The sequence below is a fragment of the Rhineura floridana genome, chromosome 3 (genome assembly GCF_030035675.1).
Source record: "Rhineura floridana isolate rRhiFlo1 chromosome 3, rRhiFlo1.hap2, whole genome shotgun sequence".
NCBI classification, from domain to species: domain Eukaryota; kingdom Metazoa; phylum Chordata; class Lepidosauria; order Squamata; family Rhineuridae; genus Rhineura; species Rhineura floridana.
In genome coordinates, this window is record NC_084482.1 from 108,945,515 (window position 1) to 109,220,524 (window position 275,010).

At 42.3% G+C, this 275,010-nt stretch overlaps 2 protein-coding genes, 1 long non-coding RNA gene and 1 pseudogene across 13 annotated transcripts; 2 read left to right on the forward strand and 2 right to left on the reverse strand.

Moving 5' to 3' along the window:
• Window positions 1-113,737: 113,737 nt before the first annotated feature.
• Window positions 113,738-170,449, reverse strand: LOC133380290 (uncharacterized). Of its 6 annotated transcripts, XR_009761413.1 has the most exons (6): window positions 169,951-170,204; window positions 169,205-169,325; window positions 164,178-164,338; window positions 163,228-163,285; window positions 160,360-160,383; window positions 155,000-158,210 (listed from the first exon to the last, which is right to left on the reverse strand). It is a non-coding gene; the product is annotated as an uncharacterized LOC133380290 (long non-coding RNA). The 6 variants fall into 6 exon arrangements; XR_009761415.1 differs by lacking the exons at window positions 155,000-158,210; window positions 160,360-160,383 and adding an exon at window positions 113,738-113,812; XR_009761411.1 differs by lacking the exons at window positions 160,360-160,383; window positions 169,951-170,204 and adding an exon at window positions 170,274-170,449 and having other exon boundaries at window positions 155,001-158,210.
• LOC133381977 (coiled-coil domain-containing protein 85B-like) lies at window positions 116,851-135,849 on the forward strand (annotated as a pseudogene).
• Window positions 170,274-231,826, forward strand: CNOT6 (CCR4-NOT transcription complex subunit 6). Of its 5 annotated transcripts, XM_061617291.1 has the most exons (15): window positions 170,274-170,456; window positions 178,662-178,790; window positions 179,365-179,430; window positions 181,245-181,293; window positions 202,849-202,962; window positions 205,530-205,716; window positions 207,942-208,027; window positions 208,488-208,592; window positions 208,677-208,745; window positions 209,677-209,834; window positions 214,442-214,596; window positions 217,918-218,072; window positions 223,337-223,567; window positions 224,701-224,903; window positions 227,912-231,826. In XM_061617291.1, exons 5-15 carry the CDS (start codon window positions 202,851-202,853, stop codon window positions 228,122-228,124), a joined length of 1,674 nt encoding a protein of 557 aa, XP_061473275.1. In that variant the 5' UTR covers window positions 170,274-170,456; window positions 178,662-178,790; window positions 179,365-179,430; window positions 181,245-181,293; window positions 202,849-202,850; the 3' UTR covers window positions 228,125-231,826. The 5 variants fall into 5 exon arrangements, with proteins under 5 accessions (XP_061473275.1, XP_061473276.1, XP_061473274.1 ...); XM_061617292.1 differs by lacking the exons at window positions 179,365-179,430; window positions 181,245-181,293; XM_061617290.1 differs by lacking the exons at window positions 178,662-178,790; window positions 179,365-179,430; window positions 181,245-181,293.
• Window positions 231,827-247,334: 15,508 nt separating this feature from the next.
• LOC133380291 (uncharacterized) lies at window positions 247,335-260,526 on the reverse strand. 2 transcript variants are annotated; one of them, XM_061617296.1, is made up of 2 exons: window positions 260,414-260,526; window positions 247,335-254,497 (listed from the first exon to the last, which is right to left on the reverse strand). In XM_061617296.1, the coding sequence occupies exon 2, from the start codon at window positions 254,493-254,495 to the stop codon at window positions 253,512-253,514; it is 984 nt and encodes a 327-aa protein (XP_061473280.1). In that variant the 5' UTR covers window positions 254,496-254,497; window positions 260,414-260,526; the 3' UTR covers window positions 247,335-253,511. The 2 variants fall into 2 exon arrangements, with proteins under 2 accessions (XP_061473280.1, XP_061473279.1); XM_061617295.1 differs by lacking the exon at window positions 260,414-260,526 and adding an exon at window positions 258,604-258,667.
• Window positions 260,527-275,010: the final 14,484 nt, after the last annotated feature.

Here is a 275,010-nt window from a genome sequence, read left to right on the forward strand (position 1 = left end):
TTTTAAAGCCATCCAAGCTGGTGGCCATTACTGCGTCTTGTGGGAGCAAATTCCATAGAGTTAACTATGCGCTGAGTAAAGAAGTACTTCCTTTTGTCTGTCCTGAATCTTCCAACATTCAGCTTCTTTGATTGTCCACGAGTTCTAGTATTATGAGAGAGGGAGAAGAACTTTTTTCTATCCACTTTCTCAATGCCATGCATAATTTTATACACTTCTATCATGTCTCCTCTGACCCGCCTTTTCTCTAAACTAAAAAGCCCCAAATACTGCAACCTTTCCTCATAAGGGAGTCGCTCCATCCCCTTGATCATTCTGGTTGCCCTCCTCTGAACCTTCTCCAACTCTATAATATCCTCTTTGAGATGAAGCGACCAGAACCAGAACTGGCCCAATTAGCATGGGCCATGTCAACCTAGTCCTGAGCTGACATGGCCAACAATAGTAACTGACGGTGCCTCATGCTCACTGCTAGTGGGCTTATTAACAACATGTATATTTTGCCTTACTTTCAAGGACTCAAAAGTGTATTTTAGTCTGGCAACAACAACCGTGTAAGGCAGGTTAGGCAGAGAGGGGAACATAGGAAGCTGCCTCATAGGCATAGTCGGTGCATCTTGCTCAGTACTGACTAGACAAGGGGTGGGCAGTCTTCTTGGATCCGCTTTCTTTTCTCACTAGAACTCCATGATTTACCAACCAGTGCCAGGTGCAAAAGACATGCAGTTAGAATGAAAGAACGGTTCCTCTGTGCGCCTTTTGAGCCTAGTGGATTTGCTTTCAGTACTGGAACTGAAATGAGTGCACAGTCCTTTCACACAAAAGACTACACCTGGGCAACTTTCTTCATTTCAGCAGTCTAATTTAGGCAGGAAAAGTCATTTTGTTGTTGCTGTGCTTAAACAACCAGGTGTCTGAAACACATGCTGATCTATTCTGTACCACCCAGAGATCTACCAGGAGATCCTGATCTACCCTCTGTCCACCCCTTGTCTACCCTGACTAGCAGTGGCTCTCCGAGACCTCAGAGATGGATATTTCCTAGCCCTATCTGGAGAAGCCAAGAATTGACCCTGGGGTTTTCTGCATTCAAATTATGTGCTGTACCATTGGGCTATAGCCTTTCATTGTAGAGATTAATGGTGAAGGCAGATAAACCCTTTCTAGACAATGAATCTGTAGATGCTGAACATGCTGTTGGGGGAGGAATGAGTGGGATCACAGTATCAAGCCTCGAACATACCAGTGTTCAGATTGCTATGTGAATAGCAGTCATTTTAATGATTGTTTTGTATGTTATATACTGCCCTGATAATTTGTAATAGGGCAATATATAAATACTTTTATAAAATAAATTAAAAAATAAGCACATAGAGTCTGTTCAGATAGCAGACAATGTGCTAGGCTGGGGGACCTGCGAATCCCACTCCCCTGCCCCTGCCCATGCTCATTTGGTCTGAAGAAAAGGATACAAACATTCTAAACTGTGGGGAAGGTTGAATGTTCATTGCATTCCAAAGCATTTATTTTCAGGGCAAAGAAAGTATATTCAAACTGCTTTCATTCTGCACTCATATTGCCCTGAAGTTCTAGAAGCACCAATTGCACCACTGGCTTCATCACACTAGCCAATAGCCTGGATGTACATTCAGAAAAGGAAGCATTTCCTTGAGCATGGATAATTGTATAACTTATATAACCAACTTAATGAAATTCAGTACTACAACATAGTAGTCGTGGCTGCTACTTTAGATGGTTTTTAAAAAGGGCTAGAGATAAATTCATAGCAGATCCACTGATAGTTATGAGCCAAGCTAAATGATTAGAAGCAGTGTACATCTTGATTGCTGTACTGTGGGGTTAAACAGGCCATGACTATTAGAGCATGCCCTGCCTGTCAACTTACCTGAGTCACTTGGTTCACTGACTGGCCATTATTACAGACAGAGCACTGGACTAGATGGAACTGATTGGATTCCGATTATGTTCTTATCTGTTCTCTCTCACCCACTCTTATCGTTTCTTGTGGGAGCTAATCGGGTACTAATTAGTGCCGGTTCTTATCATAACAGGCTTTGACCTTAATCTATGAGGTAATAATAAAGAAACGTGTCTGTCCTTCACCTTAATCAACCCCCATACATCTGGGAATGGAGGATTAGGGTGGAATCTTCTGTGTCAGAAAGTATGGCTTCTCCCCACTCCTGGCTTGAACACATCAATGTGGCACTTATTAATCATTCAGATCTTGGATTGCATGTCTTTAGTTTCTTAAGACACATGTGCCTTCCCCATCCCCATCCCTCAAGCTGCCTGCCTACTAGTCTGATAGAATCATAATGGCTTAAAATATAAAACTATGGAAATTCTTTTTAAAACTTTCCCTACAAAACATTAATTGCATGTAATTAAAGGCTTAATTAAAGTCTTTGGTAGCTATATTGGTCTGACAGAATAAAAATAGATCAAATGAGGCATTATCTCTTAACCAACTGATGCTAGAAATGTGAGCTTTTTTTGCTTGAAAGGTTGCACTTTGTTTTTTTAAAACCTTAATTGATCTAATAAAAGATAGTGTCTCTTGTACTCTGCTTTTAGTTCAGTTATGCATATCTGCTTCATTTTCTTATTTCCAGGTTTCTCATGGGTGTTGCTGGTGCATATAATTTTTCACTTCTATAGAATATCCCAATCTTTTTCACTAATTCAGTGCAGAAGATAAAAGATTCAGTGCTGGCCACTGAATGCTGCAATCACCCTTCCTTGCTTTTCAGCATATTTGACCTGTCTCAAGCCTGCACCTTAATTTAAACTACCTGCTGCCACTGAACATCTCTGTGCCTTTGACTTATCAGATATATAGAGAACTATTTAGACAATTGTGTGTGTGAAACCAGAAACGTTGGAGCAACTAAAAGATTTACTGCCAGTGGAAATTTTACCATTGACTTGAGTGGGGTACAGATTGTACCCTTGAGGCTTCAATCCTATGCACATTTCTTGGGGAGAAAGAGCCATTGGGCACAGTGAAATTTGTTTACTCAGAAGTGAGTAAACATACACCAGATGATTCTCCTAGCAATATTTTGTGCAAAACTAGCTCAACTGGCAATTGTATGAAGAAACAGGAGCACAAGCATTTTCACTCTGACATATGTTTACTTTGTGCTCTGCTTTTACTATTTATTGGCTTGGATTAACTAAATAAACTTTCCTCAGCATAATTTTGTAATTTCACAAATATACAAAAGAGCACATAAATCCTGACAGAAACGTAATCAAATGTAAAGACTCTGGGTGGTGACACACAGGTATTATGCAGTAAAATTACTACTATTGACATGGAGATAGGATTTTAACCCAGTCTATCATCAAAAATGGAGAAAGGGAAACAACTGGAGGGTTCAGGCACCAGGGCTTTCTAAAGGCACAGGAAAAAGCAAGGCCAGGAGGCAGCTGTCTCTCAACTCTGGAAGAGACAGCGCAATGTCTATACTAGTTTTCATTTATATGTTTAGAAAATGTATGTGCCGCTTAACATTTTTTGCAAAAATTCCTAAGTGGTTTACAAAAAATATAAAATCAAAATATAGTAAATACAATAAAGTACAAATAACGATCAGAATGCAATAAATGTATTGAAATAAATAATTTAAAACAGCAAGTCAGCAACTGAACAGAATAACATTCTCAAGCAACCAAATAAGCCTGGGCAAACATCTGAGCTTTCAGAAGACATTTGAGGCATTCAACAGATGAAGCTTCCCAACTCTCTTCTGGGAGAGCATTCCAGAGGGTTTGTGCTACAACTAAAAAGACCAATTTCTAAGACATTTCCAGATTACCCATCCTCTGGCGGTGGTATGGCCTCTCCTCTGATGATTGTAGAGTGTAGGTTGCTTTGACCTATAGCAGAGGAAGCAGTCTGTAAAGTATCCTGGTCCCAAGCTGTTTAGGGATTTATTTATCAATCATATTTATCAAGCACTGGTTAAATATGTGCATGCTGGATGTACCACTCACTGCATTAGCTGCAGCATTCTGCACTAACTGCTGGTTCTGAACCAACCTCAAGGGCAGCTCCACATAGAGCAGGATACAGTAATCTAAGCATGAGGTTACCAATGCATGGAACACTATGGAGGGACTAATCCTGTCCAGGAATGGGCATAGCTGTCAGCTGAAATTGGTAGTGAGCACATCATGCCACAGAGGTCATTTGGGCCTCTAATGACAAAGTTGGATCTAGGAATACTCCCAGATTATATACCTGCTCCATCAGAGGGAGTGCAACCCTGTCCAAAAAAGGCAAACATTCCTATTCTCAGACCCAAGAACCACCCACTGATAGGGTCTCTGTCCTTTTAGGTTTCAATCTCAGTTTATTAGCTCTCATCTAGCCCACTTCTATGTCCAGATAGGTACCAGTTCAGGACACACATGGCCTCTCCTGACTCAAATGTTATACAGAAATAGAGCTGGGTGTATCTGCATATTGGTGACACTTTACTCCAAATCTCCTAATGACTGCTCCCAGCATATAGATGTTAAATAGCATTGGGAACAACCTAGTGCCTTGTAGTACCCCAGGGGCCAAGGCACAGTCACCCAAAACTACAGTCAAGAACTATCCCCACAGGTAAGAGTCAAAGCACTGTAATAGAGTCTCCAATCCACTGAGATGATCTAGGAGAATACTGTGGTCAACCCTATCAAACGTTTCTGAGAGATCCAGCAAAATTAACAGAGTTGCACTTTCTATCTCTCTCCAGGATTAAGTTCAGTCAAAGCAACTAAGGTCAATTCTGTCCCCAAACTAGGCCTGAAGCCAGACTGAAATGGTTCCGTATAATCAGTTTCCTCCAAGAGTGCCTGCAACTGAAGTGCCACCACTCCACCAGCACTTAAGCTATCTATCCTGCTGTTGGAAAATATACTGTGAATGTCTCCTCTGTTAACCACGGCCCTGATTATCTGATCATTTTAGCTGATCTCTCTCCTCCTGAAGCTTGCACGAAATATTACTGGAATACTAGAGAATCATCAGTGTTATATGCCCATGTATACACACTCTTAGTATAGTTATTTGGTTTTGTCATTCACCACTAGTAAGTCCATTATGCTTATGTTGTACATATAGATAACTTTTTGAAAACAATCATAGTAAGCCAGTTCTGTTCCCCCCTTTTTTTGACCAACACATACTCTCATTTTATGAAATTATTTAGCATCTGGAATGAGTCATCCATTGATTCATAGATCCATACATTCAAGATCCATCTGTCCCATGTTTTACAAAGCACTGTGACTGTATATTTCTGTGACACAGGGCATGCAAATAGTTTATGTGCTCAGATAATTAGCCTGACTTGTATAATTAAGTAAGGGAACTGTGACTTCTCACTGATAGAATCCAGTGCTATCTGCTCTTTAAAGAAACTTTGACTCCTTATCTTTAAAAGCCTTCTAAATAGAAAGAGGGTGGGAATGATGGCTTGTTTATCAATGAGTTGATAGAAAGTTCACATTCCTCTGTTTCAGAAAGCAATATAAGACATCTTGTGTATTAGTAAACCTTTATTTTATAATGCCAATTTATAGTTGTACCAATAGTGAAGTACATAGGAGGCACCAGATGGCAGGAAAGGGTTTGGAAGAGTGCTTGAGGGCACCAGTGGCCAACTGTTCATCCTATCTTCCCCTCACTTGGCACTTTAGATTGGAGATCTGTTTTCCCCAGAACACACAAGCAACTTGAATATGTAAGTGTAATAGCCAAGTGTACATCTCCTTGTATTTGCGTATGGTATGCATTTTGGAAGGCACAGAGAGTTGAGGTTGAATTCTGTAAGCATCTTAGGGTGCCAGCTGCTTCCCCAGAGATCTATATGTAGGAGCAGTAGACTATGGCTGTGTGTTGGAGCTTTTAGGCTATGCCTCCATTTTTGTTCAGTCTATATATTTGTAGATAAATGTAAACATTACAAAATGTAGTAAGTCTCTGATGACCTCCTTCCAAAGGGAACCAAAGCAGAGTGAGCACTGAGTCCTGGAACTTTTCATTGCTCCAAGAAGAATGGTAAGCATAACAAAACTGGTAACGTAGCGTAGCAGAAAGGACAAGGTGTGATGTGGTCTTAGGGAGGTGATTGAGCAGGAGCAGACATATAAAACTAGTCTGGAAATACTGAAAACAAATTCAGTTAAACTGGTTTCTCTCTAAGCTTAAACTGTAACCAGAACTTAAAAGATCATGGACAAAACTTACACTTAATGCAGAACAGGGAGGATATTGCTGATGAAAACAGGCTATGTTAAGCTAAAAGATTTCAGATAATAATCTGTATTCAAAGTTCTTTTTTTATAGGCCTAACCACCATCCCCAGAAAGAAAGGAATGCATGTGGATTCACACATTCCTTTACACATGACAAACACCTGTGTAAGTCCTAGCCAGGATGTGCTAAATGGGACAGAACATCCTTATTGAGCAAAAGAGACAAAACAAACAGCAATGGGCGTCAACTGTTGAAGGCACAATTTACGCTAAATATCAGGAAAATTTCTAGGAAAGGTTAGGTAATGGTAGAAACTGCCAAAAGTGATTTTTTATCACTATTAAAGACTATGCTTGACACACTTCTATCATGGATTATATAGTTGTTTATTTTATGAGACATGGGGTGGATCAAGAATAGGTCTGTTCCAACTCAAACCATGTTGTCATTAGCAATAATTGATTACAATGCTGACAGAATGACAGTCAGCCTCATATTCCTAAATATTCATTCTCCGTGATTAGCGTGTCTTTTTTTTTTAACACACATTCAAGATAGATAATTAAATGTTTCCCTTCCTTTCTAACAATGCAGCAAAACATCAGTCTGCTTTAGAGGCTACAGATGTTGCACAGATATTCCTTGGTGTTTTTGCAGGATTCCTGCCATTGATTTTGGTCAATATACACAAGGGAATGGGAAAGGCAGATGAGAGAAGAGGGTGGAGATAGTGGTGGAAATGAGGAAACATTTGCTCCAAGTTTTGCCCTTCCAAAATGTCAAATGTGCTTGTTTATCAAGTGCATACTTTATTCTAGGCATTTTAACCTGTTTCTATTATCTACCCATAGCAGCTGGTATAGCACAGTGGGAAGGAGAGCCTGGCCGGGAGTCCAGAGTCTGTGAGCTCGTGTCTCCTGGATGTCAAGGGCCAGCTAAAGATCACCCCCACAGTGAGTGGCTCAGGGATTACATGCCCTGCCACCTGTGCAGCCGTGGGCAGGCTGCATAGTCCCAAGGAGCCCAGTTGCCCCCCAGCTGGCAGTTGTGGACAAGGAAGGGGCTGGCTTGTGCAGCTGTGGCAAGCTGAGCAGGCCCTAGCCAGCTGGGGAGGACTAGCCTCAGAGGGAGGCAATGGTAAACCCCCTCTGAATACCGCTTACCATGAAATCCTATTCATAGGGTAGCCATAAGTCAGGATCGACTTGAAAGCAGTCCATTTCCATTTCTCATTGTCTACCCACCCCCTTTCTAAAATCACGAATACTCAAAAATGCATTTTTTAAAAAAAAATGCTGACTTTTAAAGAAACGTTCTGATCATCTCCACATCATAGACTACTTCTTATGTACAGTTTTCCTTGTGTCCCAATTCCTGTATTTATATATACACAGACACCTCACATCATTTATATGATGTCCAAATGTGTAAATCACACTTTTGCTTTCTACATTACAGAAGCTGGAAACCAATCCTTCCCCAATCAGCACTCATGTATTCAGAATGGAAAAGCTATTATTTATACACGTGTGCACACTTCAGAGGCTGACATAAAGGATGCATGTGTTTTGTACAGAGCTTGGAAGATTACTTTTAAAAAGTAATAAATTACAGTTACAATTACTTGGCCCCAAAAAGTAGTAATTACCGTTACAATTACAATTGCTCTGAAAGTAACTGATTACTTTACTTTTTCTCAAAAGTAATCACTACAATTACATTTCAGTTACTTTTTTAAAAAAACTCCTACAAGGTGCTGGCCTTGGCTGCTGCACATCTAAGAAGCCTAAAACAATATTAAAAATAAACACACACACACAGGGGGTAGTAGAATAAAAAAAATTATCCATAAGATTAACATAATGGCATAACAGAATCTCACATCCCCCCAAGCAATGAAGATACCCCAACTCTTGAAATCAAATTTTACACTTGAAATGCTTTTATAATATGTTTCTGTTATGTCTCAAAAGAACAAGATGCTCAAAGAGCATGTCAGACAAGGAATGTCTTTTTACAGTCATTACGTTGCCACCAGTACTGAATAGGCGTTCTACTGCGGCGCTTGAAGGCATGCCTGTGTTGTGCTGCAAAAAACACCGCAGCACACGTGGAAAGCCATGGAGTGATGACACTTCCCTGCTGGGAGACCTCAGGTACCTCACCAGTTCCTCCTCAGCAGTGTCCACTGCTGACTTCTTGCCCTGGGGCAGAAAGTTAAAGAAGTCATCTTCTAAGTCATCTCCTTCCTGGTCTTTATCTGAAGACTGATCACTGTCCTCATTAAGTACACCCATCTTTATTTCAGCTTTCAACAAGGCTTCCATTGTGTATCTAAGAAAGAGAGAGGATATGTTAACCCATATATGTTAGGAAACCATCATCTGCTCTTCATTTCCTGATGCTTGTCATGTCCCCTGGTTCAGGGTCCAGCCTGAGCCTGTGGATGATGACATGGAAGGTAGGAAGGTGACCAAGTCACCACACTCATGGGGCAGCACAGCAGACCCTTAAGGATTACCTGCAGCAACCCAAGGTTGTGATGAGGAGCCCCAGGAAGAAAAGGACCAGCCCCTGCCTACCAACTTAAGCCCTCTGATGCCTCCCTTGAGACAACATTTCCCTTGGAGTAATCCACCCAAAGGGCTTCCCTAATGTTCTTACTTGTTGGTATGGGTGGCAGCCTGACACGATTCCAGCCAATCTAGTTTGAAGCGAGGGTGTAGGCAGGCTGCCAGAAGAAGCCTCTTGTCCTCCCAGATAGCTGCAAACCGCTTTCTTAGGGCTTCGCGCACACCTCTCAGCAGCTGAAAACAGTATGTGTACCTCTCAGGTTTGTTTTCCAGTCCTTCTAACTTGCGGTCCAGATTGCAGAGCGTTGGTAGCAAATACCCCATGAACATGCCGTTCTCCCGTTGCAGGATATCTAGGGACTGGGCTAGTGGCTCCTTAATCTCTGTGTATTCCTGTACCACTTCAATCTCAGCAGCTGTGATTCTGGACAAGGAGCAGCGGTCCATTATGGCATGCATTTTTAGTGGCACAGTTGACAGGAGCTCATGTAGTTGCTTCAACGCATCAAAGGTGGAATTCCACCTGGTCTTATTCGGTACCTTCAGATACACACCATATTGCGCATGGATATACTCAGCAATCTGTGCTGATTGGTTCTGCTTGGACCACAACTTGCTGCACTTTCCCATCAAGGAACAAAACTGTTTCTTGAAAGGACCAAGAAGACTACTTTTGGAGGAGTCAGAAAGCATGGACTCTATGTCTTGTGTTGCCACAAGGTTGAGGGTGTGGCTAGCACATCTCTGGTGTGGTGGTAAAACAAAATCCTCTCCTGAGTCTGCAGCTTCTTCCTCTGCCTCAGGTCCTGTGTCCAGGATCTCACAGATAGGCACAAACTCCACCTCAGCCTCCTTCTCCTCCTGGTTATCACCATCATCGTCACTGGTGCCTGCAGCTTCCACTGGTTCTTTGGCCATGAAAACTCTGAACGCTTTCACAAAGTTGGAGCCATTGTCTGTAGTAGTGCACATAACTTTGTTGTGGATCCTGTACTGCACATGTACATCATGCAGTGCTTTTGAAAGGACATCGTATGTATGGCGCCCCTTCAGACGCTTACAAGCCAAGGCCCCGACCTCATGTTTCAGGGTAGTTGGGTTGATCCAGTGGGCTGTTACCCCAAAGTAACTCTTCTTGCCATTGGTCCAACAATCTGCATTGGTTGCTATATATGCCACAGCACCCATTCGGTTTGCAAGAGTTTCTTTCATGTGGCATGCTCTCTTCTCAATTCTGTCTCTCAGAGTCTTGGTACATATGATGGTGAGATCTTTAGGGAGTCCAATGCGAACCAGATTAATGAATGATGGTTTGTCCACAGTCTGAAGTGGTAATGTCTCCTCTACAATGAAATCAATTATTCTCCTGTCGAGATTGCTCTGGGTGACAGGCTCCCTGCCAGATCCCCACCTCTCAAGGGTTGTCTCCTGCTGCTTCAGCATTTTGGGAGGAGGGGTGTCATGCATTGGTTCAGGAAGGCCACGTCTCCTTGCCTTTATTGCTTCTTCAATTGCTCTCAGCTTCTCAGGGTGTGCCCTCTGAGGAAGAAGAACAAAGCATGAATCCAAGAAAAAATGGAAGAGGAACTTCACAATTTAAACATAAATAGACAATGGACACTCTTTGAGGACCAGCATGACAAAGGCTTACCTCAAAATGTTTCCTCACATTGGATGAGGAGGAAACAGCTGATCTCAGATTTTTGATCCTTGGAAGGCAGTAATTGCATCGTACAACAACATTTTTCCCACTCTGGGTCACAAATGTACAAGCTTTCTCAAAGCCAAACCATGGTACTTGCTGTTCTGCAGATGTGGCTGTGGGCAACTGGCACTGCTTCATGCCCTCCTCCTCCTCATGCACAGGGCCTCCTTTCTGAACCTCACTTTCTAGTTTTGCCTCCTCAGGATCAACAAGCTGTGACTCAAGTGGCCGCACTAACTGACTGCTGCTCTCAGCAGCAAAACCTGCAACAGGCGTCTCTGTAATAAACAAGAGATAATGCTCCTATATGGGTGAACTTCAGCTGTGATGTGCCCCCATCTCTTCCCCATGCTGCAAGATGCCCCAGTCAGAGTGGAAGTAAGCAGGTCGATAGCACAATTAAAAGAGATCCTATTTGCATCATTTTTGCTCACTGAATAACCCTGCCTGGGCCAGTCTAACCTACTATCTCACAGGGTTGTTGTGAGAACAAAATGAGATTAGGGTTCAAATCCCCACATAGCCATGAAGCTCACTGGGTGACCTTGGGCCAGTCACTGCCTCTCAGCCTCATGAAAACCCTATTCATAGGGTCACCATAAGTTGGAATCAACTTGAAGGCGGTACATACATTTTTTATTTTGAATATGATGATGATGATAATAAATATGCAGCATTTCAAATTAATTCTGTATGAGAAGCATTCCATGCCAAGCTTGGAAAACCAAGGATGAGGTATAAAATGTAGACAAAAATACTTTTGACAAAATGCCGTTTATCTTTTATATCTATATCTATAATTAGCAATACAGCTGAATGATGTATGTAAAAGTATTTTTTCTTCCCTTTTCTTTTTTATTAATATTTTAGTACTACTGCTAAAGTTCTGATGAAAGAATAAAGCATTCATTAGCCAAATTCAAATGATTAGAACACATCACATAAATTCCACTGAAGTTGGAGTTTTTGCCGTAGAAAATGAAAAAAACATATAACCTATGATAGCCCAATAGACAATCAGAACTAATATAAAACCCTATTGCTTCTCATTTGCAAATCTTGCAAGATCTAAGGTAACTCTAGATCATGTGAGTTCAGGTGATGCATGTTATGTACATTTGTATAGATATTAGCAGAGATTGTCAACAGTCTATCTCTCTCTGGGACTGGGAATCTCTTTCTCACAGAACATGAGTTTGAGAGCTCGGGGACTGAGAGGAGGAGCTGCAAGGACCCTACTTCTCACCTCATCTCTGCCAAGAACAAAAAAATCAGCCTTAAGCCATTTATTATACGCCTAATGATTTTTTATTATTATTATTATTATTACTGAGACAGTTTTTGTCCCACATACAATTCAGTCTTGTGATTAAACAGGACAAAAATACAAATAAAAAGAAAGATGGAGTTCAAATAAATATACAGTAAACAGCTAGCCGGCATTTTAAAAGGCAGGAGTGCTCTGTCTGGATAAATACAGCACACAGGTATACATGGGAACAAGGGGGAGAGTTCAAAAAGGGGGTGAAGGAAGAGAAGTAGGCCAAAGTTTCGGAAGTGCCTTGTGATTGATGGAGGGGGCGGCAGAGGCAAGGAGAGGCAGTGGGGGGGCAGAACGGTGCCGCGGGGGGGCGGGGGGCAGAACGGTGCCGCAGGGGGGCACACACACACAAATCATCGTCACTCACCTCCACAGCTCTTTGCCATTCTGCTGCTGCCTTCTCCTCCGTTGTCCTTGCCCTGGCTTTTTCCTCCGGCATCCATTTTGTCCTCTCAGACGCTAGCAGGCCCTGCCTATTCACCTCTTCCCTCGTGCATCCTAACACAGATCACGAGGGAAGAGAGAGTCTGCGCAGAGGTCCAATCAGTGTGAGGCACATGTCTTGTGTTAACCAATCACAGCCAGGAGCTGTCTTCCCCTTGTTCCCACCCCCAAGTAACATGCAACCTAACGTGGAAACGTTAAAGTTGCAGCTGAAAAGTAGGGAAATTACTAGTCGTTCCGTTACTTGCCAAATGTAATGGAATTACCCACTCGTTATTTAAAATTGTAACGAATTACAAGTAACTCGTTAAAAATAACGAGTTACTTCCAAGCTCTGGTTTTGTACTGCAGTATCAGAACCCAAGTACAAAATGTACTGTAAAAGCAGCTCCAAAACAATGGGCATAATTCAGCCAAAGTTGAGCACATTTTTAATCCCGTTGATTTCAGTGGAATAGATTTAACACATGCTTGTTTCTCCCATTGAAATCATAGGATGTAAAAGTGATTAGGTTTGACTGAACTGTGTCCATTGTTTGAAATTTTCTGTAGTTAAATAAATTTATTATTTATTACGCTTTAATGTGTATCAAGCATTATGCTTTAATGTGTATCAATGATGATCTTTTAATGTTAAAAACAGAAAACTAACTAGTCTACTGAATGTTTGATTAAACATTTATGATCCCAAAATTATTTCTATAATCCTTAGATGAGAGTCACCAGTACTGATCTGATCCCATTTTACGACCAGGAACTTTTCACTAAATGCTTGTAAAGACAGGGCTGCACTTAAGCTGTAGCTCTGTAAAAGTTTACATAAGCTTAAACTTCATTGAATCACTATGGCAACTGGTTACTATGCTGAGACCTTAAAAGACAACTGTAATAGATTTTTACTGAATTTAAGACCTCAAGAGTTGTTGAACTACGACTGTTACCAAATATAAACTATGATGTATAACACAGTTTTAAAACCCCCGAAACTTCAATCTAGGCATCATATTGCTGAAAATTGCAGAGATCAAAACACAGTATTATTACTGTTATTTTTATTGCATACATGGCACTTTCCCACCACTTCCATTGCCCTCACAATGGCTTCCAGAGAGTAGTAAAATACAAAAATTAAACAAAAAATACAAATCTACAATTCAGTTAATAAAATTACATATCATCAATAATAAAACACCAACCAGGACTGTTGCCCTGTTTACACGTCGCATATCTCAGAACAAACCAGGATCCAAAAACAAGGTTTGAAGTTGGTTTCAGATTCTGGTTTGTTCTAAATCTAGTACCGAGGTTTCCTGGTTCAGAAATAACAGGAACTATGGTTAAATAATCCCATAAACCAGTTGTGGCGTGTTGAGAAGAGAGGAGGAAAGGAGTGGCACAGTTACAAGGCTTGTTCACATCTTGGTTTAATAAACCAAATATACTACATCTGATCCAGGTCCATAAAAACTAAATGGAGAATCACTTTCCTTCCTGTGAACATTCCATCCAGTAACATTTCAAGAGAGTAGAAAAACATAATGAAGGGTCTAAGTGACCAGAACAATAGAGATTGTAATTAGGCAGTAGACTGCAACCTGGCTGCTCTAAAGAAATCTGTTTTGCCAGCTATTGTTTTGCCTTCTTTAATCTGATTAGAGACAGGCTTTCAAATATAGGTGCTGGAATAAGAGGATCCGAATCAACTTCTTTCCTCACTCAGTCAAAGTTTAGCAGATGGAGCACTGAGAATGTCATTTGGATTCCTGAACATCTGTAGCTCCTCACAAATCTAATCCCCATGCCCATAACCTTCTTGAAATTGCTCCTTTGTAGCTTTTGATCAGTGCCAATGATTCTAATACTGTTACTGTAGTAATAGTTTATGTTACCTTCATTGCCATGTGACCAGGACATATCTAATATTAAAAGTTGTACGTATTCATGTGAACATGGCTTTATGTTAAAGCTAACTTTGTTACAGACAGATGTCAGCAGATTTTTTAGACTGTTCTCTGTTTAAAGGCTGCATGTATGTATGTATACATACACACACACACCAGCACTGCTGTTATTTTTTATTCTTTGTTGACAGAATTCTGAAGCACTTTAGGAATAGTTAAGAAAAATATGAACTGTTTCCAACAACTGATGTCATTGCCTGTGATGTGCTGCACACTTTCTCTTAGGCCTTATCTCTCTAATAGTTATCCTTCTTAAAACCTTTTTCACTGCATATGCTTCTGTGAAGATGAAGTCTCAAACTAATGTTATAAACATGATATGAATATCTTTTGACATTTTTTTAAAAAAGTGTAACTCCTTCACAAACAACTTTCAAGCCGGATGTGAATAAGGTGGCAATAAACCAGATGGATCATGCTGACTCACAAAAGCACTACTTTATTTCAGCATCAAGTGAAAATGTTAACTATTAAGGATCCTATTTGCTTTGAACTGTATGGCCATTATGATCATGGTGCAATTCTGTATTTCCTCCACATAGCCTGCTCCTTAGTGACAGATTTTGTCTTGTGCACCTTACTGTAGGGACACTCCAGTGAGCCATTTATCAATCCAGGTTTTTCTTCAATAGAACATATAGGCCAGACTTGCTTCTCTCACACTTTACTTTCATTAGATTATTTAGACTGGAACATTTGGGCATGTCACAATTTATAGACAACAAACACCCCGACCCAAGTTCATGAGAAATAATGTAATGCCTTGATGCCAGTTTGATATGTTTATTTAAGATACCAGTTGATGACAAATGCATTTTTTTTCCCAGCGGCAGCATTCAATTATAGCCGCAAGCAATCATTTCAATTCTGTGTCAATTATTTTCGAATCCTTGATGCTATGCTCTAGCATATTTGAACAATGAAGAACTCTTTGCCAAAATGAATTAAAACCTTCGGCAGGCCCAAACTCTCCTGCTCCGTCCAAAGACTCTGCCCTTTCTCCCTTGGTATCCTGTATGCTTGCAGCTGCCTCCCAAATGACCTGCATGATGTCCCCTCACTCTTTTCCTTCAAATCCATCTAGAAAACATATATTTTTATGAAGCCTTTGACACAAGCCCATATTTCCCTGCTGTAACTATGCCTAAGTGTGGATAACTGAATTGATCACATATTATTTCCCTGCTTCCCAGTGCCTCCAATTCCCTCTTCCTATTTTTTTATTTCTGATTTTTATTAATTTCATTTTCCATACATAAAAACATAAAGAAAAATAACTGTCATAAACCAAAAACTACAAATAAATTCTTATATTCATATTTCATTAATCCAGGTAAAATATCTCATGGGCCTTCCATAATTAATTATCTAATATATTATATTTTGGGCACGAGAAGACATGATTCACTAGGAAAGACAATAATGCTGGGAAAAACAGAAAGGAGTAGAAAAAGAGGAAGACCAAGCGAGAGATGGATTGATTCCATAAAGGAAGCCACAGACCTAAATTTACAAGATCTGAACAGGGTGATTTACAACAGATGCTACTGGAGGTCACTGATTCATAGGGTTGCCATAAGTCGAAATCGACTTGACCAAAGTCCTTAGTGGGACATTTTTAAAATGAACATTTGAACTCATGGCTATAGCTCTATCATAATGCCCTTCAGTCTCTGAAAGACTGTTGCCAGTTTCCAACCTTAGAAAATTGGCGTATAATTTGTCAACGGCCCTACTTGATACCACTTTAGCTAATGCTAAAGGCCCTGCAACCACACTTTGTAAAGTACCATTGGTCTGGACCATCCAGATTTATTTATTTTATTGATTTACATTTATATTCCATGAGTTTGTGTTTTATATAAGTGTAAAAATAATAAGCAAGAACTATGTTCACAAAGTTGGGAGTTCAGATGGTTAAATTAGAGCCCACAAGTTGGGGTTGAAGGACTAAACTATATCTAGTTTGGGTGGGGCAATTAATGCAGATTGATACATCATTTCATGTTCGTCATCCTCACTTAGAAGATAGAGTTCTCCACCCGAGTCCATGTTAACAGCAGATTCATTCCTGAATAGTACTAGCCCTCTTATGGTCTGTTTTATCCATAATACATGTGATAGGTTGCTTGTTTAAAAGCAACACATAGTCAAACTATCTCTGCATATGGAACACATTTGTGTCAGGACTAGTTAAAAGTATTGTCTTTAAGGTGCAAGCTTCCCACGTGAGGGAGATGTTTGATAAAGAGACAAACCAAAAAACACCTCCCACATACATTCTACCGTTGCCCATAAAGGCTTTTTTAAAAAAAATCCCAATATATCTTACGGCATTTCTTTCTCTTTTTGTTTTCACAGTTAGCATTCAGAAATGAATACTATCCAACTATGGCAGCCAACTATTCAAAACTATTAATCAACTTGGCATTTATTGGGCATTTGAATGAAAACTAAATGTCAAGCAACACACCTAAACAGCTTCTCCAGAAAGTTATGCATCTGTTGCAATCCCATTGGAACACAAATGTCATGACTTCTGAATGACTTTTTCTCTTGTAGAAATTCTGCACATTAATGCTAATGTTCTCATGCCTAGCCCAAAGTGGGCTCAAATGATTATTGATACGATGCCAATAAAAAAAAGTAGCAGGAGTTTTTCCAAAACTCCAACAGTTGGAAAAGCTAGGGTAAACACTCATGGAAGGAAGTCTTATCAGTAAAAAAAGACAAACATTTATTTTTCTGTCTGTTGATTTTCAGTAAATGAAAGCTATGAAACTCCTCCACACTTGGAGATTCCAGCACTGTTTGCTTTTACTTCTTGTGACTAAGCCTAAGGGTAAAGAGAGAAAAATCTGAAAATTTCCGCTAATGAATTCCAGACTTCTGACCTGTACATCCAGCTGCAATCTCTGAAGATTATGTTGCAAATGGATCCCCGGTGGATAAAGGGCAACAAAATATGAAAAGAACTGTGATTATGTTTACATAGTTTATAATTCACAAACTAAAATAAAACAACAAATGCAGCACATTAATAGTGAAGGAAATTAAGCAGAATGTGTAAATGATCATTTTTCTTCTGTACAAAACTGGCTAACCTGCGGAGGCAAAATTTTCCCTAGAATGCGTACCAGTTGTACAAGTTAAATAAACTTGACATTACAGATTTAACAAACTAAAGTTAATTATTAATGCTAATTAAGGAGTTTATGTATCAGAATTAGAGCTAACAAAAGGGGAAATGTCTTGATATAGTACGATCAAGCAGCATAGCAAATGAGAAATGTATAATGATTTGAATGTTTGTTCTGAAATACATTCAAATTCAAAACAACATGGCTGACATTAAACGGACTTTACCATTTCCCCCTATCTGCCTCCACCCCACCCCTGTATATAAGTAGAAACATATAATGTACACATATCAAAAGGAATGGACACATAAACAAAGAGATGCCACTCCCACCCCTGCTCTCCCACTACTGGCAATCATTCCATTAACAGCAATCATACTATTAGTCGTACAGCAATGTATCGAAATTTCCTCATGATACAAATGGAACAATGTTTTCACCTTTTGCCTTCACATGTGTCTTTTTGCATGTAGAGCAGACATTTCTTGGCAAGAAAACATGAAATATTTTAATAAATGGAAACATATTCAAGGAACAGAAGTGTGAAATCCGCTGATTTCATGGGTTCCGGTTCCCAGATATTTTCACTAGCTATGTTAGATATGCAACCTTAGATACATTTTCATAAATACTGAATCTCATGCAGCTCCATGAAATGTGTCCAGTTACTTTTCTTGGGTTTGTAACCATATAAGCCACCATTTTTTCCCTGGGAAAAATATTTTGAATAAATTGAGGAATTTATGAGAATTAATATATTTGTTTTTAAAAAATCATAACAAGAAATCAGTGACAAGAAAACATGGGGTAGAATACTTCTGTGCTGAGAGATCTCCATGGAACAAAACAGAGTGCTTCTTCTCCCCTGCCTCCCCTCTGTTCTGAAGCTCATGGCACTCCACTGGGAGAGGAGGCGGGGAGGGGAGGGGAGTGTGGAGGTCCAAATGGGAATATGACAGCTGTGCACAGACCTCCTGTTTCCTGAATTGTCCTGGCACACTGAGGGGAAGGGAAAAATAGATCTATTTGCCGCAAGGAATTGCCTCCAGATAGGGAGGGGGGAGAAATTCAAATCGGTTCTCATTTAAAGCTGAATCTGTCAAATCCACACTTTCTGAAACAATATGAGAACTAAAACAACCATCCTTTGAAATTCAGAATCTTGTGATGCAGTTCTCCAACCAAGGTTTTTAAAATGCATATATTAGGGCAAAGTGTGCATAAAATGAATATATTTGTGAAAATAATAAAATAGAAAGATGCACTCTGTTAGGAGAAATTGCTTACATAAAGAGCAATTTCTTGTTTTATTTCGCTGCTGATGGTCTGTGGTTATAGTTATGTTTGGCATTTTAGTTCTTAGGCAGGATGTGCTTTGCTACTGCTGGTTTTATTAGTGGTTGATCATTTTGGTTGCATTATGTTGCATTTTAAGTGTTGAAAGAGTTGAAGCAAAGAGTATTTGAAAATGCTGTGATGACAAAATTAGCTAGTTACGTAAAGGTCAAAGAAGAAAAACAAATCAACACCATTCTTATTTAATAGTTACCTTTTATGAAGAATAGGAGCTGCAAAATGCCAGCCTCAGAGGGCATATTATATGCATTTAAGACAATATTTTGATGATACTGTGGCAAAACAGCAATTCCTTGTCTTCTCTATATTCCATGTGCTTATTTGTTTTTATTTATTGTATATGCTACAATGAAAACCAAGTAAGATATAAACAAACAAAACTGCATCTCATACAGCCCCATGATTTTTGATTTTTACTTTCAGAGTCAAGTATTTTTCTTGGGATGATAACAGCTCCACCTTCCAACTCTTTTGGGCAGCAGGACTTAATTTCTAAAAAGACAACTGAAGCCTGACTGGAAGCCAATATTATTTCCTAGGAGGGTATCAGACTGGGACAGTAGGAGCAATCTGTAGCTGGTGCTGCCACCTATGGTGTCCTTTTACAAAGGACAGTCCTCTATTTGAAGGGCTGCCCAACCAAGTCCATTTTTTGAAGATGAAGAACCATAAGGAAGAGAGAGCGAGCAGAGACCTTGACATTGCGTATTAACAGTTAGCACCTGGTGAGTAGCCTATGGTCACCCAGTAAACTTTGTAGCTGATTTCCATTTTTTAAAAATAATATAAATGATTTACATGCAGGCAAAGTTTATGAAGCAGAACCACATAATATATTTAAAGCACATCCAACTCACATTTAAAGTGCATGACTTCCCCTAAAGATTCCTAGGAAGTGTAGTTTTCCCCTCACAGTTATAGTTCCCTTCAACCTTAACAAACTACAGTCCCCATGATTCTGTGGTGGGATTCATGTCCTTCAAATGTGTGTTGAATGTACTTTAAATGCATGGTGTTGATCTGCTGATAGGGTCTTGTCACCAATTGTGCCGCAGCAGTCTGCACTAACTTCAGCCCCTGGGTCAGGTTGTGTTGCATGAGGATTTCTGTGACCTTGGCTGACTGGCTGCCAAGATTCTCCTAGTTTGGTATTTTGGTTAGGAATCCTGACTGGTTGTGGGATGCTGAGTTTTCTGCCTTACTGATAGGAATCTTGTTGTGATTGGTATGGTATTGCATTTAGGAAATCATCATTGTCTTTTATTTTTCTATTTGCATTTCATTTACCTTTAACCTCCATAGTAGCAACAACAGTGGTTCCATGCACTCAGCCCAACCCCTTAAACCCATGGATGATGCACCTTGTGGGTAGCATGATGGTTTGTTTCTTGCCCAGTAGTGGTGAAAGAGAATTCACACACTGGGAACTGTGGCTGCAATTGCTGTTGTTCCCAAACTACTGCCTGTGAAGGCAGATCAATCCATGTGTCCTGCCCGAAGTTGAGAGACTCAGACTCGACAGTGGTGTTTTCTCTTTTTATTAAGGTAATAGACAGTTGCAATGCAGAGCACCTCATGAAAGCTACTCTTTCTAGGAACTTAGTTTCTCTCTAGCACTAACTAAGCATGACTTTGCGACTACAGATGTTGACTCAGCAACTGGCTTCCCCCACCTCGGAGTCTGCTTAAGTAGGTTGGGAGCGCGTGTGCAAATGGAGGCTCCTCCTTAGCTGAGTCTATCGAATTTCCCGCATCACACGTCTTTGAGAGCCTCGGCTAGTCTTTCACCCTCCCCCTCCAATGGAGAGGGGCTGCCTACTGACAATTAAGGCATGGGAAGAGGAGGTGCTCCCAGCTGGGAAGAGTCTGATGGGCCTAGCTGAGCTCCCGCATGGGGGTCTGGAGTTGTGGGGGCTGTGGAGTCCAAAATAGGGGTCAGGAGTCCTCTAAGTCAATTCTGCTGCTAGCCCCCTCCCCAAGTGATTCTTCTCAGTCCACATCCTCATCTCTGACTCATTCCCACCCGTCCACCCTTGCCCAGTGGGGGTCATAACATCATATCTCCCTCCATGCCGATCCTCCCCACCCCAGGGGCTTGGGTTTGTCTGGATAAGCTGCATGGAACTCTCTCTGCATGAACTGGGATTCCCAGTCTGAGACCAGACGGGTGGGGAGACCATGTAGCTGGAAAACATGCTGAATGAATAACTGGGTAGTTTCTTTGGCTGTCAGCACACCAACGCGGAGTATGAAATGAGCCATTTTACTGAAGTCATCCACGACCACCAGAATGGTGGTCTTCCCCGGGAGATAGGTAAGTCCATGATAAAGTCCAGGGTCACCATTTACCAAGGACCCTCAGGTGTCGGTAGCGGCTCCAGTAACTCCATGGGTCACCCTGGGGCATTCTTAGCCCTCATGCATGTAGGGCAGGATTGGACATCTCTCTCAACATCCTGCTTTACTCTTGGCCACCAGAAGTCTCAAGTGACAGCCTGTAAGATTTTAAACACTCCAAAATGCCCTGCTGTCACGGAGTCATGGCCTTGCCAAAGTACCTTGGCCCAGATTTCTCCTGAAGGTACCGACAGGCCTTTGAAGTGGTAGAACCCCCCTCTATGAGAGAACCCTGGTGTGCAGTCCTGCAGTGGCTGCTCTTGGGTGAAAGGGTCTTGCTATTGTGTGTAGTGCAGTTCCTCCAGCCATGGATCAGGGCAAGTCACCACCTCCAACTTTTCAGGGGGTATGATGTTATGTAATGGGACAGAGTCTGGGCTTCATTGTATTCCGGCTTGCGGGACAGGGTGTCAGCCTGGTGGTTTTGTGCCTGAGGAGTGCAGGTAATGTGAGCAAAAAACTGAGCCCACCACATCTGCCGTTGGTTCAACTTGTGGGTCATCTGAAGACTCTTTAGGTTCCAATAGTCAGTGCAGACCTCTACCACGTGTCATGCCCCTTCCAAGAGGCGCCGCCAGGTCTCAAATGCATCACAGGTGGCTAGTAACTTCTTTTCCCAAACAGTGTAATTTCTTTCCACACTAGACAGCTTGTGTGAGAAGTAGGCACAGGGCTGAAGCCCTCCCTTTTTGGCTGTTTGTAATAATACCACTCCGATGGCTACATCCGAGGCATCCGACTCCACCACAAAAGGTCAATGGGAGTCTGTGTGGTGGAGTATGGGTTCTGAGGGAAACAGCAGCTTCAGTTTCTCGAATGCCTGTTGAGCTGCGTTGGTCCAGCGAAAGGGGCCAGGTCCATTCAAGCAGTCAATTAATGGGGCTGTCAGGTTAGAGAAGGTAGTGATAAAACTTTGGTAGTAGTCGGCAAGCCTCAGGAACCTCTGTAGGTCCTTCTTGATTTTGGGAGGGTGCCAAGAGAGTACACGGCACACCTCTGGGTCAATCTCGACCCCTATGGAGGAAATCTGACATCCCAAAAAGTCTAGGGTGGTCAAGTCAAAACCACACTTCTTGAGCTTGGCATACAAGTGATGCTCTCTCTGTCTTTGTAACACTGCTCAGACACGCTCTTCAGATAAGGATGTAATCTAAATAGACTATCATAAAGCGGTCCAGGTAGTCTCAGAAGATGTCATTCATGAAATTTTGGGAGACAGCTGGAGCATTCGATAGTCCAAATGGCATGACCAGGTATTCAAAGTGGCCATACCAGGTCTTGAAGGCAATTTTCCACTTGTCTTCCTCTTTGACCCTGACTACATTATAGGCTCTGCGCAGGTCCAGCTTGGTATAGATCTTGGCCTCTTGCAAATGCTCCAGCATTTCACAGATGAGAGGCAAGGGGTATCTTTTGGGGATGGGGATCTTGTTTAACTCCTGGTAGTCTTGACAAGGGAATAGCTCCCCACGTTCTTCTTGACGAGCAGCAGCAGGGCTCCAGCAGGAGGTTTAGATGGTCTGATGAACCCTCACTGCAGGTTGGTGTCTAGGAACTCCCTCAGCACCACCAACTCCAGCTCTGACAAGGAACATATTTGCCCTGAGGGAGTGCTGGCCCCCAGGATCAAGTCTATGGCACAGTCATAGGGATGGTGGGGTGGTAGTTGGTCGGCTTCCTTCTTATCAAAAACGTCCTGGAAGTCTTTGTATTTTGCAGGCAGAGTAGTCTCTTTGGACTGGGGAGTGGCCGCCAAAGTTGCCGAGGCGGCTGTCTCTGGAGGATGGCAGTGCAGCTTGCAGTAATCCGACTGGAAGGTCACCATGGCCTGCCCCCAGAAGATGACTGGATCGTGTTGGGCCAACAAAGTCATCCCCAATACCACTGGGAATCGGGGCAAGGTGGCTGGGTAAAATGATATCCTTTCCACATGACCTAATGTCTCTACTCATAGCTCTGTCATGGCCCAAGTGACAGTACCCGAAGTCAGGGGCCGTCCATCTATAGTTTCTATGGTCAATGGCTTCTCAAGCTTGACAGTGGGCACTCTGTGCTCCTTGGCGAAGCCCAAGTCCATGAAGTTGCTGGATGAGCCTGAGTCTACCATGGTGAACACTTGGATGTCTTGACCCGATGGCAGGCCTATGTGGACTGGCAGGTGTAAGGGGGACTTTGGCAGGAGAGGCTTAGCCTGAGGTCACTGATTCACAGTAGATCCCAGCTCATGGACTTCTATGAGACCTGAGATTTGAAGTTTTCCTGCACTGGGGTCTTTTCCGACTTGGATGGGCACATTTTAGCCAGGTGCCCTACCTTCCCACAAAATAGGTACAGCCCTTCCTTCTGACAATTCTCTTTCTCTGCCTCTGTCAGGCACAGCTGCACCCTCCCTATCTGCATGGGCTCGACCCCGGCAGCATTGAGGATCCCACCCTGGGGGTGATGCGGGTGCGGGGGAGAGGTATGGGAGGCAGATATCAAGCAGCCTCAGCTTTGTACTCCTGGTGACGACCTTCAAGTCTGCTGTCTATCAGCAGGCACAGCTGGACCAGCTCTGGGAAAGTATTAGGCTGCGGGATGTGTGCCAACTCATCCAGGATCTCCCCGCCAAGTCCATTTTGGTATAAGTCCATTAAACCAAACTCGTTAAAGTCCTGGGCCAGAATACAAAAAGTGTTTTTATAAGTCGATACTGAGTTTTCCCTTGTTTCAGATATCCCAGCTGATGGAACATGGTGACTTTTTGCTGGGGGTCTCGAAAGATTCCTGCCACGGCTTTGAAGTTGGTATACTAGGTCAACATTGGGTTGTTCCAGAGCAATAATGGCGTGGCCCATTGGGCAGCCTCTCCCTCTAGGAGGTGATGACAAAGGCCACCTTCAATGAGTCATAAGGGAATTCTGACTGCTACACTTGCATGTAGAGCTCGCCCTGGGCTACGAATGTGGTGAAGTGCTCTATCTTTCCACCATAGCAGATGAGCATCCCCACAGGCATCTTGACTCAGGGCACTGGCATGGGCTGGATGGGGTCTTGCCCCTGCTGGATAGTATTCATCTGAATCACTTGGAGGTGGCAAGGTTTAGTTCTCGGTCCAAAGGGACTGGGTTTCAGTGCAAAGACTCTGTAGTTCTGTTAACAAGGTCTCAAAGGCTCTCTGGTAGACCTCCTCAGCATCGCCACTCACCTCAGTTCCTTCCATCATGGGGGCATCAGTTAGAAGAGGTGGTGGCTGAATCAAACTGTCCTGCCCGAAGTTGATAGACTCAGACTCGATAGTGGTGTTTCTCTTTTTATTAAATAATAGACAGTTGCAATGCAGAGCACCTCATGAAACTAGCTACTCTTTATAAGAACTTAGTTTCTCTCTAGCACCAGCTCCTCCTTAGCTGAGTCTGTTGAATTTCCTGCTTCCATGTCTTTGAGAGTGGGGCAAAGGTGGAGCCTCAGCAAGTATTTCGTCCTCCCCCCCGATGGAGAGGGGCTGCTAAGTGACAGTTCAGGCATGGGAAGAGGAGGTGCTCCTGGCCCGAAAGTGTCTGACTGGCCTGCCTGAGTTCCTGCACGGGGGTCTGGAGTTGTGGAGCTGTGAAGTCCAGAACAGTGGTCAGCGTGCCCTCTAAGTCCATTCCGCTGCTAGCCCCTTCCCCAAGTGATTTGTCCCAGTCCATGTCCTCATCCTCTGATTCGCCCCCACCCAGTGGGGGTCAAAACACCATGTGTGTTTTCTCTCTGTCAGTTATTACTCACTGGAATTGGGTTGGCTGTCAAAGTGAGTTTATAGCAGCCCACACAGTAGGCAGGAAAGGTTAGAGAATCTTCTTACTCTTACTCATTTTTCAAACCTCTTTCTGAAGTGGAGTCAAGTCTGTAAAGGAGTTTGGAGCAGCCATGTTAAAAGGCAGGGGCAGGGTGTTGTAGGCAGAGGGTTGCCAACCCTGCTTGGGTATGGATATTTTTGGAGAGGATCCCTAGTCAAGCCTTACCAACAACACACATATCTACTTAGAAGTAAGTCCTGTTGAGTTCTATAAGGTTAGTAAGTGTGTTTAGAATTGTAGCCTTCAGGGGCATTCATCTTTACTCCAGAGTGCTCCTATGTAACGCCTCCCAACGCCTCCTATCTAACGCTCCCTTCTTCCTATAATGGCTTGCTGGTGACTGGCTTGAGGGCTTAAACCCTTCTTGCCAGAAGCAAGTCGGCTAGATTAAATGTTCCCTACCCAGGCTCCCTAAGTTCCCTAAGCAGGTGAGAAGGAATGATCCCATCACTTCAGCAGGACCTGGGAACACTCTCTTTTAGCTACGATTTCTATCTTAATTTCCAATCACAGAAATGTTTTTGTTTGAATGGTATGCTCCAAACAAATGTGGTTGATGCTTAATGCATCATGTTAATGACAACACTAGGGCCCGCCCCATGACATCATTGGGGCCCACCCCTGAAATCTCAGGGTTTGGGATGCTTCTGACCTGGCAATCCTAAAGGCAATCAATTCCAACAAGGAAAAAAGGTGGAAGACAGTAGAAGCCAATGTGGCTTCACAAAAAGCTTAGAGATGACCTGAAAACAAAAAAGGACAGATACAGGAAGTGGAAGGAAGGCCAGGCCACAAAGGAAGAGTACAAACAGATAGCATGGAATTGCAGGGATGGCATCAGAATGGCTAAAGCTGAGAATGAGCTGAGGTTAGCAAGAGATGCTAAAAGAAACAAAAAAGCTTTCTACAAGTACATCCAACAAAGCCCTATCAGGAGAGACTGAAAGAACTGGGCATGTTTAGCCTCAAGAAGAGGAGACTGAGGCGAGATATGATAGCACTCTTCGCGTACTTGAAAGGTTGTCACACAGAGGAGGACCAAGATCTCTTCTTGATCATCACAGAGTGCAGGACACGGAATAATGGGCTCAAGTTGCAGGAAGCCTGATTTCGACTGAACATCAGGAAAAACTTCCTGACTGTTAGAGCAGTACAGCAATGGAACCAATTGCCTAGGGAGGTGGTGAGCTCTCTAACGCTAAAGGGATTCAAGAGACAACTTGACAGCCATCTGTCATGTATGCTTTAATTTGGATTCTTGCATTAAGCAGGGGGTTGGAGTCGATGGCCTTATAGGCCCCTTCCAACTCTACTATTTTTTTTTTTTACAATAATTTTTATTCAAATTTTCATAAAACATAGAAAACAAAATCATAAAACATTCAAAGACAAAAAACAAAACAAAACAAAAATGATTAAACAAAAAAAAAATGTTGACTTCCCATTTGTCACATATCAAATCAGTTATAGGTCTACAATATATAACAATCCTGTCTCTTAAATCATATTATAAAATCACTTTCCTCCAGTAGTTATCTTAATTAATCATCAAATCTCATAAACATTACTTTATTCTTTCCACAAAAAGTCAAAGAGAGGTTTCAATTCTTTAAGAAATATATCTATCAATTTTTCTCCAAATAAACATGTCAATTAATCCATCTCGTTAATAATAATAATAATCTTATTGTCATAACCATAGTCCAAATAAACATTTCGATTAATCCATCTCATCAGAATCTGTTAGGTCCAATAATTTCAATAGCCATTATTCCATTATCCCTATTAGTTCCATCTTCCATCTTCAATAGTCCTGTTAAGTCCAGTAATTTCAGTGTCCAATCTTCCATTATCAGTATTCCATAATAATCTTGCTGTTGTAGCCATAGTCATATAATAAGAGTCTGATGGGAATTTCCTCTATCCCAAATATTTTCTTGCCATCCATTCTGAATAAGTTGCTGAAACATTGTTGTAAATTCATATCTGTGTTCTTCTTTTTTAGAAAATGCACTGGCTCATCTCTTAAGAGTTTTTCCATTGTCACATGACTGCAGTTAATTCCATAGATTTTCTCTATATCAAGCTCCATCACATCATTCCAGTCCAGAAGATTATCCAAGCCATTGATAACTTTATCTCTAATATCTTCATTAATTTCTTCAGAGATAACGTTAAATTCCAAACAGTAGATTTTATTTCTAAAATCCATAAACTCCAGATCTTTTTCCAATTCCACATTTGTTCCAATCTCCAGGGCTTGTATCTTCCCTTTATTTTTTCTTTTCTCATCTCTGATCTCATTCTCCTCTCTCACAGGGTCCCCTATTTCTTTAAACTCCTGCGTCATTTTGCTCAGTTCAATTTTCAGCTCCTTACTACCCTGTCGCAGGGTTTGTTTCGTTATCTCAATCTCATCCATTATTTTCTGAAACATAATTACTTCCAGATTCTCAGCCACTTTCTTGATTGCCATTTTTAAAACCACGAAAACAAAGCAAAACAAAAATAAAGAAGAACCACTTCTTATTTCAGCAACAATTGGGTTAATATTCCAGGCTTGATGACATCACAGTATAAACAGAGCAACCTGCCTTATCTACTATTCTATGATTCTAAAATAATTATTCTAAATTATGGGTGATATCAGGTATTAGTCATGCTCAGAGTAATGGACTTAAGATACAAGCTAACTGATTTCAGTGTGTCTGCTCTGAGTATGAATATCCTGCTTTATTTTGGTTGGAATGGTTTTACTTGTTTTTATAACTATCCAAGTATATTTCTGTAATGTGCCCCTGGGACTTTAAGAAATAATAATAATAATAAAATATCACTCTATTATAGTAATTATTTCTAAAACTTCATATAAACAAATAAACCAGCATACACATTATGCAAATCTGTCTTTTGCTCTCTTTTATACTGATGCATTTCCTCTGTTTTGCTAATGTGTAAATGGCCACTGTACTGACACCTGGAAGAAAAGCAGCCACCAGTGTATGTTTCCCTACCCCTATATCCGTCCCTGCTTTCTTTCCTCCCTTCCTCCCCCCCCCCGCTGCTTCTTGCCAGTGAGTCCTTTAAGCAGGAACTCTGCAAGCCTCTGCTGAGGAAGAACTTGCTTCTTTCCAAATGTCGGCTGTGTCTAGGCAGAGCTTGGAAAAGTTACTTTTTTGAACTACAACTCCCATCACCCCCAGCCAGCATGGCCACTGGATTGGGCTGATGGGAGATGTAGTTCAAAAAAGTAACTTTTCCAAGCTCTGCTAGCGGGCCTTGTTACTTCCTTATCTTTTCTTCTATCTCCCAGAGTGATCGATAGTACCATTCTTTCACCTACACAGGATGAGTTAAAAGAAGGCCACCTTTTCATTCTAACCCTTCTATTACCTAGAAGCCACAGGGACCCATAAGCACTAAAAGGAAATTTGACACCCATCCACCACACATTAAGGTGAATATTCAAGTGAGCAGAACAGATGCATGAATGGGGCTGGAGCCAGTGAGGGAGATGCAAGGGAGAGGAAGTTGTGTGGGTGGGGGATTCTGCTAAAAGTACCTTTAATACCCTTGCACAAATCCACATGTATGTGGCTGTTTATGAGAGGATTCCCGCATGCTTATCTAACAAATGTGGCTGGCATGGGGCTGTAAGGAGCCTGTAAAGTAGAGCAAGTCTGGAGGAGGGCCCAAATTCAAAAGGACTTTGTATATTCACAGTAAGCTTACAGCACGTCTGCAATCAGGTAGTATGTTTTAATTGCACAAATATGGTGTATACATTGAAAACACACAGCATGGAACTGTTCACAGTAAAACAAAACAAAACACAGAGCTTGGAAAAGTTACTTTTTTGAACTACATCTTTTTTGAACCGCATGGCCACTGGATTGGGCTGATGGGAGATGTAGTTCAAAAAAGTAACTTTTCCAAGCTCTGCTTCATACTGGGTGATCCAACACTGAATTCATGCTGTCTGAAAAAGAGCCCTTGTGATCATTAAGCTCTTTGGTGCTGCTCTGAATTCAAGATGTAAGCCAGCACATCTTGTCCACCCATCTCCTCTCTCTAGTCTTTATGTGTCATGTAGTAGTTTAGCTGCTTTTAGCCCAAACACAGAGATGTTATGTTCCAATGTGATGTATGTCAATGTTTCTTTTTTCTTTTACTAGAAACAAACCCCAGAAATGATTATTTTGGCACTTCTCTGCTAATTGGTAGCATCCTTCCAATTCGTTTTTTTATTATTACAATGATAATAAATGTTGACCAATTCTCAGCTAAAGGTGAAGGCAGACACAACAGAAAAGGTGGACTCAGTCCAGAGCTTGGAAAAGTTACTTTTTTGAACTACAACTCCCATCAGCCCCAGCCAGCGCATGCATCAGCTTGCCCTGGGCCCCAGTGTGTGTGTGTGCGCGTGCACACGCACACACGTGGCCCCCCATGCCCCCCACCTACCTGTCTGCTGTCTTTTACCATTGCCCTTAATGAAGATGGCAGTCGCGGTTTCCCTAAGGGGATGACGCCTCTGCTGCCATCTTTGTAGATGGCACGTGTGCATGCTATGCACACGCATCTCTGCCATCAACTAAGATAGCGGCAGGGGCTTCAGTACCTTAGGGAAACCGCGGCCACCATCTTCGTTAAGGGCAATGGTAAAAGACAGCAGACAGGTAGGTGGGGGGCATGGGGGGCCACAGATCGCAGAAGAGGAGGGGCAGCTGAAGGGCCCCCTGTAGCTCCAGGGGCCGTCGGGCCAGTGCCCCACCTGGCCGCCCTTTAGAACCAGCCCTGATGCCTCCTGTAACACTGATAGAAAAGCTGGATATTGGACTGCTGATGCCTTGAACTCCTCCATCCTAAGCTCAGGTTGGAATGTGTGTCAATAAATAAACCATATTTCATAAAGACACCACAGTCTCCGCTGGCCTTCTGCCCAAAGGAAACCAAACCCTGGATGAGTGCAGGGACCCGTGAAATTTCACCGCTTGGAGACTGGGGAGGCGCGCAACACTGGTGTTAGGAGTGGGATTGAGTTTCCTGAGAGAAGCATTGGGAGCAAGGTGTGCCTGAGTCAAGATGGAGGGGAGAACAACAACCCTCCTAGAACAGATGAAATTGATGTTCCAGCAGCAAGCAGAATGGACTGAGAATAGTGAGCAGCAAAGGCAAAAAGATTGCCAGGAGGACCAGCAGCGACTGGAGGCCCAGATGCTAGGCTTCCAGAAGAAAGTTGATGAGGTGGATGAGAGACTGCTTAGCCTGGACTCTAGGGTGTTTGAGTCAGTAGCTGAAACCCAAAAAGCTTTAGCCAACTTGGAACTGGCCGACAGAGAGGGAAAACGAAAAGCTCCAGAAAGAGTTGCGGGAACTGGAGAGGCAACTGTAGGAGGTGAAGCAAGAGTACCAACCCACCTTGGGAATGAGTGGCTGGGTGAGAGACCAGCAGAGAGCAACCAGAGGTAAAGAGTTTCCCCTCATAGACTTTTCTACCCCATGTGCTCCACGTAAGGACCTTGAGAGAAGGGGGCTGGTTACCACAGTTGGTGTGGTCCAGAAACCCACTCTTTATGATGGAAAAATCTCCTGGGAAGCCTATCTCTCCCAGTTTGAAATAATCTCCCAAATAAATGGCTGGGATGAAGGACAGAGAGGAGGATTCCTTGCAGACAACCTTAGCAGGCCAGCTCTGGTGGTCTTGCAGAATCTCCCATCTGAGAAAAGGCAGAGTTACCCAGACTTGGTGAAAGCCTTGGACCTACGGTTTGGGGCTGTGCACCAATCTGAGTTAGTCAGGACTCAGTTCAGGAGTCACAGGAGGAGGAAATAAGAGGCCCTTCCCGAGTTTGCTAAGGAGTTGAGACACCTGGTGGGAATAGCGTGCCGGGATGCCAGTGAGGAGATGCAGGAGACACTGGCAAAGGACCAGTTCCTTGACTGGCAGAGTGATGTGGACTTCCACATGAAGATCATGGAGTGATGTCGAAAGACCTTGCGAGAAGCAGTAGAAGTTGCCATGGAGATAGAAGCATTCTACGCAGCTACCAGCACGAGTGGGAGGCAACCCCTCATGAGAAAGAACTTTGTGGGTAAGCATGCACCTTTTTCTAATGTGAATGGGGATGTGGAACCATCTGACTGGGCAGATAATGTTTTAGACCGGTTAGAAGAGTTCCTAGATTTGGTTGAAAAGCCTAGGGCAATTGGTAATGGCAAAGTGTTTAGGGGCAAGGTGCCACTTCGATGCTGGCACTGCGACAAAATTGGCTACAAAAAGGAGAACTGTTATCTTGCCAAGGGAAGCCAGGACAGAGGTTCACAAGTGCCAAAAGACAATGAAGCAGGTCAGGGAAACAGGGTGCCACCAAGCTGAAGGGGCAAAGCTTGGAGGGAGGGAGGGAGGCCCCACAGTGTGTGCCTAAATCTGGGCAATTGAGCTATAATAATAGCAGCTTGGCAATTGATTGCGAAGTTGGTGGGGTGAAATGCACAGGGATACTAGATACGGGATCAAATATTACTGTTCTTCGATCTGATATGGTAGGCATGTTCAGGGAGAAAGGGGCCCAGGTTGGGGAGGCCACTTGGTCTCAGATGGAGATGGTAGATGGAACCCCAGCCCCTGTGAGGAAATGGGGAAGTGTGAGCATAAAGATTGGCCCAGCCCATTTGCAACATGGAATCTGAGAGGCAGACATTGTGGACCAGTTTATAATCGGCCTGGATCTGATGATGGCCAATGGTTGTGTTATTGACACTATGCCAGGTACCCTGCAGGTATGCTCTTTTGAGGTGCCTCTCAAAGATGCAGCTCAAAGTCAGTCAGCCTTTTGCAGGTGCCTGCTCTGTGGGGAGAGGATTATCCTGCCCCCCAGAGCAAAGACCATTATTATGGCTCAATGCTCAGGGTGCTCTCCCCTGGCAGAGTCCTGGGGTTTGGTGGAAATGTGTCCAGACAGGCAGGAATTAGAGGGGATCTTGACAGCTAAGGCTCTTGTGGATTTGGGGCAGCCCAGGGTGCCAGTATGGCTTCTGAATGTTTCTGATGAGCCCTGGATGTTGAGGAAAGGCCTCATGGTGGCAAAATGTGAGCCTGTTCAATTGTTAGGGTGGACACAGAGCCCAGTTGGGAGGGGGACTGCATCAAAGAGGAGCTGCCTGAGTTTCTCGCTGGGTTGTATCAGGGCAGTTCAGTGCATCTAAATGAGGAGCAGCAGATTGCCCTAAAGGGTTTTCTACTAAAGAACCAGGGTTTATTCTCAAAATCAGACACAGATATAGGGTGCACTTCACTTGTGCAATACAAGTCTGTGTCTCTGTTAGAATTGCTTTTAGTATGTTTTCTTTAATAATATCTTTTAACCTTTTTTTTTTAAAGATGTTTTTAAAGCTTTTTTTAAAAAATGTTTTTAACGTTGTTTTGTTTTAATGTATTTTAAGGTCTTTTTATGATGTTTTAAAGTGTTTTTAGCATTTCTGTTTGCCACCCTGGGCTCCTGCTGGGAGGAAGGGCGGGATATACATCAAATAATAAATAAATAAATAAATAAGATTGATACAGGAAATAGTCATCCTATCAAACAGGCACCCCACAGATTACCTGTTGCAAAGCAGGCTTTATAGGCAATTAACGACATGCATGCTCAAGGGATAATTGAACCCTCCACCAGTCCTTGGGCCTCCAATATTGTCCTTGTAAAAAAAAAAGATGGTAGCCTTAGATTCTGTGTGGACTACCGGAAGTTGAATGATGCCACAATAAAAGACTCCTACCCTCTGCCACGAATAGATGACACCTTAGATGCAGTGGCAATCTCTGCATGGTTTTCCACACTAGAACTCAAAAGTGGATACTGGCAGGTGGAGATGGACCCTAAGGACAAGGAAAAAACTACTTTCACAGTAGGGCAGGGGCTATGGCAGTTTAGGGTGATGGCTTTTGGCTTGTGTAATGCTCCTGTTACCTTCGAGAGGCTGATGGAGAGGGTGCTTTATGGCCTACCCCTGTCGGCCTGCTTGTTGTATTTAGACGATATCCTAGTTCATGCCAAGACATTTGATCAAGAGCTAGCACACTTGCAGATGGTCTGTGACAAATTAAAGGGTGCCAATTTGAAACTGAATCCAAAGAAATGTAAGTTGTTCCAAAGAGAGTTTACCTACTTGGGGCATACCTTGAGTGAAAAAGGGATTGCAACAGACAAGGAGAAGACGGCTGCTATAGAGGACTGGCCTACCCCTACGACTAACTGAGGTGCAAAGTTTTGTTGGGCTCTGTTCTTACTATCGAAGGTTTATCTGTGGGTTTGCTGATATAGCAAAACCTCTTCATGGGCTGGGAGAGAAGGGAAAGGCACTCCACTGGTCACCTGAATGTGACAAAGCTTTTCGAGAGTTGAAAAAGGCACTTGTGAATGCTCCAGTCTTAGCTTACCCATGCTTTGAGACTCCATTCTTTTTAGACACTGATCCCAGTGCTTATGGCATGGGTGCTGTGCTGTCACAGGAACGTGCTGGGCAGGAAAAGCCAGTTGCTTACTTCAGTAAGAGCTTGGCTACTGCAGAAAGAAACTATTGCACTACCCGCAAAGAGCTACTTGCAGTTGCGAGGTCCATAGAACATTTTCACCATTATCTGTATGGGAGAAAGTTTGTCGTGAGAACAGATCATTGGTCCCTGCAATGGTTATTCCAATTCAAAAACCCTGAGGGTCAAATAGGAAGGTGGCTACAGAAGCTGCAGGAATATGACTTTACCATCACCCACAGACCAGGTTTAAAGCATTCTAATCCAGATGCATTATCCAGACGGTCTTGCTGGTGTTGAGTTAAAAATGAAACATTAGTTGAAATAAAATTGATTTCGGTTTATTTGCCCCTCACCTAAGCTTTCCCAGGTAGTTTTACATAAGGAATGTGATTCACAATATGCAAACGGAAACCACACCTCCATGTTTATTGAGCCTTACCAGAGAAATGTCAAAGGATGAAAGCCTTTGCCCCACAAGAATGTATTCTGTGCAAGCCTAAGGTCTCTGCCTTTTGTCTGTTTGTTTTGATGATCCCTGCAATCTGCCTCCAGGCATCCTGGCACCAGTTCTTATCTCAAGGTTGTATAATATGCAAGACTGATCTTGAAAGGGAGTAACATGTCCCTGGCATTCGTCCTTTCTTATGCCCTCCTCCTGCTGAATTCTGCCTTGATATGTATTTTTCTTTGTGTTTTATGACGTTTTACTCCCCTTGCTGTAACCTCTTGGGGAGGGTATATAATCTGAACTCTTTCAATAAACGACGTTCCCATCTCTGGAAAGCATCTTGCTGGATGGATTGGGACCCCTTTGCAAAGGTACATTGTTGTCTTGTTTTCCTGGGGTCTCTGGCAGTGGGGAATAAGTCTCTCAACTTCGCACCTTCCCGGGTGACGAGAGGTGAGTAGATTGTGACGGCTCATGGTTGGGTTTGTACCTAACACTGGCAGGACAACAGTAGCTACTGTCCAAGGCAGGAAAGCAAGGAGCTGGCTGCCTTGGAGGAGGAGAGAGGGCAAAAGCAGATGGAAGGCCCAGTCCTGTTGGGTTGCAGAAGCACAACTATTGCTTCTGTAGAGATTGTGGAGCTACAGGGATGGACCCCAGAGCAACTGAAGGTCTTACAGAGAGAAGACCCAGACATCAGGATCGTGGGTGGGTGGAAAGTCAACTCACAAATTTGCTCTCCCTGGGAAATGGTGTCCCCATTCAACACTACTGTGAAGGGCTTTTGGTCCCAATAGGAGAGTCTAGAGCTTAGAGATGGCATATTGTACAGACGATGGGTAAAGCCTGCAGGGACTGGATATAAGAGGGAGCTGGCTGTGCCAACAAAACTAAAAAGATGTTGTGAGTTTGGGGTTGGAATGAATGATTCCTGTGGGTCCCCTTCCAGCCTCTGATTTGGAATCCTGTGTCTTGGGGCTGACTCTGCTGGCCAGATGAATTTCTTTTGTTAAGCTAATAGCGTGGCCAGGTTGCTAATGGGTCCTTCAGGTGCCCAGCAACTGTTGAATGAGCCAGGAAGATCCTTTTGTCATTTTAAACTCTGCAGGAGAACCTCCCCCCCCCCGCTCCTGGTGGCTAGCAGAAGTTTGTGCTTTGAGTGTTTTAGAGAGTGTCTAGAGAACGGCTGGGAACTGAAGGCTTTAGGATGCCTCCTGTAACACTGATGGAAAAGCTGGATATTGGACTGCTGATGCCTTGAACCCCCTCCATCCTAAGCTCAGGTTGGAATGTGTGTAAATAAATAAACAAACCATATTTCATAAAGACACCACAGTCTCCGCTGGCCTTCTGCCCAAAGGAAACCAAACCGTGGATGAATGCAGGGACCCCTGAAATCTCACCGCTCAGAGATTGGAGTGGTGCACAACAGACAGAAGTGTCAAGTCAAATTCTTTATTTGCATTTAGCCATAAGCCATCGCACAGCTGGAGAATACACGTTTAAAATCATAAAACATGCAGTCATGTCGGACTTGCAGCCATTTGGGATTTTATGTAATTTGCTCTCAATTTTTTTGTGGCCAAGGCCAAGTTAGCCACTGTGATTGTAACCTGGATGTATTTGTCAGCCAAGAGCTCCACCACCAAATCGCCAGAGAAAATCTCCCCTCTAGAATTAATAAGAGGGGCCAGGAGTTTCATTCTAGGGTTCTTATACAAGGGGCAGAAAAGCAAGTAATGGACTATATCCTCGGGTTCTTTACAACCGAAAACGCAATGACGTTCTTCGGACGGGATTCCTGAATATCTGCCTTCAGGGTAGGCTGTGGGCATCGTATGGAATCTGAGTTCTGTAAAAGCTCTTCGCAAGGAGGCACGTGTCAAAATATCGAAGTAGCTTGATTTTGCATGGTTGAGTTTAAATAAAGGAAACCAAGGTGAAAAAGGGGCTGTAACAATTGATGCCCTATCTTGGGTCGCATTGTAATCAAAAACCCAGTTACGGAGCTCAGAGGGGTTAAGGCTTAAAAACTTCTTTTGAGTAAGATTATAAATTTTAAGTATTTCCTGATACCCTTGGGCCCATCCCCCTGACCGCTGCTGGTCGTGCCAGCAGAGCTTTGTAAGGGAGCTATCGTCCATGATGAAAATCCTTCTCCAGTATCTTAAATATGCCACATCTATATTAGCTGCCACAGAGGGGAGGCCAAGTTCTGCTCTTATATGGGCTGACGGAGCTCCACATGGGAGTCCCAAGATCTGCTTCAGAAATGTAATTTGTAGGACCTCGAGTCTAGATTTAACTAGGCCCATAACGCGGACCCATAAAGGATTTTTGGCAGGACTTTAGTCACAAAGATTTTTAGCATTGGGTTGATTAATTGTCCACCATGTGTATAAAAGAACCTTCTTAATTGGCCACTGGCTCTAGCACCCGATAATTTGGTGGCCTCCAGATGGTGACTCCACGAGAGCTTGCCATTAAAACATAAGCCTAGATATTTAAAGGTCTGTACCTGTTCAAGTGATTGTCCATTTAGGGTCCAGTTCAATTTGGACTTCTTATGCTTCCCACAGATCATTATTTTAGTTTTAGAATAGTTGACGAGAAAGCGTTGGTCTTTACAGTATTCTTCCAGGGGGGTCAACATTCTTTTTAGCCCTATTTTATTTAAGAAAATAGGGCCAAGTCATCTGCATATAGCAATGAGGAAATCTTCCTATTCCCAACTGATGGAAGAAAAAAAGTGGGAGAAGCCATTGCGGGAATGATGTTGTTTAAATAAAAATTGAACAGGAAGGGGGCCAGTATGCACCCTTGTTTGACTCCTCTCTCGACTGGAATGTCTTGGGAGAGAGTTCCATTCAAACCAAGGAGAACCCACAAAAAGTTGGCCTGGTGCAGGGACTGAATTAACCACAATAGCCTTTTATCGATGCTGGACTGTCCCAATTTATGCCACAACAAATCTTTGTCAATTGAGTCAAAGGCAGAGGGAAAACCGACAAATGCCACATATAAGGACCTACTTTGCCCCGTGATAGTCTTAATAAGTGATGGAGTATGAACGCGTGGTCTACTGTACACCTGCCTTTCCTGAATCTGGCCTGTTCTTCGTAAATGATAGAGTTCTTGGAGTCCCACTGTATTAATTTGTTTAAGAGAAAGCACCCGTACAGCTTAGATGTCACATCTAGTAGGCTGATGGGTCTATAATTACAGGGGTCCGAGGGGTCGCCTTTCTTGAGGATGGGCACTACCATACTAGTACGCCAACCTATGGGAATAGTGCTGGTGGAGTAGATATGTGAGAAGAGTATGGCTAAAAGGGGCCCCCACCAAGTAATTTCTGAAAGCAATAGCTCTGGGGGCAGCATATCCTCACCGGGAGCCTTGCCTGGATGGAGGGTCGAAATTAATTCGCCAATGTCCGCACTGGTGACTGCGGGCCAAGATGGAAGGGAGCGCAAGACGTCAGGAGGAGATAAAATCGACGTAGCTGTGTTCCCAAAAATGGCACAAAAATGCGAGACCCAGGTTTCCAGGAGGATAGGGGGGATCGGTACAAAATAATTCTGGGCAAGACCCCCCTGAACTAACCACCAGAATTCAGTGTCATTGCCCTGAAGTGAAGCCAACCCCAGGGCCCGCCAGTTATTAGTATAGAAGGCCTGTTTTTTCTTTTGGAGTAGTGTCTTGTATGTCCTTTTTAATAGGAGCAAACGGGAAATGGCTTCTTCAGAATTATCACGTCTTGTGGATCTAATTTGGGCACGCATTCCCTTTTCTTGGATTTACAGTCCTTGTCAAACCAAGATTTAGGACCGTTTGGGGTTCTGTTTGTGGCTGGTGAGGACACCAATGGTTTAAGGACATTAGTGATGTCCTCGTATATCCGGGGAATAGCCTCCGGACAGTCAAAGGCCGAACAGCGAAGCTCTATCAGTGCACTCGACTCTAGTATATGTTTTACGTCTGACCCAATTTCTGTAGACCATTTGAGTCGCTTTAGCCCTTGCAAGGTATCTAGCATCAGGGCAGTTGTGTGTAAGTGAGAATGGAGGGGGAGGCCATGCAGAGCAAGTCTCAGAGGGAAGTGATCGCTGTCTGGGCTATCTTCCACTGAGACTTCTTTAACGATGGCGACTAAGGAGGACGACCCGAGGATGTAATCCACAACACTGGCCCCCTTTTCTGAGATGAAAGTATAGTCGCCCTTAGAGGAATCCAGATACGAGCCGTTGAGATAGATTAATTGGGATTTGACAATCAGATGGAAGAGAGCCTGCCCATTTTTGTTTACTGTCTTGTCCCAGGACAGGCGTGGCAAGGTAGCCATGTCAGACGGTACAGACCAAAGTTTGCTTCTGGAGCATGGATAGTTCGCGCCCATTCTCGCATTAAAGTCCCCACCAATAATCAGCAGGTGGGAGGGGTAATCACATAAGAGATTGTCCACGTACTGCTCTAAATCCGGCAAAACGGTCGTCGCCAGGCTAGGATGGGAAATGGGAAGATATACATTTACACATATAAGAGGAGGGAGGGCGGGGATATACATTATTAAAGCCATACAAATATCAAGGGCAGCGCCCGAGGGCTTGATGACATGGGCATCCAGGGTTGTGGCGATCAAGATTGCTAGTCCGCCACTAGCACGGCCCATTTTTGCTAATTTGTTGGCCGGTTTCTCCCAAGCCTTAAAGCCCTGGAGGGAAAAAGAGTTAGCATCCAGGAGCCAAGTCTCTTGGAGACAAACAATGTCAAAGGATTGTAGATAGGCAATGAGCTCTGGGTCAGCCGACTTGTTTTTCCATCCCGCGATATTCCATGAGAGGAAGTTTATATGGGAGCCCGGAAGTTGAGATCGTCCTATAGGAAGCTTTTTTGAGGATAATGACTGCGCTGCTGAACCGGCCGTTGGCAAGTTTGTATCGACTGGGTTTTGATTCTGTCAATTCATGAAGTTTCCCAAATCTGTGATTAACTCTGTTTCTGGATTTTGGATGCTGACATTTGTAATGATTGGGCCATCTCGACGTACCAAGGTACTGGGTGGGTGCGGGGTCTTTTCGGGGGTTCCCAGTTCCTCCGCTTCCAGATAGCACATTTTGATCCAGGAGGGGCCAGCAAAGGGCTTAGCCCCCTTTCCTGGAAGCCTAGCTGGGACCGTGCTCCCCTCACTTTGGACTACGTTGTTAAGTGAAGTCAAATTTATTTCGGCCGTTACCTGCTGGGTGACGCGACTTGAGGCAGGTGTGCTGGCAGAGTTGAGCGTCTTTCTGATGGGCGAAGTAACGGATTCTGCCAGCCTGGTGGAATGCAGCGATTCTTTGTTTCTGGGAGGGCTGTAGAGTTCGGCTTGCAGGTTGCCCAGTAGCGTTTTGAGGCAGTCCAATCTGATTATAATTGAGCTTTGTTCATCCTTAGGTAGTCCACGAAAGGATTCAATCAGCTGGGTTTCTTCCAGTTCGAACGGCCCATCCTGAGAAGCTAAAGAGGGGTCTGGTCCTTCCTGAGAGAAGATGGTACAAAGGGCCAGATCTGTAGGAGGTGCAGGGCATGTCGAGCTTCTAGTGACTAAAGGGGGGGCACCTCGCCTGTGAGTAGTTGAATCAGGACAAGAGGGGCCAAGAGATTGTGGTGGAGCCACATTCTTGAAGAATCCCGTGATTGTAATCCCGGAGCAGGCAATAGCATCCCTGTTGTCATAAACCATTCTAGCGAAGGTTGCGTTCGTAAAGGAAACAATGGTGCGTGCAGTCTTAAAATTATTTTAAAAATATTCAATGTAATTGATGTGTGATGTGCAAATCTGACCGGGAAGAATGGGGTCCAATAGGTCCAAAAAATGGAGTTTCCGAAAGTGTTGTGGTTGAAAGCCAAACGGCTTTGGATAGTTTATTAAGGCCAGCTTATTCAGATTCAAAACCAGGTCCCAATGTGTTTTGATTGGGTGTCTCTGAGCAGCAGTCTTATATAGTCCAGTAGTGGAAGGAGTGCGATGAGCCTGCGAGTGCCAAGATACGTAGTCTGTAGGTAAAGGGGTGGAAGCAGGCACTTGCGAGGATAAAGTGGGAGTGGCGACGGCCATGGTCTTAGTTTCCGTCTTCCTCTTTGATGGCTCTTTAGGGGCTTCTTTAGGGGCCTCAGCTGGTTGTGGCTCAGAAACCTGGGAGGAAGTGGTGTCAAGTAGTTTAAAGAGTAGTTTATAATTCAATTTCCTGTATCGGAGAAATTTTGAATTTTTAATGTTTTTGAACTTTTTTGAAATTATCTTTCTCTTTCCAGGAGTTGTTTTGCACTTTCGTGCACCTTTCTGTATCTGTGGATGTTGGATGGTTGTTTTAGCTGGCCTGGTACTCATGTTTTCTAAATTTGAAGTGGTAAAAACCTTCTCTTTATCACTATTCACTCAATTTGCCTTCCCAGCAGCGGTCACCAAGGTGTTCAGCAGGGTATTACATTAGGAAAGGAAGGTTTTGATGAGGTCAAGTTCCTCAAGAAGCAGAAGAGTCCAGCCCATTAGAGGAATGTTATTTACACAGGGAGAAGGAGGGGGAGGATCCGATGTGCTTTTAAAAGTTTCATTATTCAAATTTCCCCGTACAGGGTCAATTGAAGCCAAATTCTCTGCTTGTACATTCTCCTTGGGCTGCGAAGGGGAGTGGTGATCTGCAGCTGCTAATTCCTTTTCCAGATTCAGGGAGGAGAGATCTTTTCTTAGCCCATAAATGTCACTTATACGGTCTAAAGACCAGTCAAGAATGGGGCCCGAAGACGGGAGAGGTTCATGAGCCTCTTCATGAGGCTTTGGCAAGAAAAAGTGCGTGATTTTTGCCTGTCAATCCTTTAAGGGAGCCTCTTCTGTTTGGGGCACTATGCCAAGTTCTTTGTATCTTTGCTTGTGAGCACCATGGTAATAGTGGGCTGTGTAGCTCGCTGTTAAGAGCTCGGTGTATAGTGCACACACAAAAAGGAGAACGGAGAGTGCAGTTCCTGAGGCTGCCAATCTTTGTCTTTAATTAGTAGCCAAAGGGGATCCACCCACGCAGCTCGGTGATATACTTCCACCCAGCAAAAAAAGGCACCAGTATACTCCTATTTCATGCCCACGCTTATCTCCTCGACAAGGAGCTGTAAATAAAAATCAATTGGTATCTGGGAGGAGAGTCAAAACAACTTCAAAGGCTTTATCGGGAACCCGGTGGGTTAGAGCCTTGAGAGGCTGCTGTTAAAGATAGAAAGCCCAGCCTCTAACAACAGACTAAGGAGGATTGTTTAAGAGGCGTAGACAGTAAACGATAGACAACAACCAGGGACCTGGTTAAGTTTAAACTGAATTACTAAGTAGACTAAATAAAACTGTTAAAAACGCCCGAGACCCGGGAGAGAAATAAAACGGACTGTGTTACTTGCCGCCATCTTGCCAAAGTGATGATGTTGTGCCATGATGCTAAAACGGCTGGACACTTTGGTGTGGCAAAAACCCTTGCCCGGGTAAGGGAGAATTTCTACTGGGTCAAGTGCAGGCAGGATGTGGACAAATGGTGCCGAAGGTGTGATGCTTGCATAGAAAAGAAGGGTCCCCCTAGGACAGGGAGAACCCCAATGCAGCAATATCTGGTGGGCACCCCAATGGAACGTGTTGGAATAGATGTTCTAGGGCCCCTCCCAGAAACAGAGGCTGGCAACTGCTACATCTTGGTTGCAATGGATTATTTTTACACGGTGGTCAGAGCCTTATGCCATAAAAAATCAGGAGCCTGTGACAGTGGCAAACACCTTGGTTGACAACTTCTTTTCAAGATTTGGGGTGCCTGGCGAATTACACTCTGATCAGGGTAGGAACTTTGAATCAAGCGTGTTCCAGAAAGTATGTGAAATTCTGGGAATCCACAACACAAAGATCACCCCCACACATTCCCAGTCAGATGGCATGGTGGAAAGGTTCAACTGCACCCTGGGGGTACAACTGGCAACTTTTGTGCATCATCATCAAAGGGATTGGGATGAACATATCTCACTCCTTCTGATGGCATATAGGACAGCAGTTAATGAAAGCACCAAGTGTACTCCAGACCTTCTCATGTTTGGGTGGGAGTTGAGGACTCCCACCTGCCTGCTTTATGGCACCCCCAATGATGAGAGGGATAATGCAGACCCTTTGGACTATGTAGAAGGGTTGCAATGTAAATTAGAGAAGGTGCACCAATTTGCAAGACAAAATCTGAAGATTGCCTCAGATAAGATGAAACACTTATATGATGTGAGGTCATATGGGGAAAGTTTTGCGAGGGGTGACCTGGTGTGGTTTTATAACCTAAAAAGGGAAAAGGGCAGGAGCCCTAAACTAGATAAACCTTGGGAAGGGCCATATGTGGTTCTCAGAAAAATAAATGAGGTAGTTTACCAGATCCAGTTAGGCCCCAGGCACAAGCCCAAAATTATTCACAACGACCAGCTGTGGAGGTATCAAGGGAACAAAACATGTAACTGGTTCTTCCAGTCAGCAGTGGAACTCCACCCAGCGAGCATAGAAATAGAGCAACAGGTTCCGCCCGGGCAAGGGGGTTCCCCAATGGTAGCTGCTGCAGCCAAAGATTATTCATCTGGGCTAGGTGGTGGGGGTTCCACTACACTGTCTGCCAGAAGACCTCAGAGACGTAGGAACACACCACAAAGATTAGATCTCTGAGCTGGCATAGTGACTCAGATTTGCTTTAAAGCCATAGACTGTCTTTGTACTTGTGTGGAAATGAGACTGTAATATGACCATGCTTTTAATGATGTATATTTCAATGTCTTACTAACCTGTACCTGTTATTTCTTTTTAGGAAAAGCTGTTATTCTGTTGTTTGTCTGCATGTCTGGGACAGACCTTTTCAGGGAAGGGGGTAGTGTTGTGAGTTTGGGGGTTGGAATGGATGATTCCTATGGGTCCCCTTCCAGCCTCTGATTTGGAATCCTATGCCTTCGGGAAGGGGCTGGCTCTGCTGGAGTTTCTTTTGCTAAGCTAATAGTGTGGCCAGGTAGTTAATGGGCCTATTAGGTGCCCAGCAACTGGTGAATGAGCCAGGAAGATCCTTTTGTCACTGAAACTCTTCAGGAGAGCCTCCCCCCCCTTCCTGGCGGCTAGCAGAAGTTTGTGCTTTAAGTGTGTTTTAGAGTGTGTCTAGAGAAAGGCTGGGAACTGGAGGCAGGCAGAGAGGCTATCTCTCTGCACAATGGCTTTAGGATGCCTCCTGTGACACTGATGGAAAAGCTGGATATTGGACTGCTGATGCCTTGACCCCCTCCATCCTAAGCTCAGGTTGGAATGTGTGTAAACAAACAAACCATATTTCATAAAGACACCACAGTCTCCACTGACCTTCTTCCCAAAGGAAACCAAACCCTGGATGAGAGCAGGGACCCCTGAAATCTCACTGCTTGGAGATTGGGAGGCACACAACAATATATAGAATAGAAGAAATTTTCATTAAAATGCTTATGAATGTTCATGAAGACTATCTTTTTTTAAAAAATGCCAGCTGATATGGAAATGTGGAGACCCAAACTTAAGATTGGAAAAATGAGAAGCAGAGAGAAACTAGATTGACATATTTGGTTTCACATTTGTCCCTGCTCATTAGTCACTGCCCTTTCCCCCTCCCACGTCCCTCCATGGCCTGGTTTGCACATCATGGCATGGCAAGTCAAAGTTGAACCATAAGTTACAGAACCATAGTTTATCAAACAAATCAAGCTTAACCCACACGTTGCCCTATGACAATCAAATAAACCTTGGCTTGTTTCCCCCCTGACTATTCCCCCCCTACTTTGTACTCCAAGCCTGATCTCCCCAAAGCCTTTGCAGCATCCTATTACTGATATGGCCTTACTACATCATTAACCCCCCTCCTATTGGCCAGCTGTGAAAGTGGGGGTGTTTGCCCATCCTCTCAACAGCCAAATCCTTCCACTTCCTCCATTAAAGAAGCACCTGTAGTTCTTAACAGTGTAGAGATTCTTAACCTTTTTCTTGCACTGCACTGCTCTGTTTTATTCTCCTACCCACCAATCACCCTTAATGTTACTCTGACTTTACTCCATTACTCCCCACTTTAGATCGTACCCACTTCACTGCCTCTCCCATGAAAGTGAGCTATATGAAACATACAATCTAACGTTGATGCAAACATGCTGCTAGGGAGGGGGGAGAATCTGGAGAGAGGGACTCCTTTCACAGGCAAGATTCCATGAACCTGACACTTGTCTCCTGAGTAGGGTTGCTAGGTTCAGGGCCTGAGACTGATCCTGTATCTTTAGGAGAAGAGAAAGTCAGCCAAGTGCAGGTGTTCTTGCAACACTGTAATGGGAAAAACCACAAGGTGGAATTCTCCCTTCCCCCCCGCACAACTTTTAAAGATTCAGAAGACCTCTGGGAGGCCGGGCCTGGCAACCCTACTTTTTCCCATTACGGTGTTGCAAGAACACCTGCACTTGGCTGACTTTCTCTTCTCCTAAAGATACAGGGTCAGTCTCAGGCCCTGAGCCTGGCAACCCTACTCCTGAGAGATGGGGATGAAAGGTAGCCTCCCCCCTCTCTGTATGTGTGTGCAAGTTTTGGAAATGTCCCAAGGGGAGTCATGCTGCTGCTGCTGCTATCATCATAAGAAATTAAGAAGAGCTTTGCTGGATCAGACCAAAGGCCCTTTTAATCCAGCACTTTGTTCTCTGCGTGGCCAGCCAGATGCCTTTGGGAAGCTCACAAGTAGAACCTGAACGCAATAGCATTCTCCCCATTTGTGATTTCCAACGACTGGTATCCAGAGGTATGTCTCCTCCCCTGGTGGACCTCTTCCCACAAAGCTTACCAGAGGGAAGTTAGGGATGGGCAGCAGCAGGGGCAAGAAAAGGGGTTGGTAGCAGTGCTGGAAGTAGCACTAGCAGCCCAGCATTTCCCCAGCCCAGCGCTGTAAAGAGAAGTGCTGAAAATGGCAACTCTGATACCTTTATCTTCCTTATCTCCATGGGACTCCAACCTTGATTGTGTACTTCAGGGTTGGGAACCAGACCAGATGCAAGCAGCTGCCTGGCCCAGAATGTCTGTTTACAGACTGGGGTGTAGTCATCTGGGGTCTTGGGGGTCTTAGACTCCTTACTTTTGGGGGAGCAGGGTGCCAGCAGGGTCCCTATGTCTCCAGCATCCTACGAGCCAATCAGCATGAAAGGGGGAGTGCATTAGTCACTGAGAAGAGTCTTCTAATTTGCTTTCTTGTCCTTTCCCGATGATTTGAGCCAATCAGAGTGAAAGGAGGTGAGTCAGCTACTGAGAAGACTCTTCTCAGCAGCTTACAGTCAGCTTACTCTTTCATGCTTATTGGCTTCTAGGGCTGTCTGTTGTGGGAGAAGGCATTAACATGGATCTCATTCTCAACCCAGCAGCGAAAAATGGGGGTGTGGCTGTGACTATCATGAAGGGACCCTGCACTTCTGAATTTGCCACTACACTACTGTTTACAGCGCTGGGCAATAGAAAAGGTTTTTTAAAAAAAGAGGGGTGAAGGCCCACATCAGCTGCAGTAGACCTCCTGGAGCCCATGGGCACCAGCATTTGCCATGCCGTGCTGAGACCTGATGCCAGGCCTGAGCATTGGTTAAATATTTTCTGGAGATATATATGTAATTCTGGGTAGCTACAGTTATGATGTATTATAATTTGACTGAATTCCAAACTAAGTCTCACAACAGAGAGATATTCTAATCTACATCTTTCCTAACAAGCTTATGTTATGTTTTTAACTGCTGTTCATTTTTTTCTTACAAAAATTATATGAACATGTTTTATTTTCAAAAGCTACAGTGCTACCATCTGCTGTGAAATACAATACATTTTGCTATCCCAATGAGAATTTTATGGCTGGAGGAAGCTGAAGGCCAGATACAGGAACCTCAGCTAAGCCTTGCACAATTGTGACTGATGGGACTTTGGACTGATAGCTCTCAATACAATAATTGACTAACCACAAATTATCATAATCAAGAGCTTGGTATGTGCCTTTGCTGATTTGGCTCAGTGTTCTTGTTAAGTAGATTTTTATTATTCCACCAGACTTTTGCCTGCTAAATTTCAGCTGTGATTGTCTCCCTGCTCCCGAGTTTACTATTTTATTTTTATTTCCATTGATATTATTACATCATCCAAACAAATTGAAACATATCATCAAAGTCGCAAACATATTAACAGCGTATATATCTAGAACTTTTACCTTATATCACTATACCTTGTTAGGGAAATTCAAGGCTATTCTTCAATAAGCCTTGTCCTCAGAAAAACAATCCTTTAGTGATCATTTTTGTCTCTGATCTTTGCCATTGTTGCATTTTAAATGAATTTTTACTGTTGTATATTTTTATTGTGTTTTAATATATTTTAATTGTATTGTGATTTTAAATTGTTGCAAGCCTCCCTCAATAGTGAGTAGGCATTTCATATAAATAGAATATGTTTTATTTCTTGTCTTGAATCTAAGCAGCTGACAAGTTGCAGTACCTACTTTTTTGTCTAGCTGGCAGCAAGGTAAGGTAGGGCTGACTATCTGGAAAGCGTGGAAGCAAGTGTGGGATAATCCTTAAACCTTTTGCTAGCTCTTGGTTGGTATGCACTCTTGCCTTCCTGATGTGGTCCTTTCATTTTCCCAATTGTTTGCTTGCCCCAGCCTACAGTGACCAGCCATGTTGTGATTTGCCACATTTTCCCAATCAACTTGGAGTGTTCCTGGAGCATTAAGCTGAGCTCTTTGCCAGTAGTGCTTAAGGTTTGGAGGTTCCAGAAGATTTCCAGCTATCTCTATGAATGTACGGATTGTTACGACACATACTCTTGGGAACCTGAGTGTGTGAACTTGCCACCCCCATGTCCCATGAAACACACCTCCTTGAGAGGAGGGGTATCTTTTGCTAGGGATAAGAACAAGCGCTTTGCCCTGAAGTGTGCCTAAATATATATATCCCAAGAAATGCAGGTCCAAACCAAAATAAAGCAAAGCTTGATTTTATTGAGAGAGAGAGAAGAATAGCATTACAGAATTACTTGGGTGCGTGGCAGCATTAATATCCTAACCCATTCATAACTTTACACTACAGAGATCAAAGGACCCTATTACTATAAAGAGTGAAAGGTAGGACTGATTACCTCTCCTATGCCCTGAGTGGGCAACTGAATACAGCTGAAGCTATGTGGAGGAGCTCTGATCCAAAACCAGGAAGGAATCTCTTGGTCTCAACTTGGTTCTGCACCAAGACCCAGAGTCTCTCCCCAGTTCTGTCCCTGCAGTCCTTCGATGCTTTTCTTGAGAGCGTAGTACAAGTGTTGGAGCTCTGATCTTCCTCGGCCCCCCTTATTTTCTTCTCTAGATTCAAGTCTCACTTTTAAAAGGGAACTTTTTGTCTCTCCCCCTCCTGCAAAGGAGGGGTCTGGGAATCTGCTGATTTTGTGTGTGTGTGTGTGTGTGTGTGTGTGTGTGTATCTGCATGTATATTTCTAACTGACCCTGAAAAGCTAAGACTCCTTCTAACGAACAATGGAATTCACTGTGGGTAAGGGAAGTCTGCCAAAGAAAAAGATAACGTTTATGCAGAACATTTATGCAGTAGCTTTTGGTTATTTTTGTTTCTTAACTTTGCCCTTGTTACCCTTCGCACAAAACCTCTGGAACGCATCACCAGCCATACCATTAGATGGGTGTGTGTGAGAGTGGGGGTGGGAGTATAGCTCCTGGCCTTGCACCTCCTGGGTTCCACTTGAACCAAAATGGGGTTAGCCAAGCAATCGTAACAGTATGCCACAGTTCTGCAAGCATGCAGGAAAAGTCCAGAATGTGGTAGCATGTCCATAATTCAAGTCCTGGCAAATCCTAGCTTTTCATTTTTTAAAGCAACTCGTTTCTAGGAGTGCAAAGATATGCTTGAAAGTAAGTAGGCAAGATCAGCCTGAAATCTCAGAAGCCAGAGATGTAGAGGAGTAAGATTTAAAGTGATTGGGAACATAGTCTTGCCCCACTTATTACTTGCAAGACTAAATTATACAAAATAAGAGAAATTGTGCAAATTTGTCCATTTGCATAACTTACACAGGCCACAGAATTTCTGCGTTTGTCAGCACAGAATCTAAATTGTTTGGGTGCACAGTGGAGTTCATAAAACCATGATAGCCCCATGCTTGATCGATGAACATCCCTGAGCCGGTTATAAAAAGTTTCAGGAGCACCTAATCCTTGCTGGACACAGAGAAGCTGCTAGATTAGCCCTGAACAGGCCCATCACATTTTTTTCAGAATGACATTCTGCAAATCATTTCATGTAGTACAGTTGTGGCATGGTAGTTCATCTCTATGACTCATTAGTAGTAGATGGATGTCTCTATCAAGCCACTGATAAGAACCTCAGTGATATGCAATAGGGCCATTAACAGTGCATCCAATAATGTATACTCAGAAATAAATCCCACTGAGTTCAGAGGTGCTTATGCAGCGGTAAGTGGGCATTCGGATTGCAGCATAAATTGGTTTAAGGAAGATGACTAAAGTAATATTTTATTTTGAAAGAAGCCAAGAGGATATGGTATATATGGTGACAGACTTTGTATGTGCAGAATAATGTAACTAGCCATAATTCACTTGAGTTAGGAAATCCGTGATTTTCAAAACTATTTGAGTGACCACTTAGCGGTGCCTCCCAGTTGCTAGTAGCTCAGTGTTTACTTCAGATGTTTACTATGTCTAGGCAATGTACAATCTACATTAGTTGCAATCAGGGGCAATAAAAAGTTCATGGATTTGGAAAGACAAGCCAGATTTCGCAACAGGGAAATAAGCCAAGCCAGAGCTCTCCTTTGAAACAGAATCCCACAAGCATAAACCAGCGTCTCTTGAAATGAAGCTTTCCTTCCACAAGCGATTCAGAAAAGGCTAGGGTCTGGAATTGGAAAGGGATGGAGATTTTAGCAATAAGCCAGAGGCATTTTTCATTAGTTGAGTGGACAAATTCATATGCAGACTGGGAGGGACTTGCTGCCGCTGTCACAAGACCCACCCTCCGGAGTTTCTGAGGTGCACTGAGTGGCTTTGTGGCACAAGTGGCTAACCTGTGGTCCTCCAGATGTGGCCCATCCATTTCTGAATACAATTCAAGGCTCTGGTTTTGGGTGTCTACTTAAAAATCATTTTCTATAGTGAATCTACATTATTATTTTGCCTTCATGGTGCAGTTTTCTTATAGAGAACATTTGCTTCTTCCCTCTGTCTCCAGAAGGTAGATGTGCCATGTATATTTCACCATCAGAAAGAACAAGTGGGCCCTGGAACACAAAGTTGCCATGTATCTCCACCCGTTGAGATGTGTGTGGGGAACTTTATTTGTCAAGGGCCACATCCTCTCAAGGGTAATCTTTCAGGGACCACATGTGGGCCATGGACAGAACAGGGTTGTGGAACTTGAACTGTTCCATTTTAATACTGTTGGTTGAAACAAATAATATTTATCTTCTGCTAGTTCTTTCACTAGGATGAAGAAGTTGCTTCATGTCTTCTCCACTTTAACAGAACAGAAGGAAAGCAAGAATGGGGAAGGAAAGAAACAAGAAAGCCAGATAGCTCCGGGGGTGGAGGGCAACATAAATCAGGTCAAGGGCTGTATGAGCTCCAGGGGCCCTCTCTGCTTTAAACCATTTTCCTCCTGCTCTGCAGCAGGGGTGGGAAATGTGTGGCTCTCCAGATGTTGCTGGATTACAATTCCCATCATCCCTGATCATTGGCCAGACCACCCTCCTCTGTAGGCTCAGTGCTCCAACTTTCTGGAAGGTCTCAGATCTCTTGAGGGTGTTTGTCTTTTTAAAATGTATTTTTCTTTCAATTTACTTCTGCATACAATTTACTTTCCCTGCATACCACTGCCTTGTTTGTCTGTTATTTTGCTTCCAAACTGATAGGCACTCGACCATCAGAGTATGCTATTAGAGAGAATACTAGCTAAGTGCTAATATACTATACAGAACATCCACTCCTTTGGTGCTGTGTAGGACATAAAGCCCAGTATGCTGGAAGGTCTGCTTTGTGATTGAGCCATTGGATCATAAAGCACAAGGCTGATCATTCAAGCTGTGTGAAATGGAAAGGTCAAAAGTTTGCCTTTGATGTGGTTGGATCTTGATTTGATTTCACCACATGGTACTGCTTTTAATAGGAACTGTGTGTAACCATGAGGAACAATGTTGGTGAAATTTCCTTATCAAAATGATCATATAAACGTGTTCTCAGCAAAATTTGGTTGTAGAGGAATTCCCTTTTCTTTTCATCACTAGTATAACTAGATATCAGCCGGGAAGAAAAATCCTGCTTCTATTCTAACTGCCTGATGATTTATTAACAAATAAAAAGTTATCAGAACGGCTGATTCATTTTAAAGACCTTACAACAAGTTTTACTCCCACAGAATATGGTTCTCCCTTTCTTTTTTGGCTCTTGCACTTTGTTTTGGTTAAAGTTGCTGTAGCATTTTTGTAGTTCTTTTACACGCCAGTAAAAAGAGCAGCATTTCCCTTGTCAGTGGAGGGTGGGATGCTTGGAGAGCCATGACTACTGCTGTCACACACACACCCCTTCTTCAGATGCATTCCATCCCCCTCAGCAACAGTGTTGTTGCAAGTTGCGACGTCTCTGTCTCTGACGCAGGTGCTTGGGTGGGATTCCTGTCCAGTTGCAGGCTCCAAGCCTAGTAGCTGGCCAATCCAAAGCCGTGTTTACTTGGAAAGTAAGTCCCACAGAGATACTGGTGAATGTGCGCATAGCTTAGGAAAGTAAAGTCCCCAGCCACGTTGTCACACATCCACATAACCCCTCCCCACCACACAAACATACATATACACACACACTCCCATAAATTTGAGGATAATGAGGTTTTTTGTGTTGTTTGTTATCTATCTACTCCTTCCAGACAAAAGAGCAAGAGACCCTTGTTTCTTTTTGACTGAATGGGAGCAGGAGTGATTTCTGAGCCTTTGGACTATGTTCAAGACAGACAGCCTTAAAATTTCACCCTTAACATGACAGACTGAGGTCATCCTGCTTTCTTGTGCCAATGTACGCCCCCTCCCCAGCGTCTAGGACTCTGCTCCAATGTGGTTTTAATTACAGGCATGTTGCAGAAGGTCTTAATGTTCCCTATGGCATACCTCAGTATGTAGACAACGGCCAGACCAAGGAACTCTTTGGGTTAAACAATTAAATGATTAAAATTGGTTGGGAAATGAGAATGCTTTTAGATTAGTACTAATGTATGCACAGCTGCATTCAGGAAAATACTGGAAGGAACATGAATATTGGCTTAGCTAATGTCTCCAAAGCAGACGTGTGATGTAATAGGGACCTCAAGTAGACATTTACTTCAGTATACTTTTACATGAATGACTTGTTATGTGCCTTCAAGTCAATTACGACTTATGGCGACCCTATGAATCAGCAACCTCCAATAGCATCTGTTATAAACCACCTTGTTCAGATCTTGTAAGTTCAGGTCTGTGGCTTCCTTTATGCAATCAATCCATCTCTTGTTTGGTCTTCCTCTTTTTCTACTCCCTTCTGTTTTTCCCAGCATTATTGTCTTTTCTAGTGAATTATGTCTTCTCATTATGTATCCAAAGTATGATAACCTCAGTTTCATCATTTTAGCTTCTAATGATAGTTCTGATTTAATTTGTTCTAAAACCCAGTTATGTCTTTTTTGTGGTCCATGGTATCTGCAAAGCTGTCCTCCAACACCACATTTCAAATGAGTTGATTTTTCTCTTATCTGCTTTTTTCACTGTCCAACTTTCACATCCATACATAGAGATCGGGAATGCCATGGTCTGAATGATCCTGACTATAGTGTTCAGTGATACATCTTTGCATTTGAGAACCTTTTCTAATTCTCTCATAGCTGCCCTCCTCAATCCTAGCCTTCTTCTGATTTCTTGACTATTGTCTCCATTTTGGTTAATGATTGTGCTGAGGTATTGATAATCCTTGACAAGTTCAATGTCCTGGTTGTCAGTGTTAAAGTTACATAAATCTTCTGTTGTCATTACTTCAGTCTTTTTGATGTTCAGCTGTAGGTCTGCTTTTGTGCTTTCCTTTTTAACTTTCATCAGCATTTGTTTAAGATCATTACTGATTTCTGCTAGTAGCATGGTATTGTCTATCTTAAATTATTGATATTTCTCCTTCCAATTTTCACACCTCCTTCATCTTGTTCCAATCCTGCTTTCCGTATGATATAGATTAAACAAAGAGCGTGATAAAATACACCCGTCTCACACTCTTTCTCCATATTCTGTCCTTACAATAGCCTCTTGTCCAGAGTATAGGTTGCGCATCAGGACAATCAGATGCTGTGGCACCCCCATTTCTTTTAAAGCATTCCACAGTTTTTCATGATTTACACAATCATAGGCTTTGCTGTAATCTATAAAGCACAAGGTGATTTCTTCCTGGAATTCCTTGGTCCATTCCATTATTCACCATATGTTTGCGATATGATCTCTGGTGCCTCTTCCCTTTCTAAATCTAGCTTAGACGTCTGGCATTTCTCACTCCATATAAGGTAAACGCATTTGTTGTAGAAGCTTGAGCATTACTTTAGTTGCATGGGATATTAAAGCAATAGTTTGATACTTACTGCATTCCCTGGGATCCCCTTTCTTTGGAATTGGGATGTATATTGAAAGCTTCCAGACTGTGGGCCATTGTTTTATTTTCCACATTTGTTGACAAATATTTGTCAAGATTTGGACAGATTCAGTCTCAGTAACTTGTAGCAACACATGAATGACTAGGAAGCTGCCTTATGCCAGCTCAAACCATTGATTCTTCTACACCAGCGTTCTCACCACTGTAGCCTGCCAAGCTTTCAGGCAGGAGTCTTTTCCCAGCCCTACCTGGAGATGCCAGAGATGCCATCTTAGGACCTTTTGCATGTAAAACAGGTGCTCTGCTACTGAGCTACTCCAGCCCCTTCCAAATGACTGGGTGAACTGATTGAAGGATGTTTATGAATATTCCATTGTGCCACCCAACACAAGGGGGCAGGGGGTGGTTATTAGCGTTCATATAATTATTAATTCTGGAGTGTGGAGGGTCTTATCTGCACAGTATTTGTTCAGAAATGCCACACTTACTCCTTCCATAGAATGGAAAAATACTGTACTTATGCTGTGCATAGATCTCTGCAGTGGAGCTACAAAGCACCTCTCCACAGTTGCAAATTAAGAATCAGCAGATTTTATGCATAAGACCGGAACAGAGTCATTATGACACACACACACACACACACACAGAGAGATCATAGCTTGATGTTGCAAGTCTAAGTGTGGTTTGACATTGCTCAATATTCTGCAGTATTCAACAAAGTGATATAGGCAAATACTAAATTTAACAATAACAAATTAAAATGCAGAGTATTTACCAATTTTATTTGATGGAGATACAGAATATCCCAATTAATTGGTAGCTTTATTTAAAACTCAAATTTCTGACACTCCCCCTCCTCCAATTTAAATTCTGCAATGTAGTGTGTTCCAGACCGGTTGGAATGTTAAGAGATTGGGAGAGACTGAATAGGTGATTGAACTGCTGTGCCTGGAACCAAAAAAAAAAAAGACTAAAAATGAAAGGTGTAGTAAAAGATGGGAGTAGATGGAATAAAGGGCTCATCCAGACGGAGCGGGATAATCCAGGTTTTCCATACCTGCTCTGTCAGCTGAGAGTCCTCACTTGCCCCTTTTCCCGCTCCTTTCCCGCTTTTTGCTGATATTAAAAACACGCTTTTTTACCGGCCACACACACAGCCCGAACATGCGGCATCTTCTCGCTTTTTTCCTGTCCATGCCCCCGACACATCCCACTATGTTCCGATTCGTTGGGAAAATATGACGTCTGCTCCCCTCTCCCCTTCCACTGCTATCAGTTCTGCACATGCGTGCTTGAACACGGAAGCGCAAAAGTTTGAATTTCCTGTGGGCGCAATGGAGGTCATGGCCCAAACTGAATTTGGAGGAGGGGGCCACGAGTCCTCCCGTAGCCTGTGGGGCCCTGGGCAAAATCATAGGTGGCTGATGAAAGGGCGGCGGGCAGCACAAAGAACCCACTCAGGCAGGGGATTCGCACCTCCCCCCTAAAAGCCGTGAGCACGCCTGCTTCACAGCTGATGAGCCGGAATCGGGCAGCACAAGGAATTCACTCAGGGGATTCAAACCTCCCGCCAAAGTACCTCACACAAACCCGATTCACAGCTGATGAGCAGAGAGGGGGGAAGCTGTCCAGCCACTCATCTGGGGATGGGGGGTGCCCCAAGAGCGGGAAGCGGCTTACGAGGCTGCACGGCTACAAAGGAGAAAAACACGCCACAGCCCACCCAGCTTCTCATCGCACACAAACAACACCTATGGTTACGGTGTTCCCCACTTTACAACACCATGTCTGCTTGGCAAGTCTTGCAGAACTGCGCATTCGTGGTAAACCAGAATAGTTACTCCATTTAGCAAGCGGCTTCTTGGATATTTCCCGTTTCAGCTTGCCAAACACTCCCTCTGGTTACAGTTAGCCATAAGTCAGGATCGCAGCTAATTCCGTTGCTATGGGCAAAAGGCTATAGCTCTGTGACAGAGCACCTATAGCAGCATATCTGCTTGGCAAGTCTCGCAGAAATGCGCATTCGTGGTAAAGCAGAAAAGTTACTCCATTTAGCAAGCGGCTTCTTGGATATTTCCCTTTTCGGCTTGCCAAACACTCCCTATTGCAGCCATTTATAAGCCCCAGCAAGTACATCATAATTTGGGCGCAAAAGTGATTTGTGTTTCCCCTTCCAGTTTCCCCTTCCTTCTGCTGCTTTCACAAATATGCTTTCTTGCATTTCTTCAATCACGTTAATCCAAAACGGTTCAACAGCTTTTCCACCATGACTTCCTGCTTCTGCGCAAACCTGCATTTCTGCACCTGCGCAGTATATCCAACAGCACTGATTGGCCACGTTTTCCCAGGCGACGTTTCCACACAAGCGCAAATGTGCAAAGGACGGGATTGGCTGGAAAAGAGGAGGGGGACTGGGGAACCGCCCCAGGACTGCCCATGCAACAGCATCATCTCTTAAATCTGCGGTATTGCGTCCAAGCGGCCGAAGGAACCGCGGATGATTCACGCTTTTAAAAAGTGTATCGCATTTTCCTCGGTTGTGCGAAAGCGGATTTAACCGCGCGAAAACGCGCTTTTGCACTCGGCGTCATCAGGACGACCAAAAAATAATGAGAACACAAAGCGTCATGTCACACATTTTGCAGTCGTCTGGATGAGCCCAAAGTGAAAATGGAGTTGGACTGAGACGTTTAGCATTTTCTGTTTTTGTGTATAACTTTAATTTTGGTTACCATTATTTGCATTTTCATTTATTGCTACCTGCTGAGAGAGTCTGGGAGCAGCTGGGTGGAAAATCTAAAAACAACTATAATATTTCTTGTGGGTCTGGTGTTACAATTGTTTCCTTCTACCTATCATAAGGGGGAAAGGGAGTGTGTAAGCCTGAGACCTGCTCCATATAGATTCGTGGAAGAAATACTGTAGTATCTGAACAAGCCTCATGTAATTTGAGGATTAAAATTGTCCAGTTCACACAACACAGTGAACTCTGGTTAATGGTTTACTGTGAACATGGAGATTGCTCTTGCTTTGCTCCTTCCCTCTAGCCAGCAGGAGCAACCCCCCTCACCCACACACAATCCATGGTTTAACATTATGTCCATACCAGGGATTTTGTTTTATTTTCTTCCAACAAACTGCAATAGATAAGCCAAGACCAAACCTTGGCTCAATATCACAGTTTGTTTGGAGCACGTTCAGATATAACAAAGCCAGGGATCATGATTTGTTGGTCCTGCATCTGCTTTAGGAACAGTAAAGTGAGAACAATCTCTGTGTTCATGATAAACCCTTAATTATGGTTTACCATGAAGTGCAAACATTGTCACAATGTCTCAGATATGAATACCAGACTGGCCCTGCCGTGCAGCAGGGTGAAGTGATCTATTTCAGGCAGCACCATGGGGAGGATGGGAATGAAAGTAGGAAATGGTACAGTGGGTATAATTTGGGTTCCCACTACAGGTAGCAAAATATCTGGGTCCAAAACAGTTTGGATATACTTCTGTGAAGATTTTATTTAATAGTTATACTTTTTCTTACTACTTGCTCACCCAAATGGCCATACTATAAAGTTCCCAGTTTGAATTACGACGACTTTACATTATATATTTTAATGTATGGCTAACTTACAAAAATGCAAAGGACAATCTTGATGCCCCATCCACATCTACTGTAGTTCCCAGTGAGGTGTCCAGTGCAGCGTCTGCTGCAACTTCTTGGGATTGGTTTCAGCTGATGCGGCATGATGACATGGACAAGGTGCGGCCAGCAACATGTCCTCTTAACCCTTGCCCTTCTTGGCTTATTAAAGCTTGTCAAGAGGGATTGAATGCGTGGATCCAGGGTGTGGTCAGGGCATTGTTGCGGGAGGGAGTGGTTCCAGCTGCCCTGAAAGAGGCAGTGATTCTACTGCTCCTGAAAAAGCCCACCTTAGACCCATTGGTTTGTGACAAAAACCAGCCTGTCACAAATACTCCCTTTTTAGGGAAGGTGATTGAGATGGATTATGACACATCAATTGCAAGTACTCTTGGATGAAACAGATTATTTTGACCCATTCCAATCTGGGTTCAGGCCTGGTAATGGAACTGAATTGGCCTTAGTCACCCTAATGGATGACCTTTAACAGGAGAAGGATGGGGGGGTGCGATCCTGCTATTATTACTTGATCTCTCGGTGGCTTTTCATACAATTGACCATGATATCCTTCTGGTTGATTTGGTGAGATGGGTATTGGAGGCACTGTTTTACCGTGGTTTGAATCCTGCCTCCAGGGTTGTTTTCAGAGAACAGCATTGGGTGATTGTCCTTCAGCCCCTGGTGCTGCGGGGTGCCACAGGGTACCATCTTGTCCCCCATGCTGTTTACCATCTGTATGAAGTCCTTGGGAGCAGTCATCAGGAGATTCGGGGCAAGGTGTCAGCAGTACGCTGATGATACCCAGCTCTATTTCTCTATAACATCTGAATCAGGAGAGGCCCTGCAAGCCCTGAACCGGTGCCTGGACTTGGTGGTGGGATGGATGAGGGCCAATAAACTGAGTCTTAATCTTAGCCAGATGGATGCACTGTGCGTTGGTGGTTCCTGAATTCGGATAATTGGTCCATTGCCTGCTTTGGATGGGGTCGTACTCCCTCTGAAAGAGCAGGTCCGTAGTCTGGAGGTGCTCCTGGAACCATCTTTGTTGCTAGAGGCCCAGGTGAGCTCAGTGGCTAGGAGTGCCTTTTACCAGCTTTGGCTGGTAAGACAGCTGTGTGTTGCGCCCCAGGTGCACGGTGAGCTGGATCAGGGAGAGGAGTCAGATGAGGAAGATGTTCCTGGGGTGTTGGAGGGAGGAGGGGGGGCTCTGTCAGTCCACCCTCTGTCAGCTGGCACCCCCCATCAAGGCAGGTCCAGCCCCACCTGTGCCGTTGGGAAGTGACCCTTTGCATGCACCAACCCCGCCCGCACCAGAATCCCCACCTGGTATTTCAAATGCTTCCCCGCCAACCTGCTTCTCGCCTCCGAGGTTGTGCCATCACCTAGTGAAGCCCCGCTGTCGGATGGACAGTCTGAGGCTCGCCCCCTCTCACCAGGCACGAGAAGAGGTACTTTCAGAGAGTGGAGCTCCGGTAGAGCTGTTGTTTATGCATGAAGACCTTTCCTACTTAACCAGGTGACCTCCTGGACTCTAGTGCTGAGTCAACTCTCTCCACACACTGCAGAGATTATTTAGGTAGGTTAGTTAGGGAAAGTAGTGAGTCAGAGTAAGCAGGTTTATGAAGCGCACCACTTTGGATGTAACCATCACACTTTAAAATGAGAATTAGAACAAACCTCGCCTCCGTCTGCTTTCTCTGACTCTGGGCAGGACACTGTGGACATTTCTGGACCGGGATAGCCTGACCACTGTTGTCCATGCACTGGTAACCTCCAGGATGGATTACTGTAATGTGCGCTATGTGGGGCTACACTTGAGGTTGGTCCAGATCTGGCGGAGTGACTGTTCACTGGTGCAGGGTATCGCCAATATGTCACCCTGCTGGAATGTGTTGTAGTTGCTTTTTAAGATGTTTTTAAATCTTTTTTAAAAAATATGTTTTAAAATATGTTTTGTTTTGAAATGTTTTTAAGGATGTTTTGTTGTAATATATTTTAAAGTCTGTTTTTATGATGTTTTAGAGTGTTCTTTGTCCTTTTGTTTGCCCCCCTGGCCTCCTACTGGGAGGAAGGGTGGGATATAAATCTAATAAATAAAGGACAAAAGAAATACTGAAAAAAATACAGATTACAGCTGGGTTGGATCAGTTTGTCTTATGAGGAAGGATTGTTTTAAAACAATATTTCCTCCTTATTTTGGGGAAGTGACAAAGGAGACCTTTCTTCAGATATTGCATGCATCTCATCATTCAGGGCAGCTCCACACTTTTATGTGGCAAATACGATTGCTGTGTGGACAGCAGAGTTTCCAGCAGCAAACATGCACACTGCAGGCAACACGCAAGTGTGTGCTGGTGAGCCCTAGTGTGGTATAGCTGTAAGAGTGCCGAACTAGGGCTGTGGGCCAACTAGTCGCTTAAGAAGCAGCCAGAATGGTTTTTCTGGCAGCGCTTTGAAGCAGTTCTGCCCTCTGCTGGTCACACTTCCCTTCCCCACTACTGACTTCAGACCTTTCAGGACCGCCCACAGCAAAGTGTTGGGCCAATCACTGTCTCTGCCTGAGCCTGCAGCAAAGCGTTTCCAATGGCCTCACCTAGAAGGCAAACAGATTGATCTACCAATCAGTTGTGAAATCTGCCTGAAACTGAATTAAAAAAACCACACACACTCAAGCTGATCTGATGAGGGTTTTAGAGTAAAAAGGGACAGAATTTGACTAGCGTCATGTACCCCTGTTTTCAGAAAAGAGAGGTGGAGACACACTGGAGCCAGCATAGCAGTAAGTGTGTTTCAACCCTAGGACTGGGGACACCCAGGTTTCAAATCCCTACTCTGCTGCCCTTGGCTCCTACTGGGAGGAAGGGCAGAATATAAATCTAATAAATGAATAAATAATACTCATCTTTGACGTTTACCAGCTGACCTTGGGCCCATTACTATCTCTCTCAGACTAATCTACCTCACAGAATTGTTCTGAAGATGACCCCTCTGGGGTGGGAAGGAGAGTCATGTACACTGCCATAAGCTCCATGGATGAAAGGGAGACTTGGGCTGCATACATTTAAAGAAATTATTTCCCCTGAGGGAATCCTGGGAACTGTAGCTTACCCCTCACAGAGCTACAATTCCCAGCACCCTTAATAAACTGTACTTCCCAGGATTCTTTGGGGGAAGTCATGTGCTTTAAATGGATGGTGTGTATGCAGTCTTAGACTTTAATAATTAAATGCACACCTCTTTGAACACCTATGGGCACCCATCCATGAACCTTGGTTGGGCCAAGGTCACCAGGCAAGTGTACATAAGCACTTGAAGATTCCTGTGTATATACCTATGTTGCCCACATCAATGTGTTTTCTTCAGGAAATGCTGGCATGCATTTTTGTTTTATAATGAAAATATTTCTACCCTTCAAAGCGGCTTACAATATATGAGGGGGGGAAACACCCAGCAAAGGATACCCAACGAAACAAAAACTAAAACATCATTAAACGGCAAGTCAAAACCAAGCAAAAAACATAGCCTTCAGCATTTCAAGAGTCATTAAATCACATAACCAGCTAGAATCAAGCCTAAAGTCTTGTTGAAAAAACCAAGAGGAAGCAGAAAAAAAGTCAAACCAGCCTCCCAAGGGATGGCATTTTAGAGTTAGGGACCTCAGTCATGGATACCCTATGCCATGAACACATCCACTGCACCTGTGACAACAGCATGATACAGAGCAGAGAGTCCAGTGTTCATCTGGACTCATGGGGAAGTACATATGGGAGCAGGCAGTTCTCAAGATATCCTGGCCTTTCAAAGTCACAGCTAGCACTTTAAAAGAAGTAGGTAACCAAACCCATAACACCAGAGTTCCATGCTCCACATGGTACATGCCAGTTAACAATCTGGGTGTTCTATTCTGAACAGCCTTCAAAGACAGCCTTGGGTAGAGCTTATTACAATAATCTCCTCTGAATGATACTAAGGCATGAATGACTGTGGACAAGACTATTTCCCCTAGTAAGAGAAGTAGATAGCACTGTGGTGAAAGCTAACAAAGGGCATTCTGAAGGCTTTGAAATTAATACAAATAAATTTGACACAGATTTCTAGGATGAATAATGAGGGAAATAAACTTTTCTAGTTTAGATTCTCTGTAGAAACATTAGTAACACAGGAAAGAAGCAAAGTAAGAAGAACACCAAGAAACATACAAAAATATAATTCTTTATCTTTGGAGATGTCAGGTGTTGCCACCACTCACCATATGCTCAGAGGCACATGTTACCAAATTCTTCCAAGCTACACAGGAAGTGGATTGGACTGTGAAAGACCAACCCAAATTGTGTTCGCATTTTGACCAATTAGTAGGGCAGTCCAATATCTCAGAGAGGAGTTCAGGTCTCCTGCTCCCCTGGTGCATTCACTATAGCTGCCCAATTTCCCTGCTTTTTAAAGTTTGATATAAATAGCTGTGGGCTATAGGTACGTTCTTAAACTGCAAGTTTTTGTGCCTATTAGTGAATTTCCCTGCTTTTTAATCTGGGAGGTAAGAAATGGGATCCTGTGCAAGTTTGCTGAGAATGGATTGATAATTTGTATGCTTATTAAGTTCAATGGGATTTACTCCCCTGCAATCATGCTTAGGATAGGTGAAACTGACCACAGAGGATGGGGAGGGGAGGGGGGAGGGGAGGAAATGCAGAGAGGAGGACTGGGAGGGTAACAGGCAGGAGGGGGTGGGGTGGAGGACAGGTTTGATCATTTGCATGTTTATTGAATTCAGTGAGATTTACTCCCGTGCAATCATGCTTAGGATAGGTAAAACTGACTGGGGGGGAGGGAGGACTGGAGTGGGCAGGGGAGGAGGAGGAAGGAAGAGGGGAGAGGAGGAGGAAGGGAGAGGAGAGGGGAAGGAGGGGAACTCAGGTCTGATCATTTGCATGCTTATTGAGTTCAATGGGATTTACTCCTATGCAATCTTGGTTAGGATAGGAAAAACTGACCATGGGGGAGGACGAGTGGGAGTGGGAAGGGGAAGGAGTGTATTGGAGGGGGGCAAGGGAAGGGAGAGGGGAGGGCAGGTTTGATTATTTGCATGCTTATAGAGTTCAATGGTATTTACTTCCGTGCAATCATGCTTAAGATAGGTAAAACTGACCATGGGGAGGAGGGAGGAGGAAGGGGAAGGAGGTGATTGGAAGGGGATGGGGATGGGGAGGGAGGGGCAAAGGAAGGGGGAGGAAAGGGGCAAGAAGGAGGAGATAGGAGGGAGGAGAAGGGAGGGAGGGTTTTATTATTTGCATACTTTTTTAGTTCAGTGGGATTTATTTCTATGCAACCATGTTTGAAAATGGAAATGGACTGCCATCAAGGTGATCCCAACTTACGGCAACCCCATGAATAGGGTTTTCATGGTAAACGGTATGCAGAGGTGGTTTACCATTGCCTTCCTCTGAGGCTGAGAGGCAGTGACTGGCCCAAGGTCACCCAGTGAGCTTCATGGCTGTGTGGGGATTTGAACCCTGGTCTCCCAGGTTGTAGTCCAACACTGACCTGGTTGAGGGGAGGGGGAGGGGAGGAGATTGGGTTGGTGGGCACTGGGCTGAAGGGAAGCCCCTCCTTTCCAAAAGGAAAACATTGTGAACAGTATCATTGCTTTTCAGGGTTTCCCCCACCTTTTTATTCTACAGCAGGCACATGTAGCCTCCCACACAAATTTAAAGCAAAGCTGTCCCTGGCCACATCCACACCAGGCCTTTATTTCACTTTGGAGAGTCATGGCTTCTCTCAAAGAATCCTGGGAAGTGTAGTTAGTGAAGGGTACTGAGAGTCGCTACGAGACAGATCTTCAATCAGAGTGGCTGACTGTTAAACCAGTCTGGCCGCTGGAGCTCTCTCAGTGGAACAGGAGTCTCAGCACCCTTCACAAACTACACTTCCCAGGATTCCTTGAGGGAAGCCATGACTGTCTCAAGTGAAATCAAGTCTGGTGTGGGTGTGGCCCCTTGATTAGCCAAGCCCAGCAGCTGTGAGGCTTTTAGAACTCTGACAGTTGGTTCTTATTGAGCATGTCCCGCATTATCATAGGCTGCCAGCCAAAATTTATTAAATTAATTAAAAATCATCCAGGCATTTTTTTAACTTTTAAACTGCAGAAGATGAAGGTCAGAGTAGGGAGCAAGGTCAGTATTAGGATTACAGGTACTCTGTGAATATGGCTGAGTTTTAATGAATTTCAACAGATTATGAGAACTCTCAGAGAAAAAAGTCCAAAAGGGCTCTGAGTTTTTTTCTCTCTTTTTAGACTTTGAACTCTCGATTCTCTCTGACTGTTTTGTGTATCGCCATGAAAATTGAGAGTGTTGTTAAGCAAGCGTTTCTGAGTTCAGAACTATAAGTTTTGTCAGGTTTTGTTTTGAAATGGGCTTATGGGAAGCATCAGAATGGCATGGGGGGTATTTTCAATTTAACATTGCGGAATGTGAAAAACCCACACTGGCTGTAGTATACAGCCACTCTTGTGGCTGTATAATAAGGATTTGTGGATCTCAGCATATTGAAATGAATGAATCCTGTGCATCATATAGAGATCACAAAAGGGCAGACTCAGGAATCCCCACTTTAGATATTGCATCAGAAGTACAAGCAGTCCAGGTTTTTGCAAGAGCCATGTTTGTCATAATGCCCCAAATGCTTACCAGGGTGACCAGAAATTGTGAGCAAAAGCATGTGGTGGAAACATCCTGTAGTTTCCCCTACAATCTTTTTGTCTTTTTAGTCTAGATAACTTCAAGTAATCTACTTTAAGTAGATTGCCTTCTCATACATATACTTACCTGGACCTTGAGGTTATCTTCGGGGGTCTCTTTGAAGATGCTTCCACCAAATGAGGCATGGCAGGTGGTTATCAGAGACAGGACTTTCTCAGTGGTAGCACCTTGACAGTGAAATGCCTGCCCCCAGAGAGGCTCACCCAGTACCCATTTTGTATTCGTTTCAGAACCAGGTGAATACACTTTTCAGAGGTTTTTAATGGCTTTTAAAGATTCAACAGTTTTCAAATATCTGAGTTTTGAGATTTGCATGTGTAGCTTATTGTATTGATTGATTGTATTCTCTGCTGCCTAATGTTTTCCTGCACATTTTTATATTTTTATGGGTTTGGATTGTATGTTAATTTTTTTAATGTCAGCTGCCCAAAGAATCTTGGCTATGTGGAGGCATATAAAAGTCACCAGTCAGTCAGTCAGTCAGGCATATCATTAATGGCTTGTCCAGTGTCTTGTTCACCTTTCAGAGGGCAATTGTAAGAGGAAAAACTGACACCAGGAAAAGATTGAGCACCTCCCTTCCTGGTGCCTCCTTCTTCTGTAGGGCTACCATGCAGAAGATGGAACAGATCTGTTCTCTGTGCTCCACAGGCAAAACTAGAACCAATAGGGCTGGGATTGCAGGAAAGCAGATTTCAGCTGAAAATGGAAATAGACTGCTTTCAAGTCGATCCCGACTTATGGAGACCCTATGAATAGGGTTTTCATGGTAAACGGTATTCAGAGGTGGTTTTACCATTGCCTTCCTCTGAGGCTGAGAGGCAGTGACTGGCCCAAGGTCACCCAGTGAGCTTCATGGCTGTGTGGAGATTCGAACCCTGGTCTCCCAGGTCTTAGTCCAGCACCTTAACCACTTCACCACACTGGCTCCGGATTTCAGCTAAACATTAGAAAAAACTTCCTAAATAATAAGAGGTGTTCAATAGTGGAACAGAGTGCCTCAAGAAGTAGTGGGCTGTCCTTCCCTGGGGACAGTTAAACAAAGACTGGATGGCCATCTGTCAGGGATGCTGTAGTTGAGTCCTGCCTTATAGGCCAACTAGATGACCTCTAAGGACCCTTCCAGTACTGTGATTCTCCTAGCTGCAGCATCCACTAGGTATTTTGCATTTAAAAAAAAGTTGGAGGAAAAGTTACAAGGAACTCTACATAGCATATTGTTTTCCCCTTAACTGCAAGGGGAGGTGTTTACAATTGTGGAAAGGCAGGAGAAGCTATTCTGCATAGCCTCCTGCAGTCAATTTTTGTCAGAATGAAAAGTTGTGCTTTGTGGATTTTATGGTGATGAATGCACTTCCAGACAAATGGGCAGTGCTTGTGGGTGAGGGCATTTCTTTCCTTCCAGAAATGGAAAATAATGGTTTGGTCTGAGGTTTATGATGAAACTCTCCACCCTAGTTTTTGTAACAGTATTTACACTTGACATTCTGGCATGTATGAAAAACTAGAAGATGACAGACTTGCTGATGAGTGACAAATCTGATATAAACTGTGAAAAAGGTTCTTTTTTCTTACATAAAAACCTTATGTTTTGTACCTCACAATATATATTTTGCTTTTCTGTACATGAAAAATTACAGTGCACCTACCACAGAAGCACATAACTAACTGCACAATCTCCTAGGTTAATCTGCAGGTCAGAAAAAGTGGTTTGTGAAAAGAAGACAACTCCCTCCCTTTACAAATCAAATAGAAATAAAATAGGCAATAAAATTTTACCAGAGATAAGAGTGGAATAAAGTGGGATGAGAAATTTGTATATACCCAAGGAGAAATATAAATGTAAATGCACTGCCTTCAAGTCAATTCTGACTTATAGAGTTTTCATGAGGCTGAGAGGCAGTGACTGGCCCAAGGTCACCCAATGAGCTTCATGGCTATGTGGGGATTTGAACCCTGTAGTCCAACACCTTAACCACTACGCCACACTGGCTCTCTAGGAGAGATATAGCTGAACCAAAATAGGTGGGTGAATTTCATGAAAATTGTCATACACCATTTCAGTGATTGGGTTGTTCACCCATCTAGAATGAGGCCAGAAACCATTGTCCTCAATGTGAAATGGGTCACAAATGTTCACCAGTCAGAGTGAGGGCAGGAAGCATTATCTCACTCTGATTTGGCTTCATGACATTTCCACGTAGCTACTTCTGATTGGCTCCATGACACAGTGATGTCATCATGCTTGCTCTAGAATTGCTTATAAGTTGGATCATATGATTCACAAAAGAAGAGCCCATTTTTTAAAATACAGCTGCCAAATAATGAAAGCAAACAGGAGCAAAATGGCAGAGCTTGGAAGTAACTCGTTATTTTTAACGAGTTACTTTTAATTCGTTACAATTTTAAATAACGAGTGGGTAATTCCATTACATTTGGCAAGTAACGTAACGAATAGTAATTTCCAGAGCTTGGAAAAGTTACATTTTTAAACTACAGCTCCCATCAGCCCCAGTCAGCATGGCACTGGAGTGGGCTGATGGGAGTTGTAGTCCAAAAAAGTAACTTTTCCAAGCTCTGGTAATTTCCCTACTTTTCAGCTTCAACTTTAACGTTTCCACGTTAGGTTGGACGTTACTTGGGGGCGGGAACAAGGGGAAGTCAGCTCCTGGCTGTGATTGGTTAACACAAGACATGTGCCTCACACTGATTGGACCTCTGCGCAGACTGTCTCTTCCCTCGTGATCTGTGTTAGGAGGCATGAGGGAAGAGGTTGAATAGGCAGGGGGAGCCTGCTAGCGTCTGACTCTGAGAGGAGAAAATGGACCCGGGAGGAAAAAGCCAGGGCAAGGACAACAACGGAGGAGAAGGCTGCAGCAGAATGTCGAAGAGCTGTGGAGGTGAGTGACGATTATTTGTGTGTGTACGTGTGTGTGCGTGTGCATGCGTGTGTGTGTGTGCGCGCGTGCCCCGGTGCGTGTGTTTTCGGCTGGAGTCTCTGGTTTTGGGGGGGCTCTGGCTCTCTGGCTACCACCCCTTACTCTCTGGACTCTCCGCTTCAATTTTAAAAAAAAATTAAGTTTCTAGGTGGTCTAATTCCCGAGATATACACCAAAACGTAAACCTCCCCCTGCAAAACTTTTTTTTAAACAGACCATGCTCTAGCTACAACTCCCATCAGCCCAATCCAGTGGCCATGCTGGCTGGGGCTGATGGGAGTTGTAGTTTAAAGTAACTTTTCAAAGCTCTGGCTGCAACCCGGCCCTTTCATGATTGTGAGTAAAGTGCAGACTTGTGTTTGTGTTGTAAATCTCTCTTCCTCCAACCCTATTTTTAAAGAAATTAGGCAGGGTTTATCACAGTTTTTATTATGTAGGAAACTAATACTCATTTTTTAAAAAAATGAATGAAGTTTATTTATTTATTTTTATTATTTTATTTATATCCCACCCTTCCTCCCAGTAGGAGCCCAGGGCAGCAAACAAAAGCACTAAAAACACTTTAAAAATCATAAAAACAGACTTTAAAATATATTAAAACAAAACATCTTTAAAAACATTTTTAAAAGCTTTAAAAACATTTTTTTTAAGAAAAAGTTTAAAAACATATTAAAAAGCAATTTCAACACAGATGCAGACTGGGATAAGCTGTCAACTTAAAGGACTTGTTAAAAGAACAAGTTCCTTATCACTTGAGGCTGCAGTTTTCCCTGGTTGAGTAAGCCCCATTGAATACATTGGGACTTGCTTCTGAGTAAACAAACATAGGATTGCACTATAAATATCTTTACAGGTTATATAAATAAACATATTTGATAGTCATGCTTATATAAATATTTTCATAGAATCATAGAATAGTAGAGTTGGAAGGGGCCTATAAGGCCATCAAGTCCAACCCCCTGCTCAATGCAGGAATCCAAATCAAAGCATTCCCGACAGATGGCTGTCCAGCTGCCTCTTGAATGCCTCCAGTGTCTGAGATCCCACTACCTCTCTAGTAATTAGTTCCATTGTTGTATGGCTCTAACAGTTAGGAAGCTTTTCCTGATGTCCAGTCGAAATCTGGCTTCTTGCAACTTGAGCCCATTATTCTGTGTCCTGCACTCTGGGATCATTGAGAAGAGATCCCGGCCCTCCTCTGTGTGGCAACCTTTCAAGTACTTGAAGAGTGCTATCATATCTCCCCTCAGTCTTCTCTTCTCCAGGTTAAATATGCCCAGTTCCTTCAGTCTCTCCTCATAGGGCGTTGTTTCCAGTCCCCTGATCATCCTTGTTGCCCTCTTTTGAACCTGTTCCAGTTTGTCTGCATCCTTCTTGAAGTGCAGAGACCAGAACTGGACACAGCACTCAAGATGAGGCCTAACCAGTGCTGAATAGAGGGGAACTAATACTTCACATGATTTGGAAACTATACTTCTGTTAATGCAGCCTGATATAGCATTTGCCTTTTTTGCAGCCACATCACACTGTTGGCTCATATTCAGCTTGTGATCAACAACAATTCCAAGATCCTTCTTGCATGTCGTACTGCTGAGCCAAGTATCCCCCATCTTATAACTGTGCATTTGGTTTCTTTTTCCTAAGTGTAGAACTTTTACTTCCTCCCAGTTTTGTCATGCTATGTCCCTATAAGTATCCAATTGCATACTATGGTTGTACAATACTTCCTTTACATTTTAAGTATGCCTTGGGGTAGTCATGGTTCTCCATTGTTTTCATCCTGAGGGGCAGATAGGCTGAGAAATGGTGAGTAGCCCATGGTCACCCACTACACTTTATAGCTTATTTTCATTTTGAAAAATTAATTAAAACAATTTACATGCAGGGAAAATTTATTAAGTGGATTCACACAATATGTGTAAAGCACATCCAACTCACATTTAAAGCGCATGACTTCCCCTAAAGAATTCTGGGAAGTGTCATTTCCCCCTCACAGTTATAGTTCTCACCACTCTTAACAAACTGCAGTTCCCATGATTCTGTGGTGGGATTCATGTGCTTCAAATGGGTGTTGAATGTGCTTTAAAGGAATGGTGTGGATCTGCCCTAGGTATGATGTTCATTCAAGAGTGAATTGAAAAGAACAATTTTAAAAGATACTTCTTAGTCTTACTCATTTTTCAGACCTCTTTCTGAAGTAAAGGGTCAAATCTGTAAAAACAGCACATTAAAAGCAGCCACATTAAAAGATAAGTGCAGGGTATTCCAGGCAGGGGGTTGCCAACCCTGCTTGGATATGGATGTCTTTGCAGAAGAACCCTAGTCAAGGTTTACCAACAGCACAGTCCAGACTATATCTACTTAGAAGTCAGTCCTGTTGAGTTCTATGGGGCTTAATCCCTTAGTAAGTGTGTTTAGAATTGCAGCCTTCAGGAGCCTCCATCTTTACTCCCCAAAGCTCCCATCTAACATCTCCACAACATTTGGCTGCTTTGTCTCTGCTGTGGCCTTCTGGTGACTGCCCTAGCCTGAAGGCACTTAACCCTTCTTGCTGAAAGCAAGTAGGCTAGATTAAATGTTCCCTACCCAGGCTCATATATATAAAATATAAATGGCATTTTGTCAAAAGTATTTTTGTCTACATTTTATACCTCCTTGGTTTTCCAAGCTTGGCATGGAATGCTTCTCATACAGAATTAATTTGAAATGCTGCATATTTATTATCATAATCATCATATTCAAAATAAAAAATATATGTACCGCCTTCAAGTTGATTCCAACTTATGGTGACCCTATGAATAGGGTTTTCATGAGGCTGAGAGGCAGTGACTGGCCCAAGGTCACTCAGTGAGCTTCATGGCTATGTGGGGATTTGAACCCTAGTCTCATTTTGTTCTCACAACAACCCTGTGAGATAGTAGGTTAGACTGGCCCAGGCAGGGTTATTTAGTGAGCAAAAATGATGCAAATAGGATCTCTTTTAATTGTGCTATCGACCTGCTTACTTCCACTCTGACTGGGGCATCTTGCAGCATGGGGAAGAGATGGGGGCACATCACAGCTGAAGTTCACCCACATAGGAGCATTATCTCTTGTCTATTACAGAGACGCCTGTTGCAGGTTTTGCTGCTGAGAGCAGCAGTCAGTTAGTGCGGCCACTTGAGTCACAGCTTGTTGATCCTGAGGAGGCAAAACTAGAAAGTGAGGTTCAGAAAGGAGGCCCTGTGCATGAGGAGGAGGAGGGCATGAAGCAGTGCCAGTTGCCCACAGCCACATCTGCAGAACAGCAAGTACCATGGTTTGGCTTTGAGAAAGCTTGTACATTTGTGACCCAGAGTGGGAAAAATGTTGTTGTACGATGCAATTACTGCCTTCCAAGGATCAAAAATCTGAGATCAGCTGTTTCCTCCTCATCCAATGTGAGGAAACATTTTGAGGTAAGCCTTTGTCATGCTGGTCCTCAAAGAGTGTCCATTGTCTATTTATGTTTAAATTGTGAAGTTCCTCTTCCATTTTTTCTTGGATTCATGCTTTGTTCTTCTTCCTCAGAGGGCACACCCTGAGAAGCTGAGAGCAATTGAAGAAGCAATAAAGGCAAGGAGACGTGGCCTTCCTGAACCAATGCATGACACCCCTCCTCCCAAAATGCTGAAGCAGCAGGAGACAACCCTTGAGAGGTGGGGATCTGGCAGGGATCTGCTTCTTCTGGCAGCCTGTGTACACCCTCGCTTCAAACTAGATCGGCTGGAATTGTGTCAGGCCACCACCCATACCAACAAGTAAGAACATTAGGGAAGCCCTTTGGGTGGATTACTCCAAGGGAAATGTTGTCTCAAGGGAGGCATCAGAGGGCTTAAGGTGGTAGGCAGGGGCTGGTCCTTTTCCTCCTGGGGCTCCTCATCACAACCTTGGGTTGCTGCAGGTAATCCTTAAGGGTCTGCTGTGCTGCCCCATGAGTGTGGTGACTTGGTCACCTTCCTACCTTCCATGTCATCATCCACAGGCTCAGGCTGGACCCTGAACCAGGGGACATGACAAGCATCAGGAAATGAAGAGCAGATGATGGTTTCCTAACATATATGGGTTAACATATCCTCTCTCTTTCTTAGATACACAATGGAAGCCTTGTTGAAAGCTGAAATAAAGATGGGTGTACTTAATGAGGACAGTGATCAGTCTTCAGATAAAGACCAGGAAGGAGATGACTTAGCAGATGACTTCTTTAACTTTCTGCCCCAGGGCAAGAAGTCAGCAGTGGACACTGCTGAGGAGGAACTGGTGAGGTACCTGAGGTCTCCCAGCAGGGAAGTGTCATCACTCCATGGCTTTCCACGCGTGCTGCGGTGTTTTTTGCAGCACAACACAGGCATGCCTTCAAGCGCCGCAGTAGAACGCCTGTTCAGTACTTGTGGCAACGTAATGACTGTAAAAAGACATTCCTTGTCTGACATGCTCTTTGAGCATCTTGTTCTTTTGAGACATAACAGAAACATATTATAAAAGCATTTCAAGTGTAAAATTTGATTTCGAGAGTTGGGGTATCTTCATTGCTTGGGGGGATGTGAGATTCTGTTATGCCATTATGTTAATCTTATGGATAATTTTTTTTATTCTACTACCCCCTGTGTGTGTGTGTTTATTTTTAATATTGTTTTAGGCTTCTTAGATGTGCAGCAGCCAAGGCCAGCACCTTGTAGGAGATTTTTTTAAAAAGTAACTGAAATGTCATTGTAGTGATTACTTTTGAGAAAAAGTAAAGTAATCAGTTACTTTCAGAGCAATTGTAATTGTAACGGTAATTACTACTTTTTGGGGCCAAGTAATTGTAACTGTAATTTATTATTTTTTAAAAGTAATCTTCCAAGCTCTGCAAAATGGCACAACAATAAAACTTTTTGGTGTGGTGATGGAGAATATTTTGGGTTCCCTGAAATTCCCTTCTCAGTGCACACACAAATTGCCAATTGAAAATCCATTAACTCAGCAATAATGAGAACTTCCAGTAATTATTGTCTTTCTCTATCTGTGGTCCATAACGATGGCTACAGTAAGTGCTCAAATTAAAAATGTGTAAAAAAAGTACAGCATAAAATTACTTGTTGGTTTGTTATATTGAATTTCTATTTGTAAATTTAGAACAGTTCAAATGGTCAGAAGCAGGACGGGCAACAGCACCTAACATCCTCAGGAAGCTTCCAGGGCCCCAGGGTGCTGGCTGAGCCCACTGCTAATACCTGGCTCTGCACTCCAAGCAGCACCAGGCACCTAGGTCTAGCCACCATTATATCCCACAATGCCCCTGAGCTAGTGTCATCCTGGAGCACTATGGGAAATTCAAAGGCAGTTAGGCAGAGCCACCCAGCGCTACTTTGAGCACTACCACTGCAACTAAGCCTGGCAGAGCCCACTGACTGAGAAGCGGTCCCAACAGAGAACATTTTGCCCAGGGCCTCCTCAAAGCTAGAGCTAGTCCTGGCCAGAAGCAAGAAAATGCACATCTGAGCAATTCTTACTCTTTGGAGAAAATCGGTGGAGGAGAAAAACCTACTGAGAGCAACTTAATGTGCACATTTTTGCCAAACCTTTTCTTTCCTTTCTCTCTGAAATGGAGCTTGGCAAGCATGTGCTGTCACAACAGCACTCTCATTATTAATTTGTATCTCTCTGGCCTTTTTTCCATGGGACTCAAAGCAGTGCCCTGAAGATTTTCTGATGGTCTCTCACCAAGGCATCCACCAAACCCAGACCTGCGTAGCTTCAGCAAAGTTGCCACAGACATATAGAAGGGAGATTGGGATTGTACCACTGGCCCCACTCCCCACTTCCATTACCATTTGCACCTTGTAGACAGATCCCTTCCACACACAGGTTGCATATAGAGAAGCCTTCCCTAACCTGGTACCCTCCAGATGTTATTGGATTCCAGCTCCTATCAGAGCCAGGGTCAGGAATGATGGGAGTTGTCATCCAACAGCACCTGGAGGGCTCTAGGTTGAGGAAGGCTGATACAATGCCTCTCATAGATACGTGTATAGAGCATGGTGTGATCAGTGTGTGGAGGTTGGGGTGGGATCAGTGGGCATGACCCCATTTCTCACTCCATTGCGTGGACTGTACACCTATTTTAGTCATTGGATCAGGGCTCTGTCAGTACTGTAAGGCAAGGGGAAAGGTCTGAGGTAGATGAGCTAGGGAGAGAAGCAAGTAAACAGGCTCTGGAAGGGGAAAACTGTGCAGCACTGTAGAGCCCTTCAAGGTTCACAACATAGTTTGCTGAAGGTACAACTGTTTCTTCCCAAGTGAACCAATTTCTCTCTAAAATTATGCAGAACCTGTAACAAGGTAATTGCAGCTCACATCTGGCAATCCAAGAATTGTATTGCCCATCACCAGTATAGTTATGTAAGTATGCAAAGGTGTGTGTGATTTTCAGGAACATGGAACACCGCTAGCTTTTGCTGGTTATGGTATGAATGATGGGTACATACCCAGTACTTCTGAAGAGCAGGCAGAGCTGCGTACAAAGGTCTATGTAGCCAGTGCTTGCACTGGTTGTAAGGTTCTTTTTCAGGGAGGTTTTGAAACAGGAATAAAAAAATTATAGTAGGGCATGCTGAACTTTTTTTTTTTGCCTAACATCAGTATAGAATGACTGCATAATGATAGACAAATTGTTTCCAGATGCTGAACTTCCTGAAGCCCCCCCCTCTCTCACACACACAGTTTTGAAACTGCGCAGAAAGAAATGCCTGACCATAATCACATATCATTACAGACGACCACAGACTATGTTTGAACAAGGATATTACTAAACCCATTTTATTTCACGGGATCTATGAAGAACATTAAGATGTAAACGTAGGGGATCTGCCCATTTCCTGCCCTACTTAGACAGCTCAAGGGGAATAATAAAAAAACAATGAAGATGACCAACACACACACACTATTTTGGCCAAACATTGACATGTGGATGCAGGGCTGTCAGAGTACATTGGGACACTTTGAGGTCTGCTGTAGGATAAACAGGTTGTCTGGAGTGGCTTTAGCTGATCACCTGTGCTCCTCCAGTGGTCCCAAGGATTCCTGGCTCAGTTCCCTTTGAAAGGAGACAACTGGAGGCTTATGGGTGTTTTGTAATATTTGCATTTTTCTACAAATACACAGGCTGAGGCTGAGCACAAATGGGAACACAGGTTAAACATGCCAACATAGTACCAAAGTCCAGGGTTCCCACATCAGATATCTGGGACAGAAACCCAGCACCCCAAAATCGTGTTAGCTTACAGAGCCCAAAACTCAGCCCTTTTTGCAGGCTGCCTCAAACTACAGTTTCTCTTCATATGCAAACACCCAGATTGCAACATCCTTAGGCAAGCAGTGTGTGTATGGGGGGGCTTTCCCCTTCTCTGATTGCTTTTCATACTCAGAATGTCCCTCAAATTATCCTGGTCCTATATCAAGGAGCAGGGCAAGTGTCAGCAGCTGGCATGGTTAGACAAAGGACAGGGTCCACCAGAGCTGACACCATCTTCATTTCTTAAAGAGATATTAGTTTTTAAACATCACCCAGTGCTATAACAAATTTTCAGTGGACCACAGAGCATCTGCTGGTCCTGGGATTCTTGCAAATGCTGGCTTAAGTGAATCTTAGTCTGATCAAGCAAGATAGTATTTCTGATCTTAAGCAGGAATGGAAGGGCCACTTAATATAGTTTTGCAATGCCTTAAGACATTTCAAGTGTGTAAACCTGCTTCACATATTTAAAACATGCCAATGGAACAGAAAGAAATCTAGCAGGGTGGGTGAGAGAGTACACCATACAAGACTAAAGTTAGTCAATCTCTGATTTATGTATACTATAGCCAGCATGGATTTTTCACATTCCGCAATGTTAAATTGAAATACCCCCATGTCATTCTGCTGCTTCCCATAAGCTCATTTCAAAACAAAACCTTACAAAACTTATAGTCCTGAACTCAGAAATGCTTGCTTAGCCATCCTCTAAGTTTTCATGGTGATACACACAACAGTCAGAGATAATCAAGAGTTCAAAGTGTAAAACAAGAGAAAAAAAATCCAGACTCCTGTGAAGGGTGATGAGAGTTGCTAGGAGAAGCCCTATTTCCCTGACAGAGCTACAATCCCCAGAAGAGGGACTGACTGTTAAACCAGTCTGGCCACTGGAGCTCTGTCAGGCACACACTACCAAATTCTTCCAAGCTACACAGGAAGTGGATTGGACTGTGAAAGACCAACCCAAATTGTGTTTGCATTTTGCCAAATTTGTAGGGCAGTCCAATATCTCAGAGAGGAGGACAGGTCTCCTGCTCCCCTGGTGCATTTACTGTAGCTGGCCAATTTCCTTGCTTTTAAAAGTTTGATAGAAATATCTGTGGGCTATAGGTACATTCTTAAACTTTAAGGGGTTTTTTTGCCTGTTAGTTAATCTCTATGTAAATAGCATCAAAATCTTGTAGAATCTATAATTCCTTTGCATCTGTAGATTAGACAGAGAGAGATGTACCTTTTCCCAATGTTTGAGTTGTAGGGATAAGTATTTTAAAAATAGAAATGTTACATTGCCCCCACACAAGGAAGACTCGTGACACCAGACTGGTATAATGTTATATTTATTAAAATATAACATCGTAAATCAAATGCAATACAGCCAATTATTCAAATATCCAACTCTTCGGGCAGGTGAGGCTAAACCTAACAACGAGGGATTACACCCTCACCTTCTAAAGGCATCCATTCACGTCATTACGTAACCCAAGAGTCAAGGACGTGTGTGAATTCCTCCCTCCTTGCTCTTGGAGCCAGCTGTGTGGTTCCCACCTCCACACCATGGCCCCGCCGTACAGGCGTTCACCCTGATGCGCAAGCAGTCCCACAAGGACACAACCCAGATCGCCACCAGACACCAAGCCCTGATGGTTCCCTGTGGAGTGCCCCTTTTTCAGGATGCCTTAACCGCCTAATTTTAACCCCCATATACCTCACCTGCCCGAATTCTATGCCACAAGAGGGGATCAGCTTAAGCTTGGTCCCCTCCACCCAATGAAGATAACAAACCCCTTAATCCCCCCATAAGATCCTCCAAAAAAATGTCACACCCTTGCTCAGAAAGATGAACACCGTCATCACGAAACAGATGTGGGGCATGGAACTTAATCCTTTCATGAGGAATAACTGCCCCACCCAAGGACAAAACTAGCTCCCTTACCTTCCTATTAACCCATTTCCTAGATCTATCTATCTTATTGGGGTGCAATGCACCCCTCCAGATCCTTCTAACAAGCATTTCGGACCATACAATTATAAGATTGGGATATACGTGGATAAGCCACGTGAGATCACGCATAACTTTCAGCAGCAAATCCAACGCAGGATGCTGCACCAAATCATTTTCTCCCAAATGAATCAACACGATGTGTGGCCTATTAGCAGAGGACATGATTCGGCACATGGCAGGCAACAACGCATCCCATAACATGCCCCTCCGTGCATCCCACTGAACCGTAGCTGAGGCCGACAGCTGCAGCTGTGTGCCCGGAACAGAGGAGAATGCCCTCCGGTGAGCCCAAACAAAATTGAGTGGCCACACAAGACGATCCTCACAGGAATTGGGATGTTTGTCAAACCTATGGGAAACAAAAACAAATTCCTCTGTTAAAACCTGACATAAGACTTGAATGCATCGGAACGCCACCTGCCAATCGCCTGTATATCGCTTATACTCGTGCCCACAAGGGCCGCGGCCATAGCCGCACCAATCCGGAATGAATGCAGCCCATAGACTCCAACAGCGCAACCACTGGCCAACAAGGCCCACCGAACAACGGCCCAAAATTGAAACTGAGTCAGGGCAGTTCCATCTGCATGTAGAAACAAATAACGCTGGCCCGCTGGCCGAATGGATAAGAATTGCCGCATTGCAGACACAGGGCACAATACTGGGACCTGGCATCGTTGTAACCACGATACTGCCACGGCCCTTTTGCCGCATTGCAGACACAGGGCACAATACTGGGACCTGGCATTGTTGTAACCACGATACTGCCACGGCCCTTTTGCCGCATTGCAGACACACGGCACAATACTGGGACCTGGCATCGTTGTAACCACGATACTGCCACGGCCCTTTTGCCGCATTGCAGACACAGGGCACAATACTGGGACCTGGCATCGTTGTAACCACAATACTGCCACGGCCCTTTTGATCGGTCTTAGAGACACGCAGAGAGAACCTCACTATAACCGCACCTAATGTGCAATCGCCAAAGCATAAGGCTCGATTAGTCACATCATGCTTAGAAGGGGCAAGTATTTCACTAGGGCGAAAAGCACCATAAAACATTGTCAGAGTTACTGCGGCGAACAGGTGCGACTCATACTGAGATGAGCATAAAGAATTAAATAGTGCCAGGATCTGGAGGAGGACATCGGGCGTGATTGGCCTCCTCCGGCCAGCGGACCTGGGAGCGGAACGCGACCAACCCACAAGGACCTTTCTGACCCTAAAATCTACAGAATGATCCGGCAGCCCCCTTGCCTTGGAGTTAAAGGCTAGCGCCGAGAGGTGGCCGGCGATAGTGGAAACAGAATTATTGTGCCCTTTTAAATATATCATAAACTGCAATAAATGAGCCACAGGAATACGCCAGTCAAATGGCAGCTTCAAGCCGATGAGGAAAGCCTGGAACTTCGCAAAAGATCGCTTATACGCATTTTGAGTACTGGGAGCAAGAGCAGCTGCGATAGCAACCCCAACTTCTAGTTGCCAAGGTTCCACAGGAAAGGAGGGATTGGTACTGGATCCGGAGCCGCGCCAGGTGCAAGCTCCCGATAGCGTGCCATATGTAATCGGGAAACTGCATCAGCAACTGTATTCTGCAAACCTGGAACATGTCTGGCCAGGAATAAAACATTAAATCGCAAGCATTGCAATACAAAAGCACGCACCAAGCGCATCACACGAGGAGACTTAAAAGTTTGGGCATTAATAACACTAACTGTGGCAAAATTATCGCACCAGAAACGCACTGTGCGATTTTGAAATGCTAGTGGCCAGATATGAACCACTACCACTATTGGAAAAAAATCCAGAAATGTCAAATCTGAAGTAATTCCGGTAGCCTGCCAACTTTCAGGCCATCGCTTAGCGCACCACTGGGATCTAAATATTACTCCGAAGCCAATGCTTCCAGCAGCATCGTAATGCACCTGTAATTCGGCTTCTAAGAGCAATTTCTCCCGCCAAAAGGAAAGGCCGTTGAAATCCGTCAGGAATTCCAGCCACATATGCAAATCCTCCCTCATCCCTGACGTCATCCTTATGAAATGGAAGCGAGAGCGAGCTCCCTTCATGGCGTCACATAAACGCCTGAGGAACGCACGACCTGGTGAAATAATTTTGGAAGCAAAAACTAAATGGCCCACAAGTTCCTGTAACTGGGTCAATGGTATCTTCTTCAGCCCTATAACTGAATGAAGCAGTTGACGCAGTACCACCAACTTCTCTAGCGGCACGGGAAGACTGAGCTACAGTATCTAACTGGATCCCTAAGAAAATAAGGGAAGTAGTAGGGCCCTCCGACTTTTCAGGTGCTAGCGGGACTCCCAATTCCTCAGTTAAATTATCAAAGGCTTGCATGAGATGTAAGCAATTAGAAGACCCAGCAGGCCCCACAAATAAAAAAAAATTATCAAGATAATGAGCAGAGAAGGAGGATAATGCTTTCCTCCTCAATGCCCATTCAAGAAATGTGCTAAATGCTTCAAAAGCAGCACAAGACACCGAACAACCCATTGGCATAGCTCTGTCTACATAAAACTGGTCCTGAACTTTAAGACCTAGCAAATCACATCTGCAGGGTGTACTGGCAAAAGGCGAAAAGCGGATTTTATATCACACTTTGCCAGTAAAGCACCCTTTCCAGCCTTCCTAACTACTCTCACTGCCTCATCAAAAGAAGTATATCTGACAGAGGCATATAATGGGGAAATACCATCGTTGACTGAGGCTCCCTTCGGGAAAGACAAATTATGAATAAGGCGATATTCCCCAGCCTGCTTCTTAGGGATAATACCTAAAGGGGAAATCCTCAAATTTTCCAAAGGAGGAAAACTGAAGGGGCCTGATATACGATCGGCAAGTATCTCCTTATTAAGCTTGGCCAGCACTACAGACGCTAAATTACTGAGAGTGGGCTGATGGACTAATGATGTAGCAATCCTAGGGCCCTCAAAAGGGATACAAAAACCATCCGTAAAACCCTGAAGTAGAAAAGTAGCAGCCTGCCTATTGGGATAGAGCTCTAACAGCTTTGCTAAAGGAGCCAGCTTGATCTGGCTACTGGCCTTGAGACGTACTGCCGCTATCGCCAGACCCATGTTTTGGCTGTTGATGCTCCCCTGTACCTTGTCGAGCAGTACGTGCCCTCTGGCAAGAGGAACTAGAGTGGTCTCCTCCACACAATGCACAGACATGTCTGAATCTACAGGGACGCCTAGAGCATCGTCCATTGCTATTAAATGTCCAGCAGACTTGCTGGGATTGAACCCAATGCCCGCCTTGGCTGGAGCCATAGGCGGAAGTCTGTGCACGTGCCAATAAATGCCCACTATCGGCTCTCTCTCCTGTAGTGGGCCTGGCGGAAGTCATAGATCTCAGCCACAGACCAGCATGTTCAATATCCCAACGACGGGTGGGATCCAATGCTGCTCTTTGCCTGAAATTCGTATCATATGTCAACCAAGCGGTTCCAGAGAATTCTCGGAAGGCCCTATGCACAATATCCTGATATTTTATCATGGACAAAGCCCTAGACAGATAAGCCTGTGTCATAACGCCCATATAAATCGTATAGGCGTTCAACCAATTAGGCCATACACGATAAATCTTTCGTTTTATCGCTGCCTCACACTCTTTAACTTCCTGACCATCCTTAATCTTAGCCTCATTTTCACGAAACAGGAGAGTAAACAGATCGATATACTCTCTCCTCCATATTTTTTTTTTTCATTGCTAATAATAAATGATCACCTAACGGAAGGGAAATATCGGCCTGCGGATAAACCCCATGTGGAAGGGGCAAATAAGCAGGTGATGGAGAAGAGGTAGTCGAAGGCAGCTGCCAAGGACTCACGGCAGCCGCCGGCCACGGAAGCTGTGGGTGCTGGGGGACCAAAACACCTCCCATAAAAACTACTGGGTGCGTAGCATCTCCCGACAAAGGAGAGCCAGTCGTTTGTACCTCCCTGTTAAGGGCATTGGAATCTTGTACATGTGTATTGTGAGCTTGTGAGTGCAAAAGTTGCTCACCTGTATCCGCAGCATGAGAGGCAACTCCGGGCTGTGCTGCCAACCCGGAAGCCCTAGGAGTAAACACGGCAGCATCATGCGGGACTGGCAGCTGATCTTGCATAGTCCCAACAGCCGGCTGAAAAGAAGGCGTGACAGAAGAAACGGAGGCAGGAACAGTTGGCAAACAAGCGGAAGGCGTCTGGGTAGCTGGCTCCTCACAGTGCGCTGCCGCTTCCAGAACTCCGATCCTAGAAACTAAATCAGCAAGAAGACGATTTGTAGGCATTCTGGAAGCCAACCTTGCAGATTTCTTACCTGCAGGAGTGGAACTTGTGCCAGCTTCAGCATCAAGCGGCTGCTTGCGTTCCTTTTCCAGCGCCTCCACCCTAGCCACCAAGGCATGGATGGTCTCCAAATCTTCTTCTTCGTCAGAAGACAAGTTCTGCTGGGGTGGAGGACGCTTTGTCGTTTGCTTCACAACCCGCACCCCTTTTTTCTGTTGAGCCTTCTTGGGTGGCATATTTGTAAAAACCAATCCACACAATTATGCAACGTACCAAAATGCAATCTCTACTAGATTATAAAGTTGACAAATTTAATAATAAATGGCACACATGAGTGCTAATTACACTATAACAATAAATTTGACTTTTATTATTATTATTATTATTATTTCTAATATATTAACTTATTCTTTATTTATTTATGTATATATGACTATGATATGGGGGATTTTTAAGGTAAAAGGAAGTGGGAGGTGGGGGTGGGGTAATGTATTACACTCTAATAAACTGAACAATAAACCACTATGAAATGTAATTTAAAACTAATGCAATACCTTAATAATGAAATTAACTTAAGCAATAATTATGAATATATTTAAAAGTTTACTCAAAGTAAGATGAGGCAACTGCCAACTAAACCACAGGATCACCAAGCAAACTAAAGGAACTCAACAAGAACGTATGGGGGGGTCAATATTATAACGTTAACGATAGATAGGGCACAATTACTTAAATGCACGCAAACTGTAACAAGAACAAAGAATCAACCAACTCCAACCCTTCTTACTGAAACTTAAAAGGCAATAACTGTAATGGTAGCACGACAAGGAAATAATAAAGCCTGCGTGTCGGCCCGCGCTGCGGGGCGCGTGGGCGGAGCCCGCCACCCAGCTGATCGTCGGAGATCAGATAAAGGAACTGAAGAGGCTTAAACAAGGAAACAATTGGCAAACGAAGCTCTAGCGATGAAAATACTTAGCAGGAACGCCCAAACCGCAAACGGAGCAATGTGTAAGGAGAACAAATGCAGCTGCCGCAAGGCGAAAAAGACAAGCGCGGGAAGGACGGAGCAGCCTTATATCTGCTGCTCCGCGCCTTCATCTATTGGTTGATTGATCTCACGTGGCTCCTAACTCTTTTTTTTTTTTTTCAATAATTTTTATTCAGATTTTCATAAAACATACAAGACAAAATCATAAAACATTCAAAGACAAAAAACAAAATCAAAAATAGTTAAACAAAAAGAAAAAAAGAAAAAAAAACAAAAATAAAAAATAAAGAGTAAAATATTGACTTCCCATTTGTCAAAGATCAAATCAGTTATAAGTCTATAATATATAACAATCCTGTCTCTTAAGTCATATTATAAAATCACTTTCCTCCAGTAGTTATCTTACTTAATCATCAAATCTCATAAACATTACTTTATTCTTTCCACAAAAAGTCAAAGAGAGGTTTCAATTCTTTAAGAAATATATCTATCAATTTTTTTTTCCAGATAAGCATATCGATTAATCCATCTCATTACTAATTATGATAATCTTATTGTCATAACCATAGTCAAAATAAACATTTCAATTAATCCATCACATCAGAATCTGTTAAGTTCAATAATTTCAGTAGCCATTGTTCTATTATCTCTATTAGTTCCATTTTCCATCTTCCATCTTCAGTAGTCTTGTTAAGTCCAGTAATTTCAATATCCAATCTTCCATTATCAGTATTCCATAATAATCTTGCTGTCAAAACCATAGTCATATAGTAAGAGTCTGATGGGGATTACCTCTATCCCAAATATTTTCTTGCCATCCATTCTGAATAGGTTGCTGAAATACTGCTGTAAAATCATATCTCTGTTCTTTTTTTCAAAATACACTGGGTCATCTCTTAAAAGTTTTTCCATTGTCACATGGCTGCAGTTAATTCCATAGATTTTCTCTATATTGGGCTCCATCACATCATTCCAGTCCAGAAGATTATCCATGCCATTGATAACTTTATCTCTAGAATCTTCATTCATTTCTTCAAAGATAACATTGAGTTCCAAACAATAGATTTTATTTCTAAAGTCCATAGACTCCAAATCTTGTTCCTGTTCCACGTTGGTTCCAATCTCCGGGATCTCCTCTCTCACAGGGACCCCTATTCCAGTCTCCAGGGTCACCTCTCTCACAGGGACCCCTGTTCCAATCTCCGGGGTCTCCTCTCTCACAGGGACCCCTTCCAGGGTCACCTCTCTCACAGGGACCCTTATATCTTTAATCTCCTGCTTCATTTTACTCAATTCAATTTTCATTATCTCAATCTCATCCATTATTTTCTGAAACATAGTTATTTCCAGATTTTCAGCCACTTTCTTAATTGCCATTTTAAAAGAAAAATATAGGAAAACCACTTCTTATTTCAGCAACAATTGGGTTAATACTCCAAACTTGGTGACATCACAGTATAAACAGAGCAGACAGCCTTATCTCTCCAATAGTTAAGTAAACAAAATGCAGTTCCCAGGATCGAAACAATTAATGGCAATCGTCAAGAAACAGATTCGTCAAAATAAAATAGACCAAAAAGAGAGTAGTCTCAAAACAGTATAATATTTTTCAAAATAAAAATCTGGAATAGAAATCCCTCTTCTGTGTATATCTTTAGAATGCAAATCCAGGACAGCTTTTTGCAACAAAAACAGAGATAAGCTATTAATTAGTGCGTAGCAGAGAGAAGTTATGGCTCCCCAGTGAGATGTCAAAAACTGATCAATCTGGCAAATCTCTTTTAAACAGCAACAATTTAAGTCAAGTAAAAGAAAAATATAGAAAGAAGGGTGCTTGCCTGTTAGTGCGTTCTCTCTTAGAAGATAAGGTGAACGTTCGCTTTATCAGATAGAGCTTGCTGTTAAAAATCCGTCCCACCTTCGTCGGCTGGACCTCGTCCCATAAATTAATGAGATCTGGTCGTCCCAACAAAAATAGGCTTTGAGGTTAATCTCTTCGTTTCTCCCTACCCGGGAGAAGTTTAATCAGTCAAAAAAAAAAGAAAAAACTGACTGATATATCTGAATAAGCTTCTTTTGAGGCAGGAGACGTGGCTCCTAACTCTTGATTCTAGAATGTTCACAAGCCTTCCCTGTAATTATGGTGAGGGCAAATACGCCCCTTAAAAGGAACGCCATTATACTATGGTTGAGGAACCTGTGGCCCTTCAGATGTCATTAGACTCCCACTCCCATCATCCCAGCCAGCTTGACCAATGGTCAGGGACAATGAGAGTTGTAGTCTGGTAACAGCTGGAGGATCCACATAGAAACCAACATAGATTTTAGAAAAGAGAAATATGTTTGCTATTTCATTTAAATACTTAATTCATTGCATTGCATACTGGTTCAGATGATCCATGTCTTATGTCAACTACAGGTTCCTGTTTCATAGCAGGAGTTGTTAGCTTCAGTCTGTTGGATATACATGTAAGTTTTTTTTAAAAAAAGCTGTTGTGCATTTAACACATTTGCAGTAATGGGCCAAAAACTACCAGAAAGTAAGCAGGTGTTGTGCTGATGAAAATATTACATTTGATTTTGGATGTGGTGACACAAAAGACTACACCAAGTCATGATGCTCCATGAGTAAATAGGCATCGCTAGTTCAAACTGTTGACTAAGGGATGTGTCATCAAGTGTGCTCGTAATTCATCGTCACTTTAAGGAAGCACTCTTAGCAGCTTAGTCGGGGTATTATGAATGGGTGGCAGTGGAAACAAAGCGCGTGTTTGGGAAACCAGGAAGCATCACATCATATTCATTCCATCTTGCCTTGGTGATAGTGGCTAGTAGCTTATACTGTTTGCATGCATTGCCGCAATGTTAACTGCAATGTTGGCAGAAAAATGTTCCATTTTAAAGAGTCTATGAGTGAGGAACCAAAAAAACTCAATGGGTGTGAAGCACAGAAAAACCGCATGGGAAAACCACATGGGAAATACTTTAAAGCAAACATCTTCCTTTCCCTCTTCAGTCTGCATTCTTGAGGCATTGCTTCAAAGAATCAACCACAAGCATGAATAATTATGGCTCATAGTGCATAGTAGAGTACACTTGTGTTGCAGCACCTCCTTTCAAATCCAGGACTATCTGATGCTAATTTTTGTTTTATTCTAACGTCTGCACCAAGTTCTAGTCTCCAGGCTAGAATGCATACTATTTAACATGTGTTGCTAGCACTGAAGAGAGGTGCTGTACACAGAACCTAGAAGTCTGTAGAATTTAGAACTTCCCACTCACTGCTATTCTAGTGTACATATAGAATCTGTGGAGACATCCATGAAGCAGAGGTGGTAGGAGGTGGAACAGAGTGCTGACTGAACCCTGGAAAATGTTGTCAGAATGGTGGTGCATGAGCCAGAGAGGAAGGGGCAGGGCCAAGTTCCAATCAGGAGCTCTAACACTGGAATGGAGACATTTCTGGGGCTGAGGAGGGATTGTTGCTGGGGAGAGAAGGTGGGAACTCAGAAGACCTCTCCAAACTGAGTGAATGGGCAGAAAAATGGCAAATGCAATTCAATATAAACAAGTGTAAAATTATGCATATTGGAGCAAAAAATCTGAATTTCACATATACGCTCATGGGGTCTGAACTGGCGGTGACCGACCAGGAGAGAGACCTCGGGGTTGTAGTGGACAGCACGATGAAAATGTCGACCCAGTGTGCAGCAGCTGTGAAAAAGGCAAATTCCATGCTAGCGATAATTAGGAAAGGTATTGAAAATAAAACAGCCGATATCATCATGCCGTTGTATAAATCTATGGTGCGGCCGCATTTGGAATACTGTGTACAGTTCTGGTCGCCTCATCTCAAAAAGGATATTCTAGAGTTGGAAAAGGTTCAGAAGAGGGCAACCAGAATGATCAAGGGGATGGAGCGACTCCCTTACGAGGAAAGGTTGCAGCATTTGGGGCTTTTTAGTTTAGAGAAAAGGCGGGTCAGAGGAGACATGATAGAAGTGTATAAAATTATGCATGGCATTGAGAAAGTGGATAGAGAAAAGTTCTTCTCCCTCTCTCATAATACTAGAACTCGTGGACATTCAAAGAAGCTGAATGTTGGAAGATTCAGGACAGACAAAAGGAAGTACTTCTTTACTCAGCGCATAGTTAAACTATGGAATTTGCTCCCACAAGATGCAGTAATGGCCACCAGCTTGGATGGCTTTAAAAGAAGATTAGACAAATTCATGGAGGACAGGGCTATCAATGGCTACTAGCTGTGATGGCTGTGCTCTGCCACCCTAGTCAGAGGCAGCATGCTTCTGAAAACCAGTTGCTGGAAGCCTCAGGAGGGGAGAGTGTTCTTGCACTCAGGTCCTGCTTGCGGGCTTCCCCCAGGCACCTGGTTGGCCACTGTGAGAACAGGATGCTGGACTAGATGGGCCACTGGCCTGATCCAGCAGGCTCTTCTTATGTTCTTATGTTCTTATGTTCTTAAGAGAGACTGTAGGCTGGGACCCAAAGGTGCCACAACCTTGATCTGGTCCAGAGACTGACAATTATCTATTCCTGGAATAGATGGACCAGAAACAACAAAGGAGATTAAGCGAGGGAAAGACAATGGATAGGGGAGAGTAAGAGAAAGATATTGTCACACACATTAACCTTACCATAAGTTAAAATTGTCTTCGGAGGCCCTTCTCTGGGTGGTCCCACCTTTGGAAGATAGGCAAGAGGGGCTTTTATGTAGTGGCACCTAAAGTGGAAGTGGAAATCCTCCCTAAACATGTTGACCTGGCACTTTCTTTGATATCTTTTAGGAGCCAGGGCAAGCCTACCTTATTCTCTTAGGCATTTAATGATGTTAAATTGCTTTTATGATAAATATTGCCAAACTGATAGTTGTTTTAGTGATTTTTAAAAAATACTGCTGGCTTACTGGGTTTTTTTACTTGATGTTTGTTTCTGTTCTTTTATCCTTTATTTTATATCTTATGTGAGGCACCCTGAGGCTTGTGCAAAAGGTGGGATACAAATTCCTGAAACAATAAAGACAAAATAATGCATGATTTCTCCTTTGAATTAATTGAACTCTCGCAGTGGGATGTGGTACTGAACTGTCCTGGAAAGAGGAATAATAACTGAAAGGGAGAAGCTGACTATTATTGGATTTTTGAAACCAGGTAAATTGCTTTCTAGTGTTCTTATTTAGCCATAGCATCCAGTCACACACAGGACAGGCCCACACCATACATTTAAAGCACATCCAACACACATTTAGAGCACATGACTTCCCCCAAAGAATCCTGGGAACTAGGGTTTTCTTAATGAGTGCTGAAAGCAGACTTAGCAGCTCAATGTGAATTACCACTATTTGTATTTTATTTGACATACTCATTATAATGAATGAATAATTGGTAGGAAGGTCTAATGGCATGTGCCACCCAAGAAATTTAGAACTATTATGTTCAACATGTAGATTGTCCTAGCATCCAGGAAACATATTTTTGCACTGTTGAGATGGCATCCTCAGACATATCTGGACTGTGATCATTCCAGGTCTCTGAGCATCCTCCTTGAGAGTGAGGCAGCTCCTAGACTCAGGAGACACAAGCAAGAGGCTAGCTGAAAGGCAGCTAGGGGATCACTTGTTCTGAGGGAAAAGGCCAAGTTAAGAGACTTTCCCTGAATTTCATTGGGATAGGAACGGTATGCAGGCTTAAATACTGTAGGTACTGTATATGAATCCCACTGTGGTTTCCTGAGGCCAACCCTCACTGTTCTGACACAAAAACAGGAGGCAGGCCCTGACATTAACTCAGGGATAGCAGCGCACTTCTTACACATATTTAGGTGTGATGAATTGGCAAAAGTATATAACATTCAACTTCCACTTTCATATCTTCTCATTTTCCCTACACATGATTGTACATATTTCAAAGTTGTCAGATCTAAATAAGTGTTTACTTGCTACTATTAATAACTAGTAAAGATACTTGAGATAATAAGGGGAAGGGATAAATTGTTTAGCCTAGATTTGTCAGCTAGAATGCATGTTTCATTATACTTTAAGGCTGAAAGCCAATTGATTTCAGTGGAATTTAAGAATGTAGAATGATGTGAAACATAGCAGCTACTCAGAAAAGCACAGCAAAATTGGGCTGTGAACCCCTTTAAGCAAATGAACAAGTCAAGGGATGGATCCTGACAGTCATGCTTAGATAGGGTTGCCATATTGCCCGGTTAGCTGGGTTTTACCCGGATTCTATGCATGCCACCTGGCGCCCGGCTAGCCCCTTAGGTGGCCCGGATTCTCAGCTTTAATTTAAAAAAAAAATTAAGTTTCTAGGTGGTCCGGTTCTCGAGATATGCATAAAAACGTCTGCAGCCCCCCCGACTGTTAAATCTTTCTTTAAACAGTACTGTATACAGTACTACAGCACTTCCTAGCTTTAACCCCCCCGTTCAGGAGTGCAGCCAATCAGGGATTGTGTTTCAGTTTCATTGACCTGAGGCAGTGTCTAGAAAACAAAATGGTGGTTTCACCCCGTTTATCTGAAAATCTCATAAATTGGGTAAGTATATACATTTCAGTTTTTTTTCCTCTTGTGTGCAGGAGTCAGATCTTGGGCAGTGTTTTGAAAACCTTCCCAATGCTTGCTTTTTGTAAAAGCAATGCTAATCCCATATGCCCAGAGTAAATCCCATTGAATTCAATAGGACTTACTTTTGAGTAGACATGGTTATGAATGTGCTCAAAATCTTATTTATTTATTTATTTATTTAATTCGACTTTTATACTGCCCATAGCAAGGCTCTCTGGGCGGTGTACATCAAATAAAAACACTTCACATATAATTTAAAAACCAACTGGTCATCAAGTTACAAAAGGATGTATCATATCACTGTCTGTTAAAACATCAAATACAAATACTAAAATATTAATATATTGAATGTTAAAAATATTAAACATTAAAACATTAAAATGCCTGGGCAAAGAGGAAGGTTTTCACCTGGCGCCGAAAGGATAGTAATGTAGGCGCCAGGCGAACCTCGTCAGGAAGGGTGTTCCATAGTTCGGGGGCCACCACCGAGAAGGCCCTCTTTCTTGTAGTCGCCTTCCGGGCATCTCTGTGAGTAGGCACCCGGAGGAGGGCCTTCGATGTTGAGCGCAGTGTACGGGTAGGTTCATATCGGGAGAGACGTTTCATCAGGTATTGCGGGCCCGTGCCGTGTAAGGCTTTATAGGTTAAAACCAGCACCTTGAATTGGGCCCGGAAACATATGGGCAGCCAGTGCAAGCGGGCCAGAATCAGTGTTATATGCTCCGACCGCTTGGTTCCAGTTATTAATCTGGCCGCTGCATTCTGCATGAGCTGCAGTTTCCGAACCGTCTTCAAGGGCATCCCCACGTATAGTGCATTGCAGTAGTCCAATCAATGGGAATCAATGGGACTTTGGAGTGAATGTAAAAAAGAATTGTGTTTGTGTTCTAACTCTTTCTGCCCCCTTCTCCAGTCCTATTTTAAAGCAAGTAGGCAGGGCTTACTTAGGTATTACAGTTTTTATTCTGTAGGAAAGTAATACTGATTTTTTTAAAACTAATACTGATTTTTTTAAAACTAATACTGATTTTTCTGCAATGACCAACTGGTTTGACAATAAACTATTATATGGGCTGTATGTATTTATACATCTGCAGTGTGTGCGTGTTTGTGTATGGAGTCTTTCCAACATCCCTGTGAGGTAGGGTTGGAAACCAAGGCAGCTCACAACAAGAAATAAAGCCATTTAAAATCCAATAACCATAAAAACAAGTATAAACAGTTGCAAAACAGCGTAAATTGGCATGATTCGGAATTTTGGGTTGTGTGAATGAAGTTGCTTATCACTTGAGGTTGCATTTCTGTCCCTGTTTGAGTAAGCCCCACTGAATACACTGGGACTTGCTTCTGAATAAATAAACCTAGGATTGCACTATAAATATCTTTACAGTTTGTGTAAATAATAAATATATTTGATAGTCATGCTTATATAAATATTTCTTCATTTATCATATTTTTGGTTTTTGGTTAGGAATCCTGACTGGTTGTGAGATGCTTAGTTTTCTGCCTTACTCATAGGAATCTTGTTGTGGTTGGTATGGTATTACATTTAGAAAAGTGTTACTGCCTTCTGTGTTTTTTTTCCTATTTGCATTTCACTTATCTTTAACCTCACTCCGTTACAGCCATAGAAGCAACAGCAGCATATGCAAGATAATTAACTCCCATTAGTGATAAGAACAAGAATTTATAATTATTATTTCAATTAAAACAAGAGGCTTATCAATACTTTGAAGAGGACCAGATATTTATTTTTTCTGAGCCCAGGACTGGGTCTTTCATGATGCCGGGGGGGGGGAGCAGGAGAGTAGTCAATAAGACAGACATCCTGGCATTGATAATCTAATTAGCAAGGTATGTGTGGGGTTGTTGCACACTTCCAGGCCCAGTTTCATTTTGAGTATGGAGGTGGAACCTGTGTAGATGTGGTTGCTCAAAGGGAGAAGAAATTTTGAGTTAAGCAAAGCTCTGCTTTTATAAAACCTAAGAAACATACAGATACTTTGAATGTCTGAGTGCCTGCACCAGTGGAATACTGGAGGAACTTGTAAAACTTGCTGCAACAGTATTTAGAACTGAGCATGTGGTGTGAAAGACTCCTTTTCCTAACATTTTGGCTTCTTGTTTTTCTCCACCCACCACATCTTTGAAATATATCGTATATGGTTAACCGTACTGCTGCCCTGACTTACTTTATGTTTGTTGCTATTTTGTGTTTTTATTATGTTTTTATATTGATTGTGTATTTTTATTGTTTTTATTATATTTGTAAGCTGTGCTGATGTCATGGCCCCATCAGAGGACTCCTCAGATGAGGATGACTCAGGAGTAACAGCAGCAGACCCAGGAGCAGCAGGAGACACGGAGGAGCCTCCTGAGAATCCAGCTCCTTCTGCCCCTCAGCTGCAGAGCACCCCAGGGACAGCAGAGGCCCTGCAGCCAGACACAGACAGTGAACAGGATACTCCCCCCTCACCTGCAGAATGTAGACAGCAGAAGGTCAGGCAGAAGAGAGGCAGGCCTGTCTCCTTAAGGCCCAAACGCTGAGGGCTCACACCTGCTGTCCATCCTGCTCTTTATAAGGCACACCTTGGCTGCAGCTTGTTGCTGACTGCAACGTCAGGCGTGGCTTTGTGTAGACCTAGTTTCCCTGCAGCATCTCTTTGACTGACCTCCTTGGCAATTGATCCCGGACCTCCACTGACCTCGCTTCTGGACTTCTGACTCGGCAAGTACGCTTCGGATAGGCCTGGTAGATTTACAACCCAACTGCTGGCTAAGGACTTTCCTTCCCTGCCAAAGACCCAGGAATTTCCAGCCCCCCCCTGACACTGCTGATGCAGTGTAGAGCTGACAGCTGAGCTCTGTTTTTAACAGCAAAAGGGCAGGATATAAATTCTCTTAATCAATCAATAAATACTCCATAGTGTTGGAAACTAGAGTCTAGGCATTTAAGGCTGAAAATGTTGTTTTTTAAAAAAAAATTTCTCATATCTTTCCCCAGCTTTTGGTGGTAATTCCTAGGCACAAAAACAAGACAACTGGACAATCCAAATATTAATATGCAAATATTTGCATAATATGCAAATACTTTACATAATATGCAAATTAACCTGCCCGGATTTGTGTAACTGGAATATGGCAACCCTATGCTTAGAGTAGACCTATCAATGGGACAAGTTAGCCATTACTGACTTATATCCCATTGACTCTGATCTGTGCTGGACCAAATGACTTTCATGAGTGGTGGGATTGTGTAAAGATTTCAGTGCGAGTATAGTGGAAGGAAATTGCTGCGATTAGAATTACTACACATGTTACCATTAACACTATAAAGCATTAAACCATAAATGCTATTGAAATACTGAGGATATAATGCCATGTGAAAATCACAGACATTACAGCTCAAATTGAGATGGTAAATAAATGGGGGGAAAGCACAATGGCCAAAAAACAACGGAATAGAGTATGGAACACATTATAGATGTCAGTCTTACACACTATGGCTGCAATTCTAACCCAACCTCCCTGGAACTAAGCCCCGTTGAACAGAATTTAATTTTGAGTAAACATGGTTAGGATTGCATTGTTAGTTCAGTTTAGAGAACGCCGGGAAGGGGTTATTGGTAAAATAAGATTCTCCCACAAAATAATTAAGAAAAAAATAAACACTTGTTTTTACATGACTTTTATTTTAGTGAGAAGAGGAGGGGCGAGAATACAGAGCAAATCAAAAGAGAGAAAAATTTGGAGGAGTCTTGCAGGCAGTGCCTTCTTGGTAAAAAAAAAAAATGAGGTGCCAGTACTCATATCTTAATAAACGTACCAGGGGCGGCAGCACAAAATGGTTGGCATGGGCAGCAAAGAGGTGCTGCTACTCCATATTGATGAGGACCGTCCCAAAAAAGCCCTGCTTGCAGGGATGGGAAATCCGTGCTCCCCCACATGTTGTTGGACTACAGCTCTCATCATCCTGGCCATTGCCTCTGCTGGCTGGAGCTGATGGGCATTGTAGTCTAGCATCTGGAGGCCTACCAGTTCCCCACCCCTGGTGCAGACAAATAAAAAAGAAACTGCACCTCAGTGCTCAAGTTCTCTCCTTCTTTGCTTAAATTTATGTTTGCTTAGCTCCACGTTTTTCTAATAGAGTTTTGTTTGTTCTGAGCCCTTCGGAGCCTTTTTGTCTTTGGAAGAAGGAATTTCTTGCTTTGAGTGTGACCCTCCTTCAGTTTTTGCTCTTGGCCATTTACTGTGAGGCAAACGTTGTGGGGTCTGGATGTTTGGCTCATTAACAATTTTGAATAGATGCAGTTTTTATATGGTTTTATTTTGCCTAAAATTCTTTTTATTCTTGTTTTATTTCATTTTAGCCTTCTGTTTATTGTGAGGTGCAGGCTCCATTATTTCAATTTCAAATCACCCCTCCCCTACTTTTACCAGAATTTACCAAATTCCCATTTGGACCATTCTGGATTCTATACATTAGATTTATCTTTCTCAACTCCTCCCACCCTGCCTGAGTCCACAGAAGCCAGTTCCTTGGATTCCTGCCTGGACTGGTAGCTATAATGCCCCAACCCCAATCTTTAGGTTAAACTGCTAGAAGGCTGGGAATTCAGTAAGTTTTTGGACTGGTAGACATTTTAGAAGGATGCAGTTTAGGGCTTAGTAATAAACATGGTTTATTGGTAGCTGTTTGATGATCGTTTTTATTTGCCAGTCCAATATTGTTTTCCATTTATAAATTAATCCACACATTCATTTTATTCTCATATTTCAGTTATTGCTGAGTTGGAATATTTTCAGCATTTCTGTGCTTTGTTTTAAATAAATCTTTCCAATTTATTTTATTTTTGGCCTGACTCTAGTCCTTTTCCACTGCTAGCTCCCTGGAGCAAGCTCAATGAGGCAAAATTAGAACCTAGTTTCACAGCAGACCATTTGATCTGTATGTCGCCTTTAGTTCCATGATGGGAAAAAGGTGGGATAGCCATGTAATAAATGCATCTTCTTTTTTATTTATGATTGAGCACTTATGTGTAAATAATATTGTATATGAAGGATGAAAAAATCAATCTGTGATTGTTCTGCTTTCATGACAAAGTTGCAATGCATTGCACAAAAAAGGGAAGAGCTATATGCATGTGCTGAGAGGGGAGGCTGGGCGGTGTGAAGGCAAGGAATGTTAATTCTCTAGTGAGTGCTGTCAGTAGCTCTTACTCATGTTTCATACATGCTTATCCATTCAAGCTAAGTCAAGAAACATACAAGGCAGAAAGGCCTGTGTCGACAATGAAACTTCACGTCATTGTAGAAAGGCCTTCATGTAGAGTTTGATCCATAGCCTACTGGGATTAAACACAGCAGATTCCAATGAACTCCAGTGGCCTATGGATCAAACCCCCAGAACAGAATACAGTCTGCCCAGACAAATTCTCCAACTCTGGAGATAAGTTCCATCTGTGAATTAAATGTTTTTTAACGAATCCAGTTTGTGGGGAGGGGAACTCCTCTGGTTAGTTTGGCCTTATGTTCTACTGTCTGGTACAGCTAACAACATTACGGACACATAAATAATTACTCAAATCTTTGACGATCTCCATTTTTTGAGACGTCAGTTACTGCACTCTGCCAAGGCCATCCACCCCTTTCCATTAATCATCATCACTAGGATAGACACTCTGTGGAACTGCCATGTCTTTTAAGTGGCAGCAATCCTCTCTTAAGCAGTTAGGGTTGCCAGGTCAGAAGCATCCCAAACCATGAGATTTCAGGGGTGGGCCCTGGTGATGTCACAGGGGTGGGCCCTAGTGATGTCATCAAGCATGATACATTAAGCATTAACCACAGTTCCTTGGAGCATACCACTCAAACAAAAAAATTTCTCTGCTTGGAAATTAAGATAGAAATCTTAGCTAAATGAGGGTGTTCCCAGGTCCTGTTGAAGTGACAGGATTATTCCTTCTCACCTGCTTAGGGAGCCTGGGTAGGGAACATTCAATCTAGCCTACTTGCTTCTGGCAAAAAGGTTTTAAGTGCTCTCAAGACAGTCCAGTCACTAGAAGGCCTTGTAAGAAGAAGGGACTCTAGTGTTGTGAAGATGTTAGATAGGAGCACCCAGGTGTAAAGGTGGATAGCCCTGATTTTTTTAATCAGTATTAGTTTCCTACCAAATTACAGCAGTGACACCTAAGTAAGCCCTGCCTAATTGCTTTAAAAATAAGATTGGAGGGAGAGAGAAAGATTTATAACACAATCCTTTGCTATGTTCAGTCAAAAGTCCCACTGATTTACAACACAATCCTAACCATGTCTACTCAAAAATATTTGAGTCCTATTGAATTCAGTGGGGTTCGGTATGTGGGATTAGCACTGCAGTATTATTTCCAGAAAAGTGAGTATAGGATTAGAGCTTCATATTGGGAAGGTTTTCACAACAGGCTATGAATTAGACAAATAAACTGCCCTCTTCAACAGCCCAGGAAAATTTAAACTTGTTTGACTCCTTAGAATTAGGAAAGTCTAACACATTGTAATGACATCAAAAGATGCATGTACATGTTTTCTTAAAAAATCTGATCAAAAATTATTTGAAAGATAAAATGTAGAAAATGCTATTTTTGCAAGTAATTTTAAAAAAATCTGCATGTACACTTTTATTGTAATCATAACTGAAATTGTTTACTGTGCATGCCTATCAAGATCCTGCTGTAATCAGTTCTCGATCTCCTGCTCAATTATTGTGCAGTGCGTATACAGAGAAAAAGGCACTTTTGCTGCAGCTGAAAGCTATATTTACTCAACTCCTGATGTTTAGATCAACAGAAGGAAGCTGTTTTTTGTGGGTTCCAGCCATTGCCTGGAGTTCAACAATTCCCTTGTCAATCACAATCCACTTATTAACTGAAAACCTGAAAGAGCAGAGATTTGAGCAGCTGACTATTAGCTCATTTAACAGAGGTTGGGGGGAACCAGACCACCTTGGAACTTTTTTTAAAAAAATGTATGAAGAGTCCAGAGATTGGCATGAGTCACCCAGAGACCCAGAGTACCCCCAAACAATAGAATCTCTGGGTGAAAACCAGGGATCTGGCAAGCCTACAAACAGCTGAAATGTCAGGAAACGAGCTAGATAAACTATTTAGGGAAGGATTTTTTTGGTAGAAAAGCTTTCCTGATTCTCTGTGTGAGAAGATGCCCATGTGGGGCATTTTGTGTTATGATGAGTAGGATCTCATCACACAGGGAGGAGAGGGCAGGCCCAGGTTCAAAGGTTCACTCAGCCACCAAATTCAGTGGGGGAGCTTGGGCTAATCAATATTTGTTGGGTTAATCTACCTCACAAAGATTTTATTAGGAAAAATGGGGTAAAGAGATACATGCTTCCCTGATATCTTTAAAGGAAGGGTTGAATAAAAATGTAATATATAATAGTTTCAGGAACATAGGAGTGCTCTTATAGTTAAGATGAGAAGCAAAAATAAGGTTCCATCATCATAAGCCTCACAATTCTATAGTCTACTAAAAATGGCATCTGTGGGGCAACAACTTCAAACTTGACATATATAAATAAGCATCCCTACTCTTCTGTGCCGTGCAAGTCCACATAGCTTGCATAGATGTGGAATTCTGCAGCAAGAAGTGGGTAATAGCCTGTTGAGATGTATCATGTCCTGTACAGATGCTGCCATGATGCTGCTTGTTCTGGGGTTTGCTCCTGGGATCAAGTGGGCCCTGGCCTTTTAGCCTAAGAATTATTTAGCCCATACAGCAGTGAATGGATCATGGTGGAAGAGGCACCTCTGGGCAGTAAACAGTGAATGCACACTCAGTAATATGAGGCAGATGCTTCTTTCTAACAGCCAGCAATTTATAATGAGAGAATTTGTTCCTTTTTGAAATAAGGAACACCCATTGCTTCTCATAATGTGACTAAGGACACATGTTTGGCAATGGATCTTAGAATACATTTTGAAATCAAAATTTTATTTCCACTGTCACTATTATTCAGAATCCAGTTTTCCTTCTATGATTAAATACATCCCATACATCCTGTACCCATTCTATGTGAAATTCAACCATGCCTGCTGCATGCCTTTTCAGAGTTCTGCTTTATACTCTGCTATTTTACCAAACCCAGACCCCTGAAATTCTCCCTGCTTGAATCCTTAAGACTCTCTTTTGCGATTGCCTCAACCAGCCACTGGAGACCTCAGGATGAAAGGAGACTGGTCCATTCTCCTTTTGCTTTCCAAGAGCAGGCTGCCTGTGGCCAAGAGAAATTCCAGAGATCTTTCAACCATGGCTTCTTCTGTTTCTTCCAGGAGTCTTGCCAAACCACATCATTTCCTACTCTTCCACCACTAACTCCATACCCACAACGACACCTTACTCACAAGCAAGCTAATGCTGCAGCTCCTGGCTGAAGGAATAAGAACGTAAGAGCTTGCTGGATCAGGCCAGTGGCCAGTCTAGTCCAGCGTCCTGTTCTCACAGTGGCCAACCAGATGCCTGTGGGAAACCTGCAAGAAGGACTTGAGCACAAGAGCACTCTCCTCTCCTGTTTCCAGCAACTGGTATTCGGAAGCATACCAACTCTAACTGTGGAGGCAGAGCATAGCCATTGTGGCTAGTAGTAGAATGTTTAGGGCTGTAGTTCTGTGCTTTGCTTCTTCAAGGTCAGCCTCTGGGTTACCGCTGCCTTCATGGCTGGGAAGCTTCTCCTCCTACCCAATGTGATGACCTCTAGATGTTATGGACTACAATCCCCATCGTTCCTGACTATTGGTCATGGGGTCTGGCTGGGGCTGATGGGAGATGTAGTTCACAACATCTGGAAGGCTACCCATGTTCTAAGGCAGCCTTTCCCAACCAGTGTGCCTCCAGATGTTGTTGGACCACAATTCCCATCTTTCCTGACCATTGGCGATGCTGGCTGAGGCTGATGGGAGTTGTGGTCCAACAACATCTGAAGGCACACTGGTTGGGAAAGGCTGTTCTAAGGTTTGCCACATTTGAGATTTACCCACAGCCCAACTGGGATTCTTCTGTCCCTGGGCCAAGTTGAGATTGGGAAAACCTCAATCCTGAAGCCAAGATGACTCCTTCACATCAGTGCAGTGCATGAGGCTAATGCACCCCAAAGAACAAACGAGACCTGCAGCCAAAGATCTGTACATTTAATTAAAATCTACATGTAAAATCCAGCTCCTCTTCCCACCCATTTGGCATCTGATACCTCTTGGCTTCTTTGCCCACAATTCCTTTCCTAGCTGAGCACCAAATATCACTTTCCACTCTGTTAAAGGAGGTCAATATAGAATCCTTAAACACTGAAATATTAGCCTTTAGTTTTCTATTTGCCTTTCATTTTGGAACTGGTGTTCAGACAAGAGAATTGGATTTTCATTAACTTTAATGAATAACATAAGAAAACTAAGCACAATACATTCAGATTGATTCCAGCTGTACAGTGGCAATAGTTTTGTGTCATAAAAGTAATACAGTAATAACAGTTAATTATTATTATTATTATTAATAATAATAATAATAATTTATCTCCCCCTCCCCTTCACTATAAGATCCCAGGGCATGTTACAATATAAAAATACAATACTAAAATCAGTTAAAACAATTTACAGTCCGAAGAACAGGGTGGGTCCTAAAATGTATACCTCAGGTGCCAAAGGCCATGGAGATGTTGAACCACTCTATCTTCTGTGTTCCTCACAGAAAGAGAGACAGGAGAGAAAAAGAAAAACCTGCAGTAAAGAGGTTAAAAACTACTGGAGCGGTTGCCAGGCTTACCAAGGCCAACAGCTGGTTGACAAGGGCAACCATCTAGATAAAAAGCAGAGCACTCGGACAGAGGAGTGTGGGGGTTTAGTATGGTGAAAGACTTGTGTATGTATAACTTAATGTCAGTAAAGACTCTGAAAGATTGCTTCGCCTAGTCTGGCTCATTTGCGGTTGAACCTGTAGCAGAATCTTCATTTGGACTACGCACACGCACACACACTCGCAACAGGGGTTATGGGCCCAGGATCCAGTCTACTTTGAGGTTCTGGAGCCGGTTCTGACCCGTGACAGTGGAGCCGAGAAGCAGGGTGAGTCGAGGCATCGGAAGGTACAGCTGGAAGCGAAAGCAGAGACAGAATGGCGATAAACCTGTCAGCCGGGATGCCGATGGAAAGACTGACTGAAGTGAATTATAGCAGTTGGAAACTGAGGATGAAAGCGGTTCTTGTCAGAGAGGATTTATATGAAGTAGTTGAAACCGCCCCACCGGCTGCTCCGTGAGCGGCTTGGACGAAAAGAGATGAAAAGGCGAAAGCATTCATTACGTTGGGACTGTCTGATAATCAGCTGTTGCACGTGAGGGATGAGCCGACTGCACATCAAATGTGGGAAACTCTAAAAGCGGCTCACATTCAGCAAACCGCGGGGAGCAGGCTATGTTTAGCCAGACAGTTGTATAAACTACATTTCACAGACGATGGAAACATGACAGAGCATCTTGCTGAGTTTCGACATCTGTTCGCTGAATTACAGGACCGAGGTGTTGAACACAGTAACCTGCAGAAATCGTATATTGCGTTATCATCACTCAGTGAGAAATGGGATAATTTAGTGACAGCCATGGAAGGATTACCAGATGGCAGTTTAACTCTGGATTTCATTGAACAGAAACTGCAGCAGGAATGGAGCAGGAGACAAGAATACAAAAAGACTGAGACTAAAGAAGCCATCACAATGAAACAATTTAACTCCAAAGAAAGACATGGACTTAAAACATGCTATTTTTGTGGATCTTGAGGACACATACAGAGAAACTGTGTAAACAAACTGAAGAATAGAGATAATGGATGGAAACACCCGAGTGTGAACCTTATAACGAAAGAGAAGAATGAAACAAGTGACTGTAAATGGCTTATTGACAGTGGAGCGTCAAATTGCCTAATTACCGAAGCAAGCCTGTTTCACACATCAAAGGCTGTGAAAGAGTTTATTTGTTTAGCTGATGGATCGCAACGGGACGTCATCGCTAGGGGAACTTTGAGGCTAAGTAAACTTAAAACTATTCTAACTGATGTTCTGTTAGTCCCTAATTTACAATGTAACGTGCTTTCAGTTAGGAAATTAACAGAAATTGGTTTTAATGTGGTATTTGAAAGAGGTAAATGTATTATAAAAAGAGGCAATGATATATGTATGACAGGAAGTTTGCAGAATTCTATGTTTGTGATACAAAACAATCACAACGAACCAGAATGTGCTTGGTTGAGTGTAAATAAACAGATGCATGAAAATTGCATTCATGAATGGCATAGAAAACTGGGTCATGCCAACTTTGAAAAGATTAAAAACACTCCAATACACAGCAAGGACTTAAAATTAAAAGGCTGTGAGTATGCATATGATTGTGATGCTTGCTATAAGATGAAAACAACAGTGGCACCTATTAATAAGAGAGCTGAATGCACAACCACTGAGCCATATCAGCTAATTCATATTGATTTATCTGGACCCCTGCAATGTTCAAAGGGAGGAGTGAGATTTTTCATGGTGATAGTGGATGATTTTACAAGGTTTACTCAAGTATACTTGCCAAAAAGGAAAAGCGAGGCAGAAGACAAATTACGGTTATTTATAAAGAAAATAGAAACTCAACATGGGGTCACAATACGGAAAATTCGCTCAGATCAGGGGGGAGAGTTCACTAGTCATGTGCTGCATGAATTTCTTGAAAAGAAGGGAATAGTCCAGAATTTTACTGCCCCATTTACTCCATCTGCTAACGGGGTAGCAGAGAGGAGAAACAGGTCCTTGCAAGATTCCATGAGAGCCATGCTTGAAGATGCAGATTTAGACAATACATTTTGGGGTGAATGTATTATTTATGCAGTGTACATACAAAATAGACTACTGCATAGGATGATGGGAATGTCTCCTTATGAAAAACTAACAGGGAGAAAGCCAACAGTAAAACACATTGAACGCTTTGGAGCCAAATGTTGGTTTCATATTCCCAAGATTAAAAGGCGTGGAAAAATAGCTCCAAGAGCCAAGGAAGGACGTGTACTTGGTTTTCAAAATGCCTATTATAGGATCTGGAATCCTGAGTTGAAACAAATCATACTCAGTCGAAGTATCAAAGTTGCAGATCCAACATGGAAACAAAGTCAAACAATTGATCTAGGTGAAGCACACAAACCTCAATTGATAAAAGAGGAGCAAAGACATCCAGGGAGTAGTGAAGGGAAGATATTGCAAATTCCTTTAAAAGACGCTGTAAAAGAACAAGGTTATGAAAAACGTAACATTAAGAGACTTAGCATTGAAGACACCGAAACACCAGGGACAAGTACAGAAATAAGTATAGACAGGGATGTTAACACAGAAACCATGCACAACAGTAGAAGACACTCTGAAAGAGCTAACAAAGGACAACCTCCTCAAAGATACACAGTTGGTATAATTCAACATGTTAACAATGAAATAGAACAGGCAAATCACACAGAATGGGTGAAAGAAGGGCCTATAGAGTCAGAAACATTGAATTTACTGTGGAAATATTGTGAGGATGAAAATATTTAAATCTGGTGAATATGCTTGGTGTATGTAACATAATTCATTCTGAAAGAAATGATGTCAAATAAAGATAGCAAATGACTTGTAAGTGAAAAACAAAACAATGTATCAAACCGGCAACTGAAGTATTGATGTAACATATGTCAAAATAATCTGTGTATGAAAAGCAAATGTAAATAATGATGTAAAGAAGTTTCTAATTTCTGTGAGAAACAGGTGGGGGCTGTTGAACCACTCTATCTTCTGTGTTCCTCACAGAAAGACAGGAGAGAAAAAGAAAAACCTGCAGTAAAGGGGTTAAAAACTACTGGAGCGGTTGCCAGGCTTACCAAGGCCAACAGCTGGTTGACAAGGGCAACCATCTAGATAAAAAGCAGAGCACTCAGACAGAGGAGTGTGGGGGTTTAGTATGGTGAAAGACTTGTGTATGTATAACTTAATGTCAGTAAAGACTCTGAAAGATTGCTTCGCCTAGTCTGGCTCATTTGTGGTTGAACCTGTAGCAGAATCTACGCACACGCACACACACTCGCAACAGGAGATATATAACATAAAAACCAATGTATTGTTATAAGACTGAAGGGCTGGTCTAAATGATGACTGTGGGTACCCTCCAAGCTTATAATTCTATGTCTGTAGGAGTGAAGGTTGCAGCACAAAGGATTGCTGAACTGGTCAAGCCAGTTTCTTTGTTAAGCTATAGGTCTGGTCAAGTCTGCAGTGCTGGAAGTCTCTCACCACTCAGAAACTGGGATGTGCACAACAGTATTGATAAACACCTTTATGACCCAAGGCTATGCATACAAGTCTCACTAAGTTCCATTGATTTCTTTTAAATATTGAGGCATAATACTATATTTCATTTTCGTTGCAGATTCAAGATAATCAGAGAACTTGAGAATAGGTTTTATTTATTTATTTTCTACATTTATACAGCCACTAACAAGAGTTCTCAAGAGTGGCTCACAAGTAAAAACCCACAATAAAATACAACATAGAACAATAATAACTAACAAATTGATTTAAAAATGGAAACACTATTAAAAATGAAGGCCCGGGCAATAAAAACATAAACATTATTTAAAAGGCCTGGGTGAATAGAAATGTCTCCATCTGGCACCGAAAAGACTATAAAGATAATGCCAGATGAACCTCTTTGGAAAGGCTATTTCATAACTGAAGTGCCACTACCAAAAATGGCTTTCAGTAGTAGGACACACCGTTAGAACTGAGAAGCGCAAGCTTCTTAATACTACAGCTCCAAGAATGGAATTTGGGCAGCATTCCCCATCACTGTCATCTAGGCTTCATCTCTCTCCAGCCATAGGCCTAGGCTCTTAAACAAAGCAGCAGGAACGCAAGCCTTGAGGGAACCATGAAAGCAGAAAAATGGGGTAGGGGTGAGTGAGGAGGGGGATACTGCCCTAACCATTCCGTTCCCCTGTTCCTCATCCATCTCTCTCTTCCCTTCCTCAGGCTCTCAAAAAGTGGCCATGTGCCCTACATTACAGGAGACAGTCCTCTGTCTGAAGGTCTGTCTGCTGATAACCTCCCCAAAGGAAGAAAGTAAGGCCTTGAACTTGCCCAACGACAGCAGACTGAGGAGGTACACAGCTCATCCGGTTTATCTTCCCACTGTGGTGAGATGTATTGCCATTTCCATTGAAAATATAGCAATTATTTCTAAATGTGCATTCTCCACAAATGAATAAGTACATTGTATGCAAATCCGTCTTCTCTTTGTCCTCTTTTTGGCAATGCATTTCCTCTTTTTTCAATGATGCATAAGTGGCCACCAGAGCTCTTGAGCACAGCAGCATTACATAAATGCAAATCGGACCACTGGTCTCACCTGAAGGGTGGTTTTCCCAGGTATCATGCCATCATGTGGGTTATAGCTCCATCTATTGTCTGAAAGCAAGAATGTACTGAAGTCGAGACTTGTGGGAGCGTGCCCCTTCCAATCAAGTTCATTCGTGACAAGTCCGAAGTGAGATATCTGAGAAGATGCAATGGCCAACAGGCCTGCCAGCAAGGAATATACAAATACTGACCCAGTAGAGCCGAAGTGGCAGCTGACCTGGTGGAATGTGCTGTTATCTTACTAGGCACTGGGAGCTTAAGCATATGCGATTGCAATGCAGGCGCGCAACCAACAAGACAAAGTGGGTTTAGAGACCTTTTTCCCCAGAGTCCTTGGGTGAAAGGATACAAATAATGACTTTGTCAATCTTATATCCTGGGTTCAAGACAGGTATATCTTGAGGGCCCTGTGGACATCTAGCAAGTGCCAGGGCTTCTCCAGTGGATGAACAGGCTTCCCAGGAGCAGGCAAGCCACCTGGCGGGGGGGGGCAGCCAAAATGAGCACCCCCTCTAATGCAGCTGCCAGGGATGAAGGAAAAGTGGCCGCAATGGCGAGCCTCAGCGAAGATAGCCTCCTGGAAAGGAGCGGCTAAATTGAGCCTCCCCCGCAAAGCACTGCCAGGAGGAAAGGAAAAAAGGAGCCGCCAATCGCACGAGGCAGCTCAGCGTGTGGTGGCAAGATCATAGGCGGCACCACGAGAAACAGACTGCTCTATGCGTGCCTGAGTAGTGATCCCAGGGAGCTGGGGCCGTGAGCTCCTACAGGCCGCAGTAGTGAGCTGTGGCAGCAACAGGGGAGGCAGAGGGAGCTGCGACCGAGCCAGAGCTGAAGCGGCGCCGCGTGAACTGGGCTGCAAGGACTGAAAGGGGGGGTGCTACTGCCGCAGCAAACAGGGGTGGCAAGGCCGGGCAGGGCAGCAGACCCTGCTGTTGCAAGTCAAGAAGGGCCAGGAAAAAAAGGGGGCAGGAAAAAAAATCACTAAAAATAAACACCTCACACAAAGTATAAGAGGGAGGGAAGGAGGGGGAAACCAAAGTGCTGGAAAAAAGAAAGGGAAAAAGGCCCAGCAAAGGCTGGGGGCCAGCAAAACCCCCAGTCCCACTGCACTCTCTCTCTCTCTCTCTCTCTCTCACACACACACACACTTCACTAACAGACACACTGAATACAAACTCCTACACTAAAGCCTTACACTACGGAGATATGAACAGCCTCGGACGAAGGCAAGAATGAACTGGGGTGAGAGGGGCACAGTCGCCACAAGTCTTGACTTCAGTACATTCTTGCCTTCGGGCGATAGATGGCGCTATAACTCATGTGATGGCATGATACCTGGGGAAAACAAATGACCTTGAAGGGGACTGGGAAGGAAAGGGGAAGCAAGGCTGCCCTATCCCATCTGCTTCCTTCCAGTCTTGAATTTTGAGTGCATGAGTCAAACATTACAAAACACAGACCAATTTTGGTACTATCTGGGGACAAAAGAGACAGGTGGCCAGGATTTAATCCAAGGATGCAGAGGACTTAAAAATAAATATATGGTGAATCTCATAAAATAAAAAGAACAAATAGCTTCAACACAGCAGGACAGTATGATAAGATTTTGCCTGGCACCTTCAGCAGAAATGGCAGGGCCTACCCTAAGGGAGCCTGTAGCAGAAGTGACCCCTTTTGCTTCAATGCCAGTTTGATAAGCTAAATAGAAAAACTCACAAGAGACCTCATATCAGATTTAATAACCAATTACTACATCCCAGCAGTAATATTAAGTTATACAACAGCAAATTGTATAATTATATATGGCACACCTAAAACAAGAACATAGCTGCTGACCTTGCAGAGATGTTATGCTACCGTCTCACGTGCAAATATTCTAGCTGACTCAAACCTTTTGGACTTGAGTGCCAATTCATTAACCACAGATTTGAAGTTATCCTCACCCCACTCCTCTCATTTTTAACAGGGTTAAAAATAAATTGCAATAAAAGACAAAAAGTTTTATAACAATAAGTGATTTGTCTGTTTGTCCAATCAAAGGAAGTTAAATCTTTGTTAAAGCTTTATTTGATTGTGTTTGTATCCCGCCTTTTTCTCCAAGGAGCTCAAGGTGGCATACATGGTTCTCCCCTTCCTCATTTAATCCCCACACCAACCCTGTGAGGTAGGTTAGGCTGAGAGGCAGTGACTGGCCCAAGGTCACCCAGTGAGCTTCATGTCCAGTTTGTGTTGAAAAAGACTCTTCAACCTTATGTTTTTTTGCATCTCTTCTACACTTCTTTGCCAGAAGTTGCTTCCTGGATTTCAAGACTTCTGAAAGAGTCTGTTCAGGATCCTTTCCTTTTTTGTTGTTGTTTCACTTTCTTCCCACCTCCCTTAATATGCTTGAGAGAAAAAAGCAGAGAAAAATGTATTTCAGTGTGTGTGGTCATACTTTGCATGTGTTGCTGCAGCAGAAGGATCTTCCTTATTGGCTGGAAAAGAAGGGCACACCAGCGTAGAGAAAAACAAGCTGCCCATGGCAACTTCCCTCCCATATTGAACAGCAGGTGGGGGAGTGGGAAGACTAGGGGCAGAAAGGGTTAAAGCCCCCTCCTCCCACACTATGGTCCTGGTCTAGCTTAGTGCTGCTCCCCCATCACCCTGCCCCTGGCGCAGCTTTTTTTTTTCCAGGACCCACCCTATTTCTGTAAATGTAATGTGCTTTAATTGTTTTGAATACTGTATTGTTTTGAATATTGAATATTGAATACAATTGTTTTGAATAATTGTTTTGAATACTGCCTTGGGACCTAATGGTGAAGGGTAGGCAATAAATACAATAACAATAATACTTGTTTTTAAAAATCAGCTACGCATAGCTAAATATATTGTTATGAGTTTGGGGGTTGGAATGGATGGTTCCTGTGGGTCCCCTTCCAGCCTCTGATTTGGAGACTTGCACCTGGGAGAAGAGAAACTCGCTCTGCTTGTCAGATGGGTTTCTTTTGTTAATCTAATAGCGTGGCCAGCTTGTTAATGGGTCTTTCAGGTGCCCAGAAACTGGTGAATGGGCCAGGAAGATCCTTTTGCCATTGAAACTCTTCAGAAGAGCCTACCCCCCCCTCCTGGGGCCCAGGAGAGGCTTGTGTTTTTAGTTGTGTTGGAGAATGGCTGGGAACTGGAGGCAGGCAGAGAGACTGGCTCTCTGCACCATGGCTTTAGGATGCCTCCTGTAAGACTGATGGAAAAGCAAGATCTATTGGACTGCTGATGCCTTGAACTCCTCCATCCTAAGCTCAGGTTGGAATGTGTGTAAATAAATAAACCATATTTCATAAAGACACCACAGTCTCCGCTGACCTTCTTCCCAAACAAAACCAAACCCAAGGCAAGCGCAGGGACCCTAGGAAATCTCACTGCTCAGAGATTGGGGAGGTGCGAAACAATATCTACCTTGGCTTAGACGTATCCAACAACATGGGGACAAACACATACCTGTATGTTCTATAAGAGTTTGTCACTAGGGGGCTTCTCTTTAGATATGGGTAGGGGATGTGTTCTCATGGGAGGGGGAAAGCCCTGATATTCAAAGTTCACATGCTAAGGAGTCTTCAGTCATATGCACAACAGTTGAGGACAATGCCCCTGATGGGTTCCAACGTTCATAGGGGTTGTTCAATGTCTTAACTTTTTTGGGGGGGGACTTCTGAACTCCAGGTTTGGTGTTAAAATTACTACTTTGAAAGTGGTAGCAAAGCCTTTGCAGACATGCCCTAAGGCTAGTACAGTGGGGCCAAACTCTGTAACCCTGCATTTACTGTTGCTGTAGCACCCTATATAGAATAGGTTGAGTAACCAACTTGCCAAGGAAAGTGCAATTTGCACATTGGGTTTATTAAATTCATGTCCCCTGGTGCCTGACTTCAGTCATTCCTATTCCTAAAAAAAAAAAAAAGTGTTTTATTTATAAGCCATTTCCGGCTGCAATTGTATGAGTACGATGTTGCCCTGTGTCTTTTTCTTCTCCTTCACCTGGATGGCATAGGAATTGGAAATCTGTGTTTGGTATCAATAGCAACATTTGATCCATGCACTCAGAGTCCAGTGATGGCTGGGGAAGGAAAGCAGGTGGGGAAGGCCATCAGCCTAGATGGGTTTAACAGCGGCTTAGACAAATTCCTAGAGGATGAAGCTATTGGTTTTGTTGGTTATTTACTTGGTTGTTTACTACCTTCAGGTCCAGGATCAGAGGCGGTATGACTCTGAATACCTGCCATTGGGAACAATGGTGAGAGGGCTATTACCTTCATGTCCTGCTTGTGGGCTTTCCAGATGCATCTGTTTGGCCACTCTGGGAACACAGACGCTGGGCTAGATGAACCTTTGGGGTGATCCAACAGGACTCTTATGGCAGCTTTTCCGGAAACAGACATAAACAAATAGTGAACTGCAGTAATCCACAAAACCTTACACCACAACAGATCTCTTCATTCTCAAGGTGCTACAAGACTCCTTGCTGTTTGGGCTGCAACAGGGTTACCCCCAGAGCTTGGAAAAGTTACTTTTTTGAACTACAACTCCCATCAGCCCCAGCCAGCATGGCCACTGGATTGGGCTGATGGGAGTTGTAGTTCAAAAAAGTAACTTTTCCAAGCTCTGGACCCCTCTGGAATTCATCACCCACCATGCTGTCAAATGAGTTGACAACCCAGGCCACAAAGCAATGATACTTCCAAAGCCTATTGTGTCTGGCCTGTGAAGCACAAAGAAGTACAAGAAAATGGGTTTAGCTGTGGCAGAAGTTTTTAGATGTTACGCAATAAGGAAAGATCATTAAACTTTGTTCCTCATTTTCAGCCCTTGCCTTCTTCTGGAGAAAGAACAACCTTGTGTAAGCACGAGGTTCACAAGTTATATCTTTATATTCCACCCTCACAGGGACTATGCAATCAATGTGATCAAAGGCAGGTTAGGTAATAGGAGCTTGTCTGGCCTCAGCCACCCGTCCCATAGGATGGCTGAAAGGAGTGTTGTTCCTTAGATGCTGGTGAGCTAACGGTTCCTCCAACTGCGGTGGGAGCAGGGGGATGGATTTGTTGTCTACTCAGGCTTCCTATTCACTTGGTATTCAAAATAAATGATGGCGGCTCCATGTGCACATATGCACAGACAACTACTGGACCAAGGGGAATGCAATCAAGCTGTTTAAGAACATAAGAACCTAAGGAGAGTCCTCCTGGATCAGACCTATTTAGTCCAACATCCTGTGCTCACAGTGGCCAACCAGATGCCTATGGGAAGCCCCGAAGCAGGGCATTAATGCAACAGCACACTCTCCATTTATGATTCCCAGCAACTGGTATTCAGATGCATACTGCCTCTGACAGTGGAGGAAAATAACACCGCCGTCATAGCTAGTTTTATATTCAGCTACTCCTGTTCAGCTAGTTTGCAGATCCCACAATGGATCTGAAAGCAAAAAGGATCTGGAAAAATGAAAAAGAAAAAACAAGGTAAAATGAATGAAAGAGCATGCCAAACCAAATGGCTTGTTCTGAGAAATGTTCAATTCTCATATCCTATAAGCTTGTTAAGCATCTTAAGCCTCTCCCAAGATGTATTTGTCTTGCCATTACTTTTAGCCTGCCTGAGTGATGCAATTATTTTAGAGAACTTTTAACTTTGAAATCCTCCCTAACATCTGTTTGTTTTATTATGTCCTAGGTTGCTATGGAAATGGAACTGCAACAGCTCTGTATTATTCAGGAAGATACTGTTCTGCATTACGCAAATTACTGCTTAAATATTTCCAAGGTTAAATCAGAGTCACAAAAGCCATCCACTTTTGACCCCTGACCTTCATCACCAACAGAAGACAGGACTGGTTTTAAGCTGAAATTAACATCCTATATATGGTGAATAAACTTCAGATTGGCTTTTAGCTCATCACTAAAGCTTAAGCCATGTCTGCCCTCCAGCATATACTTCATGAAGGAGCAGTTTCATAGTCCAGGGCGGCTCCTGGAGCCATTGGTGTAGCTTGAGCGCCAGGTAGTCTCTGAGGCAAGAAGTGGCTATTTCCAACTTCAGCTGGTTTACCAGCCACAGCTCTTTCTGGACCAGGATAGCCTAGCTACAGTGCTGGAGGCTCTAGCAACCTCACATTTAGACTACTGCATTGTGTTTTACTTAGTGCTGCCCTTGAAGATGGTCCAAATGCTGCAGCTAGTGTAACTAGTGTAAGCTCTGCAAAATGGGACCACATTGCATCAGTCCTTAAAGAGTTGTACTGGGTGCCTGTTTACTACTAGGCCCAATTTAAGGTGCTGATAATGGTCTACCCAATTTGCGACCCAAGTATTTGAAGGAGCACCTCCTCTATTACCTGCAGACCTGTGCACTGAGATCTGTTGGGGAGGCCGTGCTTCTGGTTCCATCAACATCTGCATTTCACTATTCAACAACATCTAGCATAGGGTTGCCAGGTGTCTGGTGTTTGCCCGGAGACTTCAGATTTTGGGGGTCCTCTCCGGTTCTCTGGGTGAGTCACCTTACTCTCTGGACTCTCAGCTTTAATTAAAAAAAAGTTTCTAGGTGTTCTGGTTCACGAGATATATACCAAAATGTCAGCCCCCCCCAACTTCTGTTAAATCAACTCATAGCTGGCAGTTCTAACCTCTCAGGTTTGTAGCCAATAAGTGAAGTCAGGGTTGTGATTTGTTGACCTCCAGGAAGTGCCTAGACTCCAATGCAACACAAGAAAACGTTTTTTCCCCTTGCTTATTTGAAAAATCTCATAAACTGAGTAAGTATATAGCAAAAGTATACTATATACTTTTTTTCTCTCTTGTGTGAAAGTTTAAATTTTCCTGGGTTGTTCAAGAGGGCAGTGTTTTGAAAACGTTCCCAATATGAAGCTTTAATCCAAAACTCGCTTTTCTGGGAGTAAAGCTACAATGCTAATCCCACATGCCAGGAGTAAACCCCATTGAATTCAACAGGACTTACTTTTGAGTAGACATGGTTAGGAATGTGCTGTAAATTAATGAGACTTTTGAATGAACAAAGCAAAGAATTGTTTGTGTTGTAAATCTTTCCCTTTCCAATCCTATTTTTAAAGCAATTAGGCAGGGCTTACTTAGTTTTTATTATGTAGGAAACTAATACCAATTTTTTAAAAAATGTTCTGCAATGACCAACTAGTTTGAAAATAAACTATTTATATGTATTTTTATGTATTTTTACATCGGCAGTGTGTGTATATATACACATCACTTGGGCCTGCCCCTGAGATCTTAGGGTTTGGGATGCTTCTGACCTGGCAACCCTAATCTAAGAGGGCGTTCTCTTCTATGGCATTCCAGATAAGCAATTCCGGCATCCCCTACGTTAATGATTTTCAGATGCTGGATTGATTGTTTCTTCACGCTACGGGGATGACTGATTTAGGAAAAAAATGTGCCTCTCTGCCAGATTGCTACATTATATTGTATACTGGTTCTATGTTTTTATCTCAGTGAGGAAGGGTTTATTTAGTGAAGTTTTATTATTGTTATGTTTTATTGGAACATTTTGAGCTACCCCATGAATCTTCAGGTTAAAGGGCAAGGCATACAATTAACTAGCAATGGCAACAACAAAATAACCACCCCACCCGCCAGGAAAAAATTATACTGCTGAAATGAGTATTCCTTATTTATACAATTTCTCTATCGCTTAATATATACAAACATCTCTAAGTGGTTTACCAAAAAACTCAAACATCAGACAACTTAAACAATAAACAATACTTCAAAAATGCACAATGCTACATTTATAAATACTACGTTAATGCAAATCACTAATAGATATAACCAGATATTAGTTCCTTCTCCTTCTGACACACCTCCTCTCCTGGCTTTAACCATCCTGGCTCTTTCCCAGGGTCCAAGTGCAGCTCACCCCAAAGTCTCACAACAAAGAGAGCTCCTGGAAACTGCCAAAACTCATCCTAGCCTCTCACTCTAGGCATGTTTTTTATGGGGAGGTGCCAAGGTGGATGGAGTTTCCTCAGGCTACCAACAACTGTGTCCCGTTCAGCTGTCAGCTGAATGGTGGACACCAAGTTCCAGGTCACAGCAGATTTAGTTGGGTGAGTTTCTCCGGAGGTCCCAAGGATGGCAAATAGGGCACCCCTCTACCGACAGTTCTTCCTCTGTCCTCCACACACCTCTCCTCCTTCGGCTGCTGCTGAATTACCCACCTTTCACCCTAGGGTCCTGTGACGCCCTTCCCTGGCTCTTCCTGTCAGGTTCCTACCTGCTCGTGGCTACTGCCTTTCACTAGGCACCACCAGGGACTCCACCAGTCCGGACTGTCCTTTTTTATGGTTTCTCTCTCCGCTCTAGCACAGATCTCAATAGATCCCCCTGCTAGGCAGTACCACCAGTCACATTCTACAACCAATGTTCCCAGAGACCTTGCCTGAGTCTCTCTATCCGGTTACATTCGTGACTGCGTGCCTATGCTGTTCCCAACCCCCTTGTATCAATGCAGATAACTCATAACTCGGGGTTGCTCTGGATACTTATAATGTTATCTTCTCCTCTTCACCGCTGCCACCATTTGTTACTGTTTCCCTTCAGCCTTGGTTATTACCTTACCCTCCCTTCTGGTCTGTGAAACCCCAGCCAAGGATCAGGCCTTCGGTAAACCAAAATAGTATTTATTAAATAACATTAATAACAAGATAACTTTGATAATGATCTACAAGCTTATGGTTTCATCTATTACTGTGATATTTGACTTATTACTAATCCGAACTCCACCTCCCTCTTTCTCCACACTCTCCTGACATACACCAACTCACACCCACCTCCAAACTCCACCAAAACAACCCACTCACGTCCACACAGATTCAACTGTCATCCTTCCATTTATACTCTCAGCCATCCAAACACTCAGCCAATCATCCAGCATTCTACTGCTCATTTACTCCCCCCTCCTCTTTCATTCCACTTACCACATATCTTCTATACAAACAGCACTTACCATATATACATTAATACAGGAACATCACAGTCCCATCTTCAGGTTACAACAATTTAAGATACAACATTAAAAACAGTTTAAAACATATTGCAATCACAAAAGTAGGGTGAGTCCTAAAAATATACATCTTAAGTGTCAGGGTAAAGAGGTGTGTAACCAGGACTATGAGCTCCATTTAATTCTGGTACTCAAAACAAATTCCTGTTCAGAATTGTTCAATTCTATGTGTGTTTCTTTCGCCCCTGGCTCCAGTTGTTGGATCTCAGGGTTTTGGTAAAAAGACCCTGCAAGATTGAAGTCTGCTCACCCATGGCCTATGCCTATGGATTGATAGTGGCTCCCCAGGATATCTTTCCCAGCCCTACCTAGAGATGTCAGGGCTTGAATCTTCCAGGCTTTACCACTGAGCTGCAGCCTCTCCCCTAGAAGGCCTCGGATTCTAATCTGTTCCAAACAATTGAAAGGTATTTTATGAGAACCCCAGCTGGATAAACTGAAACTCAGTTTGTTTGCACACCTCTCACAAAACAAAACGCCTCACACTTAAATCCTTTGTTGGACTATAAAACTTTATTTAAATGCCTTAATGCATTCCATGGCCCACGTCCCACATTTTGACACATGGACACATACACAGTCCCCAGTGGCTGAAGATGAAAATTTGGACATGTGTCCTGTTAAAAATACATATTCTTAATATTGTATGAGAATGATCTTTGAGAGAGACTGCCCAATGCATTGAGCTAAAGGATCATTACTCTGGTGGGTCTCCATGAGACAATGACACACACACACGCAAATGGATTTAGTTTAGGGTTACCAGATATCTGGTATTCAGCCAGATACTCTGGCTTTTGGGGGTCCTCTCTGGGTCTCCCAGTGGGTCAGCTTAATCTGCGGACTCTCAGCTTTCATTTTTTTAAAAAATTAAGTTTCTAGGTGGTCTGGTTCTCAAGATATACACCAAAACATCAGCCACCCCCTTCCCCACAACTTACATGAAATGATCTCTTTGCTGGCTGCTCTAACCCTGCCCTTTCAGGTTTGTAGCCAGTAAGTGAAGTCAGGGTTGTGATTGACAAGGGATTTCTGGGCCTCCAGGTAGTCCTTAGACACCATTGCAAAGGTAGAAAACAATTGTTTTTTCTGTTTATCTGAACCTTCACAAGTCAAACAAGTTTAAATTTTCCTGGGCTGTTGAAGATGGCAGTGAATTCAATGAATTCACTAGGACTTACTTTAGACATGGTTAGGATTGTGCTGTAAATTAATGGGACTTTTCAGTGAACACAGTAAAGAACTGTGTTTGTGTTGTAAATCTTTCTCTCCCCCTCCAATCCTATTTTTAAAGCAATTAGGCAGGGTTTACATATATATCCAAGGCGCTGGTTTTAACCTATAAAGCCTTACACGGCTTGGGACCACAATACCTGATGGAACACCTCTCCCGATACAAACCCACCTGTATACTACGCTCAACATCTAAGGTCCCCCTCCGGGTGCCTACTCCAAGGGAAGCTCAGAGGGTGGCAACAAGGGAGAGGGCCTTCTCAGTGGTGGCCCCCAAATTATGGAATGATTTTCTTGACAAGGTGCGCCTGGCACCATCACTGTTATCTTTTCGGCACCAGGTCAAGACTTTCCTCTTCTCCCAGGCATTTTAGCATGTGTTTTTAAATTGTTTTAAATTTTTTAAATTGTTTTAAATTGTTTTTAGAAGATGTATTTTAAATTTGTATATTTGTTTTTAATGTTTTTAGTTACTGTAAACCGCCAAGAGAGCTTCGGCTATGGGGCGGTATATAAATACAATAAATAAATAAATAAATAAATAAAATATCACTGCTTTTATTATGTAGGAAACTAATACTGATTTTTTAAAAAAAATGTTCTGCAATGACCAACTTATTTGGACAATACACTATTATAAGGGGTCTAAGTATTTTACATCTGCAGTGTGTGTGTGTAGTCTTCCCAACAATCCTGAGGAAGGATTGCTGATTGGAAACTAAGGCAGCTCACAACAAGAAATAAATCCTTTTGAAATCCAATAACCGTAAAAACAAGTATGAACACTTGGAAAACAGCTTAAAGTGGCATGATTCTGAATTTTGGGTTGGGTGAGTGTTCCTTATCACTTGAGGCTGCAGTTCACGCTTCCCTGTTTGAGTAAGCCCCTTTGAATACATTGGGACTTGCTTCTGAGTAAACAAACATAGGATTGCACTACAAATATCTTTACAGGTTGTGTAAATAATTCACTAATAGGCAAAAAACCTTGCAGTTTAAGAATGTGCCTATAGCCCACAGATATTTCTATCAAACTTTAAAAAGCAGGGAAATTGGGCAGCTATAGTGAATGCACCAGGGGAGCAGGATACCTGAACTCCTCTCTGAGATATTGGACTGCCTTACAAATTTGTCAAAATGCAAACACAATTTGGGTTGGTCTTTCACAGTCCAATCCACTTCCTGTGTAGCTTGGAAGAATTTGGTAACATGGGCCTCTGAGCATATGGTGAGTGGTGGCAACACCTGCCACCTCCAAAGATGGAGAATTATATGTTTGTTGGTGTTCTTCTTACTTTGCTTCTTTCCTGTGTTACTGTTTCTACAGAGAATCTAATCTAGAAAATTTTATTTCCCTCATTATTCATCCTAGAAATCTGTGTCAAATTTATTTTTATTAATTTCAAAGCCTTTTTATTGGTCAATATCATATGATGGTGAAGACAGCCTTTTGTGTTTCAAATTGGAGGCTATGTTCTATTTCTATTTTGGGTGCATTAACCATTGAATCTGAAACTGCAGTTTGATGTAAAATCAGACTGATTACAATATGTTCCTACTTCAGCAATGACTCTAGCTGTTGGAAAAAAGAGGATGAGTGTTTTCAGCCTGCTATGTTTAAACCACTTCATTTAAGGCAAGGTGGGCATGATCAATTAAAAACATAGAACACACCTAGAATTTTGCTAGAATATATTTCACCTTCCACTGTTGTATCTTGTGCAAACTGAGATACTCCTGATGTCCACTGGAGACTATTCTGCAAAACAGTCAGTTCCATTATTCCACAATTATTTTTGGAGTTTTTTTAGTGTAAATTTTGCAAAGTGTTGCTGTACTTCACATATTCACTGAAATAGAAACAAAAGAAAATGATTTCCTATAATAATCTTCACTAAAATTGCAAAGTAAATCAGACATATTTATAAAATTGCAAAGTAAACCAGATCATCTGAACTATGTCAACTGTCTTAATAATGTTGCTTCCTCCCTGATAAAACAAGATCAGCACAGCACATGCCTTCTTTCTATTATTTGGGCTGATTGCAGGTGTTGCTGCCACTCACCATATGCTCAGGGCATATGCTTTGCATGCAAAGGTCCAAAATTCAATTTCTGGAAAAGACTATTGCCTGGAATCCTGGAGAGCCAATGCTAGTCCATGTCATCAGTACTCAGCTAGATGGTATCAAATGGCCTGAGTCAGTATAAGGTAGATTCCTTTGTTCCTAAAAGTAGAAAGAGACCCAAGGGCCACAGTGACTCCAAAATTTATGTATGTATTTTATTTACAGTAGGGCCCCACTTTTTGGCATTCTGCTAATACAGCGGCGCCAGTGGGGTGATCAGCTGGAGCATGGGGAGCTCCAGCTGCCACGCTCCAGCTGACATCAATCAGCTATAGTGCATGAGCTCCCCGCGTCAGCTAGAGCTCCCCACACTCCAGCTGATCGCGCACTACAGCTGATCACTGTCAGCTGGAGCGTGGCGGCTGGAATACAGTAGGGCCCCACTTTCCAGCAGTTTTCGCTTTTTGGCGCAGCCTGGAACGTAACCTGCCATATGAGTGGGGCCCTACTGTACAACATTTATATACTGCTTTATTGTAAAAAACTTAAAAGGGGGTTACAGAAGGAATAAAAACAATAAAATTATTGCCCAGAGCAGTTAAAGACAGATATTTAAAAACTCTCAGCAGGTGCCGAAAACAGTACAATGAAGTTGTCTGCCTAATGTCAGTAGGCAGGGAGTTCCAGAGTGTAGGTGCTGCCACACTAAAGGACTGATTTCTTACAAGAACAGAACAGGTACTATGTGGCACCACTGTTATGCACCTTGTTGGTTGCATGACGGTTTGTTTCTTGCCCAATAGTGGCAAAAGGGAATTCACATACTGGAAAGTGTGGCTGCAATTGTTGTTGTTCCCAAGCTGCTGTCTGTGAAGGTAGATCAAAGCACGTGTGTTTTCTCTCTGTCAGTTATTGCTCACTGGAATTGGATTGGCTGTCAAAGTGAGTTTATAGCAGCCCACAAGGTAGACAGAAAAGGGTAGAGAATCTTCTTACACTTATCCATTTCTCAGACCTCTTTCTGATGTGAAGGGTCAAATCTGTAAAGAAGTTTGGAGCAGCCATGTTGAAAGGTACAGCAGGGCATTCCGGGCAGGGGGTTGCAACCCTGTTTGGATATGGATATCTTTGCTGATACCCAATCAGAGAAATGTTTTTGTTTGAATTGTATGCTCCAAGCAACTGTGGTTGATGTTTAATGTATCATGCTTAATGACATCACTTGGGGTCGCCCTGTGGCATCGCTAGGGAAATTTTGGGCTTTGGGATGCTTCTGACCTGGCAACCCTAATTCAGTTCTTTTTTGCATTGGTGCTGCTAAACCAACTTTCCATCCAAGGATATCAAAACATCCATACCAGAGATGGGATCCATTGGCCAGCGCCGGACCAAAGGCATTCTGTTGACCCAACAGGCTGGTATTGATTTGAGTTTGTTCTTTGTCCACTAACTGCTGCTTTTACCAATCCATTTTTTTCTCTCGCAATAAATATTGATGTTAATATCAGTATTTTGAAAGGAAATGTCAGCAAATGAAAGGAAATATTGACAAATTTTTTGTTCTTAATATCAGTATTTTAGAGGCAATTTTTTTTAAAAAAAATCCAATTTCAAAAATAACCACAGAAAATTGCTATATAAAAATCCAATCCACAGTGATAGAGAATAAGCAAATTAATGGAAAATTCAGTATCAAATCTGAATTGGGCAGATTTCTAGCACATCTCTAATCTGTACTAAACAAAAAGAATGTGAAAGGAAGCCACTGCGGTTCACACCTTGATAATTTGTTATTTCTTGAAAACAAAACTGGAAGCTTTTCCCCTGCAATTATGATACCAGGATAGATAAGGAGCGACACTGAACCTCCCACAGTTTTTAGAGACTTAAATTCAAAGCTCTCATTTTTTACTTTCTCATAAAATTAAACCAAGTATATTAAGGTTTCTCTGTCTTGGCTTGAGAGGTAAAAACAAACAGTAAAAAGACATGATGACAAAAAAACTTGAGGCCTTTTGGATTGTTAAAAGACAGCAGCCTCTAGTGGCGAGCAGTTGCTATTGCAATGAAATACTTTATGGGGGAAGCTTCACAAAACGTGGAAGTTTTATTTTTCTCTTCCCTTCATTGATTCATATAAATTTGAGCTGACCTCTCTGTTTTGATGAGGCACACAGAAGACTTTCACTTAAGGGAAGGCACACATCAGAGACCCAAGAAGACATGGTATTTTGTTCCAGGTAACCCATGTTTTCAGGTTTATGAGTGACAGCATTTTTATTTATTTATTTATTTACTTACTTCTTTATATACCACCTTTCTTCCAAGGATCTCAAAATGGTGTACAAACATGGTTCTCCACCTCCTGATTTTATCCTCACAACAACTCTGTGAGGTAGGTTAGGGTGACAAACTGTGACTGGCCCACGGTAGGTCACCCAGTGAGCTTCATGGGTGAACAGGGATTTGAACCCTGGTCTCCCAGATCCCAGTCTGACACTTTAACCTCTTCACCACATTCTATTAAATTGTTTCAGTTATAAAACTGATACTTGGTGTGGTCTCCTGCATTAACTTTCAGGAGGAATTTAAAAACATTCCTGTTTATCCTGGCATACATGGCTGAGAGATTCTATTCTTGGCAAATCTGAGATCACTGGTTCAAAGAATGTTTTTAATTGGCTTTAGAATGTTGAGTGGCATTGTTATTGATACTTGCCCCCCTAGGCTTCTTTGGGTGGCAGGGCAGGAATCAGGATACAAGATGAACGAATAAATGAATGAATGACCATAGCTCTAAGGTCACCTTTAACCCAAACATGTATATGGTGAGTCACTTCTTAATTATTTTAGCATATATTTGTGGTAGTGATGTTAGGGTTGCCAGGTCAGAAGCATCCCAAAACCTGAGATTTGAGGGGCGGGCCCTAGTGATGTCACGGGGCGGGCCCGAGTGATGTCATTAAGCATGATACATTAAGCATCATTCACAGTTGCTTGGAGCATACAATTAAAAAAAAATATCTGATTGGAAATTAAGATAGAAATCTTAGCTAACAGATGGAGCCTGGGTAGGGAACATTTAATCTAGCCTACTTGCTTTCAGCAAGAAGGGTTAAGTGCCTTCAGGCCAGGGCAGTCACCAGAAGGCCACTGCAAAGACAAAGGAGCCTAGTGTTGTGGAGATGTTAGATGGGAGCTTTGGGGAGTAAAGATGGAGGCTCCTGAAGGCTGCAATTCTAAACATACTAAGGGGTTAGGCCCCATAGAACTCAACAGGACTGACTTCTAAGTAGATATAGTTTGGACTGTGCTGTTGGTAAACCTTGACTAAGGTTCCTCTGCAAAGACATCCATATCCAAGCAGGGTTGGCAATCCCCTGCCTGGAATACCCTGCCCTTATCTTTTAACGTGGCTGCTCCAAACGTTTTTACAGATTTGACCCTTTACTTCAGAAAGAGGTCTGAAAAATGAGTAAGACTAAGAAGTATCTTTTAAAATTGTTCTTTTCAATTCACTCTTGAATGAACATCATACCTAGGGCAGATCCACACCATTCATTTAAAGCACATTCAACACCCATTTGAAGCACATGAATCCCACCACAGAATCATGGGAACTGCAGTTTGTTAAGAGTGGTGAGAACTATAAACTGTGAGGGGGAAATGACACTTCCCAGAATTCTTTAGGGGAAGTCATGCGCTTTAAATGAGAGTTGGATGTGCTTTACACATATTGTGTGAATCCACTTAATAAATTTTGCCTGCATGTAAATTGTTTTAATTAATTTTTCAAAATGAAAATAAGCTATAAACTGTAGTGGGTGACCATGGGCTACTCACCATCTCGCAGCCTATCTGCCCCGCAGGATGAAAACAATGGAGAACCATGACTACCCCAAGGCATACTTAAAATGTAAAGGAAGTATTGTACAACCATAGTATGAAATCGGATACTTATAGGGACACAGCATGACAAAACTGGGTGGAAGTAACGAGTGGGGTACCACAGGGCTCGGTCCTGGGCCCAGTGCTCTTCAATATTTTTATTAAGGACTTGGATGAGGAGGTACAGAGCACGCTTATTAAATTTGCAGATGATACAAAATTGGGGGGCATAGCTAATACTGTGGAAGACAGAAAGAAGATTCAAAGGGACCTTGATAGGCTGGAGCATTGGGCTGAAAACAACAGAATGAAATTCAACAGGGATAAATGCAAAGTTCTACACTTAGGAAAAAGAAACCAAATGCACAGTTATAAGATGGGGGATAATTGGCTCAGCAGTACGACATGTGAGAAGGATCTTGGAATTGTCGTTGATCACAAGCTGAATATGAGCCAACAGTGTGATGTGGCTGCAAAAAAGGCAAATGCTATATCAGGCTGCATTAACAGAAGTATAGTTTCCAAATCATGTGAAGTATTAGTTCTCCTCTATTCAGCACTAGTTAGGCCTCATCTTGAGTGCTGCGTCCAGTTCTGGTCTCTGCACTTCAAGAAGGATGCAGACAGACTGGAACAGGTTCAGAGGAGGGCAACAAAGATGATCAGGGGACTGGAAACAAAGCCCTATGAGGAGAGACTGAAGGAACTGGGCAAGTTTAGCCTGGAGAAGAGCTGAGGGGAGATATGATAGCACTCTTCAAGTACTTGAAAGGTTGCCACACAGAGGAGGGCCGGGATCTCTTTTCGATGGTCCCAGAGTGCAGGACACGGAATAATGGGCTCAAGTTGCAAGAAGCCAGATTTCGACTGGACATCAGGAAAAGCTTCCTAACTGTTAAAGCCATATGACAATGGAACCAATTACTAGAGAGGTAATGGGCTCTCCAACACTGGAGGCATTCAAGCGGCAGCTGGACAGCCATCTGTCGGGAATGCTTTGATTTGGATTCCTGCATTGAGCAGGGGGTTGGACTTGATGGCCTTATAGGCCCCTTCCAACTCTACTATTCTATGAAAATATTTATATAAGCATGACTATCAAATATGTTTATTATTTATACAACCTGTAAAGATATTTATAGAGGTATCCGGAGCACGGTCTTGTCCTCATTTATTGGATGAGTTTCAGTTGGTACAGCTCGAGGACGTTGACAAGGTGCTTGGACTGGTACGTGCAACCACTTCTGTACTGGATCCTTGCCCCTCTTGGCTAGTGAAAGCTGGCAGGACTGGAACAGCCGGCTGAGCCAGGGAAGTGATAAATGCCTCCTTGAGAGAGGGAGTGGTCCCTAGTTGTTTGAAAGAGGCGGTAGTGAGACCACTCCTGAAGAAACCTTCCCTGGATCCAGATAATTTGAACAACTATAGATCGGTAGCAAATGTTCCATTCCTGGGCAAGGTCTTAGAACATGTGGTGGCCAGCCAGCTCCAGGTGCTCTTGGATGAAACTGATTATCTAGATCCGTTTCAATCCGGTTTTAGGCCCGGTTTTGGCACCGAAACAGCCTTGGTCGCCCTGTATGATGACCTATGTCGGGAGAGGAACAGGGGGAGTGTAACTCTGTTGATTCTCCTTGATCTCTCAGCTGCTTTTGATACCATCGACCATGGTATCCTTCTGGGGAGACTCACGGAGTTGGGAGTTGGAGGTACTGCTTGGCAGTGGCTCCGCTCCTACTTGGTAGACTGCCTCCAGAAGGTAGGGCTTGGGGACCATTGTTCGATACCCTGGACTCTCCATTGTGGAGTCCTGCAGGGATCGGTTCTGTCCCCTATGCTTTTTAACATCTACATGAAGCCACTGGGTGCGGTCATCAGGAGTTTTGGAGTGCGTTGTCACCAGTATGCTGATGACACGCAACTCTATTTCTCCTTTTCATCTTCATCAGGTGAGGCTGTTAATGTGCTGAACCGTTGCCTGGCCGCGATAATGGACTGGATGAGAGCTAATAAACTGAGGCTCAATCCTGACAAGACTGAGACGCTGTTGGTGAGTGCCTTCTCCGCCCAGATGGTGGATGTTCAACCTGTTCTGGATGGGGTTACACTCCCCCTGAAGGAACAGGTTCGTAGCTTGGGGGTTCTTTTTGATCCATTCCTGTCTCTCGAGGCTCAGGTGGCCTCGGTGGCACGGAATGCGTTCTACCACCTTTGTTTGGTAGCCCAGCTACGCCCCTATCTGGAAAGTGATGACCTCACTTCAGTCGTGCGTGCTCTGGTAACCTCTAGATTGGATTACTGCAATGCGCTCTACGTGGGGCTGCCTTTGAAGACAGTTCGGAAACTACAGCTAGTGCAAAACGCAGCTGCTAGACTGTTGACGAGGACCAGGCGGTCTGCACATATAACACCTGTCCTGGCTCGTTTGCACTGGCTACCTATTTGTTTCCGGGCTAAATTCAAAGTGCTAGTTTTGACTTATAAAGCCTTACACGGCGCGGGACCACAATACCTAGCGAAACGCCTCTCCCGATATGAACCTACCCGCTCACTACATTCAACATCAAAGGCCCTCCTCCGAGTCCCGACCCACAGAGAGGCTCGGAGGGTTGTAACAAGATCCAGGGCCTTTTCAGTAGTGGCCCCCGAATTATGGAACAGTCTCCCCAATGAGGTACGCCTGGCGCCTACACTTTTATCTTTTCGGCGCCAGGTTAAAACCTTTTTATTCTCCCAGGCATTTTAACTTATTTTTTAGCTTTCAATTTATACCAGGCTGTTTTACTGTTTAATATGTATGCTTTTTACTGACCTTTGTAATTTTATTGTATTTTACTCTATGTTGAGCACCGCCCTGAGAGCCTTTTGGCTGTGGGCGGTATAGAAATTGAAATAAATAAAATAAAATAAATAAATAAATCCTATGTTTGTTTACTCAGAAGCAAGTCCCAGTGTATCCAACGGGGCTTACTCAACCAGGGAAAACTGTACCCTGAAGTGATAAGGTACTTGTTCTTTTAACAAGTCTTTTTAAGTCGATACCTTATCCCAGTCTGCGTCTGTGTTGGAATTGCTTTTTAATATGTTTTTAAACCTTTTCTTTAAAAAAATGTTTTTGAAGCTTTTAAAAATGTTTTTAAAGATGTTTTGTTTTAATATATTTTAAAGTCTGTTTTTATGATTTTTAAAGTGTTTTTAGTGCTTTTGTTTGCCGCCCTGGGCTCCTACTGGGAGGAAGGGCGGGATATAAATCAAATAATAAATAAATAAAAATAAAGAAAGAAATTTCATTCATTTTTTAAAAAAATCAGTATTAGTTTCCTACATAATAAAAACTGTGATAAACCCTGCCTAATTTCTTTAAGAATAGGGTTGGAGGGAGAGAGAAAGATTTACAACACAAACACAAGTCTGCGCTATGTTTACTCACAAGTCCCATTAATTTACAGCACAATCCTAACCATGTCTACTCAAAAGTAAGTCCTAATGGAGTTCGATGGGGTTTACTCCAGGTACATGCTTTACTCCCAGAAATTGCTTTACTCCCAGAAAAGCAGATATTGGATTAAATACTTTCATATTTCATAGCCCAGGGTCTGACTCTTGGACAGAAGAGGAAAAAAAACGTTAAGCCGTATTACTTATGCAAACTGCAAAAATCTTAAAGCCACCATTTTCTGACGTTCAGCCTAGGCATGCCTGGATCAACAAGTCACAACTCTGGCTTCATTGGCTACAATCCTGAAAGGGCGGGGTTACAGCCAGAGCTTTGAAAAGTTACTTTTTTAAACTACAACTCCCATTAGCCCCAGCCAGCATGGTCACTGGATTGGGCTGATGGGAGTTGTAGCTAGAGCAAGGATCTGTAAAAAAAAAAAAGTCATGCGGGGGGGCAGTTGACGTTTTGGTGTATATGTCAGGAACTAGACCACCTAGAAACTTAATTTTTTTTTAAATTGAAGCTGAGAGTCCAGAGATTAAGGGGTGCTAGATAGAGAGCCGGAGCCCCCCCAAAACCAGAGACTCCAGCCAAAAACCAGAGATTACACAACATGGAGGCAATTCTGGCCGGAGGTGAGAAAGGCAAGGGCGGGGCCTGAGACTCCGGCCATTTGCCGGAGATCTGGCAACCCTAAGTGATGTTGTTGTCACCCTCCTTAGGTCAGGTTGCAACCCAGTGATGGATCCCAAACCACCAGCTGAAGACTGCTAGTACATAAAAACATAAGAAGAGTCCTGCTGGATCAGGCCAATGGTTCATCTAGTCCAGCATCCTAATCTCACAGTATTTAACCAGATGCCTCATGGGAAGCTCAAAAGCAGGACTTAAGCACAACAGCACTCACCTCACTTGTGATTCCCAGCAACTAGTATTCAGAGGCATGCTGGCTCTGACAACAGAGGTAAAACATAGCCATTGTGGCTAGTAGTCATTGATAGCCTTATTATGCACAAATTTGTCTAATCCTCTTAAACCCAATCCAAGCTGGTGGCCATCATAACTTCTTATGGGTGCAAACCCCACAGTATAAGAACATAAGGGGCTTGACTGTGTATGAAAGAAGTGCATCCTCTTTCTTTATCTTTAAAGCACACACAACCCTCAACAACAGAAAAAATGGTGGCAATGGCAACAGAGGGCTCTTCTTATATAGGCTTACTTCCATGCTGGCTCACAGAAAAAGCCAGTAAGTTGGCTTTCAAGACAGGAATGGCTAATTGGGCTGTAAGTGGGTTTGGGCAGGAAAAAGGATGGCTTTCACTGATGAAAGCAGGAGTCCTTGTGCACTTGCAACGAGCCCTATTCTTCACAATAATGAACATGAGCCCTCTTCCCCCAAGTCACATTATTATTACTACTACTACTACTACTACTACTACTATTACTATTATTATTACTACATAGGCCCTTCTCCTGTCTGCTTTATCCTGTGAACAATTTACTCATAACTTGTCTGCACTGATTTTAAAGAAAAAAAAAGGATCCTTGGTTAAAGTTATCACCAAAGATTTTTAGATAACACACAAAAAACCTTTATCACAGTATGATTCCCTGAAAAGCAAAATGGCTGCAATAAACCATACTTAAGGAAGATACCCTAACCTCAGCAAGAATTTCAGAGTAAACATTTGAAATTGGCTTGTTAGCACTAACTGTCAGATACAGACTAATGTTTTCTAACAGACTATTCCAGACCAGACCTTCTATTCTTTAAACATGTATGCTGATTATAATCTTTCTCCTGTGACGTGAAATGTCGAAGCCAAAACATTTGGCAATCATATTGGATTCAGTTAACACTGTATGAGTAACACTGAGCAAAACAGCCCAACACACCCTATGACACATCAAATAATATGGTTAAGCCAATTTGTAGAAAACAGAGTTTTCAGAAACTATTTGAAATATGTTTTTAGAGCATTGGTGATTTAGCACATAATGTCAAAATGGCTGGACTTTCTAAATGATGTTTTTCCCAGTATTAATTGCATAGTTGTTACATACAATCCAAATATCTTTCCTCAAGCTAGCACTTGTGTTGCAAGGAAATCACAGTACTCAAACTGTAAATTTTGGAAACTTTGTTTTCCCCACTCTAGCTAGGACAGTTAAGTGCTGTATGAAATAGGATTGTATCAGCTTTGTTTCTTTTTAAATTCAATGTACCATCTACCTCTGTGAACACTCGCAGAGCCCTTAAAAATGCAGCCAATAAGCGACATACTTGTCCCACCATCCCTAGATGCCCCAGGATTTTGTCATTTTGTTGTTCTTTTAATTCTGTGTGGTTTCCTGAAAAAAATGAAGAGGAAAATCTAACCATGGTTTTCACTTGCAGGAAGCGGCTGCCATACTTACAGAGCAATTCTAACTATAGAAAGCCAATGTAAGTTCTGCCAGCATATATTTTGCCTGTTCCAAACTCCGTTCAGAAGGAATTTGGAGCTAATTGACTTATCACCTTTTTTGCCAGCTAAGTTCCTTTGGGTTGCTAGGTCACGTGACTGAGTTGAAAGGGGCGTGGAATAGGTGTAAGCTTCTCCTTGCTCTACCCCCCCGAACACCCTTTGCAGGGGAACTTAGGCCAGTGTAAGGTCTGCCAGCTGAACTGGGGTGAGAGACTTAAGTTGGTGGTGTATCTCCCGCTCTACTGTGGGAGGGACTTACGCTAAGCCCTTGCTCAGCTAGGAAAGCCCAAACCCCACTAAATCCAAATTCTGTCATCCTGGCTGATCTTGAATTTGGCTTGTGCTGCAGGAGGTCAGTAGAATGAGAGGTTGGCACTGCATAGGGCAGGGGTGGCTAATCTGTAGCCCATGGGCATATCTGTACCCCAGGTTTGTGACCTCCCAAAGTTTGTCTTTTTTTAAATTACTGACTGCTTCCATGGGTCCACTGCTGTCATGACATGATGGCAAAAGTTTTTTAGGACTGACCACTTCAGCTCCCCTGCTGTGATTCTGTGATACCATATCTTGAGTACCCCCAGAATGTCACGTGGGGGGAGCAGAGAGGAGATTGTTCTGTAGGAAAGCAGAAATGCTTGCACTGACGGGATATTTTCCTTAGCGCTAAAAGAATACAACCCACTGAAAACAGAACCTCTTCAGAAGATAGGGAGGGGTGTATAGGTTCAATGGCCTAAAACAAAACTCAAACAAAACTCTGCATGCCCTAATTTTTTCCAATGTTGTAAACCTATGAAAACCAGGGATCATTCTTGAGAAAGCTTGAGTCTGCTTAGTAGGCTGTGAACCAATACAACCAACTTTGGATATTCTCTTTAGGAAATGCTAAAACCTTTCTATAATGCACCCCAACCGTAACCATTACAACCCTGCCTGTCTTGTATTAACATATCTTAACCATTCCAGCTTGGATCCCAACATTATCTGCAGATCAAATTGTTGTTCCGAGTATTTATACACTTCAAGCACCCCCTTTCTTTGTAGTGTATAAGGAATTATGACTGATAATGCCAGGGAGACACATACAAGTTTGGGTTCAGAAAACTTTAGCATGTTGCGAACAGGGATGTAGTCATCTGGGGTCTCAGGGGGTCTTACACCCCTTACTTTTTTCAGAACAGGGTCCCAGCAGGGTCCCTATGTTTCCATCATTCTGTGAGCCAATCAGTATGAAAGGGGAATGTGTGAGCCACTGAGAAGAGTCTTCTAACATGCTCTTTTGTCCTTTCCTGCTGATTGGAACCAATTAGAGTGAAAGGAGGTGAGTTAGCCAGTGAGAGGACTCTTCTAATTAGCTAACACTCTCCCCTTTCATGTTTATTGGTGTCTAGGAACGTCTGCTGTTGTGGGAGAAGGCACTAACAAGGATCTCATTCTCAACCCAGCAGCAAAAAAAGGGGGAGAGGCATGGTTGTGACTAATATTAAGGGACCCTGTGTGAGGCGTCCTTCCCTGGCTCTCCCTGTCAGGTTCCTACCTGCTCGTGGTTACTGCATGTCTCTAGGCACCACCAGGGACTCCACCAGTCCGGACCGCACTCTCTTATGGTTTACCTATCCGCTCTAGCACAGATCTCAACAGATCCCCCTGCTAGGCAACCACCAGTAATGTCCCAATACTAGTATTCCCAGAGACTCTGAATACTGGTATTGTTATTCTCTTCACCGCTGCCACCATTTGTTACAGTTCCCCTTCAGTCTTGGTCATTACCTTACCCTCCCTTCTGGTCTGTGAAACCCCAGCCAAGGATCAGGCCTTTGGTAAACCAAATTAAGTATTTATTACAGATAACAAAGCTAACAAGATTAACAAGATTTCTTCTTAAGGCACATAAGCATATGGTTTTACTCAATACTAATCCGAACTCCACCTCCCTCCTTCTCCACTCTCTCCTGGCAAACCACTCTCTCAAACCCCACCAAGCAATCCACTCTTTCTCTTCCCCCCCCCGATTCCACTCTCACTCTCGCTCTTCCTTTTATACATTCAGCCATTTTAAACACTCAGCCAATCATCTCGCATTCTACTGCCCATTCAGTCCCCCTCCTCTTTCACTCCACTTACCATGTATCTTCTAAAACAACAACACTTACCATATATACATTAATATAGGAACATCACATTTCCCCCCCCTTAAACAACAGCAGAGTATTACTCCTGTTCCAGGATTTATACGTCGCGTTAACAAATAAAAGTCTCTATGGGGAAAATGTCTTTCTTTGTTCCTCCGTCTGGTCACGTCACTGCAGTCCCAGCCACTTGCCTGGAAAGTCCATCGGCCAGTACATTGTCCTTGCCTTTTATGAACTGGAAGTCCACTTGATAGTCCTGTAGGGCCCAGGACCACCTCTGCAGCATAGTGTTATGGTTTTTCATAGTCTGCAACCACAACAAGGCCCGATGATCCGTAGTCACTGTGAATCTTCGTCCCCACACGTATGGGCGCAACTTGTTCAGTCCCCACACGACCGCTAGGTACTCCTTCTGGACCAATGAATAGTTTTTCTTCCTCGGCGTCAGCTTGCGACTCAGGTACGCCACTGGATGTCTGGTGCCTTCTCTCTCCTGTAGCAAGACGACTCCCAGCGCCAGGTCCGACGCATCTGTAGCCACGATGAATGGTTTCTCATAGTCTGGTGCTATTAATATGGGTCCTTGGCACAAGGCTTGCTTCAGTAGATCAAAAGCCTTCTGACATTCATCCGTCCATACCACACACTCAGAACACTTCTTCTTTGTTAATTCATGCAAGGGGGTTGCTATTTCCCCAAAATTTCTCACAAACTTCCTATAAAATCCAGCCACACCCAGAAATGCCCTTACTTGTTTTTTGGTTAAGGGGATAGGCCACGCTTGTATTGCCTCCACCTTGCTCCATAAGGGGGTGATTTTCCCACTCCCCACCTTATGTCCTAAATAGATTACTTCCTTTAGTCCAAACTGGCATTTCTTAGCTTTTATTGTGAGGCCTGCTTTTCTTAAGGCCTCCAATACTGTTGTCAGGTGTTGGACATGCTCAGGCACCGACTTGCTAAAAATGGCTACGTCATCGATATAGGCCACTGCAAAATCTGACATGCCTCGCAACACAGTATTGATTAGCCTCTGAAATGAACTTGGTGAGTTCCTTAGTCCCATGGGTAAGGTCACAAACTCATATAACCCATCTGGTGTACTGAAGGCAGTTTTGGCTCTGGATTGCTCGTCTAGTTCCATTTGCCAAAATCCTTTACAGAGATCTAGTGTAGAGATAATGGTTGCTGCCCCCAATAACTCTAACATTGCGTCTACCCTAGGCATAGGATACGCATCTGGGACAGTAATTTTATTGATTAGCCGATAATCAATGCAAAACCTTGTCGTTCCATCTTTCTTCGGAACCAGGACAATACTTGAGGCCCAGGGACTGATGGATTACCTGATCACTCCTAATTCCAGCATATCTTCCACCTCCTTTTTGATCTCATTCAAAACTTTCCCATTCACACGGTACAGAACAGATCTGATTGGGGCATGATCTCCAGTATCAATGGAATGTATAACCATACTGGTTCGGCCAGGTTTGTTGCTAAAGAGATTCCTATAGGTTTTCAAAACTCTCAGAATCTCTTCTTTTACTTCCTCCTTCACCTCCTCTGACCATTCCACTTGATCTACCCCTCCTTTGTCTTTGCTTTCCTGTACCAAATCTGGAAGTTCAGGCCCACTTCCCTCAGGGAATAAGGTAACTTGCAACACCTGTACATCCCTGTTATGGTAAGGCTTCAACATATTTACATGAACCACTTTGCTTTTGTTTAATTGATCTGTGGTGATTACATACGTCACTGTGTCAAGCCTTTCTCTGATGGTATATGGTCCTTCCCAGTTAGCCTGTAATTTGTCATGTTTCCTGGGTATGAACGCCATAACCATATCTCCCACATCATACACACGTTCCCTGGCTGTTCTGTCATACCAGTAACGTTGCTTCTCCTGTGCTTGACTCAAATTCTCTTTCACTACTTCCATCATTTGTTTCACTGGTTCACATCCACCCTTTCTTTCAGCAGGCATCCACAGTCTATATAAAATCCCATTCTCACACACAACTTGATTCCTCAGTTTGTCAGTGAAAGGAATCTGTTGGGTCAGGGCTTGTTCCTTTATCTGCTTCAAACTTATATCTTTATGCAGCTCTTCCCTGAATTGATCTACTTCTTCCCCAGAGACCACTTGATACAGTTTGTCTCCTTCAGTAGGCCTGCTAGTGGTTGCTATGGTGACCTGAGGCTGGTTAACAGATTCCACCCTGTTTGTTTCAGCCCCCCTTAATATGGCTTCTTTTTCTCTGCCAAGTTGCTGTCTGGTCACTACATAGATCTTTCCTTGGGTGCCCATTACATCCCTTCCCAGTATTACTGGTTCTTGTTGCTGGGCATTAATGACTACTTTATATCGGCCCTCTCGGCCTCTCCAAGTCATATCCACCAGGGCCACAGGCAAACTTTCTGGTTGACCCCTCACTCCTTGGATAGTCACAGTTTCCTGAGGTAATATTACCTCAGATTTTATTAAATCTGGCCTCAGTAATGTCTGAGCGGCACCAGTATCAAGCAATGCCCAATAATTTGCCCCTTGTACACTCACTTCCTCTCTCAGACTTGAATCAAGGTCTGTTACTTCTGTCCAGTTTATCTGGCAGAACTGAACCTTTTTCGCTGTTTCTAAAGCCTTGGGCTCTGTTTTCACTGCCCTTGTCTGAGCAGGATTACTAATGGGGTTGGCAACCTCACATTGAAAACGTAGGTGCCCCGGTCTACCACATTTGTAGCATAATTTCTCCTCACTTTTAGGGTACACAGATCCACTCTGGGGTGTCCTGTGCCCTTCAGATTTTAATGGAGGACTCACTCTCTGTGGTACCACATCCCTTCTGCCAGCACTATATGGTCTGGGTTTAAAATCTCTTGATGTTTTCCCCACCCAGCCAGTTCTATTGGAGGCAAAGTGATCCGCCATCTCTGCGGCCTCCTGCACAGATGTAGGGGAACGGTCTTTGACCAGGAGCCTTATTTCTGGTGGTAACTGATGGTATAATTGATCCAATATCATGAGGTTTTTCACCTCCTCCACAGACTGAGCTTTTGCACTTGTCAGCCATTTCCCAAATATGTCCATCAGTTTTGCCCCCAGCTCCACAAAAGACCTCCCTGTCTGTATCTGGCAGTTTCTGAAAAGCTTTCTAAAATAATCAGGCACCAGTCTGAATCTTTTAAACACTGCTTCTTTGAATTCAGCATAGGTGACGGGCCTGTCTGAAGGGAAATATTGGTATACCTCAGCCAATTCCCCTTTAATCAGGTTTGATAAATACTGCATGTATTTATCTTCAGGTAGCCCCCACAACTGAGCTGCTTTTTCGAAGGTGCTGAGGTAAATTTGAGGATCTTGACCAGGTTCATAGACAGCAAAGTCCTTTGGAGTAATTTCAATTTTTGCTCCATCTCTGTCCTTTCTTGTTTCATCAGAATGAAACTTCTCTCTTTCAAATTTTAACTTTTCTACTTGTAATTCGGCATCCACTGCTCGTTGCTTCTCCCTCTCCTCAAACCCCAATCTCATTCTCTCAGTTTCCATCTTCAACTTCTCAGCTTCCAACTCTCGCTGTTTATCTTTTTCCTCAGCCTCAAAGACCCGCTGCTTTTCTTTCTCATCAGCCTCCCTCCTCAATCTCTCAGCTTCCAACTCCCTCTGCTTGTCTTTTTCCTCAGCCTCCCATCTTAACTTCTCTCTCAAGTACTCTATATAAGCGGGATTGCTTAAATATCCTTCTGGGGTCTCTTCTCTGACAGGTTGTTTTTGCTGGGCAGTTGCAAATCCTATAAGTGCTACCCTCAATTCATCTACCCCTTTACCCTCGTGAGGTAAATTGAATGTTATGCACTTCTCCACCAGCTCCTCTCTTTTCATTTTTATGTATTCAGCCATGGTGTTTGAGTTCACTCACTCTTTGCCACACACTCTTTGCCAGTCACTCTCACAAGAAATCTTGTTTTGTTATTTCTGTTTGCCACACCACTGTATCTGGATTCTCTGTTGTTCGTATCCCACCGCTACTGACACCACATGTGATGCGTCCTTCCCTGGCTCTCCCTGTCAGGTTCCTACCTGCTCGTGGTTACTGCATGTCTCTAGGCACCACCAGGGACTCCACCAGTCCAGACCGCACTCTCTTATGGTTTACCTATCCGCTCTAGCACAGATCTCAACAGATCCCCCTGCTAGGCAACCACCAGTAACGTCCCAATACTAGTATTCCCAGAGACTCTGAATACTGGTATTGTTATTCTCTTCACCGCTGCCACCATTTGTTACAGTTCCCCTTCAGCCTTGGTCATTACCTTACCCTCCCTTCTGGTCTGTGAAACCCCAGCCAAGGATCAGGCCTTTGGTAAACAAAATTAAGTATTTATTACAGATAACAAAGCTAACAAGATTAACAAGATTTCTTCTTAAGGCACATAAGCATATGGTTTTACTCAATACTAATCCGAACTCCACCTCCCTCCTTCTCCACTCTCTCCTGGCAAACCACTCTCTCAAACCCCACCAAGCAATCCACTCTTTCTCTTTCCCCCCCCGATTCCACTCTCACTCTCGCTCTTCCTTTTATACATTCAGCCATTTTAAACACTCAGCCAATCATCTCGCATTCTACTGCCCATTCACTCCCCCTCCTCTTTCACTCCACTTACCATGTATCTTCTAAAACAACAACACTTACCATATATACATTAATATAGGAACATCACACCCTGCACTTCTGAATTTGCCACTGCCCTACTGGTTGTGAAGCATATTTAAAGTGGATTTTAAAGGAATCTCAGCAGCTTTCTGTGTCTTTAAATAACCTTTCATTTTAACCTCCTCAATAGTCTCTTTTGAATCCACATTACACAACAAAGAATTCATATTCTTCATATTCTGTAAAAAAAAAAAAAGGTTCTCCAGAGATCAACATATTAAAGATCAATGCCAACAGTAAATATAAAACTATGATGCAGCTGTTGCTCCTAATATGTTATTATGTCAAACATGTTCAGAAGCTTTTAAACAAACATCTGTTCGGAAAAGCAGTAGTTTTCTGAAGTATGTCCATGCAACCATATTTGACTAATCTGCAGTGTATAGTGATCATTCAGAAATCAGCTGTGGATTGCTCAAGATTTCAGAGGAAATAATTCATTATGAGACAAAATCAAATCAGATATAATGTAATCACAAAACATACTTATTTAACTTAATAAATGCATGTAATTTCATCATCATCATCATCATCACAGTTCATTTGTATGCCGCCTTTTCATACAAATCTATGCTCAAGGCAGCACACATCATGAAAAACAGTTACATAATTCAATCAGTTGCAAAACAAAATGCAAAAATTTCACACTGTAGCAAACCGGCTAAGGAATGCTTGGTGTATTATAACAATTAAAATCTCCACACAGGGACATTGCTGTTCTGAAATTAGCCAGACGTGGAATTAAAATGATGTTTCTGCATAACACTAAATATATCACTCTTCCCCCCACAACAGTCCCAGAATACCTGTCTCCATGGACAAGATCCTAAGGATGTATACTCAAAAGTAAGTCTAATTTGGTTAAGTCAACAAAGGTTCCCTCCCCTCCCCTGGCTCTATTTTAAAGAGGCTTCTGCTACTGACCTTTAATTAGTGTATATCTGCTTACTCTCACTCAGCAGGGGAAAACATAAATCATCTTACCTAGTCACCATTACTAAGCCACCATGCTCTTTCTGTACTTTTTACTATTTAGCATAATGGAATAAACAGATACATGAACTTAGATAATATAGTAGTAGTAGTAGTAGTAGAAACTTTATTATACATAGCCAAAGGCCTTAACAATATATACAAGTATTGGTTAAAAGGCCCTTCTGGTCATATAATGTGCCACAGAAATGGTTCTGATGTTTGAGGGTGTTATGTGATCTTTAACGTGATCATTATGTGATCTTTAATGAGACAGTGAGAGACAGTGAGAGAGCACCAGCAATTATATTCACAAGTGGAAATAAACAGATAACAGAAATGCCATATACAAACAACCGTCAAATGATTTCTTTAATTCTGATTTTGTTACAAGGTGATTTCAATAGTTACCAGTAGAATTTGCACAGTAAAGATGGCAGCTGTCTAGTGAAGTCTTCAGAAACATGCTATGCTTAATTTCTCATATTCAGTGGCAATCAATATGCCAATGTGCATTCTGCCCTGGTTGTCCCAATGCTATCCATTGCTGAATTAGTTAAGAAAAAAAATTGAGAATTTGCCAATGGCTCCAAAAGGCACACCTTGAGCCTTTAATGCGACAGCATATGGAAGAGATAGAAGTTGCAATTACCAATAGCAAAATACACGAAGTGATAAAAAACTCAAACTTGGAAAATCTCCAGGGCTAGATGGCTTTGGATGTGAAATATACAAAGAGTTTAAAGAGATTCTTATACCTCAGTTGATATTGTTGTTTAATGATATAATGCAGAATGGTGCAATGCTGAATTCTTGGGCTGAGGCAAAATTAGTGGTAGAAGCGAAACTGGGAAAGATGTTAGTCTGCTAGGATCTTACTGTCCAATTGCTCTTATCAATCAGCACGTGAAGATCCTATCAGAGGTTTCAGCTGCTTGATTTAAGTTATAATCCATTACACATTTACCTGGAATTAAATCCCATTGAAACCAATGGAGCTTACATCTGAGTAGGCATGTATTGGATTGCAGCCTTAATCTTTTCATAGAGAAATATGTTCACACAGATCAAAAAGAGTTTGTGCCAAAATGGGAGATTGCAGACCCTATTCATCAGATTCTCAGTCTGGTCCATAAAAGTGCAAAAGATCAAAGTTCCCTCACCTTGCTTTCACTCGACGTTTCCAAGGCCTTCAACAGAGTGGAATGGGTCTTTTTGTGAGAATTCTTTGTTCCTGAACTTTGGACCTAGATTCTTTAATGTTGTCGGTCAAATTTCCTCAGACTTAAAGGTGAAGGTGAGGGTGAATGGACTTGATTCTTCAGCCTGTCATTGAGCAGGGGCACCTGGCAGAGTTTCTCTCTGTCTCCTATAATTTTTATATCAGTTATGGAAACACTGGGAAACGTCATCAGGGATGATGGAGCAATAAAGGACTTTCAAACAGGTGAAAAAAGGCATGTCATAAATATGTTAGTTGACAACCCGCTATTAATGCTCGCAGAATTTCTCACAGAATTTAGGGAAGCAACAGGTCTGGAGGTGAACTATGTGAAGTCATCAATGATGTGTATAGAAGTACCTGCGGTTGTACAAGGGCATTAAGCCAAATGGGTTCAGTTACCTTGGTGTACAGGTAACAAAAGAATTGCTTCAACTTAAGAAATGTAACTTTGATCCGTTGGTGAAGGAGCTTAGGCAGCACTTACAGAAATGGTATAAGTTGAATCTCTCTTGGCTCAGAGGAATATTGGTGGTTAAAATGACTATCTCGCCTAAGCTCCTTTTCCTCTTTCAGTTGCTCCCAATTAAGGTTGACAGATAAATAATATGAAAATGGCAAAAGTTTTTGAACAGCTTCATTAACAGGGGCAAGCATTCTAGAGTTAGCAAACGTATACCACATGCTAAACGCTAAATGGGGGGTTGGGTATACCCTCTCTTCAACATTATTACGATGTCTGCAATCTTAAGCAGCTGCTTCAGATAATAAGAGGGGACCCTGATATAGATAAAACACTCCCCTTTTTAAATATCATCACCCCACAACGGGTGCGAGACCTTGACAATCCTTTTTATAAAGCAACATCAACGGTTTGGAAGAAATGGGCCCATTTGCTAGCACCTCATGACTTGCCATTACTACCTTTTCTATAACATCCACATTTTAGAGAAGATTACAAACTTAGACAGTACAAGGACTGGGCACAAAAGGGTTTTATAGAATGCAAGATTTATTCAAAGATGGGTGTTCCTTATCTGAAGAGCAGATTAGAGTGCAATTAGGAGAAGTGCACCCAACTTGGTTTCAAATAGTCCAAATTCAACTTTTCAATTCTTGTATCTCTCATTTGACTGCTCTAAATAGAAGTCTGACCTTTTAAAAAAAAGTATTAAAGTTGATGTGAGTTTGAAAGGCATGTTTTCTTTTCCATATAAAATTTTGCTATCAGAATCTCTTCTGCCTTTAACAGGATGGAAGGCAAAGTTGGAAGACGATCTGAATACACAATTTGATGAAGTTCAGTAGCAATTATTGTGGACTAAACCCCTTCTCAAGACTATTTCTGCCCATGTACGGGCAACTATGTTAAAAGTTTTCTGTCGATGATATTGTACTCCCATTAAATTGAAGCAAACATATGTTGATTCATCTGAAACTTGTTGGAGGGGCTGTAACATGAGTAGCAACTACTTTTACGTGTGGTGGGACTGACCTGAAGTTAAAGTGTTTTGGCAGTAAATCTTCCAAGAAATTTCAGCAATTGTTTAGCAGCTGATTCCCTTGGATCCAGGCTTGGCTCTATTTTCATTGTATTCAGAAATGATGGCCAATGAGTGTGGTAAAGAGTTGATTGTTTTTTGATTAACAGCAGCATGACTGGTGATCACCTAATCACCAAGCACTGGTGATTAGGGTTGCCAGGTCAGAAGCATCCCAAACCATGAGATTTCTTTCTAAGGCCCTGGTGATGTCACAGGAGTGGGCCCTCGTGATGTCATTAAGCATGATACATTAAGCATTAACCACAGTTGCTTGGAGCATACCACTTAAACAACAAAAAAGCCTCTGACTGGAAATTAAGATAGAAATCTTAGCTAAATGAGGGTGTTTCCAGGTCCAGTTGAAATGACAGGATCATTCCTCCTCACCTGCTTAGGGAGCCTGGGTAAGGAACATTCAATCTACCCTACTTCCTTCTGGCAAGAAGGGTTTAAGTGCTCTCAAGCCAGTCCAGTCACTAGAAGGCCATTGTAGGACGAAGCGAGCCTAGTGTTATGGAAATGTTAGATAGGAGCACTCAGGAGTAAAGGTGGATAGCCCTGAAGGGTGCAATTCTAAGCCCATTTACTAAGGGACTAAGCCTCACAGAACTCAATGGGACTTACTTCTGGGTAGATATGGTTAGGATTGTGCTGTTGGTAAGGCTTGACTAGGGAACCTCTGCAAAGATATTGGTATCAAAGCAGGATTGGCAACCCACTGCCTGGAATGCCATGCCCCTGCCTTTTAACATGGCTGCTCCAAACTTCATACGAACTTGGCCTTTCACTGCAGAGAGAGGTTTGAGAAATGAAAAAGAGTTAAGAAGATTCTCTGCCTGCCTACCCTGTGGACTGCTATAAACTCACTTTGACAGCCAACTCAATTCCAGTGAGAAATAACTGACAGAAAGAAAACACACGTAGTTTGATCTACCTTCACAGGCAGTAGTTTGGGAACAACAGCAATTGCAGCCTCACTTCCCAGTTTGTGAGTTCTCTTTTGCCACTATTGGGCAAGAAACAAACCATCATGCAAACAACAAGGAGCTGCAGGAGCACCTCTGTGAGATCCACGAGCAGAAGGCGGTCAACTTGCGGCGGCAGGCTGAGAACCGCGAGCTGCGCGACTTGTGCTGCTTCTTCGACGAGGACCGGCTCAAGGCCAAGCGCCTGGTGTGCCACTGGCAGCTCTTCGGGCACCATGTGGTGCAGGTGCTGTGTCACGAGGTGGCCACCTGCCTCCGCAAACTGGCTGGCCTGGAGGGCCTCCAGGAGCGCCTGGCTAAGGACAACCTGGAGCTGAAGGAACTCTGCCTGGCCTTCCTTGGAGCTCAGCCTGCCCTGTGGGCCCCATGACCTGGGCGATGGCAGCTCCAGCGCTGGCAGCGTCGGCAGCCCGGACCAACTCCACCCCGCCTGCACCCCTGATGACTAAACCCATGGGGAGAACGTCTCACTTCCTTCGCCCTCGCACGGGAAGATGGGCAAACCTTGCCCTAACCCACGGACTCTCCGTCCTTTGCTCCATGCTCCTGGCATCAAAGAACCTAGATGGGGCGCTATATTTGCCTCTGTTCCTATTTCTCCCGCCCAGCTGAAGATGTCATGCCCCGGGGAAATCTGTACCCGTCTTAGTCCCAAAGCAGGGCAGGGGTGGATGTATGTAATTTATTCTGAGTTTCTTTCATGGACATTTTTTTTCTTAATAATGTTATTTGTTATTTAGTTTAATTTTTGTAAATTGTATTGCTTTCATTGGCGTATTTTTATACTTGTGTTTTTCTTTGTAAGCCACCTCATATATATATATATATATATATATATATATATATATATAAAAAGGTCCATCAGTGGGTTTAAGGGGGTTGAGCTGAGCGCATGGAACCACTGTTGTTGCTGTGGATGTAAGGGAGTGAAGTCAGAGGTAAATGAAATGCAAATAGACAAAGAAAAAGACAGCGATGATTTCCTAATGCGATACCCTACCAACCACAAGAAGATTCCAATGAGCAAGACAGAAAACTCAGGATCCCATAACCAGTCAGGGTCCTTACCCAAAACTAAACAAAATCATGGCAGCCAGTCAGCCAAAGTCATAGAAATCCCTATGCACCACAACCTGACACGAGGTCTGCAGTTAGTGTAGAATGCTGTGGCACAATTGCTGATGTGAGACTCTATCATCACATAATACCGCTGCTCTCAAATCTGTACTGGTTGCCGATTTGCTACTAGACAAAGTTCAAGATGTGCTTTCCCTGTTATGGGTGCCACATAGTACTTGTTCTGCTCTTGTAAGAAATCAATCCTTTAGTGTGGCAGTACCTACGCTTTGGAACTCCCTGCCGTTGACATTAGGCAAGCACCTTCATTGTACTTTCATTGTACTCTTTTTGGCACCTGCTAAAAACTTTTTTGTTTAGGCAAGCCTACCCAGGAATGTACAAGCTATTATGCTTTTTATCTGTTTTTAACTCATTGTTGGTTTTATTATTTTGAATGTTTTAAATTACCTGTTTTTAACTGTTTTTGCCAATAATTTTATTTTTTAAATTCCTTCTGATGACATGGACTAGCATTGGCTCCCCAGGATTCCAAGCCACAGTCTTTTCCAGAGATTGGATTTTGGACCTTTGCATTCAAAGCATGTGCCCTACCACTGAGCTACAGCCCTTCCCGTTTAAAAAAGTACATTTTAAAATTGTTTTTTTCAATTCACTACTGAATGGATAGCATTCCTAGGGCAGATCCACACCATGCATTCAACACACATTTGAAGCACATGAATCCCACCACAGAATCATGGGAATCATGGATTTTTTTAAGGGTGATGGGAACTATAACTCTGAGGGAGAAACTACACTTCCCAGGATTCTTTAGGGGAAGTCATGTGCTTTAAATGCGAGTTGGATGTCCTTTAAATGTATTGTGTGGATCTACTTCAGAAACTTTGCCTGCATGTAAATCATTTTAATTAATGTTTTAAAATAGAAATCAGCTACAAAGTTTACTGGGTGACCATGGGCTACTCACCATCTCTCAGCCTAATCTGCCCCTCAGAGTGAAAACAACAGAGAGGGACCTTGACCACCCCAAGGAAGAAGGGCACACTGAAAATGTAGATGGAATAATAATCTATAACCATAGTGTGAAATCAGATACTTATAGGGACATAGTATGAAGAAATATTTATATAAGCAAGACTGTCAAAGTTGTTTATTATTTACACAACCTGTAAAGGTATGTACAGTAGGACCCCACTCATACAGCAGGTTAGGTTCCAGACCCCTGCCGGAAAGCGAAAACCACCGAAAAGCGGATCAGCTGTAGCACGGGGGTCTGGAACCTAACCCGCTGATCGCACCAGAGGAGGAGAAGATCAGATCTTCCCCTCCTCAGGCATAATGAGCGGGAGTCTGATCGCGCCAGAAGAGAAGATCAGCTGTAGCACGCTATAACTGATCTTCCCCTCCTCTGGTGCAATCAGCTTACGCAGGGGAGTCTGATTGTGCCAGAAGAGAAGATCAGCTGTAGCACGCTACAGCAGATCTTCCTCTCCTCTGGCACGATCAGCTGGAGTGCAGGGAGCTCTAGCCCCCCCAGCTGACTGCCCCACTGGTGCCATATTAGCAGAACGCCAAAAAGCGGGGCACCAAGAAGAGGGGCCCTACTGTATTAGTACAATCCTATGCATGTTTACTCAGAAGCAAGTCCCAATGTATTCGATAGGGCTTACTCAACAAGGGAAGTGTGCACAGAACTGCAACCTCAAGTGATAAGGAATTTCATTCACCCAACCCAAAATTCAGAATCATGCCACTTAAAGCTGTTTTGCAACTGTTTTATACTTGTTTTATGGTTATTGGATTTTAAAGGGATTTATTTCTTATTGTGAGCTGCCTTGGTTTCCAATCAGCACCCTATCTCACAGGGTTGTTGGAAAGACTCCATATATGCATACACTGTAGATATAAAATACATATACTCCATATAATAGTTTATTGTCAAAAGCAGTTGGTCATTGTAGAACATTTAAAAAATAAAAATAAAACCAGTATTAGTTTCCTACCAGATAAAAGCAGTGACACCTGGGTAAGCCGTCCCTAATTGCTTTAAATAATAGGATTGGGGGGTGGAGAAGATTCACAACACAAACACAATCTTTTGCTATTTTCACTCAAAAGTGTCATTAATTTACAGGACAATCCTAATCATGTCTACTCAAAAGTTAAGTCCTATTGAATTCACCGGGGTTTACTCCAGGTATGTTGGATTAGCATTGCAACTTTACTGCCAGAAAAGTGAGTACAGTATTAAAGCTTCGTATTGGGAAGGTTTTCAAAACAGGCTATGAATTAGACAAATGAACTGCCCTCTTCAACAGCCCAGGAAAATGTAAACTTGTTTGACTCCTCATAATTAGAAAAGCATAACAAATTGAAATGACATTTAGATCTCCTGCACACAAGAGAAAAGGAAACTTTAGCTTACTCAATTTATGAGATCTTCAGACAAGCAGGAAAAAACAAGCTTTTTGGACTTGCAATAGGTTCTAGAGATTGCCTGGAGGTCAACAAATCCCTTGTCAGCTACAACCCTGACCACTTATTGGCTACAAACCTCAAAGGGTGGGGTTATAGCAGCCAGATACATGCTCTTCTAACAGAAGTTGCAGGGGGATGGTTGATGTTTTGGTTTTGGTACAGACCACACAGAAACTTAACCTGAAAGAGGTGGTGATCTGACCACTCCTGAAAAAGCCCACCCACCCTGGACCCATTGGTTTGCGCCAATTACTGACCAGTCGCAAATACCCCCTTCTTAGGGAAGGTGATTAGAGAGGGTTGTGGCGCAGCAATTCCAAGTACTCTTGGATGAAACAGATTATCTTGACCAATTCCAGTCTGGGTTCAGGCCTGGTTATGGGACTGAATTGGCCTTGGTCGCCCTGATGGATGACCTTTATCGGGAGAAGGAAAAAAGAAGGGCAGAAACCAAGATGCTAGAAAAGTAGGAATTTATTGTTTGTAAAAAGCCAACGTGTTTCAGCTGTTGATTTTCAGATGTTTATAGTGTTATATTGTGGTAAGCGGCCTGCTCATTTGAATTTCTCGCCAGCCTATAATCCCCTGACGAAGGCCTGAAAATCAACAGGCTGAAACGCGTTGGGTTTTTACAAACAATAAATTTCTACTTTTCTAGCATCTTGGTTTCTGCCCTTCTTTTTTCCTGGTTTGGATGCTAGCCACTTTTTGTTGTCACTTTATCGGGAGAAGGACAGGGGGAGTGCAACCCTGTTACTCTTACTTGATCTCTCAGCGGCTTTTGATATCATTGACCATGGTATCCTTCTGGGCCGACTTGGTGAGATGGGTATTGGAGGCACTGTACTACAGTGGTTCCAATCCTATCTCCAAGGTCATTTTCAGAGAATAGCATTGGGTGAATGTCTTTTGGCCCTCTGGCAGATGTGCTGTGGGGTGCCACAGGGTACCATCTCATCCCTCATGCTGTTTAACATCTATATGAAGCCATTGGGAGCGATCATCAGGAGATTTGGGATGAGGTTCAACAGTATGCTGACAATACCCAGCTCTATTTCTCTGTAACATCTGAATTGGGAGAGGCTGTGCAAGCCCTGGACCAGTGCCTGGACTTGGTGGTGGGATGGATGAGGGCCAATAAAGTGACACTGAATCCTAGCAAGATGGAGGTGCTGTGGGTTGGTGGTTCCCAAGTTCAGATAATTGGTCAGTTGCCTGCTTTGGATGGGTTGTACTCCCTCTGAAAGAGCAGGTTCGTAGTCTGGGGGTGCTCCTGGATCCATCTTTGTCGCTAGAGGCCCAAGTGACCTCAGGGCTAGGAGTGCCTTTTACCAGCTTTGGCTGGTAAGACAGCTGTGGCCGTTTCTGGACTGGAATAGCCTGACCACTGTTGTGTGTGTATTGGTAACCTCCAGGCTGGATTAATGTAATGCACTCTATGTGGGGCTGCCCTTGAGGTTGGTCCGGAAGCTGCAGCTGGTGCAAAATGCGGCAGCCAGACTGCTCACTGGGGCAAGGTATTGCCAACATGTCACCCCATTGCTGAAAGAATTGCACTGGCTGCCCATTGCTACCGGGCCAAGTTCAAGTTCTAGTTTTGATGTACAAAGCCCTATACAGCTTGGGTGCAGGATACCTGAAAGACCTTCTTATCCATTATATACCAAATTGATTACTGCGCTCTACAGTTGAGGGCTGTGATGTTCCTATATTAATGTATATATGGTAAGTGTTGGTTGTTTAGAAGATACATGGTAAGTGGAGTGAAAGAGGAGGGGGAGTGAATGGGCAGTAGAATGCGAGATGATTGGCTGAGTGTTTAAAATGGCTGAACGTATAAAAGGAAGAGTGAGAGTGGAATCTGTGTGGTGGATGAGGTGAAACTGAGTGGGTTGTTTGGTGGGTTTGAGAGAGTGGTTTGCCAGGAGAGAGTGGAGAAGGAGGGGGGTGGAGTTTGGATTAGTATTGAGTAAAACCATATGCTTATGTGCCTTAAGAAGAAATCTTGTTAAACTTGTTAGCTTTGTTATCTTTAATAAATACTTAATTTGGTTTACCAAAGGCCTGATCCTTGGCTGGGGTTTCACAGACCAGAAGGGAGGGTAAGGTAATGACCAAGGCTGAAGGGGAACTGTAACAAATGGTGGCAGCGGTGAAGAGAATAACAATAGCAGTATTCAGAGTCTCTGGGAATACTAGTATTAGGACGTGACTGGTGGTTGCCTAGCAGGGGGATCTGTTGAGATCTGTGCTAGAGCGGGGAGAGAAAAAATAAAATAAAGGACAGTCCGGACTGGTGGAGTCCCTGGTGGTGCCTAGAGACAGGCAGTAACCACGAGCAGGTAGGAACCTGACAGGGAGAGCCAGGGAAGGGCTGTCACAGGTGGTGGCAGTAGCGGTGGGATACGAACAACAGAGAATCCAGATACGAACCAAAGAGAGTCCCAAAGACACGTGGTGACAAAGGAGACTACGTCACAGGTGGTGGCATAGCGGTAACACCAGAACAGTGGTGTGGCAAACAGAAATAACAAAAAAAGATTACTTGTGAGAGTGACTGGCAAAGAGTGTGTGGCAAAGAGTGAGTGAACTCAAACACCATGGCTGAATACATAAAAATGAAAAGAGAAGAGCTGGTGGAGAAGTGCATAACATTCAATTTACCTCATGAGGGTAAAGGGGTAGATGAATTGAGGGTAGCACTTATAGGATTTGCTACTGCCCAGCAAAAACAACCTGTCAGAGAAGAGACCCCAGAAGGATATTTAAGCAATCCCGCTTATATAGAGTACTTGAGAGAGAAGTTAAGATGGGAGGCTGAGGAAAAAGACAAGCAGAGGGAGTTGGAAGCTGAGAGATTGAGGATGGAAGCTGAGAAGTTGAGGATGGAAGCTGATGGGAAAGACAAGCAGAGGGAGTTGGAATTTGAGAGAATGAGAGTGGATGCGGAATTACAGGCAGAAAAGTTAAAATTTGAAAGAGAGAAGTTTCATTCTGATGAAACAAGAAAGGACAGAGATGGAGCAAAAATAAAAATTACTCCAAAGGACTTTGCTGTCTATGAGCCTGGTCAAGATCCTCAAATTTACCTCAGCACCTTTGAAAAAGCAGCTCAGTTGTGGGGGCTACCAGAAGATAAATACATGCAGTATTTATCAAACCTGATTAAAGGGGAATTGGCTGAAGTGTATCAGTACTTCCCCTCAGACAGGCCAGTAACCTATGCTGAATTCAAAGAAGCAGTGTTTAAAAGATTCAGACTGGGGCTGATTATTTTAGAAAGCTTTTCAGAAACTGCCAGATACAGACAAGGAGGTCTTTCGTGGAGCTGGGGGCAAAACTGATGGACATATTTGGGAAATGGCTGACAAGTGCAAAAGCTCAGTCTGTGGAGGAGGGGAAAAACCTCATGATATTGGATCAATTATACCATCAGTTACCACCAGAAATAAGGCTCCTGGTCAAAGACCGTTCCCCTACATCGGTGCAGGACGCTGCAGAGATGGCAGATCACTTCACCTCCAACAGAACTGGCTGGGTGGGGAAAACATCAAGAGATTTTAAACCCAGACCATATAACGCTGGCAGAAGGGATGTGGTACCACAGAGAGTGAGTCCTCCAGTAAAATCTGAAGGGCACAGGACACCCCAGAGTGGATCTGTGTACCCTAAAAGTGAGGAGAAATTATGCTACAAATGTAGTAGACCGGGGCACCTACGTTTTCAATGTGAGGTTGCCAACCCCATTAGTAATCCTGCTCAGACAAGAGCAGTGAAAACAGAGCCCAAGGCTTTAGAAACAGCGAAAAAGGTTCAGTTCTGCCAGATAAACTGGACAGAAGTAACAGACCTTGATTCAAGTCTGAGAGAGGAAGTGAGTGTACAAGGGGCAAATTATTGGGCATTGCTTGATACTGGTGCCGCTCAGACATTACTGAGGCCAGATTTAATAAAATCTGAGGTAATATTACCTCAGGAAACTGTGACTATCCAAGGAGTGAGGGGTCAACCAGAAAGTTTGCCTGTGGCCCTGGTGGATATGACTTGGAGAGGCCGAGAGGGCCGATATAAAGTAGTCATTAATGCCCAGCAACAAGAACCAGTAATACTGGGAAGGGATGTAATGGGCACCCAAGGAAAGATCTATGTAGTGACCAGACAGCAACTTGGCAGAGAAAAAGAAGCCATATTAAGGGGGGCTGAAACAAACAGGGTGGAATCTGTTAACCAGCCTCAGGTCACCATAGCAACCACTAGCAGGCCTGCTGAAGGAGACAGACTGTATCAAGTGGTCTCTGATAAGAAAGAAGCAGAGCAATTCAGGGAAGAGCTGCAAAAAGATATAAGTTTGAAGCAGATAAAGGAACAAGCTCTGACCCAACAGATTCCTTTCACTGACAAACTGAGGAATCAAGTTGTGTGTGAGAATGGGATTTTATATAGACTGTGGATGCCTGCTGAAAGGATGAATGTGAACCAGTGAAGCAATTGATAGTACCTAGCAAATACAGAACCAGATTGCTAGAGGTAGCCCACGATGTCCCATGTGCAGGACATCTGGGAATAAAAAAGACCAAGAGGAGATTGGCTGCACACTATTATTGGCCAAACATCTCCAAAGATGTAAAACAACATTGTCTATCTTGTGGAATATGCCAAAAGGTGGGGAAAAGTGGAGTAAAGACTAAGGCACCCTTAAAGCCCCTTCCTATAATTGGACAACCCTTTTATAGAGTGGGAATAGATTTGGTGGGCCCTTTTTCCAAACCCACAAGGCATGGCAAGAAATATCTATTGGTGGTGGTGGATTTTGCCACCAAGTACCCAGACGCAGAAGCATTAAGATCCGTAGAAGCCCCTGTAGTGGCAGAGGCTTTGTTAAAAATCTTTATGAGGCTGGGTTTCCCTCATGAAGTGCTGACAAATCAAGGCAGTGTATTCATGGGAGAAGTGATGCAATGTATGTGGAAATGTTGTGGTCTAAAACATCTAAAGACCACTACTTACCATCCCGCCACTAATGGGTTAACAGAGAGATTCAATGGCGTTTTGAAGGGCATGATCAGAAGCTATGTTCAAGATCACCCACAAGACTGGGATGAACGTTTGGGATGCTTCTTATTTGCATACAGAGAAGTCCCTCAGGAGTCAACAGGCTTCTCACCCTTTGAACTCATGTTCACTAGAAAAGTGAGGGGACCTTTGGAACTATTAAAAAATTCATGGGAAGGAACCCTGGGAGAGTACAAAACATCTGTAGTAGATTTTGTATTAGAATTCCGCAATAAATTAACATCAATGATGGAGGTGGTGGAAAAGAATTTGAGTCAAGCACAGGAGAAGCAACGTTACTGGTATGACAGAACAGCCAGGGAACGTGTGTATGATGTGGGAGATATGGTTATGGCGTTCATACCCAGGAAACATGACAAATTACAGGCTAACTGGGAAGGACCATATACCATCAGAGAAAGGCTTGACACAGTGACGTATGTAATCACCACAGACCAATTAAACAAAAGCAAAGTGGTTCATGTAAATATGTTAAAGCCTTACTATACCAGGGATGTACAGGTGTTGCAAGTTACCTTATTCCCTGAGGGAAGTGGGCCTGAACTTCCAGATTTGGTACAGGAAAGCAAAGACAAAGGAGGGGTAGATCAAGTGGAATGGTCAGAGGAGGTGAAGGAGGAAGTAAAAGAAGAGATTCTGAGAGTTTTGAAAACCTATAGGAATCTCTTTAGCAATAAACCTGGCCGAACCAGTATGGTTATACATTCCATTGATACTGGAGATCATGCCCCAATCAGATCTGTTCTGTACCGTGTGAATGGGAAAGTTTTGAATGAGATCAAAAAGGAGGTGGAAGGTATGCTGGAATTAGGAGTGATCAGGGAATCCATCAGTCCCTGGGCCTCAAGTATTGTCCTGGTTCCGAAAAAAGATGGAACGACAAGGTTTTGCATTGATTATTGGCTAATCAATAAAATTACTGTCCCAGATGTGTATCCTATGCCTAGGGTAGACTCAATGTTAGAGTTATTGGGGGCAGCAACCATTATCTCTACACTAGATCTCTGTAAAGGATTTTGGCAAATGGAACTAGACGAGCAATCCAGAGCCAAAACTGCCTTCAGTACACCAGATGGGTTATATGAGTTTGTGACCTTACCCATGGGACTAAGGAACTCACCAAGTTCATTTCAGAGGCTAATCAATACTGTGTTGCGAGGCATGTCAGATTTTGCAGTGGCCTATATCGATGACGTGGCCATTTTTAGCAAGTCGGTGCCTGAGCATGTCCAACACCTGACAACAGTATTGGAGGCCTTAAGAAAAGCAGGCCTCACAATAAAAGCTAAGAAATGCCAGTCTGGACTAAAGGAAGTAATCTATTTAGGACATAAGGTGGGGAGTGGGAAAATCACCCCCTTATGGAGCAAGGTGGAGGCAATACAAGCGTGGCCTATCCCCTTAACCAAAAAACAAGTAAGGGCATTTCTGGGTGTGGCTGGATTTTATAGGAAGTTTGTGAGAAATTTTGGGGAAATAGCAACCCCCTTGCATAAATTAACAAAGAAGAAGTGTTCTGAGCGTGTGGTATGGACGGATGAATGTCAGAAGGCTTTTGATCTACTGAAGCAAGCCTTGTGCCAAGGACCCATATTAATAGCACCAGACTATGAGAAACCATTCATCGTGGCTACAGATGCGTCGGACCTGGCGCTGGGAGTTGTCTTGCTACAGGAGAGAGAAGGCACCAGACATCCAGTGGCGTACCTGAGTCGCAAGCTGACGCCGAGGGAGAAAAACTATTCGTCGGTCCAGAAGGAGTGCCTAGCGGTCGTGTGGGGACTGAACAAGTTGCGCCCATACGTGTGGGGACGAAGATTCACAGTGACTACGGATCATCGGGCCTTGTTATGGTTGCAGACTATAAAAACCATAACACTATGCTGCAGAGGTGGTCTTGGGCCCTACAGGACTATCAAGTGGACTTCCAATTCATAAAAGGCAAGGACAATGTACTGGCCGATGGACTTTCCAGGCAAATGGCTGGGACTGCAGTGACGTGACCAGACGGAGGAACGAAGAAAGACATTTTCCCCATAGAGACTTTTATTTGTTAACGCGACGTATAAATCCTGGAACAGGAATAATACTCTGCCGTTGTTTTAAGGGGGGGGGAATGTGATGTTCCTATATTAATGTATATATGGTAAGTGTTGGTTGTTTAGAAGATACATGGTAAGTGGAGTGAAAGAGGAGGGGGAGTGAATGGGCAGTAGAATGCGAGATGATTGGCTGAGTGTTTAAAATGGCTGAACGTATAAAAGGAAGAGTGAGAGTGGAATCTGTGTGGTGGATGAGGTGAAACTGAGTGGGTTGTTTGGTGGGTTTGAGAGAGTGGTTTGCCAGGAGAGAGTGGAGAAGGAGGGGGGTGGAGTTCGGATTAGTATTGAGTAAAACCATATGCTTATGTGCCTTAAGAAGAAATCTTGTTAAACTTGTTAGCTTTGTTATCTTTAATAAATACTTAATTTGGTTTACCAAAGGCCTGATCCTTGGCTGGGGTTTCACAGACCAGAAGGGAGGGTAAGGTAATGACCAAGGCTGAAGGGGAACTGTAACAAATGGTGGCAGCGGTGAAGAGAATAACAATAGCAGTATTCAGAGTCTCTGGGAATACTAGTATTAGGACGTGACTGGTGGTTGCCTAGCAGGGGGATCTGTTGAGATCTGTGCTAGAGCGGGGAGAGAAAAAATAAAATAAAGGACAGTCCGGACTGGTGGAGTCCCTGGTGGTGCCTAGAGACAGGCAGTAACCACGAGCAGGTAGGAACCTGACAGGAAGAGCCAGGGAAGGGGCGTCACAAGGGCCTCCTGCAGATAACACCTTATCAGGAGGTCCATTCTGCACAACATAGGAAATGGACCTTTAGTGTGGCAGCACCTACACTGTGGAATTCCCTCCCCTTAAATATTAGACAGGTGCCATCTGTGTTATCTTTTTGGTGCCTATTGAAGACCTTCCTCTTTCAGCAAGCTTTTTAAGTTGAGACCTTATCTCAGTCTGCGTCTGTGTTGGAATTGCTTTTTAATACGTTTTAAAACTTTTTTAAAAAAATGTTTTTAATGATGTTTTGTTTTAATGTATTTTAAAGTCTGTTTTTAGGATGTTTCAAAGTGTTTTTAGTGCTTTCCTTTGCCGCCCTGGGCTCCTGCTGGGAGGGAGGATATAAATCAAATAATAAATAAATTGTTTTTAAATGAAAGCTGAGACCGGAAATTGAGATGATTTACATGGAGATCTGGAGATGACCCCAAAAATCCAGTCTCCAGGTGAAAACCGGAGACCTGGCAACCCTACCGATGATGTATCTCTCCCTTTACCCTGCAGGGCTGGTGGCTGAAGGTACGGGAGTTGGCCCTAGCTAAAATGAGACTAATAAAATGAGAAGAGGAATGCAATCTAAAGATACTTTTATTAATACATGGCATCCACTTGCGAATCATGCAGCCGAACAGTCTGGATCAGTAATGCCTCCAGAGGCTCATAAATCCTTTGGTAAGAGCTATTAAATACCCATGGTTATAGTTATTTTGTGCCTTACCAGCTGTGTCTTTAAATATCTTTGTTTTACTCTGGGTGCTCCCTATGTGGTGTACATTCAGTTGTGTAATGACTCTGTAGTACACTGTAGTTAATGGTTGTGCTCTATTATTTTTTGTCTTTAAAAACAAAAACAATCAAAAAGAAAAAAATCAGGAAAATAAATCTGTACAAAAATATCTGCTCTGATTTCAGCAGTCAGAATACAAAATTGTGCAGAACAGGTTTATTAAAAGTCACAACATAATATTAAAAACATTCCTTCACTGTAAAGCATCAATTAAATACATTGTAAATTGTTATATGTCATTAAGACAATAACAACTGAAAATACTCAACTAAAGAGCTCCACTGATGCACAAGTAATGAACTATGTTTTATTACTTTAAAAACTGTCAATGTATAACTCACCATCATCAAGATGTTTGTGCAAAACAAAGCATGTTCATTTCATAAAACATGTTGATTATGAGAGCTGACGTAACAATTTTCAGTACTGTATTTAATGTTTTACATTTTAAAATATATTTTAATACCATGTTGTGACTCTTAATAAATCTGTTCAGTGCAATATTTTTCCAAATGATGGATGAACAATATCCATTTGTAAAATGTTGTTTTAAAAACACCTGCCCCATACAATTTTAAAACTTGAGTAACTGCCAGCTCAACAGGCCTATAACAACTCTACTTGAGAGGCAGGAAAATTTGTGAAATGCATAGTAAGTACAAGTTTGTTTAAATTAAGGAGCAGTTCTTTTAAATCACGGATAAGCAGTTGTTGTTATGTGCCTCCAAATCAATTATGACTTATGGTGACCCTATGAATCAGCAACCTCCAAGAGCATCTGCCTTGAACCACCCTGTTCAGATCCTCTAAATTCAGGTCTGTGGCTTCCTTTATGCAATCCATCCATCTCTTGTTTGGCCTTCCTCTTTTTCTACTCCCTGCTGTTTTCCCCAGCGTTATCGTCTTTTCTAGTGAATCATGTCTTCTCATTATGTGGCCAAAGTATGATAACCTTAGTTTCATCATTTTGGCTTCTAGTGATAGTTCTGGTTTAATTTGTTCTAACACCCAATTATTTGTCTTTTTCGCAGTCCATGATATGCTCAAAGCTCTCCTCCAACACCACATTTCAAATGAGTTGATTTTTCTCTTATCCGCTTTTTTCACTGTCCAACTTTCACATCCATACATAGAGATCGGAAATACCATGGTCTGAATGATCCTGACTTTAGTGTTCAGTGATACATCTTTGCATAAGCAGTTAGGTTAGCACTAAATGGAAACATACCACAAAATATACTTTTGGTAGAATAAGGTTGAGGGCATGTTAGAACACAATCCTAAGGATGCCTGCTCAGAACTAAGCTCCTGTGAGTTCAGTGGCCTTTTCTTCCAGGTAAATGGAAACAGGTTTTCCACTTAAAGAGCTCTGTTGCTTTGATTACTGATGCAACTATTGTTTCTTTATATAGCCCACGCTGTCTCTGTTTAGGGTTTCTTTCCACAAAGCAATTCCTTGTACACCGAGAAGTAAATCAAAAGTCAATTTCTGACAGTTGAGTTTTCATACACCTGTGGTGGTATGAAAAGCTATGGTGTTGGCCGTGCCAGATGTTCAGAATCAATGTTCGGTCACTTGAAAATCATGCAGTTACTTTAGAAAGCAGGTTTACTTTCAACATTTAATTAAAATTATGGTGCATTATTTGTCTTCTAGTATCCAAGTCTTCCAAAACACCAGCCCCACATTTTTATGCAATGAGTAGATTTTTTTTTTTTTAAAAGTCAAGGTATTGAAAGATCTTGGTTAAACTCACAGCATGGTCTAAATGTGACAGGCATGGGATGTGGAAAAGCAATCTGAGAGCAATGTGACTAGAATTATTTTACTGAGGGATGGGATAGGCTGCAATTTCCCCACATCCCAAAAAAGCAATATATTTTTATACACTATAAGCTGCAGTCTAAGTGTAAATACAGATACTAGAGTTAAAACTAGACAGCATTATAAACACAATGCTAACAAGGTGTTGGCAGAAACAGGTGATTCGTTTTAACCAGTCCCAGAGAGGGAAACTGCAGCTTTATCTAGAATCATAGAATAGTAGAGTTGGAAGGGGCCTACAAGGCCATCAAGTCCAACCCCCTGCTCAATGCAGGAATCCAAATCAAAGCATTCCTGACAGATGGCTGTCCAGCTGCCTCTTGAATGTCTCCACTGTCGGAGAGCCCACTACCTCTCTAGGTAATTGGTTCCACTGTTGTATGGCTCTAAAAGTTAGGAAGTTTTTCCTGATGTCCAGTTGAAATCTGGCTTCCTGCAACTTGAGCCCATTATTCCATTTCCTGCACTCTGGGACAATCGAGAAGAGATCCCGGCCCTCCTCTATGTGACAACCTTTCATGAACCCGTTCCAGTTTGTCTGCATCTTTCTTGAAGTGCAGAGACCAGAACTGGACGCAGTATTCAAGATGAGGCCTAACCAGTGCTGAATAGAGGGAACTAGTATTTCACGCGATTTGGAAACTATACTTCTGTTAATGCAGCCTAATATAGCATTTGCCTTTTTTGCAACCACATCACACTGTTGGCTTCATATTCAGCTTGTGATCAACGACAATTCCAAGATCCTTCTCACATGTCGTACCGCTGAGCCAAGTATTCCCCCATCTTATAACTGTGCATTTGGTTTCTTTTTCCTAAGTGTAGAACTTTGTATTTATCCCTGTTGAATTTCATTCTGTTGTTCTCAGCCCAATGCTCCAGCCTATCAAGGTCCCTTTGAATTTTATTTCTGTCTTCCATGGTATTAGCTATGCCCCCCCAATTTTGTATCATCTGCAAATTTGATAAGCATGATTTGTACCTCCTCATCCAAGTCATTAATAAAAATATTGAAGAGCACTGGGCCCAGGACTGAGCCCTGTGGTACCCCACTCGTTACTTCTGCCCAGTTTGAGAAGGAACCATTGATAAGCACTCTTTGAGTATTGGAGCCAACTGTGGATCCATCTAATAGTTGTTCCATCCAGCCCACATTTATTAGCTAGCTTGCTAATCAGAATATCATGGGGCACTTTGTCAAAAGCTTTGCTGAAGTTGAGATATATTATGTCCACAGCATTCCCACAGTCTACAAAGGAGGTTACCCGATCAAAAAATAAGATGAGATTAGTTTGGCAGGATTCGTTCTTCATAAATCCATGTTGACTCCTTGTAATCACTGCATTGTTTTCAAGGTGCTTACAGATTGACTGCTTTATAATCTGCTCCAGAATTTTTCCAGGGATTGATGTTAGGCTGACTGGTCTGTAGTTCCCCGGTTCCTCCTTCTTGCCCTTTCTGAAGATAGGGACAAGATTAGCTCTCCTCCAGTCATCCGGCATTTCACCAGTCCTCCATGATTTCACAAAGATAACGGAGAGCGGTTCTGAGAGTTCTTCAGCCTGGTCCTTCAATACTCTAGGATGCAGTTTATTGGGCCCTGCCAATTTGAACTCGTTCAAAGTAATTAGGTATTTCTTGACCATTTGTCTATCAATCTCAAGCTGCAGTCTTGCCCCCTCTACTTCATGTTTCCCAGGAGAGTCACAGGCCCTTTTTTGGGAGAAGACTGAGCCAAAGTAGGAATTGAGGACTTCTGCCTTTTCTTTGTCATCTGTTACCATTTTGCCATCCGCATTGAGTAGCTGTGCCACCATTTCTTTTCTCTGTCTTTTACTATGGACATACCTGAAGAAAGCTTTTTTGTTGCTTTTCTCATCCCTCGCTAGCCTCAGCTCGTTCTCAGCGTTTGCCTTCCTGACACCACCCCGGCAATTCTGTGATACCTGCTTGTACTTTTCCTTTGTGGCCTGGCCTTCTTTCCACTTCCTGTATGTGTCCTTTTTTGTTTTCAGGTCATCTCTTAAGCTTTTTGTGAGGCCACATTGGCTTCTTCTGCTGTTTCCCCCCTTTTTCCTTGTTGCAATTGCTTGCCATTGCGCTTTTAGAATTTCCTTTTTTAGAAACTCCCACCCATCTTGGACTCCTTTTCTCATTAGGGTGGCTTGCCATGGAACCGTACTTACAATTGTTCTGAGTTTATTAAAATCAGCTTTCCTGAAGTCCAGGGTGCGCGTATGGCTACTCTCAGCTTTTGCTTCTGTTAAAATCAAGAATTCAAGTATGGTGTGGTCACTTTCCCCCAGAGTTCCTGTAACTGCCACTTCATCCACCAAATCATCTCTAGTGGTTAGAATCAAGTCCAGGAGAGCTGATCCTCTGGTTGCTTCCTCCACTTTCTGTAGAAGAAAGTTATCTCCAACACAAGTCAGAAATTTCTTGGAGGGGCCGTGTTTGGCAGAATTTGTCTCCCAACAGATATTGGGATAACTGAAATCCCCCATTACTACTACATCATGCCTCCTCGAAACATTGGCAATTTGCTTTTCAAAAGTTACATTCTCATCTTCTCCTTGATTGGGTGGTCGGTAGTAGTCTCCAAGCACCACATTCCTTTTGTTACTTGCCCCATTAATTTTAATCTAGATACTCTCGGTGGAGCTACCAAGCTCAGCCTCCTGTATTTCTGTGCAGGGATATATATTTTTAACATATAGTGCAACTCCACCTCCCTTTTTATTCTTTCTGTTCTTCTTGAACAAGTTGTATCCTTCAATTGCTGTATTCCAGTCATGGGAGTCATCCCACCAAGTTTCAGTTATATCTATCAAGTCGTAATTCCCCTCCTGTATTAAGAGTTCAAGTTCGTCCTGCTTGTTTCCCATGCTCTGCGCATTAGTATACAGACATCGAAGACCATGTGATTTATGGCTTGGCTTGCTTACTACATTTTTCTGAGGGCTGTTACTGGGCCCTATTAGAGCCAATCTCTTTGGTCCCGCTACTGTGCATAAGCCTTCAGCAGTTGTTACCACCAAGTTTACATCTCCCTCCCATTTAGGATTCAGTTTAAAGCCCTCCTGATGAACTTCTCCATGCTGTGGCCAAACACATTCTTCCCAGTCCTTGTGAGATGCAACCCATCACTTGCCAGCAGTCCATCTTCCAGGAACCATAGCCCATGGTCCCGGAATCCAAATCTCTCACATCCGCACCACCTTTGTAGCCATTCATTCACATGGAGTATTTTTCTTTCCCTTTCTACTCCTCTTCTAAGCACTGGAAGGATGGATGAAAAAACTATCTGGGCCCCAAAGTCCTTGAGTTTCCTTCCCAGAGCTTCGAAGTCTGATGTGATTTCTTCATAGCTCCATTTGGCAGTGTCATTTCTTCCCACATGGATGAGGAGAAAGGGATACCTGTTGGTGGGCTTGATGAGTGATGGCAACCTTTCCGTCACATCTCTAATCCGTCCTCCTGGTAGACAGCATACTGCTGTCCATGGATCTTCTTGGCATACTTGGGTTTCGATCCCACGCAGCAGGGAGCCTCCCACTACTAGTACTCTTCTCTTCTTGTTGTGGGGCGTGGTTTCATTGGCCCTGCTTGATTGAGCTTCAGCCTCTTGCTCGTTGTCACATGGGGTCTCCTGTAATTCTCCCACCACAGGCTATCCTCCAGTCTCCTCTTCGAGTGATTGAAAGAGGTTCCATAGTTCCGCTGGTGAAGGGTGTCTTCTAGCTCTTCTGCTCCTGTCACCCTTTCCAACGGAGTTTCCTCCACTTCATTATTCCTCTCCAAAGCAGTCTCCTCTTCTGCTACCGCATGCTGTTGCTCCTCCACCTCCACACTGCTGTTGTTCCAGTGTTCTGTCTAAGAACTCTTTATCTTCTCTTATAGCCTTCAGTGTGGCCACCTGCTGTTCCAGGCCTCTCATCTTTTCTTCCAACAGTGCCACGAGCTTGCACTTGTTGCAGGTGTACGCCATGTTGTTCTCAGGCAAGAAAACAAACATGGCACACACCTTGCAGGTCACAACCACTGGAGAATCCTTCCCATTCATACTCTCTTCTACCTTTTGTTTCTTTCTACTTGTTTTGGAGTGGTCTGTGCTTTGTCCTGTCCTACTTCAGGGTAAACTTGAGAGTCCCATTTGTATGCAGTGTGCTGTACGAGGAGAATTAGTAATTTGTTTGGGTGGTTTTTTTTATGGACCTCCCCCTTGACCTCCCGTCGAACTCCTGTTTGCTCTGCCTGTTCACTCACTCTCTGAAAGCTGGCTTGCTTATATGTCCTCACCTGTAGATCAAAGGAGACAGCTCCCTCTGCTCTGTTAGGAGTCAGGAAGCAGACTGAGAGTCCCAGCACACACAGCTGCTGCTTGTTGCTCTCAGCAGTTCTCAGGCCATGCCCTTAAGCCAATAGCTATCAGGCCACACCCCTTCCAATCAAGCAGCTATGGAGCCCTTCAGATTAAGCCCTATCTAGATTAAGACAGATATGTTGACGGTAAATTAGAATTTAGAAATTAGGAGTGTGTGACTTAATAACTGTACTGGATGTGCTGGTTCCCTAGTATGTTGCAGGTTGCAGACCCATTTTGACCCTGCTTCATATCACTGTTTGATTATCAGGACTGAGCACTGGCTAAGACAGGGGTGACCAACCCATCGTTCACGGCACCATGAGACCCACAAAGGCCTTTAGTGGTGTCCCCAGCAGATAGCTCAAGCCCAGACTCTGAACTTTCATTTAAAAAGTAACTTTCTAGCCCTCCTAGAAAGTTATGGAGCAAAATGTGTAGGTACCCTTCTAAGGCTGCAATCTAATACACACTTATGTGGGAGTAAGTCCCATTGAACCTAATGGAGCTTACTTCTGAGTAGAGATGTATTGGATTGCAGCCTAAGGGATTTATGTGAAATGAACAAGCCTAACTTCTCCTGCCAGTTAGTGTTATTGGCCAATGAGTTAGAGCTATCATTGATAGTGAGTTGTTTGGGGGGGGGTTTCACACATTACATTCAACAAGTGTACAATCTGTGTATCTGGGTACATAAATACATGAGCTGTACACTCATACAGTTGTTCACATGTAATGTTCAATGTGTGTACATTCTATGTACCTGGGTACACAATGGCCCTGTTCACATGTTACGTTCAACAGTCTCTGTATCTGGGTACAGAAGCAGTTGAACTGTACACTTTTACAATTATTTACACATAATATTCAATGAGTGTACAGCATCCTGTATTTAAAACATTTGCTGCCAGGAAGACAATGGCTTCAATGACACTTATTAAGTGTGCCACTGAAGCAATTCCCTTTTATTGGCAACAAGGAAAGATATGCTGGGTCTATTATATTTCCTGAAATTGTTTTGAGGCAGAAAGTGGAATGTAGTTTTACTCTTTCACCTGCAGTGTCTTAATTTTTTTAAACTATGTCAACTTTTAAAATACCAGCTTCTGTAACTATCATAATTATAGCTATTAAAATATTATAAATAATTCTGTCTTTTATTCTTAAATCATGTATGGCTTTATTTGATACAAGCATTTACAGTACAATCCTATATATGTCTACTCAGATGCAAGTCCTATAGAGTTCAATGGAACTTACTTCTAGATGCATCTGTATAACGGTAGCCTTAAATGTATTGAATGCTTATATATGAAAATATTTTGAGGAGGGGGCTGTAACAACAAAAAGCTGCTTAAAATGGTCCACCTGATTCCTTCTTGAGGATATCATGTATTTTAATACACAGAACTGCACTCAAAAGATACATGTGGGGAAGGCTGCTTATGCAACCAGGTGTTCCCGGTTGCTCCTCCCACTGCAACATACTGTGCCTCTGGAAAGCCTTCCTGGTGTTTGGAGAACACTCAGGAAAGCTCTGGGCTATGGTTTTTTCAGTGAAAATGTTTGCAGCTCACAATGTAAAAGTTATCAATGTCACCTCTTTTTATTATCTATGTCGTAACGTTTAGCACTTTAGATGCAGGTGGGTAGAAAGTATATCAAGATAATGTAGTAGTAGATCTCTGGGTGACTTTCAGAAAATCAGTGAGGATTTCTGACTCCCAGTTGTTTAACAATGGCAACAACAAAATTATGCACACACCCCATATTATACTGCTGAAAAGCAGCTCAGGGTTGGTAACTATGACTAGAATTTTGTGTGAAAGGATTATGAGCTCAGTTCAATCCTTGTACTCAAAACAAATTCCTGGGCTAAGAATTATTTAATTTTAAGTGCATGTATTTTGTGGCTGGCTCTAGTTAGTGGATCCTGAATTTTTGTAAAATAAAAAAATTGATACCAAAAACCTAAAGTCTACCTATCCCAGTCTAGCAACCCTTCAAGGCAGGTTTGTTGTGTCAAAATGACATGTGGTAAAATGACATGCTTTACATAAGCTTTATATGATGCAGCTGCTTCAGGCAGCAGATCCTAATGGAAGCAGTCATTATCTTGTGTTTGACCATCCAGTGTGTCTAGTTTTGATGCTTGACACTTGGTCCCAAAGAACATAAGAGCCTGCTGAATCTGGTAAAGCATCCTGTTCTCCCTGCCCATGGGAAACCCGCAAGCAGGACCTGAGCACAAGAGCACTCTCCCCTCTTGCGGCTTCTAGCATCTGGGGAGAGATGCAAAGAGATGAGCAAATCCACAATAGTTTTTTTCTCAATTACTGGATAGAAAGGTGATATTGCTCCTTTGAGAATGTCCTCTTTGGCAATGTTTGCAAGACTCTTGCCTCTGCTGTTGTAACTTCATTCTTGCAAGCATTCTTTCAAACCATGCTACAACAACCTTGTAAGGTAGGCCAGTGCACATACAAATTGTTAAGTGCAGCAGTGGCCAGAAGGTAAATGAAATCTATTGGTAGATCCCTGGGAGATTTGTAATTGACTGGCGTGAGTTTCTGACTTCTAGTTGTTTAACAATAGCAACAACATGACTGAAATTCAGAGAGCTGTGGAAATTAGGAATGGATTTATGTGTAGAAAGACTGAGTTCATTTCAGTTCTGATACTAAAAAGCAACTCCTGTGTTCAGCAATGCCTCAGAGACACCTTGTTGTTTCATATTAAATAGGTGTCTCTTGCACCTGGCTGTAGTTGGTGACTCTTGGGGTACTATTAAAAGGTAGATCACAGACTCACAACCCTGAAGTATGACTTCCCTCGGTTTAGTGACTATTTAAGCATACACATTAAACACAACAGGAACATTTATTAAGATTTTCCCATTTTGGACCTGCTAATAAATCCTACACTAAGGTTGCAAACCTAGACATGTTTACATTGTACTCCATCGGACTAACATACAAGTAGAAATGCTTAAAGATTGTACTGTAAAGCAAATGAGAACATATGTAGAACGAACTAGTATTTTAACTGTGGTTACCCCAAGACTACGCCAACTGAAGTGCTCTCCTGGTAGTGGCAGTAGTGCCATTCACTGACTGGGGATGGGGCAAGGCACATGCAAGTTCAGGGTTGGTGGCATCACCATCCTGCAGCAGGCGGGCTGCTGCTATCACCCCCCCAAATACCCCAAACCGTGCTACCCCTCACCTCAGCACCACTGCCACTCTGCCCCCTCATGTGTCATTGCTGACGTATGCCATCAGTTATTGGAAGAGCACTGCCTATATTTCTCTCTCTTGGCCTTTAGGAGGAAATGTAACAGTAACAGTATTTACATTACTATCAATTTCAATCAGTTTCAAAAGACAAAGAAAGAAAAGTATAGTGGGGTAATTTATGTGATATTGTGATTTCCAGACGTACTGCAGTGTGCAGTTTCTGCCAAAGCCAGTGTGGTGCAATGACAAGATTGTTGGGCTAGGGCCTGGGAAACCTGGGTTCAAATCCTCACTTAAACATGAAGCTCACTGAAAGACTCTGGGCTAGTTATCTTTTCTCAGCTAAAACTACCTCTGAGGATAAAATGAAGAGGAGCAGGACCATGTATGCCACTTTGAGCTCTTTGCAGGAAATGTGAGATATAAAGGAAATAAAATAAAGCTACAATCCTATGCATTTACATGACAGTAAGCTCCACTGAACAGGGAAAGTTATATTACAACCCCAAGGAATAACTACTACGCAACACTTCTAATATTTATTGATGACTATAATTTCTGAACACTGTGTTACCTAGCCATTAAGTTACTTTATTATTGTAGTTGTAACTGCAGCTATTATTCATTACATGTCATAGGTCTGGAGCGTTTTAAGCAGACTTTTTTTGGACTCTATTTGTGGCAAAATCCTGAGGAGTAGCTGTGCTATTCTGTAGCAAACAATAACACAAGTCCCTTGATAACACATTGAATATTTAACAGATGAAACAAAAGTGTGTAGAACAAGAAAGAGTGCACGGCTTTGAGATTTTTTGGGGTTTGTGTGTGTTAAATTGCTTGACATTCTCATTGGGAGGGCTGTGCCCCAGTAGCCCCAATAAACCAGCTGCCTGCCTAGAGAACTTCAAGGCCCACGTGTTCCTCTCTCCATCTCCTGACATCTGACAGGGAAACACTGCTCTGTACAGAAACAGGGTCTTGCAGCTCCTTTTCTCTCCCACAAAGCCAGTGGAAAATGGTGGGCAGCTGCTGCAGGTGACGGAACAACAATGGTATATGTTTCCCCCTTCTTTTGCTTTAAGTTCCTTTCCACATTGAGGGCATTAAGTGCCGGAAGTGACCATGAGAGTGGGTATTGACAATTCTGAAATAAAACAAAAGAATTTAAATAATCTGTTACGGGCATGAAATAATATTATACTGTTGAAATAGGTAGCACTCAGCAGACTGCCAACTAGTGGCTAGACCACAACAAAGAAACAAACTTAGCCTGGCCTGCTCTTGTGATTTTAACAGTCACCTGCTAACACAGGGGTGGGGAGCCCCTAACCATTTCATGAAGCCCTCTGGGTCCCCTCCTGCCATCAGCTGTTCAGCAGGGAGCAGCTGAGGGAAAATGGCTTTGATAGTGTGCAAATCGTGCAACTGCAGCTCCTTTCTCCAGGGATCTGCTGCAAGGAGATCAAAGCAGATGGGAAAATGTCTCAGAAGGAAGACATCTGATCCTTGCAAATGTGCAAAAAGTCTATGCATTTTGCTACTGCATGCACGTCATTTTTGGGAGGGAACTGTATTTTGAAGTTTGAGGCTTTGAATAAGCTGTAAGGCAGTGCTTGCAGTTCAGCTGTGCTTTGATGTTATCCGCATTCTTCTGCTGGGATTATTGAGTTCTTTTTTACCTTTTGCATAGTAAGACCGATGAAGGGTGTTGGAGAGCTTTTTTTAAACAAGACTTTGTAAAAAAAAAAGGCTAGGGAAAATGGAAGGTAAAACTTGTGGAGTTACTAAGATTTGAATACAGAATATACCTTTGTTTCCATGGGAAATAACTTTTTGTGTGTATATTGTGTCTGTTAAAGATATGTGACTGTGTGGGGGTCTGGCCCTGCCCGCTACTGGAATGCAGTCCCCAACAGATTTCCACCATGGTAATGTTGCTCTCCACCCAGAAAACATTCCCAGTTGTTGTGCCAATGCCTGCATATTAAAAGCACAGCAACAGTAGCTGATTGAAAAGTTTGTAACCCTACACCCAGCCCATCTTAAAGCCCTGCCCACACGAGTACCCAATATCAGTGTGGTACGTAAAGAGGTATTGTTCAATGCAGTAATTGGAAAGTCCTTATACAGGAAACTACTCACCCCAGTCACAGAAGCAAAAGGGATTCATCCCTGTTATAGGAAGGAATTGCTAAATTTATGATAAAATTCTGACTTCATGGAACTGACCTTGCTTTTCCTTCCTGAACAAGAGATGCCCAGTACCTTTTACTGATAGTCATCGCTCTCCACCCTTCAGTAAAAGTGTTTTGCCTCTGAGAGTCTGCTTGAAATAGTTTTACAGTTCTGCACTGCTGCACTGAAACGAACAGTTTAAACTATACAAATCTAGCAGTGTATATTCAGTTGATGGAAGACTTTCACTATGAACTTTACCAGCGTGTGAATGGGCAGAAACTAACTCTGTCCTGCTATAGGACAAAACTTTGTTTAGGTGATGCCATGGCTTCTACCACCTCTTTCTCTGATACTGTCTGGCACTTCATCCAAAAGGCTTTTAGTGTGTCCTGACACAGAACCATGGGAAAGGCAAACAAAATGCGTCCATTTCTCTGTGTAGTCACTTGCAGTCTCATTGTAACAGCTTGTGGTTCTTGCAATAGTTAAAAAATCAATTCCTTAAAACACATGCACCACCCACAGGACACCACTGATTTTGGTGTGATAAAAGCCAGCTAAAGAGAACTGGGCTGCAAGGCATCAGCCAGTTATTAGACACAGTGTTGTTATTATTCACCTAAGCACTACTGAAACTGATTATATTCTGCTTTAACTAGTGGTTAAACTAGAGGTTGCTTAAGCAAAGAGATATGAGCTCCTGATAAGCATTTCTAGAATATATTGCAGGTTGAGACGGCTGTCCCACAACATATTCAACTGTTAATGATGTAGGCTAGATGTGGGGCTGAGGTTGATTTAGATTTGTAGCCAAAAATCCCCCATACAAAATATACCTCAGGTCAATGTACTTAAAGTGGTCTCAGATTTCCTTCCACTCCAAACTGAGCATTCAAATGCAGGAAGAAGCCTTATGCTCCATGGTCATGCTTGCAGCCGAGTTGCATTTTTAATTTTTTAAAAAGTAATTTTTTTTTGTGAAATAACATACGAGTTAAAAAGAGCACTACCTTCTATTTGCAACTTCCTACTGTTTCTGGCTGGTCATGCTTCTGGCCCAATATAGCTATGCTAAAATTTTGAATTTCTGCACAGTTATCTATAGCAGGTCTTACCTTCATCTTGAGAGAAAAGGGTATCTAAAAGAAGCAAGGCATTCATTTACATATAATGGGGTGAGTTGATTTAGAATGACTTTTTTCTATATGCTCAATTGCTATCAAGAGTCCATATGTTCTGGAAGCTATCCTTCTCTGGCTGTTGAGGGGGGGGTTAATACCTCCTCTCTTTTTTCTATTAATATTTCTGTGTACTTAAGGAGACCCTCAGGTATGTAGAAACCACTACTTCATTTTTGGAATGTCCTTTTTTAAAACAACAACAACAGATGCTTGACCAACAGAGGTCACCACTGGAAAGATTAATAAACACTGCTGCATACTCATCTCCTAAAAGTAGTGCTCCTGTTCTGGGTGCCAGCCAAGTAGCTATGCCCTTCTCCAGTATATATAAGTAGAAAAGGACACAAATAGGACAATTCATTCTCCTCCTCCCCACACTTTTCTTCTTTTTCTTTTCGAACTGACACTCAACATTTTGTGGGGTTCACCTGATCATGCTGACACCTCCCTCTTGTTTCTTAGTGGCCTTGTTTTGGCTCTAATCCTGGTGGCACTCAATCACTTAAGTTTGACATTAGGGTGAATGATAAAGCCTCAACACATAATCAACTGGTTGTCCCGCTCTCATGCTATGGACATGTAAAATTCATTGTTCAGATATAATTGGTTGGATCCAAAGTTGCACAAGCTGCCTTCTAGTCACAGAACTTTGGATCCACCCCATACATCTAATACAGTAGGGCCCCGCTCATACAGCGGGTTACGTTCCAGACCCCAGCTGTAAAGCGGATCCCATTGACTTACATTGACCAAAATGGCGCCCGGCAGCAAAAAACCGCCGTAAAAGCAGAACAAGCGCTGTAAAGCGGGGCCTTTCTACAATTCACAACCGCTGTATTAGCGGAAAGCCGTAAAGCAAAGAGCTGTAAACCGGGCCCTACTGTAGCATAATATATTTATACCATTAAAGATCAGCATTTTTTCTCTCCATCTCAGAATAAGAAAACAGATTTTAAGGTAGAATCCTTACTCCCACATACACAGGCTGGGAGAAGTTAAGATGTAGCATATCTCTTTACTGCCCTCCAAATGAGCTGGCCTTGAAATGGACTGCCTTCAAGTCGATCCCGACTTATGGCGACCCTATGAATAGGGTTTTCATGGTAAGCAGTATTCAGAGGTGGTTTACGATTGTTTTCCTCTGAGGCTGAGAGGCAGTGACTGGCCCAAGGTGACATTCATGGCCGTGTGGGGTTTCGAACCCTGGTCTCCCAGGTCGTAGTCCAGCACCTTAACCACTACACCACACTGGCTCTTAAGCTGGTGTATTGACTTATGCAGGGATGAGGGAAAACTGGTGTAAAGAGCAAAAAAAGGGGCATGTTAGGGCAGGCTAAACAGCTGCATCCTAACTCTCTTTATTCACTGGTCCCATCCACAATGATCCAGAGTTTGGTGTAACTTAAACCACCCAAAATGCCAGTGTAACTAAATTTCCTCCAATGGAAGGGTAGAACATTATGCTTTACACTGCCTCTGCCCCAACCCCTGGAGCCAAGAGCAGCCAGAATGCAGTTTAAGTTACATAGGGCATACGTCAGCATATCTTTCGAGTTTGTTTTACAGGGAAAGTGGTGGTACAGAGTTTAAAGCAGTGGGAGGGGTCAAATAGTTAGTTTTCTTGTATTCTGTGGCTATCAGCAACTTTAGCTGTACAATGTCTAAATTTTAAAATCCCAATAAAAATAGCTAGTAAATTTTGTTTTCATCTTCTATGACATGTATAGCACAATTCTAAGCATGCTTATTTGGAAGTAAATCTTACTGAGTTCAATAGGACTTTACTGTAATTGTGAGTAGGACTGCAGTCTTCGAACACCTACAGTTCTGAAGGGTACTTTTGTGATTGGAGGTACATTCTGATGTTATATCAGCTTTTTGGAAAAAATGCATTTTTGCAAGTTAAAGTTCAAAGGACTGATGGTATTCTAATGCTGCCCTGGGCTCCTACCAGGAGAAAGGGCAAGATATACGGAATATGGGAATAGGCCAGTGGTAGAACACATGCTTTGCATGCAAAATGTCACAGGTTTAATCCCTGGCATTTCTGGGTAGGGCTGGGAAACACTCCTGTCTGAAACCTAGAGAGTCATTGCCAGGCAGTGTTCACAATACTGAGCTAGATGGACCAATGGTCTGGATTAATGTAAGGGAGAGTCCTGGTCCTGTATTCAGTACTGAATGAAAAAAACCCCTTTAAACAAATATTAGAACAGATGAAATCACCAAAAGTTAGTAAGTTGCTGGGGGTGGGGGGCAGATCGCCAGATTCAAAGAACAAGAGAACAAACGTTCAAACCATGAATAGAAGTAAGTTTGAACAAATAAAATATTCTATATTTTCAACATAAAGTATAGCAAGAAAACCCACACTTTATGGATATGGAAATGTTTGTTATAACAGGCAAGCATTACAGAAGATTAGTCTTTTGAAAGATAAATGTACAAGCACTGAGCAACAAGATCAATCTTACACAGAGTAGTTGCTGTGTAAGACATATTAGATGAAAGAACCTCAGATTACATTCTTAGATCCCATTAAATATCCAGACCAGAAAACTAATCCTGTCCCTAACCATCTGCTCAAAATTTTTGCCTTATTAGGGTATTGATGACAGCTACATGCAGCAAAACTAGGCCATGTGAATGCAGAAGAAATTCATTATTGCATTATACTGCCTGCAATGCACACTATTCCCAGTATGCCTTGTGCTGCTTCTTAAACAAGGGAATCCAGCTAGAAATTGCTTGATTAAAGTAACATGTTCAACTACTTTCAAAACTCTGAATAGAATGTACAACCTGTTTGTTGTTGTTATGTGCCTTCAAGTCAAGCATATGTTATAAACCACCATACAACCTGTAGGAAGATAAAAAAAAATACTGTTTGTAGGATACAGTTTCAATTTCCTAGTAAAATGTAAAGAAAAGCAAGGGTGAAAGGGGAGGGAGGGCAGGATATACATTTAATAAATAAATAAATAAACAACAATTCTTGACAGCCCTGATAATGGGTATATATAAAGCATTGAGTTAAAAATGTTTCACTAAAAAGGCTGCATCCCATATATAAACAAAAATAAGTGAGCTGCCTGGGGATAATTTGAAAATAAATTCTGATTTACTGCAGATTGAATACTATTTGGGATTGAGCCCAAAAACTAGTTTATGAAATAACTGACATGTAATAAGCTTGTTACATCTCCAGGAAATTATCCTTATTCCAAATGGTGTTCAGTCCAAGTAAAATCAGAACTTATTTTCAAAGTATTTCAATTTTCTTGTGTAGCTTTTCTGCTTTGAATAAAGTTCATGCCTTTTAAAATCAGTTCCTTTACAACATTTACAACAATTAAATTGTTAATAGTTGATGTTATATGTCACGTGTTTGACTTTAAAATAGCTCACCTAAATTTATAACTGATCATGCATTGACAATTAATACTATTATAATAACGTTTTTATGAGAACCAGTGTGGCGTAGTGGTTAGAATGTTGGACTATGACCTGGGAAACCAGGGTTCGAATCCCCACACAGCCATGAAGCTCGCTGGGAGACCTTGGGCCAGTCACTGCCTCTCAGCCTCAGAGGAAGGCAATGGTAAACCACCTCTGAATACCGCTTACCATGAAAACCCTATTCATAAGTTGGAATCGACTTGAAGGCAGTACATTTACATAACGTTTTTGTATTTCACCAGTCAAGTGACTGATGTGACTTGTTTAAATATCTAATAATAAAATGTCCTAACCTGGATGGTGTGAGAAGTACAAGGGTTAAATCAATATTTTTAAGTACTTGGGAGTGGTGACTGTAATGGGCACCCTCGCAAACTGCTCCCAGTAAGACTGTTCAACCAGAGGCTGTAAACATACACTCGTCGTCACATCAAAGTGCTTCAGTTAGCCACACCTGGAGGGGAAACAGGGTGATCTGTCAGTCACTTGTGAAAATTTGAAGTTGAGTCGGAAAAAACCTCACTCAAGCTGCTCCCACCAGGGTTTGTATAGCATTGTGTGCCCCCGTTTTCAGAAGAGAAAGGTACAGCCACACAGGAACTGGCAGAACTATGAGTGTATTTCTACCCTAAGCTTCTGTTCAAATAGCTCCACTATCTATCAACCTATACGCCCTAAGAGCTCTCCTATAGCAAGATCCCCACTCACTATCTAAACCACACATGCAAAACCCCAACAAATGTAATCCCAGGTGATTTTTCATTCACATCTTCCAAAACTAATCTGTACCAAATTCCTGTTCTTTGAAACCTTACCCAAATCAATTCCTCCTTGCAATTTACACCAAAGCCCTCTAACAAAGCTTTTCAGTAGTCAGTTTCTATGCATGTTTACTGAGGATTAACCCTCTTGTGTCAGTATGATGCTTTGGCCCCCAGCAGCTGTTTAAAATACAGGCATACCCCGCTTAAAGTAGCATCACTTAAAGTAGCCTCGCTACAAAGTACATGCTCCATACTCCACCATACCCTGCTTAAAGTACGCGCACTTTGCAATAACGGACACTTTATTGGCATGACGCCACTGCCATCTAGTGGCGATTGCGCGCAGTACAAGTGAAGATAATTGCTTCACTTTAAGTACATTTTCACTTAAAGTACACTCTCCAGTCTCATTGCGTACGTTAAAGCAGGGTATGCCTGTATTCATAAAACCGGGTTTTTTTAGCAAATCTGTGCCACTTCATACTTTTATGAAGATCAGTTGTCCTGTGGTTTCATCTTTTCTTCTTTTAAGTTTTTAAAAATATATTTAGCTTACTAAACTATCAGAGGCCCAATTTATCCCTATTGAAATGAATGGGAACGTGAAACTACCAAACACTTAAGGTAACTGGGATCTATTTTGTCCCAGTAACTTCTCAAAACAGGGTAGGGAAAACTTCTGCATTTTGTCTGCGCCATAAATTCCATTTTTATGTGGATTAGAGTACTTCAAGAGCACCACAGTAGATGTTTTTCTGTTTTCGTAAAAACAAAAAAACAGGTATACTCCTGAGCGAACAAGGAAAAAAACTCATTAAAAAGGGCTGCAGAGGTCTGTTGGACCCCAGGAGTAAATTTTACCCCAGCGAGTCTCAAGGTTGGCTTTCTTTTAAAATAGGCATCAATACTCTCATATTGCAAACTTGCGACATGGATTTTAATCTTCTTGTGAAAAGAAAAACCCTGTTATGGTATTGGAGTACTGGATCCTTTCTATGGACTGTGAGTGCAGTATTTCATCTAGGCATTTTTATTTTGTTTGTTTTCTGTTCTGTTAGAAGCCCAGTATTTCACCTATGTATCTCTTCAATTCTCTCCTCCAGGGCTTTCTAGTAGCCTATTATACAGCCACAAGAGTGGCTGTATACTATAGTTAGCATGGATTTTTCACATTCCACAATGCTAAATTGAAAATACCCCCTCATGCCATTCTGATCCTTCCCATAATCTCATTTCAAAACAAAACCTTACAAAACTTATAGTCCTGAACTCAGAAACACTTGCTTAACAACTCTAAATTTTCATGGTGAGACACAAAACAGTCAGAGAGAATCAAGAGTTCAAAGTGTGAAAAGAGAGAAAGAAAAACCAGACCCCTTTGGACTTTTTTCTGTCAGAGTTCTCATAATCTGTTGAAATTCATTAAAAATCAGTCATGTTCACAGAGTACCTGTAATCCTGTTACTGACCTTGCCCCATACTCCGACCTTCATCTTCTGCATTTTAAAAGTTAAAAAATGCCTGGCTGAATTTTAATTAATTTAAGAAATTTAGCATTGAACTCAATGATAATGTCAGGCATGCTCATTAAGAACTGTCAGTGTTCTAAAAGCCAGACTTACAGCTGATTGGCCTGGCTAATCAGGGGGCCACACCCACACTAGACCTTTAAATCTTTTGAGACAGTCGTGGCTTCCCCCAAAGAATCCTGGGAAGTGTAGCTTTGTGAAGGGTGCTGAGAGGAGACTCGTATTCCCTGACAGAGCTCCAGTGGCCAGAGTGATTTAACAGTCAGCTGCTCTGACTGAAGCGCTGTGAGGGGAACAGGGCGTCTCCTAGCAACTCTCAGCACCCTTCACTAACTACACTTCCCAGGATTCTTTGGGAGAAGCCATGACTGTCGAAAGCAGCCTTTCCCAACCTTTGAGTTCCCAGATGTTGCTGGACTACAACTCCCATGATCCCCAGCCAGCATGGCCAGGAATTATGGGAGCTGTAGTCCAGCAACATCTGGGTACCCAGCAGTTGGGAAAGGCTGGTCTAAAGTGAAATAAAGGTCTGGTGTGGATGTGGTCAGGGACAGCTTTGGTTTAAATCTGGATGGGAGGCTACATGTGCCTGCTGTAGAATAAAAAGGTGGGGGAAACCCTGAAAAAGAATGATACTGTTCACAATGTTTTCCTTTTGGAAAGCAAAGGGGCTTCCCTTCTGCCCCGTGTCCACCCATCCAATCTCCTCCCACCCTCCCCCTTCCTCCCTCCCTCTCCTGCCATCGTCCTCCCCTCCCTGCCCCTCCTCCAGGTCAGTTTCACCTATCCTAAGCATGATTGCACGGGAGTAAATCCCACTGAACTCAAAAAGCATGGAAACGATCAACCCTGCCCTCCCCTTCTCCTCCCTCTTGCCCCTTCCTTCACCCCTTCTCCTCCCACATTGCCTTCCAATCCCCTCCTTCCCCCTCCTCCTCCTTCCCCCTCCTCCTCCTTCCCCCTCCTCCTTCACCTCCCCCTCCTCCTTCACCTCCCCCTCCTCCTTCACCTCCCCCTCCTCCTTCACCTCCCCCTCCTCCTTCACCTCCCCCTCACCATATGCTCAGAGGCACATGTTACCAAATTCTTCCAAGCTACATAGGAAGCAGATTGGACTGTGAAAGACCAACCCAAATTGTATTTGCATTTTGACAAATTTGTAGGGCAGTACAGTATCTCAGAGAGGAGGTCAGGTCTCCTTTAGTGCATTCACTAAAGCTGCCCAATTTCCCTGCTTTTTAACGTTTGATAGAAATATCTGTGGGCTATAGGCATGTTCTTAAACCACAAGGTTTTTTGCTTATTAGTGAATTAATATTTAGTTAACATTGTGAGCTATAACATGTGTCAAGACGATAGCTGTCAGGCTTTCACCCTGAACAATTGGGATCATTAAACATGTAGGGAGTCTTCAGGAGAATTGGAGGCTCCCTGCTTCAGAAAAACACATTCAGAGTTGTGGATGATGACTAGGGGTGGAGCCTAATTTTGGAATGTGATACCAGTATTAAACTGGAGTAATTTTAAAAATCAGTTATAATCTTTATTTATAGGTAGATCACTTAACTGAGTTCAGTGGGAATTAGTCCCTGCAGGGGTTGTCAGCCCATTAGGTCCTCTGGGTACATTTGCCAACCAAATAAACTGTTGTGGGCATCACACATACCACAATTAAGCACTCACTGCAACCTATTCTATTGGTTAAAAAAGAGTGCTCCTTTTAATGCTAAATTCAACAGAGGGAAAAGACCCTGTGGATGCCAGGGAAGGCCTCTGCAAGCACGTTTGTGGGTACTATGTTGGTAACTCCTGCCCTAGTGTTTAAGACAGCAGGTCTGGGATACCTGTGGCTGCAATCCTTACCTGGGAGTGAGACCCACTGAATTTATTAGGACTTACTTCTGAGTAGTCAGGGTTAGGATTGCAGTGCGAGATAATCTAACAGTCATTTTCAATCCCTGCTCGTGTCTCCTGGGTGTAAAAGGGCCAGCTAAAGATCACCCCCCCAGAGAGTGGCTCAGGGGTTACGTGCCCTGCCACCTGTGCAGCCATGGGCAAGCTGCATAGTCCCAAGGAGCCCAGTTGCCCCCCAGCTGGCAGTTGCGGACAAGGAAGGGGCTGGCTTGTGCAGCTGTGGCAAGCTGAGCAGCCCCTAGCCAGCTGGGGAGGACTAGCCTCAGAGGGAGGCAATGGTGAACCCTCTCTGAATACCGCTTCCCATGAAACCCTATTCATAGGGTAGCCATAAGTTGGGATCGACTTGAAGGCAGTCCATTTCCAATTTTTTCAACAGTCATCCTCAGAGAATGGCTAGTGCAGCAAACACATACAGACCACCCTTTCATTGCATATTTATGAGATGACAAAGAACCAGGGGCAGAATTTAATGTTGATTATTAATAAATGTGAAGTAAAGGACAGTATTTTAGATTTATGACAATGGGCTGAATGCTACGATGTCCCATCAGTGTATGGATTTCTACTTGCACAATGGGACTTTCCCTCTCTCCTCAAATCTGCTCCAGAGGGTTGCAGTAAACTCTAGAACAGATTTAGGGAGTGCATGGGGAGGGGGAGAACATTCAGTTGCGCAAGGAGGAATCCTTGCACTAATTAATTAAAGATATAGAACTAGTTGAATTCCACCATTACAAGTCCTCAACTTTCTTTACATCAACACAACAAAAACAGAATCTTGCAGCACTTCAAAGACTAACATTATTATGACATATGCTTTTGGATAAGAGAAAAATAAACTCGTTTGAAATGTGGTGTTGGAGGAGAGCTTTGCGCATACCATGGACTGCGAAAAAGACAAATATTTGGGTGTTAGAACAAATTAAACCAGAACTATCACTAGAAGCTAAAATGATGAAACTGAGATTATCATACTTTGGACACATCATGAGAAGACATGATTCACTAGAAAAGACAGTAATTCTGGGAAAAACAGAAGGAGTAGAAAAAGAAGAAGGCCAAACAAGAGATGGATTGATTGCATAAAGGAAGCCACAGACCTGAACTTACAAGATCTGAACAGGGTGGTTCATGACAGATGCTCTTGGAGGTCGCTGATTCATAGGGTCGCCATAAGTTGTCATCGACTTGGAGGCACATAACAACAGCAACAACGCTTTTGGTTACCTCTCTGAAATAAAAACAGGAAGTTGCCACTTTTATCATCATTCTTATTGTGGAGGGCTGTCTTGTGCCTTTAGAGCTGCATAACAAGCAGAAATTCAACAGATGGAGATGCAATAGCAGTGGGATAACCATAATCAAACCGGTACTGGCTACTTGTCCAAATACGCAAGTCGCTCACATACATACATTGCAAAAATAAACCAATACTGTTAACCTTTGGCTAGAAGTAGCATACATCCCGAGCCCCTCATTTGTCTTTCAATCATCCCACCATCCATCCCACTTTATCTACTAAGCGAGCGACTCTTCCATCCAGCCCCTTCTATTTCAGTGGAGTCCGAGCTTATGTATGTTTTAAATAAAACCCACGTTTCAGTGGTGCTTCCTCCCAGAGAAGCCTGCATGGGACTGCAGCCTACTCTTAACCACATCTACGCAGAGGCAAGTCCCATCGACTTCCTCCCAAGAATGTGCCTTTGCAGCCAGCGGTCCGATCCTAGACAAAGTTAGGCGAGTTAACCCCCTGGATTCCAATCTGAGGCGCGCCTTACTCAGGCTAGGACCGGGCTGTTAAAACTCGCCCCTTCTCTATCCCTGCCGGGGCCTAGAGCTCCAACGGCTCGGTTCACCTTGCATGGTTATTCCGATGTTAAGACCCACTGTGTCCAGTGGAGCCGACTCCCGTGGATAAGGATTGACCGTCTTACAGCGCAAAACCGGGGTGACTATCTCTTGACCCGCCACCCTTTACCAACCCTCTGTGAGGCGAAGCGGGGCCACCTTCGCCAAGCGCCGTCATTTCTCCGCCTCAGCTAGCTTCTGTTGTCGGGCCGGCGGCAGCCTTAACTGCTAGCAGAGCCCGCCTCGCACCCGCCACCCAATTGCGTCGGGGAATGGGCAGCCTCCCCACCCAGAGCTGAGCCAAGCGATGTGGGCCGGGCCTAGCCGCTACCTCTGCCGTCGTTACCGCCGCCATGATGCTTGTTTGCTTTCAATGAGTGTGAGAAGGAGGCGGAGGAGGAAAAGAAGGAGGAGGCGAAGGAGGAGGCGGGGGGAGTCAGTTCTCCCGTCCGGCCCGCGGCAGGAAACAAAGAGCCAGGCAGGCAGCGCAGAGACGGGGATGCTGCAGCTACAGGTACGGGGAAGAAGAGGAAGCGGTGGTCGAAGGCGTTTGAGTTGCCCTTCTCCCTTCCTCTCCCCTGTGTGAATATATTGGGCGGGTGGTGGTCGTGGCCTGAGGACAGTGGGTTTCTGACGGGAGGCGGCGGAGGTGGGCAACAAGAAGAGGTAGGGGAACGGCTAGAACTGCCCCGGGGTGATCACGATGGGGGTTGGAGTAAAAGATTATTCTGGTGGGAGGCGGAGAGCGCGGCTGCTTCGAGGTCCGGTGGGACGGGGAGAGAGATGGCTGACTTCCCCCGAGGGAGAGGGCGAGCGGAAAGGAAATATGTTGTGGGTCGGGATGTCCGGGGTGGGGGCTGGGGTTTTGGAAACAACGGGAGAGGGTGTTACATTCTCGGGGGGGGTAGTGGTTGGAGGCTGATGACTAGAAGACGGGGGTTGTGTTCGAGTCCTGGGGCAAGTCAGTGCTATTGTTTTTATAGTAATAAAGCGGGGGGGTGAAAGAGAAAGGGAACGCTACTACTTTTACGAGAGGGGCTGTTTGAGGAAGGAGGGAGAGGCTAGGGGAGATGCAAATATGTTGCCAGATGAAGGAGAATATTGGGCCTGCTCTCTCTGGAGTGTGTGACATGCCTTATTGGGGAAGGGGGGTTGTCGGGGGACAAATTGTGAAGGAAGTGTGTGTAGGGGAGGCATTAAGAGGCGCTGGGGCAGTAAACAAACTGTACGAAGGTGATCTGCGTACAAGAAGATGAGAACAGAGGCCTATTGCTGTGGAGGTGTTGTAGAGTGTTGCGGGTTGCTGTTTTGAAACAAAAATATTGGGATGTGTGGTGGCTGGGAGGTAGCATAATTGATGTAGAGGGTATTGTTTTCCAGGAAACAAAAGGTGTTCTGTTGGGGTTGGCAGGGATGATAAGGGGCCCCAAGAAGAAAAAAGTTTTTGGTCTGGGAAAGTCGAGAGGAGTGATGTTTTGCACTTGAAAGTGTGGGCGAGCCTTCCTGAAGCTATGGGAAGGTTCTGGAGGAAGTGACGTTCAGAATGCTTGTGGACGAAAGCTGGGGCGGTGGGGGCAATGTGGGGTGTGTGTGGGGAAAAGGTCTCCTTCGGTTGATGTGTCTAAATGCGATAGGATTCTGAAAATTTTACTAAAGTCCTCTGCTGAGGGGATGGATAGGAGTGCATCAAAATGCTTTTTTTTGTACTAAAAGCAACAAAGAAAAAGATTACAGGAATTGGGGAAAAAGCCTAGCTTAATAAAAACTGAAGGATTAAACAGTTCTGGAAATAAGCATGAAGAAAGGGAACCTGCATTGTATAGCGGTTTCTGTTTGCTCTCCCCCACATCTCCATAACTTCTTAAAGATAATTTGATAAAACAGGAACATGTAAATTTAAAAACTATCCATACCATGCATAAACAAAACCTGCATTACAGGATAAATTTAAGCTTACGTGCACTACTCTTGGAACTGAAAGGCCTGGCTTGCAATGAGGAGGCCACAATAGACAGCCTGTGTCTGAAATAGAAAGGAAAGAGCTTTAGCAGGAATGATTGACAGCTGTACTGTCCAATGTAATGAGATGGGGACAGGAGTTGTGTTTATATACAGGTAGGTGGCTGGGCCACAGAGACTGTGGAACACACATGTAGGGGGGTAAACAGGATTAGAATGGAAATCTCTTGGGGTTCGGTACAAAAGCAAGTCTGTTCCATATGTTTTTGCATAGATGGAGGTATCTGGTAAAGGGCAGTATTAGGCTGCTAAGAAAGCTAAACTTCACCAAACAGTTCCTTATCGTTAGGAATAAAGAGGAGATTCTAGGGGTAGTATACAGTTGTGCATTTGATAAAAAAAATATGTCAGGAAAGAGAATTTTATGTGTAATGTGTGTGAGATTTGTGTTTTTTAATGACAGGTTTTTATGTCCAGTGTTATTTCCATATTGGTGAAGGGACATAATATAAAAATACAGTACATAAAACTGTAGCTGTTGATGTAATGACAGCTAATTTGGCTGACCTTCCTCTTCCCTACTGTAGCAATCTGCGAGGTTTTTTTAAGGTGTTTTGTTTTAAGAATTACAATTATCTGTAGTAAAGGACAAGAGAGTAGATATTGTTTTCCAGCATCTAGAACAAAATGTTATATGATTTTTTAGGAAAACCTTAGAACTGCTCAATATTAAATAAGATAATGAAAATGTCACTATTGTTCTAAAACGGGGGGGGGGGGGACTTGCATTCAGGTTTCCAGCAGAGATTTTTGAATTGTGCTGTAAACAGTTTTGGATTTCTGCAGTGTTTGGTGTGTGTCAGGGTTATTTTCTTTTTTGGATGTTACCACATTGGTAATGAGAGACTTAAAATCCAAAAGAATTAGGGAATGCTTATGGTAATGATTTGGTGTGGATGTTTGCAAGTGTTGACTGGTAACTGTATTGTGTCTTGCATTTCTTTTCATCCTAGAGCAGGCCTCGTAATTGGGGATTTATCAGCATTTCCACTGGGGTAATTTTACAGAATTATCCACCCTGTGTTCTCCCTGCTGGTTCATCTGGACTCTGGAGTGTGCTGCTAGGAATGAAGTCTTCTCTGGGGGTGTATTCACAATATTACTGAAATGGAACCATTCGCATATGGATTAATACTTTATTCGCTTTTCACCTGAATCACTTGGATCAGTTCATTTTTTTATATAAAGGAGATTGCTCTGCATCATTTTGTTGTGAACTCCTGAATGCAGTCTTGACTAAATTCAGGCTGTTTGGTGTGTTTGAATAATTGAGGAAGAACTGAAATATAAAAAATTAATGGAACTATAATACTGCATGGGCAGGTAACAATTTTTGGTTTTTTATATCTTTAGATGTTCATTTTTCATATTAGCTTCTGCGGGTTGAAAGGGTGTATTTTTTTAGTAAGCCTGTCTTAATGGTAGCCTTATGCAGTTGTCAAATTAGTAAAAACCAAAACACTAGTGTACTACTACTGCATTTTAAGAAATAAGTTGAATTCTTTTGGCTGAAAATAATTAAAATCAAGGGTTTGGCGGACACTCCTCAATGCATTGAGTTTGTCTACATTAAATCCTATTCTTTGGGTATAGAATTAAGATGCACATGTGTTAAATAACTGTCATCTTAATTCCACTGTAACCCTATGCTGATGTTCAAATGCACATTCAGTATGGTGTTGGGATCATGTCAGCATGCTCCAACTAATGTTTGTGCCTAAGACAATTTTGTGCAATCTGTACTGTATTTTACAGTGTACATACTGCACCGATTGAACTCTATGCTGGCAGCCAAAAGTTGTATCAAATGTGTGAATGCTAGGAATGGATGGAGTATGGAGATTCTTCCATGTGTAGCATTTGAACACTGGTGTTTGGCTAAGATGGCAAAAGCATCTGTGGTGAGTGAATCAAAAACTAGCTGGGATATCAGAAGCCCTAATTCCTTTCTCACTAGACTAGCCTTGTGAATTAGCCACCAAGAGTTACTAGCCTGTCATTTTTTTAACTCACCTGCTTTTTACTTACATGATGAGCTGTAGAAAATGAATGGACTCTTTCCCTCCTTTGCCAGTGAAAAACAGGGTAGTAAAATATGTTGCAAGCTTGAAGTGAGCACGTTCTGCCTCCTTTGCCAGCCCACTTGGTTTCTATGAGTGTGCAGAAAGAGGGATAGTGTTCAGCATAGAAGTGCAGTGGACTGGTGGTAATGAGATGAAGCAATCCATGCCTCTATAGCTAACCTGCTTGGTTTCTGTGCTGGACATGCAGGATAAGGCTTCATCTCCTGTGTGTTCTACATAGAAACTCAGTTGGATGCTGGAGTTGGCAAAGATTGCTCTGTAACTCTGCCACCAGTCTTTGCATCAAGCACAGAAATCACCTTCTTAGTGCACAGAAGCCCTCTGCTGCTAGCCCACTGGGATTTTGTGCAGGATGGTGCTCCTGTGTATCCAGCGTAGGAACCAGGCAGGCTTGTGGTGGAGGCATGGATTTGCCACAAGGCTGTTGTGTTTCTGTGATAGTGGTGCAGGAGGTTTGCTTGCTGTGCACCTAATAGAAATGCACCAGGCTGGTGGCAGAAGGAAGTAGTATTTTCTTCCTTCGACCATCAACTTCATTGGTTTCTATGCTGGATGCAGAGGAGGGAACTTCTCTTCCAGAACTGAAGTGGTCTGCCAGAGGAAGAATGGTGCGCTTCATTCCCTGGGCAGGAAGGAGTTACCCTCCTCCTCACCCACTGTAGAGATTCAGTGAGCTGCAGGGGAGGGGGGAGGAGACAAGCAGTTTGCCCCCTTTGGGAAGATCACTCACTCACCAGAGTTAAATTCGTAGTTACAACTCATTCACTCACCTGGCTTCAAATTCTTTTATCACATGACAACCGAGACAGCTAGTTAAAAACAAAGCTATACTATGCCATCCATACTCCCGTATTTGGTCATAAACAATTTGTCCCCAAAGAATATGAAACTAATTAACAGTAAAGCATTTGAGGTGTGTGTTACAAATTTTAAAATTTCATGTTCGTAAGTTGAAGGTAAGCTCAAATTTCACTTGAGGCAACATTCTGATCTCTACCTAAATTACTTCATAGAACCCACTTACCTACTTCAGACTGAGTTGTGATGCTCAGAGAAATACTACAGAAGATCGCTATTAGTGTAGCAATAAGTTTTAAAAATCAATTTCCCATATTTTAATTAGTCTGTAAAATTTCACTTAAAAGTATGAACTCATTCTTACATGTTTTCCACATGTAGCTACCTTTAAAGCTGAGCAGCTTGTGTGTTAGACATGTCTGTTGTCAGTGCACACACAGTTTGAAGGGAGTCCTAAGTAGCATTAATTACTCCCCAAGGTCTGTAGCTTAAAACTTTGTTAAGTTTAGCCTTGATAGGTATCACATCCTGAAAAAGGGTGTGAAAAATTACCTCCTGAAAAAGAAGCTGACCACTGGTAGTGTAGCTGAGAACTGATCTGTGACTTGATGGCTGTAAGAAACAGTAGATTGTTAAGAGAAAGTCAGGCCTGGCTGAACATAACCTCTGTTTTAAAACTGGCATGCTAGTTTTGTAAGAACACATCTTGTTTCATAATTCCTCGGTATATTGTGCTGTGCTTTGAAAGTCAGGATTTTTGTCAACCTTCCCCCAGAATGTGAGAGAAAACGAAGACTGATAAGATCTTTGTACTTGTACAGTTGTGTTCAGGTATATGTGGTAAAAAACTGAGGTGGGGGGTAGATTCCCATAATGTTTTCCATGTGTGTTAAGAGTGTTAAGGTGTACAGGATCAGCTTAGTGTAAGGTCATACTGGTGTTTATCTGTGACAGAGTGAACATTGAGCGTAACAGGGTATATGCACAGCAGGAATAACTTGCCCCTTGGTTAATGGCTAAGTGCGAAGTTGTGTATAATTCAGGGAATCAAACAGTTAACCAAGGCAGAAGAGAAAATACCCTAAATTATATGAGAGCCACTGTTGAATCTGAACAAGAATAAAACCTCTAAAAAGGGAAGAACCTCAGATTTGACCCAACCAAACAGAATAAATCATGACCACAAAAAATTATAGCTGGAAGGTTTTGTATACATCTTAGGTTTGTCCCCGGCTCTGCCATCAAGAAAGGCTGGAAGTAGCGTGAAGGATGGAAGCGTTCTGCTTTAGTGCTACAGTCCTCGGTAGCAGGCTGTGAAGGTTAACAGTCTCTTGGAATTAGTGAAGAATGACTTCTTTTGTGCAGAGTGGTTTTCCTGCCATAGTGGTCAGCAGTTAAAGTTATTGAAGCTTTTATCTTTCTAATTTTTGACCCAAATATGCACACTGGGCCCAGTACTGTAGAAGGTGCCATTCTGAGCTTATGTGTGTTGTGAGAGGGCAGCCATTGTACTTTGCTGCATTTTCCCAAGCTGTGGAAACACAGGGCAGCACTGTGGTGGCTGCCACATGCAGGTAAGAAATGATGAGAGAAGAGAGACGAAGGAGGAGTTCACAGGCATGCGTGCTGAGTGGTCAGCTGTTCACCTTTGCACAACTGCTATATTCCCTGGTAAGTAGCATATTGTATAGGTAATCTATATTGTGCTGTCAGTGTGTGCAGAAAAACTGCTTTGCCATGTGTGGTATGTCAACATGGCCTTTGGAAATAGTGGTTATGTGAAGGGGGGAATCACAGATATTATAATTAAGATGTGACTTGTAAATTGAATTGACAGCTCCAAACACACAGAGAACTAAACCTAAAGTGGAAGTGAAACTAGGTCTCAGTGTCTGTGGTGGTATAATTACAATGGAAAATATTCTAGATTTGTAAATGTATGTTAAGCTAAATTATGCTAAGTTCCTGACTTTTGTAGTGTGCGAATACAAATGTTCATGCATACAGCCCCCTGTCCAGCATCACCCTATATACCAAATCCTGCAAGTATTTTGCTTACTTCATTACTTTTAGAGGTATTGTGGTTAGAAGGAACCAACACTATGTTGTGGTGCCATACTGATGTGCAGGCTGAGCATCACCCATATTGTGGGTGAAGCAAAATTGCTGTCCTCTTATGCGCAATAACATCTTTGTATTGCACAGCCTGGTGTAGAGTTCATGTCTTTCTGCTTACTTGCGATTTCTACGAGTAATGTAGTAGTTTACCCAAGAGGATTGTGTTTTAAATGTTTACACTGTGCTGAGTAGTATTCATTAGATACTGCTTGTAGCTTGCCACAGTTTTCTCTGTGAAGGTTAAGATTGTTTTGAGTTCATGGGAAATGCAGGTACAGGATTTATTCCCTATGTATTTTGAGTGAATATCTATATTTAAAGAGTGAACAATAATGTTATATTCATGCAATTTATCTCCAAATAGGCATTTAGCCTTATTGTTGCAATTCCTCAGAATGTCCTGCTTGGAAGAGAGAGCATTTCTACTTATGTATTAAAACTTTCAGACAAGGAAAGGAATACACACTGTCAACATGAGTGCCTACTAACATGTTTCCCAGTATTATACAGAAGGTCATCAGCTAAAAGCAGTTTATGAGGAAAAAGCCTTTGAGATGGGCAGTCCCAAGATGACAGTGATATAGCTTGAAAGGAAGGAAATGCTGTTTTAGCAGATATTATGTTCATTCCAGTAGAGATAGGGCAGTATTAAGAGCTGTTGTGTAAAGCAGTGATGAAGGTTTTTGGAATATTGTCTGACTTCTACATTTTAAAGAAGTATGAATTTAAATTAATGATTTCAAAGGAGAGCTGTTGGAATGATCTGAACAGAAGCAGCTGAGGAAATGTAAGAGCAAATATATATCATGACTGAAAGTTTAGACTTTGCCTGCTTATCTTTCTCATTGTGCACACTATTGGCATTCATTCTCAAACTTCTGCTTGTAACTATAACATACTCTTCCACCCATAAGATCTCTCCCTATACCCTCTCTCTTCAGTATCCTGGCAAGGTCTCAAGCTGAAAATGACAGAGGAAGAGCTTTACAGTTCTTGCTAAAGACATCCCTTCTTCCTTTTGCCATTGTTTCAGAAACCATGTGATCCCCTCATCCAGTTTGGGGCCATCTGGGACTTCTACCTTTTTTATCCCACTTCCCTACATCCAGCCCGTTGATCCGGTTGCCTCTTCCGCATCTCTAAGAACCACTTCATTTGTTCTGTATCCATAGCTAAGGCCTACATCCATGCTGTGGTAATCTTTTATCACTAATGCATCCTCATCCTTGGAGATGCAATATCAGTGTGTATTAAGTGGTTGGATTATAGGATTCATAACATTAAACTGTACTTTAGCTCTGATTAAAGAACTGAAAATGAGACAAAGCATTGAAGCCATACCAGTAGACTTCTCATAGTGTAGTTTACTTCTTTTGGAACTTGCACAGAATAGAGTTTGATCCCTCCCACTTGAAAATGTGGGCGGCAGTGACCTTGACTTTCAGGTACTTCACTGTCTCTCTATCTCTAAAAAACAAGCTTAACTTGCTGCACCAAGACGATGAAGCACTATCAGTGCTTTAAGGGGGCGGGAATAAAAATAGCAGGTGTTTCAGATTTTCTGTCTTGATACTTTGAAACAATGCAAATAAGCATTTAAGTCTTACAGTTTTTAGCTTATTTGCTACAATTCATTTTACCAAAAACAGGAACGTTAGTGTAACTGGATTTCCTCTTCTTTTTCTTAATCTGTTTTGCAGCTCTCCTAGTGGTCAGCCATATGTGGCTTCCAATGTGGATTTGACTGGGAGTACTGCAAATCTGATGGCAGGGAGTACAAAATCCACAGCAGCGTGAAATTTCCTTATTTTCCTGGCACACTCTTACTGGTAAATATTGGGTAAACTTGGAAGCCTTAAAATAGTCAACCAATAGAGAATTAGACTTCAAGGGGCAAACTCTTGCTTGTTTCATGTAATGCATCACACTATACTTAATAAATATACAATAGCCACTGAGAAGCTAGGTTTGCAAATTTACAAAACTGATGAATATGCACATATCCAGACAGTCTTTTCTTACTCAGTTCCAGTACAAGTTAAAATGTGGTAATTATGCAAAATACACTTAAAAGCATTAGTTCTGGACTTAGTATTTGAATTTATACATTTTTCAGGGTTAGTATATGCAGAGTGAGTGGGTGGTGGTGGTTTTTTGTGTTTTTTTGCAGAGAGCTTTTGGCTCTGTTATGGATAATGGAAACAGATAAGACAGTTGCTTTACAGTGGCACCTGGGAACTGTATCCATGAAAAGCCAATAGATACTAAGCATCTAGTTGTCCCAGTCAGTTGAATCTATTTTTCTAAGTCGATACCGGGTAGAGGTTTGCTGAGCTGTTTTGGATAAACTTGTCTTTGCAAGGCTAATTTTCTCACAACAAGCATATGTTTTCTTTTTGTTAGATATAGGTTTGTGGATAGAGCCTGGAATTTTGGGCTCTAATCTGAAATGTAACTTCTGCTGACACGGTATGATTTTTTAAAAAGATATATTGGATAAATTAGAGTTAAATTAGAGTTATTTACAAATATACCTAGTTTAGAGGAGTTTACTTTAATAACATGATCTGTCTTAGGATGAGTTCTGGACTCTTAGCTCACACAAAACTCATATTAAAACACCAGAATCTAATGACATCAGATGTAGAGACTAGCAAATTTATTATGACCAGTGGTGTATTAGAGGAGGAAAGCAGGTGAGCTGATCTCTTTGGGGAGGGGGTCAAAGCAAGAGTGATGACAACATCCACTGAAGCACCAGTGTGACTAACAGACCCTTGTTGCTCTGGCAAATTAAGGAAGTAGTAACAAGGCTTTCAAGTCCTTTTTTAAAAATGTGCTTCTACTTCATGCTAGTAATTTAAATAGTAGCACTTTGTTACAAGACTTTGCATTTCTGACTAAACTGTAACAGTTGCATTCAACTGACTGAAGATATTTTGTTAAAGCTTAATTTGTTTTGCAAGTTTTAACTTAATGCAACCAAAAGTAAACCCTCTAAGTTCAGTGAAGCTTATTTCCAGGTAACTATATATAGGTCTGTAGTCAAGCTAAAAAAAAGTTTGGTCTTTATGATGCCAGAGGACTTCTCCTTGAAAGACTAGGCTTTCTTTATTTTTGTAGTAAAAAATTATTTACACAGCTGCTTGCATTTTCTGATTCTCCTTGAGGGTGTAGTTATGGGAGGTATATGGTATGTTAGTGGCCAGATGTGTTTTTCATTAATTCCATGTAGTAAAAGGTTCTAAAACAACTTGTCACGTCTAAATAAGACAAGGCATCATGTGCTTTTTCTAATACAGAAATTAAACTATAGCTGTGCAAATGCAGACAGGTGAATAAACAGACAAATTTCATGACACCTGAAGATATAAAAATGGAAGGGTTCAAGAGACCTCTAAAGATTAAAATTTATATTCACAAAAAAACCAAAGCTTGAACGAGCAGATCAAGATCTGTTTACTACATCATGGCTGCTTGGAGTATACAGCCCTGTCAGCAATTGGTCACCTATGGCATGTGGTCACATGATGAAGTGAAGGTTACTGCATACTCTGTCAGGCAGAAATGTGGGTCAGTGGAGATGTGAAATTTTCCTTGCGTATACAGGTAGATGCTACTGGTCACCAGCTTCTTATGAATGTCACCTACATTTTGTAAATGGTTGTCTAGCCACCCAATCAGTTAGGAAATGAAATCAATGGAGAAAATGCATTACATTTAGGCAGGAAATGAAAAATAGGAGCTTTCTTGGCTACCTGTCAAATTAAGACACAAGTATTCCTCTGTAGGGCCTGTGCAGTTCTAGTCTATGAAACAAACTTGTATTGCTGTCTATTTATATCTTGATTATATGCATATAACCTTATTTTTAACTGTTCCAATTGACTTAGTCAATAATTGAGAGAATTGCTTCAAATACTGGAGTTCTTTTTAATCATATTTGCATATATTATAATGTTTGGGTACAATGAATAAGGGGAATTTGTTGCCTTGCCTGCTACCATGTGATAGCAAGCATCCAGTGCAACCCCCTTTCCTGTCACTGTGTGTTGGCTTGTAGGCTGTAACGTCTTCTGTTTTGGCAGCTAGTGGGGACTTTAAAAGCCAAACATCTGAAATGCACAACTTTGTCTTTGGTTTTCCCTACCTCCCGTAGCTGAAGAAATAGTAAATAAAGCTTCATTGTAAATTCATAGATAGTCAGCGTTATTCATCCCCCAAGGGAGGGGCATACAACAATTAAGTCACTTTAACTACTAATATCATGTTGCTTTTCTTAGGCAAAACCTGCAACTGAACTGGATAGCTCTGTTCCAGCGAGTGAGAGAAGTAAGCGGTGTGGGAACTATGTAAAGAGGTGCCTAGACTTGAAATAAGGCAGAGTTGAATTCTGCACAAAGAAATCTTCTTACTCATATTTCACTCAATATCGCATTGCTTAATGTTTACTGTCAATGGAATATTCTAGCAGGAAACATGTAAATTGATTAGTAAAATCTTAACGAAATGATTGTGTATCAAGATTTAGCTACATACCAAAATACCTTAGTTGCAGTCTTGGGCACGATTGCACATGCTTAAAACTCATTGAAGCAGTGGATTACAACCTGTCAGACTCATTTCTTGTTAAATCAGCCTGAATGGTCTAGATGCTAATTTCTGCTCCTTTAAAAAAAGCTGCTTTATTAAAAATCTGTTGCACCAGTTTGGTCAAATTTCTATGTTCTTCAGTATAAGGGAGCTTTCTAGTAATGCCAGTATTCTGTAATATTTTGCATTTCATTTATGACACTCAACATATGTGCCGTCATGTAGATAACCTGTATCCATACATACATTACTCTTTTGCACATAGACCAGCCGTACAGATTGCACAAAACCCTACTGCTTTGGAGGAGAATTTTTGCAATCCAGACAGTGTAATCTGCCTGCAGAAACAGGGTCTCTCTCAAGTGCACGTGCATGCACACACTTAAACTTTTTCTGCATCTGTCATCTAGCCCCAATGGTTGTGCAGGTAGAGCTCCCATTAACCCACAACCATAGCAGGAATTTGTTTATCTTCTGTTGTATCTGTGAAGCTTTCCAGGATAAGTATCCCTATTCTCCCCTTTGCTTCTCTGGCTAAGGCTGATGGGCACTAGATTAGCAAAGGCTTTACTGGAAAGCGCAACTTGCTTTCCTGGCTGCTAATTGACACCCTTTGTCTCCAAATCTAAGCCCAGTTCAAATGTGTGTGAAGACAGTGGTGCTCTCACAGGTCCACATTCCATCTCATGTATCTTGTCTTCTCTTGTTCTGTGCTGGCCTTCATCATGAGGTGAATTTCCTCTCCTGAATCTTGCCTTTTGGATGCCAAAATGTTATGTTTTCATCTTTCACTTTGGACTGCGTGGTACTAACACTCAGGTTTCTAGGTGGTGTACATTAATTTTGATACTTCCATGAGTGGGAAGTCAGTATGAGGTTTCTGTGTCAAGGAAACAAGACTATGGGGGCTTGTATAACTAAGGGAGCAATCCAACTGCCAGGGAGCTGGTGGAAAGCTCTGCGAGATCCTCCTTGTTTTCAGGAGCCGCAGGCTCCAGAGCTATGCGCACAAGCTGGCTGGAGAGTGCTGGCTGTGGCCAACAGGCCTCCTGGGGGGTAAGCACTCCCCATGAGCCTGAATGGGATTTAAAAAAATTTTTTTACTCCACCAGCCTTTTGGCCAGTGGATTTCAGAGGGGGTATTGGGACCCCAGGGGAGGGGTCTGAACACGAGAAGGATCTTGCATAAGCACCCCCATGGCTGCTCCCCCCCCACACCTCTGGAACAGCCCATTTTGGGGCCTTCTCCTGGGCTTCCATCCAATGGGCTGGCTGTCCCCGGCAGACCTCCGGTAGTGCCGGAAAGCTCCTGGCAGAGCCACATCTCCCCTGTGGTGGAGGGTTGCTGCTGGAGGAGCCTGGCAGAGCTGGGAGCCTCCCAGTGCCACCAGAGATCCGTGGCATCCAACTCACCCCATCCCGGCAGAAGGGTGAGTTGGATTGCTCCCTAAGAAATTGCAATTTCTTAGGTAAACACTAATACTATTTATAGTAGTATATTGTTAAAAGTTGTTCTGATTGCTTGTAACTTTAAAAATATGATATTCTAGGATGGATGTAGTAAGATTTTTGATGCATTCTGAGTTGAAATTTTTCAAATTATATGCTTAAATCTGAGGTTAGTAATTAAGCTAAATTAAGGGAAAAGACACTTTTGAGTTCAATCTGTTAGATTTGTTTTCCCCTAACATTTCAGTACTTCTATTTCTATGTGTTCCTGATAATGTTGTTGATGTTTCCATTTAAAAATGTGATGTTAAAAGGCTGTTCCAGCGTAGATGCACTTTTTTGGAGGGAGGGAGAAAATGATGAACTTGCAGACATCTCACACTTTTATCGTTTCCTGCTGCTTTCTGACTCCAAAGAGATTGTGGATGAGACTTGCGTATTCCCATTCGGACAGTGCACAACACATGCTCCTCTTCTGTAAAAAGGACTATTTTACATTCAAAGGAAAATGTTGAGGAAAACCTATTTCTGAAATGGTGGTTGTACTAGTGTAAGCAATTCTGCTCACAGAAGGATATTTCACACCAGCTGTTCCCCTGACAAAGGCCTAAACATATATGGGCTGAAACGTGTTGGGCTTTTGTTAAAAATTAGATATATTTTTCTAGCATCTTGGGGTTCCCCCTTTCTTTTCTCTTTCTTCACAACTTTCTAGCAGAAACATTTCTAAAAATTAAGTCAGTTACAGAAATGCAAAAATCTATGCTAGTTGTGATAATGCAAAAAAAATTATGAAGTGTTAGTGGGAAAAACAAACCTTGGTAATGGCATCACTAATAAAAGTAAGTAAATAAAAACTAATTAGCAAGGGGCAGTCAGTGTTCACCTTAATGTTTTAATTGATATTTTAGTGTACAATTGTTTTGTATAATAATAAAATAAAGGTTGTATCATAAGAACATAAGAACATAAGAAGAGCCTGCTGGATCAGGTCAGTGGCCCATCTAGTCCAGCATCCTGTTCTCACAGTGGCCAACCAGGTGCCTGGGGGAAGCCCGCAAGCAGGACCCGAGTGCAAGAACACTCTCCCCTCCTGGGGCTTCCGGCAACTGGTTTTCAGAAGCATGCTGCCTCTGACTAGGGTGGCACAGCACAGCCATCATGGCTAGTAGCCATTGATAGCCCTGTCCTCCATGAATTTGTCTAATCTTCTTTTAAAGCCATCCAAGCTGGTGGCCATTACTGCATCTTGTGGGAGCAAATTCCATAGTTTAACTATGCGCTGAGTAAAGAAGTACTTCCTTTTGTCTGTCCTGAATCTTCCAACATTCAGCTTCTTTGAATGTCCACGAGTTCTAGTATTATGAGAGAGGGAGAAGAACTTTTCTCGATCCACTTTCTCAATGCCATGCATAATTTTATACACTTCTATCATGTCTCCTCTGACCCGCCTTTTCTCTAAACTAAAAAGCCCCAAATGCTGCAACCTTTCCTCGTAAGGGAGTCGCTCCATCCCCTTGATCATTCTGGTTGCCCTCTTCTGAACCTTTTCCAACTCTAGAATATCCTTTTTGAGATGAGGCGACCAGAACTGTACACAGTATTCCAAATGCGGCCGCACCATAGATTTATACGACGGCATTATGATATCGGCTGTTTTATTTTCAATACCTTTCCTAATTATCGCTAGCATGGAATTTGCCTTTTTCACAGCTGCCGCACACTGGGTCGACATTTTCATCGTGCTGTCCACTACAACCCCGAGGTCTCTCTCCTGGTTGGTCACCGCCAGTTCAGACCCCATGAGCGTGTATGTGAAATTCAGATTTTTTGCTCCAATATGCATAATTTTACACTTGTTTATATTGAATTGCATTTGCCATTTTTCCGCCCATTTACTCAGTTTGGAGAGGTCTTTTTGGAGCTCTTCGCAATCCCTTTTTGTTTTAACAACCCTGAACAATTTAGTGTCGTCAGCAAACTTGGCCACTTCACTGCTCACTCCTAATTCTAGGTCATTAATGAACAAGTTGAAAATTACAGGTCCCAATACCGATCCTTGAGGGACTCCACTTTCTACAGCCCTCCATTGGGAGAACTGTCCGTTTATTCCTACTCTCTGCTTTCTGCTTCTTAACCAATTTCTTATCCACAAGAGGACCTCTCCTCTTATTCCATGACTGCTAAGCTTCCTCAGAAGCCTTTGGTGAGGTACCTTGTCAAATGCTTTTTGAAAGTCTAAGTACACTATGTCCACTGGATCACCTCTATCTATATGCTTGTTGACACTCTCAAATAATTCTAATAGGTTACTGAGACAGGACTTTCCCTTGCAGAAGCCATGCTGGCTCTGCTTCAGCCAGGCTTGTTCTTCTATGTGCTTAGTTAATCTAGCTTTAATAATACTTTCTACCAGTTTTCCAGGGACAGAAGTTAAGCTAACTGGCCTGTAATTTCCAGGATCCCCTCTGGATCCCTTTTTGAAGATTGGCGTTACATTTGCCACTTTCCAGTCCTCAGGCACGGAGGAGGACCCAAGGGACAAGTTACATATTTTAGTTAGCAGATCAGCAATTTCACATTTGAGTTCTTTGAGAACTCTCGGGTGGATGCCATCCGGGCCCGGTGATTTGTCAGTTTTTATATTGTCCATTAAGCTTAGAACTTCCTCTCTCGTTACCACTATTTGTCTCAGTTCCTCAGAATCCCTTCCTGCAACTGTTAGTTCAGGTTCAGGGACCTGCCCTATATCTTCCACTGTGAAGACAGGTGCAAAGAATTCATTTAGCTTCTCTGCAATCTCCTTATCGTTCTTTAGTACACCTTTGACTCCCTTATCATCCAAGGGTCCAATCATCTCCCTAGATGGTCTCCTGCTTTGAATGTATTTATAGAATTTTTTGTTGTTGGTTTTTATGTTCTTAGCAATGTGCTCCTCAAATTCTTGTTTAGCATCCCTTATTGTCTTCTTGCATTTCTTTTGCCAGAGTTTGTGTTCTTTTTTATTTTCTTCATTTGGACAAGACTTCCATTTTTTGAAGGAAGACTTTTTGCCTCTAAGAGCTTCCTTGACTTTGCTCGTTAACCATGCTGGCATCTTCTTGGCCCTGGCGGTACCTTTTCTGATCTGCGGTATGCACTCCAGTTGAGCTTCTAATATAGTGTTTTTAAACAACTTCCAAGCATTTTTGAGTGATGTGACCCTCTGGACTTTGTTTTTCAGCTTTCTTTTTACCAATCCCCTCATTTTTGTGAAGTTTCCTCTTTTGAAGTCAAATGTGACTGTGTTGGATTTTCTTGGCAATTGGCCATTTACATGTATGTTTAATTTAATAGCACTGTGGTCACTGCTCCCAATCGGTTCAACAACACTTACATCTTGCACCAGGTCCCGGTCCCCACTGAGGATTAAGTCCAGGGTTGCCGTCCCTCTGGTCGGTTCCATGACCAACTGGTCTAGGGAATAGTCATTTAGAATATCTAGAAACCTTGCTTCTTTGTCATGACTGGAACACATATGCAGCCAGTCTATGTCTGGGTAGTTGAAGTCACCCATTACTACCACATTTCCTAGTTTGGATGCTTCCTCAATTTCATATCTCATCTCAAGGTCTCCCTGAGCATTTTGATCAGGGGAACGATAGATCGTTCCCAGTATTAAGTCCCTCCTGGGGCATGGTATCACCACCCACAACGATTCTGTGGAGGAGTCTGCCTCTTTGGGGGTTTCGAGCTTGCTGGATTCAATGCCTTCTTTCACGTATAGAGCGACTCCGCCACCAATACGTCCTTCCCTGTCCTTCCGATATAGTTTATATCCAGGGATAACCGTATCCCACTGGTTTTCTCCATTCCACCAGGTCTCCGTTATGCTCACTATATCAATGCTCTCCTCTAAGACCAAGCACTCCAGTTCTCCCATCTTGGTTCGCAGGCTCCTAGCATTAGCGTACAGGCACTTGTAAGCAGTGTCTCTCTTCAAGTGTCTTTGGCACTTGTGGTTAGGCCTGTGGTAATTTGTGGTATCAGATCAGATGATGTATGAAACAAAGGTGCTGATGCCTTGTGAATAATTTATGCTATCCATTTGTCACGAATAGTGTAAGAAATTTGTTTATAACCCTTCTACACATGTGACAGTTTAATTAAAAAGGCAGTGGGGTCAGTTATATCTCAGCAATATTCAAAGAACATCAACCATTATGAAAATGCTAATTAAAAAACACATTGCTGCATCAACATAAAGTAGCGTTTACCATTTAATACCTTTATTCATATTTGTATGCTTTTGAGTTGAATGAGCAAACATGAGAGTAAGATATATGGAATCTGTAAGGTCCCATAGCGATTAACACTCCCTAGGTTTATGGTAGATCCCAAATACAATCCTTTTGGAAGTAAAGGTGGGACAGAAATCTAATCAATTAAATTTTAAAAATGCTATATAGTTGTACCTTTTCCTTTTTAAAAAATAGTCTGATTATTATTATTTCATTCTTGTCACACCAGATTTGGGTAACTAAAACTTTTTTTAAATTTAATTGAGATCCATTTAACCCTAATGTCAGATTAGTAACCTGGTTTTTTCACATGAAGTGTTAAAATGTGTGAGCTCTCTAATGAAAACTACTGTCCTGTGGCCCTGCCATAAAGCATAGTGAGGTAGACTCAGGCAATGGGCTTTTGGAAGCAGCAGACTTGGGTTTTTTTTGTTTCCAAAATACACAAAGACTATTTCAAACATCTTTCTGCAGGTGTTCTAGGAAATCAGCATGCAGGGTGTACGCTCTATGCCATTCTTTGAGCTGCTTTTCATGTTTCTCCAGAAGGAAAGAGCCAGCCAGGTGAGGCTGGCTGGAGGGTTAAAGAGAAGGATAGGTGGTCAAGTGGTAAAAAGGCTAAATAAAGTTGGCCCTGAAAACATTTTGGCAACTTGACAAACTTTCCAGTTCTATAGATTAAGTTGAAAAGAAATAATGCTATCTGTTGAATTTTGTTAAGACCATCCATGTGTTTATTTGTTGCAGTACAAATGGACAATGTCAGTTTGTTTTCTCCCCTACTTTGCGTGAGGCAGAGCTTGATTTGACAGGAAAGTCAGCAGAGCTTCTTGAGCCAGTATGATGTGACCTTGACTTAAATTGGCTGAGCCTGTTGCTGGGTAGAAGAGAAAGGAGGATGAATGCTTTGTTCAGCAAGCATTGAAGGGGAATTCCCACCTTCAGAAGTTTGTGTTCACAGTTTGAGCTGCAGAATACTTAGAATTCTTATCCAGTGTTAAGGATTGTCAGCATATATGGAAAACAAGGTTAAAATCTTATGAAAACAAGGTTAAAATCCTATGAATTTCCAGGAATAAGTTACAATATTAATAGATTATATAAACCTTGTCACCAACTGCATAACGTGAACCAAGTGAGTCATTTTGCTACGCTTAACTTCCATTTGTATTTGAATTCCAACTTTTTCCAGCAGTACCTACCTATTACAACAAATAGCCAAAGCTGTCCAAGAGTGCTTTTCAAACATTTTAGTAGATTTGGGGTAGGGTGTGTGTGTGCCAAAACCAGTGTGGTGATTTGGCTAGAGTGTTGGATTAGGACCTAAAGACCGTGGTTCAAATCTCCACTTGGCCATGAAGCTCCACTTGGGCCAGTCACTGCCTCTCAACCTAACCTACCTCACAGGGTTGTTTTGAGGATAAAATGGAGAGGGGGAGAACTATGTACACCACCTTGAGCTCCTTGGAGGAAAGGCAGGATATACTTACAATAATAAATAATGAAATAAAACCAGACAATTACAAATAGTGCCAGATTCCTCCCACTCAATGTTATTTATTTATTTATTACATTTATATACCTCCCCATAGCCGAAGCTCTCTGGGCAGTTTACAACAATTAAAACATTAAAAACAAATATACAAATTTAAAAACACATTTTTTAAAAAATAATTTAAAAACACATGCTAAAATGCCTGGGAGAAGAGGAAAGTCTTGACCTGGTGCTGAAAAGACATGTTAGACATGTACAACATCTGATCCATCAAGTCAAATGCAAATCACCAGCCATGTATTGTGGCGTACCCAGTTCTGGACAGCTCCCATTTGCTTCAGTCCCAGGCAAGCACTGAAAACAGGAAATCCCCAATGGACCACAGTATATGGATGGGAGGCTGTGTTTCCTGGGTGGGTCACAATAGGCCTGTATTAATAAGTGAATTAAAAGAAAGAGACTAAGCCAATTAAAAAGTTCTCTGAGCAAGGAAATGGCAAATTATACTTATAGTACTCTTAACACCATGATGCAGAGTAAGATAATAAAATGAATAGAACTCTATGTAGGCAGTACCAGAAAAAAAGGTCGCCAGTTAAATAATTATTTACACACTATTGATTTTTTAAAAAACGGAGCTCACAGCCTTTGAAAGGATTCCCAGCCTTTGATAGGAGTACTTCTGTTCAGGACATCAGTCAGCTGGAACAGAAACCTTGTTTAACATGGTTTTAAGTCTTGATTAAGACACCATTTTTACTTATATCCCTTGAAACTCCCCTGCCCCCGGAAGTGAGTGCTCAGCTGGTGGCCGTCTCTGAGAGATCTCTGTCTCACAGGAAGCTTTTTTCAGATTAAAAACCAGTCAAGAGGAAACTTTGACTGGCTTAAATGTTCTCCAAGGCAAAGGTGAACCGAACAGATTATCCACAGGACTTCGTTGAGCTGTCGGCGGCTGGAATTGATCAGGAATTCCCTGAGATAAGAAGGCATACCGATCGGCTGAAGACAAAGTCAGGACTTCCAACAAGCTGTACTGAAAAAAAGCGAGACTTTTTTTTCTTCTTAAAAACGTTCTATAACCAGCGAGCCTCCTTCTGTCTAAATCTTATCATTTGGCTTAAATTACTACAGTAAAAGGGATTTGTTTACGAATCAGCAATTGAGAAACCTGGGTGAGTCATACTTTTTCTCGTTTAAATAAAATTAAGGAAGAAAGAAAATGTAAACAACTTATTTTTTTTTTATGACAAAAAGCTGGCCTGAATTTGGAATTATAAAGATTAAAACGGATGAGAGGCAACTTGATTATTTGATGGAAATATATTTGGGACTATTTTTTTCCTTGGATTACTTCTTTTTGGGCGAATCGGCTGTTCGTGTATGTTACTAATTGCTTGGTGTTGTGAACCAGAATTGTTTTGCATTCCTGGATGTAGATAAGAACTGTGCTGGCCGGACCATAATAACAGGCCTGGAATATTAACTCTTTTGTTGGTGGAGGAAAAAAAAAAGAAATAGACTGCCTCTAGGTTTGGGAACAGTGGTTAATATCAGAAATTAAAGGCTTTTTTTGAGAATGACAACCAGAAAAGCAGCTAAGGCTCAGGAGCGAAGAGGTTCAATTGATCCACAGGAAGGGGCTGTATCCCCAGATATGTTTCAAAAAATAATGGAAGGGATTAGTGATTTAAAACAAGAAATAAAAATGGAATTGAAAGATATAAAAGATCATATTAAAATACAAGTGGATGAGATTAAAGGGACAATTGGGCAAATAATAGAGGATGTAAAAAATACTAAAGAAAAGGTACAAATCTTGGAGAATAGAACAGATATATTAAATCTGGAATTAGAAAAAAATTTGGACTACATGGCTGTGATGGAATTGAGAAATAAAGAATATTGTTTGAGATTCCGTGCAATCCCTGAGGAAACAGGTGAAGATATCAGAGATAAAATTGTTAATGCCTTAGTAAAATTTTTGGATTGGAATGAAGATCGGATGGAATTTGAAATAGATAAAGTTTATAGAATTAATTCCAGATATGCAACAATGAAAAAAATTCCAAGAGATGTGCTTGTTCACTTTATAAAAAAGAGGACCAGAGATATGGTATTACAACAACACTTCAACAATACCTTTAAAATTGATGGCAAGGAAATACTGGTGATGAAGGAAATTCCTATTAGACTTTTACGTAAGAGAAAAGAATATGCTTTCTTTACAGAAAAACTTAAGCAATGCAAAATTCAATTTAGATGGGATGTTCCAGAAGGAGTGATTTTTACATTCAGACAACAGAAATATCGATTGAATACTGTTCAAAAAGCAAGGGATTTTTTGAGAAAAGCTTCAAAAGACATGGAAGAAGATAAACTCAAAGATATGGATATAATTCCTGGGAAACAAAGTCAACAGGAACATGCAGAGGAGGGAAAGGAAGATGATGGATTAAAGGGAGCATCAGGTACATTTTAAAATACACGATTAAAGATGGATTACAAATATCTAACTTGGAATATAAATGGAGCCAACACGGCGCAGAAGAGAAAGAAAGTGTTTCATTATTTGAAAAAAATAAAATTGGATATAATTTGTTTACAAGAAACTCATATTAAGAAGAAAGATTCCAAATATTTGATTTGTAAAAATTTGGGTGAAAATTTATTTTGGCTGGATTAAAAAAAAATGGTGTTGTTCTTTACATTAACCCACAATTGCTTCCTAAATTGATATTACTGGATGATAGTGGTAGATTTGTGGGAGTTGAAATTACTTTACAGGGCATAAAAACTTTGATAGTGGGTATTTATGCCCCCAATGAAGATAAAACAAGGTTTTACACAGGACTTATGGAAAAATTGTCAGAGTTTTCATATGATCATTGGTGTGTCATGGGTGATTGGAATGGGGTAATCTCACCAAAAATTGATAGACTTTCTGAAAAAAATATTAAAGAGACACAGGGTAAACTACCGAAGATTTGCTTTGAATTGATGGAAAATTTAGAATTGGTGGATACCTGGAGATATATAAATGATAACGCAAAGGAATTTACTTATTTTTCAGAAAGACATAAAACATTCTCGAGGATTGATATGATTTGGATGTCTAAAAACCTAGTGAAAGACATTTTTAAAATGGATATATTACCAAAAACTTTTTCGGACCACAATCCTGTGATATTAACTTTCAAAAAAAAAAAATCTTGGATTTAGATGGAGACTAATGATAAAGTAGTACAAGAATGTAAGAAGAAATTAAAAGAGTTTTTTGAACATAATTTACATAAAGGAACAAATGAAAATATTGTCTGGGATACAAGTAAGGCATTTATGAGGGGATATTTTATTAAATGTAACTCTGAATAAAAAAAAAGAAACAACAGAAAATGCAATTAATTTTGGAAGAAATAAAACAAAAAGAGGAAGAATTGAAAAAGAATCCAACTAAAGTTTCTATTGTAAATCAAATTAAAATGTTACAGAATCAAGTATCAATGCTGACAGTTAGAGAAATGGAAAGGAAACTAAATTTTGCTAAACAAAGATCTTTTGAATTTGCAAATAAACCGGGTTAGCATATAAATTAAGAAAAGAACGTCAAAAAAATCTTATTTTAAAGATACAAGAAGGAGATGAGATGCTGACAGATAATGTAAAAATCAAAAAGGTTTTTCATCAATATTATTCAACATTGTACAAGTGTCAGGAAATCCCATCTGAAAAAATAGAAGAGTATATATCTAAACAGAATTTGCCTAAAATTACAGATTTTCAGAGACAAGTTATTAATGGTCCTATCACGTCAAGAGAGATATCTGAAGCTATAAGCAAAATTAAATCAGGAAAGGCGCCAGGACCGGATGGGTTATCAGCAGTGTACTATAAATGTTTGGAGGAAGAACTCTTGTTACCTTTACAGTATACAATGAATTATATTTTGCAAGAGGGGAAGATACCGGATAGTTGGAAAAATGCTAACATAACATTAATACCTAAAGAGGAGCAAGATTTAACTAAAACAAAAAATTATCGGCCGATATCTCTATTGAATAATGACTATAAAATTTTTACAATGATTTTGGCAGAAAGAATGAAAATAATATTGCAACAATTTATCCAGGAAGATCAATCGGGGTTTTTACCTAAAAGACAATTACGTGACAACGTCAGGAATGTTTTGAATGTGTTGGAATATTTAGAACAACAAAATGCTAAACAAGCAGCTTTGATTTTCTTAGATGCTGAGAAAGCATTTGATAATTTGAATTGGAAATTTATGTTTCAGGTTTTGGAGCAAATGGATTTTGGAGACAATTTTATAAAATGGATTAGATCGATTTATACATCTCAGAAGGCTCAGATAATTGTTAATGGAGATTTAACGGATTCATGTGAAATACAAAAGGGTACAAGACAGGGATGTCCATTATCTCCCCTTCTATTTATTCTGGTCTTAGAAGTGTTGCTTAGAGATATAAGGCAAGATAAAAGGATTTCGGGACTAAAGATAAAAAAAGAAGAATATAAACTGAGAGCATTTGCTGATGACTTGATAATTGTATTAGAAAACCCTTTGGAAGGAATTAATGCATTGATGGACAAATTAAAAGAATTTGGACCGTTAGCAGGATTTAAGATCAACAATCAAAAAACAAAGATGTTGGTGAAAAATTTATCTTTAAGGGAGCAGAAAGAGTTAATGGACAAGACAGATTTTACAATAGAGAAAAAGTTGAAATATTTAGGTATTATTATGACAAATAAAAATTCAAAGTTGTTTCATAATAATTATGAAAAAATATGGACAGAGATTAAGAAAGATCTGCTAAGATGGGATAAACTACAATTGTCATTAATGGGTAGAATATCTGTGATAAAAATGAATGTATTACCGAGAATGATGTTTCTGTTTCAAACAATACCTGTAATATCCTCTGACTTACCTTTTAAACAATGGCAAAAAGATATCTCTAAATTTGTATGGCAAGGAAAAAAACCAAGAGTTAAATTTAAATTACTACAAGACGCCAAAGAAAGAGGAGGTCTGGGATTACCAAATCTGAGACTTTATTTTGCTGCCTGTTGTTTAGTCTGGATAAAGGAATGGATTTTATTGAGGAATAAAAGGCTATTGGATTTGGAGGGCCATAACCTGAAGTGGGGATGGCATGGATATCTATGGTATGACAAAGTAAAAGTAAATGTAGACTTTAATAATCACTTTATAAGACGTCCTCTGTTGAAAATATGGAATAGATATAAACCAAGGTTCTATTTGAAAATACCATTATGTGTCTCAAGTCAAGAAGCTTTTTACAGAAGAGAAATGGCTGGAAAAGAGAAATGGTTAACTTATCAAGAACTATTAGATAATGTACATGGAGAATATATAATGAAAGAGAGAGAACAACTGATAAAGGAAGGATATAGTTCTCAATGGTTTGCCTATTTACAATTGTTAGAAAGATATAAAATGGATAAGAAAATGTATGGGTTTGAAATAAGTAAATCTGATTTTGAAATAGGTTTGTGTACAAATGATGAAAATATAATTGCAAAAATGTATAAACTGTTGCTGAAAATGGATATGGAAGAAGAACAAGTAAAAGAGTGTATGGTAAAGTGGGCAAAAAATTTTGGTTATAACATACAAATGGATCAATGGGAAAATATGTGGAAAAAAGGCTTGAGATTTACATTATGCTATAATCTTAAAGAAAATTTCTATAAAATGATGTATCATTGGTACATGACTCCAGAAAAGTTGTCAAAAATGTATAGTAATGTTTCTAATGTTTGTTGGAAATGTAAACAACAAGAAGGATCATTTTATCATATGTGGTGGTTGTGTAAAAAGGCAAAATCATTTTGGGCACAGATAGGTAGGACGATGCCAAAAATTCTAAAGATAAATATTCAGTCAAAACCAGAATTTTTTTATTGGGTTTTATGGATAAACAAATAGAAAAGGAATATGGAAGAATATTATTACCACAATAGAAAATATAGAAAATTTAATAGAAATAGAAATAGTAATAGAAAATACAAATAGTAATAGAAAATTACCACAGGCCTAACCACAAGTGCCAAAGACACTTGAAGAGAGACACTGCTTACAAGTGCCTGTACGCTAATGCTAGGAGCCTGCGAACCAAGATGGGAGAACTGGAGTGCTTGGTCTTAGAGGAGAGCATTGATATAGTGAGCATAACGGAGACCTGGTGGAATGGAGAAAACCAGTGGGATACGGTTATCCCTGGATATAAACTATATCGGAAGGACAGGGAAGGACGTATTGGTGGCGGAGTCGCTCTATACGTGAAAGAAGGCATTGAATCCAGCAAGCTCGAAACCCCCAAAGAGGCAGACTCCTCCACAGAATCGTTGTGGGTGGTGATACCGTGCCCCAGGAGGGACTTAATACTGGGAACGATCTATCGTCCCCCTGATCAAAATGCTCAGGGAGACCTTGAGATGAGATATGAAATTGAGGAAGCATCCAAACTAGGAAATGTGGTAGTAATGGGTGACTTCAACTACCCGGACATAGACTGGCTGCATATGTGTTCCAGTCATGACAAAGAAGCAAAGTTTCTAGATATTCTAAATGACTATTCCCTAGACCAGTTGGTCATGGAACCGACCAGAGGGACAGCAACCCTGGACTTAATCCTCAGTGGGGACCGGGACCTGGTGCAAGATGTAAGTGTTGTTGAACCGATTGGGAGCAGTGACCACAGTGCTATTAAATTAAACATACATGTAACTGGCCAATTGCCAAGAAAATCCAACACGGTCACATTTGACTTCAAAAGAGGAAACTTCACAAAAATGAGGGGATTGGTAAAAAGAAAGCTGAAAAACAAAGTCCAGAGGGTCACATCACTCGAAAATGCTTGGAAGTTGTTTAAAAACACTATATTAGAAGCTCAACTGGGGTGCATACCGCAGATCAGAAAAGGTACCGCCAGGGCCAAGAAGATGCCAGCATGGTTAACGAGCAAAGTCAAGGAAGCTCTTAGAGGCAAAAAGTCTTCCTTCAAAAAATGGAAGTCTTGTCCGAATGAAGAAAATAAAAAAGAACACAAACTCTGGCAAAAGAAATGCAAGAAGACAATAAGGGATGCTAAAAAAGAATTTGAGGAGCACATTGCTAAGAACATAAAAACCAACAACAAAAAATTCTATAAATACATTCAAAGCAGGAGACCATCTAGGGAGACGATTGGACCCTTGGATGATAAGGGAGTCAAAGGTGTACTAAAGAACGATAAGGAGATTGCAGAGAAGCTAAATGAATTCTTTGCATCTGTCTTCACAGTGGAAGATATAGGGCAGATCCCTGAACCTGAACTAACATTTGCAGGAAGGGATTCTGAGGAACTGAGACAAATAGTGGTAACGAGAGAGGAAGTTCTAAGCTTAATGGACAATATAAAAACTGACAAATCACCGGGCCCGGATGGCATCCACCCGAGAGTTCTCAAAGAACTCAAATGTGAAATTGCTGATCTGCTAACTAAAATATGTAACTTGTCCCTTGGGTCCTCCTCCATGCCTGAGGACTGGAAAGTGGCAAATGTAATGCCAATCTTCAAAAAGGGATCCAGAGGGGATCCCGGAAATTACAGGCCAGTTAGCTTAACTTCAGTCCCTGGAAAACTGGTAGAAAGTATTATTAAAGCTAGATTAACTAAGCACATAGAAGAACAAGCCTTGCTGAAGCAGAGCCAGCATGGCTTCTGCAAGGGAAAGTCCTGTCTCAGTAACCTATTAGAATTCTTTGAGAGTGTCAACAAGCATATAGATAGAGGTGATCCAGTGGACATAGTGTACTTAGACTTCCAAAAAGCGTTTGACAAGGTACCTCACCAAAGGCTTCTGAGGAAGCTTAGCAGTCATGGAATAAGAGGAGAGGTCCTCTTGTGGATAAGGAATTGGTTAAGAAGCAGAAAGCAGAGAGTAGGAATAAACGGACAGTTCTCCCAATGGAGGGCTGTAGAAAGTGGAGTCGCTCAAGGATCGGTATTGGGACCTGTACTTTTCAACTTGTTCATTAATGACCTAGAATTAGGAGTGAGCAGTGAAGTGGCCAAGTTTGCTGATGACACTAAATTGTTCAGGGTTGTTAAAACAAAAAGGGATTGCGAAGAGCTCCAAAAAGACCTCTCCAAACTGAGTGAATGGGCGGAAAAATGGCAAATGCAATTCAATATAAACAAGTGTAAAATTATGCATATTGGAGCAAAAAATCTGAATTTCACATATACGCTCATGGGGTCTGAACTGGCGGTGACCGACCAGGAGAGAGACCTCGGGGTTGTAGTGGACAGCACGATGAAAATGTCGACTCAGTGTGCGGCAGCTGTGAAAAAAGCAAATTCCATGCTAGCGATAATTAGGAAAGGTATTGAAAATAAAACAGCCGATATCATAATGCCGTTGTATAAATCTATGGTGCGGCCGCATTTGGAATACTGTGTACAGTTCTGGTCGCCTCATCTCAAAAAGGATATTCTAGAGTTGGAAAAGGTTCAGAAGAGAGCAACCAGAATGATCAAGGGGATGGAGCGACTCCCTTATGAGGAAAGGTTGCAGCATTTGGGGCTTTTTAGTTTAGAGAAAAGGCGGGTCAGAGGAGACATGATAGAAGTGTATAAAATTATGCATGGCATTGAGAAAGTGGATCGAGAAAAGTTCTTCTCCCTCTCTCATAATACTAGAACTCGTGGACATTCAAAGAAGCTGAATGTTGGAAGATTCAGGACAGACAAAAGGAAGTACTTCTTTACTCAGCGCATAGTTAAACTATGGAATTTGCTCCCACAAGATGCAGTAATGGCCACCAGCTTGGATGGCTTTAAAAGAAGATTAGACAAATTCATGGAGGACAGGGCTGTCAATGGCTACTAGCCGTGATGGCTGTGCTCTGCCACCCTAGTCAGAGGCAGCATGCTTCTGAAAACCAGTTGCCGGAAGCCTCAGAAGGGGAGAGTGTTCTTGCACTCGGGTCCTGCTTGCGGGCTTCCCCCAGGCACCTGGTTGGCCACTGTGAGAACAGGATGCTGGACTAGATGGGCCACTGGCCTGATCCAGCAGGCTCTTCTTATGTTCTTATGTTCTTATGTTCTTATTATATATGATTACAGCAGCAAGATTATTATATGCACAAAAGTGGAAAATTGAATCAACACCAACAACGGAAGAATGGCTATTGAAATTAATGGACTTAGTAGAGATGGATAAATTGACATGCTTACTTAGAGAAAAATCGACAGACACATTTCTTAAGGAATGGAAGCCTCTCTTAGACTTTTTGTTGAAAGATCAAAATAAAATGATGATATTGGGATTTGACGATTAACTAAGATAACCTATGGAGAAAAGTGATCCTGTATGTATATATTAAGGGACAGGTTTGATATATATTATATACTTATAGCTGATCGGCGACAAATCGGAAGTCAACTATTTTTTTTCTTTTGTTGTATTGTTATGTTTTTGTTGTTTGACTTTGTTTTGTTTGTTTTTTGAAAAATTTGAATAAAAAATTATAAAAAAAATCTCCCCTGCCCCCCAAGTGCTATATTATACAGCCACAAGAGTGTATGCCATTCCAATCCTTCCCATAATCTCATTTCAAAACAAAACCTTACAAAACTTATAGTCCTGAACTCAGAAACGCGTGCTTAACAACCCTTTAAATTTTCATGGTGGTACACAAAAAAGTCAGAGAGAATCGAAGAATCCTGGGAAGTGTAGTTTGTGAAGGGTGCTGAGAGGAGACTCATATTCCCCTGACAGAGCTCCAGTGGCAGAGTGGTTTAACAGTAAGCCGCTCTGATTGAAGCTCTGAGGAGAACAGGGCATCTCCTAGCAACTCTCAGCACCCTTCACTGATTACACTCCCCAGGATTCTTGGGGAGAAGACATGATTTTCTGAAGTGAAATAAAGGTCTGGTGTGGATGTGGCCAGGAACAATTGTGGTTTAAATTTGGGTGGAAGGCTACATGTACCTGCTGTAGAATAAAAAAGTGGGGGAAACCCTGAAAAAGAATGACGCTGTTCACAATGTTTTCCTTTCGGAAAAAAGGGGGCTTCTCCTCTGCCCAGTGCCCAGCCTTCCAATCTCCTCCCCTTACCCTCCCCCAGGTCAGTTTTTCACCTATCCTAAGCATGATTGCACAGGAGTAAATCCCACTGAACTCAAAAAGCATGGAAATGATCAAACCTGCCCTCCCCTCCTCCTCCTCCCTCCCATCATCTCCCTTTTGCCCCTTCCCTCCCCCTTCCTTCATCCCTTCCCCTCCCCTTCCAATCTCCTCCTTCCCCCTTCCCCTCCTTATGCTCCCCTCTCCCCCCTTCCTCCTTCCCACTACTCTCCCCTCCCTTTCCTCCTCCCCCATGGTCAGTTTTACCTATCCTAGCCATGATTGCATAGGAGTAAATCCCACTGAACTCAATAAACATCCAAATGATCAGACCTGCCTTTCCCCTCCTTCTCCTCTCCCTTCCTCCTCTCTTCTTTCTCTCCTCCTCTCTTCCTTCTGCCCACTCCAGGTCTCCCTCCCCGTGGTCAGTTTCACCTATCCTAAGCATGATTGCAGGGGAGTGAATCCCACTGAACTCAATAAGCATGCAAATTATCAATCCACTCTCAGCAAACTTGCACAGGATCCCATTTCATACCTCCCGGATTAAAAAGTAGAGAAATTCACTAATAAGCAAAAAACCTTGCAAGTTAAGAACGGAGCTATAGCCAACAGATATTTCTATCAAACTTTAAAAAGCAGGGAAATTGGGCAGCTATAATGAATGCACCAGGGGAGCAGGAGAGCGGACTTCCTGTCTGAGATATTGGACTGCCCTACAAATTTGTCAAAATGCAAATACAATTTGGGTTGGTCTTTCACAGTCCAATCCATTTGCTGTGTAGCTTGGAAGAATTTGGTAATGTGTCTCTGAACATATGGTGAGTGATGGCAACACCTGTAATCAGCCCAAATAACAGAAACAAGACATGTGCTGTTCTGGTCCTGTTTTAGCACAGAGGAAGCAACAATATTAAAACAGTTGATATCATCCAGATAGTCACTTTAAATATGTCTGATTTACTTTGCAATTTTAGTGAAGCTTCCTGTAGTAAATCATTTTCTTTTGCTTCTGTTTCTGTGAATATGTGAAGTATAGCAACACTTTGCAACACTAAAAAAAAGTTCCAAAAACAATTGTGGAATAATGGCACTGATTGTTCTGCAGAATAGTTTCCAACGGACATGAGGACTGTCTCAGTTTGCACAAGATACAACAGTGGGAGGTGAAATATATTCCAGCAAATTTTTAGGTGTGCTCTATGTTTTTAATTGACCATTCCCACCTTTCCTTAAGTGGAGTAGCTTAAGCATAGCAGGCTGAAAACATGCATCTTGGGCAGGCCAAGTTCCCCCCCCCCCAAACAGCTAGAGTCATTGCTTAAGTAGCAACATACTGTAATGCGTCTGATGTTAATTAAACTGCAGTTTCAGATTCAACTGTTAATGCACCTAAAATAGAAATAGAACATAATCTCCAGTTTGAAACATAAAAGGCTGTCTTCACCATCATATGGCATTGACCAATAGAAAGGCTTTTAAATTAATAAAAATAGATTTGACACAGATTTCTAGGATGAGAGAAATATAATTTTCTAGGTTAGATTCTCTGTAGAAACATTAGTAACACAGGAATGAAGCAAAGTAAGAACACCAACAAACATACAAAAATCTTAATTTTCCATCTTTGGAGATGGCAGGTGTTGCCACCACTCACCATATGCTCAGAGGCACATGTTACCAAATTCTTCCATGCTACACAGGAAGTGAAGACCAACCCAAATTGTGTTTGCATTTTGACCAATTTGTAGGGCAGTCCAATATCTCATAGAGGAGGTCGGGTCTCCTGCTCCCCTGGTGCATTCAATAGTTGCCCAATTTCCCTGTTTTTTAAAGTTCGATAGAAATATCTGTTGGCTTTAGGTACGTTCTTAAATTGCAAGGTTTTTTGCCTGTTAGTGAATAGTACTTAAGGATCCAAGCTGGCTGCTGGCCTCAACCTGAGCGCTTTAAGACTATATTGTTTGTAAGAGAGAGGGATCTTGAAATTAATTATGCCTTTTAAACATTTTTATGTTTGTTGCAAAGCTTTTGTCTCATAGACATACCTTTTACTACTTCATAGTGGCCACAGACTTGTTCTTCAGCACTGAAAGCCAGGAGTGAGTGAGTGACCTGGGGAAGGGGTATGGCAGACATTTTCCCATCTTCAGTCAAGCAAGTGCTGATCCTCTGCACAAAGGAATTAACACCTTAAATTCACTCCCATCTTTCAGTATGAGAACAGAAATAATCGTACAGTGTGGAATCCTGTTTATCAGAAGTCTTAGTGTCTATGGGATTAGTTGATATAATGCCAAGTAGTGGCAGATTTAATGGATCAGGATTGTTGAATAATCTAACCTCTTGTATTTTTAACTCTCTCTCTCTCTCTCTCTCTCTCGCACACACACACGCGCATACACATACCACCTTGGATCAGGAAAGCACTGGTGGATTAGTCACTGTACAGAACTTTGGGTTGTATTCACTGTAGCACTAAGCAGTTTGTTTCACTGCGCAAGGAGAAATACTGTGTAGACGGAACAATTCCCCCCTCTCCTTCCCCATGCCCCCACTAAATCTGTTCTGAGTTTTTCCCCAACCGTTCAGAGCAGATTTGGGGGCAGCATGGGAGGAGGAGAGGGGGGAATCCTGTTGCACTAGTGCTGACCTTTACACTTTTTATTTATTATTTTATTTATACATATATTTGTATACTGCTATTTCATTAAAAACATCAAAATGGTTTACAAAGAAGTTAAAACAACCATACAAACAGCCAAACAATAAAAACATTAAAAATACAATAAAAACAAAGGTCTGCAAAAAGGCATCTTCTTAATCTCTCTGACGGAACAGAGCGGTTTTCAGCAGATGTTTAAAATTGAAAACGGAAGGTTCCTGCTGAATCTCTGTTGGCAGAGCATTCCAGAGACCTGGGCCGAATGACACTGAAGGCTTGATTTCATGTCAATATTAAATGAGCCGCACCAACTTGGGGGATGATCGGAGCCACTCCTGCAGATGATCTCAGTGATCAAGCTGGGATATAAGGGATATTTTTAGTTGAATACTGCCCATAGCAACACACTGGTCACATTCAGGCAGTGCTCAAATCATGGTCTGGAAGATTGTGAATGAGTAGAAATGAATCCTGGGTTCATGCAGTCCCCCTTCTCCTTCCCCCTACATCAGAGGTGGGGAACCTTGTTCATCTTGAGAGCCACATTTTGTCACGGGTAGCCTTTTGGGGACCAAATGCCAGTGGTACTTGGGGGCAAAATGGATGTGGCAAAAGTGGGCAAAGTAACAACCACAACTCTTGCATTGGTACAGTAGGCTACATTGCAGCCATGCAAAGCTGAGACACTTCTGCACATACATGCACACACACACCCTCCATCCTTCATTCCAGGCAATGAAGAAGCATGATCACAGTTAATGGCACATTCCAGCTAGGCAAAATCACTCCAGGAAAGCACTGAACCAGGGCTGGTGTCCTGAGGGTCAGAGGGACCTGGAGACGGGCCTCGTGTTCCCTACCCCTGCTCTCCACTGCTCATTCCTGATCCAAAATGCGGACATTCCAAATCATTAAGCTGAATGTGGGCATTCTGCACATGGTATTGATTGATATGTGACTTGGAGGCTTTGGAGTTAGTCATATCAAGTCAACTTCATTTTTTTAAAGCATTCTTAAGTGCCTTGATTTTTTTCTGAGTCATCTGAGTTTGGGTGATATGAAACTGGTATAGAAGTGAGGACCAGGTTTCACTTTGCTTGGTTGGAAATAATAGTAATTGTTGTTTTGATCCAAGATCAGCATGTTAACAGTGTTCCAATCTAAAAGAAGGGAGGTGCTTCTCTTAAGACTTTTGTCTTGGCTATGCCTCTTTGAACAACATTTGTTTCCATTATTTTTGACAGGAATGCCCAAAGAAAAGTACGATCCACCTGACCCACGGAGGATGTACACAATTATGTCCTCTGAGGAAGCAGCCAATGGAAAAAAATCATACTGGGCAGAGTTGGAAATAAGTGGTAAGAGGAGATATATTGGGTACATGTGAGTAGGGTGGCAAATAGTTATTCTATTGTTTTTTTTTTAAAAAAAATAAACTTTTGTTTTGTTAACCATTCTAGTAAAATAACTTGGTTTAAACCTAAAACATGTTTATTTGTATTAATTCCAATCCCTTAACTGAGTTTTTCCACCCTCTGTCAAACACACTGTGTTAAAGTCTACTTTACTTGGTAAAAGAATGAATCTCTGTAAAAAAAAAAAGTAACATTTCAAGTCAAGCATTACAAATATCACATAGAGCCCTCATTTGCATATAAAGCTAAGCGAAATATGGCTTAGTGCAAAGGAACAAATGCATGGCCTCTCAAATATGCGATTGCAACCACTTTGCTCCTCCCTTATTGTTCTGCTTCTGTGCTGCACTGAGCTAAGCCATGGTTGGTTTAGTGCTCTTCAGATAAACACAAATTGCAGTTTAGGTTTGTCCTATGACATGGGTTTCCAAACTGGTCTGTGAGCTTGATTCAGGTGGTCCACAGCATGTTTGCATTAAATGCTCACATTGATTTTTAACTGCATTTTATTGCTTCTTTTATTTCTTATATTGTATTACAATTTGAATTCTATGGAATATAAATTGTAATACAGTAAAATACAAGAAATAAAAGAAGCAATAAAATACAATTAAAAATCATACAGCATCTAGCACAGTGCATTACAATTGTTACAACAGGCAGAAAAATCATTAAGTGGTCCACCAAGACTTCCAGTAATTTTCGAGTGGTCCATGGGGAAAAAAGTTTGGGAACCTCTGTCCTACGATTTACCTCTTATGGTTTGTAGAGAGAACTAAACCACAAACTTGGGTTTGGATGGTGCACTAAATTAAGCTGTGGCTTAGCTCAGCACCAGACAGCAGCAAAATGACAGACCAAAAAAGCAGTTGAGGTATAGGCATCTGTCCAACATTTTGCAAGGCAAGACTGAGACATGCAGTGTGTTTAGCTTTTTTGCAGTCTCCCTATTCTTCAGTAATACTTACGCATCTTCGGTATCTGAATGGTTCAGGTGCCTCCCTGATTTCTGCTGTATTTAATAGTTTTGTTTTTAATCTTTTTAGTTGTTTTTCTTCATAGGTTTTCTCTTTTGAAATTCAGTGTGGCTATGCTGGACTTCTAGGCATATACATTTATGTATATGTTGAATTTGATAGCGCTGTGGTCACTGTTTCCATTTGGTTCAACGAAACCTCCATCTCTCAGGCGACTGAGATTTCATTCCCCATCATTTTGGTCAGGGGAGGGATATGTCCCCGGCATTGTTGTGTTTTTTAAGGAATCATGCCTTTAGTGTGACAGCACCTGTATTTTGGAAATCCCTGCCTATTGTTATTAGGCAGGAGCCATCATTGGCGGACCTATCCAGACACATAGTTTGGTTATATGTTTTATTGTGTTTTACTGTTCTTAGATGTGTTTAACAGTTTTTAAATTTTTTAAATATATTTTTGTTTTATTTTAATTGTGGTTTTTATTAAAAATTTGCTTGCTGCCCTTGGCTCCTTTGGGAGGAAGGGCAGGATGTAAATTTAATAAATAATAAAAATAAATAAATTAGGACTGGAATCCTACTCATATTTACATAATGAGACTTGGTGTCTATTCTGCTTTTTGATATTATGATCAACACTATTCCAATGAGGCCTTCCCTGGCCTTTCTGTCTAGCAAGGGATAACTTTACCATGTTTCCTAAATCCTGCTGCATCTATATTCCCCTTTAGTACCACGCCCCAGCTTTCTCCCCGCTTTGCTTAAAGGTCTCTAGCATTTGCATATAAAAAACTGTACATTGATATCACTCCAAATGTCTTTTTCCTATGCAGTTTTTCCTACAACTCATTTGTCTCTTTTAAAATGACTGTTATTTCTTTTCTTTGTTATGATAATTTCCAAGTTCTAGTATCCCCATAGTTTAGTGACTTGAGATTTCCTAAAAGGCAAGTCATCCCGAGCCAGGTTGTTCCCCCAGTTCCTGTTGACTTTCCCTCGGAAATTTGATTCTGATATCAATGAGTTTGAAATATTTATTGAACTTAGTACAGAGGCTATACTACAAAAATGTGATGCCTACTCCTAAAAAAATAGTTTCTGGAACATAAGTATTCTAAAAAGTATTTCTGATTCTGTTGGAAGACTTAAGTTTTTCAAAATATCCCTCCATGTCTCTCACGCACTCTTCTATCAGGAACATGAATTGGTAGCTACTGTCGAAATTGTTTGCTTGATTTTGCTTACCTCTGATTTCTGCTTTATTCTGGTGAAACATTTAATCGCTTTTGGACAAAATCCCTGAATTCCCATACGTTTCCCAAAACTAAACAAAAAAAGTGAACAGTATTTCAAATTATCAGTTGAACTATATTTTAAAATAAAACATAAATTAGTAGACATTTTGAAGGTTGAATTGAAGTATCTGGCACAGGAAGGGGAAGGAGATAGTTGCAGAAATTGTTTTGCCGTTTTGATTGATTTGCACCAAAGCGAGATGAGCCATAAAATGTCTGTTCCTGTTGTTGCCTTTCAGGGAAAGTAAGAAGCCTAAGTTCATCCTTGTGGTCACTGACCCACTTAACGGCTTTGCATCTCAGTGACAACTCCTTATCCCGTATTCCTTCAGACATTGCCAAGCTTCACAATCTGGTATATTTGGACCTGTCATCTAATAAAATCCGCAGTTTACCAGCAGAGCTCGGAAACATGGTGTCACTCAGGTAAACAAACTCATTTGTGAGGCCAGTGTGAAGGCACTCGGGATTTCTGCATTATTTTATATTATAGTTTAACAGAAGACTATTCCATGTCAGCTTTTTCTTGGTTGATTTATTTCCAGTTTGCATTGCAATCGGTTTTCACATGATTAGGGAGGACTGAAATACATGGTGTTCACTTTTGAGCCTGCTGTGAATTTCTGGGGTGCCTTTCCCCGCTCTGTGGGAGAGGAGACGGCTTTTCAGAAAGATAAAGTTCCATTTTGGGCTCTGAGGTTGTTGTATGGCCCTTTTGGATCAGGAATCAATTTGAACTTAGATGACTGGTTTAAAAATTCACACAGTTTTTCTAAAAATATCATTATCCTTCATTGCCAGTAAACAGCTGTTCATATTTTTGTTTCTTATTGGAAGCTTTATATTTACTAAATACCAAATTTGCTGTCCTCAGTTGTCTCTTCATGAAATCCTGTAATCTTGTGTGTAGTGTTTTCCCCCCAAAATAGGGATTGATACACTGATTTTAATAGTTCTTTTCCCCTGCTGGCTTATTGGTAATCCCCATGACTAGACTGAATTGTGATTTCTAAACCAGGATAAAAGCAGCATCAGCCTTGCTATTCAGTTATGCATAAAGAAGTGGCTTCATATTGGTCATAAATAAAAACAGTCGGAAAAACTGCATAATGCTTAATATTTTTCTCTGTGTGTCATTATTGTGATGTGTTCCTCAAAGATGCTACTAGTACCTTTCTGATAGTATTCCATTCTGTGTTGCCATACTGTTCTTGTGTATCTCTGATATTAGAAAAAGTTCCATTGTATTCCTCCTTTTGCTGCAAGGCTGTGTCTGGCAATCTGTCAAGTTTTTCCACTGCATAACATGCTGAATGAATGAATGAATGGTGAGGAGAAGGGAGGAGCAAAGAAGGGGGGAAAGTCTTGCCCCATTCTGCTGCATCCCATCTTGTCTCCCACCTCCTGTTCCTGCACCTTCTTCACATCTAGGGGAAAAGAAAATGATTATGGGGGTGGGGGTTGTGCTCAAAGGAAGAGCACTTCAGGATATGCTTCAACAGAGGACCAACCAGACCCTCAATTATTAGTTAGAGAGCCAAGGCTGTTGAAAGTGTGTAGCTGATCTAAGCTTCTAGTCCAGTCACTTAGAGCATTGCACTAGGGCCATGGTAGCCAACGTGATGCCTTCCAGATGGTTTCAGACTTCAATCCCATCATCCCTGATCAATGGCCATGCTTGGCTGGGGATGACAGGGCTCAACAACATCTGGAGAGTATCAGGTTGGCTATCCATGAACCACGGGAAGGGAATAGCACATTGGTTTATTTCAGCAGGCTGCAGGCTAGGACCTGCTTGCTTATTATGTTTCCTGGCAGCATAAGGGGAAGTACATATGCATTAGTGTTCTCCCTTCTGTGTTTATTTGAGTAAGCAGTTTTACAGAAGATAGGGAGTTTACAGTTGGTAGAGGTCTCCTCTGATCCTGCCTTAATTGCTCAGTTTGCCATCTTTGCATTTTCACATGGCCATAGAAGGTGACAATGACCAATAAGATATGAGTGGAATCCTCTTGCAGGTGTTCTCCTTAGTGAGCAAAACTGCCTGCTTTTATTTTTATCTCGTCTTCCTCAGGAGTTGCATTGTGTGCTGCCCACTGAACAAAGTGCTCTTAACTAGCACAGTTTTTTTACAAAAATTAAAAAGCCAGTCGAAATGGTATATCAGTAAATTGAAGGCTAAATCCATAAGATATCTCTGATCTCTGTAGCTGCTTGTGATGAAAAGAAGTTCAGGAAATGGTGGCTTCAGTGAACTGAGCAATTCATTTTTTTAAAAAAAGTGTTGAAGAGCCCAGCTTTCTTATAATTAACATAAGGTGGTTGGCTACTGTGTTAAAAATATTTAATGTGTTAGCTCCTGATATCATTTATTTAGTAATTCTGACTATATGAGTAGTTTGTCCATTGTTTTTACTTCACTAATAGTTTAACAAGATTACATTTAGAAGACTTGCTAGTCAGTTTGTTTTAATGTATCATGTTTAATATTCTCTTTAACTTCTGCAAGATCAATAATCCTTGCTATTCAGTCTTCCATTGTTTTTAAAATGTGCTATGTTAGTACAATTTCTCTTTTGTAGTTAAACAATTTTAGTTTAAAATAACTATATATATTTTACTACTTTTGTCTTCATGTGACTTGCTAATAGGGAACTCCATTTAAATAACAACCTGTTACGAGTTCTACCGTTTGAGCTGGGAAAACTCTTTCAGTTACAGACATTGGGTTTGAAAGGTATGAATTTTTACTTTTTTTCTTGCCCTTTGTCTGCAATTTTCATTTGATCTCATTCCTCAGCCAGCCATCCCTTTCAGGCTACCTAAACTGGAAATGACGTATTAAGATTCAAGCATTGAAACTGTTTTTTACAAATTTCCAGACTGCATTCTGTTTTAGGACATTTTTCTTCCTTAATAAGAAGTTGAGCTAATTTTACCATTCCTTCATGCATGTTCAAGCCTGGAGTCCTTATTATATTAGTTATATCTAGTTTCTCTCTCTTCCCTTCCCCCAACTGTTCCAATATGGTGATAGTTCTATGAACTGAGAACCTGAGATGTTCAGTAAAAATCTTACTTGCACTGTCCTGAACTGAGCTTCCCAGAAACTAGCTTTAAAAATAAAAACCCATAGATCTGTGTTGTTCTTGATGTCTCATTTCCCCCCCCCCCCGTCTTCCCAAACACTTTTACAGGAAACCCACTTACGCAGGATATTCTGAATCTCTATCAGGAACCAGATGGAACAAGAAGGCTACTGAATTATTTGCTTGATAACCTGGCAGGTACTGCAAAAAGAAGTAAGTAGTGACTCCTAGCACACTTACTTGTGCCATGTAAAATAAATATCTTTTATTTCATTTATTTTTGTCTTCCTCAAATAGTTTCAACAGAGCAGCCACCTCCCAGATCTTGGATTATGTTGCAAGAACCAGATCGAACAAGACCAACAGGTATAACTGAAGAAATCTGTGCTTTCTTTCTATTCCAATTACCTTGCCTGAGCATCTTCTTTCCAGTTCCCTTCTTTCTTATAGCCAGTAGTGTAGGCATTTTAGAGGGGAAGGTCTAAATTGTTAGAAACGGAAGCATTTTGGTGTTACCTCTTGTTTTTATTCTTTTAAAAATACTTTCAGTAATACATTAGTTTATACATGTTGTCAAAACTTACTTAATGTATTTACATGACAGAACTATACTTTTTTAAAAAAAGAGAACTTCCCCATATGTATATTTATTGTATTGTATGGAAGTCTGTGAAATTATCTTAATAAAAACACTGCCACCATTACTAAATGCTGTCCACTCACAGCGATACAGCCATTCATAGCATCTTTTGGAAGCAAATTCTTAAACATGAGTTGGTGTTAAAATCAGAATTAGGTATGGCCTCAAACCATATAGACCCATCTCTTCATTTGGCAACCCAATCCTATGCATCATGTTTATTCATAAGTTAAGCCCTTCTGATTTAAGTGGGGCTTACATCCAGATACATGTGCATAGCCCTGTAGCTTGGTTACGAAACAAAGCTTCAGTTGATTTAGATGTAAAGTTCAGTAAGAGCTTCTAAGTAGTTTTAAGGGTTACCCTCATCTTGGAAAAAGTTCTTTAACTTCTTAATATAAGCTGGTTTTCTGCTGGCTGTGGCAACAGCTATTGACCTTGTAAGGGAAGTTGCGTGCTTCATTCTAAAGTAGATTGAACCAATACATTTCACTGCATGAAAGGTGGAAGTCCAAACTTAGATTCTATAGAGAGAAAATCTAAATAATGCCACTTTATTATAGGTCCCCTGTTCAAATATATATTGGAGCTAAATCAAAGCCTAAAGCTGATAAATATATTTAAAGGAAAAGTGAAAATTGTTTTCATATCTTACAGCCCTGTTTTCTGTCATGTGTTACAATGTTCTCTGTGATAAATATGCTACTCGGCAGCTATATGGCTATTGCCCATCATGGGCTCTGAACTGGGAATACAGGAAAAAGGCTATTATGCAGGAAATCTTAAGCTGTAATGCTGATATCATAAGTCTTCAGGTAAGAAATGACTTTGTTCCTTTTTATTTATGTTCTCATCCATTTTTAATGTATTTAACTTAAAACAATTTTCTGTCTATGTATAAGGCATTACGTGGCATTTACAATGTGCTCTTAAGCCTCTGTAGCTGAAATCAGCCCTCAGCTTCTGCTCTGAACTATTTGGTTGAAGTTCCAATAATACAGTAACATGAACAGGGGAATAGTAAAAGAAGTCTATAAAGCTTAAATGTTTGCTGCTCTTTTCATCCCCCCCCCCGGTAGGAAGAGTCATTTCCCAATTTATCGTTATTGTGTGGAGATTTATTTGCTCTTCCATCTGTTAGAAGGCTGGGTTGCATGGCTGCAGATGATGTGCCAAACTACCAGATGCAGAGAAAAGAGTTGCTTCTCTGTCGGGGATTACACAGGCCTTGAAGCAGAAAACAGGAATTAGGGTCAACCTTGCTGGTCAATGCACATTTCACCATGCCAGGGAAATTCTGTTCTATTATTTCTATTAAAAAATTATAGTCTGTCCTATCTTAAGAGCTTGACTCGAGCAACAGTAGTTCAAAACTGTATATAAAATAGTTTGAAATGGATCAAAACTCTGCCCAGGTACCCTGTCCTTTTCTCCATTTCGTGTTCTTTTCTCACCCCTCTCCTTCCATTGTCTCTTAAAATATGCAGTTCCTTATATTCTGATCTGGTTGTTTTTCCTAGTGTTGTGGCACATTTCTGTCTTAAAACTAGTCTAGTGTATATTTTCTGGTGTGCATTAATCTGATTGCTTTTTGTGAAGGGTCGCACTCCCCCTGTCCTTCTCCTGATAAAGGTCATCCATCAGGGCAACCAAGGCTGATTCAGTCCCATAACCAGGCCTGAACCCAGACTGGAATGGGTCAAGATAATCTGTTTCATCCAAGAGTACTTGCAATTGCTGTGCCACAACCCTCTCAATTACCTTCCCTAAGAAGGGAGTATTTATGACCAGACAGTAATTGTTGCAAACCAATGGGTCTAGGGTGGGTTTTTTCAGGAGTCGTCAGGGTGGCTGGAACCACTCCCTCCCGCAACGATGTATTGACCACACCCTGGATCCACTTGGTCAAACCCCCTTGGCAAGCATTAATAAGCCAAGAAGGGCAAGGATTGAGAGGACATGTTGCTGGCACCTGTTCATGTCATCAGGCCACATCAACTGAAACCATTCCCAAGAAGTTGCAGCAGATGTTGCACTGGACACTTCACTGGGGACTACAGTAGATGTGGATGGGGCATCATGATTGCTATGGAGGCGAGCAACTTTACCCTCAAGTGCCTTGCAAACAATTCACAGTGGGCCTCTGAAGGGTCTAAAACTCCATTTCCTGGAGTTGATGTCAGCAGACCTCTGACAATACAGAAAAGCTCCGCTGGATGGCTCCTTGAGGATGCGATGGTGACAGAGAAGTGGGCCTTCTTCGCCGCCCTCACCGCCACAGAGTAGACACAGTTATGATGTTTTACTCATGCCCAATCAGCCTCACAGCACTTCTTTCACCACTTGTGCTCTAGCCGTCATCCAGCCTGTTTTATTGCCCTTAGCTCACTGGTGTACCAAGGTGCAAACCAGGCTCCACAATGCCGTAGAGGGCATTCGGGGGCAACTAGGTCAAGAGCCAGACGCACCTCACTGTACCACAGCATGACAAGGGCTTCAACAGGGTCACCTGCTCTACTAGGAACTCCCCCAGGGTATTCTGGAATCCAGTGGATTTCATTAGTCTCTGGGGGCGGACCATCTTAATCTGTCCACCTCCCCTGCAGGGGAGGATAAGAGCCATAAGGCTAAACTTCACCAGGACGTGGTCTGGCCATGACATTGGGGTGACATCCACACCCCTATCTCCAGACCATCCCTTCCTCCATCTGGAGCAAAACCCAAGTTGAGGGTGTGCCCTGCCCGGTGCGTCAGGAGGCCATGGAGCTGAAACACTAGAGGCAGCCTGAGCATGGACATTGAAATCACCCAGGACTATCATTCCAGGCTTCTCCAATACCACAGATGAGATGGCCTCCGCCAGCTCAGTCAGAGAAGCTGCCGGGCAGCAGGGTAGACAGTACATCAACAACAACCCTAGCTTATTTTCTCCTTTGCCTGACACCAGGTGCAGGCCCTCACAGACAGCTTCAAGATGGAGTGGTTTCTTGGTGACAGAGATGGAAATTCTGTAGACCACAACAACTCCTCCCGCCCATCCCTGCAGCCTGTGCTGGTGTTACACCGAGTATCCAGGTGGGCAAAGCTGGGTCAGATCAACTCCCAGCTTACCTACCCAGGTCTCAGTAATGCACACCAAATCGACACTTTCATCCACAATCAGATCTTGGATTAGTGTGGTCTTATTGTGTACCCATCTGGTGTTAAACAACACACACAGGCCAGTGGGCACAGGAGATGAGAAACAAGGAACCCGTCCATGAGAGGAGTGGGAGCAAGGAACAAGGCATACATAGCCTTGCCCTCGTCTTCTATGGTAATTCACCACCTCCCATGGCTATACTTCCCTCTACCCATGATCACTGAAATTGCGGTGGCATCACCCATGTTCCTCCTAACTAAGAATCCTAACCACATGCTGTGGACTGAACAAGAGCCCACCAAGAAAACCTACCTGAATCAGTTATCCCAATAGGCCTCTGAGGATTGGGAACAGTCAGACCCACTCAATATCTTTTACACAGTGCACATCTACTCCCGCCCCCTGCGTCTTATATCCAGGGAGGGCCAGCCTTCTGCTAGTTGCAGACTCTCACTCTGAAGGCATCTGGCAACTTTCTCCTATCATTCAGTTCACTGCACAGACTCTCACCCTGCGCAGGAACTACACATGCACCATACATCCTCCCCACTAACAATCTCCTTTAGATTGGTTCAAAAAAAAAATAGAAGGGGGTAGCACCCTCACCCTTGGAACCCCCTAATGGGCTTCCCAAGGGGCAACTCCCTTTGGTGTCAACCCATTGGTGGTGACCCCACCTGTGGTAGACCCAGCAGTCCAAGGGCAGCTGGGCTTTTATACCCCCTGACCCATCCAAGAGCTGATGCAAGAGGCTGCAAGATTAACTGCAGCCTGTCTGTGGAGAGAAGGTCAGGCAGGGGGTCCCTGTCCCTGTAGCACTTACCAGGGACTTCAGCTGTCTCAAAAGACAGCCACCCAGAGGAGCAAGCACCCAGATGCTCAGATACTCACTCCCAGGGCAAGTCTTTAGTTCCCCAGTGCTGCAGCTGTTCCCCATTATTGATCTCAACAACCCTGTGCATTAGGTCCTTTTTATATGCTATAAATGTATGACTGTTCTAACTTTATGTTTAATGCAGTTGCTTATCCCACTGTTTTTTCTGGTATGTGTTACCTTTTGGATTTTAGACAGTTTCCATTAGTCACTATTGATGCTGGCTTGAGTACATCTACTGCCTTTATTTTCTTGTGAAATTTAGATGGAGGGGAAGGGGAAACTGCCCAATCAACTTGTAGTGTTTGTACAACTGTTTTCACTACTTCACTCATCTGGAGCTATGTGCTTTGCTGGCATGCCAAAATGGCACATTTTACTTATGGCTGCACTATGTTTATGTTCTGGTTTAATCCATAATTTAATCTGATGACAGTTCATTATATTGGCTTGGACCATCCACTGAGTGGAGTACCACTCGTGATGCTTCCACCAGCAGAAGTGGGGTAGTTGGCTTTCACAGATTCCTTCTTCCCACTGCAGTCCATTCCTGGAGGTGTCCAACTCTTCCTTAGAAATCTCAGAGCAGCTAGCATGAGCTTCCAATGATCTCTTACCTAGGTCCTTTGATTTTACATCAACATTGCCATCGTGGGCTCCTACTGGGAGGAAGGGCAGAATATAAATCTAATAAATAAATAAATAACATGGCTCTAAACCCATTTAGCTTGAACAATGTGATAGCATCAAATGATCTAAGACCATTTGCTAGGCAGTAGACAGTGAGTCCATGGGCTGGACCTGACCAATGAAGCAGTTTTCAGTAGTCTCCTGCCCTCTTCCAAAATCAGGCACTTCTTTTTACCTTTTAAAAGTGGCAATTCTCCCTTGGGTGCAACATCATAATTGTTAGAAAACAGAAAGGAGTGTGTGAGCCCCATTGGCCACAGCCATTCTCTGCTCTCAGAGAGGTGGCCAACCCTCAGTGAAGCCCTCTGGCCAAAAAGGGTTAGGTACCCCTGTGCTAGGCCTTCTCACCTGTAGGAAAGGTGGCTTGCTCAGAACTTCCACATGGAAGCAAGGTATGCTGGAGAAGGATTCCTGTCTCTTCATTGAGCCTATTGTATCTGGTTGGGAGACTAGTCAGAGCCACACAAAACTGTCCTACAGAAAGACATAATTATAGATACATAGCAATAAAATAAATCAATCCTAACACTGCTTCTCGTCCCCCTTTATGTCATTTGCTGTCTTTTCTCTTTGTCAAAGAACATAATTTGAAAGTCCTGCTTTAAAATTGTAATTTGGAAGAGTCTGGATCTTCATTACGGATTTAATCTTTTTCTTTTAAAGTTTCATTGTGCATCTGATAACGTACCTAATTCTTATGCTATCTTACATTTTAGGAGGTTGAAACTGAGCAGTATTACAGTTTTTTCCTAGCAGAATTGAAAGAACGTGGATACAATGGATTCTTTAGTCCAAAATCTAGAGCTAGGACAATGTCAGAACAAGAAAGAAAACATGTTGATGGTTGTGCAATATTTTTCAAGACAGAAAAGTAAGCTAAAACTTGTATCTTTTCCCCATGCTACAGTGAATGACAATAACATCAGTTTTTTTATTTATTCTTTATTAAAATCTGAGGCAGTCCTATAGTTTTATCTTCAGTTACGTTATATTATATTATTCTTGTTGCAAAAACATTATTTCAGTGATTTGGGAATCTAGTCATACTCCAGTTATTTTAGGACTGGATAACTTTGATAGTAAAATTATGTCCACTTATGAAATATGAAGGAAAATATTGGCCTTTTATGAATTCTTCTAATATTTTGCAGCTTTTGGGGGGATGAGGAACAGTTAGTATGGGATCATTTTTCATACTGATTGAAATGTGTAAATAGTTGAGGCTTTTGTGGACTGATTAAAGATGTGTAATTCTAAGTGTTCTACCATTTTGATAATATATATGCTAAAAACAATGAGACCTGCAACATTTTGTTGCAGAGTAGAGTGCTCCTGCTCAAGGTTCCACTCAGTCACCTATGCCGAGCCAGGACACTCGGTTCCATTACACCATGGTTTTGTATCCCATCAACCAGCAGTTAGTCAGCATTCCATGCCCCCTGAGCATGCTCACCGCTCATTAGGCTGCTTTGGGGTTTTCAGGGCTGTGGAGTCGGAGTCGTGGAGTTGGAGTCGGGAGCAATTTTGGGTGGAGTCGGAGTCGGTAGAAATGTACCGACTCCGACTCCTTCATAAATGGCAAATGTAAATTAACTAGTATTAACACATTTACTGTAGTAAAATGGTAGCACAAGGCATTTCATCACTACCACGTGAATCCAGAGCTTGGAAAAGTTACTTTTTTGAACTACAACTCCCACGAGCCCAATCCCTGGGGCTGATGGGAGTTATAGTTTTAAAAAGTAACTTTTCCAACCTCTGGATTCAGGTGGTGGTGATGAAATGCCTTGTGCTACCATTTTACTACAGTAAATTAGTTATTACTAGTTAATATACATTTGCCATTTATGAAGGAGTCGGAGTCGGACAGTAGAAAAATAGACGAGTCAGAGTCGAAGGTCTGGCGTACCGACTCCACAGCCCTGGGGGTTTTCCCCCTTAGTTCCCCCCATTTCTTTCTTTTTTTAACTGAGAGTTTTTCCAGGCATGCCAATTTTGCCCTTTTATGCATGAGTGGTTGTGTTTTAGCCATCTAAGGATAGGCAGTCTACTAATGAGTTCACTGTAAGTTTGAGATTTAATGAAATAAGCATTCTTCTAGAGGTCACATTTATTTATTTATTTATTTATTTATTTATTTATTTATTTATTTATTTATTTGAAATTGTATGTTAAGAGAGCTGGTATAGTACCGTGGCTAAGGGACTGAGCTATGAATTGGGAAATACATATTCAAATATTTTTGCTGTGAATTTTCTATGAATTGGCCTTAGGCAAGCCATTCTTTCCTAGCCTAACCCCCCTATCTGCAGTGTGGAGAATAGTTAGTTACTTACATTACAGGGTATTTGCAAGGATTATAACTAGATAAAGCAGATGAAGTCTTTGAATTCTTGACAGTGCTATGCAAGTGTTTATTTTTTATTGTTTATTATCAAGATAGTAACACTCTAATGGCAAAATACAGTATAACAAAGAGGTAGCGTAGCTAAGTCTGTGAGCTGATTGGGGAGTAAACTTCATTGAATTCTATAGGACATTTCTGAATAGACCTGGTTATTATAGACATACATTTTTGCTTCCTTTAACCAGAATGATGCATCTTTGTACTATAAAGACACATGTTCTCCCCCACCCCCACTCCAAAAGAAGTAGTACAGGTTCAGAACTTCAACAGAATCTTAATCTGGTCTGATTACTGCAATTAGATTTACCTGTGAGTAAGTCCCATTGAATATGAAGAGGCTTACTTCTGAGTGGACATGTATACATTAAGAACATAAGAACATAAGAAGAGCCTGCTGGATCAGGCCAGTGGCCCATCTAGTCCAGCATCCTGTTCTCACAGTGGCCAACCAGGTGCCTGGGGGAAGCCCGCAAGCAGGACCCGAGTGCAAGAACACTCTCCCCTCCTGAGGCTTAAACTATAAGTTTACTATACAGGAAATTTTTAAGAGTGCCCAGGCGTGTATTCGTGGGTGAATGTTTTGGCAGGTGACCTCTTCCCAGGGTCCCTCTGTCTCTACAGCCAGAGCCAATCGGCTCAATTGATCTTCCCTCACTGCCACTGACAAAAGTGCGGGGAGAGGCACTGGAGTTTGCATCTGCCCAGCCGGCCCCTTCTTTTGATGCATTCACCATCACATGCCTCACTTGCTCACAGGCCATGCTGCTCAGCTTGCTATGTGTTGGGAACTGACTGTGTCAGCCAGAAGAAAGGAAGGGGAGGCTGAGGTGGCAACACACATATGGCTCACAGGTTGGTGGCACACAGACCAGCCATTAATGAAGTTTGAAAATTAATAAATAATTTTTCTCTTGGCTCTTTGCGACCTCCACCCTCCGGATGACTTCCCAGCCACCATACAGGCTCAATCCTCCCCCCCCCCAGCATCCAGCAAAATGGAGGTAACCCTAATCTACCAAGAGAATGTGTGTTGAGCACTTTGAAAACACTAAAGTACTACATAAATGCTTAGTCCAGCACCTACTAAAACAAAGTATTTCTTATTTAAAAGCATTGGGAAGTGCATGTGATTATCACCTAAATAATTATAGGAAGGTTAGTGTACTTGCAAAGTGATGTTGGTTTTTTATTTAAGAAATGCCTACATGTTGGCTTTCATGTGTTGTGGACATTTTTGATGGCCACTAAACTTGAGATTTTTTCAGCTGGTGCACGCTTAGCATATTTCTAAAAGTTGGCATAATGTCTGTAACTTTAGAAAATCCTGCAGATTGAGAGTGAAATACAGACAACCATTTATTAGGTAGTACCTTATCACCCTACAGATAAGATAAGATGCATCATCCAACCAAACAGTGGGCATTTTACCAGATTTCCTTTGCTGATCAGAAATCCCCTTTAGGTAATAGCTATGGGTTGTATTGAACTAAGTCCTACTCAGTCCGTAGATCCATTGAAATTAATGAACCTAAGTTAGCCATGTCTATTAATTTCAGTGAGTCTGCTCTGAGTAGGACTGGCATTGAATACCACCCTAAGTGTACAGTTGTGGTAAGCTGTCAGTTATAATGTTCAAAATGAAAAACTCCAGGTAATTAACCCATTTCTGCTAGTTGTGCAGATATCGTGCTCTTAAATAAATCCAATATATAAATCGTATTATAATACAATGAAAAATATGGTATAATGTCAATTCTTACTTTGAATACACTGTATTGTTTTAAGGTTCACCTTGGTTCAGAAGCATGTTGTTGAATTTAATCAGCTGGCTATGGCAAACTCAGAGGGATCTGAAGCAATGCTGAACAGAGTAATGACAAAAGATAACATTGGAGTTGCTGTGTTGTTAGAGCTACGAAAGGAATTAATAGAAATGTCATGTAAGTAATTGTAAGTCCAGTTTTGGATTAGATTCTGCAGCCACCTTCTGCATGTAAACATGTACCCTTTACTGCCTTGGAAAAAAAGAGTGGGGAGAGGTAGCTTTCAGTACAAGTGAAGTAATTGGAAAGATTCATAACATGCCGCTGCAGAGCTGCTGCTAAGCTCAAGCTTCTCCAACCTTGCCATTGCCCTATCCCAGTCCTGGAGAATGGCAGTGCTGTTGGATGGGCACTGCTGCTGCTTTACCACCCTTTATATGCTGTCGCTGGCTACAGCTCCCAGACTGATTTATCTATCAGATCTGGTGACTCTGAAACTCTTACCTAATGTATAGGAGCAGGCTTTGCTTCTCAGTTTCAAGGACTTGATGTGAAATGACGAACCTCCCCAGGAGATGCAAACAGTTGCTAAATCACAAAACGTGTTTCTGCCCACCACCACCAGCTTAGATTTTTGCATACCTTTTGTTAGGGTGCATGTAGAGTGGGCATGCTGCCTCAAAATGGAAAATGATTTTTGCCCAAAATTGTATGCGTCCACCTGATAATACCACTTCAAAACAACACCCACATTGGTCTATGCAACTCAGTCTAGTCTACCCTGACTGGCAGTGACTTTTCAGGATTTCAGACAGGGGACATAACTCAGTCCTGCCAGGAGATGCTGGGGATCAAATATGGGATCTTCTGCATACAAAGCAAGTACTCTAAGTGGAATGGGGAAATTAAAGATTCTTGAGGCTGCGGAAGGATTTATCAGTCCTCACTTCGCTGTTTTCTCTCAGTCATGCCTATGCATCCCTATTGCCCGTGTATGTGTGATGTGCCTTCAAGTCGATTACGACTTATGGCGACCCTACGAATCGGTGACCTCCAGTAGCATCTGTTGTAAACCACCCTGTTCAAATCTTGTAAGTTGAGGTCTGTGGCTTCGTTTATGGAATCAATGCATCTCTTGTTTGGTCTTCCTTTTTTTCTACTTCCTTCTGTTTTTTCCAGCATTATTGTCTCTTCTAGTAAATCATGTCTTCTCATTATGCATCCAAAGTATGATAACCTCAGTTTTGTCATTTTAGCTTCTAGTGATAGTTCTGGTTTAATTTGTTCTAACACCCAATTATTTGTCTTTTTCACAGTCCATAGTATCCACAAAACTCTCCTCTAATACATTTCAAATGAGTTTATTTTTCTCTTATCCACTTTTTTCACTGGCCAACTTTCACATCCACACATAGAGATCGGGAATACCATGGACTGAATGATCCTGACTTTGGTGTTCAGTGATGCATCTTTGCATTTGAGAATCTTTTCTACTTCTCTCATAGCTGCCCTCCCCAGTCCAAGCCTTCTTCTGATTTCTTGACTATTGTCTCCATTTTGGTTAATGACTATGCCAAGGTATTGATAATCCTTGACAAATTCAGTGTCTTCATTATCAACTTTGAAGTTACATATTCTGTTGTCATTACTTTAGTCTTGACGTTCAGCTGTAGTCCTGCTTTTGTGCTTTCCTCTTTGACTTTATCAGCATTTGTTTCAGATCATTACTGATTTCTGCTAGTAATATGGTATCGTCTGCATATCTTAAATTATTGATATTTCTCCTTCCAATTTTCACACCTCCGTCATCTTGGTCCAATCGCGCTTTCTATATGATGTGTTCTGCATATATAGATTAAACAAATAGGCTGATAAAATACACCCCTGTCTCACACCCTTTCCGATTGGGAACCAATTGGTTTCTCCACATACTGTCCTTATAGTAGCCTCTTGCCAGAGTATAGGTTGTGCAACAGAACAATCAGATGCTGTGGCACCCCCATTTTTTTTTAAAGCATTCCATAGTTTTTCATGATCTACACAATCAGAGGCTTTGCTGTAATCTATAAAGCACAGGGTGATTTTCTTCTGAAATTCCTTGGTCCATTCCATTATCCAACATATGTTTGCGATATGATCTCTGGTGCATCTTCCCTTTCTAAATCCAGCTTGTACATCTGGCATTTCTCGCTCCATACATGGTAAGAGCCTTTGTTGTAGAATCTTGAGCATTACTTTACTTGCATGGGATATTAAAGCAATAGTTCGATAATTACTGCATTCCCTGGGGTCCCCTTTGTTTGGAATTGGGATGTATATTGAAAGCTTCCAGTCTGTGGGCCATTGTTTTATTTTCCATATTTGTTGGCAAATTTTAGTTAAAATTTGGACAGATTCCGTCTCAGTAACTTATAGCAACTCTATTGGTATGCCATCTATTCCTGGTGATTTGTTTCTTCCAAGTATTTTAAGAGCAGCTTTTACCTCACATTCTAAAATGTGTGGTTCTTTTTCATATGGTTCCTCCATGAATGATTCTGTCATCCTGGCATCTCTTTTACAGAGTTCCTCAGTGTGTTGCTTCTATGTTCCTTTTATTTTATCTTGGTCAGTCAGTATGTTACCCTGTTGATTATTCAACATCCCTGCTCTTGGTTTGAATTTCCCTTTCATTTCTCTAGTCTTTTGGGATAGGGCTCTTGTTTATTTATTTATTGCACTTGTATACCACCCCACAGCCGAAGCTCTCTGGGCGGTTTACAGCAACCAAAAACATCAAAACAAATATACAATTCAAAACACATACTTTAAAAACAATTTAAAACACAATTTAAAAATTTAAAACAATTTAAAACAATTCAAAACACATGCTAAAATGCCTGGGAGAAGTTCTACCTTTTTTGTTGTCCTCTTCTATTTTAGAATAGAAGTGTTTGCAAGAAACATATTATTGGCTTCACTGAATTCAATAAATCTCTCTCTTGCTTCATTTCTATCTCCTAAGCCCCATTTTGGCAGTTTCTAGTTCTTCTCTGTTCCCTACTTTTGCATTCCAGCCCCCCATGATTATCAGAGCATCCTGTTTTGGTGTGTGATCAATATCTTCCTGTACTTCTGCGTAAAATCTCTCCATTTCCTCTTCTTCTCTGTTTGCCGTTGGAGCATAGACTTGGATGATGATGATGATTTTATACATTTGTATACCGCCCCATAGCCGAAGCTCTCTGGGCGGTTTACAACAATTAAAAACATTAAAAACAAATATACAAATTTAAAAACACTTAAAAAAAACAATTTAAAAACACATGCTAAAATGCCTGGGAGAAGAGGAAAGTCTTGACCTGGCGCCGAAAAGATTAACAGTGTTGGCACCAGGCACACCTCATCAGGAAGATCATTCCATAATTTGGGGGCCACCACTGAGAAAGCCCTCTCCCTTTTTGCCATCCTCTGAGCTTCCCTCGGAGTAGGCACCCAGAGGAGGGCCTTTGATGTTGAGCGTAGTGTACGGATGGGTTTGTGTCGGGAGAGGCATTCCATCAGGTATTGTTGTCCCAAACCATGTAAAGCTCAGAAACATACAGGCAGCCAATGCAAGCGGGATGATGATTATGCTGATAGGTTTCCCGTTAAGTCTCATTGATATCACTCACTCAGACCTTGCGTTATAGCTCCTAATTGCTTTTGCTATATCACTTCTCACTATTAGAGCAACTCAGTTTTCTTCTTAATTTATCATTTCCTGCATAAAATATTTTGTAGTTGCCTGATTTAAAGTGTCCCATTGCTCTCCATTACTCACTCCAGTATTAAAGGAGTTGCACTGGTTGCTGGTTGTTTACCGGGCCCATTTCAGGGTATTGGTTCTGACTTTTAAAACCCTACATGGTTTCGGCCCAGTCTATCTGAGGGAATGCCTCCAGCCTTATCAGGGATGCCGCTCAACAAGATCAGCCTCAAAAGGCGTTGTCTCTATCCCACCAATTAAAACAGCTAGACTGGTGAGGACTAGGGAGAGAGCCTTTTCAGTTGTGGCCCCCACTTTGTGGAATTCCCTCCCAAATGATCTCCACCATGCCCCCGCTATGATGAACTTCCACTGGACCTTGAAGACCTGGCTTTTTAGGCAGGCCTTTGGGGAGGGTTAGGTTTTTATTATTCTTGGTTGAGATTTTACTGTTTTAATGTATTTGTATGCTTTTTCTGTACATCACTCAGAGTGACTGGATAACCAGCCAGATGGGCGACTAACAATCTAATAAATAAATAAATAAATAAATAAATAATTCACTCACGCCAAGTATTGTAATATTGATACAGTACATTTCTTTCTTGGCAATTTCTAACTTTCTCTGGTTAATTAATCTCACATTCCATGTTCCTATTGTGTATGTTTAACAACTCTGGACTCTCCTTTTGCATCTGTGCATATTAGCCTCTGGGCTTCCGTTTGGCTTTGACCCAGTTGCGTTATTAGTCACAGCACTACTCATGCTTGTCTGTTGTTCTTCCCCAGTAACTCGATGAGTGCCTTCTGACCTGGGGGTCTCATCTTCCAGCATTATCTTGTGTTCCATTTTGGATAGTCTATTCATAGGGGTTTCATGGTAAAAGGTATTCAGAGGTGGTTTACCATTGCCTTCCTCTGAGTCTGGATGCTTCTTAGTCTGGTGTCTCATCTTTGACCATTCCACCTTGGGTGCCCCTGCTTGGAGTCTAGCTTCTGGGTCTAAATTCCTGATGGCATTGCTCTCAGCTTCTTTGATACTCTTAAATCCCCTCACCACATTAAGGCGTGCATCCTAGAGGGGCTATTGCCCATGATTTTCATCTATCCCTTCCCTTTGACTGCTCTACTGTTTGCACAGGTCTGCAGTTAAGATGCTGCTTAGCTTAGTATGAATGACAAGCTGTCTGTGCAGGTGATGAATGAAGCTTATATCTTCAGTTAGTTAAGTAAACACTTCTACACTTTGTCACTGCAGACAGTATCTTTCCAGATTGCAGAATTCGGTTGCTTTTAATGCTGTATGGGAAAAGTGCAGTGTCTAACAGTTAAAGTACAACTCTGCAGTTAAAGTACAACTCTGTGTGTGTGTGTGTGTGTGTGTGTGTGTTGAAATGGAGTTTGCTACAAAATTGTGTATGCAGTAGTGTAGTGTACAACTTATTTGCAATTAATCGCTGTGGCTGTTAGTTATCATGTCAGTAATGGAATGAAGCCAGCAGAGGGAGCACAGAGCCCTTTTGTTTTAAACATATAAAATGGCTGACTGAGTTAAAAAAATAATAATCCTGCATTTGTGAAGTTCAAGTTAATTGCTAATGACTGACTTGCTCTTGCTCTCTAGAAGTATTTTAAAAGCCTTTTTCACTAATGGAACCCATGTAGTGAAGTATCACTTCTGCTATCTAAAAAGTTTTTTTATATTCCATTTTAGCAGGCAAGCCGCACCCTGGAATGGATAAACAGCTAGTTCTTGTAGCAAATGCACACATGCACTGGGACCCAGAGTACTCTGATGTGAAGCTGGTTCAGACCATGATGTTCCTTTCTGAGGTAAAGAACATAATTGACAAAGCTTCTCGGAGTCTCAAGCCTGGTGCTTCGGGTGAACATGCAACAATTCCACTTGTACTGTGTGCAGATCTGAATTCTTTGCCAGATTCAGGTAAGCACAGCCATATTTTTAACATATTATATGTTAAAACAGTGTACACTTTATTTGCTTGAACTGAAATGTAACAGCATCATGGATAATACTTCATGGTATTCACTCCTGATTTCTTTACTAAGTAATGATAGACTTCTGTTGATTTGTGGTAAATCTGGGCAGGTGGAATTAACGAAACACATTGATCTGATGATGGTTAAGAGACAGCTGTGAACCTGGAAGACTTGAGCTCAGTCTTGCCATCTCAGCAAATCATTATCTTCTCATCCACATCCATTCATTTGTAACATGGAAATAATATGTTGTATAATGTCTACTCAGTTGAATTCAGTGGGTCTACTCTAAGACCCAATACTGACATACCATTAAGGTTTGTTGTAAGGATTGCTAATGGGAAATGCTTTAAACACTACAATACTACATGAATTCGGGAGGGGGAGGCTGGGTTTATTGATCAGAGCAGGGGATGAGGAATTAGATGTGTCTAGTAGGCCAGACCCTTCCTTTCCTCATCTTCCACAGGCCAACTTTTTCGGGTCTGCAGGGCTGACCACCTTCAGTCACCTGGCATCATTATGACATTCGATGACAACTTTAAAGGGGCTCACTCGGCCATTTTGAAGGCTGCCTGCAAACTGACTTCAAAGGGATGGCTCTCTGTGCTCATTGGCTGTACTAGAAAGTTCTTGATGGAGAGCTTCCTAGTGCAGATGTTCCTAGTGAGGCACCCTGTAGGGAGCCCATTTGCCAAGTTACAGTTGGGAGGGCACACTTCAGGCTTCTGATTGTTCCTTTGCAGCTGCATCTTTATTTGCCCACATGATTTCAGATGTGGGGCAGGTGGGTGTGATTTTGAAAAAAAGGATTCATGGGCCAAAGTAGGACCCCAATGGGCCAAAGGTTTCCCACCTTTATGTCAGAGAAAACTAATTTAACACTTAGTCCTTAATCAAGTCATCTTGTCCCTAAATAATCCTTGTCAAAGTGTGCAATGTATATATACTTTGGGGGAGGGTAAAACAATTGTTTTAATAATAAGAACTGTACCTTCTGCTCAGACTAATTATGCTATCAAGATGGATGCAATTGTATTTAAGGTGGACAGTTTCCTTTTTTTGCCTTCACTATAGGTGTGGTTGAATATTTAAGCACTGGTGGAGTGGAAACAAACCATAAAGATTTTAAGGAACTGAGATACAATGAAAGTCTTACTAACTTCAGTTGTAATGGGAAAAATGGAACCACCAATGGAAGGATTACTCACGGTTTCAAGTTGAAGAGTGCCTATGACAATGGCCTAATGCCTTATACAAATTACACATTTGATTTCAAGGTGAGAGTCTTTAGTCTAGTGGAAACGATTACTGTATTATACATTTATTTGTTTGTTTATTTATTTATTATTTGATTTATATCCTGCCCTTCCTCCTAGTAGGGGCCAGGGCAGCAAACAAAAGCACTAAAAACACTTTAAAACATCATAAAAACAGACTTTAAAATATATTAAAACAAAACATCTTTAAAAACATTTTTTTAAAAAAAAAAGCTTTAAAAACGTCTTTTTAAAAAAAGTTTTAAAAACATCTATTTTTTTTTAAAAAAAAGGTTTAAAAATATTAAAAAGCAATTCCAACACAGACGCAGACTGGGATAAGGTCTCAAAAGGCTTGTTGAAAGAGGAAGGTCTTCAGTAGGCACCAAAAAGATAACAGAAATGGTGCCTATCTAATATTTAAGGGGAGGGAATTCCACAGGGTATGTACCTCCTCACTAAAGGTCTGTTTCCTATGTGGTGTGGAATGGACCTCCTGATAAGATGGTATCTGCAGGAGGCCCTCACCTGCAGAGCTCAGTGATCGACTGGGTATATAAGACAAGTATTTCAGGTATCCTGGCCTCAAGTTGTATAGGGCTTTGTACACCAAAACTAGAACCTAAACTTAGCCTGGTAGCTAATGGGTAGCCAGTACAATTCTTTCAGCAGTGGGGTGACATGTCGGCGATACTCTGCCCCAGTGAGCAGTCTCACTGTTGCATTTTACACCACCTGCAGCTTCCGAACCAACCTCAAGGGTAGCCCCATGTGGAGTAGCCTGGGGGTTACCAGTGCATGGACAACAGTTGTCAGACTATCCCAGTCCAGAAATGTCCACAGCTGTCTTACCAGCCGAAGCTGGCAGAAGGCACTCTTAGCCACGGAGGCCACGTGGTCCTCTACTCACAAAGATGGATCCAGGAACACCCCCAGACTATGGACCTGCTTTTTCAGAGGGAGTACGACCCCATCCAAAGCAGGCAACCGACCAATTTTCTGAACTTGGGAACCACCAACCCACAGTGTCTCTGTCTTGCTAGGATTCAGACTCAGTTTATTGGCCCTCATCCAGCCCACCACCGAGTCCAGGCACCGGTCCAGGGCTTGCACAGCCTCTCCCGATTCAGATGTTACAGGGAAATAGAGCTGGGTATCATCCCCATACTGCTGACACCTCACCCCAAATCTCCTGATGACTGCTCCCAAGGGCTTCATATAGATGTTCAAAAATCATGAGGGACAAGATGGTACCCTGCGGCACCCCACAGCACAATTGACAATCACCCAATTGCATTCTCTGAAAACGACCTTGGAGATAGGATCATAACCACTGTAAAACAGTACCTCCGATACCAATCTCACCAAGACAGCCCAGAAGGATATCATGGTCAATGGTATCAAAAGCTGCTTAGAGATCAAGTAAGAGTAACACGGTCACACTCCCCCTATCCTCCCAATAAAGGTCATCCATCAGGGTGACCAAGGCCAATTCAGTCCCATAACCAGACCTGAACCAGACTGGAATGGGTCAAGATAATCTGTTTCATCCAAGAGTACTTGCAAGTGCTGTGTCACAACCCTCTCAGTCACCTTCTCTAACAAGGAAGTATTTGTGACCAGGTGGTTATTTTTGCAAACCATTGGGTCCAGGGTGGGCTTTTTCAGGAGCAGTTGGATCACTATCTCTTTCAGGGAAGAGGACAGGAAACTGAATATTATTATTACTGTTTTAAGACTTATTCAGCATATGTTGGCAAACCCTGCCTTATGAACTATTAAACTATTATGAACCACCTTACGAACAATTAAAACACAAATGGAAGGAGGAATGAGTGATAAATAAATGGTCAGAATGGAGTAGGATTAAGTTTAGGAAGCACTCGTGAAGAGAGGAAAACAGGTTTATAAAAAGGATGCTCTCCCCGTCAAAGGAAGCAGCTCTACTTTGAAAACCCCAAAGCAACGGTCATTGCTTTTGCTTCAAAGGCCTATGGCCATCAGAGACTAGTCCCTGGGACTGGTGTGACATGAAGTGCTTCAACTCTGCACAGCAATTCCTAGGAATAATGTTGTCCTCTTTGAGGTATTAAAACGATTGGATGTGGGACTCAGTATCATAGAATGTGAAAGGCTTACTGTGATGAACGCCTTAAAAATTATCTCAAATTTCTATACTGTCTTATCCACTGACCTCAGAGCTGTTGGCAATAAAACTAAAAATGTGTTTTTAAAATCATTTATTTATATACATATTTATATCCAGCTTTTTAAAGTAAGGCTTCATAAAGTGTGTTACAATAATTTAACTAGTACAGATATCCAAAAAAACCCAAAGAAACAAGAACATGAATCCACAATGACATCGACAGCAAAGCAAGAGTGAGCATAACTGACAACAGAAATAACTTATGTTGGAACAAGAGTATCTTAATCTGTCTGCAGAACACTAGAAAGGGTGGTACTAAATATACAGTCTAAAGATGGGCATTCCACTGCTCTGGAGCACCAATAGAGAAGGCTTAGCTTCCTGTAGAGGCTAACCTTCTTACGGATGATGGAAACTGAAGCAGGACCTCTCCATCTGACTTCAAACTATGAGAAGATATGGGAAGGTCCATAGTTCAGTGGTAGAGCATCTGCCTTACATGCAAAAGGTCTCAAGTTTAGTCTCCATCGTCTCCAGGAAGGACTGGAAGAAACACCTGCCTGAAACTCTGAAGAGCCACTGCCAGTCAGTGTAGACAATACTGAGCTAGATGGACCCAGTGGTCTGACTCATTGTGAGGCAAGCTTCCTGTGTTCCTAAGATTCTTATGGGAGCTGGTGGTCCTCGATATATCTTGGATACATACATTTTAGACACCTGAACTCCCCCTGGCAACACACTAGAAGCCAGTGTAGATGTTTCAGGACTAGAGTAATATGGTTACCCAAATGCATGTCGGATACAACTGAAATTTCTGCCAGTGGTGTGTCCTTATTTTTGATAAAATATTTCACACAATACTTTTTCTATTTCTTAAAAGGGTATTATTGACTACATCTTCTACTCTAAACCTCAGCTGAATATTCTTGGCATCCTGGGACCTTTGGATCATCATTGGCTAATAGAGAACAATATAAGTGGCTGTCCACACCCACTCATTCCTTCTGACCACTTCTCACTTTTTGCACAACTGGAGCTGGTGCTGCCTTTCCTGCCCCCGGTAAATGGAATCCATCTGCCTAGCAGGAGGTAGTCAAGTACATTTTAGAGGGTAACCTCAATCTAATTTGTAAAATTGTAAAATCTGAATATAGAGGAGTGAGGTATGGCCAACAGGGATCTTTCTTAATCTTAATTTTAAATCTAATTATTTGATAAAGAAATAGTAAAAGCCAGGTGCTATCAGACACACAATTCTGAGCCCAACATGCTTTATATACTGTTAGACAGGGATTGGTGCATTAGCATCTTTCTTAGATTTGTTACAAGTAATCTGTTTGTTCTATTCAATGTAATATTTCATGCCTTGAAAATAGGGAATTACTATAATAAATTCTCTTTGCACAGATATCTGTAGCACTACTTTTTTGAGGCCAGTAGTAAAACATCAAAAGACCATTCTTCCATACTTCACTCCCTTCTTTTTCAGACTTGTTTGTTTGTAAAATATAGAATTTGAATTTAGCCTTTATTGATTGTATATGAACAACAGAAAACCTGATTTATGAGATTTTGTACTTAAAAAAAATCAGATTTGGAAAATGATTGTATTGTAAACTAAGGCTAAATTTTTATCTGTTTCATGTGTTATAAAGGCCAGCTTGTAAAAGAAGTTGCAGCAGGCTTTCTCTGCTAATGATTTGCACTGTTAGGGTTTTTAGCCCTTATGTACTACTTCATTTTTAAAATTGAGAACACTGCTTTTAATCTAAATTTGGTAAAATGATAGCAAATTTCTTCAAGCTAGTTAGTATACATGCATTTCTTTCTTTATATAACTTAAAGCAACAGCATAGACCTGTCCTCAGAACAGATAAGCTAAGCAGTGACTGATTACGCTTTGTGGATTGATAGTCCTTGTCAATATATACATTCTAACATTTTCTGTCAGAAGCAGAACTACAAAATATTATGTAAAAGCTTTTTAGTTTCTGTATTAAGTCACCTATTTCTTTTCTCCACTGTGCCTGTTTCATTTTGTTCTCAATTAGCACTGCCTGTGCATGCAGAGAGAACCTGCGCATCCTCTTTTATTTTTTTAAAATAATGTTAACATTTTGTGAAAATTTTATGAAGATACTTTTGTATAAGCTGTGGCATCTATTTTTTTCCTTTGTGAAGCGTTGAATATCACTTTTTGAACATGTTCAGATTGTGGGTACACAAATTCTAAGTTTCTGATACCCATGCACTGCTTCTTTCAGTGTCATTGCACAATGCTGTTTGTTTGTTCCTTCCTCCACCCTACTGAAAGCTATCATGTAAAGTCCTTTTCAGTTTAAGCATATTCCTCAGTCATTCCTTGTTCATCATTCCTGGAAGCATGCCGTCTTCTTTTTTATGAAGCAGTGTAACTAGAGATATATTTTCAGTACAGGTTCCCTAGACAACATTTCAGATCCAGCATTAAAGTGACCAAGTTCTATTCTATAAAGTGTCAACAGAACTAAGGTTGTAGTATGCCCTCATAGTGCCATTAGTATTTGAAGCCAAGTATAGATATTTAAAAAGACCTGTCCATAAAAGGAAAATTCTAGCTAATCTGTAGAAAACATACCTTCAATAATAAGTCTGTTTCTTGTAGAAAGAGAGAACTTGGACAAACTGCTTTTGTTTTAACTGCAGGCAGAGAAACAAAAGCTCACTTTTGAATTTGAGAAATTCTGAATATAATGATTTTTTTAAAAAAATAAAATGGATAATAATGATTGAAAATTTTATAAAGAGGAAACTATAGGCACTTAGAAGTGCATGACCATTTTGTTTTAAAGAGTATAATAAAATTGCAATGAGTTCATGTTTAGCAAACAGGTGTTTTAAAATTTTAGTAGGAAAAGTCCAGATCTTGAATCCTTGTCTAGGACCTGAATTTTCTTTTGTTACTTGTTTTTTTAGCTGTGCAAACACCAAACATGTCCAGTTTATAATCAGTACATCGGAATGCTGGTAATAATTGATGTAGTAGATTCAATTAGTAATGTTGCCTTTTCTGTTCTTGTTTTTTGGGTTTTGGGGTTATTTTGTACAAGTGTGAATAAAAGGTGTTTTACTCATGTTTCCTTAACAATGTGTTGGTAATGTGCACCATGACAATTTTCAGTGGCAATGGAGCCAATTTAGCTTCTCATACCCAGCAACCTGTTTTGTTTCCTGATATTCTGGATTATTCAGTTATATGTCCAGAAAGCTTTATGGAGGGGAAGCACTTATTTTATATTCCTTAGAAATGATTAATTTTTCCTTTTAAGCTGGAGCTTGAGTGCACTTGGTAAATCCTAAAGGTTTAAGCTTTACACATGTGTTTTCACCTTTATTTGTTCAATCTTAAATATCTATATGAATTTATGGCAGCACATTAAAAGGTTACAGTCCATTCATGCATTCAAGGACTCTGTTCTTGTTTGGAGATGTTACAATCTATGGGCACTTCAAATTCCTTTTCCATGTTTGGGATAATAAGATTACTGAAGTATGAGAGCTCAGAAAACCTGATTCCCCTTTGACTTCAGTAGGCCTATGGTAAGATTCTACAATGATGGGCCTCCTGCCAAGGAAGTACTCTGCATTTCTGCAGAATGATATAAGATACACCAAATGTGTCTGGCAGTCAATATCAGAAAAGTAATTCTTTTTTAGACAGTTTCCTGCATCAAACAAATGTATACATTTCAAAAATGAATGCAATAAACTATCTGTGTTCACAAAATGCTAATTTCCAATAATCCTAACATTTTTATTTCCTTCAGGTGGCTTTGGATGTTGCCATTATAAATGTTCAGTTTTTCTTATCAATGTAATCATATGATTTTTTTTTTAAAGGCATAGAGCATTGTTGGGCACGAGGATCTCTTCCCATCCCACAATTTAATCAAACTAGATGTCTGTCTAGGGATGATGACACATTGAAAAACTTTATACCTACAGTCTGCCTATTTCCGATTAAAAAAAATTTTATGTGCTTAAATTCAATTATGTTGGAACTTATGCAGGAAACAAAATATTAGGGATTCTGAATTTTTAAGATAGTCACAGAAAGATCTCTAGGAAATGTGTGTAATTATTTTGTCCCTTTTTTCACTTGTGGGTTCAAATGCTCAAGCCTCACCTGTGAAATGTATAAAAGTAAATGTATAAAAGTAGGTTCAAATATCAAAGTTCTCATTTTATGGGACAAAGAACTCGAAAGACAAAATAATTGCACTAACATTTTCAGCGGAATTAATCCACTGCAAATTTTTCAAGATAAATTTACTGCTTATGTAGTGACATTATTTTTTCCCATCCAGCCTGACACAGTATTTTAGTATATGTTAACTCCTGCTATACATTTTGGTTGTCTAAGCTTTTTTAAAATGTAGGTATCTTGGTATGTTTAAGTAGTGTCTAAAAATTAGAATACCTAGTCTTTATTCACAGTACTTCTGTATAATGTGTAATGCACTGGACTAACTCTTGTTTACCATATGTGTAATTAAAAAAACCAGCACATCATCTGCACTAAGCTCAAAGAATGTTGCATTTGTCTATAGGCAGCTCTTCAATAAAATAAATGGGAAATTGAATATGGTCTGATGGTAAACAAGGGCTTTTACTGTTCTCTTCAGTGGAACTTTCTTCTTGGTCAAATTTTAACTAGCTAGTATTATATTTATATACAGGGTTGTCTTTTTTTTCTTTACCAATGTATTTTCCTACTCATAGCTGACCAATAAATTCAATATCTGTTTCAAATTTCTTTTGAAGTCTAATTTCATATTTCACCTCTGCCTGTAAAACAGATAGGGTCACTGGATTGCTCTTACACAAAGTGTTTAATTCCCTGTCCAAACTGCAAAAAGAATGCTGCAAATGCAAACCACCACATGTCCAGTCCTTAAAGAATTAAAGAACCAGGCAAAAAATAGTGCCAGAAAGGAACATGGCCTGGGGAGAAGCCAGAGGGCCAGATATTGATGTTAGTCACTTTATCTGTGTCAGTATAATGAAAATGGGTGCTTTTCATAATGGGGGGAAGAAATCAGTTCCTTGCTTGTGTATCTAAACCAGCATTTCCCAACTAGTGGGCCACCAGATGTTGTTGGACCACAATTCCCATCTTTCCTGACCATTGGCAATGCTGGCTGAGGCTGATGGGAGTTCTGGTCCAACAACATCTGGAGGCCCACTAGTTGGGAAAGGCTGGTCTAAACCATTTGGGTCCATTATAATTTAAATATTTCCAGGTTTCAACACAGGTTCAAAAACTGTCCAGTTGCTTCAGTAAACCTTTCCCTTTTCCATGCATTCTCCGTTGAGAAATAAAAGAATACTACATATATATGCTACTTTTCCTTAGAGCTGCTCTGCCTAATGTGCAAACAATATTGATCTATTCAGTTTGGCAATTTATACCCTGCTTTTCAATTGTCAGCTAAACAGGGTTACAAACATTTTTAAACTTTGAGAACTTTGTAGGCTAGATACTAGAGGGACCAAAGAGCTGATGTATCAGGTGAAAAATCCAGGATTCTTGAAATGATGGCTGTTAAATCACAACTTATGTGGCTCTCAAAGTTTCCTTTTGCATGTTTATAAAAGTTTTTAAAATGTGTGCTACCTGAGTGTACTATTCAAATTCTGTCCCCCAAATACTGATTAAGAGCATTTTTAAACCAGGATTGGGACACCTATGAGCCTTGAGATATCCCATCAGCCCTAACCACCATGGCCAATACTTGGGGACTTGTGGTCTAGTAACATCTGAAGGACTACAGGTTTCCTGCCCCTGTTGTCATGAGTTTGGGTAACTTTGTAAGAAGCATTTGTATATGATTGTTAATACCGCTAAAGCATTCAGAGTATCATCCAGCCATACTTAAATGCTTCTGAATCCACTCATTTCAAGTGAAGAAAATTTAAAAGTATTTAACTTGAGCTGAATGATGCACTATGATGTTTGTGTTGCTACTTTAGAGTGACTTCCTGTTTTCTGAGAACACATTCTGAATGATTGAGCAGTTGTGTGTTGTCAATCACCAGGAATCCAATACACTGATAAAACTGCACAGTCTGGTTCGTCTACATTGTCTATTTTATTTTTCATTTATTTTTATTTAGTTAATTTTTTTCTTATAAAAGTACTTCTATTAGGGCTATGCACTGTATTTGTACAAATAACAAACAAAATAGGGCCAATCTGGACCTATTTGTATACTGTCCAGATCGGGTTGAAACAGCTATAAATCTCTACAAAGCAGATCGGCTAGTCCCAAATTGATTTGTAGAGATTTCTACAGAACTGTAGTTCAAAACAGTCTCTAATGAACGCAGACAGAGTGCCTCTGAAATGGAATAATTACACCACCATAAAGGAGAACACCAGGGTAGGGTGAGAGAGGAAAGAAGGCTAGAATCCCACATTACCCCACCCAACATTCTCCAACCACAGTCTTTGGAAGAAGGGGTGAAGTCTTGGCATGCAGAAATGTTTTGTAAGATTCATCTCTTTAAAATATTTGGCTGTGGTTGGGTGGCATTTGTTCAGTTTGTGCATGCTTTCTGTTCTTTCCCAATCAATCACAGTCCCATCCTTATTTATGTATTTTCAAAAAAGATGTGTTATTTTTTATTTTATTTTATTCCCATTGCTAAGAATTACTATTAAACCTTGTGGGTATGTTTAGCCACAGCTTTCTGAATTCAGTGTTGGTTGTTGTTTTCCAGTTGCTACCCACAAGCAATAACAAGCAGCCAGCTTGTGTGGTTACACATTTATGATGATGATGATGGTTGTTGTTGTTATGCCAGCCAACCAGCTAAACCTTGTGGCCATATTAGCCAGCATTCTGAGTTAAGAATTATTTATGTATTTACAATTGCTAACCACATTGAATATTATTAATATTAAATACCATTTTATGCTATTTTCTTTTTTAGAAAAATCTTGGAAAAATCTAACTTTAAAGGTGACTAGCATGAAGACCCCTGGAGTTACTCACTTGAAATTTGGCAGGGTTAATTCCCTCTATAGGGGCTATCATGTCAACAGATACCATGCCTCTGTGTGAAAAAACAAAACTACCATGTCCATTTTAATTTTAAAGTGTTTTAATTTTAAAGGTGACCAGCATGAAAACTCCTGGAGCTATCTACCTGCAACATGGCAGGTTTAATCCTCTATATATCAGCTACCATGTCCCAGATTTTCATGTCTAGGTTAAAAAACAAGAAAGTTATAGCTGTTCTGGTTTTGCAATGTAAGTCACTGAGATTTCTGAAGATTTGTAATAACTGGATTGTGATTCAAATCCAGATTGGGCCTGATCTGTATTTACAAATTGGAGGCACAGATTGGATGGGGGGGGGTCCATGCACAGCCCTATACCACCCTCTCACCAAACACCAGGGTGGTGTACAGCAACATAAAACACTTAAAAACAATACAACACAATTATTAAAATTGCATTTTAAACAGCTGCATAGGCCTATTGGCACAAAAAAGTCTTAAGAGACACCTAAAAATCAAGAGTGAGGAAGCCTGCCCAATCTGTGCTGGAAGAGTGTTCTACAGCATGGGACCAGTGACACTAAATGCCTGACTTCTAGTTGAGGCCTGTTGGGCCTCTGTAACAGAGTCTAACTAAGAGCACTTCTCCAATTGAACTCAGTGACTGGTCTGGGATAGACTGGCTCAGGCAGTCCTTAAGGTATCCTGGACTCAAGTTGTTCAGGGCTTTGTATATCAACACAAGAACCTTGAATCTGGCCTTTATATGGCACGCACTGAGCATGCAAAAAGTTCCACAGCAACTCTTGATAGGTAGTTCCAAAGTGTCAAGTGCTGCCACACAAAAACAAGTGCAGAGTATTATGTGGGATCTGTAATTGCCACTTCCACAGATGGAAGCAGTTGAGTCCGTACATAATGGAATAAGGCATTTCTGCAAGTAAACTGGTCTCAAGCTGTTAAGGGCTGTATATACCAGTTGTAACACCTTGAACTTGGCTCGGTAACAAAATTAGTGATCAGGTTTTTTTTAAAAGGAGTTTGCATTGTTTCTACTAACTGCCCATGGAAAAATAAAGGTAGATCCTTTGAACACCGTTTGGCAGGTTAAACATATGGTGACCTGTGTTCTCACTTTATTTTGAGTTTTCATTTTTGTTAGATTTCTCAGCATTCTCAAATTTTCCCCCATGACTAAGTTTTCAATCAGTCAATGCAAAGCTCATTTTCCTACTATTCTGATTGTGTATTTTCTAAACCCAGCTCCTGGCATGCATTTTCCTGAAATTCTACCATGGGTAAAAGAACCCCCAGGTTTTTTTTAATGAATACTGCAGATTAATATTTCAGTGCCACAGAAACAAATGCAAGTATGGGCGAAAATCTGAATAGTAGCTATTGTGAAAGGGCAGGGGAAGAGTTGAAACATTTGGGAGGAAGGTGGAAGTTTACTAGCCAAGATAACATGTACAGAGTATGGTTATAATCTAAGTATTTTCTTCCTTTGTCCGAGGACCACAATCCAAATTCTTCCAGTGGTTTATAGATAAGAAGGTGGCTGAAATTAGCTTGTGGGCCTTCTGCTGTGCAGGACCACCACCTACTCCTCAGGATGTATGTGTGCTTATTATAACACATTCTATGTATAATGTGTATATAGGGGGCAGTGTGTGTAGAGAGAGATTACAAATTTGCACGCATCTATAATAAATGACATACAAAATGTAAAGCTACCACTAGGTGGCACAGTTAACATGCATATCTAGATGTATGAGGCATCTAATATTTCTGCATATGTGAAGCCCCTCTAAAAACATACAAGCAGCAAAGAAATGTTCAATCTAGGTTGAAACTTACATTTTAGAGCTCATTTGCAGCAGGGCCATACAATACCTTGCAAAAGTAATCAGACCCCTGACCAATGCTCTCATAGTACTGAATTACAAATGGTACATTGTAATTTCGTTCTGTATATTTTATTTTGAAACCTAAAACTCAATTATTGTAAGGTGACATTAGTTTTATGTTGGGAAATGTTTGTAAGAAACAAACAAAACTGAAAAAAGTTGCTTGTATAAGTATTCACCTCCTGTGCTGTGGAAGCTCCCAGTTTACACAGATGTAAGAAACTGCCCTGTTGAGGACACAGTTACCTTACCATTGGCCTCCACCTGTGGACCATTAAAGTTGCTGTCACATTGTCAGGATAAAAAGTCCACTGTTGAAGAATCATCTCCTCCCTGCCATCTTCTCCCTGCCATCACCTCCCTTTTGCTCCTTCCCTCCCCATCCCCTTCTGCTCCCCTCCTTCCCCCTCCCCCTCCTTCTGCTCCCTTCTCCCCCCTTCCCCTCCTTCTGCTCCCTTCTCCCCCCTTCCTCCCCTCTGCTCTCCCCTCCTCCTTCCCCATGGCCAGTTTTACCTATCCTAGCCATGACTGCACAGGAGTCATGCACTGAACTCAATCAGCATGCAAATGATCAGACCTGCCTTCCCCATCTCCCTTCCTCCTCCCTTCTTTCTCTCCTCCCCTCTTCCTTCTTCCTCCTCCCCTGCCCACTCCAGGCCTCCCTCCCCATGGTCAATCTTACCTATCCTAAGCATGATTGCACAGGAGTAAATCCCACTGAACTCAATAAACATGCAAATGATCAAACCTGCCCTCCTCCTCCCACTCCTGCCTGCTCTCCTCTCCCTCCTCCACTCCTCATCCCCTGTGGTCAGTTTCGCCTATCCTAAGCATGATTGCAGGGGAGTAAATCCTACTGAACTCAATAAGCATGCAAATGATCAGTCCATTCTCAGCAAACGTGGACAGGATCCCATTTCTTACCACCCAGATTAAAAAGCAGAGAAATTCACTAATAGGCAAAAAGACCTTGTGGTTTAAGAATGTACCTATAGCCAACAAATATTTCTATCAAACTTTAAAAAGCAGGGAGATTGGGCAGCTATAGTGAATGCACTGGGGAGCAGGAGACATGACTTCTCTGAGATATTGGACTGCCCTACAAATTTGTCCTCATGTCCATTGGGAATTATTCTGCAGAATAGTCAGAGCCATTATTCCACAATTGTTTTTGGAGCTTTTTGTGTGTGTGTTGCAGAGTGTTGCTATACTTCACATATTCACAGAAACAGAAGCAAAAGAAAATGATTTACTACTATCTATCTGAACTATAACAACTGTTTAAATATTGTTGCTTCCTCTCTGCTAAAACAAGACTGGAACAGCACATGTCTTGTTTCTGTTATTTGGGCTGATTGCAGGTGTTGCCATTACTCACCATATGCTCAGAGGCACATGTTACCAATTCTTCCAAGCTACATTGGAAGTGGATTGGACTGTGAAAGACCAGCCCAAATTGTGTTTGCATTTTTACAGATTTGTAGGGCAGTCTAATATCTCAGAGAGGAGGTCAGGTCTCCTGCTCCCCTGGTGCTATAGCTGCCCAATTTCTCTGCTTTTTAAAGTTTGATAGAAATATCTGTTGGCTATACGTACATTCTTAAATACAAGGGTTTTTGGCTATTAGTGAATTATTGTCGGAAGGCAGAGCTGGGGTCCCAATCCCGGGGAGCTGGATCCCGGAGAGTTGGGAGAAGAGTATTCGGATGGATGGCAGAGGGAAGGGGGAGGAACTTCCCCCCTTTGGAGCGAAGACGAAACAGAGGAACTGCCAGTGATAAGGTCGCTTAGCAATGGGGAGCCTGAGCCCTCCCTGGTCATTCTCACGCCTCCCCCTCTTTCAGGCTCAGAGCAAGAGGGGAAAGAGGGAGGGCTGCTCACAGCCGAAAAGTGGGGAGGCAGTTTACCATCAGCCCCTCCCCTATCCCCCATCCTGGAATCGGAAACTTCAGAAGGGGAGGGGGTGATGCTTCCCCCCTCACCGCGCACACGCAGACAGCTGAAAAGACAGGAGAGAAGGGGGGGAAGGCGGGCAGTACCTGAGGGGCAGTTAAGGAGGAGCGAAAGATTGCACGCCCGTTTGGCCCCTTCTTAAAGAACAGGCAGGAAGAAGTCCCTTGCTCTGTCAACTTTCTCCCAATGCCGCAGGACCTGTATCCCTGTATTGCTTCATGAGAAAACGCAGTCTTTGTTTGGACATTACCCTAATAAAACACGAATTAACTACAGCCGTTGGTCTGGTTCCTGAGTCACATCCTGGGCCTGACAGCTTGACAGAGCCACCTAAATCACCCTCAACGCTCTCTTCACTTGACTGGGACAAGATGTCAAAGGGAGCAGCAGGGGGGACGAACCCCACTTCTGAGACGGAAGAAGTGAAACTCTTGAGGACTAAGGTAGCTGATTTGCAGACGGATGTTCAAGCCCTGCTAGCAGCAGTCAAGGCGCTGAAGACGGATAATCAAACCTTGAAGGCCACGATAGACCAGATGCGAACAGCCCCTCCAGCTGCCGTAGTAAAGGTTCCCATTGGATTGCCCCCAAAATACGCGGGACAAAGTGATCAGTTGGCAACCTTTGTGGCTCAATGTGAGTTATATCTGGATCTCAGGCACACGGAATTTCCAGACGATGGGGCTAAAGTAGCTTTCGTGATTAGCCTCCTGGAGGGAGAAGCTGCAAAATGGGTGACTCCGTATCTCGTGAGAAAGGATACTGTCTTAGGAAGGTACAGAGGATTTATACAGGAGATGACCGAGATGTTTCAAGACCCGCAAAGGGCTGAAACAGTAGCGCGGCAACTAGGCGCTCTGAAGCAAGCTAAAGGGACTGTTTCTGAGTACACTAACACTTTTAAAATTCTGTCCCAGGAAACTGGTTACAATGACGCTGCCCTGATGTTTATGTACCGGAGTGGATTAAATGCTGAAATCCTGGATGAGTTGGCCAGGACCTCCCCCCCTGCTGACCTACCAGGGCTCATCCGGCTATGCCTACAGATAGATCACCGGATGGAAGGAAGGCGCCTGGAAAGGAAGCAGGAGGTCCCGAGATACTCAGCCTCGGCATCCCGCAACAAGACCCTTCCCACTGCAGGGATGGCAGGTAATGCAACTGAGGGACAGGGAGGGGCTAGGCCAAGACTGTCGGAAGAAGAAAAGGAAAGACGACGCCGGGAACGTTTATGCTTTTATTGTTCAAAGCCGGGCCATGTGGCCAGAGACTGTGGACTGAAAGGGGGGAAAGCCGAGCCGTCGGGCAACTAGAACACCCAGTCCACGTGCAGGCCGGTGGACTGGGGGCAGCGTTGTATAAAGGCCCCCCAACGATCCAACCTCCCTCAAAGGGGGTGTTGGTCTTGCCTATTCGGATTACAACTTCCAGAGGAGTGGTGTTTAATTCCACTGCCTTAATTGACAGTGGAGCCTCCACAAATTTTATTGATGCAAAGTTAGTCAAGCGTCATGGAATTTCCCGGTGGAAACTGGACGCTCCCCTAGCTGTGGAGACCCCTGAAGTCAGGAGGGGTGACACAAGCCACGGAGGAAGTGAAACTTCAAATCCCTGGGCACGAAGAGTTCATTTCGCTATACGTGTCAGATCTCTCGAACTTTGAGGTGATTCTGGGAATGCCCTGGCTAGCAAAGCATGAACCCAAAATAAGTTGGAAGGAGGCGGTGGTGTGGTTCACCTCACAGTATTGCCAGGAGAACTGTCAACCTGAAGGAATCAAGAACACCCTAGCGGGGGCAGTGCAAGAAATCGAGCAAGTGACCCTGCCGCCAAAGTATGAAGAATTCAAAGATGTGTTTGATGAAAAAGAGGCAGAGACTTTACCCCCCCACCGCCCTTACGACTGTGCGATTGACCTAGTGCCAGGAGCCAGCATCCCATCAGGGAGAATCTACTCTCTCACAGAGAATGAGAGGGAGGCCCTGAAGGAATTCCTGGATAAAAACCTGAGGCGAGGATTCATACGCCCCTCACAATCCCCTGCTGGAGCGCCACTATTGTTTGTGAAAAAGAAGGGGGGAACTCAGACCCTGTAACGACTATCGCGCATTGAACCAGATCACCATCCCCAACAGCTACCCGCTGCCCCTGATCTCAGAGTTGCTGGACCGACTGCGCTCTGCAAAAATCTTCACGAAGTTGGATTTGAGAGGAGCGTACAATCTGATCAGAATGAAGGAGGGAGATGAATGGAAAACAGGATTCTTGACCGCTTACGGACAGTATGAATACCTGGTCATGCCGTTCGGGCTTTGTGGAAGACCAGGAATTTTTCAAAAATTCATGAACGACGTGTTTAGAGACTTGTTGGACACGTATGTAATCTGTTACTTAGATGATATCCTGGTGTTCTCAAAGAACCAGGAAGACCACGACCAGCATGTGAAGACGGTGTTGAAGAGACTGAGAGAAAATCACCTGTATGCTAACTTAGAGAAATGTGGATTTGACCTCAAGTCTCTAGACTTCCTTGGATATCGAATCTCAGCGGAAGGCGTGGAGATGGACCCAGGGAAAGTAAGCTGCATATTGGACTGGGGCCAACCTGTCACCAAAAAGGATGTACAACGGTTTTTGGGGTTTGCCAATTATTACAGAAAGTTCATTCCAGGGTTTTCCAAATTAACAGCTCCTCTGACTGACTGTTTAAGGGGGAAGAAGAAGTTTCAATGGACAGAGAACGCCACCGAGGCCTTTGAGGAGCTGAAGAGAAGGTTTGCTACTGAGCCCATTCTGCGCTTTGCTGATCCTAACCGCCCTTTCGTAGTGGAAGCAGATGCTTCAGATTTTGCCATCGGGGGGGTCCTGCTACAATTAGACCAAGAAGGGAAGGAGCTGCACCCCTGTGCGTACTTCTCTCGGAAGTTAAAGCCTACAGAGAAAAACTACACAGTTTGGGAGAAGGAGCTGCTGGCCATCAAGGACTCTTTTGAAAACTGGAGACAATACCTAGAGGGGACCTCTCATCGAATTGAAGTGCGCTCCGACCACAAGAATCTTGAAAGCCTCCAAACAGCCAGAAAGCTGAACCAGAGACAGATAAGATGGTCCCAGTTCTTCACTAGGTTTAACTTCCAGATTACTTACCATGCCCAAGCCAAAAACCAGAGAGCGGATGCCTTATCTAGACAGCCACAATACAAAGAAAGTGAATCCGAGGACCAGCCTCAGTACGTAATCCCGCCAGAGAAATTAACGTTGGGAGTATGCCAGCCTTCATGGGAAGAGGAACTCAAAAAGGCACAACAAGAAGATGCAGACATGCTAAAATATCAGCAGGAGACGGGACAAGGTCAAGACTCAGAAGTAACCTTTCACTGGAGAAATGGACTGTTATGGTTCAAAACCGCCAGATATGTGCCAGAAGGGGAATTAAGGCTCAGAATCCTACGCCAGTGTCATGATTCCATCACAGCGGGACACTTTGGGATTTACAAGACCATTCAGAACGTGGCCAAGGACTTCTGGTGGCCTAAAATGTGTCGGGATATTGAGAGTTATGTAAAGTCCTGCTCTGTCTGTCTGCGGACAAAAACACAAACAGGGACACCAGCAGGACTGTTACAACCGTTGCCTGTCCCACACGAACCCTGGAAGGACCTCTCCATGGATTTTATAACTGATCTACCTAAGTCCCAAGGAATGACAGCCATCTTAGTAGTGGTGGATCTACTTACCAAAATGGCACACTTTCTTCCTTGTGCAGGGGCCTTAGAGGCTAAAGAAACGGCCAAGTTATTCATAAAAGAAGTCTACCGGCTGCATGGATTGCCAAACAGCGTAGTCTCAGACCGAGGAACTCAGTTCACAGCCAAATTTTGCAGAGCAATGTGGAAACAGTTGCAGACGGAATTAAAACTCTCCTCCGCCCATCACCCCCAGACAGATGGGCAGACGGAACGCTTGAACGCCGTTTTGGAAAGATATTTACGAAGTTATGTGTCCTATCAACAGACTGACTGGGTATCATATTTGCATTTTGCAGAGTTCGCCTACAACAAATCTCTGCACTCCAGCACTCAACAAACCCCGTTCTTCGCCAATTATGGATTCCATCCTAAAGTCTTTCCAAGCAGCTCAGAAGGAATGCTGGTACCGGCAGCTGAGAACTTCCTTAAGGAATTGCAAGCGGCGCAACAGACACTGAAACAGCAGTTAAACGAAGCCAAAACGGAGTACAAGCGAGTTGCTGACCTGCACAGGAAGGAGCCCCCCCCCTTCAACCGGGAGACCAGGTATGGCTGTCCACCCGCTTCCTCCAGATGCCGGGCAAATGTAGAAAATTACAAGACAAGAGGGTGGGTCCTTTCGAAATAGAAACTCAAATCAATCCCGTGGCGTACCGACTGAAGCTGCCTGACACGTTTAAAATGCACCCTGTGTTCCATCGATCCCTCTTAACGAAAGCCGCCCCTCCCAGTGAGTTACGGCCGGAGGAACCTCCCGGAGCTCCACTCCTGGTAAATGAGCAGCTTGAGTTTGAAGTTGAGGAGATCTTACATTCCAGGATCAGACGCCACAAGCTGCAGTACTTGATTCACTGGAAAGGCTATGGGGTGGCTGACAGATCATGGGAAGATGCAGCTGATGTGCATGCTCCAGAATTGGTAAAACTTTTCCATCAACGTTTTCCCCACCGTCCCAAGCCAGACAAGGGGAGGGGGGCACAGCCTGGGAGGGGGGATGGTGTCGGAAGGCAGAGCTGGGGTCCCAATCCCGGGGAGCTGGATCCCGGAGAGTTGGGAGAAGAGTATTCGGATGGATGGCAGAGGGAAGGGGGAGGAACTTCCCCCCTTTGGAGCGAAGACGAAACAGAGGAACTGCCAGTGATAAGGTCGCTTAGCAATGGGGAGCCTGAGCCCTCCCTGGACATTCTCACGCCTCCCCCTCTTTCAGGCTCACAGCAAGAGGGGAAAGAGGGAGGGCTGCTCACAGCCGAAAAGCGGGGAGGCAGTTTACCATCAGTCCCTCCCCTATCCCCCATCCTGGAATCGGAAACTTCAGAAGAGGAGGGGGTGATGCTTCCCCCCTCACCGCGCACACGCAGACAGCTGAAAAGACAGGAGAGAAGGGGGGGAAGGCGGGCAGTACCTGAGGGGCAGTTAAGGAGGAGCGAAAGATTGCGCGCCCGTTTGGCCCCTTCTTAAAGAACAGGCGGGAAGAAGTCCCTTGCTCTGTCAACTTTCTCCCAATGCCGCAGGACCTATATTCCTGTATTGCTTCATGAGAAAACGCAGTCTTTGTTTGGACATTACCCTAATAAAACACGAATTAACTACAATCGTTGGTCTGGTTCCTGAGTCACATCCTGGGCCTGACAATTATTCTCTGAACTACACCTGAAAGTAGTTCCCATAATTGCTGGATGAACTGAATCTGAATTAAGTTTGTTTGTGGGGGGGAATAGAACTTTGAACTGTTCCTAGTTCATTTTAAAGTTAATTCTCATACATGTGTTTTTTAATGCTTCAGATTCTTCGGGCCTTTAAGTTTAAACAACATTGTTGCTGGGGAAAAGACCTTAAACAATTCACATTCCACTTCTTGTGTGTTTTGATGTGCTTGTGTATTTTATATTTCAGCATAGCAGCTTCTAACATTGTGAATGCTGGGGGGGGGGGGTTGCCGAGTGTCATATGGATGAACTTCCATTGAACTGTGAACTGAATATGCACCAAACATGTAAAGGGGTGAACATGAACTGGAATTAGTTCCTTCTGGGAGATGATGAATTTGAACTAGTTGCTTTTAAAAATGAACTTTCCATGCTCTGGTTTTAGGATATGTCATTTTATTTGCTTTATTTGTTGTACTTGTTTTAAGGTTCTTGTCCTTGTAAACTGCCTTGGATGATTTTGAAGAGATACCTCATTAAATAAATAAAACAAGTAAGGGAGGGCTCCAATCTCCATTCAATGTGCCTCAGGCCCCCACTGCCCACTCAGTGCTCCGCACTGCTGTCACTTCAGCCCACTTAACCCTCACAGCTGCTGCCTTTTTTTTCCACACAGAGGCAAAGAATTTCCAGGTACCTGGAATGATCTCTTTTGCTTGCTTTAGGGCTGGCCTGCACAGCAGAAGGCCCATAATCCAATTTTGACCTACTTTCAGATTACTTAGATCTGCAGGCAAACTTTGAAATAAGTAAATCTGATTTTGAAATAGGTTTGTGTACAAATGATGAAAACATAATTGCGAAAATGTATAAACTTTTACTGAAAATGGATATGGAGGAAGAACAAGTAAAAGAGTGCATGGTAAAGTGGGCAAAAAATTTTGGTTATAACATACAAATGGATCAATGGGAAAATATGTGGAAAAAAGGCTTGAAATTTACATTATGTTATAATCTTAAAGAAAATTTTTATAAAATGATGTACCGTTGGTACATGACTCCAGAAAAGCTGTCAAAAATGTATAGTAATGTCTCTAATATTTGTTGGAAATGTAATCAACAAGAAGGATCTTTTTATCATATGTGGTGGTCATGTAAAAAGGCAAAATTATTCTGGGCACAGATAGGCAGGAAGATGCAAAAAATTTTAAAAATAAATATTCAGTCAAAACCAGAATTTTTTTTATTGGGCTTTATGGATAAACAAATAGAAAAGAAATATGGAAGAATAATATTATATATGATTACGGCAGCAAGATTATTATATGCACAAAAGTGGAAAATGGAATCAATACCAACAATGGAAGAATGGCTATTGAAATTAATGGACTTAGTAGAAATGGATAAATTGACGTGTTTACTTAGAGAAAAATCGACAGATACATTCCTTAAGGATTGGAAGCCTCTCTTAGACTTTTTGTCAAAAGATCAAAATAAAATGATGATACTGGGATTTGATGATTAATTAAGACAGCTTATGGAGAAAAGGGACTATGTATGTATATATATTAAGGGACAGGTTTGATGTATATTATATACTTATAGCTGATTTGTGACAAATCGGAAGTCAACCATTTTATTTTCATTTTTTGTTGTAATATTGTTATGTTTTTTCTTACTTTGTTTTGTTTGTTTTTGGAAAAATTTGAATAAAAATTATATATAAAAAAAAAAAGATCTGCAGGCAAACAGGACGAGCCCTGCCATGGAGCAGAGACAGCACCACACTGGGGGGAGGGGGAAGAGCTGAAGGCAGAAATTGGCACCTGAATGGTACACCATGACTTCTTCAAGAGTACTTCAAGAGTTGGCCCGAGTACAGGAAGGGGACGCCATTTAGACTCCATTTCAGGTTGGCACTGATATTCCAAAGTTCCATTAGTTGTGGCTGTTTCCTACCTCCTTATGGGAAACATACTAAATAAGCTGTCAAAAGTTTTAGTTTAGTGATTGCCCAACATTGGAAACAAGCCAGTGGCCTGAGAATAACAAAATGATATGATAAAATGTGGCATATATTATCAGTGGCTACCAGTCATGATGGCTATGTTCTGCTTCCATAGTCAGAAGCCTTATGCTTCTAAATACCAGGTGCTGGAAACTGCAGGAGGGAAAAATGCTCGTGCGCTCAGGTTGTGCTTGTGGACTTCCCACAGGCATCTGTTGGCCATTGTGAGAACAGGATGCTGGCCTAGACGGGCCACCGACCTGATCTAGCAGGCTCTTTTGTTCTAATGGAAAAGTTTAGATACCATTTATGAGTTAAAAGAGGAATGGATGATGTGGACTCCTTTTATGGCACAAATTTATTTATTTTGTAAATAATAAAACTGGCCAGACTAGCGTACTAGCCCAATATACCTTTAGATGGAATTTAAGAAATTTATAGTAACTGAATAACTGGAACAAAAAAACCCACACGAGACTCCGATGCAATAACTATAAACTCAGTGCTACCATGCACTCTGGGAATAGAGCAGAAATATGACTGATTTTCCTCGACAACTTTTTAAAAATCTTTTTTGTGTCTGATCCCACGCTTTGCTTGTTATTTCATTATTTGTATATTTAACACCTGCAATGATGCCTTCATGGTTATATTCTATTAAGAGCATATTTTAGGTCCTATGCTGATATTTACAATATATAGAAAATCCAACAATTAAAAAAAAAAATTGCTAGGGGAATGAAAGCCTTGTGGGCTGTTGCCGCTCAGTAAGAAAGATCTTAGATTGGTGGGCAGGGATTACAGAACCATAGCTAGAAATGACTCACACAAGCTTCCTTCTTTGCTTTTTTATGTGGGAGAAAGGACAGATACTGTACTTGCAGTAGTGCCAAGATAAAAGTATTATTATATGGGGTATGGAGAAGGTAATGTAGGGTACAGTGCAGAACAACTTGTCTGGGGAAGAAAGAAGAGACTATCTGAGAACTAGGCGTGCAGAGAGAACTGTGGGTGAAGAAACAGAAAAAGTGACAGAGGCAGGAATGCAGTTGTGGTGATGCAGAGAGGGGGTTGATAATGAATGAAGAAAATATTGATTTACATTAGTAACAAAAATGCTTTTCTGCAGATAACATTATGATGCAGCCCTTGTGAATTAATAAAAATGCAACACTGATCATACTAGCATATCTTTGCTCCGAGGATGGCACCATCTTTTTCAAATATAATAGAACTGGTCTACCTTTTTATACAGCTGCAGGGATGAACTTTTACCTGTAATTAGAGCAGAAGCTGTATCCACTGGGTGAGGGGGAGTTGTGACGTGTGTGTGTGTGTGTGAGAGAGAGAGAGATCTGGAGTTCATGTGTAACGATGCAAACTAACAAGCTGAATTTTGGATTTAGCTGAAGCAGCAGCAATAATCTTCTTGAGAGGCCAGCTAGTTCCATGAGACTGTCTTTTCCCTTTATGACAATAGGAGAAATGTCATCTTAATCACCATAGCTAGGAGATCTTTTAGATGTTTATTTACATAAATTCTCAAAGCACACACATAGTTATCAGACTACATATAGTACAGCAGGCTTGTTAGCTAGGCACTGACTTTTCACAAATGTTTGGACAGACGGTATACTAGAGGGGGAAAACGATATTATGGTATAGACGGCCAATATAGAGGTCCTTGGCCAGTTTGGTGCCCTTCAGATATTTGGGATAACAACTCCCATCAGGCCCAGCCAGCTATTCAAACCAATACAGTTCTGGACTGAAAGGGAGGATGCTGCAGAGCATGAAGCTTGAGAAGTACCATAGATGTGGAAAGAACATTAAAGACAAATACCAGGTGCATTAAGGAAAATCCAAAGAACCTTTCAAAATGTTCAAGGGGATGTTGGATGTATATATACACACAAACCCAATGCCATATCCTAATATGCTTTCAATATCCCTTCAATTTCACTTCTTCAAAATCACTTTTGAAATTGAAGGGATATTGAAAAGCATATTAGGATATGGCATTGGGTTTGTGTGTATGTATGCTTTAAAAAAAAAATCCACCAGACATACTCAAGTCCTTGTGCATCCCATGGCTCTTTAGTTCCTGATGTAAGTGAGCAATTTTCCATCACAGGCCATGGTTCCTAGAGTGATACATGGTGACCCTCTGAAGGATGTCCAGGGGAGAGTGATCAGGATATTGAGAGGTCTGGAACCAAGACCTCTGAGGAACAGTTGAAAGAGCTGGGGAACAAAAGATTAGGTTGAGATGTGCCAGTGATCTTCAAATATCCTGAAGGGTTCTCCTGCAGAAGATGGGACATACTTGACCTTTTATGCACCAGAGGGCAGAACTAGAACCAATGGGTGGAAATGGCAGGGAAGCAGACTGGCTATAAGAAACTTCCTAAGGGTAAATGCTATTTAACATTGGACCTCCAATCACCGTATGATTCTATGATACAGAAATCCCCCTGAAATATCAGGAGCTAGACAGTAAAGCATCCTTATAGAAGAGTATTTGTTTAACATCTTTCTAGCCTCTTTTAATGGCTGGAGGAATTTTCAAACAATTCTAGGGAGCTACCTTGGATTAGCACTATAACAATTGCATTCATGTGCAAGATTTATATCCTAGTTCTGATTCACATTTGCATACACCTCACTTGCTTTCTCTACACTCTGTTGCTAGCAACTGAATGTGTGAACTCACTCCACTGTAAAGTATTGTGTGTGAGAGAGAAATGATGTGAAGTTCTATTTGTCGATATGTGGCAACTCATACACACACATAAATAAACCAAGTGTTTCATGTGGCCATTGTTCACACACACACTTTCCCTATCTGGGCTGGCACCAGGAGTGACTGGGCTCTTGGGTACCAGCCTGCCTGGACCCCCTGCTTCCAGCCCCCCCAGACCGTGCAGGACCTCTCCACCTACCTCTTCTCCCTTTCTGTGAATGACCTGCACGCAGCGCCAGGTCACTGTCATCAACCAATATGGTGGCAGAGGCTTCTTTAAGGGACTGATTCCCCCACCACCATATTTGTTGATGCCATGCGTGCGCTCACATGCCTGCCACCAGTCAAGATGGCAGTAGGGACATCATTCCTTTAGAGAAGCCTCTGCTGCCATCTTGGTTGATGGCAGCTGCACAAGCAGCATGCAGGACATTCACAGAAAAGGAGAAGAGGTAGGTGGAGTGGGCAGGCGCCACAGGCCAGCACAGTTGGAGAGGTTGGGAGCTCTGTCTCTACAATCTGTGACAGGGTCAGGAGTTGACCCTGCCAAGGATTGCAGAAGGGGAACGCTATTCCCACACCCTAAGAAGGGGCCCTGCACGGATCTCTCTGGGCCGCAGGGGCCGTCAGGCAAGGCCCTACCTGGCCACCCTTTTGCACCGGCCCTGCTCCCTATGGCCTACTGCTTCCCACAAATCATACTTCCAAGTATGTGTGCCAGGGATCATAGCCATGGGGCAAGAATTAAGGTGGCAATCTGTCCCACCGTTTTTGACAATATGGTACAGCAGAAAAACATAAGGGGAAAGTAGGGATGGATCATAAATTCAACTGGGTTTTCATATTAAGGTGAATCTGTCATATTATCACTTATGAGGACCAAAACACAGCCATCCTTGAAAATTCACACTTCTTCGAATTTTGCAAAACAGCTCGCCAACCAAGCAATGTTTACAAAAATACATAGGGAAAGTGTGCATAAAAATAAATATGAGTGAAGATAAGATACAAAACTGCATTATATAATAAGAAAATGCTTGCAAAAACTTGTACACTAGTCAAAACTGTCTACAAAATGTATTTATTAGGAGAAATGCCAGCTAAAATGCTGGAGGATTTTCATGAGGATGTTTTAAAATTACTGCAGTAATGTGGAGAACTGAATTTAAGATTGGAAAAATGAGAAACCAACATTAACAGATTTTTCCATCCTTAGGGGAAAGTTCTTAAATTAGTTTTATCAGTCAAGCTGTACTCTGAACGTGTACAGAGCCAGCCACCTCGCTGTCAGTTTCTCCTATATACATGTAGCTGCTGCTTCCTGATGGTTTTATTTTTAAAGCATGCATATTAGCAATTTATTTCCTGGGAGTGGAAATACATCATAGATCTAAAAACATGTTTACTTTGAAATCTCAGGGAGTGCAATAAAGCTTACTTACTAATAATGCATGTTTACTGGGAAGTGCGTCATGCTGATTTGGCACATACTCCTAATTAGCTATGTGTAGGTTGAAGCTTAGAGCATAACATTAATTTTATTTTTACTCTGACTTTCTGTTCATGACCGAATCCACAAGGCAGCTCGCAAAGACATATGACACTGCAGATAGCATGTTATGAGCTTTGTCCTAGGTACAGTCATAGCAATGTTTGGAACATGTGACTGTTTTTGTTATCCGTTTTCTTCCCCCAAAGGCTGTACAAGCTTGATTAGCAGCAAACACCATGGAAATGGCTTTACTTTTTCACTTCATCTATTGATTGAACCAAAAGCAGGAATGAACACTGATTCCAGATAGAACATTTTTTGGTAAGCACGTTTGAATGACAATATAGTAAATTGCATATTTGATGAGATGTCTCTTTTAAGTGTACCATATGCACAATAGAGACAGTGTGGCATTGACAAAAATCTACAGGGTTCACAGAAGATGATGAAAAGCACATGGTCATTTTGGGTGGAGACAAATATACAGTTCGTGTACAATCATTCTGGAATTCACTGCAAATTTATACAGTAATGAATTGCTATTAATAGTCTCGTTAGACTGGACCATGGAATTAATGAGCTTATTTAAGTCAAACTGTTTACTCTCCCTATACTTTTATTATTTTTGAGGCTTGGTCTACAACAGCATGAGGTGGTAGACTGGACCACACCATTTCAGACTACAAGTGGGGGGTATTGCCTTTGAATGCTTCCCCTATTGAAAAAAAACTCCTTCCAAATACAAAAACTACCACATCAGAAAGAAATGTTTAATTCCCAGCTCTTTGCTTGCTACGCTGGGTTTCTATTTTTTTCCTATTTTTTTAAAACCACATAGGGAAGCTTTAAAAATGTTTCTCCTTATCTAAAATCCCCTCACAGATCTACAATTTCCAGGACCCTTAACAAACTATAGCTCCCAGGATTTTTTTGGGGGGGAGAGGATAATGTGCTTTAAATGTATGATGTGTACACACTCTGTGTCTGTCCTACCACAAATGTAAACAAGACACCTACAAGCGCAGTCCTGTAATATCTCCCATTTAACTGGGTATAGGATTGCACCCTATGTCATTGAATGTATTGTGGTTTGTCCTTGGATTTGAAGCTAACCTATCTCCATCTCACATGGTGATTTTTCTACTGATACTGGAAATAGGATTCTGTCTTATTCTATTCAGAACTAAAGCTTCCTCATCAATCAAAGCTCACATGGCAGAGTTAATATTCATATCACCTCTTCCAATATGAGGAGGGAGGGTTTGCAAATGTTTATCATTTCCCCTCCCAAGATTTGTAGTGTTTAAAAATGAAGGTTTCTAGGAATAACACACCAATTAAATTACCTCTACTGGTCATGCCTGCAACAGCCAATAGTACAAAATAGCAACTGTGCAGTACCCCTTAGGTCCAGTTCAGGCATTACAAAGTCAGTGGATATATATGCCTACATATCCAAGCTATATCTAGCAACAAATCAAAGGGATACACAATTTTTGAGTTATGTACATGGTAATTCTGAGTCCACATTACATGTGTATACGGTAAAAAGAGAGAGTAGTGTATGGGAGTTACGAGGAACAAACTACAGGAGCATGCAGTGCTTTTGCTAATGTGGCAGCATGTGAAGCAGGCAGCCATTTGAATGTCACATGTACGGTAAGAGTTAGATACTGTACATAATATAAAATTACATGCTAATAAAGTTGATGCAGAAAGTAGTACAACACGCTTTGAAAAAAATGACACACTGCCGGCTGGGTTACTGAGATGCAAAAAAGGGGTCTGTTTGCGTAAAAAAAACAAAATGATAAAACACCACCACTAGACATGCAGCAAGAAGATACAGGAGAGGCATAGGCAGCCCAATTTTAGCAATAATTTCCAGACAAGTCTGGCTCGGTCTCCCTAAATTAGAAAGAAACAGAGTAATCAGTCCCCTGTTTACTAATTTTATATCAATAGTCATATGTGGCATTAAACACAGCAGCACTCGACGCATGCGTGTAAAACAATTGTCCTGGAGAGTGGGACTGGGAACCACTTAATATATCTGGACACCAAAAGGTGGCAAACACCTACTTGCTTCTCTCTATTGGTGACAAGGCCTCCAAGTGACAGGATTCAGGATAACAGATAAAGGAACTTCTACTGCTGCTGCAGTGCACTGGAGAAAGTACAGGGTTCCTTAACTGCTTATTGTAGAGTAACCAAAACCAAAATACATTTTCTTCATTATTATGCTTGTAGAACAAATAAAAAGCATTTGGTTATATGGTTTAGCAGATGTAACTTACTGGGGCGCAAAGGAGCCTGCTACAGTACAGGACTGTTTGGCCACTGCTCAGGAAAGAGCCGGGACCTTCCTTTGTCTTAGGAAGTGGCAGCTGAGGGGAAGGGCCTAAGCCCTATAAAGAAAGATGATATGCAACATAAAAGTAAGGGTGAAACTACAAAGGCTAGGATAAACTGGCTATAAGTGGATACAGCCCTATAGCCAGGGTGAGGCTGTGCTTCGCCCTGTCCAGATTTTTTGGGGGGCGGGGGGAAGGTTATTTAATTTGTGACATGGCAGACAATCATAGCCGCCATTTAAAGAATGACAGCTTGTTTTAGGAACAGGAGCAATTTAAGAACAGGACCCAATTTAAGAACAGGACCATCTGAAAAAATCAGTGAATAAGGCAGAGCTGTAATGTAAATACAGGAGTTCACTGTATCCTTAACATCCTTTTTTCTTATGAAACAAAACAAAATGCTAGTAATTTAATTCCTGGTGTTCAAATTACATTTTCTAGTAACTTGACCTTTACACAGCCGGTTATGTAAGTTAGCACACTCTCTGCATGGCAGGCGAGTGAAGGGGAAGGTCACTGCCTTTCCTGTCTGACCCTCACATCCTCTCCACCAGTGTCTGTCTGTCTGTCTGTCGTGAGGGTCCTGGATGGCATTATACACCTCTCTCCTCCCAAAATGCACCACCTAGAAATGTGGCTTCCCCACCTAATAAGGAAGGCTGACTGCAGGGCTGAGCAGATGTAAATACAATCTACCTTGGGAACCTGGCGATCCAGATAGACAAAAGGAAAACAAATTCTTCACACAACAGATCATGAATGTATGGAATTTGCTGCCCAAAGATGTGGTGGTTGTCATTAAGGTTGGGCAGCTTTAAAGGAGAAATTAGACAGATTCATGGAGTATAAATGTTTATCAGTGGCCATTAGCCAGGATGGCTATATCACGCCCCCATTTTTAGAGTCTGTTAATTGAATAGTGTGGCGCCAAGAGTGTGGGAGGGCTGTTGCCTTTGTGCCTGGCTTGTGGGCTCCCCAGATACATCTTTGGCCTTTGGTCTGATCCAGCTGGGCTTTTCTTGAGTTCTTTTGCCCTGATTAACATAGACGTGTGTTTCTATGCCCTTCTGGATTAGCTCTCTCTCCCTCTTTCTCCAATGGTGATGTTAAAAATCCCACAAGACTGAAGTTTTTCTGTTTGGGGCGGGGATGTAGATGAAGCCTCTGTGTCCCCACTCTGTCTTCTAGATGAATTCTTAAAATGCTTGCACAACTGATATTTGTGTGCAGGACTGGCACATGTGGAATTTTAAATTTTGTTGTCAAGAAATGCTTCTGCAAAACTGTACAGCTGCATCCTGAACACTCTAAAGAGATCTGCTTATTTAGTGTATGTACCATCTATATTCACCCAGGTTACAAAATGTATAATCATTACAGTCATTATCTGAATATCTAAGATGACTGAGCCTGCAATGTTTTCTCCATTCAGCACTGCAATTTGTTCTGCTCACTTGATTCTCTGAAGTTCTGGATGTTCTTCAGGTCATTTGGACAATGCAGTCTGCAGTGTACATCGACTGTCTATGAACACAGGTAGAAGTGATGCCCTCCATATTTTCCTCAAATGAAGTAGTAACTCATGATTCTTCAATGGCAGGGAGCAGGCAAGCTCTCACCTTGGCTTCTTTCCAAGCACTTTGGTATTCTGAAATCCAGTCACAGCTAGCATTTCTTTGATCAATGGTGAAGTATCGCACACTGCCTTCTCGGTTACTCACCTGTCCTTTCACATTGTGATTATAAATGGAAGGCTTTGGTCGCTCTTTGTCAGGGCTGGCTGCTGCCTTCAGAGTCTGTTGCTCTCTTTGTGAAGATCTCAAACTTTTGGCCCCCACTGGAGTTTCTCTGGGTGGGTGCAGCCAGATTGATTTACCATTAACAATGAGAGGATCATTTTCTTTCTGATTTGGACCACTCTCCAGAGTTAGCATCCTGCCTTGGTTTTTCAGACTTCTTAGCTCTGGGCTGCTGTTTTCTCTCTGCATCGGTCTTGGGGAGGGGAGCCTGGGTAAGGTGACATCAACTGGTTCCTCCAAAGTTTTTACTTGAGGTTCAGATAGACTGGCACCATGGAAGTCATGCTGCGAATAGTCAAGGTGAGTGTTATTACTCCCATTAGGATAACTCCACCAACGAGTCTTCTCAGCTTCTGCATACAGCTCTTCTAGTGGGTCAGCCTTAGAGCTTGAATAGGCTTTGATACGATCAAGAATGAAGCTGTTTCTTTCTAATGTTCTCACACTAGGAAGGATGTCAATTATTTTATATCTGGAGACCATTTTAGGTGTCTCAGACAAGTTAAAGACCCTGTGACTATTGTGTAGCATTCCCAGCTTCTCTATGTCTTGGACTTTACGCTTACTTTCAGGTAGCACCAGAAAGGTAGGTCTTGCCAGCTGGCAGATAGACTGAAGGTAGTCTTCACCTGAACAAGAATCTGGGCTCATGCAAGCATTTCCAAAATCTTTTGTGTTGCTTGTTATGTCATCTAGAATATCCTCAAGGGCTTCACTTATGGTTGGAAGAGGCTTTGCTATGTTCAGTCTTATCCGAGGAGCCATTACTGTAAAGAATATGCAGGATATAATTAGCCAATGTGAGTGCACTGGAAATATATTGCTGAAATGATCACATTTTATAAACAAGCATCTCATAGCATAATAAATGTAAAGTTTCTTCTGTTGAAGTAGTAGGTGTAGGCATATGTAGGTGTTCTCGAAAAGCACATTACAGTACTTACAAAGAGTACTCTCCATTCATAGCTTATTTTGCATTGGAAAAAATACCTTGTCTGCCAGAGATGTCTGTGGATTATGTCACCCCAAGATAGATTTAACTGAGGGGAATGGATGGTCCAAAGCAACTCATTCTCTGTAGATCATAGACACATTCCTTTAAACCTGCACTGAACTAGTTTGCTGGCCCCCATGACTGACTGAAGACCAGCCCAGGACTGGACATTATTTTAATGTGGTTGAGTTTCTATTGTGAGCATGGGGGAAGAGTAAAGGCAATGAACACAGTTTTTCAGGACACTTCTATCATTCCTGTTCTTTGTTACAAGCTAACAATGTTGAACTGGGAACGGAGCTGTCTGTCTGATGGACTTTTAGTAAAACTACTGATTAAGCTATCACCAGCCTCTCCTGAACGTGGTTTTTAAAAAGAGACTTCCAAGGGTGAATCTCTGACTGTGTACACATCATACCTCTAAAGCACATTTTCACTCCAAAGAATCCTGGGATCTGTAGCTCTTTAGAGTGCTGTAAGTTGTACCTCTGTGAGGTTCCCAGGATTTCTGGGAGGGGAGGGATGTGGTTTCAAGGTATGCTGTGTACCACAGAAAGGGAAATCCACAAAATCATATCAATGAAAAAATAAACATTTGAAAAAAGAGCAAGAATACATTTGAATAAGAGTACAAGAAAACTATGACTGAAAAGCAGTATATAAATGTTAAATAAATATTAGAAATAAAGAAATAGAAAGCCACACAAATAGTGGCATTTATTTATTTTTAATTAATTAATCCCACCCTTCCTCTCAGAAGGAGACAAGGAGAGCAAACAAAAACACTAAAATCACTTTGAAAAATATTAAAACAAACAACTAAAAACATCTTTAAAAACTAAAAAAGCAACTCCAGCACAGACACAGATTGGGATAAGGCTTGTTGAAAGAGGCAGGTCTTCAGTAGGTGCCAAAAAGATAACAAAGATGGTGCCTGTCTAATGTTTAAGGGGAGGGAATTTCAGAGTGTTGGTGCTACAACACTTAAGGTTTGCTTCCTTTGTTGTGTGGAACAGACTTCCTGATAAGATGGTATCTGCAGGAGGCTGCAGAGCACAGTGATTGACTAGGTATATAAGGGGTAAGACAATATTTCCTGGTCCCAAACTGCATAGGGCTTTGTGCACCAAAACTAGAACTTTGAACTTGGCCTGGTGGCTAATGGGCAGCCAGTGAAATTCTTTCAGCAGCGGGTAACATGTTGGTGATATTCTGCCCCAGTGAGCAGTTGTGTCACCACATTTTGTACCAGCTGCAGCTTCCAGAATAACCTCAAGGGTAGCCCCACATAGAGGGCATTACAGTAATCCAACCTGTAAGTTACCAGTGCAGGGACAAGAGTGATCAGGCTACCCCAGTCCAGAAACAGCCGCAGCTGTCTTACCAGCCGCAGCTGGTAAAAGGCCCTTCTAGCCATTGGGCCTCTAGCGACAAAGATGGATCCAGGAGCACCCCCAGACTACCGACCTGCTCTTTCAGAGGGAGTACAACCCCATCCAAAGCAGGCAACTGACCAATTATCCAAACTCAAGAACCACCAACCCACAGCGTCTCCATCTTGCTAGGATTCAGACTCAGTTTATTGGCTCTCATCCAGCTCACTACTGAGTCCAGGCACCAGTCCAGGGGTTGCATGGTCTCTCCCACTTCAGACGTTATAGAGAATTAGAGCTGGGTATTGTCAGCGTACTGCTGACACCTTGCCCCAAATCTCCTGATGACCGCTCCCAAGGGCTTCCTATAGATGTTAAACAGCATGGGGGACAAGATGGTACTCTATGGCACCCCACAACACAGCTGGAAGGGGGCCAAAAGACAATCACCCAATGCTATTATCTGAAAACCACCCTGGAGATAGGATTAGAATCACTGTAAAACAGTGCTGCTGATACCCATCTCACCAAGTCAGCTCAGAATGATACCATGGTCAGTGACATCAAAAGCCACTGAGACATCAAGTAAGAATAACAGGGTCACACTCCTCCTGTCCTTCTCCTGATAAAGTTCATCAATCAGGGCAACCAAGGCCGATTCAGTCTCATAACCAGGCGTGAACCCAGACTGGAATAGGTAAAGATAATCTGTTTCATCCAAGAGTACTTGCAATTGCTTCGCCACAAGACTCTCGATCACCTTCCCTAAAAGGGGGGGATTTGCATCCAGGCAGTAGTTGTCACAAACCAATAGGTCCAGCATGGGCTTTTTCAGGAGCGTTCGGATCACCACCTCTTTCAGGGTGACTCCTTCCTCTCACAAAGACATTTTGACCATATCCTGGATCCACTCGGTCATATCTCACCTGCAAGCTTTAATAAACCAAGAAGGGCAAGAATCGAGAGAACAAGTTGCTGGCCTCATTGTTGCAAGCACCTTGTCCATGTCATCAGACTGCATCAACTGAAACTGATCACAAGAAGTTGGAGCAGATGTTGCACTGGACACCTCACTGGGGACTACAGTAGATGTTGATGGGGCATCAAGATTGCTACGGAGGCAAGCAACTTTACAATTCACAGTGGGCTTCTGAAGGGTCGAAAACTCAATTTCCTGGAGTTCATGTTAACAGATCCCTGACAATATGAAAAAGCCCCACTGGATGGCTGCTTGAGGATACAATGGAGGCAGAGAAGTGGGTCTTCTTTGCCACCCTCACCGCCACACAGTAGGCTCAAGTCAGAGTGGTTTCCTGGTGACAGAGATGAAATTCTGTAGACCACAGCAACTCCTCCACCCAATCCCTGCAGCCTGAGCTGGTGTAATACAGGCATACCCCGCTTAAAGTAGCTTCACTTAAAGTAGCCTCGCTATAAAGTACACACTCCACCATACCCCGCTTAAAGTACGTGCGCTTTGCAACAATGGACACTTTATTGGCATGACGCCGCTGCCATCTAGTGGTGATTGTGTGCAGTACAAGTGAAGATAATTGCTTCACTTTAAGTACATTTTCACTTAAAGTACACTCTCCGGTCCCATTGTGTACGTTAAAGCGGGGTATGCCTGTAATGAGTATCTAGGTGAGCAAAGCTGGGTCAGATCAACTCCTCCCAGCCCACCCACCCAGGTCTGGGTAATGCACACCAAAGTGTCACCCTCATCCATGATTAAATCGTGGATGCGTGTGGTCTTATTGTGTACAGATCTGGTGTTAAACAATAACTAGTGGGCACAGCAGATGAGCAATGAGAAACCCGTACATGGGAGGAATGGGAGTGAGGAACAAGGCAGAGATAGCCTTGCCCCTTTCTAAAATGTTGGACTAGGACCTGGGAGTCCAGCGTTCAAATCCCCACTCAGCCATGAAGCTCACTGGGTGACCTTGGGCCAGTCACCATCTCTCAGCCTCAGGGTTGTTGTGAAGATAAGAGGAAGAGAACCATGTATGCTGCCTTGCGCTCCTTGAGGGGAAAGTGGAATATAAATGCAATTTTAAAAATAAGGAAAAAATAGTTAGCATCATTAATGAGTTAAAATCCCTGGACGGTATTCAACTAACTTTTTGCACAAGTGCAAGGATTAGCACTGGTGGAGTAGGATTTCTCCCCTCTCCTACCCCCATACGTGCCCCACACCATCCCCAAAGCTGTCCTGGAGAATTGGGAGAAACCCAGAACAGATTTAAGGGACACACAATCGGAGGAGAGGGGGGTTTTGTTTTGTTGTGCAAGGAATATCCTTGCACAGATGGAACCTTAGCATTATGTTGAATACAATCTCCTCATCTTTAAGTGAGCAATCCCTGTTCTAGACCACATTCCCCCACAACTGCCAGTCAGCCTTCCATGCTGTCTGCACATGCTTAGACCTCCTTGGGCTGTTTTTGGGTTCCTCTCCCCCAGATTAGTGTTGTTTTCTAAATACATTTGTACTTTTACTAACCTTTGGGTTTTTCCAGGCCTGCTGATACCTCCCTCTTCTTCATCAATGGTGCCATTTTGGCTGTATAATTGAGTTTGATGACTGATGGGCAGGGCAAAATTCAGGAGTTAGGTACAGGAGTTGGAGATAAGATTCAGAAGTAGACAGCAACAAAATGTTGGACACAGCTACACTGCCAATTTTATCCAGTTTTATCACAAAGAATCCTCAGCAGCCTCACCAAGCTACACATACTGGGGTTAGAAACACTCTTACTGTTCTGTCGGTTCCAGTGCATCTCCACCTCTCTTTTCTGAAATGGGGGCACACGAGGCTAGTCAATCCCCTCTCCTTTTTATGGTAAAACCTGGTGGGATCAGCTCAAGTGCATTTTTTAAAAATCGCTTCAAGAGATTTCACAACTGACCAGCATATCATCCTGTTCCCTCTCCAGATGTGGCCAATGGACACTCTTTGCTGTAGGTGACTAGAGTGCTCACAGCTCAAGGTTCTTCAAGGGAGTCTTTGACAGGTTCAAAGGAGTTCCGTTGTGTGGTGTAAATCTATCCAAAGAGGAACATTCTTTTCTACCCTCGATATGGGGAGGTTATAAGACTCACAGTGACTGCTCCCTATTAAATAACACCTTGCTCGGCGCCTACAACTGCTAGACCTACAATTGAACAAGAAATAGCTTTCTTCTCTTACACACAGGGCCTGGGAAACTGGAGCACCATAATCTACTTTTATCAAATTGTTATGCCTAGTCACTTAAAAGAAAAGCGTACTTGTTTTTTTAAAAAAGGTTTCCAGACTCATTCACTTTGATAGTCATCAAAGTGGCGTTGGACTTTGCCATTGAAATCACCAGTTGATCAGGAGAAAAGGCTGGCATGGCTCTTCCCATCCATTCTCTGCAGGGCTCTGTCCTCACCCCTGTCCCTCACCTGCAGTGGCACACAGGCTCTGGATGTGTTACACCAGCCTTCATAGACCTGGTGCCCTCCAGGGTGTGGCCCAAAACAGTTGGATGGCACCAGATTGACAAGGGCTATGCTACATAGCAAGGGAGGGGGCTGGCCAGATGACAGGAAGATGGTCGGAATGGGGAGGAAGAGATGCTGAAGAAATGCAAAATGTAAAGGTGGTAACTTTATGAGGAAAAAAAGCAATACAATTCAGTATTTGCTGGTGGAAAAAACACACATTAAAAGCAACTACAGCAGCTTAATCTAGCCCTCTATTTTCCTCCTCCCCTTATTTAACTCTAAAATCCATAGTTGTGCAATATTAGGACTATCTAAGATATTAGAAAATATCGGCAAGCTTTTGAGTTCACTAGAACTCTTCATCAGGCAAGATGCTACATAAAACAGGGTGGGAAATCAAATGAGGGTAAAGGTAGAGTAAAAATAATTAGGTCCTATGTTGCAGCGCATGATTTAACTGTGATTTATTTAAACCCAGATGTAATGTCCTTTTCACCCCACATCCTTAGCACATTGTACCGTAGTAGGTTTTGCTTAAATCCATAGGATTGCAAATGCACCAAACAGAGAAAACATCTCACCGGCATTATTGCTCCTGAGGTCATATGTACAGTGCTCACAATGTGGCTGTCTGCCCTCCACTGCTTCTCTAGGCGCTCTTTGGTTTCCCTGCTTCCTTGGCCACAAAAATCACAAGCTCTACTAACCTGGCATTGGCGGCCTAGCCACTCCTGTCTATTTAGTCTCTCTCTTCCCCCCACGTCTTTGAGCTCTAAATTCTAATCACAGCATTCATGATGGGCGACCACATTTTCTATTTGAATGCTCTGCTCTTTTCTTACCTGAGTGTAGTTTGTGGCTGCTACAGCTTGACTGTTTCTAAGCCTCCCGGCTCAGCTTTTCTCCTGTGCTGTCTGTTCTCCTCGATTCCAGCACCGAATATGTGCTGTCTAAACCAAGGCTGCACATCAGGGTAGAAGCTTTCAGTCAGCTGATTCAGTTGCTTTTTGGCTGTTGTTGCTAAATATAGACTGGTCTATGCCATTCTGTTTCCTCAGAATTCTAATTTGATAAGTGCCTCATGTTACTGGAAAGGTCGAAAGCAGGGAGGGGGGGGAATTCCAAAATGAGCTCCATGGCAAATAATTCATTGACTTTTGGCAGAATAAAAGCATTAACTTATGCTTTCTAGTTTGAATTATTCAAAAGACCCAGTGCAATTGAGAGGGAGTAACTCTATGTGTTTTGCATTTGCATCCATGGGAAGTGGTTAGCAGCATGTTAAACCAAATTCCAAGCTGCTCACTCTGCTGATGTGGGGAAGTAGAGGTTTTAAAAATACACATGGAGCTTACAATTCACATGCATTCTGTTCTGTTTTCAGGTAATATGGAGTAGCCAAAGTCATCTGTCTGTATTCTAAAGCAGGAATGGGAAATCTGTGGCCCTCTAGTTGTTGATGGACTCTTAATTCCCAGCCAGTTATGCCAATGGTCAGGAATGCTGGGAGTTGTATATAAAAGTTGTTCTTATAGATAAGAACATAAGAATAGCCTACCTAGTCCATAATCCTGTTCTCACAGTGGCCAACCAGATGCCTATGGAAAGCTGAATGCAAGAGCACTCTCCCCTCCTGTGGCTTCCAGCAACTGGTATTCAGAAGCATAGACCTCATGGTTAGTAGTCACTGATAGCTTTATCCTCCATGAATCTGTCTAATCCTCTTTTAAAGCCATCCAAGATGGCAGCTATCACTGCCTCTAGCAGGAACGAATTCCATAGTTTAATATCCACTGTGTTTTGTCTGACCTGACTCTTCCAGCTTCAGTGAATGTCCCTGAGTTTTATGCTGAGAGGAAAAAAGACATTTCTCTATCCGCATCCTCTACACCATGTATACACCTCTATCATGTCTCCTCTAACTCATCTTTTCTCTAACGAAAAAGTCCCAAATGTTATAACCTTTCCTCATAGGGGAAGTCCAACAACACCTGGAGGGCCAATGGTTCCCCACAGAAAACCAATATATGCTTCACTATTCTGGGAGATACTTTCTGTTCAGGAGAGGAAAAACTCCCTCCCTGCTTCTCAGTTTATACACTGCAATGTATATATAATTTCAGTCAGGAAGGATTATTCAGTGATAGGCCTTGACCCATTGATCATATGACATAAAAATATATGAAAGATGCTGAACTCAATATGAGCCTTTGGTCTGATGCAGCAGGGCTCTTGTATTATGAACCACTACCTCCCTACCTGCACATACACACACACTTGGAATTCGTTGTGGAGGAGGGAAAAAACAGATACAATATGGATCTGACCCAAGTTAATACAATTAGGATCCACCACCAAGCAAGGCAGATTAAATCTCACTGTGTATTTAACAAGTCAGTACAAACCTGTGGATGTGCGAAAGGGACAAATGAGCTAAGCAGAAGGCATGTCAAGCAAATCCTCATCGTGACCATCTTCCATCTGGGAACTTATGTCCTCACAGTGGGAGGCTGTGTGGATCCAGAATTGGCCTCCACAGTCACCTATGGACCCACCGTTAAAGACCTTATCTTGGAAGACAATCTTACTGAGCCACGAGTGATCGCCAATGAATGAGTGATGAATTTCACAAGTCAGTACAAACCTGTGGATGTGCTCCAGTATATACTGTATCTTTTTACCTCTGAATTCTAGCAAAATGGATGGATGGATAGTTAGATGAATGAATGTTAAATTCTGAAACAAGCTTTTTCCCATGTGTGTCTGAGTGGATGCACCCGCAAGCATGCATGCACACGCACAGACAGAGAGAGATTCCTTTCTCCTTGTTGGGAGAAAGCGTAAACATGGCTTTTCATTCTCATTTGTATCCAAAGCCTGTTGTTTTGTATTTCAGGGTGAAACAACGATGACTTTCCTTCTAGCAATAAGAATTGCTAGAAGAACTGCTCAACTGAAATACAACGGACAACTTTTCATTCGGGCTTTCCATAATATCGATGAAGTTTCAGCTTGTTCTGTTTTGAACCCATTTTGGCTGTGGTGGGTTATTCTATTTTCAAAATTTCCAAATTGATAAAAATAAAAATTTGAAGTACTTACTTTTTCAAAGAGAAACAAATGCCTTTCCTCCAATATTCTCAAAAAGACATTTACTAAGGTTTTGGTAATCTGCAAATTTATGTATATTTATTTGCTAAAAAGACAGATGATAAATTGACATCTCTAGTTATAGGTTTTATTGATTTACATGCAGAAATAAGTAAATAATGCATTGCATCAAGTAGAATGAAGCATTTTCTCTATACACTTCGCTGCTTTTAATAATTGATGGACTAAAAGCATTTTTGAATGTCTTTAGTGTCACATACATATTTCAACAGACACTCGTTTTGCATCCAAAGCATTCCTTTAATATAGTGTAAAAAAGACTTTTATTTACCTCTTAAGCCACTGCTTTTCTAGTGCTTCTTCAGTTTGGTTGTCATCACTCACAAATGTAACCTTTGAAAAATCCCTTGCCTTTAGAGTGCCTGAAGCTGAAGAAAGTGTCAGTATTTATTTATACCCTTTAAGGAATACAATAAATCAGGATGTGTACAGAAGAAAGGAAGATGGCAACAGGGGCAGTGCTGGTTCAAACAAGCAGATAACTACTTAACAGACTGGAACAATGGGGCTACATTTTAACTTGTCGCTTTCCAGATGCATTCTCCTGAGCTCAGTTGTCAGTAGAAGGACACATTCTTGAAAGTGCCCATCATATCCTACATAGTGGGTATAATAGAAAACGTATGTGCAGCAGTATAAGCATGAGATGGTTTAAGCTTTTCACAGTGTGGTGGTTGCTGGGAAGTTCATTTCACCACATCCACAAAAGGAGGCCTTCTCCTTCAAGTAACACAGGGGCCATCAACCTTTTTTGGACCAGACATTTCAAATTTTGAGAGAGTGCTGGGGGCACCAGACACAAAATGGTTGCTATGGGTCATGGCATAACATGAAATTGCTGCCCTGCACTCCTACTGGGAGGAAGGGCAAGATATAAATGTAATAAATAAATAAATAAAATTAGAGAGTAGTCAGGGGGGAGTTTTGTCCATATTTCCATACTAGAAAGGGCTTGACCTGTTGAATTTCTGCTTTCTTAAAGGCACAAGAGCACCTTTTCCCCCCAATGCCAAGCCTAAACCAAGTCTAGGCTGCCATCCCATATCCACTTACCTAAAAGTATGCCCCATTAAACACAAAGAGACTTCTGCACAAACATGTATACCATTGTACTGTATGCTAATGATACAGTGAATTCTTAATTAGTCCTTAGTCTTTAGCTCCTGCAAAGCAGGAGACATGCCTAATCCTCTTTGCAAATCTTTCACATTTCTCTTTTGGGGGGGAGGAAAATCCTTTTACATTCACCCACACTTATTGTGTAGTACTATTTGCAGAAAATAATTTCTAGGCACTACCTGATCTCAGACGAGCCCACCACAGGAAAGATGCATCCTGGTAACTAGGAAAAGAGGAAGGGCAAACTATGGAGATTCCAAGGACAAGAAAAAAAGGCAGAAGCAAGAAAATGCACTAAAAGGGAGGGGGAAACAGCAGCACTTTAGGATCCCAGGAGTTCGTATTGCCTGGTGTGCAAACAATTCACTTATCAATCACAGCTCTGACTTCACTGCAGCCAGGCTGGCTCATTTCACAGAAATCACTTAGTAGGTACCTGCACCTTTTGCTCCATGCTTTTCATTCTAGGACAGCTAGAGACTTGTTCTTTCTAAGAAAATGAAAGCTCAAAGGCTGAGCCACTTGCTGGGGAGCAGTGATGGCCTTTGTGGATGTCATGGTGCCTGTGGGCACTGGGTTGGCAACCCCTGAAATAATATGCCAAGAACTGAAGATGTGCCTGTGATGTTCCTGTATTAATGTATATATGGTAAGTGCTGTTTGTATAGAAGATACATGGTAAGTGGAATGAAAGAGGAGGGGGGAGTAAATGAGCAGTAGAATGCTGGATGATTGGCTGAGTGTTTGGATGGCTGAGAGTATAAATGGAAGGATGACAGTTGAATCTGGGTGGACGTGAGTGGGTTGTTTTGGTGGAGTTGGGAGGTGGGTGTGAGTTGGTGTATGTCAGGAGAGTGTGGAGAAGGAGGGAGGTGGAGTTCGGATTAGTAATAAGTCAAATATCACAGTAATAGATGAAACCATAAGCTTGTAGATCATTATCAAAGTTATCTTGTTATTAATGTTATTTAATAAATACTATTTTGGTTTACCGAAGGCCTGATCCTTGGCTGGGGTTTCACAGACCAGAAGGGAGGGTAAGGTAATAACCAAGGCTGAAGGGAAACAGTAACAAATGGTGGCAGCGGTGAAGAGGAGAAGATAACATTATAAGTATCCAGAGCAACCCCGAGTTATGAGTTATCTGCATTGATACAAGGGGGTTGGGAACAGCATAGGCACACAGTCACGAATGTAACCGGATAGAGAGACTCAGGCAAGGTCTCTGGAAACATTGGTTGTAGAACGTGACTGGTGGTACTGCCTAGCAGGGGGATCTATTGAGATCTGTGCTAGAGCGGAGAGAGAAACCATAAAAAAGGACAGTCCGGACTGGTGGAGTCCCTGGTGTTGCCTAGTGAAAGGCAGTAGCCACGAGCAGGTAGGAACCTGACAGGGAGAGCCAGGAAAATTAAAAAGGTAGCAGAGCAGCTTTTAAACTGACTGAGGGGGGAAACCCGACAGGAGCTGAGAAAGGTCCGGTTCGGAATAAACCTCCCCTTTGGGATAAAAACCAAAGAAATGATGAAATTTTAAAAGGGGTAGGCCTAGAAGTAGGCATTGTGAGAGCAGGGGCACAGGATATAAATTCAGAAGAGCAAAATTACCACAGGCCTAACCACAAGTGCCAAAGACACTTGAAGAGAGACACTGCTTACAAGTGCCTGTACGCTAATGCTAGGAGCCTCCGAACCAAGATGGGAGAACTGGAGTGCTTGGTCTTAGAGAAGAGCATTGATATAGTGAGCATAACCGAGACCTGGTGGAATGGAGAAAACCAGTGAGATACGTTTATTCCTGGATATAAACTATATCGGAAGGACAGGGAAGGACGTATTGGTGGCGGAGTCGCTCTATACGTGAAAGAAGGCATTGAATCCAGCAAGCTTGAAACCCCAAAAGAGGCAGACTCCTCCACAGAATCGTTGTGGGTGGTGATACCGTGCCCCAGGAGGGACTTAATACTGGGAACGATCTATCGTCCCCCTGATCAAAATGCTCAGGGAGACCTTGAGATGAGATATGAAATTGAGGAAGCATCCAAACTAGGAAATGTGGTAGTAATGGGTGACTTCAACTACCCAGACATAGACTGGCTGCATATGTGTTCCAGTCATGACAAAGAAGCAAAGTTTCTAGATATTCTAAATGACTATTCCCTAGATCAGTTGGTCATGGAACCGACCAGAGGGACGGCAACCCTGGACTTAATCCTCAGTGGGGACCGGGACCTGGTGCGAGATGTAAGTGTTGTTGAACCGATTGGGAGCAGTGACCACAGTGCTATTAAATTAAACATACATGTAACTGGCCAATTGCCAAGAAAATCCAACACGGTCACATTTGACTTCAAAAGAGGAAACTTCACAAAAATGAGGGGATTGGTAAAAAGAAAGCTGAAAAACAAAGTCCAGAGGGTCACATCACTCGAAAATGCTTGGAAGTTGTTTAAAAACACTATATTAGAAGCTCAACTGGAGTGCATACCGCAGATCAGAAAAGGTACCACCAGGGCCAAGAAGATGCCAGCATGGTTAACGAGCAAAGTCAAGGAAGCTCTTAGAGGCAAAAAGTCTTCCTTCAGAAAATGGAAGTCTTGTCCAGATGAAGAAAATAAAAAAGAACACAAACTCTGGCAAAAGAAATGCAAGAAGACAATAAGGGATGCTAAAAAAGAATTTGAGGAGCACATTGCTAAGAACATAAAAACCAACAACAAAAAATTCTATAAATACATTCAAAGCAGGAGACCATCTAGGGAGACAATTGGACCCTTGGATGATAAGGGAGTCAAAGGTGTCCTAAAGAACGATAAGGAGATTGCAGAGAAGCTAAATGAATTCTTTGCATCTGTCTTCACAGTGGAAGATATAGGGCAGATCCCTGAACCTGAACTAACATTTGCAGGAAGGGATTCTGAGGAACTAAGACAAATAGTGGTAACGAGAGAGGAAGTTCTAAGCTTAATGGACAATATAAAAACTGACAAATCACCGGGCCCAGATGGCATCCACCCGAGAGTTCTCAAAGAACTCACAGGTGAAATTGCTGATCTGCTAACTAAAATATGTAACTTGTCCCTCGGGTCCTCCTCCGTGCCTGAGGACTGGAAAGTGGCAAATGTAACACCAATCTTCAAAAAGGGATCCAGAGGGGATCCCGGAAATTACAGGCCAGTTAGCTTAACTTCTGTCCCTGGAAAACTGGTAGAAAGTATGATTAAAGCTAGATTAACTAAGCACATAGAAGAACAAGCCTTGCTGAAGCAGAGCCAGCATGGCTTCTGCAAAGGAAAGTCCTGTCTCAGTAACCTATTAGAATTCTTTGAGAGTGTCAACAAGCATATAGATAGAGGTGATCCAGTGGACATAGTGTACTTAGACTTTCAAAAAGTGTTTGACAATGTACCTCACCAAAGGCTTCTGAGGAAGCTTAGCAGTCATGGAATAAGAGGAGAGGTCCTCTTGTGGATAAGAAATTGGTTAAGAAGCAGAAAGCAGAGAGTAGGAATAAACGGACAGTTCTCCCAATGGAGGGCTGTAGAAAGTGGAGTCCCTCAAGGATCGGTATTGGGACCTGTACTTTTCAACTTGTTCATTAATGACCTAGAATTAGGAGTGAGCAGTGAAGTGGCCAAGTTTGCTGATGACACTAAATTGTTCAGGGTTGTTAAAACAAAAAGGGATTGTGAAGAGCTCCAAAAAGATCTCTCCAAACTGAGTGAATGGGCGGAAAAATGGCAAATGCAGTTCAATATAAACAAGTGTAAAATTATGCATATTGGAGCAAAAAATCTGAATTTCACATATACGCTCATGGGGTCTGAACTGGCGGTGACCGACCAGGAGAGAGACCTCGGGGTTGTGGTGGACAGCACGATGAAAATGTCGACCCAGTGTGCGGCAGCTGTGAAAAAGGCAAATTCCACGCTAGCAATAATTAGGAAAGGTATTGAAAATAAAACAGCCGATATCATCATGCCGTTGTATAAATCTATGGTGCGGCCGCATTTGGAATACTGTGTACAGTTCTGGTCGCCTCATCTCAGAAAGGATATTATAGAGTTGGAAAAGGTTCAGAAGAGGGCAACCAGAATGATCAAGGGGATGCAGCGACTCCCTTACGAGGAAAGGTTGCAGCATTTGGGGCTTTTTAGTTTAGAGAAAAGGCGGGTCAGAGGAGACATGATAGAAGTGTATAAAATTATGCATGGCATTGAGAAAGTGGATAGAGAAAAGTTCTTCTCCCTCTCTCATAATACTAGAACTCGTGGACATTCAAAGAAGCTGAATGTTGGAAGATTCAGGACAGACAAAAGGAAGTACTTCTTTACTCAGCGCATAGTTAAACTATGGAATTTGCTCCCACAAGATGCAGTAATGGCCACCAGCTTGGATGGCTTTAAAAGAAGATTAGACAAATTCATGGAGGACAGGGCTATCAATGGCTACTAGCCGTGATGGCTGTGCTCTGCCACCCTAGTCAGAGGCAGCATGCTTCTGAAAACCAGTTGCCGGAAGCCTCAGGAGGGGAGAGTGTTCTTGCACTCGGGTCCTGCTAGCGGGCTTCCCCCAGGCACCTGGTAGGCCACTGTGAGAACAGGATGCTGGACTAGATGGGCCACTGGCCTGATCCAGCAGGCTCTTCTTATGTTCTTATGTTCTTATGAAGGGCGTCACAGTGCCTACTGTTCCTGAAAAGCTCATAGGATATCTCGATGACTGTCTATTTTATTCCTTTCTTTCTGACATTTCTAACCTTTCACACCTTTTTACAGAAAAATGCAATCAAGATGACTTGATTATGTAAACAATAAAACAGCAATCAGCAATAGCAATCAGCAACAGCAATGATCTAAAATGGTTTACAGAAACATTAAAAGCAACAGGACTAGTAAAACACTTAAGAAAAGGAATATTATAGGAACATGGTGGGCACCAGACTTGGGAGGGGGGGATTTGAAGCAGTGCTGATAATGGGTCCCTCATTCACCCGAGCACCCCCATTTACTAGGGCAGGGGTCATCACTGCTTGTGGCAGCTGCCGCGTGCTTTTTCTGCTACTGCTACCACCATCACTTTGGTGGTAGTGCCATTAACCCCTCCACTGGACCCCCAGACACACTTCAGCAGCAGACAATTTTTGAATGAAAGCTTAACTCAGCTCCCATCCATGGAGCCACCCACAATCTTACGTTGCCCAAAATGTAATGCCCTGACCCATAGATTTATACCCTGGCTGATAGATTTATGAAATCAGATTTATGGCTCACAGCATTACATTTGGGATAACTTAAAATGTCAGGTGCCCACCAAGGATGGAAGATGAGCTTGGATTCCATTCAAAAGTGGCACCACCTGTCTCTGGTAGAAAAGCATGTGGGGGCCCAGTGAATGGTGGTGCGGTCAGGTTGGGTAAATGAGAGGACCTTCCAAGCTCCTAGAGCTCTTGTCCATTGTCTGAGTGCTGGCACGGAGCCTGTCTGGGAAGAGCAGCTGAAACATTTAACCTATTTATTTAACCTATACTTGCTACTTGGGTGTTTTTTAAAAACTTCTTTTAATTGTTTTTATAATTGTATAAACTGTGTTACTTGTTTTTCATTGTATGGTTATATTGTTGCAACCTGCTCTGGGACCTTGATGAAGGGCAAGTAAGACATTGAATAAATAAGCAAATAGTAAGTAGTACATGTCCACTCTGGTATCCCAAACATGAGGTTGGTGTTCTAAGGTGAACTATAGATAAGGCCACACTGAGTCTGATTGCAACAGTGTTGCTCCAGATTACATGGTCTTGCTAGAGCATTTAATGAAAATGTTGCTAAGACACTGATAGCTTCACATCCTGGACAAATGCATGTCGAGGCATGTTGAGCTATCTCACCCAAGTCAAATCAAGCATTTGGTGAGAACACTAGGTAAGCTGGAGGCGTGGGCTGCTTCTCTCACCCATTATTCCAAGCTTGGCTGCCACCTCAGAATGTACAATTTCTTCAAGTGGCATTCCTTAATCTGAGGGGGGGAGCAATGTGCGGTTGTTGCCAAGATATTTTTAAAGATATTTTAACTGGGTATCCACTGTCTACCTGCAATGAGGATGTTGCTCTGAGGCTAGTGTCACTAGTAGTGGCAGATCCCAGCTATGCCATCAGCCTGAATTGCAGGAAGCAGCTAGGAGATTAAACAATCCAGGGCACTATACCACCAACGTTCTTAGAATGCACCTGGTCCGGGACAGTCAGCACCAGTTCCTCTTGCTAGGGAAAGAGTCAGAGATGTCAAGCAGAAAGGGGAACAGGTGCACAGGGCAGAGTGAAAATAAAAAGTCTCTCTCACTCTCAAGCTTCCTACCCCCCCAAACCAGAAGCAACTTATGTAGACAACTATGGAGGATGGGGGGGGGAGGTACAGGTCCATGAGATAGAAGTTTCCAATGCCAGTTTATACCTCAAATAAAGACACTTTGCTTGCTGCTCTAGCACCTAGGGGAACTTACTTAATGCCATTGAATGCTCACAAGCAAAACTGCAGGGAGGAAGCTATTCCCTTTCAATCCTTCCTCCAAAATAAAGGCACTCTTAAAAGCATCTAGAAGTGCTGCTCCTGTTTGTCTGAACTTTGGCAGATAGCAAGCATGAGAGACATGCCCCTATTTTCAGACCAGCTGCCCTCAAAACACCAGGGGAAATTATCCCTCTTTTTTGTAAGCTGTCCATCTGAAATTTGGCCTGGATCATCTCCTCAAAAGGGTCTATAATGCTTGCAAATTTTATCGAATTCTGCCAAAACATATAAAAGTTATAGATTTTTTTTCTTTTCTTTTCAAAAATGCCAAACTTTAAAGGTACCCAGCACAAATTTTCCTGGACACATTTGCCTGTAATTTGGTAGGCTTTGTCTACTCTGGAGGGGCTACTATGCCTACAAATTAAATCCACTGCTGTCAAATGGGAAAAAAGAGCCACTTTTGGTTTCCTAATAGTGAAAGTGGTGGGAGGGGGAACAAAGCCTCATTGTTTCCCCCCATAGCAAACTCAGGCTCAACCCAGTTTTCTCAATCCAGAATTGTTCATGCCCATTCTCAACAGGCTGCTTTCAATCTAGATTGATTCTAGAACATGCCATCCACAAGGGTAGGTGTGGTTACTTGCTATGTGCTTGAAAACCATCCCCTTGGTTATGCAGAGCTTGGAAAAGTTACTTTTTTGAACTACAGCTCCCACCAGCCTAATCCAGTGGCCATGTTGCCTAGGGCTGATGGGAGTTGTAGTTCAAAAAAGTAACTTTTCCAAGCTCTGGTATGTTATCCATGCTTTTTCCTCCATCACATATCTCAGGTGAATGAAGAAGGAAGCAGTGATTGCAACCTTGATATACATCCATCCACAATGTCATTTGCCAGGTGTGGATATACCCGCCCCCCATTGCTGGGACCACCTACGTCTGTTTTAAAATGGACACACTGCAGGGTAATGCAGAATCAATCTGCAATGAGCTTGTATTTTCAAAATGACACCAGCTTCTCAAGAAGCACTTGTCAGAGTCAAAACATATGCAATAGATCTAGACTGTGTGTGGGCAACATAGAAAAAACAAGTGCTCAGCCTCCATTGATTCTAGAATAAAATGTGTGTACACAGTCTCAGACTCTGAGCCAAATCAGGCAGCCTCTGAAGTGCTCTGGACCAAGGCGTTTTGTATTCTGAAGCATCACATTGGGGTCTAAACTGAACCTTATGGTTGATGCACACCCCTGTTATTAACACATTTTTCATAGAATTAGTATAACTGCTGATATACCCCATAGTTAATACTATTAATAATGTTTGAAATAAGGCTTGTGGTTTGATTTTAACTGTTACTAAAATAGTATTTTTAAATATATTTTAAATTCACAATGTATTAAATCATTTATTTTCTTTCCATTCCTATTATTATTAATTTATTACCCACCCTTCACTCTGAGGTCCCAAGAGGGTGTTATAACAACTTAAAATACATTATTAAAACCAACATAAAATCAGAAACATCACACAAAAAGTAGGGTGGGTCCTAAAAATATATATCTCAGGTGGCAAAGGCTAGGGTAAACAGGTGCATCTTCAGCATTCTCCAAAACTATGTGCATGTCTCTGTGGGGAGGGAGTTTCACAACTTAGGGGCTGCCACAAAAAGTGCCCTCTCCTGGGCCACCACCACACCTGGCTTATGAGAGTCATGAAACAAGGGGGCTCCCTCTGCTAACCTTGACACTCTCTCTTAACACCTAAGGGAAGGAGGTGGTCGTTCAGATATTTGAGTCCCAAGTTGTTTAGGGCTTTAAACACTAGCATGAGCACTTTAAATTGAGCCCAGAAATGAAATGGCAAACAATGCAGCTGTTTTAAAACAGGGGTTATTTGTGATCTAAATGGAACCCCAGCTGGTAATCTGATTACTGCATTTTGGACCAGCTAAAGTTTCCAAGTCAGCCCCACATAGAGTTCATGGCAATAATCCAATCTGGAATATATCAGAGCATGGAGTCCAGTGGAGTACATTTGGGTCCAAAAGGGGCTGTGCTGCTAAACCAGCTGGAGATGGAAAAAGGCACTCCTAGCCCCTGAAGCCACCTGAGCCTCCAGTGACAGTGTGCTGAATCCAGGAACAGCCCCAAGCTGCAGACCTGCTCCTTCCAGGAGAGTGCGGGTCTGTCCAGAACATGGTCATGTGTAGCTTAATGAATATTAAGTGTAGTTACAAAGTGGCATGTTATTCTTGCTTAACATTTGTTTGCTAGTGAGTTATTTGTCTCAAAGCAAGTGCTTTCATTTTTCAAACAGCCATACCTTACAAGTATGCATGTGGGTGGAGAGGGCAGGGCTTCCTACATTCATTCATTCATTCATTCATTCATTCATATCCCGCCCTTCCTCCCGGCAGGAGCCCAGGGCGGCAAACAAGAGCACTAAAAACTTTAAAACATCATAAAAAGAAACTTTAAAACACATTAAAACAAAACATATTTAAAAATGTTGCTTAAAAAAAGCTTTCAAAACATCATCTAAGATTAAAAACGTTTTTTAAAAAAGAAGATTTAAAAACATATTAAAAAGCAATTCCAACACAGATGCAGACTGGGATAGGTCTCAACTTAAAAGGCTTGTTGAAAGAGGAAGGTCTTCAATAGGCGCCTGTCTAATATTTAAGGGGAGGGAATTCCACAGGGTAGGTGCTGCCACACTAAAGTTCAGTTCCCTTTGTTGTGCAGACCGGACCTACTGATAAGATGGTATCTGCCGGAGGCCCTCACCTGCAGAGTGCAGTGATCAACTGGGTATATGAGGGATAAAATGGTCTTTCAGGTATTCTGGTCCCAAGCTGTATAGGGCTTTGCACACCAAAACTAGAACCTTGAACTTGGCCTGGTAGCAAATGGGCAGCCAGTGCAATTCTTTCAGCAGCAGGGTGACATGTTGGCGATACCCTGCCCCAGTGACCAGCACCAGCTGCAACTTCCGGACCAACCTCAAGGGCAGCCCCACATAGAGTGGATTACAGTAATCCAGACTAGAGGGTACCAGTGCATGGACAACAGTGATCAGGCTATCCCAGTCCAGAAATGGCCGCAGCTGTCTTACCAGCCAAAGCTGGTAAAAGGTACTCCTAGCCACTGAGGTCACCTGGGCCTCTAGCGACAAAGATGGATCCAGGAGCACCCCTAGACTATGAACCTGCTCTTTCAGAGGGAGTACGACCCCATGCACAGCAGGCAACTGACCAATTATCCAAACTCGGCAACCACCAACCCACAGTGCCTCCATCTTACTAGGATTCAGACTCAGTTTATTGGCTCTCATCCAGCTTACCACCGAGTCCAGGCAGCAGCCAAGGGCTTGCACAGCCTCTCCCAATTCAGATGTTACAGAGAAATAGAGCTGAGTATCGCCAGCATACTGCTGACACCTCACCTCAAATCTCCTGATGACTGCTCCCAAAGGCTTCATATAGAAGTTAAATGGCATGGGTGACAAGATGGTACCCTGCGGCACCCCACAGCACAACTGCCAGGAGGCCAAAAGACAATCACCCACTGCTATCTCTGAAAACCACCTTGGAGATAGGATCGTAACAACTGTAAAACAGTGCCTCCAATACCCATCTCACCATGTCAGCCCAGAAGGATGCCATGGTCAATGGTATCAAAAGCCCCTGAGAGATCAAGTAAGAATAACAGGGTCCCACTCTGTCTGTCCTTCTCCCGATAAAGGTCATTCATCAGGGCAACCAAGGCTGATTCAGTCCCATAACCAGGCCTGGAATGGGTCAATATACTCTGTTTCATCAAGAGTACTTGCAATTGCTGCACCACAACCCTCTCAATCATCTTCTGCAAGAAGGGGGTATTTGCGACCGGTCGGTAGTTGTCACAAATCAATGGGTCCAGGGTGGGCTTTTTCAGGAGCAGTCGGATCACTGGCTCTTTCAAGGCAGCTGGAACCGCTCCCTCCCGCAATGATGCATTGGCCACACCCTGGATCCACTCGGTCAGACCCCCTCGGTAAGCTTTAATAAGCCAAGAAGGGCACTGGTTGAGAGGATACGTTGCTGGACGCATCATCGCAAGCACCTTGTCTACGTCATCAGGCTGCATCAGACTGCATATGATTGATATCGGTTCCGTGGCCCTGAGGTGGTGCATGAAGTGGATTGTATCCACTGTACAATAGCAGTATTCAGGGGGGGCTTAATTTGAGAAAGTGGTAACATGGAGGAGGGAAGTCATCTTCTCTTCACATGTTTCAGAGTTCATGGGATCATGCTTCAAGAGTACCTACATTTTAGGCTTATAAATACTGCCTGTGCCCTTATTAATTCATTGATTGATTGATATTCCGCCCTTCCTCCCAGCAGGAGCTCTTACTGAATATGAAGTCCTGGGGCTTGGTCTAAAAAGCTGTTTCAAAGTCAGAACTCAATCTTTGAACACATTAATAAATAACAATGCCTCTGAGTATGTGTTGAGTGATTAAACACAACATCTCAGAGTAAGGGATAAGGGTTCCTAAACTTGAAGGTCTAACTGCCAGTGACTTCAGCATCATCAAGGACTAGCAGCATTCTATGCTTGGCAAGTAGGATAGGCTGTGTTTCTTGGTGCCTGCTCA

What these genes read in the sequence shown, in the direction of transcription:
- CNOT6 (XM_061617291.1), top strand. Translation starts at nt 202,851, where the DNA reads ATGCCCAAAGAAAAGTACGATCCACCTGACCCACGGAGGATGTACACA. An exon ending in CTGATATCATAAGTCTTCAG is followed by an intron (nt 209,835 to 214,441) that starts GTAAGAAATGAC and finishes CTTACATTTTAG; the next exon opens with GAGGTTGAAACTGAGCAGTA. An exon ending in GAATTCTTTGCCAGATTCAG is followed by an intron (nt 223,568 to 224,700) that starts GTAAGCACAGCC and finishes CCTTCACTATAG; the next exon opens with GTGTGGTTGAATATTTAAGC.
- LOC133380291 (XM_061617295.1), bottom strand. Translation starts at nt 258,658, where the DNA reads ATGGCACCATTGATGAAGAAGAGGGAGGTATCAGCAGGCCTGGAAAAA. An exon ending in AGGCCTGGAAAAACCCAAAG is followed by an intron (nt 254,498 to 258,603) that starts GTTAGTAAAAGT and finishes TATTCTTTACAG; the next exon opens with TAATGGCTCCTCGGATAAGA.